The following is a 228247-nucleotide window of genomic DNA, read 5'->3' on the forward strand; positions in this document are numbered from 1 at the left end:
ACTGCAAGCCTGCAATAATTAAATGTTAAACAATACAAATATGCTTTATGTATTTAATCCCATTTTATTAACCAGTGTCTTTGCTGCTGACCTTCAATGATCCAATTCAAGCATACTAATAAACAAATATTACTCTAGATAAACATTTATGCTTCTTTTTTTATTGCTGGAGTGTGTTGAACTTTCTTTTTCTGTGTTCTGTTGTACTCATGTGAATTTACTTTCAGTCTGAGGCTTATTATTTCACTTTTGGTGTGATTGGGCTTTTACGTTTGCTAACTTTTTTATATTAAAAACAAGCAAGCAAGCCCTGCCCAGATTGAAAAAGTAATGCAAAAGTAACTTAATGCATTACTTTCTATCATAAGTAACTAAGTAACGTAATTAGTTACTTTTTTAGGGAGTAACGCAATATTGTAATGCATTACTTTTAAAAGTCACTTTCCCCAACACTGGTAAGTTATGTCTTAAAAACAAGCAAAATATACATTTTGTTGAACACTTTTTGTCATCAAAGGAACTTGAAATTAGACACATTATTATAGGCTTTTCAGCAAAAGTAAAAAAACTAAAAATCTGCAAACATTTAAAACACAAAATCAAAATCAACAAAACAGCAAAGATACACAGGTGCTATAACAAGTCTCAGTTAGCTTAACGCAGTACACATAGCAAGGTTTTTAAAATTATATAATAAACCAAACAGATAGAATAGAAAAAGATTAGAGCAAGTTAATGTTAGAGGCCTTTTATGCTTTTGTTAATTGTATAATAAATAAAAAGAAAGAAAAAACAAAAAGATTAGAAAAGCTAGTGTTAGTTTAAGAATAGAATTATAATACACAGGAATAGATAACTATTACAAATTATTCTCAGTAATGTAATAAAGCTGACATAAAATAAAAAACATGAACGAAAACTATAAATGAACTGAATAAAATAAGTATAAACCGATAAAATGACGTAAATACTGTAAAAATGGTCTATGATCAGTTTATTAATTTAAAAATAAAAACGTTTTCTGTTAAATTGACAAATAAATAGGCATACTTCAAATTTAAATTAAGTATTAAAAAGGAAGTTAAATTTTAAAAATAATTTTAAATGCAAATTTGACAATTTAAATGAAAACACATACTCATTTTAAATTCTTAAGTTAAATTTTTTTGGCTCTTATGCTCACCTAATTATTTGATCGAAAATACAGTAAAATTGTGAAATATTATTACAATTTAAAATAATTGTTTTCTATGTGAAAATATTGTCAAATGTAATTTATTCCTGTGATGTGCAGCTGAAATTTCAGCATCAGTCTTCAGTGTCACAAGATCCTTCAGAAATCATTCTAATATACTGATCTGCTGCAGATGTATTGTGTGTGAGGTGTGTTACTTAAATATTATATTAATATGATTGCATTTTAATTAGTATAAATTTATAACATGTCAAACATATGAGAACTTGTCCTAATAAAAACAAAAATGTGACAACATGTGCCAATCTGGCATATTATGAACCTTTTAGTTATGAGCATTTATAACCTTCCAGTTGAAATCTGAAATATGAGTTTCAATGTACAGTAATAATACATCGGAAAACAATTATGCCAGACTAGCTAATAATAATAAATCCATTATCACATTTATAATTTACAATAGTGTCAACAATATTTGTACAATATGCAATACAATAAGGTTGCAACTGCAGATAATATCTTCTTCTTAGCTCAGGGAAGTTGTTATTATCAAGATTATATTATAAGCATTCAGAAATCATTTTAATAAATTAAGTGTAGTCACAAAAAAATAGATAATCATAATTTAGAAAAGTACAGTGCCATTTCCCACTATATAACAAACACATTTCACATGCCTCAACAAGAAGGAACAAGGCAGAGAACAAAAGAAAAACAAGCATCAGTTTACAGACAGATATATATTATTTACATTTCCATAGGATATTACAATGCAATTTAAATACAGGAAATATACTTTACAGGTCAGCACCATTCATTTTATTATATTATGTGAAAATGTTAAAGGAGGAGCATATATTAATCGTTTTAATTGCTTTACTATTTTTAGACTTTGACAGCACATCTACATACATTTTAATCTCCTTTTCAAGCACCATAATTTAGAAAAGTTACACACGTATTGGTAAGCCTAAATAATAATAAAAAAATCATGCAGCATGTTTATTATTTTTTGTGAACATTACAAATAGGATACACAACGTAAATAATGCACACTTTATTTCTTTATTTTTCTTCATTTCGGATACTATTTTTCACACACACACACACACACACACACACACACACACACACACACACACACACACACATACACACATACACACACACACACACACACACACACACACACACACTTCTAAAAACAGCAAGGCAGCAGGCATCACTAGGTGCCGTAAAGCCGTTTCAAGCGTGCTAGGTCAGTCTTACATACTGGTCCGGGATCAGTTTTATCTACCATTAACACGTCAGACGTGTTGCCCAGGGCTGATCCTAGAACAGCGTTAAGTCGCGCTTGAACTGCGACAGCTCTTGGACTTCGACACTTCCGGTGTTTTTACGGCAGCCTGCTGGTTTCCTTCCACAAACAGAGAGATGTCAGTTGTCTGAGAGGTGACATGTACACACAGCAAATAAAACAAACAAATAAACGACGTCGACATAACTCAACTCTGGCAGAAACGCGCTATCACGCGACGCAAACATTGCTTCGAGGCGACAAAGTAAACGCGATATGGGTGAGCAGAGATGTTTTGACTAACATTAGTCAGCTGACTAGCCTGATAACAGCAACTACTGCACTGCAATAAATGCCAACTCTTTGCAGATATAAGTGGCTCGTTTAACACATTTTTGGAGTTGTTTTGGCACGTGTTTGCCTCTTTAATGAAGAAGTAGGATTTTCCACAACTCTCTGAAACCTGTATTCAGGCGTGTTGCTCTTCAAGTTCAGCTTGATAAGTTAACACTACTATGCTTGTCAGAGCTGTTTACCACTCCCAGCTTTTACTGCTGTCAGGAAGTCACTGATCACCCTCGACTGAGGAAAACTGCAGTCGTTTATGTTCAGTCCTTCAAAGAGCATTTGGAGCAAAAGGCAGATCATGTGGCTTCAGCAGAGATTAAAGGGGCTGCCTGGGTTGCTCTCGAGCAGCTGGGCCCGCCGTGTCTTGGTTGGGTTACTGCTCTTCCTCATCTTCTACTGGTACTTGAGCTCAGATGGGCTCCTGAGGGCCCTGAGCATGTCTAGGGAGTCTGGAGGAGCGGCGGGGGGTTGTTTGCAGACTGATCTTCACAGGTGGGTGTCGTTGGTGGACCGAGGGGAGGGAGTGGTTCTCACCCCACAGACCAAAGAAACAGTACCATTTGTGGTCGGTAATGGACATTTTCTGGTGGATGTGGACTCTAACAAACTCTGGGTGGCTTCATCTTCGCAGCCTGGATCCGCACCGGTTCACCAAACAGACTACGGGCCGGTAGTGCGGTTGCAGATCCCGGGAACGCGCTCGGAGGCCCGGGGAATGATGCTGTGGTACAGAAAAGGCTCTGTTGTTTCCACCAGGTGCATCCTGACAGCTGCTTCTCACGACTGCGTCGTCATACGAGAGGAATTTGTTGCGCATCGCAGCCGGCCCAACGTTTATCTTCAGAGGATTCACGTATCGAACCCCACAGACCACCAGGTTTCGATTGACCTGGTTTCGATTGAGTCCCTGTCGTTTAAGAGCACCGTGGAGAAGATGGAGGAAAAGGAGTTTGTGCTCTCCTCGGGCCGGGTGCTCACGGAAAAGAAGGACACCGTGTTGGTGGTGGTGGGCACAAAGAAGCTGGGCACCAAGATCCAGGTTTCTGCCAAATCTGAATACTCAGAAAACCTGGTGAGCGTGATTCACACCTCAGAGCCCACCGAGGGCGGGAAACTGGACGAGACCCTCGGCAAACTGAGGGAAGGAGTCAAGAGAGAGATGGTGGATGTCCTCAGAGCCAATGTGGAAGAATTAACGCAAGAGCACCAGCAAGCATGGGTGGATCTCTTCATATCTGGCAAGTTGATTAAGCACTGTCCAACATAATTGTTATTCACTAGAAAAAACTATCAGTATATATACATTTCAGGTTCATTGTATGGACCTCAAAAAATTTACTTTGTACAGTTCTGAATTAAAGGGGTAGCCTAGTTCTTGCAAAAATGAAAATTGTGATAATTTTCTCAACCTCATATTGTTCCAAACCTGTATGATCTTCTTTCTTCTGTTGATATTTTGAAAACTGTTGGTAACCAAACAGCTGCTGGTAGCCATTGACTTCCACAGTATTAGTTTATTTATTCTCCATACTGTGATAGTCAATGGCTACCAACATTCTTCAGAATATCTCCTTTTGTGTTCAACAGAAGAGAGAAACTTATACAGGTTTGGAATTTTTATTTTTGCCTGAGCTATCCCTTTAATAAATCTTAGGGCTCATATCAAGACATATCATATTTTCCTTAATCTTAGATGTGTTCAGTGTCTTATGAAAACAAACAGTACATTTTGTGTACTATTAGCCTTCATACACTAGTACACCTGAGTGTACTAGTGTATGAAGGATGGGTTCAAGTGTGCTACAAGTGGTAACTAAATACATTTTTTAAATACAGAGATAGTATGTTAAAAGTGCATTTAGTTCATATTCATGGTGTCTCAAAATAGCACAGTTGAGTACACTTAGAGAGTTTATCTTAAGAAGTACTAAAGAATCACTTTTAGTATATCAAGTACAAAATTAGTGCGTGGAAATAGAGCACTTTAAGTACATAATGGAAGTGCACTAGTTTTTCACCTGAGGAAGGAAGTATTAAAAATGTTGCTAATTTAAGACTGGTTGCATAAATGGTTTAGAAAAGTCTTAAAAGTTAGTCATCTCATTTTTTTCTTTAAAGGAACACTCCACTTTTTTGGGAAATAGGCTCATTTTACAACTCCCCAAGAGTTAAACAGTTGAGTTTTCCTGTTTTTGAATCCATTCAGCCGATCTCAGGGTCTGGTGGTAGCACTTTTAGCTTAGCTTAGCATAGATCATTGAATCGGATTAGACCATTAGCATCTCGCTCAAAAATGACTAAAGAGTTTTGATAATTTTCCTATTTAAAACTTGACTCTTCTGTAGTTACATCGTGCACTAAGACCGACAGAAAATGAAAAGCTGCGATTGTCTAGGCTGATATGGCTAGGAACTATACTCTCTTTCCGGCGTAATAATCAAGGATATTGATTACTGATATTACGCAGCGCCTGAAAGTAGTCCCCAGCTATATCATAACTAGTTACCTAGCTAGAGACTACTTTCAGGAGCTGCATAATATCACTGCGCCTGCTGCACTCATGGTACGGCAGCAAATATCCTTGATTATTACACCGGAATGAGAATGAGAGTATAGTTCCTAGCCATATCGGCCTAGAAAACAGCACAGCAACTTTAATCAAAATGAGATTTGAGTGAATTTACTGTACAAGGCCAGGGACAGCTTACATGTCAAGACAAATCTGGAAAAAAATACTATACCACTTTGCACAATAACTGTTTTTTTGCCATGTATTTGATCTCATGTACACAAACAGGCTCCCTTATATTTAATATGTTCAAGTTTTACAGCTTAAAATAATGTTTAGTTCATGAGGATTTGATCTGAAATGTGTGTGTAAACTGTTCACTTGTGCCTTCAAGTCTTTAAAAAGAGGTCAGAGTCCATGTACAAGGCCAGAGACAGTGTAAAAGCAGCTCTGCTTTAAATAAAATAATTTACTTCAAATAATTTAAATAATAAAATCATTTATTTTAAATAAATTCAAATTTATTTTTAATTCAGTTTGCTATTTGGTTGTTAGAAAAACCCAGATAACACCTATAGTATAATGATTTAATGCATTTTTTTCAGTTGCACATCTACTCCTTACAATTTTATTTCAACTTGAAAAGTACTCGTTACATTTTTTTGCACTTTTATTTTGTCGTGCAAAATGACGTGCAAGAACCAATGATGTTTGTCTTCACGCATCAAACACACACGGTTCATCTTTAGTTGTAACTTCAGTTGTAATCAGCGAAATAGAGAGCAGACAGGAAAGCACTGGGTGAAGAGAAGGGGGTGGGATCTCGAAACGGGAATTCAACTCGGGTCATCGCGAGCACAGCTAGGCTTTGTTACACTAACCACGAGGCTATCAGTGCCGACATCAGGAAAATTCTGGCTTCAAAATTTCACCATTAAATCTGAGAAAGCATATGGAGGTAGCAAAGTTGCTTTTCCCATAAAAGTCTATTGATTATTTTTGTTTGTTTGGATAAAGCCATTAACTGTCTGTGACGTATATTGGCTGAATGAATGAAGCACTTACTCACCCTGAAGTATTTTCATTACACACGCCCATTGTTTCGCTTCAGAAGACACTGATTCGTTAACAGGGGTTGTATGAGTTACCATCATGTTCATTTGTATAGTTTTAAGGTGTCATCTTGGGATGTCCTGTACACTTGCATTATATCCATGCAGATGGATTATTCTTTCTAAAAATATTTGTTCATCTGAAGTATAAGAGTTATATACATGTGTCTGACAAAACATTATGCATTGAGAAGATGATTCAATATGATGAAAGAAGTCTGTTTTTTTTATACTTAAGTACAATTTAAAGTTGTACTTTTTTAATTTCACACAAGCCAAGATATTGCTTTGGACAAGAAGATACTTTTAATTGAGTAGCATTTTCACTCTAAAAATGTTGCCAAAAATGACTAAGTAAATAATAGTGGTGTCAAACGATTAATCGCATCCAAAATAAAAGTTTTTGTTTACATAATATATGTATGTGTACTGTGACAAACAAATGCATGTATATATTTAAGAAAAATATGGTATGTTTATATATTAAATATATTTATATATAATATAAATTTATACATTAATGTAAATATTTTCAAAATATATACTGTATGTCTGTGTATTTATATATACATAATAAATAAACGCAGTACACATACATACATTATTACATACATACATTATACTTGCATATATATATATATATATATATATATATATATATATATATATATTAAAAATGTTGGTGTACTTTAGGGAAAAAGTAAGTATGATATGACTCCTTTAAGGTTTCTATTCATGTGTTCACTTGCTTTATGAAACTAAAAAGGAAATGTTTCATAGTTTTTTTGCTGCTTTACAGGTGTGGAAATCAGAAAGATCACAGACGCCCATACTCCGTCCAGTCGCACAGTAAACAACACACTATACTACATTCTGTCGACCTCCACAGCGCCCCTCCTGGATCAGAGTCTGACTGCAGAAGAGCACGAACGCCTGGAGTCCAGTCTGAACTACGCCGACCACTGCTTCAGCGGCCACGCCACCATGCACGCCGAGAACCTGTGGCCGGAGCGCCTGACCAACGTGGCTCAGATCCTGCAGCTGGTGAATCTCTGGAACCTGACCTTCCAGAAGAGAGGATGCAAGGTCCTCGTGGCAGCAGGCACTCACGGTATGATGCAAGGCATGGTGCTGAGTTTCGGCGGTCTGCAGTTCACCGAAAACCACCTTCAGTTCCAGGCCGACCCAGATGTTCTTCACAACAGCTACTCTTTGAGGGGCATCCATTACAATAAAGACCTTATCAACCTGGCCGTGCTGCAGGACGCCGAGGGCAAGCCTTTCCTGCACGTGTCTGTCAAGCCTCAGGAGAAACCCGTGAAGCTGTACGCCTGCGAGGCCGGCTGCATGAACGAGCCCGTGGAGCTGACCTCGGAGCTGCGAGGCCACATATTTCCAGTGATGGTGACCCAGCCCATCACGCCTCTGCTCTACATCTCCACTGATCTGACTCACCTGCAAGACCTGAGACACACCATGCATGTCAAAGCCATCTTGGCTCACGAGGACCACATGGCCAAGCAGTACCCAGGCCTGCCCTTCCTCTTCTGGTTCAGCGTGGCGTCCCTCATCACGCTTTTCCACCTCTTCCTCTTCAAACTCATCTACAACGAGTACTGTGGGCCTGGAGCCAAGCCGCTCTTCAGGAGCAAGGTATAGCCGAAGACACTTGAAGACATGCCGTTTTTGGGGGTGGGAACTGTGGTGTGTGTGTGTGAATCTCCTCTCCCTTTTTCTTCTCGCTCTCATTCTTTGCAACTCTCAAACTCTGCCTTGCAAGATATTTTTACCTCTGGAAACTAATTGACGATAATTGGTTTGGGTAACCCATCAAACTGCTGTAATTGGAGGGTCGGGCTTGCTGGAAATAGTTGTCTGCAATCTTCAGTTTGGGTGTCCTCTTTGAACCTCTTGATGAACTGAAAGCACCAGTGCTCTAAAGACACTATTCAGAGAGCGCCGTTTTTTTGTTGTTGTTTTTTTCTCGCAATCTGACACAATTAGAACTGATTTGTGTCCAAAAACGTAAGAAAAAAATATTTATTTTGTTTTATATGAAATGCTATTCCGCTTTGCAGAATAACCATTTGCTAATTATGTTTGAAGGACAGTTTTTTTTAATGTAATTTATCTTGTGAATTTCAGCAGACTTTCCCATCTTTTATATGTAGTTTTACAGCTCAAGAAAATCTGTCTAGAGTATTTAATTCAGTTTTTTTGATGGGATCGAATTTTATTTGATCTGAAATTTGTGTGTAAACTTCTCACTGGTGCCTTCAAGTCTTTCTTCTTCCAAGTTGATTTAAGGGGTTTTGTTTCTCTGAAATTTGCTTTCTGCAAAGTCTTTTTTGTTTGTTTACACTCTGGGGGTCTTACGCAGGGGTCTCACGTTTCATCTAAATGTGCTTTTTTAAGTTTGAAGATCTTTTTGGTTTGGTGAGGTGAAAGTTGAAGTTCAGTTTGAACCCCAAGACATCCATTTTTATTTACATTTTTTTTCACTGATCACATTCATCCACCATACAGTCATTTGTGTCAGTAGGGTAATGTCAATACTGATGGTGCTTTTGGTGACATTTTTGATAGCAGTTAACATAAACTTCAAACATAAGGTTGGCAGATTTGAATAAACCTCACAAAACCTATCAAAAACAAGTTCGTTTTGCCACAAAATTACATTTTGCATTAAAATTAAGCCTTTTAAAGGCCATTAGGATTATTTTCATGACAATTAAACCTTTATAATAAACTGTATTGTATTAGAAATATACTGTGCTGAAAATCATTGTATTACAGTATTTTTTTACTGTAATGCAATAAAAGATATACAGCACTGAGCAACTAATAAGAATCAGAATGTAATCGACCATATAACAACTGACCATAATTACAAAACAATTTCACAAAACGCTTCAGAATTACAAAAAGTCTTCATTTCATGTGCAAAATATTTCTTTTTATAAATATGTCCCCGTGCAGATATTTTTTCCTAAGATTCACAAAGTCTAAACAGGTTTGGTGTTGATATGTGAAAGGACATAAGTGTGTGTGACTGACATTTAATCAACTGAATGAATCGTGTCGGTTCACTGTTTAGAGCACAAAATCAGATGGGACAGTTGAGAACGCACTACTTTCTTAAACATGTATCGCTCAAATGCAGTTGCAGTTTCACATGGTCTGATGTGTAATTCATATCACTGCTGCTTATGCACTGATATCATACACCCTGAGCTGTACTCCGTTAGATGTCTGCCAACATTTACACAGGCTCACAGAAAAAGCTCATTTTTCCATTTATTATTTGCTTGTTGTTAATGTGAAGATTCTGCATTGTTTGCCATGTGGGTCTCAAAGTTTCCTCCCATGTTGGAGTGATCGAATTGATCTTTTGCATTTGTTTGAATTCTGCTGTTTTTATTAAATTAACAAAGTTCTGTTATTGTGACATTCATTCACATTGATTTTTAAAGATTTACTTCATCTGGGGGTCATACAATAAAACCTGTATTGCTCCTTAGTGATGTGAAATGAGTACATCATACGAGTTGCCTGAAAATGTGTCTCTAAGGCATCTTTACTCTGCCAAGTTAAGGCTGCTCTGTACCTGCTTAAAAAAAAAAAAAAAAGTGTAACGGCGCAGTGCCCTGCAATTACAGCTCTAGTGTCAAACATGCAGTTGTAATTGCTGTGGAAATGCATTTATGCCACCTCTGAGCAGCATTAAACAGTCTGTGTAAAGACACCTAAATGCCAATTCAGAAGCACTTCTGTGCTACCTTTGCAGTGTAAATTTGTCACTAGTGTGTAGCATGCTAAAGATGCATCGCTTTAAGTATTTGTTTTATTAGTGGGCAAAATAAATGACATGTTTTGGGGTTAAAAAGGCAACTCAAATGAGTAAAACAATTTCCTAAAGAGAGCACACGTAAACATTTCACTTAATTTTTGATTGAACTTTTTACATTTCACACATCGGACAATATTGGCGTCAATCCTGATGTCTGTGCTCTGTTTATTTGTCTATATTTTACAATTAGCTTCGACTCGTACTGAGAGCAAATAAGTTAACGGATGCGCTGGATGGAGTAAATTCAACACGAGTAAAGTATGAGCACTAAATGCCATGAAATAATAAAGTAAAATAGTAAATCCTTTGATCCCTTGATATGTTTTGAAATCCACTCTTTTTTTTCTACAAAGAAAGCATAACACTTTTTTTTTCTACCATAAATATGCATATTCACCCTTTATTTGTTATTTCAACAGGATGATGTTTCTCTCTGAAGCCTAGTCCAGTATGCAGAAACATAAAATATGGCTGTATCTCTGGATTTCCTCTCAGGCTCTGGAGACGTACCGGTGTATTTAAGACATGTTTTCCATTATTGCTGTGTGAATTTAATTATGAACATTATCTGATTTCTGTCGAGAATTATGTAATTTGTTAAGGTTAAAATATGAAGACTATTTAAAGGTGCCCAGTCATGTGCAAATTAGTGATAAAATATCAATAATTATGAAGGATTCAAACAAGACCTTTATTATTCTAGCTTTATAACAAGCACAATAATAAAATCTTAATCCAAATCAAATATGCAGCTCCTAAACATTGATTTTATGTGAATGAAGTATAAAAATCGCAATGAAATGGAAGGAGTGATGGAGCTTTTCTTCTGTATTGTGATGAACATCTGAGTGTAACAGATCATTTAAAAAAATAATGTAAGGCGTGGATTGGCGATTGGGGATAAATGAGTGGAGAAGTCAGGCATATGTCACCTTATTTCACTGCAATAATGAGTTTTAATTATTAGGTCAAACAAATCAGACGAAATCTACATCAGTAGTAGAAAAACTGACCCTTATTAAAACAGGTGGGAAGAGGAAATATTGTATGTATTTGAAAAATCAGCATTGAACATCACAGATTCACGTTTGTTTACTGTATACTTAAATCACATGCAATATAGAAGGTAAAACAGCATGTAATGACAGTTTCAGACCACAACTGTTACATGCAGATGATAACCACTTGTCTCTTGTCCGTGTTTTAAGGAAAATAAATGTGGAATGTCTTGGACTTCATTAGATTGTCATTCAGCTGATGCTTTAATTACAAGTGACTCTCAGTCTCTACTCAGAGACACAATAGTAGTTGGTGAATGTTTGAATTCACAATCTTTCTGCTAGCAATGGTTATGAGAAAATAAACCACTGGGCTTCCCCAACTAGTCACAGGCTGCATTGAGTTGCATATGGCCTCATAGCCTTACCAGACTGCTGTTCCACTGGTTTTAGATGGTCGGCCAGTTGGTATCCCAGAATGAGCGGTTGACGGTGCACAAAACCCCTCTAAAACCAGCTAAGACCAACCAAAAGCTCATTTAAAAGGAAAGCTGGATGAGAGATAACTTCAAATAGAGGAGTTCCATGGGAAAATGTACTACTATCATTACTTCATCGTTACTTCAATTACTTTGTGGTATACACCACTGACCTATAATAGAGTCATTATATATAGATCAGTGGTATACACACAAAAAAATGACCTAGAGCATTCAAAAAATGTATTTGACGCTAATATGTAAAAGTGCTGGTTGTAAAAACGGTTCAGTGCACAAACATTGAAATGTTTTTATAGTCTTGAGATGCTGGAGGTCCAGATAAGAGAACATTTCTCCAAGATGGGTGTGATGGAGCAAGTAGAAGACCTCACTCCATCTTTGTCAACACTTTCTTTGCCATCGTCTTCATCACTGGAATGAAGACAGTCCTCCAGACTTGAGTCCTCCCTCAATAAGTGTTTCTTATCCCGTAGGAGCCTTGAGGTTGTATTGAACAGGTACGGGTGAACATGCTTCTTAGCTCCACATGCTTTTATTGTAAATGTTGTTTGTTCTCAATCAAGAGCCAGTCAAGAAACGGACATTTCTTATTTCATTCTACGAGTCAACAACAACTTACCACCCCGCTATAGCTTATAGAAAAGCCACTAGGCCTACATACCTATTTGGCCTCTGCAAAAGAAGAAAACCATGTGTAAAAACTGATAATAATTTTCTGTTTACAACACATACTAAACTATATGTTTTAATGTTAATTAGCCCACATTCAGGTTATGCGTAAATTAGCAACCATTTAAGTTCAGCACCAAGAGTGCTATTTGATATGAAACGGTGCATCCTGGTACTAAATAGTATTCAAAATGACAATTAGTGTGTCTCAAATCTTTGTATGTTGAAATGAGGATCCCGACCCGGATGGTTCACTATTTCCGCTGCACATTCCCCACAAACCTCCATACATGGCAGATATGTGAGACTAACAATTAATTAAGTGGAGACTTTTAGATAAAGGGGTTCAAGTGCTCAAATATGTAACCTGATTGGAACATAAGAGTCGATAAGCCCCGCCTTCTAAATTAAAGAGCCAATCGCTGATCGGAAAATTCATACTGCGTCACTGCAGCTATTCCCATAGAAACACTAACAGTCAGTTTTCGGAGACGTGCGCGAAGGATTTAACTAAAAATCACAGTTATGTGTCTGTTAATGTCATATTTGTTGTTAATTTTAAATGTTATGTAAATATGAGTTTGACAAGCAGCTCTCAGTGGATGCCGAAAGCAGTTGCAAACATAGCCGCCGAGTGAACAGAAGCAAAATCCCGCTTCAGACGCATCTCAGGAGAATAACAACTAAAGATGAGAATAATAAATATATATATATATATATATAAAAAATACTGTCCTCATGTAATCTCCTCCTGGTGAGTAACCTTAGCTATTTTACGGGCTTAAGCCCCGGATGTATGCAAAGCATCTGAACTTTTTGAAGATTCACTTTTTTTACACACATAATTAATATAGATTTCAATATGCATATTTTATATACATAAAATGATGTACACTTTATAAAAAAAAATAAAAAGAAAGTGTTTTCGTTGTAAACAGATCCGTCTGCGTCTTCATCTTTTCGCGTCGCTTTAAAACACGCATCTAGGTTTGTCCATTTAAAAGTAGAAGCGCGTTCATTTACCTCAAGTTTAAGTTTTTAAGTTGTTCACTGTTGTTCCTTATTTTTCAACGCGGAAATTAGCCGTTTTTGGTGAGTGTGCGAGACTTCCGGTTCATTGGCCGCTGTAAGGAAATAACGAGAAGAACAATAACGTGCAGTAAACGGTAAAACTGTTTGCACTACAAACAATTGTGTTCATAATTAAGAAAATGATATGGTAAGACACCAATCTGCAATATCAAGCAGCAAAACTAGCTGTTCTGTACAGCTAACAATAACTGGAAGATGAGACCGGAAGCCAGACCTGTAAAATGGACAAACAGTACCTGTTCCGACCAGTAGGTGGGACTGCAGGCTTCAATATCTTACTGATAACTGATTAGGTAATAAAGATGTTGAGCCAAATTGATAACCTGTTAAATTCTAAGTTCTTAATTACTGTGTACACTTTGCAATATGACCTTGTAAGTGTATATTTTAAAGTAAAATTCAATATAGTGCAATAAATGAAGGATATCGAAGTTATTAATGCATTTAACATTTTTTTTCTGTTTCTAACCCTAGCAAAACCCCTTCGTTGTCTCGTCTTTATAAAAGCTGTGCTGTATCTAAACAGTTGTAGATGACTGACCTGTGGTTTGGTGCAGCTTACACAACACCCCCAACAACAAAAAATCTTGGAGCGAAACTAGATTGATTTGTTGAGTACATACTTTGTTGTTATATTATTATTTTAACAAAAACTTAAAAGTGGTCCGCATGGATTTACATTTTAAAAAATGTAAACTCTGAAACCCCATACAGTTGTTGTTTTTTCTCATTTACAAGTCCTTCAATGTTCTATATACATAGGTAGGCTATCTATTTGCAAAAATACTAATAGTCTGATAAACCATTTCATTAGCTTTTAATAATTATATCCAATTAGACTTAACTGATGACTGTTTTGACTGTTTAGGATTTGTACTACTGCTGTCCACATGAAAATGTATGTATATTCCCAAAACTATATATAGTGAAAATTGTAAATGGTTTAATAATTAAACTAAATGCAAGTAGAAAACCATGAATTGCAATATAATTTACAGTGAAAAACAGTAAAAGGACATTACCAGAAGCATGACACATCACTGATGATTATATTTTATATTTAAAATATTGTTATATTCTGTTCTATAGATAATTATAAAGAAATAATTAATTATAATTATAAATATTTTTTGCTCCGTTTTCAATGTGCATGTAAGCTGTGCTTGAACCTGTAATTGCACCTTGGAGATATATAATAATTAATTCTATATAAATATATAATTGCATATATATATCTTTTTTTTTTTTAAATAAGTATTTTTTTTTTCTTGTGCATACAAGTTGTGCTATATATACAATTATACAATTATATATACAATTTTTTTGCACAATTCATGACTTATACATGCATTTTATATCATTTTCTACCTTATCTACTCTCTTGACTTCTGTTTTTTGTTTTACGTTCTGGATCAATGCCTGGAACCAGTCATGGCGGAGGATCTTTTCCAAACCAATCCGCTTGTCTGGATCTCTTTCCATGCAGGAACAGATCAGGTCTACGCATTCTGTGTAGAAAGAAGAGAGCGACATCGGATTATTACGGTAAACTTCATACTTGTTGTAACAACCGATTACATTATTTTAAGCAGTAATAAAAGTTCCTGTATAATCTGTCCATATTCTCTCACCTTTAGAAAGTTCTTCTGTGTACCAGGTCCTGTCAAAGATCTTCTGGAGCTGATTTCCTGGGAACTTCCCACACACCATCCTATACAACAGAATGCCTAAAGAGTACACTGTTGTAGGCTTAGCGTGGTAGCTTCCAGTATGGATCTCAGGGGGAGCGTAAACTTTCGTTCCACTGAATGCCGAATAGGCAGACCTCCTCAAGCGTGTACCACAGCTGAAGTCTATTAATTTCACCTGCAAGGTGTTTTTGTTAATCAGCAGGTTTTCCAGCTTGATGTCTCTGTGGAAGATGCCCCTTTGGCAGCATATTATTGCAGCAATGACAACCTGCTGCATCACAGCTCGTGCTGATGATTCCCTGATGCAGTCATTGTGTCGCATTAGAAACTGCTGCATGTCTTCACATGGCGTGGGCCGCTCTAAGACCAGTATGTATTCTTCTGGTGCCTCATACCAGTCCAGCAGCTGTATTATTTGAGGAACTCTAGGGCCTTTGTTTATAAGAATCATTGTAGCAATCTCTGCTGGCAAGGCTTTGGAGAATCGATCCTGCAGGAGAGAGAAGAGATTTGTTTCAGAATAATTTCCTGCATTCGTGTAATTAGGTTTGAGGACTAGTAAATTAAACAAAATCGGAAACAGTATCTGAGAGTGAGAAAGCAAATACAAGGAAAGAATCAACATATACGTACAGTCTTGATTTTTCGCATGCTTTCCCTTTTCTCCACAACTTTAAGTGCCACCTGTTCACAAAGAGAAACAAATTGTATTGATTTTTTTGTGATAATGGGGTACAGTTAATTATCTGTGCAGAGATAACAGAACCTTGATGTATTTTTCATGAATTTACATTCCAAGAAAATACATATTATTGTTTGCAAGTAAAGAAACAAACCTTTTTTGAATCGGACAAACGGATCCCTTCAAAGACATCTCCAAATGATCCATGACCCAGCATTGAACCAGTTTTATAATGCTGGAAGATGTCATCTGTTAGGGAAAAAAAACTACGTGGTAAATTTACAACACAAACCATCAAAATTTCTGATTAAATTGGACAAATTATTGTGGTCCCTCACACAACCAAAATAAATCCTTGATCTTCAGTCCACATTTTCATTCGAACAAAAAAGCATGTTCCAATTTGTTTGTGAAAACCTTTATGATCATTTTTACGTTACGGACCTTACTGCAGAGTGATGAAAGGCTGTAAATGAAAAGTTGTGCAGGATTCCCTTATATGGAGATAGTTTGGATTTTTTTTTTATGCAAACGACTAACCTTACGCACACAGTCGCTCATTTAGAAGAAACCAAATACATTAACATTAGAATGAGGTTAAGAACAAATCGACGTGCGTATGCACGTGTTGTGAATTAAAGGGACATTTTTCTTGGAGTTTTTCTGTGTGTACAAATATGAAATTATTACTGAATGAGGCACAATATCCAGAAGAATATGCTAAAACTGAGGTAGGCCTACATTTTGCACATCTAATGAGTCATGTGGGGCTTGTGTCAGTAAACTGGCCTGTCTTTCCTGTTACATCTAAATGGATCTTTTCTGACTCCATCTTCCAGAAAATGTTGTCCGATGACAAAACGGTGCTCTGCTCCTCGCTCACAGACGGCACTGGGCTTTGAGTCTCAGAAATACTTAAGTTGTGAGAGCTGGTGACCTTTTGTTCTTCACAGGGAATGTCCTCATTAACACCCTGCACAGCTGTGAGGGATGATGCACAGCTGCACACTGACGTGTCGCTGTTCTGGACAGCTTCAGGAATGTCTTCTTCACCCTCCTGCATGGCACTGAGGGAAGACAAACAGCTGCTGTACATGGAAGTGCTCTCTGTGTCCCTGATCTGTCCCTGAGCTTCACCTTCAGAGCATCTCTGAGGCTCTATGTTGTTCTGTTGGGCTCCGGTGGTGATTTTCTTGGATTTATGCGAAAAAGCCCATTTACAGAACCTCTTAAACTTATTTTTCTTTTTTACTGGGCCTGGGTTCTCATCAAGCTCTGGTGAGACACCTGCAGCAGCATCCCTGCACTGGCCCTGTTCCACTCCGTTGGAGGTCTCCTTAGATCTACAAGTAAAAACCCGTTTCAAGAACCTTCGTATCTTCTTGGCCTTTGCTACTCTCTCTGGAACATGTGCCACGCATGCAGCAGCTTCTTGCTCTGCTCCGCAATTGCGAGACATGCACGGTTCCATTATTCTGGATCTCTAATGTTTGTCACAGGTTGACTGAGATTCTACAAATCAAGTGATATAACACTGTTCGAGCGTTTTTTTTTTTGTTATAAACTGGTAGTTTACACCAGTAACCAGCTGAACTATGTCACAACTCGTGCACAGTTCCACTGGCTTTTATACGGGCCCGCTCGTGCTGATGTCATAAAGACTCAAGACGCTGTGTTGTCATGGCAACCTTTGATGTATTTTTCCGAACGTTCCAATGCAGCGGCAGCGCAGATACATGCACAACTTAACTGCTATTGTTTTAACAGAATATGTGCATGTTTATAAGCTTATCTGTATCTTACACGCTCCTTCATTCAAAAGCTTTGTCACGATTACAATTTCTGAAGTGAAATTCAGAAGTTCTTTCGGTTCGAGTTGTCTCACAGATGTGAATGCTTGGAAAGTTTTAGTGGTGTTTACATGGTGATATATGGCGTATAGCTATTAAACTTATTTCAACACATTTCTTGAATGGTTGTGCTTTTATTAGCCTAACCTTGATTTTTCATCTAATCGTGTGAGATTTTACTTGTTTTTATTATATAGGCGTATATATAGCCTACGATTTCGTGTGTGAACTGTATTTATATTATATATAAGTGCTGTATTTGCATAATAATAAATCAAAGGTGTTAGACTTTTATCAGTTGTTTAAGATCGGTGAGTTCTTTCATAACACAAATGATCTATGAATTATATCTATGAAGTCATTTATTTCGATTTTTTTTCTTTTCAATAAACGTTTTGGTTTGATAAATAAATATCAGAAAAGTTGTGAGAGGTGGGGTTGCCCACTCCCAGAAAAATGAATGGATCTTTATCGGCCTCTGCTGGATATATATGGTCAATACACTTTTTTGTGAATAATCATTATCCACTGGATATTTGCTGGATTTGCCAAGGTATGCTGGATATGTTGAGATACAAATTTATTAAACATTTTTTTCACGTAACTCTTTTTCTGAAGTTGTCTGTACAGCTGTTGATTGGCTCTTTAAACAGGGGTAACCACTATCTCCAAGGATGAAAAAGCCACGTATGGGGTATGATTGTTGTGAGACATAAACATAAACACGTACCCTGGGAAACCAACAAGAATATCCAAAACCTTTGCATTGTAGTCGCAGATTGCCTGGAGAAGGGTTGATGGGTAAAGTTTCCGGTTGTAGCTAATGTAGCAGCCATCGATAGCTCCTACTGCCCTCCTAAAAGCAGTGTGCCAGCTCAACCTCAAAACCCTCCTCCACTTCAGCTTCTGTAGGCCTTCTTATGACAAATTGAAGATGATTTTGTAGTGCATTACAGATGGAGTGGCATGCCCTATGTACTGTACGTTGACCCAGGCAAACTGAAACTCCTCAAGCTGCCAAAAAAGAAAGATCAGACATTCAATGGCCCTTCCCCAACCATGTGCAGTTGGGAAAAAAGTGCAGTTAGCCTTTACCACTCACTTGGCAGCAGACAATCCCAGCTCATCCCATCAACTACTTGAGTGAGTCCTTCACATGAATAAGAAGTGTTATCATCAGGTAGGTGCTGGACCATCTAGTGGGACAGGCTTTGAGTCCATACAGCTCCAGCAGTTGCTCTGTTGCCACGGATGACTTGTGTAAGTGTCTGACAAGTAGTTGAACTCTTTCTAGGAGGCGTTTGCTTCTTTCTGGATTATTCTCACCACAAATTGCAAGGTACTATGTACAACCCAGGGCATCCTCTCTAGTTCAAACCTACAGGAGGTAAAAGAAACAGAGAAAAGGACAACGACTTCATTCATTCTCTACAGGAAATTAAATTTCCATGAGAAGTATGATGTAGTAATATATTAAGCATAGCACACTGACTATGACACAATGTAGGCTGATGCTAAAGAGGTTATCAGAATCTACAAACTAAAAGAACTTACCTTTGCTCTTCGACGTCATCCTCTGAGTCTTCCTCACTGTCCTCCTGGGATTCTTCCCCGATGCTACTGTGGTCGACCAGTTCGTTATTTTTAAATCCTGCAGTCATGTCGATTCCATTATCAGTTATTACAGTTAGAGTTGGTATTCCCCTCTCCTGTGTGTCGACACAAGTTCTTATACAGTCTGTTGTGTGGGGGTGGGACAGCTGAACCAGACTCAGCAATATATGCTTGGCTTTTTCCTCCTGAGGACAAAAGTAGCAAGCACTAATGGCAAGAAATTATGCTGTAAGTCCTCTTTTCATCCATATGTCCAGCCCTAAGGGTATTTTGTCAGCTGTGGCAAGTTGTTGTCTGAATTTAGTTTTTTGCCATTGTAAAGTTGTTTAACTAAGTTGTTTATTTTTGTTTTCTTGGGCACTTTCAACTTCTTATCTTTTTATCATCAGGATAAAATCTTCATCCTCAACCGTATAAGCATGTAGACCGGAGCGTCCAATCCACTGGGCAATCATCTTTTCTTTAGAGATTTTTTTTCTGGTGAATCTGCTTTATATTTTGACACTGAGAATGCAACTGGGATAGTTGATTGTGTATTCTCATTTTTTTTTTTTTGCACACTGTTGCAGTTTTTATGTAGTCTTTTCTCAGTCCTGGGTGAGAAGAAAGAAGATTGGATGCAATTACTCTCTAAAAACACATCCTAAAAGCTACCAAAGAATTGAAGTTAAACAGGCTAATATTAATTATAAGTACGAGATATTACTCATTATATAATACATTGTTTCTACATTCAAATTATGATGACACAATCCTACTCATCTAAAGGCTGGAATACATGATTTTTACACTGGGGATCATACACTTACCGACTTGCGCATACGCAACGTTACATGGCCAATAACTTGAGTAACTTCCAAATCCATCTGTCATTTTAGATATAGCTTGCTATCTGCATGCTATTAAGTTAGTAAAAACAAATACGCTATGGCATAAATAATCTTGCTACAGCACGTGATACAGATTTCATTAGAAACAGAACTGAATGCCAACTTTGTTATTTCTCCATGGGTTTAAGCTGAACTGTTGTACAATATATAATTAAGCATTTTACTTCCATGGGTTCCAAGGTTGGCTCAGAACTATGCAGTAAGGTTAACTAACTGACGGAAAGCTAAAACGTAAAACTTGCTAGCGAATTTACCTGTTAACACATCCAGTAACACTGATCTAACCGTACTTAAATCAGACTAAATGTGACCCAAAACCAGTCTTAAGTCGCTGGGGTATATTTGTAGAAATAGCCAAAAATACATTGTATGGGTCAAAATGATACATTTCTTTATGCCAGAAATCATTAGGATATTAAGTAAAGTTCCATGAGGATATTTTGTAAATTTCCTATCATAAATATATTAAAACTTAACTTTTGATTAGTAATATGCATTGCTAAGAACTTCATTTGAACAACTTTAAAGGTGATTTTCTTAATATTCAGTTTTTTTGCACCCTCAGATTCCAGATTTTCAAATAGTTATATCTCAGGCAAATATTGTCCGATCCTAACAAACCATACATCAATGGAAAGCTTATTTATTCAGCTTTCAGAAAAATTGACACTTATGACTGGTTTTGTGTTCCAGGGTCACAAATACCGTGACAGAAGCTGAATAGCAGGGTCTTCAGATGTGGTATTCTTTGTGGTAAGATTTCATGGATGTGGACTTTCTTTATTATCCACTCAAAGTGTTGTTGGTGGATATGCTTGGGAAGGAGTGTCTGACACATCTGGCTGGCAAAGGCGTTTCAGTTTGTGTAGCCAGGGCATGACAAGGTTCAGTTTTGGGTATTTATCCCCCTCCAACTCCCTCTGTGCATCGTAGAACAGGCACAGAGTTTGCACCAGGAATGCCAGCACATCTGGGGACACATCGCTGGCTCTCGCCTAGGCTCTTAAGTATCGCCTGTAACTCAGAATAGACTGATTCAATTAACTCCAGGGTGAGGGATACGGTGCTGTATCTGGTTTCTGCCATTTGTTTGACAGTTTTTGACAACTTGTTAGTCAGACCAGACTGCTTTAGATATTGGCTTTGGCTGCTTGAAGGGTCTCTGCCATTTCTGGGACTGTTTCTGCAAGCTCATCTGGGTTCAAGGCATGCTGGAGGACAATGTTGTACTGGTCTTGACAACATAGATCATTACTGATGCACAGGGATGTGCACAGACATTTTGAGGGGCAGGGGCTCAAGTGGAAAAAAGTGGCACTTTTCAAATTGAATTTTTTTCTGAACTAAACGTTAAATATATTAGGGGTGTGCTATGTTGACAAAAAATGTAGCTATATTTTCTGGGGTTTTCACGATAATGATAATTAGACGATATTTTTGGGCATTTTTACTTTTATAAAGCCCTTTTTTCAAAAAATGTGCATCATCTTTTGAATCGCTTTGTATTCCCCAATTGTAAGTCGCTTTGGATAAAAGCGTCTGCAAAAAGACTAAATGTAAATGTAAAATGTTAGACAGTAAAGGCTTAAGTCATGCCTGCGCTGTAGTTAGGCTGAACTTTTTTTTATTACTATTATTTAGATTTATGTCTAAGTTTTAGGTTGTACGATGTGTATCTTTTTTAAAGTAATTTGAAATTGATTTTTATATTTGTATTTGCATTTTGAATGTAATATGGCAATTAAATGCACTAAATGGGTTTAGTTTTCACAGTTATTAATGTATGCAATTTCAGCAATAAAAATGTTAATTTTTCTAAAAAGGAAACAAATTACTTGTTCATTTTAAGAGACCTGTCTTATTTTCTCTTGTATATTTAGTATTGCTCTTTAATAAAGAAAAAGTACTTGTTATCCGATTAATCTATGGAATTTTCGGTACTCGATTACTAAAATATTCGATAGCTACAGCCCTACTGTCAGTCCTTGTCTTGTGTTTCCCCTCCTCCCGTGCCCATATTTGGCCTTCCTGTTCCTGTCCTCGTTTGTCTTCATTAGTTTAATTAGTCCCTAGCCCTGTGTTTTGATTAGTCCACACCTGTTCCTTATTTCCCTGTGTTTATAAGCCCTATGTTTCCTAGCCCCTGTGTCCGGTCTTAAACGTCATTGATGTTCGTCTCTCCCCAAGCTCCTCGTCTCCTTGTGTGTCTCTCTCCAAATAAATGTGATTATTGGAACTCCTACGTCTCCTCGCTCCTTGTGTCCCGAGAGGGAACGTGACAGATGACCGGACCAACAACAACACGATGGCTGAAGACAGGCTTTGGTGTCTGCGGCAGGATGGTCGGGAGTTGGTAGAGTATGTTGAGGAGTTCCTTGAGCTTTCCAACGAGGTGAGCTGGATTGACGCCTCACTCGGTGTGTGTTTTCGGTTTGGGTTGGACAAGGATGTCATCAGCTGCGATATCCCCACGTCCAGTTTTTCTCTTATCGGGCTGATAAATTATGTCCTCAATGTACATGGCATTGATTTCGAAGTCGAAGAATGTCAAACTGATCTTCGTCCAACCCAACCCGAGAACAACCCGGCCTCACCAGCTCACCGCTCGCCAGGACCCTCCACATGCCCTGCCAAATGTTCCGGCCACCCGACTCTTCCCAGCACTGCCGCTGTCCTCAGCCCAGAGCACCCCCGCAACCCCGCGCTTCAAGAGCGCCCTCCTGAGTTCCCGCTGGTTCCGTCCAGCCCTCCTGAGTTCCCGCTGGTTCCGTCCAGCCCTCCTGGGTTCCCGCTGGTTCCGTCCAGCCCTCCTGAGTTCCCGCTGGTTCCGTCCAGCCCTCCTGAGTTCCCACTGGTTCCGTCCAGCCCTCCTGAGTTCCCGCTGGTTCCGTCCAGCCCTCCTGAGTTCCCGCTGGTTCCGTCCAGCCCCCCTGAGTTCCCGCTGGTTCCGTCCAGCCCCCCTGAGTTCCCGCTGGTTCCGTCCAGCCCCGCGCTGCAAGAGCGCCCCCAAGTTTCCGCGCTTCCCGAGCGCCCCCAAGTGCCGGCTCCACGCACGTGCCCTCCCGTGCCGGCTCCACACACGTGCCCTCCCGTGCCAGCTCCACGCACGTGCCCTCCTGAGTTCCCGCTGGTTCCGTCCGGCCCTCCTGAGTTCCCGCTGGTTCCGTCCGGCCCTCCTGAGTTCCCGCTGGTTCCGTCCGGCCCTCCTGAGTTCCCGCTGGTTCCGTCCAGCCCCGCGCTGCAAGAGCGCCCCCAAGTGTCCGCGCTTCCCGAGCGCCCCCAAGTGCCGGCTCCACGCACGTGCCCTCCTGAGTTCCCGCTGGTTCCGTCTGGCCCTCCTGAGTTCCCGCTGGTTCCGTCCAGCCCCGCGCTGCAAGAGCGCCCCCAAGTGTCCGCGCTTCCCGAGCGCCCCCAAGTGCCGGCTCCACGCACGTGCCCTCCCGTGCCGGCTCCACGCACGTGCCCTCCTGAGTTCCCGCTGGTTCCGTCCGGCCCCGCGCTGCAAGAGCGCCCGACAGAGTCCGCGCTGCAAGAGCGCCCGACAGAGTCCGCGCTGCAAGAGCGCCCGACAGAGTCCGCGCTGCAAGAGCGCCCGACAGAGTCCGCGCTGCAAGAGCGCCCGACAGAGTCCGCGCTGCAAGAGCGCCCGACAGAGTCCGCTCCTCTGTGGATCCCAGGGGGGAGCTTCCCCAAGAAAATTTTGGGGGGGGGTAAGAGGGTCACAGCCTGTGTGGCCGGGCCAAGGCCACACGACCCGAAAAAAATAGGCCCTGGCCTCCCGAGTCCCCTGACCCGCCCTGGCCTCCCGAGTCTCCGGATCCGCCGTGGCCTCCCGAGTCTCCTGGCCCGCCATGGCCTCCCGAGTCCCCTGACCCGCCCTGGCCTCCCGAGTCTCCGGATCCGCCGTGGCCTCCCGAGTCCCCTGACCCGCCATGGCCCCTGGAACGGGCACCGCCCTGGAGGCCTCCAGAGCGCCCACCCCCCCTCCCCATTGGATGGTGTTAGGCGTGAGGACACGCCTTCCGGAGGGGGGCGTAATGTCAGTCCTTGTCTTGTGTTTCCCCTCCTCCCGTGCCCATATTTGGCCTTCCTGTTCCTGTCCTCGTTTGTCTTCATTAGTTTAATTAGTCCCTAGCCCTGTGTTTTGATTAGTCCACACCTGTTCCTTATTTCCCTGTGTTTATAAGCCCTATGTTTCCTAGCCCCTGTGTCCGGTCTTAAACGTCATTGATGTTCGTCTCTCCCCAAGCTCCTCGTCTCCTTGTGTGTCTCTCTCCAAATAAATGTGATTATTGGAACTCCTACGTCTCCTCGCTCCTTGTGTCCCGAGAGGGAACGTGACACCTACATAGTAGTAGTATACTTAAAGTATGATGTAAAGTTCACTTAAAGAAAACTTACTAGTATACTTGCTGTATAAAACTATGAGACTATACTTCAAAGTGTACTAAAAATGCTACTACATGTATTTAATTACTATCAGTATGCCTATAAGTTCACTTTTAGTAGCTAAAAATATTAATATAAACTAGTCATGTACTCAGAGTTTACTACTGTTATACTTAAAGTATACTTTTATATACTAGAAAGTGGGCCAATTTAGTCCCAAGGAGTATTGAAATAGTACACTTACAAGTATACCACTAGTACACTGATACTTATTACATAAAGTATACTTAAAATATACTTGAACTTTACTTAAGTATACTTAATAAAATAAACTTGAAGTATATTACTTTTTGGTAAGGGCAGTCTTCGTGTGATACTGATTAATTATATGAAATTATATAAATATATACATTTCTGCCTCCATATCTTGAATTTTGTGATCATTCTAAATGCATTTTAATAAACTTAATCATGCAGTGAATGAACGCGCATTTTAGCTAACTTAGCTGAGTCATGGTTGTTAGCAAGACAAAGTAACTATATTTGCCTTTTGTCTTTTGGATAAAACTCAGACAGCTCCGTCTGGCCAAAGAAAATGCTCACAGAAAGGGGGATAAAGTCTTGTATAAACAGACCAAATACACACTGGAAAAGGAGATCAGAGTGGCAAAGAGGAATTATTCTGACAAGTTCAGGAACAAATTATCTTCCAGTGATCCTGCTTCAGTGTGGAAAGGTATGAAAGATATCACCAGTTACAAGACACCATCCCCCAGCACTCTGGAGAATCAACAACTGGCAGACAATTTGAATGTCTTTTATTGTAGGTTTGAAAAATCAACCCACACCCGCCCTGAACACCTCTCCATACAACCATTAACACCTCCAGCAACCCCCCTCTCCCCCACACCTACAACTCAAATCAGTGAAGATGATGTGTGCCAGGTCTTCAGGAAGAACAAAAGAAGGAATGCACCAGGCCCAGACGGTGTGTCACCAGCCTGCCTAAAAACCTGTGCTGACTAGCTGGCCCCCATCTTTACACAGATCTTCAACAGACCACTGGAGCTGTGTGAAGTTTCCTCATGCTTCAAACGCTCCACCATCATCCCCGTCCCAAAGAAACCCATAATTACTGGACTTAATGACTACAGATCTGTGGCTCTAACGTCTGTAGCCATGAAATCATTTGAAAGACTGGTTTTGGCTTATCTGAAGGACATCACTGGACCCCCTGCAGTTTGCCTACAGAGCAAACAGGTCTGTGGATGATGCAGTCAACATGGGACTTCACTTCATCCTGCAGCATCTGGACAGACCAGGGACTTATGTGAGGATCCTGTTTGTGGACTTCAGCTCCGCTTTTAACACCATTATCACGGAAACCCTTCAGAATAAACTAACCCAGCTCTCCGTCCCCACCTCCGTCTGTCAGTGGATCAACAGCTTCCTGACAGACAGACAGCAGTTAGTAAAGCTTGGTAAATCCACATCCAGCACTCGAACCATCAGCACTGGAGCTCCTCAGAGCTGCGTACTCTCCCCACTGCTCTTCTCCCTCTACACCAACGACTGCACATCTAAAGACCCCTCTGTCAAGCTCCTGAAGTTTGCAGACGACACCACACTGATCGGCCTCATCCAGGACGGTGACGAGTCTGCTTACAGACAGGAGGTTAAGGAGCCGGCTGTCTGGTGCAGTCTCAACAACCTGGAGCTTAACACACTCAAAACGGTGGAGATGATCGTGGACTTCAGGAGAAACCCCCCTGCTCTCCCCCCACTCACCATCATGAACAGCACTGTGACTGCAGTGGAGTCATTCAGATTCCTGGGCACCACCATCTCTCAGGACCTGAAGTGGGATATTCACATTGACTCTATTGTGAAAAAGGCCCAGCAGAGGTTGTACTTCCTTCACCAGCTGAGGAAGTTCAACCTGCCACAGGAGCTGCTGAAACAGTTCTACTCCGCCATCATTGAATCCATCCTCTGCACTTCTATAACTGTCTGGTTCAGCTCAGCTACCAAATCTGACCTCAGAAGACTACGGAGGGTAGTCCGGACTGCTGAGCGAATCATTGGTACAACCCTCCCCACTCTCCAAGAACTGTACTTATCCAGAGTGAGCAAAAGGGCTGGCAAAATCACTCTGGACCCCTCACATCCAGCACACTCCCTCTTTGAAAAGTTTCTTCCCTCAGGCAATCCATCTCATGAACACTTAAAACGGGGAACACACAACTCTATTATTTATTCACCACACTTGCCTACTTTTTTATTTATCTAATTTTTTTCATTTCAAATTTGCACATATCAGACCTGTACACACATAACTGTCTATATTATATATTGTGTTTTTGCTGTTTTGTACATTGCCTATTTGGATATTTGTATATTATTCTTTTATTATCTGTGTCCTGTTCTGTTGCTGTCTCTCTGTTGCACTGTGGAGCTTCTGTCACTACAACAAATTCCTTGTAGGTGTAAAACATACTTGGCCAATAAAGCTCATTCTGATTCTGATAATTAGCTGTAAATTCGAGGCACAGCTTAGTCTTTTGTTCATTACCACTCACCTCCACACCAAGACAAACACAACTGGCAAGGGAGGGAGGGCTTCCCTTTTGTGGCTCTCTGCCGGTCTGTGATGAGATGTGCAATTGTGCCGAACAATCTGTGCTACACCGCTGTGCTGCGCGGAGATGAGGAGGGAGAAAGGCATCGGAACTCGACAGAGTCTCAACATTTCCCGACCTGACCTTTTTGTTTTTCCAGGCTATTTTTTTTGAGAGAAACTGTGCGCAAACATAAACACACATACGCACACATATATACATACTTGTATTCATTTATAAAAAATAAAAAAAAACTCCCCAGAAAAAAGGGCGCTTTCTCTCTTGAGGAAGAAAAAGGGCAGATGTTCAAGCCCCCTTGTGCCTGCTGATGCATCAAAGCCAAGGGCTGAGACTAATTGCTGCAGCAACTCTTTTCGGATATTGTCTCCTTGTTGTGGTGAGTACCCTGCTCTGTAGTGTGACATAGTGACATGCGATTGACATGTAGCTTATTTTATGGTGATCATCCGTCCACATGTCAGTTGTCATGCCCATATTTATTTACAACATGACCCTCTTGATCTCTTCAACCACGTCCCCTCTCTTAGCAGTCACCATTTCTTTGCACTTTCAGGGGATTGTGGTGGGGTCTGGGAGTATACTTGTAGCTGACAGATGGGCGTGGGTTGCGTCTACATTTATTAGCTCTTGTGCTAACTCAATGAAACCATTCTCTGCTACTGTTTCAAATGGCCCTTATACAACTGAAATTCACGCATTTAGACGCGATTTGTAATTTCAATGTAGAAGGAGTTGGATTGGCGAGGAAATCACTCACACTCATTTATTTGCTTCTGCTGGCTGAGCCACTACATCCTCCGTGCTCAAAATTGGCTCGTCATTTAAGGTTGTCACTACTTGAAAAGCTGCCCAGAAGTTTGTCTTTCCTCTAGTGTTTTTTCAGTTTTAAGTTCACTATTGGCAATTTTTCTCTTTGTTCTCCATTGCACGTGAATTTGTTTTACCATCATCAGCTTCTCATAATTTATTTTAATTGATGGATGTCTAAAATATAAAAAAGGATAACTCTAAAACAGGCAGGGCTGAATGTGAGGTATGATGTAAAAACTGGCCCAAGCCCGGCCCTCTGGCTGAAATGCAGGACTCTAAGCCTGACCCACATCGATGTCATGTTCTAGCACATTGGTACAAGATGGATCATCAGAAAACAAGGCCAGATGCTAACAAATTAACTGAATAATATTGGAGCAGGTTGAAAGGACAAATGAGAATCAAATAAATTTGGCAATCTGTGCAATTTCAGTGACAGCAAACACTTCCTTCTGTCTCAGTAGATGGAGAATTCAACACAGCCTTGACCTCCTTGAACACTGATTGATTATGGTTAAAGTAAGGCTTTTAAGAAAATTAACATGGCACATGCAGGTTTTCCGTTTAGGATCTGGAGTCTAAACTTGAAAGTTATACGCTCACCAACTTTCTGACTTAATTTTGAGCCTAAGAGGACAAGCACTTGGTCTCCTGAACAAAACACATGAAACTTAGCTTTTCGGCCATATAACAACACTTAAAGCCCGTAAAACCTTTGTACGTCCTCGGAACACAATTTAAGATATTTTGGATGAAGATCGGGAGGCTTGTGACTGTCCCATTGATTGCCAAGTAAATAACACTTTAAAGTATGAAAGACATCGTCAAAATAGTCCAACTGCCTTCAGTGGTCCAATCTTAATTTTATGAAGCAACGAGAATACTTTTTGTACACAAAGAAAACTAAAATAATGACTTTATTCAATCATTTGTCTCTTCCGCGTCACCGTAGCACCATTTTGGAGAGCATCCACTGAAAGCAAATAGTGAATGCTGTTCTGTGTCAGCCGCACCACACGGATACGTTTTTTGAACGAAAACAGCAAACACCTCCTTTGTCAAAAATACAAACATAGGGGAGACGGAGCCTTTTCGCGAAACTGTGGAATGACCTCACTCACACTATTAGATCAGTCAACTCACTACCAGTATTTAGAGCTAAGCACATATTAATGAAGAGCTGTTGTGATGCAGGTTTATGTTATTTTAAATTATGTCTATGTTGTTTGTGATTTATGTATTTTTTGTTGGTGACTATGTTTATTTTACGTATTTTATTGTGATGCACTATGGGTAACTTAGTGCTGTGTGCTATATAAATAAATAAGAACAAGAACAAATCTGAGAAGGTCTGCAACAGAGAGACGTTGTCCAGCACCTGAATGTTTATGATAAAATCGGCTAAACAGCCATCTATACCAACAGAAAATTTGCATTATGACGAAATGATCAACATATTAAATTCAAAACCCAGACAACGACTATGACTTGTTTAGAACAGACATCACTCATTCAAGGTAAGGTTATCTTATCTTATCTTATCTTATCTATCTATTATTATTATTATTTTGTCTGGCTTGATGTGGCATGGCTGTACAGTATTTTAATTGAAATGTTATACTTGTCACTTTATACATTTTTGCTGACCAGGTTGCTATCCAATTTGTTACAATTGTTTCACTTACACTTGGCCACATAAATATGTCTCCTCAAAATATGTCTCCTCCTTCAATTCCTGCGCTATAGCCTATGCAAATTCAGAGAAATCCCCTCACCGAAAGCAACAGATATGAACTGCATTGTATTCATCATAATTTCAAGATCAAAGGCTACAATAGAAGAGTGAGCACAAGTGAGACTGAGAATTAGTATTTCTCTTTTCTGTCATACTGACTCTGTGAGCCTGTCCCAATACCTACATTTGCGGTCTTAGCCACTTGAGAGCATGCACATGTGGCAGGAAGTGCATGCACATGACTGTCCCAGCTCTTAAAAATGCCAAAGTTCAGTTCTCTAAATGCACACGAAAGCCACACCATGTCTAATAGCGCTTTGGAACGTTATTTGAGGCTAAGCCTGTCCAATTATTCATCATGTTTAAGAAATCACTAATGCAATCATATGCCTGAAAATGTTTGTGTAAAAGTGAAGTGTTGCACACTATATTGGTACACAGATGAGTGTGTATTTTGCAAAACATTTGCAATTGCTTTTTATCAGTTAATTAGAAGAACCACAATTAAATTGTGTCATACTAAGGGACGTTCAAGTCAGAGATGGAAAAAAACAAAAGAACAGAAAAGAAGGCAAGACATGTTCAGTTTGTGGAGTGAAGAGAGGCTGAGAGGAGCAAAATATAAATGCAGAATATGGAGCTTTAAAATATGGGCACAATTAAAGATAATTTAATGTGTTTAGAGAACATAGACAGAAAAACGGCTGGTTACCATTTGAACTCTTTTTCAGTTTTTGTTAGACTATTTGTTGTTGCATTTGTTACATTTTCAATATGTTGCATGAGTTGGATGAATTCATTTTTATCAATATTTTAATTTCTATTCAGATTGTATCAGTTATTTTGAATTCTAATTAAACAATGAATTTTACTCAAAGCATAAGTTATGTTTGTTTGTTTGTTTGTATTGTAATGAAGATACAGGTTAATTTTTGATAAATAAGGGATGACCCACTTTACCAGACCAAGGCAAACTTACCTGGAAAGAAATTTGTCTGGAGTACATGATCTCAGAATGTTATGGCATACACCTTCCAAATAACACATCATACAAATGGTAATCAAATTGAAATATTAAAGCAGGACCTTAACGTTAACTAAAATAATAAAGAAAAGAAGACATTTAGGTATGTAAATTACACGTTTCACAAAAAGTGGCCCACTTTGCATTTACCCTAATGAAAAGTTCTACACTATTGTGGTCTTAAAGCCAACTTGTCCATATTTGGGCAAATACAGGAAATACGTCATTTACTGTAGGTAGACAAGTGCTCAAGTACTGAGACCGCAGGTGTGGTTATTACTTCCTTCTTGACTAAAGCAAAAGAATCAGTAATCAATGAAGAGCAACGATAAAAACTTTAAGGATTTTTGAGAGGTTTGGCTCTAAACAGACAACAGATCTTTGTGATTATCGTGGTTATTTTTCTTTTCTAACGTTTCGATTGCTAGAGCTCAAACAGTGAAAATGGATTCACTAAATATAGAAGAACTGTCTTGTCCTGTATGTCATGAAATCTGCAGTTTACACGGTGAGAAACTCAAGCTCCTCTCTAAGAAGGACAAAAAGCCTGCGTGTTCAGTGTGCAGAGATACACAGATATATGCCAAGAAAACATTCAGAAAAAATGTTCCAGCATATAAGGTAAGACAGGTTTAAATATGTGACCCTGGACCACAAAACCAGTCTTAAGTCGCTGGGGTATATTTGTAGCAATAGCCAAAAATACATTGTGGGTCAAAATTATAGATTTTCTTTTAGGCCAAAAATCATTAGGATATTAAGTAAAAATCATGTTCCATGAATATATTTTGTAAATTTCCTATCATAAATATATTAAAACTTAATTTTTGATTAGTAATATGCATTGCTAAGAACTTCATTTGAACAACTTTAAAGGAGATTTTCTCAATATTTAGATTTTTTGGCACCCTCAGATTCCAGATTTTCAAATAGTTGTATCTCAGCCAAATATTGTCCGATCCTAACAAACCATATATTAATGGAAAGATTATTTATTCAGCTGATTTATAAATCTCAATTTCAAAAAATGGACCCTTATGACTGGTTTTGTGGTCCAGGGTCACATATGAGGATAAGCTTATGTGATAGTTATCATATTACAGAAACCTTGAGTGTCTTAAAGATTTTCACTTTAAATTCTAGAAGGAGCTCAATACTGCACTGAATTCCTTACAAGAGAAACTTAAACATGGAGAAAATCTTAAAAGAGAGTTTGCGAAAACATTGCAACTTATCAAGGTGAGGATTGAGTCTTCTGACATATTTAAATGAATAAATACTGATTAGAACAGCTTAATTTGTGTTCCTTTAATGACTGAAACATTGCAACAAAATTGTAACATTTTTGACTCTAGAACTCTCAAATTTTATTTACAATTTTTTATTAGTGTTATATTTTAAAAACACTTGTCCCTCTAACACTTGCAGTATTCTTGCACTACACTATGCTTTTGTTCTTTAACAACAAAAAAGCCTAGCTTTCTCTTTTCTTCTTGCTTCTTTTTCTATTCTATGTACTTGTTTTGTTTTAATTGTGTGTGTGTGTGTATAGATATAGATATAGATATATAGGCTAAAGATATATATAAAACCGCCGCTCCCTATACGCACAGTACGCAGTTTGTATAGGGCACCAAATCCCAGGGGGGCACCATCCTAGTTGCTCAAAAAAAATAAATCTTTCTATAGGAATATTAAAGTTAACATATACATAAATAAAAATATAAACATGAACATATATATATATATCATTATTAAAAAATGAATTTTACGGCGAACGCAGTAGACATGTTAAGCACACGTGACGCGCCATTCCTCGCATCTGCTCACACCTTATGCTTGTGGCATCATAATTGATGGACAACTATACCCATGGAAAGACATCAGCAAGCCCGTGCATCACTTTCAGGTACATTCATAATCCTGTGAAGCTTTTTTGGTTGTTGACGTTAATAACGTGTTTTAATGGCCGTAATAATTTAACCCCCAACAACGCATCTAATATTCTTTCTGAGTTTCCATGTTCCCTTACGAAAATTAGCCATGGTTTTACTATGAATAAAACCCAAAATCATGGTTCTTGTTAGCCATGGTAAGCACAAATTATCCATGGTTTTGTTACTTCAAATAGGCCTAAAAGTTTACAAAGACGTGTTAGGATAATATATATATTGCACCTGGGTAAAGTATGAGCAATGTGAAACATCGAAAAACTAGAAAACCCAGAATTTAGTTTACCAAGTTCAAGTATAAAAAGCTCTAGAGGTTTCACAGAAACACTGATTGATCAATAATGCCTCAAGTACCATATAGGTCCATAATTCTCGAAGTTCTGTTTAATATGGAAAATACACATTTTCATTCAGACATGGCTGCCACATTTTCAAACGTTTATGTACTATGCATTCAAATTATATTGCATATGAATGTATTAAAAATACATTTTAAACTGTAATTTTGAGAAGAGACATTAATTAGATTCATGTGTATTTTCGCCCTACAGACACAGAGCATCTACAGTAAGAAAGTTAAAATTGTAGTTAACTAGCCCACATTTAGCAACTCACTCTTCATGCTGCTCCAGAATAAGTTGCATATTTGAGATGAAGTTAATGTGATTTGATTTCAGTCTCAAGCTGAACACACAGAGCATCAGATTAAAGCACAGTTTAAGAAGCTTCGCCAGTTTCTCAGAGATGAAGAAGCAGCTAAAATCATCGCACTGAGGGAGGAAGAGGACCAGAAGAAGCAGAAAATGAAGGAGAAGCTGGAGGAGATAAACAGACACATCTCAGCTCTTTCACACACTATCAAAGACTTGGAGGAGACAATGAAAGCCAATGACGTCTGCTTTCTAAAGGTCTGATTTCAGATCATGTATTGATTGATTGATTGATTGATGATTGATAAAGTTGTTAATGATAAATTGTGTTCGTTCTGCAGAAGTTTCCAGTCACGATGGAAAGGTGAGTGATCTGCTGGTGTCTCTGTTTTCTCTGCTTCTGAAGCCAAAGTCACTGAAGTTCTGACTCCTGAATGTTCTTCCAGAATCCAGAGCTCATCACAGTCGGACCAACAGATGCCTTCTGGAGCTTTGATTCATGTGCCACTTTACTTGGGCAACCTGCCGTACAGAGTCTGGAAGAAGATGGTGAACTTTGTTCAAAAGAGTAAGTCTGGAGACGATCTGTGCTGTTACATACACTGGAAATGATGCATGGGGGGAGACTGACAGATTTTAGCATTTATTTTAGCATAGTGATCAGAGGAAAATGTCTGATGAGTTTGAATGACATAATTCATAATAATCTGTGTACGGTTCACTCTTGATCATTATATGAGCATCAGAATAAAAGCACCTGTTGATTTTGTCTCATCAGCGCCTGTGATTCTGGATCCCAGCACAGCACATCCACGTCTCATCCTGTCTAATGATCTGACCCGTGTGAAATACATCTTGGACGATCAACCGCTTCCTGATAATCCAGAGAGATTTGACATCTGTGAGTGTGTTCTTGGTTCAAAGGGTTTTAACTCAGGAATGCACTTTTGGGAAGTGGAGGTTAATGAGAGTGAATGCTGGAGTCTTGGAGTAACTACAGAATCAAACCAAAGGAAGGGACGGGATTTCTTTGACTCAAATGTCTGGTGTGTGACGTATGATCCGTACAGACTGCTTGGGTCTGGTTGTCCTGTTGAAGAGCATCTTGAGTGTGTGAGAGTTGATCTGGACTATGACAAAGGAACGGTGTCATTCTCTGATCCTGTAACTAACACACATCTACATACATTCACAACCACCTTCACTGACGGCATCTTTCCATTTTTCTGTAATCTTGATGAAGTTAAGTGTCTGAGGATTTTACCATTTAAACTGTAAAAACATAAATCACTGAAGCATCATTTGATCCTGCCGATGAATAAATTAAAATGCATATGTAACTTGTGCTATCTTACATATTTAATATGTTAAAGTCTGAATTTTGTCAAATATGGCTCAACATATTCTACAAAATTTCTCATTGTACAATTTAGATTCACTTCTTTGGTTGAGTTGTTGAGGATTATTCAGTTCTGTTCCCATTGTTTTCTGATTCTCGTGTTTTGTTTATCTTTCTTTTTTGTTTTTACTTTATTAAACTGACCTGCACTTGAATCCTCTTTTCATTCCTCCAAGTTCGTCCAAGAGATATTACAGTGTCTTCTGTTGTTTGCATTTATTGTATCTTTCCCATAATATTTCTACGTACAATGACACTTTGCATGAACATTTGATAAACAATCAAGAATTAGGAATACACAGATTTTATGAAAAAATAAATAAATAAATTATATATATTATAATATATATATATATATATATATATATATATATATATACAAACACATACACATTTGTAAAACTTTTGTTAACACATGTAGGGTAATTTTTTTGTTTTACTTGGTTAAACAGAGAATATGAAGTATTATTGTCATCTAGTGCATAGATTGGGTGAAGTACATATATATAATATTTACCCAATATGTTTACATGACACCATTTTCATTCAAAATATAAACATTTTGTGTCGCTTTGGCAGCTGCATTTTGGGGGCCTGAAAATGAAAACTTTTGAAAGCAGGTCTAATTTACGCTGTAAGGTATCTGTACTTTTACTCAAGTATGGTTTTACACCACTGTCAGTTATGGTGGATAGAAGACATGGGTCAAAGACTACTTTCTCGCAATTTATGCAGTTTGGGAGAAAGCAGGTTTTGACCTTTGGTCCTGAAAGCCCTGCCCAGCTGGATCACTACTCATGCGCCTAGACCGAGCAGGTTGTTGCATCCTCTGGGATCCCTACATTTCTGTCTGGAGACTGGGGAATGCTTGTGACAGGTTGGCTGAACAGTTTCTCTCATTTTGATAGAGCGCTCAGCCCTATCCAACACCTCTTGAGAGCCTGAAAGAAAGACCACTGGCAAATTCATTAGTTCACCTCATATGGCATCTAGCAAAGCGGTTTGTGACAGCCATATTTGTCTACAACATACACTGACCAAAATTATAAACGCAACACTTTTGTTTTTGCCCCCATTTTTCATGAGCTGAACTCAAAGATCTAAAACTTTTTCTATGTACACAAAAGGCCTATTTCTCTCAAATATTGTTCACAAATCTGTCTAAATCTGTGTTAGTGAGCACTTCTCCTTTGCCGAGATAATCCATCCACCTCACAGGTGTGGCATATCAAGATGCTGATTAGACAGCATGATTATTGCATAGGAGTGCCTTATATAAACACACACACATATGAAAATCTCAAAGGAACCAGTAGCAAATCCCTCCTTTAGGTTTTTCTGTAAAACATTTTATGACTGATTGAATTCAACTATTAGAATTAAGAAAACATGTCTTAAAATAATTTGTATAGCATAATCTAATACTTTACCATGTATTATGTATTAAGATCTGCTATTTGTATCCGCCACTTCTGTTTGACTTCTTGCTTGTGCATTGTATGTTCTTTAAAAGTAAAAAAAACAAAACAAAACAAAAAAACAGCAAATTAGACTTCTGGGTTTTGGTGTCATACCTGCATCACTCTATTATCATCTCTTTATACCTACATGTTTCTGTATACTGTATAGATGTCATCTTGTGTCGGCTATGTATGTCCCAGTATTCTTGTCATATTTTGTGTGATCCTTTATAACAGTTTTAATCTCTACTCTACTTAATGAGAAAAATTCAGTTTAAATTTATGGAGCTATGAAGCTCAGATTGACAGCTTGCTCACCCAGTCTGATTCATAGAAGTACATAATTTTTATAATATGATTCTTTAATAATTTCTTTCAATAAATTATTTATTAATTACTCTGTGATTTGTCATGTGTTTCATTAGAACTATATAACGATAATAACAATAATATGCTAATCAATGTCTTTAGTAGTATGTTACGTTCTTCATGCCAATAGTCATGTCTCTCTGAATATAAATAAATAAAACTGGCTAAACAGTCATCTACACAAACATAAAATTTGGATTACGATGAAATTATCAACATCTTAAATTCAAAACTCAGACAACGACTACGACATAATAGAAGAGCGAGCACTGGTGAGACTGAATTATTATCTCTTTTCTGTCATACTGACTCTGTGAGCCTGTCCCAATACCCACATTTGTGGTCTTAGCCACTTGAAAGCGCGCATATGTGGCAGGAAATGCATGTACACGACTGTCTCAGCTCTTACAAATGCCAAAGTTCAGTTGTCTAAAGGCATACAAATTCCACAGAAAGTTAATAAAATAATTTATGTTCGAAAGTTTAGGTTAGACAGATTTTGATGTTTCTAACATGATTTAACACCCAGCAAACATGTGAATGTGGGGCCCACATGGGTTTCACATGGGCTACAGGGGTACAGAGTGGGCATGGGCTCAAGATGGGCATTTTATCTGGGGCCCACATGGGTGACCCAGCTAGGACCCACATGGGTGAACCCAAGTGGGCTCCCCATGTGGTTGCCAGATGGGTAATTAATGAGAAATGTGTGCATGGGCTCAAAATGGGCTACACATGCGATCCTATTTGTTTTATCAAATATACAAGTGCAAACATAATAAATCCAATATAGGGTGATTACATGGATTTATAGTGCACATATGTGTCTTTAAAATAATTTTTGTTTTGACACTTGGATTACTTAATTTAATCAAAATCTAAAAATTCCCCTCCTTTTTTACAGTCTATGATTATAACACTCATGCATTTCTACCCAATTTTCCACTGACATTTAGCAAAAAATACAATAAAATAAATAAAATTCAGCCACTTTAATTGTGCTGACATGCAAGTTTCTCGCGAGATCCCATCCCCCACGACATCAAACTACCGTGAGATGCAGCCCTGCCTCGAGCTGCACACAGGGTGGATCTCGCGAGATCTCATTCAACATTCCCCATCCTCCACGCGCTGCATCGCGCCGGTGCCATTACTACTCACTAATTTTCTGGAGAAGACATTTGCCTTCATTGTATCCATATTTTTCCTCTTATTTCTGGCGTCAGTGCCTAATGTAGGATAATGCTGTATGTCTTGGTGTTTCCTACGCCCTCTGAAAATAAAAGACACTAAAAAAGCTCATACTTAAACTGCAAAGTTTGGCACCGGGCTGTGTGCTCACGATACAGGAAGATTACAATGATGAGGTCAAATGGCTAACAGAGAAGCTAATGTAAATATGGTATGTTAGCCTGGGACAGATCTCGAATTGAAGAGTAAACAATAAGGCTGTTGTACGTTTAACAATACATAAAATACAATATTTAATATTTATCATGTAAACAGGAGTTTCTGCCTTATATAAATCTGCATCAGTTTGCATTCGGGTGTTATTACAAATCATACAAATTGCCTAAATTAGAATGTGTAGAATGTTTTTTTTTTTTGTTTTTTTTTGTTTTTTTAAGTAATAAGCATTTTTCTTACAGAAAGTAATTAGCCGGTCTCGGACGTTGATGCAGTGGAGCAGAAATTGGCAGACCCCCCCTTCCAGAAACCAGAGGTATGTTCTAACATGATCATTTGGCAGGTTCACAGGGCTGAACATGAACGGTTTTGCACTTACAGTACTGTGCAGAAGTCTAGGCCACCATTTTGTTTCTTTCTGTTTTTTAATACTGCCTATCCCCCGATTAAAAAACATATGGCTGTGCCTCCCATCGATCTCTCAACTTCTGCTTCCCCTCCACATGACATACCTTGACTAAGACTCTATCTCCTGGACTGAAGTCTTAACTCTTAGCTCTTTTGTCATAATTCTTTTTCTGTTGTCCTTTCGCCAGCTGAGATGTCTGATTAGCCAGGGCATAGGCCTGCGTCAGAGAGTCATACAAGGTCTGGACGTACTCGCTGTATTCACACGGCTGGTCCGTTGTGGGGGACCTGAAGATGAGGTCCACTGGGAGCCTTGGATGCCTGCCGAACATGAGGTAGTACGGGCTATATCCAGTGGAGTCATGTCGCGAGCAGTTATATGCGTGTGTCATGGCATCCACATACTCATGCCACTGGGGCTTCAGGTGCGGTTCTAGTGTTCCCAGCATGTTCATCAGGGTGCGGTTGACTCTTTCGGTGGTCCTGTTGCCCTGGGGGTGGTAGGGCGTGGTGTGGGTTTTAGTGATGCCAGTACACTTGCATAGCTCCTTCACAATTGCACTTTCAAAATTGCGCCCTTGATCAGCGTGTAACCTTGCAGGGAACCCAAACCGGCAGAAGAAATTCCTCCACAAGACCCTGGCTACTGTTCGTGCCTTTTGGTCCCTGGTGGGGTAGGCCTGCGCGTAGCGAGAAAAGTGGTCCGTGACAATGAGCACATTCTCCATACCACCCTTGGACTTTTCCAGCATCAAGAAGTCCACACAGACCAGCTCCATGGGGGCACTGGTATGGATACTGACAAGGGGGGCCCTGACGTTGGCTGTGGGAGTTTTTCTAAGGCAGCACCTCTCACACTGTTCGCACCAAGCTTTGATCTCCTGGAACATTCTTGGCCAGTAAAATCTTTCCCTTATCATCTGTAGTGTCCTCTCGAATCCCAAATGCCCTGAGTCATTGTGGAGGGATATTTTGATGGTTTCACGCAACTTTTCAGGCAGTACTAGTTGCTCCACCACCCCTTTATGGCAGTCTCTAATGCTACGGTACAAGATCCCTTTTTTTACCAATAACCTTCTCCACTCTTTTAAGACCCCCAGTGGCTCCCACTGTCATCCTCTCGCCCGTAGAGGTGGTCATGGAACTTATCCGTCACGGCCCACTTGAGAGCGAGGAACTCAAGCTTGTGTGCCGGATACCTCGTCTCAGGTGGGCTCAGGCCTCTGCTCGCATACGCAATGACCCTTTCCACCCCATCTTGGACCTGTACTAACACCGCACCAAGCCCCATTCCTGAGGCATCAGTCTGCAGCAGAAAGGGCTGACTGTAGTGCGGATAGCCTAGCACTGGAGCACTTATCAGCTTTTCTTTTAAAGACTGAAAAGCCTCCTCGCATTCAGCGGTCCACAGAAATAGCTGGTCAGGGCCTGGACTTTTCTGGGTCCCTCTTTTCTTCTTTCTAGGGTCACCGGAGGTAAGGCGGTATAACGGAGCAGCCAAGTTAGAGTAACCCCTAAACATACCTCCTGTAGTAACCCGCGAAACCCAAAAACCGCAGCACTTCCATACGATTAGTAGGCCTCTCCCAATCCTTGACCTTGCTGATCTTCTCTGGGTCTGTCCTGATGCCCTCTGCAGACACCAAGTGTACTGCACCTCCTTCCTCACAAGCTGGCACTTGGATGGCTTCAGTTTCAAGCCATGCTCCCGAAGCCTATCGAAAGCCAGCTGGAGCCTCTACAGATGTTCATTAAAGGACTTAGAGAAAATGATGATGTTGTCAAGGTAAATAAGAAGATGGGTGAAGTTTAAGTCCCCAAAACAGGAGGTCATCAGTCTTTGAAAGGTGGAGGGTGCGTTTTGCAGCCCAAAAGGCATTATATTGGCCTCAAACAGCCCCATGGGAGTGCTGAATGCTGTCTTGTGCTTGTCTTGTTCTGCAACCTCCACCTGCCAGTATCCAGATGTAAGGTCAAGGGTGGAGAAGTACTTTGCTTGTCCTAAAGCCTCTAGAGCCTCTTCTATCCTTGGCAGAAGGAATGCATCTCAAGTGCTGCAGGAGTTGAGCTTCCTGTAGTCAATACACAATCGGAGTGACCCATCCTTCTTGGTCACAACCACCACAGGGGATGCGTACGGACTTTTACTGGGTCGAATGACTCCTGCTGTCTCCATTTCCATCAATAACCGCCTCACATCTGGCCACTGGGAGGGATGGCCTCAGATCAACCAGGGGAATCTCATGATGTACTGTTGTGGTGTGACCATAGTCCATGGGATGTTGGGAGAACAAATCTGCATTCTTGTCCAGCAGATCCTTAAGTGAGCACGTTGGTCCTCACTTTCCACCACTGCTTCACTTAGGTCAACCCCACAGCTAGCCACTACTTGGTCCAGACTGAGACATGCCCCTCTGTTCCCAACTTCACCATGCTTTTTATCTGGGAACTCTACCACCTTGTCCACCAGGACTGCACTGGCCAGACTTATGTGTCGTTTGATCGTAATGACTCGCTGGGAAAGATTCATCACTCTAACTGGAGCACAACCTCTTTGAACATTTGCGAGCACTTTGGCCACTAAGACGTCCTGGGGAGCTGCAAGGAGGGATGGCCTTCTATCAGGGCTGTATAAGTCTTCCTTTGAGGGCCAGCTTTAATCCTACACCTTAAATCCATCTCTTTCCCACCAGGGAGGTGTATTGTACGACCAGTGTAAACAGCAGGACACAAAACATCATGCATTACACTTTGCTTGGCGCTCCCCACCTTCAGTAAAGCTGTGTACCACTCTGGATGCTTCTCTTTGACCTGGTGCAGAAACTGCGGACCATAAGCTGCTTGAAGGTGGGTTCGGGAGGCTCGAATGATATTGGTTCCCACCAACAGGGGGACTGAAGAGCAATAGTCGGAATCAGGAACAACAAAGGTAGGTACTACCTTGAATTCTTTCCCCAGCACTTTCAGGTCGATGTGCAGAACACCATGGTAAGGTACGATCTGACCTGCTGCACCCTCTATTGGTATCGTAGAAGACTGTAGCTTCTGCTTCTGTAGAGTTGGGTGGCTCTGCCAGTAGTTGTGAGTAATACTGGTTATCTGCGAGCCGGAGTCAATGAGAGCCTTACATGCCTTGCCATTGACTTCCACTTCCCCTTCATTCCTGGGACCCACTAGGGGTGTCTCCCCTCCGTCAGTGTGAATCCTCTTCACGGGTGGGTGAGGCCCTTGCTGTGTACCCATGGATGCCCCAGCTGCCATGGGCACTAAGCGTTTAAATTTTGAGCAGAGTGCATGTGTCCATCAGCAGGGGTCTTAAGCTGCTGGGCTTCTGCTGGGCTTGGATCCGGAAGCACTGCTCGGCACACTCTGGCTGTGTGGCCTGGCTCTCCACACCGGTAACAGACAAAGCTTAGACTCTGGCTTGCTTTCCCCTTTGCTGGCTGGACTGCTAATGGGGAGGCAATTCTCATTTCTAGTTGGGACAGCTTAGCCATTTGTTCTTCCTGAATGAGGGCTAACTACTTAAGCATTTCTGTCAACTCTGACATATCTGATGTGTGCTTTGGCCTATCCATTTTGGTGTGGATAGGGCTGCTGTGGGAAGGCGCTGGTTGGTGACTGCTCGAGCAGGAGGCCTGAACTGTGTCACTTGTGGGTAGGCCGATTGGCTGGCAGATGTAGGTGGAGGGGCAGCTTGAGAGAGAGCATCAACATGCACGTTAAGGTGGGAAGGGGGAATCGGTGTCTGTTGAGAAGACGGTTCAAGAGGAGCATCAGTGGTTGCCTTGTCTAACGCTACCTGAGGGCTATGTGGAGTCATGCTGGGAACCCATGCATTAGCAGATGGGGGCAATGGGGTGGATCCACTATAGCCTGGAACTTGAGTGGTGTGAAATGTGGCTTCGGGGGAATACACATGAAGGGCCTGCCCAGCGGTTACGTGCTTAACTGTAATATTCGCCGCTGGCAGCCTCTGAAGATGCGGTGCAGGCACAGAAGGGGGATACGAATAACTAGAGTAAGCCTGGGTGCCGGGCCTAGTTGGCTGGGCTGGATTTGGTGGTGCAACTGGAAGGGGTCTGGGTGACTGCTGCTCAGCTGGCATCTCAACCAAACTATGATTTGTAGAGCTTTGCCAAAGCGTTGCTCCTGAGGGCCCATGGCCACTACGTTTGCTAACAGAGGCATCCACCAACCTATCTACCTGGCCGCCTGTACTTGCATCTGGGCTGTTGTCGAAACAGAGTGGCGGTACCTGCCCTGAGGCCCCAGTGCCTGGCAGCCTTGATGCATGGGCTGGCGCCACGTACTGGTCAGCATAGAGCAAGTTCGTTGGGGGTGGTGGAGTATGTCGTTCTAAGGGCAATGCTGGGTCATTTGTGGCATGCTCAGCTGGCGGTAGGAGACTGGATGCCCCGGAAAAGGAGCTATGCAAGTTTTGTGTTGAGTTTGCATAGGTCTGCGACATTATAGAATGTAAATGTGTATTTACTATGTGCAAGCAGGTTAAATGGCAGTGTAATTGGATTGTAAGTACGTGCTATGTAAAATGTTCCTATCTCGTGTATTTCAACGAGGTTAGCACAGGGAAATATACAACCAGTTTATCCCAAAAAATGATAAACTAAATTGGCTTGTCACTTTACACCTAACTATCTGTTGTATGTCTCACTGAATATCAAGTAGATGCACAATAATCTCAGAAAAATTACATGAATCTCAATAGGCAAAAAAAAAAAAAAAAAAATTCCTCCTTATCAATAAACCATAAAATATGTTTTACATAACAGTAAATCATTCAGATTGAAACAGCCAAACAGTTCAGATTCCCAGCAGGCTGCAAAAGATATAGCGGTGATGATGATGCATCCCCAAAATCACCAGTTTGGTTAAGAATTCAGTTTGTCTATTACATAGAGTTCAGCGTTCAAACCACTGGCTGTAGAATTCTCTTCCTCTTCGGACTAGTGGTGCCACGATCCGGGTCACGGCACCAAAGATGTAGCCCTCTCGCTCTCTGCGTGCTTGCTGGCCTCTTGCACCGCCGCTGCTTCTCTGCGCTGTGTTGTGTGTGTTCGTGGGTGGTGGTAGAGAGGAGACGCGGACACAGAGGGATTCGGGATCGTGGCTTGACCGTTTATTCCACAGCACGGCATCTATAGTGTTGATAACATGAACTCACTTAAGGTTTATCTAGTAAAGTACATTTCAATGCACATTCAATTAAATAACAATCTCTCGCTGCTTATATAATCATGCATAGCTTTGCATCAGCCACCCTGTATTAATCACACTCCAAAGAGAGAACAAAAAAAACATTTTAACTCTCCATATTACTCTGCATTTAGGTCTTTAGCAGTTTAGAACACAAAATATCTCAATAGACAGAACTTTAGAGCGATAACAACAAAGATACTTTAAATTGAAATTTCCACTACTATTAACACGTCTTACCTATAGTGTTGATAGCATGAACTGAAGAAAAGATGGCGCACTACACGCCTATCAACACTACGGTACATCAAAAGGCTCAAACAGTGCTAAAAGTACTTGAAACTGCCCTAACACAACAGTATCATAGCGACATCTTGTGGTCAACCCAAAACACTGCCCTACATATGTATGGACTCGTTGCACACAGTAGATTACAACTTCCAGTGTAAAATGGCAGTGCACCATCGATTAACCTATGGCTGCACGATTTGGGGGCAAAATGTAATGCAATTATTCGGGTTAATTATTTTGTGTTGTCTCCCATAATAATGATAATCTTGTTTTCCGTTAGGTTGCTGTGGTGGCAGAAATTGGAGGGAGTACTGTGGATGAAGCCACAAGAAGAATGATGGCCTTCCTTTTGGACCACCCCTTATCAAGAGAGTTCAATTTTGTTGGCCGGCATGGAAAGCAAGAGTTTCGGGGGCTCAAACTGCTTGAGGTTGTATAAGGTATGTTTACTTGCTGTTGGATTATTTATAACATTCATGTGCAAACAGAGGTTATTCGGTAGAGTTGAGTTTGTTCTTCATAAATCAGTGGAATCAAATTAGTTTGATTGTATGCAAATAATTTTGAGAATATGGACCAGGTGTACTGCTTATTTTAGTGATAAGTAACTGTTAATTTGTGGTGTAGTGAACCTGTTGGACAGAGACACTTTAATTGGGTTTTATTTTGAATTTGGAATGAAATTTTCAAAGCCCTTGCAGTGTTGCATGAAATCATTTTAAGTGAGCGAAATCTACATCAGTTTATAAGAATGCGGACATGGAAATTTAACTAATTATTAATTATTTCCTGTATACATATGATTTGCTCAAAATGAGGGCACAAATTATTGTATTAAATGCACAGTTTACTTAAAATGAGGGAACTAAATCGTGCACCTGATTTACTTTTTCCCCCCTGCATGTCATGTGGGGATACTTGGTCCTCAAAACATAGTGTGTACCTGGACCACACTTAAGTTGTTTTAATTATTGAAATATTTAATTAATTTTTTTTATTTAAAAAAATGTTATTGCACTTGTGAAATAATGCATTTAAACAATTTGTAAATAGTTTTAAAATATGTATGCATTCACTGTTATTTGTATGTATTCTTGTCTCGTCACATTCAGTTATGAACTACATGAATCAGAAATGATTGAAAATAGTGAAATTTGAAAGTTGAGTAGGTTGCATCACTGCATGTTACTGTAAGTCATTTAACATTTCTATCAAAAATTCCGATATTAACTGTTTAGCTTCTTTCCATGCACTCGTTCCCAGTTAAAATGTTTGACTAAAGCATCTAACTAAACTAAAGCAGCAAGTTGATATTCACACTCGTATTCTGTGAACATTAATGCCTGCCTGCCTTTGATTTGGACAAATTAAAATGTAACTTTTAAAATGTTTGGTCATCCTAACAAACAAACAGGGTGGCGCGTAATGGAGTGCAGGAGAGCTGCATCAAGAATACCAAATATTGTGACAATCTGGCCATTTAACTATTAGGGGGGAACTTGTCCTCCTCAATGCCTATTGTGGTTTTGACCCTGCTAGACACTTTAGCCATTAAACGTTCACATGCTGCATTTATCCCATCAGTAATGCTGACACCACAAATAAGGATGTTAACCCAGGGTTTAGGAATGAACGATGTGAAACGTCAGCAGATGAATACACAGGATTAATTGATAAACCCATGTGAAGTACAAGCAATGTGAAACCATTGTTTCGAGACGCTGTGTCGAAAATGCTATGGGGATGTCTTCAGCATGACCACGCTCTGAACCACATGTGTAATCAGTCCAATGGATGGGCGAGACGTCACGGGCGGGGTGACATAGTGACCAGGAAGCTTAAAAGCACATGCGGTGGAACCGGTGTCAGCTTCTAGGAATGAAGCAAGCGCTCACAGGGATGCCGGAAGTATGGCCCTGAGACGCAGCGTCTCGTTCTCTCGGGAAACCATGGTTACATACATAACCTGGAGACGTTCCCCTTTAGGAACTCGATCTGCCCACTCGAGTATGACCACGCCGCCAGACTTACAATTCCCTGCCTAGTGTGGAAGAGCACAGCTAAGGTGAGAAAAAGGAGCCAGGAGTGGCTAAAGTGGGCTGGGCCCGCATCCCAAAAGCTCTTTGGGGATCAAGGCTCACTCCTCCTATGGAATAGCATCCTGATCCACAACTTAGCATAAGCTTCTCTGGCCGGAGGCCTCAGTCTCTGCACAACGCAGAGGAAATGTGTAACTAAGGGGTGTCTGCCCACTGACTGGCCAACAAAAGGGGCGTGGTAGGCCGCAATGGCCGCCACGTAGACCTTTAGGGTGGAGTGGATCAACCCTGCGGAGAATCAGGCCTACAGGAACTCCAGCACTGTACCAACTGGGCAGTTAACTGGGTCGATCTGGTGGTCTCCGCACCAAGAAGTGAGAAGCTTCCACTTCAAGGCGTACAGTTTCCTCGTTGAGGAAGCTCTGGATTGGAGGATGGTCTCAACAACCTCAGTTGAGAGACCGGAAGCTATGAGCTGTGCCCCCTCAGAGGCCACACTCACAGCCAGTGTTAATTTTGACAGCAAATTTTGATTTAGTTTTAGTCATAGTCTTTTGACTAAAATGCCATTTAGTTTTAGTGATAGTTTAGTCATCTGAATTGTTTTTAGTTTTAGTCTAGTTTTAGACGACTAAATATCATAAGGTTTTAGTAGACTAAATCTACAGTAAATTTAGTCGGCTAAAATCTAATGGGTTTAGTTACAGTGCATTTATTAAGCATTTCTCTAAAATTTCCAAACTAATTAGGTTATATAGGTTTGATATTGTTTTTTGTTTTTTATCATGATAGACTGCAATTTAACTGCGGTGACACACAACATACCTTTTTTAAAATTAAATAAAACCACTTCTCATAAAGAACAAGAATATGATCTTCTTTTTATTGAAATACCAATGGTTATATAGGCTAATTATGCATTTTTTATAACTATTTGTTTACAATATTCTTCATTCTTTCAAGCAGACATATGTATTTCTATAAATAAATTTAGATTAATCTTTAGGGCTACTAAAGTTTTTCATTCAAGAGCAGTGAGTGATTGTATGTCTTCTGTTGCTTGATTAACATCAATGACTCGGACAATAGCAACTAAATTAGGCTGCTATCCCTTTAAAACCGAATGTACGGTGATGGATGCAATGGATGCGAAGTACTGATACATGTTGTCCCTACTGTTTACGCAAATACTCGTCAAAACAGACATCTTGACATCATTTTGTGTGTATTTCTCCATTCATGCGACGTGAAAGAATACTCACGAGCTTTCTGTGTGTGTATGCATCAGTGTCTGTGCTCAGAAAACCGGACCGAATTGAGTTCTCTCTTGCGTCGTCAGGTTTATCCATATGCCTGCTCTCCTCTTACTCCTACATATTGACATTTTTGAACGTTTTATGCTCCGTGCAGCAAGTGTCCCTAACTCCCTAACATTTTGTCACGTTTTTATTCGTTGACGAAAATGTCAATAGATTTGCATCATAATTTTTGTCAATCAAAAAGAGTTTTCATTCGTTATCATCTCTCATATCGAAAATTATGATGAAAATTATTTGTCAACGAAATTAACACATGCTGGTGCTCACAGCTTCTACAGCTCCGGCGGGGGTGAAAGATCATACCCTCCGCCTGTAACAGGAGATCCCTCCTGATGGGAATCTCCCATAGAGAGCCGTCGAGGAGAGAAATCAGGTCCAAGAGCTATACTCTGCCTGGCCAGAACGGGGCTACTAGTTGTAGAAGGACCACTTCCCGATGCTCTCTCTCTCCAGAACTCCCAGGAGCAGAGCGATTGGGGGAAAGTTGTGCAGATGAAGCCTCGGCCAAGTCTGTACCATGGCATCCAGCCCCAGTGGAGCTGGATGAGTCAGAGAGAACCAGAGGGGACAGTATGATGTCTCTCGAGTTACAAACCGGTCCACCTGAGCCTGGCCAAAAACTCTCCATATCTGCTTCACCACTTCGGAGTGAATCACCCATTCCCCTGGCCTCGGCCCCTGATTCGACAGGATGTCTGCTCCCATATTACGATGCCCAGGAATGTGCTCTGCTCTCAGCGAGAGGAGTTTGCCCTGGGACCACACAAGGATCTAGTGCACCAGCTTGTACAAGGGGTGCGAACGCAGACCTCCCTGGTGGTTGATTTAAAAGACCACTGCTATGTTGTCGGTGTGCACCAACACATGACAATCTCTTTGGTCCAGGAGAAAGTGTTTCAGTGCACAAAACATGGCCAGCATCTCCAGGCAGTTCATGTTCCATGTAAGATGGCGACTGCTCTACAGACCGCGGGCAGGGTGGCCACTCATGACAACTCCCCAAGCGGTGAGAGATGCATCCGTTGCTAGTGTTACGTGGCGACAAGAAGCTCCCGGTATCGGACCCTGAGACAAGAACCAAGGTTTCCTCCACATGTCTAAGGCACGTAGGCATCGCCGTGTGACCTTGAGCATGCGGAGCGGGTTTCTCCTCGGGGAGAACCCCTTGGTCTTGAGCCACCACTGTGGGGGTCGCATGTGGGGAGACACATTTGACAGTAGTTTCCACGCTGCCAAATAGTCTACTAAGGGAACCAGTCTCTTGAGAGAACTCTGGGGAGTACGAGAAGTGACGCTCCCTGAATGAGGAGCTGGAACACGGTTGGGGCTGCTCCCGCCCAGCAGCCCCTGCTGACCACCTCAATCTCCTCGTAGGAAGAGAGGTAAACATCGTGCTCTCACTTGGGAAATTATCCCAAGAGGCTCCTGTATACCATTTATATCTAACTTCTCATAGTCAGATGAAATACATCATTTAATTCCTCAGAATTAAATGCAGCCAAACAACCAGACAAGTAAAAGATTCATGTAAAGAACCGAGAATGACCGTAATGCACGCGTCAATGCGCGAGCCACTCGGTTATACAAACAATATCAATCTCCTTGGAGAAAGATAGCAGCAGCAGGCTCTAACTCAAAGGGGGAAGAAACCGCAGTGCAGGCTTCCGAAACCCGAGAGAGGGTGCTAGATCTGGGGAATGCAGGTGGAGAAAGGGTGAACCCGTCTCCAACCCGTCCACCAGATCCATGTGCGATCCCCGCGATCTCAATCACCGCTGTGCCTCAGCAGCAGCGGGACCGGAACTGCGAGATCACAGGCACGGACACACTCCTCAGAGCGTGCCCAGCAGGAGCGGAACGTTTGCAGTGGGAAGCACAATCAGTCCCCCTTTTTTTTTTTTTCCAAAAGCTGACTGCGCGAGCTCCGCTCCCCAGAAATGCTGCTCATAATGATATTCGTTCATAATATGGTTGTGGAAACAATATGCGTGTATAAGGAGTGATAACGGACAGACAACACCAAATAAGGCTGACACACACAGCACTTGCGGAATGACAGAAAGCTGACACTGGTTCCAACACACATGCTTTTATGCTTTAATATGGAAAATATAAATAAACAAAAGTCGACACAACCACTGCTGCTCCCAAAGATCAGTTTATTAAAGTAAACACAATGTTTCTACCCTACAGACTTCGTCAGGCAAAAAACTTAGACTTCAGGGTCAAAACATTGAGTTTATTTTAATAAACTGATCTTTGGGAGCAGCAGTGGCAGTTTGCCAATTTTTGTTTACGTAAGTGCTTAATTTGATCGAGCATATGCCTAAAATTTCTGGATGTGTGCATATAATATTTTCCTCTCAATTAGTATGAAAAATATGCAAAATATATTTATTCAGACATGGCTGCCACATTTTAAATGTTCAGTTGCTATACTTCCAAATTCTACTGCATATGAATGTATTAAAAAGACATTTAAAACTGTCATTTTGTGAAGAGAAACTGATGAGAATCGTGTGTATTATCAACCTACAGACACAGAGTATCTATTAAAGTACTACTTCAGAAAGTTAGTAGCAGTAAACTAACCCACATTTAGAAACTCACTCTTCATGCTGCTCCAGATTAATTGAATGTGATTTGATTTCAGTCTCAAGCTGAACACACAGAGCATCAGATTAAAGAGCAGTTTAGTCAGTTTCTCAGAGATGAGGAAGCATCTACAATCATTGCACTGAGGGAGGAAGAGGACCAGAAGAAGCAGAAAATGAAGGAGAAGCTGGAGGACATAAACAGACACATCTCAGCTCTTTCACACACTATCAAAGATTTAGAGGAAACAATGAAAGCCAATGACATCTGCTTTCTAAAGGTCTGATTTCAGATCATTCATTGATTGATTCATTGATGATTGATGCACTTATTGATGATAAATTGTGTGTTTGTTCTGCAGAAGTTTCCAGTCACGATGGAAAGGTGAGGGATCTGCTGGTGTCTCTGTTTTCTCTGCTTCTGAAGCCAAAGTCACTGCAGTTCTGACTCCTGAATGTTCTTCCAGAATCCAGATCTCACAGCCGGATCAACAGATGCCTTCTGGAGTTTTGATTCATGTGCCACGTTACTTGGGCAACCTGCCGTACGGAGTCTTGAAGAAGATGCTGAACTCTGTCCAAAAGAGTAAGTCTGGAGACAATCTGTGCTGTTGCACACACACACTGGAATTGATGCTTATGAATTGATGTCATTACCTGGCACCGGCGGATGGTCACGAACGCTACCTCATGTGTCTGGGTATCAAGCATGCTGAGGTGGTGTTCGTGGACGAGTCATGTACCCACTGCGGGATGATGACCATCTCGGAGTTGCGATCGAGACCCCGGTACTTCAAAAGAGGTGGCGTCCCCTTGCCTCTGCCTTGATCTAGTTCTCTTCCTGGTAAATGCCGGGGGAGGACTACTTTGGGTAGTAGTCTGGGTGGTCTGAGGGTTACGTTGAGGTCTTCCCCTCCGAGGAACCAACCTCCCGGGGCCCCTCACATGCTCTGTGGCCAGTGGGGTTGCCCAGGGAATGTGGTGGGCCATCTAATTGGAGTATACCAGCCGTATCTTTTGGCGCACCCCATGATTCTTCCCAGAGATGCATGAGGAGCTTACTAGGTTGTGGATGGCACCTTTTACTATCAGAAACAGGCCCAGTATCTCTACCCTCTATTAACTACCCTCTAAGGTTGGGCAACCAAGGGGTACACGGGGGTCTAGGCCCCGCCAAGCCAGGCAGCAAGCAGAAAGGTAAGAGGCCCTGAGACGGGTGATCTAGAGATGGAGAGGACAGCTGTCAGGGAGATGGTGACCACACCACAAAAAAGTTCCACCGTGGGCTCTGCATCCAGAGGTACCTGAATATTCACACAAAGAGCGGTTTTCTCTATCTCTGGTTCCCAAGAGGGCACAGAGAACAGCGAACGGTGTAGAACCATACCACTCTCATCCTCCTCTATTGCCAGCAGGCAGCAGTGGGTGGTTCGAGATCGTAATCAAGCTTTCTTACACACCCTCTGCCCAACCGTGGAACTAGATAAGTGTTGCACCGCACACCCAGTCCCCACTTCGGGAGTCCCTGTGTCAGGTCCCTGCAATTCACCTCGCTGCCCCACTGTGGGCATGTCTGTGGTTCCTTTAGTCCTGCTTTCACAGTCTCTGAGAGCCTGGGTAGCACTTCCCAGCCCATCTCACTGGTTCCTTCAGACCATCAGACTATGCGATTCATTTCGTCCGGCGTCCCCCCAAGTTCAGGGGCATCCAGCTTACCTCAGTAAAGGCCTTTGACTCCCATGCAATTTTAAAACCTCGGCCCGGCTACATGCTTAAGTTAGTTAGTTATTTTAAACTGTCTATGGCTTCTCATACAACAAAATTACACAGATAATACAAAAAAACACACATAACACAAAAATTATAAAAATTCCACAAAGAGTTGCCTACCTTTCATTTGGCATTCTAACTGCCACTGGTACAAAGGAATGTTTATAAACCGTCCTAAGATATTTGGGGACCTTATACCATCTTCCAGATGGAAGCATTACAAATTCAGAGGGAAGTGGGTGTGTAAAATCAGATAAAACATTAGATGCTTTCCTATATGTTGCCAACAAGTACAGTTCCTCAAGCGGCACTTGTTAGCAACCTATTATTTTACCTGCCATTCTTACTATCCTTTGCAACTTGTTTTTACTCCTCACTCCTAAATTACCATACCAAGCTGTAATATTAAATTGTAAAATACTCTCAACATGACTTTTATATACCATTTCCAAAACAGATTGGCTAACATCAAAACTCTTCAGTTTCCGCATGAGGAACAACCTACCACCTACCACACATAAGGTTCCTACCACTCCCTTCAGGAACCAGGTGGTGAACCTGCAAGTGCTACCCCTGGAGGAGGTAGACCAAGCCCGAGCTTTGCTTTGCTCTGTCCACGCTATGCAACTGTACATAGAATGAAGACAAAACTTCAGGACCTCAGAGCATCTCTTTGTCTGTTATGGAGGCCAGCAGAAGGTGCAGGCTGTCTCCAAGCAGAGGATGCCACACTGGATAGTGGATGCCATCGCCTTGGCTTACCAAGCTCAAGGCGTGCCCTGCCCACTCAGGTTGGGAGCTCACTCTACCAGAAGTATTTCTTCCTCCTGGTTGCTGGCATGTGGCACCTCCCTGACATATGGTGGTAGAGCTGCGGGCTGGGCAACAACCAACACGTTTGCTAAATTCTATAGCCTTCATGTTGAGCCAGTATCCTTCTGTGTTCTCACCTCAAACAGGTAGAAACGCCAAGAGGCCCAGCTTAGTGTCGGCTTGCTACATCTTAGTATGTGCTTATTTTGCTCCAGAGAGTTGCTGGTTGGGCAGACCCTGTTGAGTTCCTCCATTACCTTCAATAGCCAGACATGGTGGATTATCCAGCGCCAGGCCTTTATTCGCTGTATTCCTGAAAACTGGTGGTAGGCTGGGTGTCCATATGTAGTGACCCTGATTGGATCCCATATGTGTATTCTTCCACGGTATAGCTTCTAAACCTGTGACTTCTGCAAAGGTACAGCCTTCTCCCTAACTAGGTCTGAGCCACCACAAAGACTTCCATATACAGTAAGGCCCTACAAGGTTAGTTCATACGTGTAAATTCCACTTAGAACCTTCCTGTGGAGGATGTGGCTTCCGCAGTGTTCCTTTCTAGTGGGAAGGGCACACTTTCCCAGTGTTATCCAAGTCTCACTGAGTGGGTTGTGCAGGAACAGCAGTGATCAACCTTCTCTGTGTAAGCACTGGCCCATTTTCTGCCCTAATAGGTAGGGGTGGGAATCTTTAGTCACCTCACGATTCGATCCGATTCTGGGAGTCACGATCCGATTGCAGAACGATTCTTGATCTACTTTTTTTCCCTCTTATTAATTAATTAGTTTACTGACTTGAGAATTTTAAAATCCTTACATTTACATATCCTTACATAAGTAATTAAGTACTTTTTAAAATAATTACAAATAAAAAAATAATTAAAACAGTTGTATGTTAAGAATTTTAAACTAATTGCCTATAACTTCAAAACATACTAGCAAGTAGCAAATAATAAAGAGAGCATAGAAACATAACAAAAACAAACAAAGAGTGCTTTCAGTATTTAAGATTATCTGAACGTTTTCCATTCAAGAACTGTGAATGATTTTTCTTCATCTTTCCCTGCTAAAAAAAAACAAAAACAATAGAAGCCCAATAGAAACCATCACAGAAATTCTAATGGTTTCCATTAAAATACCATTATAAACCATTAGTTTTTCCAGTAAAACCATTACAAAATTCCTTTTAGTAGTGTTTTTTGGGCATTTTTCCAATAGGATTTAACATCCCACCAATAGAATCCATCACATACCAGTAGATACCATTATAGCTTCCATTAAAACCAATACAATTCCCATCATAACCATTAAATCCATTACATTTTCTATTGTATTTTGGGCAAGTTTCTATAGTTTTTTTCAGCAGGGTTGTTTTTTACTATGACATCATAGACAGCGGGAGATCTATTAGGGGAGTGCGGGGCACAAGTGTGTGAATTGTGTGAATCCACTTTGTGTTCAGAGTATAATTTTTTATCCCCAGTAATTTCACACTTGTCTAGTACAAATATGTCGCTTTGTTTCATGAATGCAGTGTATACGTTTTTCTTTATTTACCCTCAAAAATTGTAAGTGAAATGTAGGTGGGGTACATTGTAACAGCCGAGGGGCACGTTGTAACATGACCATTTGACAGCCTAAAATGTGATCTGATCTTATGAAAAAAATATATAAGACAAACTAAAATATTTTGTCAATAAAATAAAATTATTTTATTTATTTTAAATAAAATAATGGCATTTTTAATAATTAAAAGTAATCAGATTTTTTAGTTTGACAATGAACATATTGCAAACATGCCTGGGACGGCCCATATAAATGAGCCAAAATGCTTTCCATATCTTGAAATAATAATTTCTGAACATTAAACAATGATTGTCAGTCTTTATTCACCTGTTTCTCATCGTTTCTCATTAAAATGTATTAAAGTAAATAGTGTGAATTACATTGCTAATGTCATAGAATAGCACCGCAGGGCAGAGTGTAACGCAGTGTTACACCTTACCCCATCTGCACAACTTTAATTTAAAACCTGTTAGTGTCTTCTGCTAGTTATCGAAGCATTAAAAAAACTATCTAAACTGATAAATAACAGATTGGAGATTAAAATAATAGCAGATTTGTCTCATTTTAAATTAGTAATAAAAACTGAGATGAAAAAATTACTTAAGCCAGAAATAGAATTTTTCTATGGTGAAATAAATGTTCAGCAATATCTTCAAAAGACTTTTGAATTTTGGCACACTTTTTTTCTCTATATAATGTTGATATGGTAACTAGTTGTCACAGAATGGCCTGTCTCCAGCGTCATCACGATCACCTTCACCTGCACCTTGTTAACGATCACACGCACCTGCACCTCGTCACCACCATCATCAAGAACAATATAAAAGCACTAACCACAGTCACCGCAGTTGTCCGTTCTCGTTGATCCAACGCAGACTCTACCCCTACAGACCTCACTCGATGAGTATAATCTCTGAATGCTTACTTGTTTGTACTTACCTCCTGTTCTCCACTCTGTTATCTCTGCTATGTCCAGATCATCCATCGCTGCGGTCAGTGTCTCCAGTGTTCCTGTCCTCATCGTCTGCTCCACTCCTCGCTCCTGGGAATCACACAACCACGATCAGTATCACATCAAGGGATAAAGCGCACATCTTCAAGATTATACTCACCTCACGTTCCCATCATCACGAATCCTCTACACCAAACCTTTCAATAAAGTCACTGTGTTAACCTTTACCTCTGTGTCTGGCAGCATATGTAACAGAAGATCGGACCATTACAGAAGTGATGGAAGAGTTAGCACTATTCATAAATCTGCCAGAAGCCACCCAGGGACCACTCGACTATGCACAGGCTTTCGTGCCGCTCGCCCTCTCCTTAGATGGTGACACGCTCAAGACGCTGTTCCGGCTCGGGATCAGGCACCATCAACCTCTGGAGCTCCCAGCTCTCTGGAGAGTCTCCGATCCCAGGTCGGAACCCAGTCCGCGGCGAGGAAGTTTCCTCCGCCCGAGACGTCTCAAGAGATGCTGCCACCCGCGGCGATCTATAAGTGGCCACGAGCCCGAAAATGGGTTTCCAACAGCTGAAATTTCTTCCCCGTCGTCCAAACCCTTTCGCCTGAGAGTATGTCCAGCTCTCCTTCGTCTCCGCTGGTTCCGTCCAGCTCAACGTCTCCCGAGCGCCCTAGAGATTTCACGCTTCCCGAACCCCGAGAATCCAGTTCTCAAGCCTCGGCCAGGAGTGCCGATCCCGAATCCAGTTCTAGAGACCATGGCCAGGAGTGCCGATCCCGAATCCAGTTCTCAAGTCTCGGCCTGGAATGCCGATCCTGAATCCCGAGAATCCAGTTCCCAGACCACAGCCAGGAGTGCCGATCCTGAATCCCGAGAATCCACGGCCAGGAGTGCCGACCCCGAATCTCGAGAATCTAGTTCTCAAACCACGGCCAGGAGTGCCGATCCCGAACCCCGAAAATCCAGTTCTCAAGTCACGGCCAGGAGTGCCGATCCCGAACCCCGAGAATCTAGTTCTCAAACCACGGCTAGGAGTGCCGATCCCGAACCCCGAGAATCCAGTTCTCAAACCACGGCCAGGGGTGCTGTTCCTGATCCTCGGAGATCTGCATTTTTGGAACGCCGCCAAATCGCCGCGCTGTCTAAGCGCCCCCGAGTGTCCGCGCTGTCCAAGCGCCCCCATGCTTTCATGCTGTACAAGCACCCCCATGCGTCCGCGCTGCAAGAGCGCCCCCAAGTGTCCGCGCTGCAAGAGCGTCCCCAAGTGTCCGCGCTGCAAGAGCGCCCTCCTGCGTCTCTGCTGGTCCCGTCCAGCTCTCCTTGGTCTCCGCTGGTTCTGTCCAGCTCCGCGCCTCCCGTGCGCCCTCAAATGTCCGCGCTGCAAGAGCGCCCTCAAGTGTCTGCGCTGCAAGAGCGCCCTCCTGCGTCTCCGCTGGTCCCGTCCAGCTCTCCTTCGTCTCCGCTGGTTCTGTCCAGCTCCGCGCCTCCCGTGCGCCCTCAACTGTCCGCGCTGCAAGAGCGCCCCCAAGTGTCCGCGCTGCAAGAGCGCCCTCCTGCGTCTCCGCTGGCCCCGTCCAGCTCTCCTTCGTCTCCGCTGGCTCTGTCCAGCTCCGCGCCTCCCGTGCGCCCTCAACTGTCCGCGCTGCAAGAGCGCCCCCAAGAGCCCGCTCCTCCAGAGCCTCCCACAGAGCCCGCTCCTCCAGAGCCTCCCACAGAGCCCGCTCCTCCAGAGCCTCCCACAGAGCCCGCTCCTCCTGGGCCTCCCACAGAGCCCGCTCCTCCAGTGTAGTGCCAAGGCCACGGAGCTCTCTGATCCGCCATGGCCATCCAAGCTCCCTGATCCGCCATGGTCATCCAAGCACCCTGATCCGCCATGGCCATCCAAGCTCCCTGATCCGCCATGGCCATCCAAGCTCTCTGATCCGCCATGGCCTCCCGTGTCTCCTGATCCGCCATGGCCTCCCGTGTCTCCTGATCCGCCATGGCCTCCCGTGTCTCCTGATCCGCCATGGCTCCCCGAGTATCCTGATCCGCCATGGCCTCCCGAGTCTCCAGTCCCGCCATGGCCTCCCGTGTCTCCTGATCCGCCATGGCCTCCCGTGTCTCCTGATCCACAATGGTTCCCCGAGTCTTCTGTCCCGCCATGGCCTCCTAAGACTCCTGACTCCTGACCCCCCCCCCCCCCCCTTCCCGGTATTTTGTTATGGCGCGGGACGCGCCTTCCGGGAGGGTGAGGTAATGTCACAGAATGGCCTGTCTCCAGCGTCATCACAATCACCTTCACCTGCACCTTGTTAACGATCACACGCACCTGCACCTCGTCACCACCATCATCAAGAACAATATAAATGTACTAACCACAGTCACCGCAGTTGTCCGATCTCGTTGATCCAACGCAGACTCTACCCCTACGGACCTCACTCGATGAGTATAATCTCTGAATGCTTACTTGTTTGTACTTACCTCCTGTTCTCCACTCCGTTGTCTCTGCTATGTCCAGATCGTCCATCGCTGCGGTCAGTGTCTCCAGTGTTCCTGGAGACACTGAATTTGAATATGTGTTTTCTATATTTGAATTTGAATTGTGTAAATTTTAATTATTGACAGGTGTCATTTAACAAAACTGAATATGATGTGGCATTTAACATAGTTCTGAATTTGAATTTTTTTTTAAACTTGAATAATGAACATTTGAAATTAAACAACAACAATTTTTTTATGGCAGATTTTTTAATAGACATGTATTTTCATGAACTCTAAATGTCAATAAAACCGTTCAAATCAATGATGAAGATAATCAACAATGAATTTCATTATTATTACTTGGAGCCTTTCAGTGAGTTCACTTAGTAGTCAGGTAAGTGATAATGTACATGTCACAGCTTGCTCGATAAACGGTGATCAGAACCTGAATGCTGTAACAGTGAAAAACTGAAAGTTTAATCTCTTGGATGAGCAGTCAGTCATTAGAGCATTGCTATTGATCATTCATTATCAGGACAAATGCAGACATCAGAATATTGCTAAAGACCAATCAGATTCGAGCATTTCAGAGAGGCCTGTGTAATAAATTGCTTTAAATAAAGACATTTCAAACATTATAGAGAAGCATCTGCAAAGAGCTTTGTATAAAACATTCATAGTGTCATGTGTGGTGTTTTGAGAGTTTTCTTCTGCTGTTTATTGTGCTGAAAAGATATTTAACCACAGCTCATAATAATCTTTCATTTAGGCTATGATTGTCTGTAAATTAAGCAACAATTTAAAAAAAACTAATTATATACAATAGTTATTATAAAATTCTAGTGTTTTAAAATTCTACATTGCTTGAAATAGGTCTGTTTTTGCTATCTTGGTCTGTTATTTTCTTTTGATGAAGTGAAAATGCATTTATATATTGCACTTTTTGCATATGATGCTTAGAGTATACTCACATTTAGACTTTGTGTAGTTTTCAATATGTACATTGTTTAGAGGGCAACATTCGACAAGAATATTAAATATTAATATAAATATTAAGAATAAATACAGTGAATTAAAATTGGCCTTCTCAATTCATTCATCAAATACTTGTTGAACATAAAGTAACCTGCTACTAAAATACCATTTCATGCATTGTAATAAATCATAAATCAAATGAATGGTGTCATGAGGTGGTATTACGCTATATTGTAGACTTATAAGTCAAGTCACCTTTATTTATATAACACTTTTAACAATACAGATTGTGTCAAAGCACTTAACAGTATCAAATTGGAGGACAGAGTGTCAGACAGAGTAATGTATAATAATAAGATTAAACATTCAATTTTCAGTTAAAGGCATTTCATTATTAAATTCAGAGATGTCATTGTCTAGATCAGTTTAGTTTAAATAGTATCTGTGAAATCAAATTTACGATAATTGCTAGAAATTAAGTGTCCCCAACTGAGCAAGCCAGAGGCGACAGCGGCAAGAAACCAAAACTCCCTCTGTGACAGAATGGAGAAAAAACCTTGGGAGAAACCAGGCTCAGTCGGGGGCCAGTTCTCCTCTGGCCAGGAGATAATTGTTTATTTATTGTTTACTTATTGTTTTAATTAAAATTTTAAATGTATTAATGTATTTATTTCTATTTTATATTGTTGCAATTTCTAACAATAATAGTATTATGTAGTTAGGCATTTTATTATAATTTTAGTTATTTTATTTTAGTTTTATTGTATTTAAGTCGAGGTCTTCACTGGGGATATGTCCCCGGGCTCATCCAGGTGTCCCGGCGTCCGCCGACGATCAGGGCCGCAGACATCATCTCCCGGCGCCGATCCACCATCTGACATGAACTGAGAAACAGAATAAATAGGATCTGCCGCCCGCAGTCGATTTTGATATTCTAGGTATTATCAAACGGGGCTACATGACTTTACAAACATTTGACATTAAATATCATTCTTACCACCATAATTGTGGTCAGTGCTTGCTTTATTTGGCCTCTTGAGCCTTAGTTTGTAATTGCAATATTGTTTCATAGCAAACATTTGTGCATTGGTGAATCAAACTTTAAAATAGCAGATGAGCTTACACTTTCTGCTTATAACTCATTTGAATGAACGTTGTGAAGTGGTCTTTCTTTGATTTATTAAATGACGTTCAGCTATCATAGAACTGCAAAAAAAAAAAAAAGCCCTATTAAAGAAGTACCACCATAATGCTTCAATATTAAAAAAAAAATTGTATCTGCTCAGGTTTTTAAACTTGTACACTTCTCATACAATCCTCAACAGTGGTGGCAATAATTATTCATACTGCAGTGGATGATGGGAGTTTTTACTGTGGTGTTACCAGCATTGCAGCGTGAAGCATTTTATTCATTGTCACCATTGTTGAGATTCATATGCTGCTTCTTGATTTCTGTTTGCGTAGCATAGGAGTTCAAATTTGTATATGCATTACATAGATTCAAAATTAATTTACTATAGCTGTTAGAACAACACTTTGTTGCATTCTGTAGTTATTGATTATGCGACAGGTAAACATAAAAATAATTTTTGAATGTTATCAGGCCATCTCATCATATAAAAACATCTAATAGCTGTTCTCTGATCTCACCAACAGCATATGCATTACTCCAGAGAGAGATCTAACACAGGAAAGCAAGGGGTCAAGAGCCCAACTGAAGCAAACACTGATCTCCATGATGGTGGCATGTTTTAGCCATTAACATCAGATCCTCTGTAATTCTCAATAACTGCAAGTGTTCATCACTGATGCACAATCATCATTTAATTAGTCACGTAATTATCTCATTAACTCATTGAGGACCTGTTATGTGACTTGAAATGAATGACTTGTTCCCACTTCTTGTGAAATCAGCTGCTGAGTTCATGGGTGGAATAAACATATAGCAGGACTTTTACTTTCTGACTCCTGGATTTTCCACCTCCATAAAAATAATTAATCTGATTAAGCATTATAAAATGTAGTATACTGTAATTATGAGAACTTGATTTTTGTAATCTGATCACGTAATCTAGATGGCATGTAATCAGTTACTACCCAGCTCTGCTGCTATTTCAACAAGACAATTAATGTTTCCACCTGTCCCATCCAGCATTTTTGGCTGAACTGTTTCTTTAAAAATCCGAATGTAACTCATAAACAGAACGGGTCCCTTTAAATCGTCTGTAGAGTGGAGCAGGTGGGCGTCCCCTGCGCAACACAGCGCTGCTGGAACTGAGCGCAGTCACTTTTTTCAGATATTTGCGGCTCGTCCTCGACGCTTTAGTGAAATGCTGCAGCTGAATGACAGCGTAGACCCCGAGAGCCCGGGTGCGGCTGTCTTACACCCGGGTGACTGTGATGATGGGCTGGATTTGGCCCGAGCTGGAGCCTCGGTGGCCTGCTGCACTCCGCTACAGACCCTCACGCCTTTCCATGTCCACAACCCAACCATTCGAGCCAAAGTCAAGGATTATTTCGTCTTTAGGGTGAGGAAGTAACCCAGTATTTGCTACGACACTTCCGGACTCGGTAGTCAAGGATGTAATGTGTGTAAAAGTGTTTGCATCTCAGTGTGTTGACTAGATGGGGTTGTATGTCAAAATATAGGAAGCTGCCTACCCAGACAGCACGGATGTTCATCATAGAACGAGCGCAGTCACATGGATCAGGAGAGGTTGCTTTCTACATAGGGTGCTCACCGGGTTTTGTGACACGGACATTGATTTGTGCCCTTTAGCTAGAATGAAATGCAGTCAGAACTCAATACCAAAAAGAGGCAAGGGCAGAATGCCATAATGTACTGCGTTATATGCAGCTTGCTCTATGTACTACTACAGTTTTAAAATAGTATGCAGTGATAAACATTTGACACAGATTCAAATTATTTTGCTTTTATGGTGCATATTTTAAAAAGTTACAGTATATTATTATTTTGTGTTATAATTGTATCATAAATTTATAATACATTTAATGCATCATGATTTCTTCATGTTTGTACACAGATTATACATTCAAATCTGTATATAGTGGCATGCGAAGGTTTGGGAACCCCTTGCAGAATCTGATGTGAATAATTTTAACAGATAAGAGTGATCATACAAAATGCATGCTATTTTTTTATTTATTTAGTACTGCCCACAAGACAAAAAAAAAAAAATGCTGAAAATATTAAAATAACCCCCTTCAAAAGTTTGTGATCCCTTGGTTCTTAAGACTGTTTGTGGTTAACTGAATGATCTACGACTGTTTTTTTGTTTTGTGATGGTTGTTCATGAGTCTCTTGTTTGTTCTGAACAGTTAAACTGAGCACTGTTCCTCAGATTCTTCAGTTTTCCAGCATATTTTGCATATTTGAACCCTTTCCAGCAGTAACTGTATGATTTTGAGATCCATCTTTTCACACTGAGGACGATTGAGGGACTCAAACACAACTATTAAAAAAGGTTCAAACGTGCACTGATGCTCCAGAAGGAAACACGATGCATTAAGACCCTGGGGGGTGAAAACTTTTGAACAGCATGAAGATGTCCAAATTTTTCTTATTTTGTTGAATTTTTTATTTTTTTTCCCATTTAGTACTGCCCTTCGTAAGCGTCAGAAGCTATTTGCATGTTTCCCAGAAAACAAATTAAGTACAATTTACCTTAATTTTCAAATTCAAGAAGTTTTCACCTCCTGGCTCTGTATGTCTGATTGGTGAATGAGACCCATGCAGTGGCGTACGTTATAAACAGGGGGAGTAATGTGCTATCATGCTTTTGTGTTTGATCTTGAGTTGTTGTCATCTGTGTATGTGAAATATAGACGTGGTTCTCAACCTGGGGACCTCAGCAAACTTCAAAGGGGCCCTCAAGATGACTTTAAAAATATTTATAATAAGACAAAACAAGCAGCAAAATCAGGAAATCTCATTTTAATTCACCTCTCAACTATTTTTTCCCCCTTTAAAGAACCAGGATTCCCAGTGTCTTGGAAATAATTAATACAGTATATGAGGGATGCTAACTATAAAGGTGTGTTTTCTTGACCTGAAAAGGTTATATACATTAATAAAATCTTATAATTGAATGGGAAATTTTATACATGTTTTGAATATACGTTTTTCTAGTTATGCAAAAATGTTTTACCGTAAAGTCATGGGGCTTCCAGATATTTGGGAAAATGGAAACCTTGGAGTCAAAGAGTTGAGAACCACTGGCTTATAAGGATTTTAACTACACAGTAGACATAAGTTGTGTCTGTCTATTTTGACATCCATTTGCTGTAGTTTCAAGCATCTAGGCCTAAATAAACTGCTCTTTTTGTTCTGGTCTCAGCCAGGAACGATCGAGCAGGCGGTCAATGATATCCGCACAGTTGCCTTGCCTTCAGAAGATGGAGAAGTGCTTAGCGTCTGGCTGCTAGCAGAGTAAGTCTATTGCCACACTTTTATAGCACAATGTCATTTTTAACTTTAATAGCATGCATTTTTAAATGAACTGAAGGGCCTTATGTGGATCTTGATTGCAACCTTTACAATTTTAGGAAATACTGTTTTTTACATTTACTGTGGGAGAACCATGATATCCATTTGAAGTAGCTTGGAGTACTATGTAAATACCATGTGAATATAGTATCTGTCAGTAATATATATCAAAGCACTGTGATATTAACATCTGATAACTTCACTATACTGCTTCTGTATGTTATGCAGCAGAATTGGACAGATGTCTGTTCAGCCAGATTCATGTGCTCTTTATATTTAATCACAGAATCGATCACTGGAACAATGAAAAAGAGAGACTGGTACTTATAACTGAGAGGTAAGAAAGTCAATCATCATTGAGAGTTGTGTTCAATACATTAGTATCAGGAATCCGGTTCTGAATGAGCTGCTGGTTTGTTACAGGTCTTTGTTGGTGTGCAAGTATGACTTCATAAACCTCCAGTGTCAGCAGGTCATGAGAATTTCCCTGAGCGCTGTGGACACGATCTCAATCGGCGAGTTTGAGTTCCCCCCAAAATCCCTCAACAAGTAAGACACTTCATTCTGTTCATGTGACGTTGTAATTATGTCATTTCATGACAAATGTCTAATAGTTTTCTCCACACCCAAACATGTTAATTTGTACATTATATGACAGACATTAAAAATCTAAATGAGGTCTAGTCAGTTTTATACTGTGTGTGTGTGAAGGAGAGAGGGAACCGGGATCCGTGTCCAATGGGATAAGCGACCAAGACCTTCGTTCATAAATCGCTGGAACCCCTGGTCCACTGATATACCCTACGTCACCTTCACCGAACACCCCATGGCACACGCCGATGAAAAGGTGGCCTCCCTCTGCCAGGTGAGTGTGCTTCCTACTAGTGTTTGATTCTAGTATCTAGAATCTGGTTGGTATTGGTTTTTACTCCTCTTCTGCGATATGGATACCAGCTGCATTCCCACGTTCTCTTCTCTCTGACACACATAGGAATATAGTTTGTTGCACATGTGTTTCAGAGTGAAGTGAGACACTGTGTTTTCTAGAAATGTAAAAAATGTGGTTCTCAAATCAAAATTGGGACTATTTGTATAAGTGTATTTGTCTATTGAAATCTTTTTACATCAACCAGGCACAACAGATAACAATTTGCCATCTTGGCTAACATTTTATATTGAGTCTATGCATTATTAATGTGTATATTCCATGATTAAATAAATAATAGATTGATTAATGTGCGCACAAGCAGTTCATGATCTGGTGTTTGTTGTGTCTCAGATCAGGTTGGTTTACAGAAAGTGAAATAAACTGCATGTGCTGTGAGTTTAGGCTGCCAGTTACACTTTTTCACATTCACATGATTTCCATCATTTTTGTGGATTCCAAGCTTCTTTTCAGTTTTCCTCCAAAATAAAAAGCTCAAGAGTTTAAAGGGATAGTTCATCCAAAAATGACAATTCTGTCATTTACTCACCCTCAAGTAGTTCCAAACCTGTATGAATTTCTTTGTTCTTTTGAAGAAACCAGGCTGTTTTGGGGCACCATTAACTTCCATTGTAGGAAAAAAAATACTCTGGAAGTCAATGGTGCCCCAGAACTGCTCTGTTCCCCACATTCTTCAGAATATCTTCCTTTGTGTTCAGCAGAACAAAAACATTCATACAGGTTTGGAACTAGTTGAAGGTGAGTAAATGACAGAATTTTCATTTTTGGGTGAACTGTCCCTTTAATTTTGGCAAGAGAAGAAATTCATAAGTATTGTAAATGTATTATTCTAAAGTAAAAATGAATCTATTAAATTAATAAAATATATGAATTGATAAGACAATACTTTGGATAAGTTCAAAATTAAACAAACTGTTCAAATTGTATGTTTTTAGTATGGCATATTTGTGAAAAATTGCATCAAAATTAGTGCTGTCAAATGATTAATCGCAATTGCATCCAAAATAAAAGTTTGTGTGTGTATATATCTATATAAACACACACGTGCATGTATATATTTTGAAAATATTTACATATATATATTTATATTCATATTATATATATTAATATATAAATGTTACATTTTTCTTAAATATAAATGTACACACACATTATTTAAATAAAAACTTTTATTTTGGATGTGTGTTTAATCGCAATTAAATTTTTTACAGCACCAATCAAAATTATATTTTTTAAGGTATTGTATCAAATTTTGAAATTCCATTATCATGACAACACTTCATAAAAAAATCAGTTTTAAAATCTTTCAACAAAATGCTAAATAAACAATTCAAGATGAAATCCTTAAATAACTTTCACAATTCTCAAAACAAAAATTCGAGCAATCCAAGACTGCAGGTTCTGCCTTAAAAGACATCTCGATCTCAAACAAGAAGATCATGGCTAAAATAATTCAGTCTGCTATTCGTATTTTGCTAGATACATAGGAAGACAAATAAAAATGTCATTCTGTTCTCCGTTGAAGCTTGAGAATTTCAAGACGCAGCTCATCCAGGCTGTGAAAAAAGCTCATAAAGACTTCCCCATCCCGGGACGAGCCAATGGCGTGCTGATACTGGAGCGGCCGCTCCTGATCGAGACTTACCTGGGCATCGTGTCCTTCATCAACAATGAAGCCAAACTGGGCTATGCCATGACAAGGGGAAAAATCGGCTTTTAACTCCTGAATTCTCCCTCCATCTCTCTCATCTGCCAGTCAAGTGCTGTTTTTGAGTGATACTGCTACACTTGAGTATGTGAGTCCAGTACATATGACTTGTTTTGTTGTTTGGATAGCGTGTGAAATGTGCCAGGCAGTGAGACGTGGTCACTGCAACAGGATGTGCCTAAATTAAGCCCTCTTCCTCTATTCACGTGTAGTAAAACAAAAAGCCTTTCTAATGTGGTTGAATGGTTTGAAGAAGCGGTTTGCGTGTGTTACTGGCATGCTTTATTGACCATTGAATATTTTTAACAAAAATTGTGGCAGTCGACTAGTTTGTAGGTTGACCGAATGACTTAAGGATGCCCTTTTCAGATGGTTTAGGGTTCACCTGACCCTCCTCCGCCATGTTGCCGTCAAATATAACACGCCAGCTTGCTACTGTAAACAAAAGCTTGCAACGCTTGCTCCGCCTCCAGCGTCTTCTGATTGGTCCACTCTTTGGAGCTTTCATTGATGAGCGGCGCTGCGTGTTAAAGTTTAAATTCTTTTAACACTGCGTCTTAAAAGCATGGAGTTCATGTGTGAGACTGCAAAAGATGTGATTCACGAGGGCAACGGTCATACACCTCCGTCTAGCGTGTTTACGTAGAAAAAAACTATAGAAAAGTATTGCACTGTAATGGAAAAATGCATACTGTGAGCAAAACACAGGAGTTTCGAGACACGTTTTTTTTAAAGTTGAACTGTTTTGTAACCTGAATGCTAAAAACCTAACCCAATACTCATGGCAGGATGCTCAAACAAGCAAACAAATAAATAACTAACTAAATAAATAAATGCACAAGAAGCATCGCAACGACCATATTCGTTTGTGTATGGCTGTAGCAACAGAGCTTTAATGTGATTGAATAATTTTTATTTTTTTTAAAGCTTCCATTTGACCATGTCAACATCAAACAGCTAAAGAATAGGCTGGACAGTCCTGAAATGGGGAGCTTTGTCTGCTAGATCTACACAAAAGTACATGTTCAAGATGCACTGAATCCCATGAAATGCATTTAATGTTTGTATAGTTAATAAAGAAACATAACCTAGTCGATACTTTTAGTATTAAATGTAATGTTAAACACTCTATTTGCATTCTTAACATTTACGATTTCTGGTAAAGTTGTGATGAAAATCCGGCCAGATCTTTTCATGTATTTTGACGTATATCTGAGTGTAACGTATTAACGAAAAAGGAAAAAAAAAAATGAGGTCTTGAATTTGGTTCTATGCATGGTTTGTTGATTGTATTTGGAGGTGTGGGTGTTTGCAGGGACAGGTTAAAGTGCACTAGATGATCGGAGAAGTCCTGCATATGTCGCCTGTTAGAAGTCTGCTGCGTCAATGGTACATTCGCTTATGACATTTTGATTAAACAATACGGGGTCAAAAACAATAATAATAATAAAATGCACAGATTAATTATTCACAATACAATCTATAACATGCATTTGAAAAGTAGATTTCCATTTCATACCAACTTTAAATACCAGTGGAGTTTGGAGATTCATACATTTTTAAAAGGGTGTACTTCATTCATGAAACGCAACCAGAACAAACGTTTGTGAATTTTTCAGTTGGATGTAAATTTCCATATTTAATTCGGTGTTCACAATTGATCGCAAAACAAAAATTATATATATATATATACACAGACGTGGTCAGAATTGATAAATATGGCACCCTTGGTAAATATGATCAAAGAAGGTTGTGAAAATTAATCTGAATTGTTAATCCTTTTGATATTTTATTTAAAAAATTCATAAAAATCTAACCTTTCATTGAATAATAAGAATTTACAATGGGGGGGAATTATCATTATGAAATAAATGTTTTTCTCAAATACACATTGGCCACAATTAACTGCACCCTTTTATTCAATACTTTTTGAAACCTCCATTTGCCAGTTTAACAGCTCTAAATGTTCTCCTATAATGCCTGATGAGGTTAGAGAACACCTGACAAGAGATCAGAGACCATTCCTTCATCCAGAATCACTCCAGATCCTTCAGATTCCCAGCTCCATGACGGTGCTTCTTCTCTTCAGTTCACCTCACTCATTTTCTACAGGGTTCAGGTCAGAGGACTGGAATGGCCAGCAGAAGCTTGGTTTTGTGCTCAGTGACCCATTTTTGTGTTGTTTTTGATGTTTGTGTTTGGATTATTGTCCGGTTAGAAGATCCAAACATGGTCCATTATAAGATTTCTAACAGAGTCACTCACTTGTTGATTTTTTTATCTGTTAGTATTTGATAGAATCCATGATGCCATGTGTCTGAACAAGATGTCCAGGACCTCCAGCAGAAATATAGGCCCACAACATCACAAATACAGCAGTATATTTCATTGTACTTTTTATCCCTGTGTTCACCAAACCCATCTTGAGTGTTTCCTGATTAAAAAGCTCATTTTTTTGTTTCATCTGACCATAGAAGCCAGTCCCATTTGAAGTGCCAGTCCTGTCTGATAACTGAATATGCTGGAGTTTGTTTTTGGATGAGCGAGGATCATTTTTCTTAAAACCCTCCCAAACAAGATGTGGTGATGTAGGGGCTGTTTGACAATTTTTTTTTTTTTTTAAGGTTTTCTGACCCCGAGACTCAACTATTTTCTGCAGTTGTCCAGCTGTGGTCCTTGGAGAGTCTTTGGCCACTCAAACTCTCCTTCTCACCGTGCATTAGGACGATATAGACACACATCCTCTTCCAGGCAGTTTCGTATCATTTTCTGTTGATTGGAGATTCTTAATTATTTCCCTGATGGTGGAAATGGGGATTTTCACTGCTCTAGCTCTTTTCTTAAAGCCACTTCACTAATTTGTGAAGCTCAGTTATCTTTTGCTGCACATCAGAAATATATTCTTTGGTTTTTCTCATTGTGATGATGATTAAGGCAATTTGGGCTTTGTTTTCCCTCCTATTTATATTTCTGTGAAACAGGAAGCCATGGCTGGATAATTTCATGTTCATAATCACCCTGGAGTGCTCAAAATTGTGAATATGAATGGGAGTATACTTCAGAGATATTTTACACACAAGAATTTCTAGGGGTGCCAATAATTGTGCCCGTGTATTTGAGAAAAACATTTATTTCATAATGATATCCCCCCCCCCCCCATTTTAAATTCTTATTATCCAATGAAAGGTTAGATTTAATTAAATTTTTTTAAATAAAAGATCAAAAGGATTAATAATGCAGGTTTATTTTCAGAACCTTTTTTGATCATATTTACCAAGGGTGCCAATAATTCTGACCATGTCTGTATACACACACACGCGCGCACACACACATACATTATTATAAATTTTTTTTACAAATTATTTGCATGAAAATTTGTTCGGTTTGTTTCATGAATAAGGTCCAATGTAGCTAAAAAGGTTTCAAAACTTGTCAGAGAAAAACTGCATGCAACAAAGGCTTACATTATATAAAATGTATTAATTGTACTCTTTACAGCAGTGCTTTTATAGGGGTTGAAACTCTCTGAATAAAGTTAATTTGGACTGTTACTGAAGATACTAATTAAGATTTTGCTTTAGTACTTTGGTATTGCTGACATATCTCTAATTTTAGATTTATTTAGATCTAGATTCATATTCAATATCATCTGCTCTGTCGTCTTTGCAAAATGTAACACTTTTGCATAAAGAAAAAGCTCAATTCTAAACTTATATGAGGTCAAATTGCAATTATCAATGTGAAATAAATGTTGTGATCCAGAACAAACAATATCTATAGCATTATCTTTAGATATAACACTGGTTTAGGTAACACCAAAACAAACTGTTTGGTAGACAGAGGACATGTATTCTCAAGTGTGTCCACAGGAAGCACCTGCCTGACATGTATTTTCACACCCCGTTCATATTTCAAAATGAATTTCAGGTCTTCTTGTGGCTGCTGTAGTGTACTACTGTTACATGTGCTTTATGTTTGTGTGCTTATCCATGATTTATGCCTTATATTTTAACCTAAAAGACAAGTCCTGCCTAAGTTACAGAAAGTTAAGCTTTTCTTTTTTAACCAAGGCCAATAGTGTGTTTACTGTTAATTCCTCAGGTGGCGTTGGTCAACAGATTGGCTTTAAATGAACTGTTTAAGGATGCATGACACGGCGGGATGTTCTGACCTTGAAGGTTGCTGCTGTCGAGTGATTACGGGTTCTGGGATTTTGAAGTTTCTTTACGCATATGCACTTTTGTTGGCCTTTTTTTGTTGTTGTTGCTATGCTTATTGTAACCTTGTTGAAATTTTGTCCCGACTGTTTTTATGTTTTTTAAACACAGGCATCTTAGTGGGTTTTTTTTCTATATATATTTTTGGTTTTAAATGTAATGTATAGTTGTGCATGATGATTATGCCTGCAACTTGTTAGGTGTATATTTTTTTAGTCTTAGCCTCGATTCACCAAAAAGAAACTAAGCACATTTTCCTCTGCTCAGAAACACACGTAATTGTTTTCCAAGTGAAAATTATTTGCATACCTATTCATCCATGTTATGGTAAAATACTGTTTTTATCACCCACATCAAGCCTAAATCTGAACTCTTCCAGGTTTCTGTTTAAATTGAATTTTAGAAGTCAGCTTTAAAAATTGTTGTCTGAATGTCATCACACTGATTTATGTAATGTAAACGTCATGCTTTAAGTAAAATGACTGTTATTTTAACACTTTTCAGTTGTCATGCGTCTTTTTTCCCCCCAATATTTTTTACATTGTGGGGCACAAGTCCACACGAATTCATTAATTAGATGTAAAACAATCTTAAATTAAATCTAAATGCAAGTATTCATAAATCTTGATAGTATTTATTTTATTGCTGTCAAATTATTAATTGCATCCAAAATAAGTTTACGTAATGTGTATGGTTTATGTATATATACACACACACAGTATATATATTGAAAATATTTACATATACACTTATATATAAACATTTTCTTAAATATGTATGTGTTTGTGCATATATTATGTAAACAAACTTATTTTGTAATATATTATAATTTATTTCTTTAGTAGTCTATTACAGTAATCATTTTTGTAAGATTAACCATAATCTCTTTAAAAAAAAAAAAAAAACCTTAAGGTCTTAAATGTAGAAAACTTTATTACAAATAGCTCTAAATTTATAAAGATAAATCTAATTTTCAAACCTTAAACATTAAGGAAAAACAATGAAATACAACAGACATTGTAATTCAAATTCATCTGAAAAAAAAAAAAAAAAAAAAATACAGCTACAAAATCACAGCAAATCTAAAGTGACAAATGTGATGTTTGTATGATATTTGGTCCTCCAAAACAGCTATTTAGCTCGTGTAAGGCCATAAGAAGCAGATGTGAGTTCATTTGCACTGGTGCACAGCCTGGTGCTGGAGAATCACACAAGTATGCTAAATATCTGTGCCAGCTAGTGCTCTGCTTGAGAACACAAACCACATTTTATTCCCTCACAGACTAGTTTACTCATTATAGCATGTGCTCTATTGAAAATCATCAGTTTGTGTCTAGATTAAAAAGTTATAAAAATGTGCTGAGGTATATTTGCAGCCACAGTGTTCGTCTCGAGTGGGAGAGCAGATTTCTTCCGCGCGTCTCATGCAGGTGCAGTTTATATTCTGTAGGACTGCAGAAGCTGCTCCTGTATTGTAGAAACCGGCTCTGAGGAGTGTGATGAAGAGCTTTGGTTTATTTCTCCTCCTCTGCTTCCATGTAACACAGGCAGATGTGCTCTTTTGAGAGCAGGACCAGTGAGCTGCCACTGCAGTGCCAAAACAGAGACTGCACCTGAAAACTGCCTGTGAGGAAACAGAAATAGTTAGATGTTTCCACACAACTTCCTTTTATGCAAGCAGCTTTCTGTATTGTTTAGGGGGAAATGTAATACCTAAATCTGGTTTCTAAACTACTATACATGACCTGAAGTTGTAAAAAAAGGCAGATAAAAATCAAACTTGTGACTGCGCATCAATTACATTTATAGTAATGCAAAAATAATTTCCTTATAGAATGATTTTTTGTTATTATCTTGCTTGATGACAGTAATCAGTTTACAGGGAGACTAATGAATGGTGGAAGCACTGATATATAAAAATTCAGCCCAATACAAAAAGATGATAATTAGGTGCTAAATGCTAAAATGACAGATAATAAAAATTAATAAAATGTATAAAATAACTTTTTCAGTGTAAATATTCTATCAACAACTAAAATAAATCATTTGAAATGCTACAAAAATGTCGGCATCTCAGAAATGGATATTCATTTCAAGACTTGATGCATTTAAAAGTGATAAATTAGTGTTTTTTTAATTGATTAACTTTAATAGGAATCAAATGGCAAAGGTCATCTAATCTACAAATCAAATTCTAAAAAATATGGCAAATGAACATGTATAATAATTTATTAAATATACCATATCGACTGATAACAGAAATAAGAAATAAATCTGTAATATTAGTAAGTAACTGATATGGTAGTGATGTGTTGTACTGTAATTATGAATTCAATTATATCATACTGCCTTGGCAGTATTAACATTTTTTAAATGTATTAACATAATTGAAATGTTAACTTTAATTAAATTAATAATTGATTGTTGATTATATATAAATATGCAACTGATAGAGGGTCAAGTGTGTGTGTTTTAAATAATATTCATAGCAGGAAAATTTAGCCACAACTAGCAGGTGGCACACAATTCATTTTGACCAGTAACACACAGCCGCTTACTGCTTTATTATAACACACAGATCTGCATGCGCTGTTCAAGCAGTGGAGTAAAAGCATGTTTGGATCCATACCTTCAACTGGTACATTCACAGACACGCAGCCAGCTGGTGACCACAGATAAACTTTGGTGTTTCCGGTGCAGAGAGCCAGTCGAGGTCTGCTTGGGTCCCAGACAAAGCAGCGCACAGGAGCCGTCTGCTCCAGGACGGCCAGCAGACTGAGTCTCTGCATGTCCCACACCCACAGGCTCTGAGGCATGTTATCTGACAGACGTTAGACACAGCGTCAGTGGAAACCAGTAACAACACCCTCACAAACACGAGCCTATGAGCCACAGTTGTCAGGACGTCTGAATAGGCAGAATGAAGTCCGTTTAATGCAAGGGAATTTCCTAGGAAGCAAGGGCACCAAATGGCTCTGAAAAGCCCATCCAGGCTGGCATTAGCTGAATGTAATGCTTCTCATAATGGATACTGTTGCCAAATGGAACAAAAGGCATGAGATGAACTACACAGCTAGGTGGAGTGGTTTCCACAGTCATTGAAAATGTTTCTGTGAATTTTAACATTGTTTTTCATGACTTTTCTAGCCTCAGAAATCACAATCAAATCTTAACAAGTAATGGAAATGAACACTAAAGGCAGGTCAATTTTGAGATTTTGGGCTATTTTGCTTCCACTACTGGTCCTCTTTCAGACTACTGGAAAGAAAGCAGGCAGGTTTGTTAAAATTAATATTTGTGGGCGTTACAGTATTTTCTGATTTATGCAGTTATAGAGATATACAAAATCTCTGTAAAAACCTTTAATATGCCAACAAAATGAAACATGCTTTATCAAATGTTCCATTTATATTGCTTTATACAAATGAGTGCATATTTAATTAGATAATGGCTCATTTGCATATTTAGCTAAATCATTTCATAAAACTTAATCTACAGTGATTAATCGACTGGGGAAATTATAGTGATGTATACCATATTCACCTGCAGTATCTAGTCTTAATTAAATATAAATGTTTGCAGTTACTCTCACCTCTAAAATATTTCACTTGTTCTTGATCTATGAAATCTGTATCTGGTTATGCAAGTTATGGAAATTCACATTCAGGGTTCATGATTGCCTCACCATTCTTTGTAGCAAGGAAGCGATTATCAGCACTGAAAGCCAGAGCAGAGATGCCGATTTTCGGGTTGGCTCGGTCTGGATCGGGCTTGATTACTGGCACTTGGGCTGGCAGTTGTGTAATCTCATCTGAAACAAGGCAAGTCTATCTGATTAAAATGTTAAGTGCAGTTTTCACAATTTAAATATATTTCACCACATATTTCTGGAATTAAGCTTATCTTTCTTTATTTATAAAGCACTTTCACACAACTACCGGTTGATCCAAAGTGCTATACAATACAACTAAAAAAAACTAGAAACCGCAAAACACAATATAACAATATAATTGACATGGCTAGATAAAAGCTATTGACAAAAGTTTTTAAGCAGGTATTTAAATATTGGCAAAGAGGACACAGCTTTAATAGAAGCCGGTAATTTGTTCCATAGACTAGGACCGGCAACAGCAAAGGCTCGATCACCTCTGCATTGGAACCTCGATTTAGGAACAGAGAGGAGACCAAGATTACTGGATCCTACCAATCTATTTGGTTTATGAATAGAGATTGCCTCAGAGAGATATGATGGTGCTTGATTATGAAGAGATTTAAAAACAGAAGTTAGAATTTTAAAAACTATTCTAAATTTGACTGGTAACCAATTTAGCGAAATAAGAATGGACGAGATGTGATCGAACCTTCGTCTGCCGGTCAGCATCCTTGCAGGAGAATTTTGAACCATATGTAAACGCATTATGGAGGACTGACTTATACCATAGTATACAGAATTACAGTAATCTAAATGAGATCAAACAAACAAGTGAATAATCTGTTCAAACTGTTTTACAGAGATTACAAGATTTGATTTTCGATAAACGCTGTAAGTGGAAGAAACTTAATTTGACCACTGCACTAATTTGTTTCTCAAAACCCAGGTTGCAATCAAAAAGAACACTAAGATTTTTAGCACAGGGTGTAAAGTTGGAAGAGAGATGAATGAAATGAAGGGCACAGTCTTCATATGACTTTAAACCAAACAAACTGATTTTGTTCTCATTTAACTCTAAATGAATTACAAATATGGTTAAAGCAGAATCTTTCAGACAATCCAACAGAGAGAATTCTGCAAGGGAAAATAAAGAGTATCATCCGCGAACAGGTGGAAGGACACTCCATATTTCTCAAAGATAGCACCCATCAGTAGCATAAATATAGAAAATAAAACTGGGCCAAGAATTGAGCCCTGTGGCACCCCACAAGCAAGCAACCATTTCAACACCTTGCCCTGTAACCCAACACAGCTCTCCAGCCTGGAAATCAAGATATTGTGATTAACAGTATATTCTGTAAGATAACAGATTATGTGCATTAATGCTAAACCATTATAGTGCACATTTGTTGCATTTCATTTTTTACCTTAACGTTCTCTTATAGATGCCACTAATAAAAGTTGTTTTTGTTGTACTGAATTAATGCTGAGTGGAACTTCAAAATTATTACTACAATTATTAAATTATTTAAAAACACATAACTGTATTTACTATAAAATAAAATGTGTTATTAATAATTATAGTAATGAGATGCCTTTTTTCTTTTGGTTTTGGGTGGAATATAGCCTGGATTTGTTTTCATGAAATTCACCCCAAAAAAGGGCAATTTTTTTGTACTGTACCTTTAAAATGTCTCTATGCAGGAATGCACATAAGTTTTTCAGTCTGGTTCTCATGAGAGCACCTGGCGATTTGGTTTGGTGCTCACACTGCAAATAGTGTGACCCCTTAAATACAGTGATTGTGCATTAATCACCAGTGTCGGTACACAAATGAGCAGTCAAATTGCGGATAAGCTTAGCATATAAGTTGCTGAACTGGTGTTGATCTGTCAACTATATGTAATATGTGGTCAAATGTTAAGGCGCTCAAATGTTTTCAGCTTAGTTTCAATAAATCTTGTTTTCTTTCATATAACCACTTTCTGTGTAGTTTAGGGCTCATTGTAACATGAAATCTCTATTACCATGATGCTGGTGAGATTTATGTAGCGGCATCTGCAGACCGCTGTCAATAGTCTAGCAATAGAAATAGCTACTCATCATTCTTAATGACCTGCCACCATGTTAAATTTACGGACTCCACTGAAACAATGCTGTCTGCAAAGCAGGTAATGTTAGTGCCAGCACACATAATAGACAACCTCCTCACATTATAAACAGTTTACCCATCAAGAAATGAATCCTACCAAGATTAATAAAACTTACACTTGCTCTGTGTGCTAAACAGTGAATTATCCACAGTCAGCTGATGAATTGAAAGATCCTCACTGCCCACAACGGGTCTTTTCTCCACTTCCTTAAACACCACCTAGAAAAAACAAAGTGTGTTAGAGTATGTAACCAGAAAAAGAAAAAAAAAGACACCGACTCATTTTAAAGTATTTCATTTATAAACATGCAAAATGAATATTTCCACAAAAGGTCCAGTTTGTGCAACCCAGGCTTACTGGAAAAACATGTCTATAGCAACATATGCAAAATGATAGTACGTTACTTCTGGCATGTTTCACAATACTGTGAAATGCCCGGTGAGTGCCGCAAAAAGTGCGTTTTGTTTTATCTAGCAACGTTTTATTCCATCGATAGTCATACGTATTGTGGCAGTTCGGAGATGAAATGCCCTGCGAGTGATACTAAAAGGTTAATGTTTCTATAACTGAGCTCTTTTATTGTGGCTTGTATTTTACAATACTTGGACCCAATTCATTGCAAGCGCAATTCAGACTCCTGCTGTATCAGGTGTGCTAACAAGCAAGTTTACTTGCATCGGAAAAGCCATACATATGGAGATGGCTGTGTGATGTAAACTAAAAAAAAAAGAATAAGTTTACAAATCATGCACATTGGTAAAAGTGCTTTGATGTTAGAAGTCTCTATTAACGGATAATCCTGTCACTATAATCATAATTTCAGTGAAAAAGGAATAAAAATTGTTGTTCATTTCAACTGGAAACTGCAGTAAATTGTATGTATAGGAATGGATTTTTTATTTATTTTTTTTGCATAGGCAAGTTTTTCCCAATAAGCCTGTACTGATTTTGTGGGTTGTCAGGAAAGACTAGTCGGTCTTGTATAATTTGGCTCATGAACCATCCAAAGACATCAGTCTACATGCATACATAAACCAACAGTTTAAAAAAAAGAGCCTATTCAACAAATATAGAAGTAAAGTACAATAGTACTTTGGATTTTTGTTACAATAGTGCAGATTAAAGTAAAGTTGAGAGTTTTTTCCTCCAGACAGGCACTCAGGAGCAAAACACCTACAGCTTTAGTGTTTATGATGGAGGCTGGATGCTCGAATTCTGTGATTTTCTTCCAGGTGATATGATTCAGGATCCGAACCTGATGGAAAGCCCATCAAAAGTCTCTTTTAAACAGATTATATTGTATGAAACTGATATTTTCCATCTGTTTCTTGAAGAGATTTCCTACCTTCTCATCGTAGCTGCCAATGGCCAGGAATTGGCTGCTGGGGCTCCAGGCGACAGACTTAATGCCTAGGGACCACTCATACGCACTGTAGGAGGACAACAGGCGACCGTCCAGCGAATAGAATAGAATTTTATACTGAGGAGAGAAACAGAGTTAATCCAATTAGTTAATACTTCATAAGTTTATTAAACTAAAATTGCTTTCATGATAAAAATTAAATTCTATTGATCAATGATAAGAGACATTCAAAACCATGTTGCTGCATCAGACAAACTGAGAACGAACAGTTCACAGAGCATTTGATGGCAAAACCATTTAATCTTTGGTCATTGTGACCATAAGCAGTGATTTTCTTTAAGTTAAGACCGAGCACCTTACCTCGAGACAGTTGTCCCACACCGCAAGCACACAGCCGTTAGGAGACCACTCCAGCCCCGCCAGATCCTGAGTCTCGCTCTCAAAATGCTACAGACAAAATGAAAAAGAAAAATGGGAGTTCACTTATAAATGCCAGCCAAAATGTCATCTCTTAATTTTTCCTGACCATTTTCCACTCTCTCTAGAAATATTTTTCTATTGTTTATTCAACTAATGTTAACAGATACAACTTTTTTCTTAGAAATGTTTTAGTAAATGGTCAAATAACATTAGTTAGGATTAACAAATGCTGTAAAAGTATTGTTCATTGTTAGTTCATGTTAACTAATGTAGTTACCAAACGTTTTATACAAGTATTTGATAAATCAAGTCATGTATCTTCATCTGATTCAAATTATATTTTGCCAGTTTTACTGATGAAGACAAAAGACAAAGGGCAGGAAATTTTGGGGGGAGATAACTGTAGAAGATACTAGCTTTGATAGCTGCACTCACTCTAAGAAGATGCCAGTCATCACACACAAACACACTGATGTAGTCTTTACACTCCCGTCTCTCGGCCAGAGCCATATAACGGCCATCTGCAGTGAAGTCCACACCTGAAACACATTTGTATATTTGAAGCATAAATAGTCAAACATACGCTATAGATGTTAAGCATACGCTATATATGTAGGCACTGTATTTATATAAGCATGCTGGCTGATATAGAAGTCACCTTGGATTCACACTGACACTTAGTGACGTGGATGGAGCATCACACCTGTACTGCAAATAATTATATAATTTGACAGCTGATTCAAAAGCTTTGGTTTAGTAAGATTTTCTATATATATATATATATATGAGAGAGAGAGAGAGAAAATGAACAGTAGTATACCAGTTTTGTGTGTATTATTAGTATTAGTATTATTAGTCCTATTATAGTTTTGGTACTATTGTAGATCCTATTATAGTTTTAAATTAATAGTTTGAATTAATTTTATTTTAATATTTTCCATTTTCATTGTGTTTTAGTTAAAGATTTAGGGATTTTGTTGTGTTTTGCCATTTGTATTAGTTAGATTTTTTTTAGTGGCTATACTGTTTTTAATTTTTTTTTAAATAAGTTTTAATTTTAGTACATCAAATTAAACTAAACAAAAATGAAAAATATTGCATTAAATGCGTTTTATTAATTAAATTTTTATCTATTTTAAGTAATAATTTTCAGGGGTTTTTTTAGGTTTTCTTAACTATAATAATGCTGTAGTGTACATATTTAACATTGCTCTTTTAAGTAGCTTAAGTGTAGTTAATTGTTGTAGTAGCCTGTGGTGTAACAAACCTTTTTTCAAAAAGAAGCTTGACTACTGTTGAACTACTTTAAATAATGCTACAGTGTCGAAGTATCTCCCCCAACACTAGACAAAATGTCAATTAAGCTATGAATGGAACCATGCTCCATAACTTTAACCCATGGCTGCAAAAAATAAATGACTAAAATGTTAATAATTCACTCTGTTAGACGTAGGGCTGGGTACTGAAACCCGGTACCAATATGGCACCGGTACCTATGTAACCGGTATGTACTAGAACCGAATCAGAACGCAGATTTCAGTGCCTCATTTCGGTGCCATGCCGGAGCGATCGATTTAAATAATTGTCCTTTGTTTCTCCGAAAAGAATGTAAGAAGCATCATCACCGGCACCGCACGTGAAAAATTATTTCCCGACTGAGAAAATGCACGTGAACTCAAGTCAGAATGCTCTAATAATACAAGTCCAACAAATCTTTGTAGTAACGCGAGTGTGCCGTTTTCACATTCCGACTTAAAAGCACAACTCTGGAAATGAAAGCATCTGAGGAGTGCGTTAATTAAGGATGTTCATTTTGACCATTTAACGGTTAACCGACCGATAAGAACTTTGACCGATTAATACAATCAGTTAAACGGTTTAAAGTCACTTATTTATTTTTTCAGTAATTTATCAAAATATTTTAAAAAGTTTGCTGCATGGTTAAAATAAGCAACGCGTATAAATAGAAATAGGCCGACGCGAATTACAAACATTATAATAAACACTGTAAACATAGCTAGGCTATTTTAGTTCCCCTCACTCCACAACAAATCCTTTCAATTAACAGTAGGCTATTTAGAAAAGAACAAGGATTAAAAATGTAAGAAGCTATAGCTATATAAACGACAAACCAAAAATTAATTTAGGCTAAAACAAAACTGAAACCAACGTTGGGTCTCTAGTTCAACACAAAATCAAATGTTTCCGTAGTCGCAATATATTTGAATGCCAAAATAGCCTATTATTTGACCTTTTATGTAGGCCTACTTCACTCGCATTCCAATAGCCACGTAAAACAAAATGTTTTGCATAACTTCACGACAGTACGGTGATAACGATTAACGGCACAATTTTTACTACATATTTAAACTGAGCAGTGTGGTTTTTTTCATATATTTGATTGTTTTTTATAATTATAATGAACAGGCTGCATTGTCAAGGTAGAATGCTTAACTTGTGTGCGTGCATGCGGCGCTGGTGCAATCACTTGAATTTTTTCCCCCTTCTAACAGTGGAAGCAAATACTCCTTTTAGTAATGAAGATAATCAGAATAGTAAAAGGTTTGCTTTTATTGGTGTACATTCACAATAAAAGCAAATCTTTGCACTATTGTAAAATAGGCCTAATCCCTGGTTTCCTTTCGCACAGCACAAAAATGAACCGAAACTCTGCATAGGCTACTTGTTGCAGTTTTTCTTTCGTTTTCTTAAATTATTATTTAAATGAAAATATATTTATCGTATAGGCCTATTTATGCGTGATGTGATAGCTATGATGAACATGTAAATCCTCATGCTCTGTTTGTTAACCGAAATTAACATCCCTAGCGTGAATACAGTAATTACACTTGCTCTGACGGCAGCAGTTAGCCTTCCATTAACTAGCTAAGCTAAACATACTTAAATTAAAATGCCTAAAGCTAAAATTCTCGTATTCACGTTTTTAAACCTGTTGTCCAACAAAAGAGAACATTATAACCTTTTTATTCCACAACTTGTAGCGATGGCTTGAACAACACAGATAAACTATACATTGTCGTAGTAGAGTGTTTATTGTGTTCGCTTTATCATTCGAAACGTTTATATCTTCTGTTTACTCAGTTACAGTGATAGCAATGCCTTTGTCCATATTGGGGATTTCCTGGAGCTTCATGGAGTTCCGCTACTTCTGTGACTGGATATGTGGATTTTTTGTGCGAGGGCGCCCTCTGGCATCCAGTATGAATGAAAAAGACATCATGCGTTTAGTGCTAATGGCCAACCCAATTATTAATTGGTCATTTAAAAAAAAAATAATAATAATTTTTTTATAAGTATCGGTTCAGGCACCGGTATCGTTTTAAAAGTATCGATTTGCCACCGGTATCGAAAAAACCCCAAACAATACCCAACCCTAGTTAGATGGACAACACTATACTAGGACAGAAGCACCTTTCAACAGGAGTTTTCCCATCAGCTGATCTAAAGGTTACAGCTCAATCTTCGAGCGACAGTGGAGACAGATAGCTGAATCCACACGGTGATGGCCAGAAAATGAGAATCTATGGCAGTCATGCATATGAAATGAACTTAAGGTCCTCTGGAGTATACGTTCTCCTCATGCTGACAGGGGGTTATGAGGACTATGTGCCGTTTACCAGCTGTCTGTGAGAGCTCATGTCTGGCTAGACACCCAGGGACGAGACTTATAATACAGGTAAATACCCTAACCCACATGATTCATGCTTCTGTGACCCTGTCCTTACATCTCCTCGCTCACAAACATTTATGCAACTAGTTATACATCTGACTCGCATTCACTCACCTTTCTGGCAGGCTTTAGGATACTTGATGTAGGATACAGATTTTGTGCACAGGGACCAGACAGTGACTCTCAACTGTGAGAAAAAAAAGAAAATATCCATTTAATTCAACTATACGAACTCAATCTGCACCTTCAGGTGGTCAACAGGTTTTAGTGCCAGAATATGCCCACTATACCTGACAAAGCTGACTGGTCAAAAAATAACCTGAATTCCAGAAACGTTGGGAAGTTTTTAATATTTGAATAAAATGAAAACTAAAAGACTTTCAAATCCCATGAGCCAATATTTTATTCACAATAGAACATAGATAAGTGTTTAAACGGAGAAATTTTAAATTTTTATCCACTACAGGTCTCAAAAAAGTTGGAACAGGGGCAACAAAGGCTGAAAAAGCAAGACATTTTGAAAAGATTCAGCTGGGAGAACATCTAGCAACTAAGTAAGTTAATTGAAATCAGGTCTGTAACAAAAGAGGCAGAGTCTCTCAGAAGTCAAGATGGGCAGAGGCTCTCCAATCTGTGAAAGAGTGCATAAAAAGATTGCAGAATACTTTAAAAACAACGTTTCTCAACATCAAATTGCAAAGGCTTTGCAAATATCATCATCTACAGTGCATAACATCAAAAGATTCAGAGAAATTGGAGAAATCTCTGTGCGTAAGGGACAAGGCCAAAGACCATTGTTGGATGCCCATGGTTTTTGGCCCTCAGACGACACTGCATCACTCATCAGCATGATTCAGTCATTGACATTACTAAATGGGCCCAGGAATACTTCCAGAAACCACTGTCGGTAAACACAATCCGCCGTTCCATCTGCAGATACCAACTAAAGCTCTATTATGCAAAAAGGAAACAATATGTAAACATGGTCCAGAAGCACCATCATGTCCTGTGGGCCTAGGCTGATTTAAAATGTTTCAAAGTGGAAAAGTGTTATATGGCCAGACGAGTCCAAATTTTACATTCTTGTTGGAAATCACGGACGCCGTGTCCTCCGAGCTAAAGAGGAGGGAGACCTTCCAGCGTGTTATAAGTGTTCAGTTCAAAAGCCAGCATCTCTGATGGTATGGGGGTGCATAAGTGCATATGGTATGGGCAGCTTGCATGTTTTGGAAGGCACTATGAATGCTGAAAGGTATATAAAAGGTTTTAGACCAACATATGCTTACTGCAGCTATTACAACAGCAAGGCTTCGTAGTAGAAGAGTCCGGGTGCTGAATTAGCCAGCCTGCAGTCCAGATCTTTCATCTATAGAGAACATTTGGCGCATCATTAAACGAAAAATACGTCAAAGACGACCACAAACTCTTCAGCAGCTGGGAACCTATATCAGGCAAGAATCTGAACAAATTCCAACACTAAAACTCCAGAAACTCATAACCTCGATGCCCAGACGTCTTCAAACTGTTTTGAACAGAAGAGGAGATGCTACACCATGGTAAACATGCCCCCGTTCCAACTTTTTTGAGACCTGTAGCAGGCATCAAATTTGAAAGGAGCTCATTTTGTGCATAAAATTTCTCAGTTTAAACATTTATGTTATCTATGTTCTATTGTGAATAAAATATTGGCTCATGTGATATGAAAGTCTTTTAGTTTTCATTTTATTCAAATTGAAAAAACGGCCCAACATTTCCGGAATTCGGGTTGTAAGTCAATGTCAAATAAAGTTTAAAAAAAAAATGCAAACAAATTCTATTTGGATGAATTCAAGCCTTCACAGATTACAATGACAGCTGACAATATGGATCACAACGAAGTACATTTATCCTAAGGCAAAGGAAAATTAGGAGAAAACTATACATTCACAGTGGGGAATGTTTTGTTGCTATTGGAAAAGTTTTATTTCAAGCTATGCTCTCCATACAAAGATGACAATATGACACAACAAAATATTAAATTAAGATAAAATGGTTATCTGAAGTATTAAATGAACCAACCAACAAGCTAACAATTTAAACAGGGTTTGAAATGAACACCTGCCAACCTGCAAAAATGCAGGTGAAAGTCAATTGTGGTGGGCAACACATAACATCTTACTTGCCAGTTTGGCAGGTTATGATTAATTAATGTCCTCAAACCAGGAGCCTCCAACATTAGAAATAAGAGTAAAGAGGGTCACGTTTTTAAAACCTGAATACTTTTAAAATTACAAAAAAAAAAGTCAATGAAATATATGGACATGTTATAACTAGTATAAAAATATAGTGAGAATATGCCCAACATCAAGTACAAGTAAAAAATTTAAACAGTTGTTTATGAACATCTGCTGTTCTCGTCCAGGCATCAATGGACTGTAAAATGCTAAATTGAGCTTTTCTTGACCTTCAGCCAAGAGAACTGTGTTCTTATATGTACACAAGGCAGTTGAAGAATAGAACACTTATCGTACCTGCAAACTCAAGTAAATATGCCAATCATATGTCATTGTGCTTCTCACGTCGACACCTACTCAGTATTCAATAAACTGGTCTGCCATGATGAATAACACAGCTCACAAAGTTTGCTGACGCTAACACATACAGTATTAGATGTCTAATATGTGCCTGCCACCTTTATACTGTTCAGTTGGTATCCTCTATGTGGCACCCTAGAGGAGCAAGCTGACTTGAATGGCCTGTGAATTAATTCTGTGTCTAATTTTCAACACACTATGTACCATAAGCGGCTTTATAAAGGACCATTCATAATAGTGGATGTGTTGTTGTTAAAACAGATAGTGTACTGTTCATTTATAGCCTGTAACAGAGACATCAGATGGAAGACAACAGACAAATGTCCAGCCGTCCGTCATTCAGCCTCAGACACTAGACAAAGAGCAAGAATTCCAGACAGACGGACACGTAACTCCAAGTGCACATACACACAAACACACACAGCTGTCCAGTATCTCAACACCTGTCAGTAATTCTTGGAATCAAGTTCAGACGACAGACTATGGTGGCACTCGGCCCAAGTGTAATCCAGATAGACAGACAGAAGGAGAGAAGGAGAGAGAGGAGGACAGTAACATCAAGATTTCATAATAGACTACCATTTAAAAGTTTGGGCTTATTTATTTATTTTTTTTTTAAATACATTTTTTGAAAGAATTACTTCTATTCAGCAAGGATGCATTAACTGGATCAAGAAAAGATGATTTTTTTTTGAGCAGCATATTAGAATGATTTCTGAAGGATCATGTGACCCTGAAGCCTAGAGTAATGATGCTGAAAATACAGCTTTGCGTCACAGGAATAAACAACATTTTATATCTTACAAAATATATATTTTTTAATTGAAATTAATATGTAACTTTTGCCTTTATTCATCTATTGTTTTATGTCTTCTATATGTCAATATTTTGACTTTTATTTGACTTAATATTTTGACTAACCTTTTAATATTTTTTTTTGACATCTTTTACATTATTTTGTTTCCAATAATTTCTTTAAATTTAAATGTACTGCACTGTTGTTTCCTTTATTGGACCTCAAGTTTGAAGAAGTGTATGCCTCACTAGAAAATTAAAGTTTATTTAAAAATCCTGCATTTTTGATCAAATAAATGCAGCCTTGGTGAGCAGAAAAAACTTTTCAAAAATATTACAAAATTCGTACCGACCGCAAACGTTTGAAAGGTAGTGTACAATGAAAATAACATGTAGTGTCATTTTTTTGTACATGAAACAAACAAAAAAACACCATCATATTATGCATATTATGCAACATTTGGTATTTTTTGTTATTTTTGTACTTTATGTCTCATGTTTTGTGTATTAACATGATCATAAGAACTTATTTTCAGAAGAGCGTTTAACCTCTTTTCTGATTGTGACCAGTCAATGAATCAGTCCTGTCTGTTATTTTCAGGTCTTTATTTATGGGCACCAACAGTTGACACGGTGCCAAACTGACTCCTCCTTACTTACATTGAACTCAGTGGTGTTGAGTATGTGTCGCCCGTCAGGACTCCAGCGTGACGAGACTAGTCCAATCGAACCCTCGTCTATCTTACAATGCCAGTCCGGCTGCTCTAGAGACCACACCTGAGAGAGCGAAAACAGAGAAACACAAAGTCACTTCAGTAACAAACATATCTGAATCCTGTCGCCTTGTTGAATGGCTCAACATGAAAGACTGCCGCTATCTTCCCTTGCAAAGGTAAGCTGATTTAATTAGACAGGAGATTTTATTCAATTGCTGAAAAAGTGACAAGCAAAGATGGGACACCTCAGATCATGTATCTTGTTGAGAAGACGTATGGATGTGCTTTTATAGCTTTTTTTTTTTTTTTTTTTTAAGACCTTCTGGGTAAATGCTAAAAATAGCCAGAATGAAATTAGATAAAAGCGCATCAATAAATGCAATGAGAAGCGTGTCATACCTGCACTAGTCCTCTTTTGTACATGGCACAAAGGATGAAGAGGGAGTCAGAGGACCACTCCATGTGCATCACCTGGTCCAGGCATGTGTACAGGTGCATGATCTGAAGGGTGTTGAAATCACGGACCACCAGGCGGTACTGAACACAGGTGGCCTACAAGCCCAAATTAAATGTGGTAATTAAAAAGAAAATTGAAATTTGGAAGTATGCAATTCTAGCCATAATTTGATTTGTCACATAATAATATTGATAGCTATAAGTAAAGCATCTTACCATATATTTCCCATCTGGAGAAACTTTGCACAATTGATTGGACTGCTTGAAGACCTCAGAGAAATTCATGCTACTGTAACCAACAGTAAATCTTAAAATATATTTATAGGTACTGTGTTTATGTATCCTTTGAAATTGACAGTAAAATACTAAAAAAAAATGATGTCAGAGAGACACGAACACAGTCGAAACCTATTAAAAAAACACTTCACAAAAATCAATATATATATATTTTTTAGAAAATAAAATACATTTGTTAAATAAAGCCCATTTAAACATAAAGCCTATTCTTAATAACAGGTGAGATTCCCCCAGGCAGAGAAACTGTGTTAAATCTATTATTTAAAGCACTTTTCGAGTGTGCCAAAAGCAGAATTTACTGCCTAGAGAATATTACGACTACTTTATAAAACTATACGATTTTAGAAACGACAAAAATAATCCATAAATCGTCTAAGTTACTGCTTAAGAAACGTTAACGGCTTAACGTTACTAAACACGTCTAATGCCTGCATTAACAGAAGACTAGTTGCATACGTTATAACTATTTACCTTTCTGAGTATCGTAAGCACTGATCCGAAGAGGTTTTTGGTCAACTATTAAGACATTTGCAGAATAAACAAATATACACTCATAAACATCGCCTGTCTCAATCAAACGATCTCTAACCGAAGCGCTTACTGTTTCGGAAGTGACGCGTCATTGTGTCATGCTGACAGCCAATCAGCGCCGCGCTTTATTGTCGGCGTCACGAGGGAATTGTGGGAAATGTAGTTTCACCGTCTATTTTCTAGTAGGCTATGTTTTAACAATAAATATATTTAATTAGCTCAGGCCGAGTAATTTTATGACTTTTCTAGATGTAGTAACTCCCGTGTATGCATTTCAAAACAAATGCAAAAACGTGTTTATGATGTCAGGAGAGGCAGGGGACAGTTCTAAGTGTTTCTTTTGTCACGCTTTATGCATATAATGTAAATGTCAAGCTTTAATCAGATTTTAGCGAGCTCTTCATATGGGATTAGTGTTTCCCGCTCGCGTGCGCCCAAACGGCGGCTAACACCTCCTCCCGTCCCCAACCCAACCCTCCCCAGCCAAGTGCACTCACACTCCGCCAGACTATTACCCCACACCTGCATAATCAGCCTCATCTGCCCCTCTCGCGTCCGGCTGTCTAACTATTAGGAGAGATTGCGAATTAATGGCTTAATTCTCAGCTCGTTTGCTGTCGGGTCAGCAGCAGGTCAAGAAACTGATTTTGGGATCCAGAGCACATCGCCATAGGTTGTTGCAAGCCAGGAATATAACTTGTTTGGTAAGTAGCTAAATGTAATATAAATATACTGTTTATGGCTTGTTTGAACTCTTTACTATATGTAAGATGTGTCACGGTAAAAAAAAAGCGAGTTTTAATATCTAGTGCTCACATTGCTGAAGGTAAACCCACCCACTTTAACTGAACACAAGCAAGATTCACTACAATAGCTTATTAGACTAGAATTATGTTAGTTAAGTAATTTAGGCTATTTGTATTCAAATTCATTAATAATGCATATATTAAATCACCCTATTGATCGATTTATTTATTTTTTTCAATTTAGTTATTTTTAACTGAGCATCAAAAGCACAATTAAGTGTACCATAGCGATTTAATTTAGTTAGTTTTTGTTTGTCTATAAGTAGGGAAATCGATCAGTGTCCCACAAAGGTGATGCATTTTTTATTTTTTTCACAAGTAGCTTGGCTACATGATTAATTAAGCTCCAGCCGACTTGATATCTATTTCTATTTCTTTATCCAGTGCAATGTAGCCTATTATATGATCCTGTATTTTATTAGATTGTTTCAATTATATATTGTCATATTACATAATTAAATCTTTTGTCTTAATAACATATAATAGCCTAACTGTAAAGCAAAGCTAAATTAAACCGACACACTTTTGATGATATTCTGGTTATATGTTAATTGCAGCAGTGCATGAGATGAATGCAGGAGGTGTGTTATCGGTTGTCAAGGCTGCTGTATTAGTTTATACTGCACTGAATGGAGTCACACTCGCACAGAAGAGTTTGGAGTCTGTGTGAATAGCCTACTATTTTTTAATTGCTCAATCTTTTGGGGCTCGTCTGTTTTAACATTGGCTATATATCGAAACCATCGAGGAATAATTGAGCGCTTTTCCAGGTGCTGCTGATCAGTTTTGTAGCTGTTGACCGTCGGTAAGATACAGCTTCATATAAATAGATATAAATGCAAGGCCTTTGTCGAGTGATAATTCAATTCTCTTGAATCCCTGTTGTGTGTATAATTGCTGCCAGAGCTTTAACTCCTCTCCAGGTGCAGCTACCTCGGGGATACAGGTCAGAATCAGTCAACACGACATTAAAGTGATGCAAACATTTTTCTTTTTCTAATCAATTTTAATCTTGCTTTTCTAATTAGAACTGATTGTTGTTAAAGGCTAACGTTAGGCCTACACCCAGAATTGTGGATAAATATTATATTAGAATAATATTAAGATATAGGCTTAGGCCAAAGAAGCATTTAGGAGCAAAACATGATTTTGTGAGGCGTGTTAAAAATGTGATTTATTAGTCCTTTCAAATGTTCAGAATATAATTAATTTGATGCATCTTTCAGAGGAAGGCGTTTTGCGCGCGGCGTTACCGAGAGAACAGTTCTGCCTGAAGGCACTTGCTGGAGAAAACGATTTCCTTTTATTTATTATTATCATTATTTATTTGTTTTAAATAAGCAAATTTAGACCTATCTATTTCATTTTAATTTAAGGGGAGACCGAGCTGTCAAGGCGAAGGAAATAAACGCATTTACTAGCAGAATGTTGATTTTAAACGTTTCTAAAATTTAAAATTACTTTTATTTTCTCCAAATTACAGTTATAATATCAAACAAGTGAGGATTAAACTGCTGTTCCGAGATGGCAGCTTTTTAACCGAAAGGCTGAACCGTTTTCTCAAGAAAGGAGTCGCCTATTTTTTTATTTATTTTTTGTTTTTTTGTACGTAGGCCTATATGTTATAAATGTATACAAGTGATTGTTATCTTTTACATTTTTGCTGCTTCGCAATTGTTTTCCTATTGAGATTTTGCTGAAGTAGCCTACATGGATATGTTCGTAAAATTGCTTTATGCCGAGTTCATTTTTGCTGGTGGCATGATTGTTTCCTGGCCAAAAACATTATATTCAGGTGTTGTTTTTAGTCAAGCCCATACAGAAATTTAATAAAAAAAACAAACAAACACAGGAATAGAAATATTCATATTCATTTTTTTTTTTTTTTTTTTTTTTTTTTTTTTTTAAGGTGAGTGCATTATTTTAGAGAGAGCCTATTAATTTACATCCAATTAAAATTGTATAGGATAAGTTATAGGATATATGTGACCCTGGAGCACAAAAGCAGTCTGAAGTCGCTGGGGTATATTTGTAGCAATAGCCAAAAATACATTGTATGGGTCACAATTATTGATTTTTCTTTTATGCCAAAACTCATTAGGATATTAAGATCATGCTCCATGAAGATATTTTGTAAATGTCCTACTATAGGATATATAGGACTATATAGTCCTACTATATAACTTAATTTTTGATTAGTAATATGCATTGCTAAGAACTTCATTTGAACAACTTTAAAGGAGATTTTCTCAATATTTAGATTTTTTTGCACCCTCAGATTCCAGATTTTCAAATAGTTGTATCTCAGCCAAATATTGTCCTATCCTAACAAACCATACATCAATGGAAAGCTTATTTATTCAGCTTGTATATTATGTAATAATATTTCAGATATGTCAATTTGAAAAAATTGACACTTAAGACTAGTTTTGTGGTCCAGCGTCACATATTTGTCACACTGTGGAAACATCAGTGTAATAAAAAAAATAGTACTGGGGTTTTTATTTTCTTCAAATTTATCTCATTGCACAAGTTTGAGTAAAATTAAACAAGCTTGGGATAAATATAATTCACAGTATGATTGTATTGATGTTTTTTTATTCAGCAATAATATTAATATTAATTAAGATATGGGTATTTGAGTAATTTATCTTGCCTTTTCTAAACATTACAAAAAGTAATGTTTTTTTCTTACATTCACATGAAATAAAATCATGACTAATGTTAATAAATTACTGCTAAATGACATAACCTGCTTTCACATCTGAACTTAGTTCTGTGATGGTTTATGACATTGTGTAATTGTTTATGGGATGTTTGTTACAGTAGGATGATCCACTCACTTTCTGTGTTGACTTGTTCTTGTGTGGTTAGTCTTTTATAGCCCTCATTTCCTGTGAGTAATATGATGGAGGAAGTATGTGGTCTGTAGCGCTGTCACAGTGGAGCAGTGCCAGGCAGGTTCGGACACGTCGAGCCTGGCATCTTTATTCTGAATCTGTGCATCCAGCCTCAAAATCTGCTGGGATTCAAACTTCAGGAGATGCGTTGGGCAGCAGGGTGGAAATTACTTTCAAATTGAATCCTGTGTGTGTTCAGTCTTTAAACAATCGGGCGGTTCAGAGAGTTATTTTACAAATGTAATTTTCATCAATCTCTTTTTAGAGTATTCGGCTCAGTTGATTAAAAAAAAAAAATTTTCAAAGGTATAATTCACCCTTAAATTCACCTTCATGTTTTTTTAACTATACAACTGGAAAAAAAAGACAAGACGTACACTGTGAAAAAAAAAAAGTGTAATGGTGACGGGTAAATTAACTGGTTTTATTCCAGTCAAAAATATAATGTAATACAGCTGAATCAACCTAAATACATGAATTTATACATCCAAAGCTACTTTATTTGGGATAAATCGGGTAGAAATATCTATTTAACATAAGAATAGCAGAAATGCTTTATGGTTGTTGGTTTGCAGTTGAATGCATGCTGAACTGTAGCAGGTCATTTCACTGTTTTAAAGGTTGCCTTTGCTTTATGCATGTACCTCTGGTAACTCTTGTTTGTGATGTGATTTTCAGTGTGATCTGCTCTGCGGTGGATTGTCCAACATCCAAGATGTCCCAGTCGTCCACCGCTGATGAGGGTACAACCTTTGAACACTTGTGGAGTACCCTGTGAGTTCATATGCATTTACATAATGCCGTTTACATTGATATATTAATAACAATTAATTTGCACAATTTCAAAATAAACTGCAGTTTGTTTTTGTGAATTGCAGTACATAAAATTCATACACAGTATGGGAACGCTTTTACATGACCTTACATCAGTTTGTGATTCACGTACCTTCTGTGTTATTACAGCGAGCCAGACAGCACATATTTTGAGCTTCCTCAGGCAGGACACTCGGGGGACAGGGTGGCTTCCAGCAGCCTGCCCAGCAACCGCGCTGAAGTCTGCATGGACGTTTACCACATGAGAGACATGAGAGACATGAACGACAACGTCATGGTAAGAAGCCAGTGGAGAATTCACTGTGTGCAGATTTACAAACATCTAATAAATTCTCAGTAAAACCAGCCATTACATTCAAGGAGAAGTGATTGTAAAACAGTAAAAGTAGGGCACGGTGTATTTTATATTTATATTGAGTTTTTAAAGGTGTTTAACTTGTATTTTGAATTGTTTTGCATTGTCTGTGAAATTACTGGATAATGTCCTGGCGGAAAATGACCATTAGGACCATTGCACACTGAGTCTGAAATTTTCATATGTGCGTTTTCCGTTTTCTTCATATTCATCATCCTTTCCTATCAAAATTCTTATGGATGCGAAAACACAGAAAATTGAACCTGATCTGAATTTGTTTTTAATGACGGACGATAGTTTTGGAGGCAGTGTGTAAATATGATTGACACAACATGAGTTCGTATTTATTTTTCAACGTTTGAAAAATTTCGGACTCAGACCTTTACACTCTTAAAAATTAAGGTGTTTAAAAGGTTCTTCAAGCGATGCCATAAAAGAACCATTTTTGGTTCCACAAAGAACCATTCAATCAAAGGTTCTTTAAAGAACCATCTCTTTCTTACCTTTTTATAATCTGAAGAACCTTGTTTCGCCTCAAAGAACCTTTTGTGAAACGGAAAGCTTCTTCAGATGTTAAAGGTTCTTTATGGACCTATTTAGACAAAAAAGGTTCCTCTATGGCATCGTGAAGCACCTTTATTTTTAAGAGTGTATATTTATATTTGCCTATTTTACATTTTCATAATTTAGCTTTCCATAGTTGACAAATAACATTTGAAAATGACCTTTTTTTCCAATCAAATCTTTATGGAATGAGTTTATCTTTGCTGCTTTAACTCATAATCATTTCTTTTTGGATTTTTACTCATTTTAATAACCTTTTAGCTTGTTTGTAGTTTTGCACAATGAATATTAAAGCTGCTGTCCGTAAGTTTTGCCTCTTTGTCGCCATCTCTGTTGAAAACCTGGTATTGCAACCACGTGCAAAATAGTTTATTACGTGGGCTGTACTCTGGCACGGCTTCAGCGTGGATGAATCTAATGTTTTGAGGTGAATGTGTAGCTGTCAGTCACCACACCGGTGTGAATCAAACACTTAGTAATCACAGATTCTTGGAAATATGACCCAAATCAGAATTTGAACCGTATATTGTCATCAGAACAAGTAACAAGTCTATAAATTCTGCTACCAATGGTTAGGGGTAAGGATCGGTTAGCTCATATCACATAAAACCGTGCAAATTATTATTTTTGTTATACTTTATTCTCAAATTATTAATGTTAACAACATCAGCAGCACTGTGTGACTGAGTATGGTGTGTTAGCGTGTAGATTTTAATTTCTGTACAGTCTAATCTAATTGTCATACCATTCGAATTTCACCCCAAAAGCAAACTATGCTCCCTTTGAACTGGTTTTCTTTAAAATCTTGTGTAATCTCAGGCTGTCTGTAATCAGAAGCACATTTAAAACTTGAATATTTAATTTCATTCACCTGTGTTTCATAAACACATAATCCTTTCTGGATTACAATCCACCATCAAAATGATATATTTAATAATTCTAGCTGCTGTGAGAAAAGGCTATAAATGATCTGCCTCCTGCAGGATCCTCACATGTGAAAGCCTACTAGCCGGGACAACTTCTTTATGTTTACAGACGTGGCGTAATGACGCAGTGCCATGCTCGAATTTCCCGCGGAAACCTACCGTGCCACTTAAATTAGAAAACATAATTATAAGATAACAGTTGTGAATCGGGCTGAAGTAAGGCAATAGTTTTGAACACTGGCTGGTTATGTACTTGCTAAGATATTGATTTTGGATAATTTTGAACCCAAATAAAGTTACGGACTGCAGCTTTAGTTAAAGGCATAGTTAATTCTGTCATTATTTACTCATCCACAAGTTGTCTCAAACCTGTATGCGTTTCTTTCTTCCACAAAAGAGGATATTTTGAAAAATGTGGGTAGCGAAACAGTTGATGCCCCCTCAAAACAAACAAAACAAATACTACCAACATTCTTCAAAATCTTCTACAGAATTAAGAAACTCATACAGGTTTAGAACAACTTGAAGATGAGTAATGATGACCTTTCCCTTTAATTTCATAGCAACATCATGCCAACCTCCCATCCAAAACAAAAAGACACCCTGTACTGAACTCTGTTGGTTTTCCCTCCTTATCCATCAGGATTCCCTCCTCAGTCCCTAGTTTCCCTCTCCTGTGCTGTTTTTTCCCTCCCTCCGGTCTCTGCAGCAGGCTGGGGTGTTTGAGTGGAGGCTGTAGTGGGAGGTTGTGCTGCCTTAATTAGTGAGAAAAGCCAAGCCCGGAACATGACACCTGCTCCTGCCTCCCATCTGGAGACAGGGATGGATAGATGGACACACAGAATCTCACGAGGTCACATCTAACCCCAAAATCAAAAGAAATAAGAAATTATATTCTGTATTAAAAAGGCAGCCTATTTTAGGACCATTAGGATAGTTAAGACATTTAAGCGCATTTTCCCTCTAGTGTCATTACCGGAATTCATCTGAACTTTTTTTTTTTTTTTTTTGTCATTTCCATTATTTGATTCGTATTACTGTACTACAGTTTTTTTTTTTTTTTTTTTTTTTTTTTTAAGTGATAAAAATAATTAAAACGACATAAATTAGTGTATGTATAGTAATGATATACAATGATTTTGTTGCATTTTAAATTTTTTAATGCATTTAATTTTTCATTTAATGAGAATTGTGGAAATGTGCTTGAACACATTGGAAATGTGTTTTGCTGTACTGCAAAACAAGCAAACAGATAAACAAAAAACATAATTGTCCTAAAATAGCATGTAATATAATATAAGAGAGCCTGTACTAATATATTTTAATTATTTAATTGTTTTGAGAAATTATTTAAAAAATATATTTATTTATAATAATAAATTATTATTTGGGGGGTGAAATATGACCCAAACATGTTTTTGACAGGTTTTGTCAAATGAATTTAAAATGTGCGCTGCTTTGCAGTGTCTATATTTGTGAATTTCTGTTTCAATAGTTCCTGAATTCTGTAAATGATCTGTTCTAGGTCATATGGATTTTTCTCTCCTTATTGAGTTTTGGTTGTTCACTTTAGACTCGGACAAGCATTTTCAAGAATGTACTGATTTTCAGATGATTATTTTTCACTTGGCTATTATGGAAAATTGCTCCAAAAATAAGAGTTTGTAATTTTATTTATTTTTTTTTTTCTAGCAGTGAAAAGTGTAGGTAATTTCAAAAATAAGACGTATATAAAAAATAATTAACAATCTAACCATCCCCCTTGAAAAAAGTGGTATAGTATAAAAGACAAGTGGGCAAGTCTGGGCCTGCTTTTTTACTTAATGAATAGTCATGAGGCCAAAAAGTGGGAGGGCCAAAGATTTGTTGTTGGCTGCATCTAGAAGCTGACAGGGCAAAGAGAACTGGCAGAAAATCAGAAAAAGCGACTCGGAGTGCGTTACCTTTCCTGGAGTTGTTGTGTCAAGTTAGTTTCTTTCAGAGTGTCTAAAGTGAAGACGTGAGACGTGAAGAACTGAGAATTGCAGAACTCACCTGTGTTTTGGGTGAGGTCACATGACCAGACCAGTGGGAGAATCTCCCCTGTCTTTTGCCTGCCTAGCGGGATCGCTACAATGCTGTGTATCGGTGACCTGCATCATTACTACAGCACGGTAGGTGAGCGGTTTCTGAACGATTCCATTGATTTTTCAGGAGCAAGATTCTTTCTTTGCTCGCTGTCTTCCAGATTCATTGTGCCTGGCTTAACACTTTAGAGACCTTTATTTTATTTTTTATTAATCATTATATTAAATTACATTTATAAATGGATCTTCTATGATACATCTGTTAAAATACTAGTCTGTTTTTTACTAGGTCTTCAATTCTAGGTTTATCTGTAGTTGATTTGGAAATAATTTATTGTAATATACAACTTATAGGAGCTACTATTATAAATTGCACAGCTGCGTTTGTAAATGCTTAAACTTAATTTTGAATGATCCTCGAAAATGGCTTTTATATGATCATTTAAAAAATAATTTAAACATCTTCATGCGTTATTAATGTGAGATGAAACGTCTGATGCTGCTTGATAGGAAACCTTCAGCTGTTTTAATGCTATAGCTGCAGTATATCTTTAAGACGGACACCTGTTAATGTTTCTTTCTGTGCACAACTTTGTGTTTTGATTCACTTACAGGGATGACAGAAATATTGCAGCATGCAACATTTTGATATTTTTGCAGTTTAGTTCAGTCGTCTCACACCTGTTTACAAAGTCCAGAGCATCTACTTAAGTTCATTAGGTTATTATCAGGATTCAACAGAGCAGTTTTAAGTAGATGCGATGATGTCAGTCCTTTCAGTTTGCAGCAGAGGGTGCTGTTTTTTCATGTTAGTACAGAAACCATTTCTGCAGGTCACTGACACACCTGCACACTGCTTACTATGTTATGGCAAAGATATCCTTTGGAATATATTATATATAATATACTGTATAAAGACGTGGTCACATACAGTAGTTCATTGAACGTTTTAACACTATATGGGGTTAATTGTCACAATAAACCTGCCATTAAACACCTTATGAAAGTGAAGTGACATACGGCCAAGTATGGTGACCCATACTCAGAATTCGTGCTCTGCATTTAACCCATCCATAATGCACACACACAGCAGTGAACACACACACACCGTGAACACACACCCGGAGCAGTGGGCAGCCATGCTGCGGCGCCCGGGGAGCAGTTGGGGGTTCGGTGCCTTGCTCAAGGGCACCTCAGTCGTGGTATTGAGGGTGGAGAGAGTGCTGGACATGCTCGCTGTCACTCTCTCTGTCTATCTGTATATAATCCATATCATGAAGAAATTACAGGCTTATTACAGGCTTTACAGCAAAAATTATTTTTAACAAACTAGTAAATAAAAAAATGTAAAAGCAAAAACATTTATTGTATAATGTATGCATTTATAACTTTTAAAATGCATGTGACAATTTGCCCAACTTTTAAAGTCTGCCTTCATTATATAGTTGAATCTGGTTTGAATGAATGTCAGTGTGGCTGTCAGTTATAGTGAAAGCATATTGACATTTCTTCATGATATGGATTTTATACAGAGAGTGAGAGCGAGCATGTATGTGCAAAAATGAAATGTTAAATCATTTATTCACACAGACTCACACGTGCACACAACAACACTCTCTCTTTTTCTCTGTTACACACACACAACAATGCTTCTGTTCTGTTTCAACTTGTCACAGAGCATGTTTAGACTTACTGATGAGGCACACCTCTGTGTGTGTGGTAGACTCTGACACAGCGTTTCTCACATTTTCTTGCTCATCTTAAGATCATTTTTGGAAAGCACCCTATGTGAGGTAACAAAGTTCAGAAATCTATTATGAGGATATAGGCCTATTACACTGATAAAATGGAAGTAGTACTATTAGCATGAATGATTCTTCAAATCTTGCAGCTTGCTGAGGAGAGATGTGGCTTGTAGTGGTCAGATTTGCAATTTTCTCCTGGTGCATGATCAAACAGATGAACAATTTACACTGAAGTAGAGATTTAGAGCGTAGATAATCACTTAGAAAAAACTTTGCAACTCTTAGCAGCACTTCTGTTGAATTGTGCAGGAAGCACCTCATGGTTCTAGTTTTCAGTTAATTGCATTTTGAAAAACTCATCTACCTGTAAAACCTTTCCTTCTATAGCTCTTTTCTGCTGTGCTTGCTTGAATGGAGTTATTCATGTAGGCAGGGTCTTGAGAAAGTGTCTTCCGGCAAGTATATACTTGTGCAGGTGTTGTCTGACTGCCGGTATGCCATAATTAGGACAATGTGTGTTTCTGACCTCCGTCTCTCTGGACTCCACCCGCTCTGGTTCCCTGTGTCCACGAGGATCAGGACTCCACAGAGGACAGTTCATAGAGCGCGAGAACAGGTGACGGCATCTTAGGTTGAGCAGACTTTGCAAGATGAGTGTTTTACTCACTTTGGTTTCTGTGGGTTCATCAGTGTGTCGTTTGACAGCCGAGGACATGTGATTCTATCAGTTTGGACAATGTACCTTGTGAAAAAGAAGGTAAAGTTTTTCTCTTTGCTTGACTTGTGTTGCAGTTTGGCTATCTCATTTCACAGGGATCTGATTGGTCCACAGGTTTTGTGGGAATCATTACCCATCATGCTTTTTTCCTGAACTTTGAGTTATCAAAACATGTCTCCATGAATTAAGTGACAATGTTAGTATTTTTTGAGGTTTTTGCAATTATTTTTCTTATATTTATATAATAAGTGTAAAGGAAATTACATTTGATTTCTGTAAAAGCTTCTGATGCTAAAGTGTTGTGCTGGCTTGGATGTTGCTAGGGTGTTCTAGGTGGATGTTTGGTGGTTTCTCACTGCCCCAAGATGAAAGATCCAAGCCAAAGTATCTGATATTGTGGTTTCTAGATATGACTCTGGCTTCCAAGTCTGGAAAAAACATTTTTTTACATTTTGTAGTTAAAAATCGCAAGTCTGATAACTCAAACGTAATAACCCACCTCTATTCAGCAAACTGTGTAATTCATTTATGTCCATGCAAATGTATAAAAGCCCATTTCTGCCACTGAATAAAGTTAATTGACACTTTTTATCTCACAATTCAGAGACAAAAGTCAGAATTGTGAGACATATATACATTCAATTGCAAGTTATAAAGTCAGAACTCAAAATTGTGTGATATAAACTTGTAGTTTAGATTTAGTTTTCTCAGAATTGCGAACTTTTGTGAGATAAAACGGGCTATTTTATGAAATGAAGTGAAAATTACAATATAAACTTCCAATTGCGAGTTATAAAGTGAGATATAATTTTGCAATTCTGACTTTATAACAAGCAATTTAAAAAGAAAAGTCAAAGTTCTTCAGTGGCGGAAACTGGCTTCCATACAAATGATATGGGACGATTAAAAAAACAAAAATGAATGATAGTGATGCTGACATTTCAAAAACAATGCATGGAAATGTGAAACAAAAACACAACAAAGAAACTGTCTATGTTTGAGGACTTTGAACTCAACTCATCAAAAGGATGAAAATACATGGTTTATCAAATTAGCTAATGTTATGTCATTACGTCTTTGTCCAGCTGAGCTTTACTTTTAACACATCTGTCGAGCTGTACTTCTAGCACAAAACCTTATGAGTGGTGGGCATGATCTGTGAGTTTTGTTTGTAAGTTAGAGAAGAGAATGGCAGGCAATTAGACATCGGACAGATTACGGTTGTGTTTTACAACCTACCCTTCGCCCGGAGGCTCGACTCCCTCTCGTACACCCCGACGCGGTGTAACTGGAGCTCTAGAAGTGGAGTGGATGGAGTCTTATCTCCTCCCTCTTTCCCTCAAAGTCAACTTTCTGCCTCCCTCCTTCACCTGTCTCCCTCACTCTCCTTCTCTTTCTGCCTTTCCTCACAGTCTCAGTACAGCCTACTGAGCAGCAGTATGGAACAAGGTTTGGGGAACAGAGCAGCGTCTACCAGTCCCTACAGCTCAGAGACCACCTCCAACGTGCCAACGCCGTCACCCTACTCCCAGCCAAACTCGACCTTCGAGGCCATGTCTCCAGCCCCGGCCATCCCCTCCAACACTGACTACCCCGGGCCGCACAACTTCGAGGTCACCTTCCAGCAGTCGAGCACCGCCAAGTCAGCCACCTGGACGGTGAGTACAGCGTCTCTGCTGTGGTGCAACTGTATCACGTGAGCTCCTCGTGAACCCGTGTACACACAGTTCTTTTCCCATACGCACTGATGGTTTTGCTCGCAATGTGCAGTCGTCTTCAGTTGCTTCTTTGCCCTTTCTTCTGTCTGTTTTTGGCGGCTCATTTTCTAGACTCTCATTTTGGCGGCATTCCCGCTTTGTTCCTCTCTTTCAATGGGTTTCTAAACATCGTAGTTGAAATTAAATTTCAAGCAGGGTCCTGTGGCGTGACATGCTGTTCTCTATATAACCTGCACTACTGTTAAAAAGTTTGGAGTCTGTAAATGTGTTTGAAAAATTATTGTTCATGGTCGGAGGCTGCATTTATAGGAGTAAAAATACAGTAATATTGTGAACTATTATTACAATTGAAAAGAACTCTTTACATTTTAAAATATATTAAACTAGAAATGTATTCATGTGATGGTAAAACTGAATTTTTAGTAGCCATTACTCCAGTCTCCAGTGTCACATGATTCTTCAGAAATCATTGTAATATTTTGTGGAAACTATTTTTTTTTTTTTTTTCCCTTTTAGATTCTTTGAAACATTTATATTTAATAAATTTATATGTATATTTAAAAAAAGAAATAATGAAAAACTCTTCACTGTCACTTTTGATGTACTTAAAGCATCCTTGCTGAATAAATGTATTAATTTCTTAAGAAAAAAGCTTACTGACCCCAAACTTTTGAACCGTATTGTATATCTTAGTGTGTGTGTGTGTGTATATGTATGTGTGTGTGTATATAATAAATATTATATTAGCAGTTTTATGACCTCATTTAGATTTAAACGTTTTATGGTCTTTTTTTAAAGTTTAGGAATTTTATGAGCTGCAAAATAAACTATTATTGAAAATTGTGAAAATGAAAAATTAGACTAATTAAAAAAACTAATGAAAAATTAACAGCATCTGAAATATATTCCTTCTCTTCTACATACCTTATTCTTTTAACATCAAGTTTTCATTTATATGTATGTTATTTTCCAGCTTGGTTAATTAATTAACTTTAAGTATGTCTACTTGCATGCACTTAAGATTGTCGTTTTAAAAGTAAACTGTCACAGACTGTTCTCAGCGCGGTCTCTGATCTACAAAAATTCAAAAAGTGCAAAACCTTTATATTAAGCATCAGTTTAGTTTGTCTAATGTTTGCTTGTTTACATGTTTGCTTTGGATTTTGGAATTTGTTGGAGCTCAAAGCAATAGATCTTACACAGTAATCTGTTTTGATACCATTTGCACATAATTCGTCTTGAATTTTAAGGTAACTAATGAAACTGGGGAGGTGAATTTCCTAAATGGTTTAATGTTGAGAAATTTTCCTTTGTTATTTTGCATGTTTATGGTAGATAATAGCAGTAAGGTGTTTTTAGCATGTAGATGTGCAGTTGCTAGGGTCTTGAGTGTTTGCTAGTGCATTGCTTGGTGGTTGCTTACAGAAGTAACCTTAAGTTATGGGTTAGTTCAGATCTGTATATGAGAGAGAGTGCTCATAAGGTTTTTCTTAAACGCAGTGCATCCACACAGGAAAAGAATCACAGTAATGTCAAGCAGAGGAGCTTGAAACCAGAGCAGTCAGTGTTTTCCCTAAAGTCCAGTGTCACCATGAGGAAAGGTGCCACATCAGTCTGTCATGAAGATAACCCTCTGAAACAGGAGATGGGGCTCTTTCCTGCGTCGGCGGCTCTTAGGTTGTTTGTTGGATGAAGTCAAGCGTGAGGCTTGGTCTCTGACTTTCTGCGGACGTGTAAGGTGATCGCGGCCCCAGGAAGGTGAGTGCTATGGCCATCACTCAGTGTCTGCCTGTGAAGACTGTCACCTCTGACGAGCGCCACGTTCCGCTCCATTCTCAAAGACCAGGCCTCTGTGAGCAGCAATAACAGCAGGATAAGCTTTTAAAATGGGCATAAGTGGAGTTTGCAGCACAGATTGCTGTTTACGTTTTAGGATAAGAGAAGTGTGTTTGGCACTTCAGCTAGCGCCATAGATATAATGATAGTTACATACTATCTGGTTTTCTCTATATTAAATCTTCATGCATGTGGAACTCTGTGGGAATATTATGGTCCTATTTTTTATTTTTTTTTGGCCATGGAACCAACATTCTTAACTTTTTTTTGTTCTGCAGAAAAAAGAAAGAAATGCAGGTTTGAAAACAACATGAGAGTGAGTAAATGATACGTAATGCAAGTTTCATTTTTTGGTGAAGTATACACTGAGAAGTTTGAAAATTATTTAAAATATCACTTCTGCAATGGCATCCATCTCTGAAGACTTTTGCATGATTCTGCGTGAAAATGATGCTCCATGCCACTAGTTGTCAGTAAGTCCAAGATGACTTCTGTAGTGCAACATAAACAATAAGAAATTAAGTGCACCTTTAAAGGGGACATTTGTTTTTGTAGTGGCTGATATGATAGAAGTCTTGGGTTTTATAGTGACACTTACTAGTGCCGATGCAGCAAACAATGTAGGTTACCAATATGCCATTGTGGAAAAATCTCATTGTCCCATGATTTATTCATTCCACAACCCCAAGAATCCAATAACAGGAGGGTTCTCGAGATTAAGACAGCATTATTCAGTTGATCACATGACAGCAACTTGTGGGCCTCCATGAGGCATCAAGCTGCATGTTAAAAACATATAAAATATATATATAGGTTTTTGAGTCGCAGATCGAATGATTTTTTTAGATAAGCGAGAAACAAGAAAAAAAAAAATATTTAAAGCACCGTGAAGGGTTTTTGACAATCTTATGTGTAGCCTATGAATCTTAAATGCAGGGAGATGCAAAGGAGGAATCAATCCTGTATTTCCGTGCTGTCTGAAACACGTCTCTATGCTTGTGTGCGCTTTGGCATTTTGTGAAAACATTGCCTGAGTAACAAATTGAGTTCTCTTTCGTTTCTTGTTCTTGTGGTTTACAATTGCTTGAACATGTAAATTGGCAAATTAATCTCGAAATAACATGCATGCCGAACAGAGGGGTCTGGTCTGTACAAATCACGGATCCACACTCCGTTTAACTCCTCATATAGACTGACAGATCAGAGCAATCTATCATATACTAATTTAACATGAAATCGTCAAATTGCTACTCCATATCAATCACATACAACGGAAATACAGAATAATTAGAACAATCATTAATGCACAATAAATAACAGTGTCATGATCATATCTATAAGCTACACATTTTCCAAGAACGTCTTTGTGACGCGGTAGCAATTCTTCCACGGCCCGGTAGTGGGTCGCGGCCCGGTGGTTGGGGACCTCTTTGTTTAGAGTACTGATATATGCTGAGCCTTCATATAATGTGAGTGGACATTACTTTAAACATATTCATAAAGACTGAAAAGTATGTCTAAAGCAGTTGTGTTGAGATTGTTTTAGTTGGAGGTGGTACTAAAAATTATTTATTGTCGAAGCTTATAAGTAAACACTAGTTTACATTTTTGACTAGTAATTTCAAATTTGTTATTTATCAAGTTTACATCTTGTTGCCATCCACTCTTAAAATGAAAGGTTCCTAAAGGGGGGTTTGTAGTGATGCCATAGAGAACCATTTTTTTTTTTTAGGTTGCCCAAAGAACCTTTCAGTGAACAGTTCTAAAAAGAACCACTCTTCCTGAGCGTATATTTTGACAATCTAAAGAACTGTTTTACTGCAAAGAACCTTTTGTGCAATGGAAAGGTTCCATGGATGTTAAAGGTTCTTCATGGAACCATCATTGCTAATAAACGACTTATTTTTAAAAGTGTTGGGGCCAGATTTACTAACAGCTAGCACGAACACAAAGTCTTTTGATGTTAAAATAGTACTGTACAGGATTTACTAAAGACGCGCAGTGAAGAATTAGCACTGAAAAGGCATGGTCAGTTATTTTTGACTGAACTTTCTCAATATGCATTTGTAGGAGTTTCCCTTTCAGACACACAATTTATGGGAGGAGAGTATTCAAATGAATCTCGCAATGCAAATTACTAACATTTGCGCTCGTGAAATTATTAGTATTTGCACCATTATTTAACGTCCAAAAAAAAGCATGCCTTAAACTATTTTGCGCGTGTTGTAAGTAGATCACCCACACCTGATGGACATCAGCTCTGCTTTCAATTGGGATATTGCGTTGGTCGTTATGTAAATGAGGTGTTGCATCAGTGTTTTTTTTTATTTGCGCATTTTTAGTAAATCTCCCGCCGAAATTTCCACGCCCATCGGTGCTGTTTTGGAATTACGCTCTCGTGCTAATTTGCCCTGTTTAGTAAATCTGGTCCTTGGTGTCTTCACCCCATATACAAATTGAAGGCAGATTTCAAAGTAGATTCAGAAATTAGTATTGGTTCTTCTATATAAAGTAACATTTCCAAAGGTGGCATTACGGGAGGAAGGATTCTCTTGCATTTGATTGGACAGAAATATCTTTACGATTGTAAATGCAAGATGACTCGTCAATATTCTTTATCTGTTTTCCTGGAATAGAAAAAAAAGTTGCATCGGATCTTTAAAAAAAAAAAAGCAAAAAGCCACAGTTGTTCTTAAATGTACTGTACATGGATTCATTTAAAGAATATCATAGATTTCACACCTTTTTTGTAACTTCAGAACATCTACTCGATGCAAATGTCCATCACAGGACAAGAAGTTGCTTGCCTTGCAACTTTGTGATGGCTTTGGTTTTCACTCTGCTGCCCACTCTAAAGACCATTAAATTGCTTACTTTATCCTCCAAAAGAAACGGAGAAAGGAAGAAATGGCTTGGGATTATTGTGAAGTTATGTGGAATGCCAATGTAACCTCACATTCAGGGAATTTCCAGACGTGATACAAAGGCTTGCAGGCTGAGGATTTCTGGGATTACTGTGGAAGTGGTAAGTGAGTCATTGTGTGGCAAACTGAAGGGTTAAAGCATGATGCTCTTGGGTTTGTGTAGCCTCGGGATGCTTTGGGAGAGGCATGGGGGCATTTTGACTGTAATCTAGTTGATCCGCAGTGGGCTTCTCACTGCTACCTGAAACAACATTCCTCTCAACCAACCTCACAGATGAACCATTCGTAAATTCTGTGTTGCACAACCGCCTGTGTTTAGTATTGTTGTGATAATGTTTTCTCACTCCTATGAATCCTTCTGGCATTGATGTTTCACAATAATTATGCTTGTATTGTTTTAATAAACCGCATGTCATTCCACATGACTATAACACAACCTGCTTAAAGGAGTAATATGAGTGACATGCACGCTGGACATTTAGCTGCAGTCCCTGTTTAAAGGAATATTTCATTTACTCATCTTCATGCTAGTTCACATGTTCTTTCTTCAGTAGAACACAAAAGAAGATGCTTTGCAGAATGTCTTAGCTGCTCTTGTCCATAAAACTGATTTTAGAATTGGCACATCAAGACATGTTACATCAGGTTTGATGTTGGAGGGGAAGATTTTTAAGAAATAATCATTTCAATTTTAGTCATCGCTTCACTCAAAGATCATATGGTTTCAGAAGATATCAGAACATTGCGTTTATGAAATGTTTTTTCATTACCATTCATTTTCAGGAGGCAGGCAAAATAAATACATTTGTGTTGAATGGAAGAAAGAAATTTAACAGGAGGTTTGGAACAGTTTGAGGGTGAATAATTGATAACAGATTTTTTTTTTTTTTCTTTTTCATTCAAACAATTTCCTTCTCATTCTCTGCATTTATTTAGTAATAATAAATAAGATGGTAGGCAGTAATGCTCAAAACCGGCCAGTGTATCGGTGTAGAGTTGAGTCCACGTCTCTGTCCTTGGTTCTGAAGCCCTTCCGTTCATTCAGCGGTGTTTCTGATGACCTGTGCGAGCTCCTAAATGTGGGGCTTTTTTCATTGCTGAAAAGGTTTTAAGGTCATTTTCTGCTATCTTCCTGAATCGGTTTCTGCCTGGGCCTTTGCCTCTGTCTTTTTAGGCCCCAATTATGGTATGATATCACTGAGTGAATCACAAAAACAACTTGTGTGTTAGGGATAACTGTTTAAAAGCTCGCTCTCAAATGCACATTATAGGCTTAAAGCAGGAGCTGTCATAAGGGATGAAAATGAGTTCTGACACCTCAGGTTTTCCAATAAAGACCCCGATACTTTTTTTTTTTTTTTCTTTTCTTCGTTGTTGGCATATAAGTAGGGCAAGTCTGAGCACGTCTTTGCTTCTGGAGTATTTGAGGCTACTCTTCTTAGCTTTTACCCTCATAGCCGGCGAGCGGGTCTAAACACGGCCCAAAGCCAGCGCATCCTTCTCAAAATGACAAAACGCACACATTTGCTGAGATTTCATACAAATGTGCAGGCACACAGACTGCATGCAAAATTTGTAAATTTTTTTTATTTTTTTTATATAAAATCCATTGGCCCCTCCATAATTTTGATTTGTTTGCTATGAACCTAAAGTGATAGTCACCAAAAATTAAAAATCATGTAATCGGTTTCATGCTATTCCAAACCTTATGACATCCTTTCTTGCATAGAACACACACGCATACCTAAAAAAAAAAATATATATATATTTTTATTTTTTTTTTCATATACAGTGAAATTGGATTAGGATAGGGACCGTTGTTCACGTTCATTGTGTGGCAAAGAGCAACTTGGACATTCTGCTAAATTTATCGCATCATCCAGAATATATTTTTTACTTGAACTTTTCCTTATGCAATTTTAACTACATTTTTTTTTTTTTTGTTTCCTTTTATACCTCAAATGTTGCTCAAAAATGTCTTGTTAATTATTCAGTTTCTAAATCTGAAACATGCAAAAGCAAAATGATTTTCCCATTACATTACAGTTTGGAAAGAAGTGTTTCTTTGAGTTCTAAAGTTGAATATTTGAATTGTTTTTAAGAAAAAATGGTCTGCCCCTCCCTGTAAAGAATACTTGTTTCCACATGTCAGCAAACTGCAGCCAACTCCAAAAAAACGATTCTCCAAAAATATGAAAATCAGTTGTGTACTCTGAGCTCAGATGAGGCTCAAACAGACTTTAAGTGAATCTGAAACACTTGAGAATAAATGTCAATGTGCTGTAAAAATCCAAAATATTAGTTTTGATATAATGTGGAGAAAAACTGAGGTTATTTATTTTTAAAGAGAGATTTCCTTTTCCTCACAGAAATATTAGAAGAACAATAATAAAAAAATTAAAACAAATCTGAAGAATATTTCAACTGTTTTTTTTTTTTCTGTACAATGAAAGTAAATGGGGTCCAAAACAACACTGTGGGCATTGGACATTTTTCAAAATATATTTTTTTTGTTTCACAAAACAAATTCATACAGGAATGGCATGTGAGTGAATAAATGATGACAATGTTTTTTCTTTTTTTTTGGTGAAGACTCTGAACATGAAGGGGAAAAACCCCTCTTTGTTCATTTGAACTGTCTGTTTATTCTGATTCTATTACTGAATGCAATATGTTTTTTCTTCATTATGTACTTTAAGTATTAAATTGATTAAGTCTTTATTACTATTTAATTTTTAAGGAACTTTAAAAAAAAAATCTTTATTTGTAGCATGCAACTGTTTCTCGCAGCGTGTCTTGAGGGAGCAACGGAGCGGTAGCGTATGTGATGCTGGCTGCAATTTCACAGCATAGGCAGCACATTTGTGAATTTATTGACTGAGATGGGGAGTTGGCTGAATTTGCAGGTGGCATGCTGAAACATGTCCATCAGGCTGTCAGACTCATCATTATCACTCAGGCCGTCGAGCCTGCCCGAACGTGTGCCTTTCCAATGCTCACCTTCCTCCAGCCCATCATCTTATTCCACCTTACAGCACTTACGCCGTCTACACTGCAGGCGAGCGCTGCCAGTATAATCAAGCAAGCTGTCTACAAAAAAAAGTTTCCTGCTTTGTTTTGCATGCTTGCAATGTAGAGGGCTTTGTTTAAAAATGATTATATTAAACTGAATATTATTTCACACATGTAGGTCCAACTTTTGATAGTCCAGTCACTGGGTTCCCGCTTGATTTGAGCCCTCGAGAGTTCCTGTCCATGTCAGAGTTTTCTCTAGTGTGTAGAGCTTTAGTCTTTTCATGGAAAATGCTTCAGGTTAAAGACTTACAAAAATGAAGGCTCCAATTAAAACCAGAAAGGGTTGGTTCTGACCAACTGATGCCACACACGCTTAAAAAAAAAAATCTTTGTTGGTATTTGTGGTTTTGTGAAGAAACATTAACATCCATGGAATCTTTCCACTGCACAAGTTCTTTATAGAGGAAAAAAGTCTATTCTGACTATAAAAATGTTCTTCGCAATAAGAAACAATGGTTCTTTTAAGGATTGTTCACTGAATGTTCTTTGGGAATCTAGAATGGTTCTTCCATTTGATTTAAGTTAACTAATTATTCTCCAGTTATTTAAAGAATCAAGAAATCAAAACCTTGATCTGGAGAACCTGTAAAGTAACTTCAAGAATGATTAGCCACTCAAACCCAATGCAGCAAAAACGCTTCTTGATAACGCTTCTTGTTCTTTGTTAAACCTAAGATGAGCTACGAAGTAAGAATCTATGAAACAATCTTTGTTACACCCTTAAAAAAACGTTATATGTGACTCTGGACCATAAAACCAGTCTTAAGTCGCTGGGGGATATTTGTAGCAATAGCCATATAATTTGACATTGTATGGGTCAAAATGATCAATTTTTCTTTTATGCCAAAAATCATCAGGACATTAAGTAAAGATCAAGTTCCATGAAGATATTTTGTAAATTTCCTACCATAAATATCAACTTAATTTTTGATTAGTAATACACATTGCTAAGAACTTCATTTGGACAAATTTAAAGGCGATTTTCTTTTTTGCACCCTCAGATTCCAGATTTTCAAATAGTTGCATCTCAGCCAAATATTGTCCTGTTATCCTAACAAACCATCCATCAATGGAAAGCTTACTCATTCAGCACTTTGAAAAATTGACACTTATGACTGGTTTTGTGGTCCAGGGTCACATTTAAGGTTCCATGAAGAACCTTTAGAATCCTAGGAACCTTTCCATTGCACAAAATGTTCTTTATATAGGAAAAGGGTTTGAAATATTAAAATGTTCTTCACACTAAAAAAAAAAAACTATTCTTTTAAGAACTGGTCACTAAAAGGTAAAAGGTTCTTTGGGGAGCTTAAACGAGTTCTTCTGTGGCATCGGGGTTAAAGCCCTCTTTTGGAACCTTTATGTTTTAGGAGTGCTGGCGTATCATTAATGGAGCTCTTCATGTTCCTGTGTGGTGTCAACACGTTAATGTCCTTATCTTTCAAGCCATTTTTGAATCAACTGAGATTCTTTCAACCAAATGGGAATTTCAGCTACATAAGTATTCCAGGAGTAGATGGATTGAGTGTGAAACAGTGTCAGGATGATGTGAACGAGGGTGTGAATGTCAGATGGGCGAGTTGAGACGTCTTCCTGTGCTGCTCACACATCTGCACCCAGCCATTTATGCTGCGCGCTGTGTGTGTGTGTGTATGTTACTCATTTGCATAGTCTCTCAGTGAAAGTGTGAGTGGAAGTTGTGCTGATGTTCTTACATTAGTAAAATAACTGCAGTTTTACACAGAGAATAAAGACTATTACACTAGTAGATTTATGAGATTCGCAAGGAAATCACTTTTTTGTAGATTTTTAAACACAGATACAGATGAATAATAACTCAACACATTATGCTATGCATTTCTCCTAGTGTTGCTATGTGTTTGCTAGGGTGTTCTGGGTGGTTGCTGAGTCACAGTCTCCGTGATAGTCTTACTCTAAATATGACTCCCATCCTTCAAATAATATCCTAATATATTATGATATTAACTGTTATGAGTTTATCATCCACCAGATCTGAACTGGACTTTGTAGGCAGTACTATATCTTAAATATAATGACGCTAATAACTTAAAAAAACAAACTGAACAAATTAAAAAGTTAGGCATTTATATTGCTCAATTTTTTAAAAGCGGTTTATTTTTATTTGTTGACACTGATTTGATCTTTTGTGTTATGTATGACTTTTTATTACTTCATGAAAATATAGACTTAATAATTATTTCTTGTTTGCGTCTCCAAAACAAAATCAATTTAAACAAGCAAACAAATAAAGTTGAGTAAGGTTCAGTCAGCTATTTTGGTTTTACAGTTAGGTTTGTTTCATTCTGACACTGAATTTTATTCTGATTCGGATTTAAGACGGATCAGATGTCACTTGTACTATTTAAGTTAGACAACTATATAATGTAGCTTTATGGGAAACACTTATGATTGTATAATGTTATTGCAACATCAGTAGCATTCATCAAACAGTGTTCGTGATGTTTCTGTTGCAGCACCTGGCATACAATCTCCCTTTCATAAAATCTGAATCACATTAATACAAGTCTGCACAAAGCAGGCTTGTACATTTGGTTTTTGAGGGAATATTTGGGATGTCTTTATAGTTTTAGACAAGCTCTGACATGCTTATGAGTGTGTGTGTGTGTGTGTGTGTGTGTGTAAGAGAAAGACCTCATCAGATGATGTATTAATTTATAATCAGATGACTTGGCTTCATCTATAAAGAATCATATTTTTTAACATGTGTGGCCATTTAGTGTCATAAAGGAGGACAAAAGGGCCAAATCCACTCAGGACCAAAAAAAAATAATAATTTTGTTTTGACCATAAGCAGTGTTTCAAATGTTTATTTCTGTTTTTTATTATTATTATTTCTGCAGTACTCTCCGTTGCTCAAAAAGCTGTACTGTCAGATCGCCAAGACCTGTCCGATTCAGATCAAACTGGCTTCCTCGCCCCCAAACGGCAGCGTGATACGAGCCATGCCCATCTACAAGAAAGCCGAACACGTCACAGAGGTGGTCAAACGGTGTCCTAACCATGAACTCGGACGGGACTTCAATGAAAGTATGAAATAAATCTGTCTTTTTTCTGTTATTTGACTGTTCGTGTTGGTGCTAAAAAGACATTTACATTTACATATGAATACTTTATATATGATCAGACATTTGTTGTTTCAATTTGTTGACTTTTGAACAATTATTGACCAAGATTCTTTCCCGGAACAGCATTTATTAATGAAACGCACACCACTAACATAACAAAATAAAATCTGATTGATTGTAGTGACATTTTCTTGAACTGTTTTTATTTTCTTTGTCAAAAATAGCTCAAAAATATGAATTAATATTAATAAACTAACCTGATAACATGAGGTTACATGAACTGAAGTCATTTTGAGCATTAGATCATATAGGAAAAAAATCAAACAAATTCAGGTTGCAACTTTTTAAAGTGTATTCTGATAAATTGTATAACTTGTGAAACCAGCTGTTACAGATACAACTATCTGTTCTAGGATCTGAATGTGTTGTGCAGAAAAATACAACACATTTCAGAACTGGTGGACTGATATAATATAAACAGTCTGTTTCAGTGTAAGACATGAATTTGAACAAAATCTAGCTAACCACCATAATTTGACTAAAACCAGCTGCCTACTAAAATCAGACTAGGTTTCCTTCTAAATGTTGATATTGCTTTGCAAACTGGTTATTGACATCCTGAAAATCCACACCACCTTATACTCTATGGTCAACACTGATGGATAGTCTTTAAGTCATTTGTCTTCAGCTCATTCATATTTAATTTACTAAACTTTCAAATGTTAAAGTAAAAATGTAAACAAAGATCGTCTTGTTTTCTGAAACGAGACCTTGATGCCTGGTCTTGCATCCCCACATTCACACTTGGTCAGTATTCCTGTTGTCCTTCCACTTCTAATTCATAATCTCTCTTGTCCTGCTGACTCTGTCCAGGTCAGACAGCTCCTGCCAGTCACTTGATACGGGTGGAGGGCAATAATCTGAGTCAGTACGTGGATGATCCTGTGACCGGCCGACAGAGCGCTCTCGTTCCGTATGAGGCTCCACAGGTTAGTTCAATCATTGCATGTAACTCCCAGTGTTATTGAGATACTATTTAGTTAGTTTTCTTCTATATATTTTAATATGAATAAAATATGAAGTATTAAATGTTAATATTTATTAATTGATTTATTTAATAAAATCCATATTGTTCTCCACTCTTATGCTTCATATAGCATGTTCTAGTGCTGTTTTATTTCACATACACTTTGTATATTCGTGCCACGACAGCACACAAACATTGTGAATTCTTGCAGATCCATATGCATAAGTGTGCAAGTACACATATTGTTCGATGGCATGCAGTGATCATTCAGTTCAGGACGCTAAACATGTTCTGACTGGCTATAAATAACCCAGGGATTATTCTCAGTTACAGGACCTGCAGTTATTCCTCTTTTTACGCTGTTGCTTTGTTTTGTGTTGAATATCAAATGGTTGGCACCACCTAGAGGTGTATATTTTTTACATGCTGTAAGTGCTGATGTTCGATAATACATTAAATTACTAAAAAGCAATGCATTTATTTAAGTGTACAAAAACAGTAAACAGCAGTTTTTAACTAAAACTGGATTTAAAAAACTTAATTAAAAAGGGATTTCTTGAACATCATTGACTGACTATACAAAAAGTTCTCAATAGTCAGTGCTTTATTAACGTTTAATTACTTGCATCATTAATTAACAATGTGCAATTCATTTGTTGCAATATTTAATGATTTAATAGTTAGTTAATAAAAATACGATGGTTCGTTGTTAGTTCATGTTAGCTCAGATCCGTTAAGTAATATTAATAGATACAACTTTTAATTATTTTTAATTTCATTATTAAATGTTGAAATTAATGTTAGTGTTACATTTGCTATAATTATGTAATTATAGTAGTTATGTATTGTAAACAAATGTAACCTTATTGTAAAGTGTTACCCCCCCCCCCCCCCCCCCCCCAGGTGTTTCTGAATAAATCTAACTGTATTAAAGTGAATTTGACTTCTCAATACAAATATTTTTCCCTGAACAGAATGCTATTTCCTCTATTTTACAATATAATTGAATGCTTCTGGAAACTGATTGTCTTTCTCTTCTTTCGTCAAGGTGGGGACTGAGTTCACAACCATTCTGTATAATTTCATGTGCAACAGCAGCTGTGTCGGTGGAATGAACCGCAGACCCATCCTCATCATCATCACGCTGGAGACACGAGAGTGAGTCAACACCCTTACTTGTGTTCTACAGCAAATAATACACTGACATCTTTCCTTGCTTCCTAAAGAGTGGTTCTTAAAGGGAAAGTTCACCCAAAATGACAATTTACTCACCCTGAAGTTGTTTCAGACCGGTTTAAGTTTCTTTCTTCTGAACACAAAATAAGATATTGTGAAGAATGTGGGTAACTAGTTTAGTTTATTCATTTATAAAGCACATTTCTAAACAACTGAAGTTGCAACCAAAGTGCTGTACATTTACATTTATTCATTTAAAGTAAAGTCGTGACGTATTGTCAAGTATGGTGACCCATACTCGAAATTGGTGCTCTGCGTTTAACCCATCCAAGTGCACACACACAGCAGTGAGTAGTGAACAAATCCACACACACACACACACACCGTGAACACACACCCGGAGCAGTGGGCAGCCATGCTGCAGCGCCCGGGGAGCAGTTGGGGGTTCGGTGCCTTGCTCAAGGGCACCTCAGTCGTGGTATTGAGGGTGGAGAGAGCGCTGGACATTCCCTCCCCCCACCTACAATTCCTGCCGGCCGGGGGCTCGAACTCGCAACCTTTCGATTACGAGTCCGACTCTCTAACCATTAGGCCACGACTTCCTTAGCTGACGCTTTTATCCAAAGCGACTTACAATTGCTATACCTGTCAGAGGTCGTACGCCTCTGGAGCAACTAGGGGGTTAAGTGTCTTGCTCAGGGACACATTGGTGTCTCACAGTGGATTCGAACCCGGGTCTCTCACACCAAAGGCATGTGTCTTATCCACTGCGCCATCACCACCCAATACCTGTACAGAGGTATTAAAACAAAATTAACACACTGGATCAAAACCTTAAAACATAAAGAATGCAGATACGTTTTTAGGGAAGATTTACAAGTAGAAACCGAAGGGGAGGATCTAATATAGAGAGGGAGGCTGTTCCAGAGTCTGGGAGCAGCCACCGAGAAAAGCCGTAAGGATACGAAAAGAACGTAAGGATCTTGAGGCATTGTATGGGACAAGAAGATCACTGATATTGAGGGGCAAGACCATGCAAAGCTTTATAAACAAAAAGCTAAATTTTAAAATCAATCTGGGACTTAACCGGTAACCAGTGGAGAGAGGCAAGCACAGGAGTAATGTGCTGACACTTTTTAGTGCCAGTCAAAAGCCTGGCTGCTGTGAACCATCTGCAGATGATTTACAGTTGAAATAGGCAAACCCAGGTGTAAAGACTTACAATAATCCTGCTTTGAGATAATAAATGCATGAATAAAAGATTTTTTTTATTTTTTTACACCCCAGCACCACTTTTTTGCATAACCGTGAACTTTTTCCAGAACTTTGGAAATGAAAGACAGTTTAGACATGTGTCTGTAGTTAATCAAGTGAGGTTTTTTAACAATGGCTGTACTGTTGCATGTTTGAGGTTAGAAGGTTACACCCCATTGACCAATGAACTCTTTACAATGGTGGTCACAACTGGACTTAGAGCTGAAAAAACCTTTAAAAATGTGTGAAGGCAAAACATCAGAAGGGCAAACAGAGGATTTCATACTAGAAACAATATCATGAAGCTGTGAGGGCGACACAGGTTGAAAAAGTGAAAGAGCACTGTCATAGGGGGGCATTTCCAGGGATGAAAACCTCTGAGAATATTCAAGCAAATACCCTGCATAAAATGTGTTAAATTTTATGGATAAAATGTGTTAAAAACTGATCACACAGGTCAGTAGAAACCTCAGGTAGAACACTAGAAGAGGGATTTAGAAGGGCATTAGAATTTTGTGCAATTAAATCAGACATAAATTTAAACTGTGCCTCCCTAACAGCATTCTGATACTGCTTAAGACACTCCCTGAAAATTTTGCATGATATATGAAGTTTGTCTTTCCTCCACCAGCGTTCAGCACACCTGAACTCTTATCTGACCATGTGAGTGGGCCCATTTGTAACCTCAGAGGAGCAATTGAGTCTAAAGTAGCAGTGCAGGTACTGACAAAAAGGTCAACCAGATCATCAGGATGAACACAGGAGGAAAGTTTCACCAACATTAGGGGTTTGGGAAGATAAATAGACATCAATGAAAGACCTAGCAGTACAAGATGGCAAAAGTGAAACTAAACAGTTGCTAGTCACAAATGAGTTCCATAGAATGGAAGAAAAAAAATACTATGGAAGTCAAAGGGGACCAGAAACCGAAGAAAGAATCTCAAATCAGTTTGGAACCACTGGGTGAGCAAATGATGACGCATTTAATTTTGGGGGAACTATCCCTTTAAGTGGTTTTGCTTCAGAACAGAACAAAAGTAAACAAAAACGCACTTAGAATTGAGCATTGAAATGTATTTTGATTGTGAACTGCATGACAACAACATGCAAACTATTCACATGACGTAGGCTGAATAGTTTGGTTATGCTAGAAGTTAAAGCTGAACTCTACCATGTTTTTGCTCAGCGGACAGGTTCTCGGCAGGCGTTCGTTTGAGGGCCGGATTTGTGCCTGTCCCGGTCGAGACCGCAAAGCAGATGAGGATCATTTCAGGGAGCAACAGGCTCTAAATGAGAGCGTGGCCAAAAATGGAAATGCCAATAAACGAAGTGAGCCATCAATGTATTTCCACAAGCGCTTCATTCTTCATCTCATATTCAATATAAGTTTCTAATCTGACAGTTGATATCTTAGTTATGTTATCTGTGGTTATAACTGGAGCTTCTGTTTCTGATCTCACAGATTTCAAACAGACTCCAGGCAACATTACAGGTCCTTCCATCAACATCAAGAAGAGGCGACATGGAGAAGAGGAGCTGTATTACATACCAGTGAGTGTGGAAGCATGCAGTTTGATTTCTTTTAATGTTTTTTTTTTTTTTTTTTTTTTTTTTTTTTTTTAATATAAGTTAATTCTAATATTTTTGGATTGTTTTGAAGGTGCGAGGCCGGGAAAACTTTGACATCCTGATGAAGATAAAGGACAGTTTGGAACTTGTGGAGTATGTACCACAACATTTCGTGGATTCATACAGACAACAACAACAGCAGCTCCTACAGAGACAGTGAGTCTTTATATAGGGATCATACGCTACGGTAAACGTTCAGAGTCAGGACATGTACGATTTTTGTATTTTTTTTTTAAAGAAGTAACACTTTCATTTAGCAAGGATGCATTAAATGTATCAAAAGTTAGAGCTAAACATTTATAATGTTACAAATTTTTTTTTTCAAATAAATTAAGTTGTTTTTAACTTTTTGATTCATCAAAGAATCCTTAAAAAAAAGTTTCCTTAAAAAGTGACCATTAGTTTTTGATGGAGTAGCGCAATATTGTAATGCATTACTTTAAAAAGTAACTTTCCCCAACACTGTTAGTATCACACCTGCCAAGTTACTGAATACAGGTCTTGATAAGTACACATGGACCACATAGTCAATGTTTATTGTAATTTCATAACTGTCAGAACTTATAAATATCATAAAAGCTAGCTTAATCTCAGTAAATAGATTGGTAAAATGAGGAGGGGGCTTTGCAATGTAAATGTTAATGTATATCTGCAATAACAGTACATATAAGTTGTTGTTTTTTCACAAGAGGAGAATATATTCAGTTGTTCATGATATGACCTCTTTCAGCTCTTTCTTTAGGATCTAGTACTTCAGTGTTCCACACTGAGTGCCGTACATTAATTATATTCCTCTCATGTGATTGACAGGAGTCACGTTGCCTCTCCGTCTCCATATGGCACACTCAATAACATGAATAAGATCCACGGGTCCATCAGCAAACTTCCCTCAGTGAATCAGCTCGTGACACAGCAGACTCAGCAGAGCGCAGGACCCTCTGCGTCCATGTCACATATGGGTAAGAGCCTACACAACATTTCAGTGCCTTTTATATAAACTGTGCATTTCATACAGTTACCTTGTTGACCAAATTGCCAATGGGTTGTAAATTAGGGGCATTTTCCAGCTACATTTATTGGTCATGAAATTTGAGTTTGCATTATTTCACATTTTTCTCTCTCACTCTCTCACTCTCTCACTCTCTCACTCTCTCACTCTCTCACTCTCTCACTCTCTCTCATACTCACTCTCTCACTCTCTCACTCACTCTCTCACTCATACTCACTCTCTCACACTCACTCACACTCACACACACACTGAATGTAATGTTTTCAGACACTTAATTGCTTATTAATTGCAGTGAAATAAAAATGTATTATAGTTGAAATGGTCATACTTAATTTTAAGGTCCAATTCTCAATATTAACTTACTAGTGTCTATGATTTTTGGCCCAATAAACTCTTAAGTACTGGTTATTAATAGTAGGGTGTTAGGTTTAGGTGTTGGGTAGGATTAAAGGTAATCATGTAATCCATAAAAAAGTAACTGTAATCTGATTATTAGCATTTTACAATGTAATATAATTAATTACAGTACTTCATTTTTGGAATCCGATTACGTAATCCAGATTACATGTAATCAATTAGTACCCAGCAAATCCCTACGGGACAAAATGAATGTAAAACAGGATAAAACATTTTAGTAAAGGTGACATATCATGAAAATCTGACTTTTCCAGGTTTTAAGTGCTATAATCTGGTCCCCAGTGCATCTACCAACCAAGGAAACGTGAAAAAGATTAACCCAGTAACTTTGTTTTAGTAAGCCTTTTTCTGCAAGCTTCTGAAAAAGGAGCACGTCTGATTTCGCTCCCTTGGTGATGTGGCAAAGGGATCTCATTATAATATTACTGCCCCTTAATCTGTAAATTTCCACCCGCTGCGCCGTCATTTTGATTTTGCAAGCGACAATGGTGTACCAGTTCTAACCAGCCTCAGAGACAGAGCAGTGGATTTATTGATTTATTTACTCTATGCTGCTGCCACACAGATCTAAAATAATCATGCAATTTATTTCCCAGCTGTTTACCTTCACAGACATAACAGACTGTTTTTGTAACTTGTGTGTGTTTTTAATGTAAACTTGTGTGTGAATGAGAACTTGGTTTACTCACATGCTGTGACAGCCGCTTTCTGTCCGTGTGCTTCGGATGTGTGCACTCAGAAAACCATATATCAGAAGTTTAAATTAATATGGTTTAAAACGCATGATTTCAGTGCGATAAACATGATAATCAGAACCAAAACAGATGTTTTTAGCAGGTACGAGCTGAAATGGCGCAGCTCTATTCTGGAAAGGGAGCGGGTGTTTCTGCTTCCACCCAAAATAGGCATTTTCAAAATTATATAATAAATGAGTTACACTTTAGAATAAGGTTCCATTTATTAACATTAACATTAGTAAACATGAACTAAGAATGAACAATACTTCTACAGCATTTATTAAATCTTAGTTAATCTTAGTTAATCAGCATTTACTGATGCATTATTAAATTCACAAGTTGTGTTTGTTAACATTAATGTAGTGTGAACTAACATGAGTAAACAATGAACAACTGTATTTTCATTAACATTAACAAAGTTTAATAATGTAATAAATGCATTGTTCATTGTTTGTTCATGTTAGTTAATACATTAATGTTAATAAATGGAACCGTATTCTAAAGTGTTACCAATAAATGATCTATGGGGTATTTTGAGCTGACACATTCTGGGGACACCAGAGACTTGTATTACATATTGTAAAAAGGGGCACAATATGTATCCTTTAAAACTTTCAATATCAAACACACACACAGTTCAGATTTCATGAACTACAACCCGGATTCCAGAAATGTTGGGACGTTTTTAAAATTGAATAAAATTAAAATGAAGACTTTCACATCACATGAGCCAATATTGTATTCACAATAGAACATATATAATGTAACAAATGTTTAAATGGAGACATTTTACACTTTTATCCACTAAATGAGCTCATTTCAAATTTGATGCCTGCTACAAGTTTCAAAAAAGTTGGCAAAGGGCTGAAAAAGCAAGACATTTTGAAAATATTCAGCTGGGAGAACATCTAGCAACTAATTAAGTTAATTGACATCAGGTCTGTAACATGATTATCTATAAAAGGGATGTCTTAGAGAGGCAGAGTCTCTCAGAAGTAAAGATGAGACTCTCCAATCTGTGAAAAAAAGATTGTGGAGTACTTTAAAAACCACGTTCCTCAACACCAAATTGCAAAGGCTTTGCAAATCTCATCATCTACAGTGCATAATACCATCAAAAGATTCAGAGAAACTGGAGAAATCTCTGTGCGTAAGGGACAAGGCCGAAGACCTTTGTTGGATGCCCGTGGTCTTCGGGCCCTCAGACGACACTGCATCACTCATCAGCATGATTCAATCATTGATATTACTAAATGGGCCCAGGAATACTTCCAGAAACCACTGACGGTAAACACAATCCGCCGTTCCATCTGCAGATGCCAACTAAAGCTCTATCATGCAAAAAGGAAGCAATGTGAACTTGAACTATTCTATGGTCAGATGAGTCCAAATTTTACATTCTTGTTGGAAATCACTGACGCCGTGTCCTCCGGGCTAAAGAGGAGGGAGACCTTCCAGCGTGTTATCAGCATTCAGTTCAAAAGCCAGCATCTCTGATGGTATGGGCAGCTTGCATGTTTTGGAAAGCATTGTGAATGCTGAAAGGTGTATATAAAGGTTTTAGAGTAACATAGGCTTACTGCAGCTATTGGCCTGCCTGCAGTCCAGATCTTTCACCTATAGAGAACAGTTGGAGCATCATTAAACGAAAAATACATCAAGATGACCACGAACCCTTCAGCAGCTGGGAACCTATATCAGGCAAGAATGGGACCAAATTCCAACACTAAAACTCCAGAAACTCATAACCTCGATGCCCAGACGTCTTCAAACTGTTTTGAACAGAAGAGGAGATGGTACACCATGGTAAACATGCCCCCGTCCCAACTTTTCAGACCTGTAGCAGGCATCACATTTGAAATGAAAAAAAATCGTACAATTTCTCAGTTTAAACATTTATAATGTTATCTATGTTCTATTGTGAATAAAATATTGGCTCGTGATTTGAAAGTCTTTGTTTTCTTTTTATTCAAATTTAAAAAACGTCCCAACATTTCCGGAATTCGGGTTGTACTTTGCTTGTGTACATTTTAAGTGTACTACTTTAAATAAATATTTTAATCTTTTGTCATGCTTTAAAGTAAAACCTCTAATTTGAAAAAGTGCACGGATCCATGATTAGTGCTAAACCTCCATCACCTATTTTCAAATGGAGCGGCATTTAATACACAGAGCCATAGATCGCTGACAAGCTACGCAATATCGTGTTCATTATCGAAGGCGACTCATCTGCGAGAATGAACACGATATTGCGTAGCTTGTCAGTGATCTATGGCTCTGTGTATTAAAAGCACCTGTTTGATTTGCTTTGCTTTGCTTTCACTGAATAAAAAGCGAGACTCTAACAATTACATCTCCCAGACGGTATCCCATATTTACTCGCTAAATCCCATGTGACTTTCATCTGTTGATTTGTGTGTGTTGACTGGTTCTCGTGGGTTTGTCACTGCAGGTACGAACATGCTGGGTGGACACCACATGCAGTCGAACGGCGATGTAAATGGAGCTCATGCGTCTCAGTCTCTAGTGTCCACCTCTCACTGTACCCCTCCCCCACCTTACAACCCCGACCCCAGCCTCGTCAGGTACTTCACCCTGCAGTAGCACCAACCTGACACACACACACACACACGATCTACAGCTGCTTTTATCATTTTATTAGCAATTTATTTTTACAACAGTGTGACTGAAATCAGCCTGATGTATCTTATCAACAGTGGCTTCAGGTTGTCTTATTTTACAGAGACAAACCTTAAATCATTCAAAATTTAGCTGTTTCTCCTTCTCTTCATCATTTGTGACCCTGGAGCACAAAACCATTCATAAGGGTCAATTTTTCGAAATTGAGATTTATATATCTGAATAAATAAGCTTTCCATTGATGTATGGTTTGTTAGGATCGGACAATATTTGGCTGAGATACAACTATTTGAAAATCTGGAATCTGAGGGTGCAAAAAAATCTAAATATTGAGAAAATCTCCTTTAAAGTTGTCCAAATGAAGTTCTTAGCAATGCATATTACTAATCAAAAATTAAGTTTTGATATATTTACGGGAGGACATTTACAAAATATCTTCATGGAACATGATCTTTACTTAATATCCTAATGATTTTTGGCATAAAAGAAAAATGGATAATTTTGACCCATACAATGTATTTTTGGATATTGCTACAAATATACCCCAGCGACTTCAGACTGCTTTTGTGCTCCAGGGTCACATTTGTCTTTACATGGGGAATTACAGGATATTGATGCTTTTTCATTTGTGCTAATACACAAAAAGAGGATTTCGATTATAATGAAACCTTTGCTTTTAAAGAAGCTTTTGGTTTCTTTTTCTGACGTAGTAATTATTTGTACATAAGAGTAAGAACTTTCTAAATATTTCTGCTGGTCAGAGAAACATTTTCAAATCACACTTTAGTGTGCAAAACATGTAAGCCTTTTTCATTTAGTATACATATTCAAACGTTAAGCACTTTTTGTGTTTGCATATGAATATAATTATACACATTACTGAACACATGCAGTCATTTATCACATCGGGCTGGATAGGGGTGGAGAGGTGATTAATGGCCTGTGCAGTTTCATCATTTGGGTGAATAACACACCAAAAAAAAAAAAAACATGTCTAGTACACCCCAAAATCAAAAATATTAGAAATTATATTTTGCTTGATTGGATTTAAGCACCATTTAATTATTATTTTTTTTGTGCTCTGTAACATTTTCATGACAATTTAGCATTAATACACATTACTGTCATAGATCTGGAGTTTTTTCTTATTCTTAATTTTAAGTAATTTTTATAATATTTTGATTTTTTTTTTAAATATTATAAATTTAGCATTTTTTATTAAAGTTATTTTCTCACTACAGTAGTTGTTCAGTATTTTTTTTTATTAAATAATCATAAATTAAAGACAGCACAACAAATACTTGTTTACAATTTAAATAATGTATCATCTTTTTATTTTATTACAGATATAAGAATTGTTATAATTAAAATGTCAACTAAACAAAAATCTTAATGGTGCTAAAAATATTTAGTTTCTTTCAGCACAATACAATCGCCTTTGGGCTGAAAAATATGACACTGTATAACTGTATTTTTTGGGGGGTATTTACCTTCACCCAGTTATGTTTAAAAGATTTATTTCCCCAGTTAATTGTCATCTGTGCTACGTTGTCAGTCATAAGTCTTATATATTGGCACCTTGAGTGATATTTATTTTTAAACGATGTGTCATGTTCCATGCACATTGCAATGTTTTACAGACTCCATTGTCACAAATTTGATTATTAATATCAATGTTCCCTCTACATTTAATACTTAATGTATCAGGGTGAAATTAAAAGTCGGCGTCTATAATTATGACCAAGCAACCAATGTTTCTGAATCCATGTTTTTGTTTAAAATGATGCATATTTTTCTACACATACCTGTGGTTCTGTTTGTCTCAGTTGCTCTACCTTTTAAAATAACTCTGTCGGCTTTATATTTACAACATTTCTTGTTTTGATTGTATCAAGCAAATCATTTTTATTGGTGAAATATTTATAATAAAAAGATCAATGTAATGAAAAACTTGTTACGCATCATTAATGTAATTGCATGTTGTGATTGCTTTTGTTTTGTTTTTTGTAAAATGAAATCATATGCAAATTTTGAAATGTTAAATATACAAACATTTGCATGTAGCATTTCATTTAACTACACTACTGTTCAAACTTTTGAATGCTAGTGTATATCGCATTCACTTCAACGTTTCATTTATTTTTTTTAACTGGTATTTGTATCATCACTGATTTAATTATTATTATGATTCCAGCACAGATGCTTTAAGTATTCTGTTGTCTAAATACACTCACATGATCATTCCATCAGTACCTGATAATAATCCCTGTGCAGATGCAAATGCCGTGGTGCTTGGCTTGTTATTTTCTCCATGGGTGAATATGTAATTCACAGGACGCAGCCGCTTGGTCTTAGTGGGATTCCTTTTCTCTCTGAACAGTTTCTTAACCAGCCTGGGCTGCCAAAACTGCATCGACTACTTCACTTCACAGGGACTCCAGAGTGTCTACCACCTTCAGACTCTTTCCATGGAGGTAAACCAACAATACGCTCAATCCGCTCTTTCATTATTGGGTCATTCAATGTGATCCTGTTCTCCATTCATTTGTTTCCTGTAGGGATTTTTAAAAAGTTACTAAAAGTTAAAAGCTGTGAACAGTGCTGGGTAGTAACTGATTACATGTAATCTGGATTATGTAATTTGGATCAGGTTCGATTTGCTGCGTTTTCGCCTCCGTAGCATGCATTTGGATAGGAAAGGATGAGGAATACGAAAAAAACTGAAAAACGAACATTTCGGACTAAGTGTGCAATGACCTTAACTCATGTAATTTGTAAATATACTACAGCTTGTAAGTAATCTACCCATCACTGGCTATGAACTAAACCAACCTGTTATGAGGAGTAGTAATGTCGAGGAGTAACATTACAAACTTTGATTTGAAGCAAAAATCCAGATTTGAAAATAAAAAGCATTTGAGATTAAAAAACGACAAATGTACTATACTGTGCTTAATGGTTTTAATGAAGGAAATGAACTACAATCCCATGTTGCATTGCATGAAACATAATTGAATGAAAAAATTATGGTAAAATATAAAAATACTCATTTAAACTTGGTAATTACATCTATAGAAACAGCACATTTTAAGTTTATTGCAAAACACACACATACATACACACTAGTTTCCATGTTTTATGGGTTCATAGGTCATTGCACACTGAGTCCGAAATTTTCGCACGTTAAAAAATAAATTCGACCTCACGTTGTCAATCACGTTTACACACTGCCTCTGAAACTTTTGTGCATCATAAAAAAATTCGGATCAGGTTCTATTTTCTGCGTTTTCACATCCGTAGCATGCATTTTGATAGGAAAGGATGAGGAATATGAAAAGAACGAAAGAACGCACGCAAAAAATTGCAGACTCGGTGTGCAATGACCTTTACACTAAACCCAACCCGTTTACACAACTTTTTCTGATTTTAAAAAAAAAAAAAAAAAAAACTAACTTCTGTACGATTTATAAGCTGTTTTCCTCATGGGGACCAATGAAATGTTCACACGAGGTCAAAAATGACTGGTAGTATGAAATGATTCACAAAGGCCGTTTGATTCTACCATGAAATAGTAGTGTAGCCTTCACTGTAAGACACACTCTTGTGTTCCTCAGGACCTTGGGGCTCTGAAGATCCCTGAGCAGTTCCGGATGGCGATCTGGAGGGGCCTGCAGGACATGAAGCAGGGCCACGATTACGGCCAGCAGCTCATCCGCTCCAGCAGTAACATGGCCACCATGGCCATCGGCGGCGGAGGAGAGCTGCAGCGGCAGCGCGTCATGGAGGCCGTGCACTTCAGAGTGCGGCACACCATCACCATCCCCAACCGCGGCGCCCCCACGGGAGCGGAGGAGTGGGCCGACTTCGGCTTTGACATGCCCGACTGCAGGATACACAAGCACTCCATTAAAGAGGAGTTCGCAGAAAGCGATGTTCACTGAGAAGGACTGGGGATCCATCGCTTTCCATGCATCGTCCGTATTGATTTCTTTAAACTGCAGTGGACCGTTTGCATTTCCAGATAGTAGCACTTCCATATTTGACAAGGGATTTGAGGAGTAAAAAAAAACCAATTCGCTTTTATGAAGACCAGGGTTCGAATGAATCATTTTATTTGATTGATTGATTGTCATTTGTGGCCTTATGCTAATATCACATCACACAAAAACATTATCCATTAGCTAAAACGAATGATATTATTAGGACGTAGTTATGAACCGTTAAAAGCAGTGTATGATTTCAGAACATTGCCTTATTTATTTCGGCTTGGTGTAAATAATAATTGTGCAATCATGTATCGAATTACATGTGAAGTAATGCCCGTAGAGCAAGTGGATGCTTGACACACAAAATCATACTTTATATAAAAGCCAGGTTTATCGAAGCCAGACGTGTACAACTAGATCAAAAGCACTCTGTATTTGAATTATTTTCTCATAAGTTAATTAGTTAATTTTCATCAAAGTTTTACAATAACATTGATAAACAACACCGTAAAAGTGAATTTACATTTCTTTAATTATTAGCATTATTATTATTAGTTTTTTTTGGAAAGTGGTGCTTTACACTGCAACTTTTTTAATTTTATGAATTATGTGTTGAGTATTATGTTATTGACAGGGAGACACTGGATCATCATAAGGGTTGTCAGAAATGTAAAGTTTTGTGGTATTAGCCTTGCAGGACAAGGTTTTATTTATCATGCTGTACTGATATAATGTCTATTTTTCCTTTACCATATGTAATCACGGTCTTGTTAGTTTGTTTTAAATGTCTCTAAAATGTATGATGTTTTTATGTAATAGTAAAATTATGGTTCAGCCAAGGTATTAAGGTGACATTTCATCCCCAAATTTTATATATATATAAACCATATATATATATATCATATACACACACACATTATGATTTTTACATTATGATTTTATTTTATGAGAACGTAAATGCATTTAAAAAAAGGAAATGTATTAAATGCATTTTAAAAATTAAAGCACAACAAAGAATTTTGGAATAAATGTGCTAAACTGTAAACAAAAAATATAAATAAAAACTACAAAAATAAAATGGGTCTTTAAACAAAATATCATTTAACTTTTTTATTTTGGGGCTGAAAAAAGGTTTCACGTCTGCAACACAAAATAACAAAAACTATGTACTATTTAAAACCCAAACTCCACTTTAATATTACTTTTAATATTGCTAGTACTGAGACGATGACAAAGTTTGAAGTACTTTTGTTCAGCAGACCCAACACAATTATTTTGGTCTTGTTTTCCAAGTCTTCTTAAGGCGAAACATACTAGAGGAAAGCAGGAAAGTGTTTATCCAGGAACATTGTCTTCTGTGGTACATAAGAAATGTATTGATATTTCTTAGAGCCATAAAGTCTGTATGAAACTGAACTAAGGGCCGTCTTGAACATGAATGATTTGGTGGATGTATGTAGTCAGAGGTACGTTTGTCACCTTTATTTAACAAGCAGATGCATTTGTAAATAACTAGTGTTGCCCATATAACCCCGCGTTGTTCATGTGATAAGAACAGCACATTTCAAACTGGGTCCCAGGAGGTTAACCGAGGAAAACCTGCTGTTTTAAATTGGCCGTGATGGTGAAATACCACCATATAGATCAAAGCACTTTATGGCTTTAGGATATTGTAAACAATGTTATATTCACAGTTAATATCAGTCAGTATTACGTCATGCTGTGTCATTTTGACAACTACAGATTTTAGAAATGTTTTTAAGAGTTATCTTGTGTTTTCATTAAAGAGCTGTAACGCTGTTTCTTTTTTATATTGCCACGTTTGAATGATGTAAAGTGATTTCTTTTTCAAATAAATACTAAAGTGTGCAAAATGAGGGTGTTTTAATACAAGACCAGTAACTGTTGAGGATGTTTAAGAATAAGCATGTGTCTGTTGTTTGGTCTCTCTTGGATTGCAGTCATTCTGAACATGTAATTTCAAATATCCAACGCCATCTCATGGCAATTCGTACGTATTTTATGAGGTGGCTAATTCGTATGACCTCACTCGTACGACTTGTCTAAACCCCAGTGATGGGTAGGTTTAGGGGCGGGGTTAGGTGTAGGCCATTCATACAAATTCATACGAACTGACAACTCGTAAAATATGTACGAACTGCCATGAGATCGGGCTGAAATATCACATAAGTTATACCTATTTAGGATCAAGTTGAGACTTTATTATTGTTTATGACTTTTCTGAATGAAGAATTACAGTTACAATACTAATATAACAGTTCAGACACTTTTTTTTATCACAAACTGGTTGGTTATGTGCAGTAAACATTAGAATGTATTTGTAGTAAACAGACGATCAGGCCCTTTCTTTCAGAGCATGCTTCACAGCTCCTTGTTGAAGCTTGTTTTGTCCAGGCTGGACTATTGCAATGCTCTCTTTACAGGTCTTCCAGCCAGTTCTATCAAACTTTTACAATTAATACAAAATGCCGCAGCAAGATTAATTTTTAATGAGCTAAAAAGAACACACGTCACACCTTTATTTGCACTGGCTACCAATAGCTGCTCGCATAAAAATCAAAGCATTATTGTTTGCCTACAAAACCACCACTGGCTCTGCAACCCTTTACCTAAATTCATTACTTCAGACTTGTGTGCCCTCTAGAAGCTTGCATTCTGCAAGTGAATGTCACTTTATTGTTCATCCCAAAGAGGCACAAAATCACTTTCACAGACTTTTCATGAACTGTTCCCATCTGGTGGAATGACCTGCCCAACTCAATCCCAGCAGCTGAGTCCTTAGCCATCTTCAAGAATCGGCTGAAAACACATCTCTTCCATCTTTATTTGACCCTCGAACTCTAGCACTCTCTATTTCTATTCTTAAAAAAAAAAAAACTTGTCCATTTAAACTTGCACTCCATTCATTTACTAACTGCTTGTTTTCTTTAAAAAAAAATTATTTATTATACAGTTAAAATATATAACTGTAAATATACAATTAACAAAAAGTAAAAAAAAAAATACTGTTAAGTCTAACAGTACATATAGCAAGGTTATATATATATATATATATATATATATATATATATATAAATAAATACACACACACACACACACACACTATGTGTATATATACAGTGCCTTGCGAAAGTATTCATACCCCTTAATTTTTTTTTAACGTTTTATGTTGCTGCCTTTTGTTTTTTTCCCACATCAATCTACACTCCATACACTATATTGGTAAAGCAAAAAAAAAAAAAAAAAGGAGAGAAGGTTTTTAGTTGAAATGTAGCTCAGGAGCACTCATATTGCTTGTAGATGTTACTACACTTCGAGTAAAGTTAACCCGTGGCAAATTCAATTGAATGGGTATGATTTGGAGAGGCGCACACGTCTTAATAAATGCATAAAATGCATATCGGAGCAAAAACCAAGCCCTGGGGTCAAAAGAACTGTCTTTAGAGCTCAGAAACAGGTTTGCGTCAAGCCACACATCTGGGGAAGAGTTTAGAAAAAAAATTCTGCTTCACTGAATGCTCACAGAAGCATGTAGTCTTTGTTACCCTTAATGGAAGAAGTTTGAAACAACCAGGATTCTTCTTAGAGCTGGCCTCCTGGCCAAACTGAGCAATTGATGGAGAAGGGCTTTGTCTAGATTGGTGACGAAGAGCCTGTTGGTCACTCTAGTTGAGCTCCATGATCATATATGCAGATGGGAGAAACCTACAGAAGGACAAACATCACTGCAACACTCCACCAATCTGGGCTTCATGGCGGTGTGGCCAAACTCAATCCTCTCCTCAGTGAAGACAAAATAATTTTAAAAAAGCACCTAAAGGACCCTCAGACTGTGAGAAACAAGATTCTCTGGTCTGATCAACCTCAATTCCAAGCATCATGTTTGAAGGAAACCAGCTCTGCTCATCACCAGCAGAGAACCATCCCAAAAGTAAAGTGTGCTGGTAGCACCCTCATGCTGTGGGGCTGTTTTTCAGCAGCAGGGACTGAGGGACTTGTCACAGTAGAAGAAAAGCTCAATGCACCAAAATATTGAGATATCATTATTGAAAACCTAGTCCAGAGCAGAACCTCAGACTGGGCAGAAGGTTCGCCTTCCAACAAGCACACAGCAAGAGTGGCTTATAGACAAATCTGTGAATGTCCTTGAGTGGCTCAGCCACAGCCTGAGCTTGAACCCAATCAGATATTTCTGGAGAAACCTGAAAATGTGCATCTGCCCCCATCCAACCTGACAGAGCTTGAGAGGTGAAGAGGTGAGGAGAAGAATGGCAGATAATTGCCAAATGCTGATGTGCAAAGCTTGTCGCATCAAACAAAAACGTCTTGAGGCTGTAAAGGTACTTCAGTGAAATATTTAGTTAAGGGTATGAATACTTATGCAATGTACTTATTGAGTTTTTTTATTTTTAATAAATTTACTAAGTTGTGACAATTCTGTGTTTGCTTCGTTAATATGGCATATGGAGTGCAGATTGATCATTTAAAGCAGTAAATGCCAATTGCACGCTTCCTCAAAACTTGCGACATCTGTGGTATTGTGCTGTGTGATAAAACTGCACATTTTAGAGTGGCCTTTTATTGTGGCCAGCGTAAGGCACGCCTGTGCAATAATCATGCTGTCTAATCAGCATCTTGATATGCCACACCTGTGAGGTGGATGGATTATCTCGGCAAAGGAGAAGTGCTCACTAACACAGATTTAGACAGATTTGTGAACAATATTTGAGAGAAACAGGCCTTTGTGTAGTCTTAGATCTTTGAGTTCAGCTCATGAAAAATTGAGGCAAAAAACATAAATACCAAACAAACTCATCTACATCTTGAGTGAGTTTCCAGCACATATGGATTTGTGTGAACAGAAGTGAGTGTGTTTCAGTCCGGAGGTCCTGCACAGGGAGCGATGTGCTCCGCGCGCGGCTGGTCTGGTCTGCTGCGGTTCACAGAAGCACTGAAGTGTTCACAGAGCAGCAGCGCGAGAGTGACACAGCGGCACAACCGGGTAAGAGAGACACGATTCCTCTAATCCTATTTTTATTCTGAACCTCTCACAGACACCACGACTCCTCGAGTGTGTTAACTGTCCGCCTAATTCTATCGTCCTCCACTGGTATAACGATTGTAAAGCTATGTTTTTTGTAAAAGGTAGTGCTAGCAAAGTTTACCCCTCAAACGCCTGCGTTCGGATTTCCCCGGAAGTGAGTTGTCCAATTTTCTGCGTGTCTATCGGTCTTTGTAGTTTCTTCTTGATGTCTCCCAGGTTCAGTTCCGATTACACATTCACACACAAAAACTACACCCCGTGTGTTTCCGCTTGAGGCAAATTGCGTCGTGTGGGAGGATGGGAAGTGTAGTTTACACGTAGTCGTCCGTATTTTGTATCGCCGGAGAATACCTGATTTAAAAACTCCAGTAACCAGCATGCTTTGCGCTTAAAGGAATCACTCAGCTGCGGCTAACCCACCGATGCTAAATAGCAAATTAGCTTACGAGGTCTGACTAGTAGCCTTCTAGTTACGTTATTAGTGAGTTAATGAAATAAACGTTGAGGTAAGTGTTTGTTGCGCCATTTGAACAGATTGAGAATAGCTGTGTACCTGAGCTAAAGCTGCTGTTCATCTGCATGCACTGTTTGAGGTAAATGTCAGGAAATAGACACGTATCTGAATCGCAGGTTCTGCCCTAAAATCACTATAGTTTTTGACATATAAATGATATATGTTGGCTTGCATCCAAATTGATGCGTTAGATTATTTAGGAGCGAGTGAAAGACGAGGGAATGAGGCTGATGAGCTGATTTGAAGCTTCAGTCTTTTGCAGAGACACCAAACCGGTTCTTCAATTCAGTTTATGTGCCGTTTTATTGAAGGTAATCTTAATTTAGGGTGATATTATACTCGAACAACCTCTTGTTCATTGACGTGGTTGTTTTTTGGACTTTGCCTCGGATTGCATGTGTAGGAAATCCATCTCTTTAAACGCGCTTCTAACTCTATGGTATTTGTATCATTGACGGAAATGGGTGACATGTCACAGATCCGCAAGAGGATTGATCATTAGGCAACAAATGTGTTTGGATTTTAAACCCAAAATGTGATTTAACACCACCCATAACCCCGCCTGTGAGAGTACAGAGCAAATCTGCTGATCCAAAGAAGAAATCCTTAAGGAATATGTGCTTGGCAGTTCTTGAAACAATCCTACAGACATTAAAATTCAGTTTAAAAATCGTAAATCACACACAATATCGCTGCAACTTATCTTCTAAATATTTACTAAAATAATTGTTTTCAAAAGTTACTTGAATCTGCTTAAACATCCAGAAGAGACATAGTAAACCAACAGGGCAGTGACGAATAAGAGAACATAATAAAATATACTGAACGAATGTCAAATTTTCCAGTAAGATATTATTATTATTATTACACTCATAATTGTGGGGTTTTATATGATCCCCTTAGAGGTGCATAAGAAGGACTATAGAAATGTATAAATAAAGGATTTACACCCTCCTTTAAGATTTTTGACAAAGGGTTGCTTTAAAGCACTGCCTTCATTACACTTGTTTATTAGGGACATTTAGGAAATAAAGATGATGCAAGTTTCACTTTTTTTTAGGTATAAAACATTTTAAATTGAGGCTCAAAATAGCCTAAGTTTGCTACGTTGTAGAAAGGAAAGCATCGGTTATAATTCTTTTAGAAACATAGATTAGGGTGGTGTTATAATACACAGAAACACATGCTTAAGTACACGACAGGGGGATGCAATTGGATAATTCTACTCCTGGATGGCAGAATGATTTGCATGCAGTTTTGAATAGAGATTGTGAGCTCGATGATCAGATTTATATTGTGTTATGTAGATGGGTAGCAGTGATTTACATTGTGATTTAACTGTAAATATATTTCCATTTTCCCTGAACACTCAGTACGTTGCTCTAAATTCACAGACAGAATGCCAGAAGGAGACAGTGCCGGTGAATCCATCCATGGGAAACCATCAGCGATCGGAAGCTTTTTCAAACGGCTCGGGCAGGTCTGGCTCTTGGAAATGACTATTCAAGTGATTTTTAAGATTGCAAGTCAGTGATCTGGATAATCAGAACTACTGTTTCTCTTTGAAATGCAGATTTATCAGTCATGGTTGGACAAGTCAACACCGTTCTCATCAGTCCGATGGGCAACCACTCTTACTCTAACGGCCATATATATGATCAGAGTATATATACTACAGGTAAAACCACCATGCTTTGGGAACATTCACAAACTGCTTTGCCAGTATGGGTACAGCTATCATGCTGTTGTAGACTCCGAAGAATGTTCTTGTTTTGTAACTTGTGGATTTTTAGTACAAAACGTGAATCAAATGTAATGAAATGCTTGTCTTTTATTAGGGGTGGTACATAGTCACATATGCTCTTGGAATCTACCACCTAAATCTCTTCATTGCTTTCCTCTCACCAAAAGTGGATCCCTCATTGCTTGATGATCCAGGTAGGACCAGGATTTAATACAATCTTACTGTCATCACTGATATTTGCATTGTTTTGCTTTTTTTTGCTAATTGATGTCTACCTTCTCTAGACGAGGGTCCAGCACTACCCACAAAACAGAATGAAGAGTTCCGGCCGTTCATCAGGAGGTTGCCAGAATTCAAATTCTGGTAAGTTGTCACGTTATGGAGTTTAAACGAACAGTTCACCCGAAAATGAAAATCTTCTCACCCTTGAGTTGTTTTCTTGCTTCTGCTAAACACAAACAGTTGCTGGTAGCCATCGACTTCCTTAGTATTTTTTTCAGTGTCTACCAGCAACAGTTTGGTTTCCACGTACAGGTGGGGAAGATCACAAGGGTAAGTAAATGATGACGAAATGTTAGTTTTTGTGTAAACTGTCCCTTTAAGAACCCATTAAATGAGTTCAGTTCTCTTTCGAGAATGAGTGGATCAGTTTGATCCAGTGACGAGCAGAAATGACAAATGCTGTGATTTTTACTCTGTGAAAAACATGAACGGAACCACAGAATACAGTCATGAAAATGGAATTTACATAGAATGGAATTTGGCAAAAATTGATGAATAAATTAAAACATTGGTGTTTTTATAGGGAATATCACACACAAATTTAGCACAAATTTCATTTAAGCAGCTTTTTTTCTTCTTTTTTTGCCTAAAAAGAATTCTTCACATTTAATTTGAATACAATTTAAACTATTTTTTTTGCATCCATTTGATTACCACTGCTTTGATATAATTTGTATTCATAAAACAGAATTCGTCATAAAACAGAATTTATATATAAAAAAACAGGGCACTATTATTGTTAAAATATTAATAATGAAATTAAAATATTAAGTTATTAAATTAAAGTTTTTCATTCAATGGATTAGACGTTTCTTATTATTAAAATTGAATTCAGAAAAAAAAGAATAAATGGAAAACACATGTAGGAAGAAATATGAGTTGTTTAAAGAGCAGGGTACCGATATACAGCTGATCTGTGATCTAAAATTTTATTAAAACATGTACAATATTGCCACAATAAATCTAATATATGACCCTGTACTACAAAACCAGTCATAAGTGTCAATTTTTTGTCAAATAATCTTTCCATTGATGTATGGTTTGTTAGGATCGGACAATATTTGGCCGAGATACAACTATTTGAAAATCTTGAATCTGAGGGTGCAAAAAAACCCTTAAAATATTGAGATAATCGCATTTAAAGTTGTCCAAATGAAGTTTTTAGCAATGCATATTACAAATCAAAAATGAAGTTTTGATATATTTCCAAAATATCTTCATGGAACATGATCTTTACTTAATATCCTAATGATTTTTGGCATAAAAGAAAAATGGATAATTGTGACCCATACAGTGTATTTTTGGCTATTGCTACAAATATACCCCAGCGACTTAAGACTGGTTATGTGCTTCAGGGTCACATATTTATTGGACACAATCGTTACTAAAATAATTTTTAAAAATAAAGTTATTTGTCCTGAAAACCTTTCATTTGGCATTTGCGGCGTTTTGCATTGGCAACAAGCCTCTATGCTTTCATGGTTGCGTTAGATATTCTCTTGATTTGTGAAAGTGCAATAATTGATAATGATAAATGAAATAATCGTGATTAAGCGTTTACCCATTATAATGCAGCCCTAGCCTCAGTTCAGTCAAAATAAAAGTCCAACACTGATCAGCTAAGCAGGAGGACTTATCTTCAATGGTAATGCTAATGTAAATTGTGTTTTCAAAGACTCCTGGATTTCTTTAGTTATTTCCTCTGATTCTTTGATGTTCACATTGCACAAATGAAAAAAGTGTGCGTTGTTTTTGGTTGATATTTCAGGCATTCAGCGACGAAAGGCATCGTCATCGCTATGATTTGCACATTCTTCGAAGCCTTCAACGTGCCAGTGTTCTGGCCCATCCTCGTAATGTATTTCATCATGCTGTTCTGCATCACCATGAAACGGCAGATCAAGGTTCGGCAGTGGAAGCTTTTCTTTAAAAGCTGAGTTATCTAAAAATAGAGTTGCAACTGAAGTTCTTTGACATTGTTTGTGTTTCCTCTGCAGCACATGATCAAGTATAGATACCTGCCCTTCACACATGGGAAGAGGACTTACAGAGGCAAGGAAGACACAGGGAAAACCTTTGCTAGTTAAAATTCCCCTTCCTGAAATTAAACTTATTGATGAAGAATGGTGCGTAAAGGGGGTTGAGGTTTTTTTTTTTTTTCTCTTTTGCTTTCTTTCTTTTTCTGAGTAAGGAAAAGCCAAACCTGTTGAAACTTTTGAGCGACGTTGATACTGTAATGCAGCCTTTAAGCGTTTGGGTCTTTGTGAAATGCTGTTGAGAGCTTTTACACGGGCAAATTTTAATATATTTGGACAACTAAGTATGAGATTTGACTCCTTATTTTCTCAGTGATCCCCATTCTTCTTCAAACCTAGAGGATTTGATAGACCGTCTTCTCCAGGATAGATTTTAAAATGGTAGTTCATTTTTCAATCATTTACCCACACCTTTGTGTCATTTTTTTCAATCAATATGGCTTTTTTCAGTGGAAAACAAAAGATGATGATATTTAGCAGAATGCACGTGCTGCTCTTTTCCATAGCTTTAATGTTAAGGAAAACAGCAGCATGAATATAATCTCATTTTGTGTTTCACTAGTGGAAAATCTTATTGGTTTGGAATTAAATGAGGGTGAGAAGTGGACTACATGATCATTTACGAACATGGGAATATAATATAAAATGTATACTGTCATTTGTATAATTAATATTGATGGGGAAAAAGCCACATTTCATCATTTTATGACCCCCATGATGAGAGAGAGCGTTTAATATTCATACGGTGGTACATTTGGTGTCCTCCATAGTTAATATCATTATGTTGAGTATTCAGATGAACGTAAGACGCTTCCAGGAGAGGAGAGAGTTAGTGGAGTTTCATCTTGCCACATGTTAATATTTGCCTTTATGAACATTTGTGATTCTCTTAATGTGCTGTAGCATTGTATTTAATTTGTGTACATAGTTGCATACCTTAATCACATCCATTAGTGCTGTTTGTAAGTTATTCTTCAGTAGTTTAAAACCCCCTCACCTTGTACATCAGGTTTTTTTAAAGCAAGCGTGCATTCCATTAAAATAGTATGATACAAAAATATTGGCTGTATGTTTTTATCGTTTAAGCATTCCCAGTAAAAACTTTCTCTCTCTTTTCTTTTACAGAGGAAACATAAAGTTGAGTGCTTTAACTATTACAAATGGATGGAGAGGGTTGAAGTTTTTTTTTTTTTTGTGCTGGGCCATAACTACTAGTATAGATTAATTTTTTGTTTTAGGCAAACGGAAAGAACTTCAATAATCATTGGAGATGAGATACATTTTCCTATCAAAGTGGATTTTTTTTTTTTTTTTTTTTGGAGGGGGAGATGTATGTATTTTATGGTTAGCATGTTTTTTTTTTTTTTTTTTTTTTTTTTTTTTGGACAATGGCATTTTATTGTATTAAATTAATCTTCATCAAAACAAAATAATCGATTTGTTAATTCCTGATTAAAGACATTGCATGTTTTAGGTTTTCTTGTGCTGCTGGTTAAGAGAAAACAAGATGATTTTAATAACTACGTGTAAATTTTTCACTCCAAATGCTATTAAAAGGCTGTGTCCCTTCACTGCTCATTACTTTTTTTATTGTTTAATTTTAATATTTAATGAATTGATTTGTATAAATGATTTATTAACGATGTCCTTGTTAAACTGTAAATCATGCATAATTACATGTAGCTACCCCTAAACCAAACCCTATAATAAATGCATAATATTACTCAGAATTAATTATATAAGTATACTGTAACTGCAAGGAGACCTTTAAAAATAAAATGTAATCATAATTCTACAGAATACTATGTTTTGGTCAGAAATGAAGATAAGGCCAAATGTAATGGTGCATACAAATATAAAATGTGTAATGCACAGAGAAGAGCTATAAGCTTTAGTAGTGCTGAGATAAACACCATCTTACAGCATTTTACACTTGCAGATATGGCACAGAAGCGCCAAAAACACTTCCATTTAAAAATGCAAGAATGTCATTGCATTAGATAGCAAAACATCAAACCAGCTGGCTTCTGCAAACATGAGCTTTTCTCAGAACTAGTGTTATCTTTATTGTGAACAGTAAGAGGGAGCGTGGGATAAGATGTGGCGGCCGTACTTGTCATGCAATGATATATTAACAGTCCATCATACAAGCCCACAGCTGACTGGGTAGCAAGTGATAAACATTTTTAAAGCTAAAAACTTTTGTCTGTCAAATTTTTGATGTGTTTAGCATGACAGCCAACGAGTTAACATGTATAAGTATATAAACATAGGAATAAATGAGTGGATGTAACAGTCAACCAGAAAAAACAATTCATCTTAAGAAAAAGAAATAATATAAAACATGTCCTCACTTGTAATAAAAATGTTAAAAAAAAGTTTTTTTTCTTAGTAGGAAATAAAGATTAACAGTACTTTTAACAAAGAATTTTATTTTTTTTCTACTTCAAAATGTCATGTCTAATTCAATTGGTAAATTCTTGTTGTTTGTGAAATGTATGATCAATTTGTGAATGAAAACTGTTTCTACACAGACTTTGTTTTGTGGTATATCTTCCTGTTGGGGGCAGCAGTGCCACAGCCATCGTGTCGTTCTGTCAAATGCATGTAAATAATACTTTTATTCGATTATTATATGCATCATCAATTTAACGACAATTAAGTCATTATATTTCAGATTTGATATATGTGACCCTGGACCACAAAACCAGGCATAAGGGTTAGGACAGGACATTATTTGGCTGAGATACAACTATATGGGTGCAAAAATCCCCTTTAAAGTTGTCCAAATTCTTAGCAATACATATTACTAACTAAAAATAAGCTTTCATATATTTACGGTAGGAAATTTACAAAATATCTTCATGGAACATGATTTTTGATTTTTAGCATAAAAGAAAAATCGGTAATTGTGACCCATGCAGTGTATTTTTGGATTTTGCTACAAATATACCCGTGCGATTTAAAACTCCAGGGTCACAAATGCTAAAATATGATTTGATGTTTGTTATAACAATAATTTTGCGGCGTATTATCAAGAGGCTGTTATCGCTGACGTCACCGCGTACCGACTACCGGAGCGTCACGAGCGAGTCCTTGCTCACGCGCGCTTTAACGTTGCTCCTCTTCTCGACCGGTGCATGGCTGCTCTCTCCGAGCGAACGCTATCACTCACTTTTCTCCCGGAAAACCCCGTCGAACCGGCTGTTTCCCTGCGTATCCGTTGCACTTCCGGGTTTCGAGCAAGCGTCTTTTCCCGAGGGTCAGCTGTGAAGATTGAATGAGGAGCGTGCTCCCGGTGATTAAAGACACTCATCTCCTCTCTGATGAAACGCTGCTGTTATTATACTAATTATGAAGAAATGTCAATGGTGCCTCATCCTGCCGCTCTGATATAGCACGGAGTTGTTTTTGATTTATATAACACTTGGTTGATATTGTGATGAAGGTCCGCTGAGCTCGGACTGTATTATATTGAGAGATCGTCGCGCTTTTCTGTATTTTGCGCATCGCACCGGCTGGAGAGCGACGCGCGCGAGAGAGGTTTTTCATGATTTAATGAGTATTAAAGTGCTGCCGGTTGGACAATGAAGAAGTTCTTCGATACCCGTCGGGAGATGGTGAGCTCTGGACCCGCGTCTGGAGCCGCTGCGGGGGGCGGCGCGGGGTCCGGCGCGTTTATCGGACGCGTTTTCTCCATCGGACGCTACCAGGTGACCGTGGAGGAGACGGTGGCGGAGGGTAAGCGACTTTATGCGTTCAAGCAGCTAAAGAAATGTTTGTGCTTGGGATGCTTTTATGGTTTATGACTAATAAATAAATAAATAATGATGCCTTATTGCCTCCTCTCGCTCGTGCGTCACCTGAATATTTGCTGACTGCATGGAGTGAGGCGAGCTGCCTCACCAGAGGAGGTTTGCCTTCATTTTTAACACCAGAATTAAATTAGGTGATCATTTACCTACCCTCACTGTGCTACGAGCCTGTATGGCCTAGTTTCTTCAGTGGAGATGTTTAGCAGAATGTCAAAGCTGCTCTTTTCCACATAGTGAAAGTGGATGGAGACTAGAGATGGCAAGCTCCAAAAGTGACAAATGCAGCCATAAAAGTAACTCGAATGACTCGTGGATATATTTTACAAATGCTCTGAAATCATGTGTTAATTTGAGTGAGGAACGGTTTACAATTTAAATCATTTTTCATTGAAGACATGATGCCAAACTGTATTGATTCTTTAGTTTTATGAGCCATATTTATGTGTCTTTTGATCATTAAAGCAAGAGCTTACAAAATATAAATATATATTTAAGAAAAATGTTATGTTTATATTTTCAATATATTTATATATAATTTAAATGATAAAAAAGTGAATATAAATATATACATGTAAATACACATTATACATATTTCCGTATACATAATAAATATGCACAGTACACACATATATATTATGTTAACAAAAACTTATTTTGAATGCGATTAATCGTTTGACAGCACTAATTATTATTATTCAGCCATGCTAGATAATTTTTCTGCTTTTGTAGTATGGGAAAGAGCATTTTAAACATTCTACGTGACACCTAACTTCATATTCTACAGAATAAAGTAAGTCGTGCATATGTAAGGCATATGACAACAGTAATTCCTTTAAAAATGTGCATTTCCCAGGGTTTCTGTAACTTACGTGCAGCCCATTCTGGAGCTGAGTATGTGGAAAGTTCTGCATGCACAGGATGCATTACATGAGTTTAAGAGCTTTAAGTCTCTTAAGCAGATTTGGAGTCATTCCCCCGCTGATGCACTGAGATGTCAGCAGGGGAGTCCTAATAGGGTCTTAATCAGGGTATCGGAAACTCAAAACTGGTTATGGCGTGAGGGAAATTTTAAGCTACATCTTAGCGTTACGGCTCACAATGTGAAGTCAGACGATGTTATCAAAGCTGAGAGAGGAAAGCGGCTGTCATGTGTGCATGTGATGGCCTCTGAATGCATTACACAGGTCTTTATTGCCTGTAAGCACATTTGGAGTCACTGTGTCTCACGGGAGACCCGAAGCATACTGCCTTTTTTTTAATGTTATAGGGAAAGTCTGATATGCAAGTATGACATGATATTTTTATATTTTGCCATAGAATATGTTTCTGTTGGAAACATAGCTGTTGAATGTGGAGAGCAATGTGTTGTGATTTCCTCTGCTGTGACCATGTTGACTTGATGCTCAATGAAATAATTCAACAATGAAGCTCATGAAATTTGAATTCAACAAAACAGGCCTTTTTAAAATCGGCTTTTGATTTTGTCTTTTATTCCAGTCAAACATATTGTGAGTACATTTCAAGCGTTTCAGACATCTTTTAAAGGGATAGTTCACTCAAAAATGAGATTTCTGTCATTTTACTCACCCTCAAGTTGTTCAAACAGATTTATTTATGATTTATGAGATTTATTTATATTCAGAACACAAATGAACACAAATATTTTTTAAATATTCTCTCATCATTTTTGACCAGTGAGGTTTGTTCTCATCAAGCAAGCACGGTTGAGCATATTTGTTGAGTTTTTGTGTTGATTTATGTTTATATGTGAATAAAAGCCTAAATAAATCTGTTCATCATATAAAGCAATCATATTTCTTCAGAAGACTTTAATTAAACCACTTAATTCATATGGGTTATTTTACAATATATTTTCATATAGCGTGAAAAAGGCAAAATAATGATAGAATTATCAGATATAGGCAAGATTAATTCAGTAAAATGTCATGTGGTGAGTTAAAGTAGTACATTTTACCTTGAAAATAGATATTTAACTCAATACTTTAATAATAATTAAGATTATTAACGCGCATGTATTCAAGATGTAAGAACAATATTTTATTACTTTTAACTGGATGGCAACAACACATGACATTTTACTTATTAAATTGAAACTTTTTATTTGAAAACCGTATAAAGTCAAAGTGAGAACAAAAGAATGTCTCTTGGAACTTACCCTAGAAACATTTAATAGATGAAAGGCAGAGAATGCACTGTATGTCAGTCCCTCACATTTGTTCCAGAGGAGTTTAGGAAACCTAACACAACAGCTGAACTGTGTCTCTTCTGAAGAACAGCATTCAACCCTGTGCTCATGGCAGTGGGCCACCTTAGTATAGCGGCCGGTTATGCTGTCTAAGCCAGATTTTGTCAAGGGAAAACTGTCAAGGTCTAGAGGCTTTGACCTTGAAGCACAGTTCACTGAATGTTTGACTTCAGCCTAGTCATTCAGATGAGTTTATGAGGCCTTCGAGCTTTATCTCAGTGCTGTTAAACCATTACATCACTGACTCAGTCGGGCTGTCACCTTTCACTCGGTAAAAGACTGAAAGGAACATTTTTGAGGTTCAAACGAACACCCACACCCACACGCACACCCACACACATGCATGCACACGCACTGTAGGCCAGAAACATTCCAGGCAATTGCAGACACAAATGTTTGGCCAAACTCAAACTTCTTATTCAGGTAACTATTTATGAACAGGTCAACTGTTATTAACTATTAACTTCCTCAGCGAGATTCTCAAGGTATTCCCAACTTCTGGACAGATGAGAGAAAACAATTGTTTTATGAGTTGGCACTATAGTATGAATTCATACTATGTGGTTTGTTTGAATATGTAAGATTTACATATATATATATATATATATATATATATATATATATATATATATATATATATATATATATATATATATATAAAACTTAGTAGTTGTCACACAACTGGAATTCTAACTTCGAAAACTAGTGATATTCAATACCATTTTTGATACCATGAGGAAAAACTGCCATAATATCAAAGGCGTAAGATTATAGATTTTTATTGAAAGATAAATATAACTAGGTTAGAACATGACAATGATGTTTATTTCCTAAATTAAAGGTAAAACACTAGAGAATAACATTTTGCATAAGTGGCAATTTCTTAGCATGAATCCGATGTCGAAGAGAAGAGAGAGCAAAAAAGCGCAACTGCTATCGGAAAATATCAATACTTCAGAAAAAGTATTGATACACTGAGTATTTAAACGGTTTCAGTATTGATATGTTTTGAAAAATCGGTAGCTTTGACAACACTAATAGAGATGCACTGACGCACATTTTGGTGGCGATACCGATATCCGATCTTTTGATCATGAATGATAATTAATTACACAATTTTTTCCATATCAACATGTTTTCCATATTTGTCTTTTGATTGACTGGATATAGTAATTATCCATGATCATCAAATGTTTTAAAAAAAAAATAGCCGATAGTATGAATAATTACTTTTATTGGCTGATACCGATTATTGGCCAATACATCAGTGCATCCCTTAAACACCCATGAAAGTCCAACCTAAACCTAACAATCAGTGGGGCATAAGCAGATCGTACGAAAACATAGTATGTACGATATATATACATACTATTTAGCCACTAATTCACTGAAACACAAAACATTTATGAATTTCCATGAGAGTATGTTGAATAATCAGTTACAATGTTAAGTGTAAACATCGACTCTGTGGCGCTGTCAAAACTTGCTTTCATCTTAAAATAGATGGTCGACCCCCCAAAAAAAATTCAATTTGCATCATAAGCACACCTTCAGTCAAAACTGACTACTGAGAATGAACTAAAAATGCGAATTGGCTAAATATAACGTTTTCTGAGTTAACTGTCCAGTCAACAGATTCGACTGTGAGCTCATTTCAGGCTCATTACCCACAAAGCTACAGTGCACTGCGATGATGCTCGACTTCAACAGCTTCATTATGGAAAGCTCAGCGGTTAAGTGTCTATGAACTATACAAGCTGATTGAAGTAAATTGGATTAACACACTGAAGACACTGAAATGAAGGCCTGGCTTAATTACATAAAACTGAGAGGTTTTGGTTATGCGCATGCCTCATGTGTTACATGATCTCTACTGCAGGCAGATCTTAATTTAAACAGGACGGCCGAATGTCAACAGCTGTGAGTGTCACCCATAACCTCTGGGCTCAATCTGAGACAGTTGCTAGATGGATTTATAATTTTGTGGCCTTAGGAATGTTTATGGCCTAAATGTAAAGAGGTTATTTGATACATGCATGCCACACCAAAAAGAGGACATTCACATGTTCAGGGAATGTTCCCATTGGTATAAAACCTACTATAAAGAACTTAGTATTCAGTATGTTTACTATGCCCAATATGCAAAATTATTAGTACTGTCAAACGATTAATCGCTATTAATCACATCCAAAATAAAAGTTTTTGTTTACATAATATATGTGTGTGTACTGTGTATATTTATAATGTATATACATACACACACACATACAATATATATTTGGAAAATATTTACATATATTTATATTCATATAATTTATCATATATATATATATATATATATATATATATATATATATATAACATATATAGCATATTTTTTGTAAATATATGCATGCATGTGTGTGTGTTTATATATACATAATAAATATACACAGTACACACACATATTATGTAAACAAAAACCTTTATTTTGGATGTGATTAATAGCGATGCCATTGTATTGCATGGTTACGACTGAATATATATAATTCAATTTACAGCAGCTTTTTTAAATTCAATAAAATCATAAAACAAATCGACAGCAAACTTGATGCACATTTCTCCTGTTCATGATTTTGTAGAAGTAGAGTTTGATGCAGAAAAGATACATTGCCATTGTGCTCTGAACAAAGGGATTCGAATGCTCCTGACATCATAATTACAATTTCCAAACTCATAAATGCAAACTTCCCAGGAGGACTTGAATGCACCAAAGGTCCCAAAGCTTTTCTAAGCAAGAAGTGACTTTCAGTGTCTTGAGGTTCGAGAGTGATCTTTGAAGTTTTTGTCATTAAGTAGACATCAGACTGCCCTAAGAGAGCATCTTTGCCTCATTCTGAAAGTTGAATGGGACGTTTTGTGTGTGTGTGTGTGTGTGTGTGTGAATAATAGATGGTCAGCAACTGATTTATTCATTAATGTTTCTAATGGCCGCCATCTGTCAGCCTTCAGCTGTCCTCCTCAGTGTGTGCGGTGTTGTCTCAGTGGGTTCGGTTGGCTTTAAGTTTAGTTTAGTTTAGGTTTAGCCATGTTTAGTCTTAAAGAAATAGTTCAGTAGATGAATCAGTAGCCCCTTTCACACATTTAAATTATCATAACAGATTGACTTTACCGTTAAATGCACCATACATGCTGTTCACACACAAGAGATGGCGCTCCATTGTTTTACTGTTAAGAAATCGCTCACACATCAGCACTGAAATACCGGTGAATTCTGTTATCTCAGTCATTGGGAATTACCTTTAAGTGTTGTGCTGCTTTCTTTTTCTTATAATAAAATTGAATCAGAACTGATTTACCTATATTTTTGAAAAGGACTGGTTCACACATGATTTCTAAACGATAATTTACCAGTATTTTACCAATAAAGAGTGTACAGTTGCATGCGAAAGTTTGGGAACCCCTTGCAGAATCTGTGAAAATGTGAATAATTTTAACAAAATAAGAGAGATCATACAAAATGCATGTTATTTTTTTTATTTAGTACTGTCTTGAGTACGATATTTTACATAAAAGCTGTTTACATGTAGTCCACAAGACAAAAAAAATAGCTGAAATTATTAAAATAACCCCCTTCAAAAGTTTGTGAACCCTTGGTTCTTAATACTGTGTTTGGTTACCTGGATGATCTACAACTGTTTTTTTTGTTTTGTGATGGTTGTTCATGAGTCCCTTGTTTGTTCTGAACCTATCCTGCAGATTCTTCAGTTTTCCAGCATCTTTTGCATATTTGAACCCTTTCCAGCAGTGACTGTATGATTTTGAGATCCATCTTTTCACACTGAGGTCAATTGAGGGACTCAAACACAACAATTAAAAAAGGTTCAAACATTCACTGATGCTCCTGAAGGAAACACGATGCATTAAGAGCCGGGGGCTATGTTGAAATATATATTTTTTTTCCTATTTAGTACTGCCCTTCGGAAGCAAGAAGATATTTGCATGTTTCCCGGAAGACAAATTAAGTACAATTTACCTTGATCTTCAAATTCAAAACGTTTTCACCCCCAGGACTCATGAACAACCATCACAAAACAAAAAAACATCGTCGATCATCCAGATCATTAACCACACACAGTATTAAGAACCAAGGGTTCTTTTGAAACAGCTTTTATGTAAAATATCTTGCTCAGGACAGTACTAAATAAAAAAAAAATAACATGCATTTTGTATGATCTCTCTTATTTTGTTAAAATTCTTCACATTTTCACAGATTCTGCAAGGGGTTCCCAAACTTTTGCATGCCTCTGTATATGTGCCAAGGCATGACAGTCTAACATTTGAAAATGAAGAAATGAAGACAGCCATAAATATTAGTATTGTAATCTTAAAGTTGTAAAATAAAATATTGTATTATTTATTACAATTGGGGATGTAATGATTCACTCATGATGCGATACAATTCACGATACTAATTTCACAATACGATTTTATCACGATTGTTTTGAACAAAATGAGATTTAAGACAAAAGATACATGAAAAGGTGTCCTTTTATTATTCCTCAGATGAAAAAATAATGCTAATTTCTTTGAGAAATTGTATATGTGAAATAACAAAGCTAAATTTAAATTTTAAAACAATTAAATAAATAATACAAATAAAAGAGATCTCTGCATATAAACAAATTAAGGCTTTAGCTGTGCTCTTTCCATTTAAAATGAGAGGCGACCACTGCATTTTAATCACAATTGAAACAAAGATGCTTCATGCACATGCAGCACGAACTGTTTTGATTTAAAGTCGATTGTATAATTTCGAAATTTCAAGTGAAAACAGAATTGTCTGACTTTGGATTTGTGAAACTATACTATATAAAATATGACTGAAACGAACAGAAGACAGGCTGCATGAGAACGCAAATTCACTCTCTGACAGCAGGTGGCGCTTATGGACCAGCAGCGATACAGCATTTTCCTGGTTACTGAGGTGCTAATTAATGTGCATTAAACAGAGGCAAGATGAAAAGAAAATACCATCTAAACTCTTCTAAAGACTCTTCTATTCATATAAACCTCCACCCCCAATTGTTTTGTGATTCATTCACCATCTCAACCGACTTGAATCGTCATCTTTTTATAAATTTAGACAGTTAACGAAGACGGTTAAGGATAAAGACAAGTGCAGTGCCCCTAGTAGCAACATGAGAATGCAGTGCATATTAGACGGATATAATGATACAATGCTTTTATAATGGCTGGTTGATTCCTCACATGCAGGTCTACAGTGTTTTAGTGGGTGGGTGTGAGTAGATGCTGAATGGATGAGTCATAGTTATATGCTTCCAGCTCTGCCTGCTTCAACCTCCTGCAAGGAGATTTCTAACACACACCAGAGAGACGACAGGAAATGAGAGACGGAGGGTGAAAGGATACGTGACCTCCTCTCCAACAAAGATGTTCAAATTTAGCACAGTCCTGAGTCATTGTCTATGTGTGTTTTTATGTTTGTGTCTGTTTGTAGTGCTTCTGTTGCGGTTTGGTTTATGTCCATTAATTAAAATCGGGGGTGTTTTCTCTCTGAGGAGGCAAGGGAGGCAATGTCTCCTCAAAAAAAATTTATGTGTAAAGAATTAACATTGCAAGAATAAAACATTGCAAAATCAGGTATTGGGTCGTTCTGCAGAGATGAAAGCCTAAATATATTACATTTGTGATGAAAGCCAAACTATTAAACGCTGCGGACAAAGTTTTATATTTATATTATTTAATTTTTAATCCACAATTTCCACCGGAGATTTGGAGCCAAATTACAGGAGGGGGAAACTAGCTTGAAAAAGTGCAATCATTGTTGCTGTAAATGCCCACTGGTGATGGGGGAAATACACTTTTCATGTTTTCCTCTTCAATTTTCAACTTCCTCTTGTTCAAAGCATGCCTTTAACTCAAGAAAAATAAAAAAATCTGAGAAAAAAAAAAATTTTTACTTTTTGAAAGCCCTGTAAGTTTCAGCTCTAGAGAAATGGGGATCTCAGTGGTTCCTTGAGTAAAGTGTTAAATTGGACACATTATCAAAAACCAAATGTGGGTCACTTTGCGTATAGCTGATACTTTTTTCTTGTGTAGAGGGAAAATATATCTCGTTTCCCTATCCAAAATAAATAAATAAATAATTATAGAACATTGAGTGCCAAAATATTATTTTTCCAAAATGTATAACTCAAGAATTACTAAAGACATCTCAATATTCTATGACATTGTGGATCTTAACTTTTACTTTTGATATCTTCATGTTTAAAGTCCCGTACTGTCCTTTTTCCAAATATAGAGGGGATTTCACTGCATCTCTCTCTGCAAATATTAGAATTTTTACCCATTGTTAGCTCATTGAGCTCATTCATTATCACGAGAGATAAAGCAGTGTCTACATCGTGTTATTTTTGCCTGGTTACCCTTTCAATGTGATAATGGCCATTTGTCTTGTTCACAACTAGTTTCCGAAATGGACTGAATGTGTCAGACAAGTAGAAATGTATGGACTAATTAGAAACTATATTTCTCTCGTGAATGCACAAAGTAAGTTTTCAATGAATAATGACTTATATTTTGTTCTGTTTCTCACAAAAGCTATTATATGGTTTTGGAAGACTTGAAATATAGCGTCATACATTGTATTGGCCACTTTCAGGTTTATGATGTAGTGTGTCCCCTCCAGTGTAATTTTGTTAAATCCTTCAACATTTAAACTTTCTTTGTGTTCCACTGAAGAAAGAAAGTCATACAGGTTTGAGGGTGCGTAAATGAGGATGATTGAGCCCTTAAAGTCATATCCATATTACTGGTCTCAGATCAGCAGAGAGAAATGTCTCCAAGCATTGTTCAACAATTTCAGCATTTGCCCTTGAGTATTGGAAACATAGCTGTAATTGTATCTTTGTATCTCGGTACAATAGAGAAATGACATGTGAGACACTCCGTGAAGAAACCTGAGTAGTGCATGCTGGGACACAGGGTTCACATCACAATGGAGGTGGCACAGAAACATCAAGCCAAAGAAATGGGCTGGTTTCTCCACTTTTTGATGGCCTCTGTCTCTAGATTGAGGACAGCACTAGTTAATTTAGATTTTATCCAAAAGGACTGGGACAATAAAGCGGTTTCAGCATGACAGGATGAGCTTGTTGAGGTTCAGCCAAGACTAAAGTTGTTTCACGGGTGGCACAAAAACATACTTAAGCTGTAAAATTGTCATCTTTTAGAGGTGGGACTACATTCATAGATGGATTAATGTATTTTTATGTGTTAATACTACCTGTGGATGTACTATGTATTCATGTTGATTTCATATAGTTTTGAAGCATTTTAATTATAACTTTTTAATGTAATATCACTTTTAGAATAACATTTTACTTACATGCTGAATACATGGGTGTGTACACATCGTTTATTTAATTTTTTTAACAAATATAATGTTATTAATTCAAATATCAACTCTTTTGGAAGTCACCACTCCTAATGTGTCAACAAAATATATACTGGTTCCAAAAAATACAGTAAATGTATTTTTGTATTTTATTCTTCTAGACAATTTCAGGACACCCATTTTATGCCCCCCCCCCCCCCCCCCCCCCCCCAAAAAATATCTGTATAAATTAGGCAAAAACTAATATAAACACACTTCACTCCTTTATTTAAATTGTTAACAATTGAAACAATAGACTGTTGCATTCAAGTGTTTCTCAATTAAGTAAACATTGCTTTTCCAAGTAGTCCTTAAAAAAAGTAATAAAGAAATCAACTATGAGAATAGAGTAGTTTTCTTTTTTCTGTAATAATTTTGTTGTTAGTATTAATTACAGTTCTGCTCATAAGTTTACATACCCCTTGCAGAACATGCAAAATATCTTATCTTATTTAGTATGCTGTCCTGAATAAGCTATTTCGCCATGTTTACATATATTTACAAGAGCAAAATAATCCCTGACTTTATGAAAATGTATAAAAACAGGTATGTTAGGCCGCATTTAGCTCGGCATGGCAGAAGTTGAAAGACTGGATATTACTTTGCCGTCTCATGCCAACACGTGTGATGTTTAAGCATCTAATGTGAAGTATTCCTTTAAAGATGCTGTAGTTTTGAGTACAGTAAGCTTCTCAGTCCTGCCTCTTACAGATTCGTCCTAAGCAGCATTGTAAACAAGATAGTGGGGTGATATTTATAGACCCTTACATAATCACATTCTCAGTTTACTTACAGCTACACCACACCTCATCCGAGGGCACTGTGTGTGTGTGTGTGTGTGTCGCTGCAAGGGCACAGGCGTGGTTTGTTGTTTTTGAAGTAATTGCCATTTTCCGTGTGTTTGCATGTGTGTTTATCTGAACACATGGTCAGAGTGTGTGTTGTGCTGTATGTGTGCATAAACTATTTCATGTGGCATTTGATTTAATCAGCTTTTGGCAGTAGGTTTATATGAGGCTATGTGAGCTCTCTGAAAACTGGCTGTAAAAGATATTAGTAGCACGCACAAATATTTTCATAAAAAAAAAAATAAATCTGTAGTTTGCTTAACACAAATAGTGTTTCTTATATTATTTTAAAATGAATTATAAACTAATTATATTAAATGTATATATACTTTTGTGGTGACTTCATTTATGCACTTTTACAGTTTTTTTTAACAAAATATAAATATAAAGCCTATGCAACGATATAAAACATCCATTTGAATTAAAAGCAGAATTTGTTTGTGCATACCTCCATCACTTCTCATTTACCTTAACATAATAATAAATAGTCATTTTATTATTATTATTTTATTTATTTTTTTAATTGAAAGCCTAATTGAATAATGTGTAGGTTATCAATGTGGTGCTACTCTTATTTGTACTCTTTTTGTTTAACCTCATAATGTTTCGTTCCATCTAACTGCTGCGTAATCCGATGACCTAACATTTGCTGTGTCAGCGTAACTTTACGTTGTGACAGTCTGGAAAGAGAGATTCCTGGATTTGCTGCCACAATGTAACTTTGGTGTCAGATGTTAAAAGTGTTGTTGTGGCAATGTTATAGTCTTTTGTTGTGTTGCTAATCTAGGTTTAATTTTACTTGATTGATTAGCCTGTGGGCAGACAAGCAGTAGACAAACCAGTTCAACCTTAGTTTACAGATAGTCTATTCATTCTTATGAAGATGAAAATGAAGGTGAAACTCAAAGCATATTAAATGCAAAGTTGACTGGAAGGAAGAAATTGGGTTGGAAAAGGTGCACAAGCAACAGGGATGACTAGGGGTGGCTCAATACCACTTTTTCAGAACCGATCCGATACCAAAAATTCTGAGTATCGGCCGATATCGATCCGATACCTAGCACAGCTTTTTTTTAATCAGTGTAGAATTTCTATACCTCAATGTGTGTTGAACTGATCATCACTCTTTTGTGTGTTACATAACATCTACTAAATATATACAACTGTCTTATAAAGAAAACATAACATATATTCTGTGGGAAATATTTTTGTCATAGATTATGATATATATATATATATATATATATATATATATGACAAAAGTATTATTATTAACTAGGTTACTTGATAATTCAGTAGCAAAAGTTACTCTAGACAAATCTTGAGTGCACAATAATTTTAGAAAAATCCAAACTTTCAGTGAACTTTCAGTGAAAAAAAAACATTACTTAGTGGAGAACAAATAAAAGCAAATAAGTGTTGGACTAAATCTGGTAAAATGTCACACACACACACACATACACATACATATATATATATATATATAGAAAACTTTAGAGGTGCAGTCGTCTACACCAACGACTGCACCTCTAAAGACCCCTCTGTCAAGCTCCTGAAGTTTGCAGACGACACCACACTGATCGGCCTCATCCAGGACGGTGACGAGTCTGCTTACAGACAGGAGGTTAAGGAGCTGGCTGTCTGGTGCAGTCTCAACAACCTGGAGCTTAACACGCTCAAAACTGTGGAGATGATCGTGGACTTCAGGAGAAACCCCCCTGCTCTCCCCCCACTTACCATCATGAACAGCACCGTGACTGCAGTGGAGTCATTCAGATTCTTGGGCACCACCATCTCTCAGGACCTAAAGTGGGATATTCACATTGACTCCATTGTCAGGAAGGCCCAGCAGAGGCTGTACTTTCTTCGCCAGCTGAGGAAGTTCAACCTGCCACAGGACTTACTGAAACAGTTCTACTCTGCCATCATTGAATCCATCCTCTGCACCTCAATAACTGTCTGGTTCAGCTCAGCTACCAAATCTGACCTCAGAAGACTACGGAGGGTAGTCCGGACTGCTGAGCGAATCATTGGTACAACCCTCCCCACTCTCCAAGAACTGTACTTATCCAGAGTGAGCAAAAGGGCTGGTAAAATCACTCTGGACCCCTCACATCCAGCACACAACCTCTTTGAACTGTTACCATCTGGTCGACGCTACAGAGCTCTGAGCACCAGAACGACCAGACACAGGAACAGTTTCTTCCCTCAGTCAATACATCTCATGAACACTCAATAAATAAACGTAGAACACACAACTAATACATTATCCATTCACCACACTCACTTATTTTATTTTCTCATTTCTAATTTGCACATACTTCACCTGTACATACATAGTCGCCTATATTATATATTATATATTGTGTATTTTTTATTTTTTTTGCTGCTTTGTACATTGGTTATTGGCTATTTCCTGTTATTTTGTTTCATTACCTGTGTCCTGTCCTGTTACTGTCTTTCTGTTGCACTGTGGAGCTTCTGTCACTACAACAAATTCCTTGTATGTGTAAACATACTTGGCCAATAAAGCTCATTCTGATTCTCATTCTGATTCTGATATATATATATATATATATATATATATATATATATATATATATATATATATATATATATACAGTGCCCTCCATAAGTATTGAAACAGTAAAGACAGAATTGCTCTGTTGGCTGTGGAGTCAAGACATTTGTAAATATAATTAAAAGATGAATATGAGACAAAACTACAGAATGTAAAACTACATTTTATTATTAGCCGTTTCAACACATACATGTTTTAGCAAATAAAAAGAACAGCACTTTTAGAGTTCATCCCACTCATTGATGTGAGCATAAGTATTGGGACAGTTGAACATAAGGCAGATATAAAAGATTAAAAGCTATTATTTAGTTGCAGATCTCTTGCACACAATCACAGCAGTGAGTCTGTGACCCATAGACATCACCAGACTCTTGCTCTCATCCTTTGAAATGCTTTTCTCAGCCTTTAATGCAGCCAATTCCAATTGTTTCTGCCTTTACTCTCCTCTTCAGCTGCTGAAATTCATGTTCAATCAGATTTAAATCTGGAGATTGACTTGGGCAATCTAAGACTTTCCATTTCTTTGCTCTTATAAATTCCTTGACTGAACTGGCAGGGTGTTTTGGGTCATTGTTCTGATGCAATATGAAGCACTTCCCAATGAATCTGGTGGCATTTTCTTGAATATTGGTAGGCAAGATGGTTTTGTACCCTTCCAAATTCATTCTGCTACTGTCATCATACATTAAGTCATCAGTAAAGTTGAGAGGGCCTGTTCCAGAAGCAGCCATGCATCCCCATGCCATGACACCACCTCCACCATGCTTCACAGATGAGGCTGTATGCTTGGGATCATTGCAGTTCCCTTTTTTCTCCACATTAGTGCTTTCCCATTACTTAAATTTGCTTACATAATATATGTGTGTGTGCGGTGTATATTTATTATGTATATATAAAGACATACACATCTTTATATGTTTTGAAAATATTTACGTATATATTTATATTCATAAAATTTATATCTTATATAAATATATTTAATATAAATGTTATATATTTTTCTTAAATATATACATGCATGTGTGTGTATTTTTATACATATATATATATATATATATATATATATATATATATATATATATATATATATATATATATATATATATATATATATATATATATATACATACATACATACATACATACATACATACATACATAATAAATGTACACGGTACACACATATATTATGTAAGCAAATTTTTATTTTGCATGCAATTAATCGTGATTTAATCATTTGACAACACTAAATATAATATTGTTATAAGTTTCTTTCTTCCCCTCATGACATTTATTCAGGTCTATGTATCAGTATTTCCTCTTATTTATGTGTGGTTTGCATTCATATCATTTCTTATTGTTAAATTACTAATGATGTAACGTAGACATAAATATATGGAAACAACCAGACAACAGTGAAGTATGCAAGAGAAATTGAAACAGAATCAAACGTCTCCAAAGTCTCCATATGAGCCACACAATTTGAGAGATCATTCCTAGCACAAATAGTCTGATATGACTTATTTGTTGAACTTTAATACTCGGAGTTAGAGATTTTCTTAAACTCCTAACCCCAAGTATGAGCATTAGTTCTTGTAATGCATCATCATCAGACACCAAAGAATTTTCATTTGGACAGAGAGTTGCATTTCCACAGTCAAAGGGTTTTTGTGAGTTCTTGTACTCACTCTTACTGTTAGACGTAACAATATTAAAATGAGGTTAACCTATCAATAATGTGATTATATACCGTGTCCACTGCCGGTTGGTCTGATAGCACAAGGGAACCAGTGTCCAATACCTCCTTATTTCCCTGGACAAAGCTTGTCTGTGTTCCTTGTGATACTGTTACATTTGTTGAATCACAAATGAGATCGATTTGCCTTTCTCTGCATGTGAGCTCTCAGTAGCTAGACTGTCCTGTGTTTAAAGATTTTCAGGCTGTTGGTTTTCTATCCACAGGTGGTTTTGCTATCGTATTTCTGGTGAGGACTCATCAGGGTGTCCGTTGTGCGCTAAAGAGAATGTATGTCAACAATGAACATGACCTTCACGTATGCAAGAGGGAAATTCAGATTATGGTGAGACATTCTCTTATGCACAGACAGCTCTTTATTTTTATGTTATTTTTTTGTCAACTGGTAAAGTATGACACTAAAAATGGTGTTTAGGAATACTGACACAATAAACCCTGAGCACACTATAAGTGGCTTTGGCTAAAAATGTCTGCCAAATGAATAAATGTTAATTATTAGATTAATAAAAGCCATTAATAATGCCAAAAGCAGCAGTTATCAGGGCCCATTTTCTTTCAAAATAAATAAATAAAAATGCATTGACCCCAAACATTTAAATGTGTGTATTGTTACAAACTATTTCTATTCTATATTCTGTATTTCTATTCTATTTTTTCTACAGGTATATACGTATACTGTACAAACACCAACCTTTTTTTCAGTGGTTTTGCAAATACAAAAAACAAGCATTTACTTATTATAAATACCAAAATACTGACAGTCTCGTCTGCTGAACATCTTTTGACCAAGATTTTGGATTATGGTCAAGTTTCATGCTTGTTTTGGCTGGTCCTTCATACGTGTTGTGACCAATACACTCGTTAAATTACCTCGTTTTCAACGGTTAATCTTGCAGTTTAAAGGACAATGACATTTGGTCACAAAATGCACAAGTTTGTTATCATTAATGTCCAAGATGTTTGATTTCTGAGGAACAATGAGGAAGTTATCGATTGTATTGAAATTGAAACCGGAAGATTGCCGTAAAACCCCACAGAGTTTATTTTTTGATTAGAAACCAACTGGCTTTACATTATCATCCCATAAAAAATGGCTTAAATTTCAGTGTGTTGCCGACACAAAGATATTGCATGGGTTCAGATATGGTCACTACAGTGTCGTTTTGCATCCAAATGGATGTTTGCTGTAGTTTTTTTTCCCCAGCATCATTTGTCCTTTATTTGATTAAGCTAATCTTAATGGCAAAACTGAGCCATGCAGCCTTGAAAGGATTTGAGGTCTCCCGTTCCTCAGTTTGCATGTGTTGCTGTAAATACAGTGCTGAGAACAGTACAGTGCCGGTAAAGGTCACTCGTGTCCTCTGGGACTGATTTCAGAATGGAAATCCAGCATACTTCGCTGTGAGCCATACTAAATGGACAAGAGGAAAATGTCAGCACTGTTTCAGCATCACAAAGTGTCTTGCTGTTTCAAAACGAGCAGCTGCTCACAGTGCACTCCTAAATAGACGGCTAACAGGGGGCTTTTCAAATTTGTGAATGAATGAGTCGATTTGAAAGGACATTGAACAGCTAAGCTATTTAATTTAAACACTAGTATTGACTTAGTCGACTCAAAGACCCATTGTCTTGAGTTTTAAGCAAATGGTCAGAAAACTAAGTCTGCTTTCACATCTCAGGCATTTAAAATAAATACAAAGTACTTATTTGTACACTACAGAAAGCAGATATACAAAAAAATGGATTAAACATTTAAACAAACATTAAGAGCGAGTTTGGAGGCTTTTCATTGAATCTTAAGTTAATAAATGAGAATGCAATAGTTACTTAGTATTAACAATTCCAGACAGCCACTTGTGAACTTTATTACAATTTAAAATAACTATTTTAATTTATGTAATTTATTTGAATCATTACTCCAGTCTTCAGTGTTACATGATCTTTGAGAAATCAATCTAATGTGCTGATTTGCTGCTCGAGAAACATTTCTACTTCTTGAAATGTTGAAAACAGTTGTGCTGCTAAATATTGTCAGGTTTTACAGATTGTGGTGTTGGTTTTCTTAAACAGAGGGACCTTATGGGTAACAAAAACATTGTTGGTTTTATGGACTCCAGCGTCACAGCAGTAGGTTCAGGAGATGTTTGGGAAGTTCTCATATTGATGGACTTTTGTCGAGGTCAGTATCTGTTCTTCTCTTAAGATGGTATGTGATTTGAGATTCAGAGCCTTTTTCCACTCGTTTTGGTGGTCTTGACCTACTATGCAGTATTGTTATGCCGTGTTTGTGTGTAATAACCCAGGTGGGCAGGTTGTGAACCTGATGAACCAGCGTTTGCAGACTGGATTCAGTGAGCCGGAGGTGCTTCAGATCTTCTGTGACACGTGTGAAGCTGTCGCTCGACTACATCAGTGCAAAACTCCCATCATCCACCGGGACCTTAAAGTATGAACTCTGCAGAACTTTATTATTTTAAGAAATGTTTAACCCTAAAAAAAAAAAAAAAATTAGTCACTTCTATGTTGTTCCAAACCTATATAACTTTCATTTTTGAAACACACAAAAAGAGAAGAATTTTTAGCGTTTTTTTTTTTTTTTTCGTCCATTCAACTAAAGCATACAGAAACCGATGGAAGGCTGTTTCCGCCACTGAATAGAAAATGAAAAATAATCTCACAATTCTGAGTTTTTATAAACTTGCAGTTGCGCGTTAAAGGTGCTATATGTACGTTTTTGACTCTACTAAAGCATAAAAATACCGTATGTTTACAGTATTTAAGAAACATGCTAAGTTAACATACTTGTTTATCTAAAAAAAACAATGCTACAGTCAGTTATTCTCCTTTGAAAATGTGCATTCCGGGCCGGAATGTCGGTCTGTGTTTTGGTTTGTGAAACCCGCCCACTGCCAGTTTACCCAATTGTATTTCAGCATCCCGGGTTGCCAGTTGGTGGAAAATACAGCATATTTCATGTCATTCATCGTCATGTGTGCTCATTCCTGTTGGTGTCGTTAATCTGGCAACCTGCGTGTGTAAAGTCTGAGGAGGAGAGACCGGGTAAAAAAAACCCTCTCCGATATTTTGAATTTGGACTGCAATACCTAGTTCAACCTTCTTACATACAGCACCTTTAAGTCAGAATTGTGTGATATAAATTTGCAGTTCTGAGAAATAAAGTCAGAATTGCCAGATATATGCTTCCAGTTGCAAGAAAAAAGTCGGAATTGCTAGATTTAAACTCGTAATTCTGAGAAAGTCGCAATTCTGACTTTATTTCTCGATTTTATATCTTGCAATTGTGACTTTTTTCCTCAATTTTTAGTTTATATCTTGCAATTCTGACTATATAACACGCAGTTGTGACTTATAAAGTAAGAATTGTGAGATATAAACTCGTAATTGTAAGAAAATAGGCTTCTTTTCTTCAGAATTGGACCTTATAACTTCTTGTGAGAAGTCAGAATTGGAAGATATAAATTTGAAAGTGCGAAGAAGTCAGAATTGCGAGTTATAAAGTCAGACTTCATATCTCAGATATCAAACAAAACTCTGATATCTTGCAATTCTGTTTTTATAACTTGCAGTTGCATCTTCATATCAAACAATTCTGAGAAATACAATTAGAATTGTGAGATATAAACTCGCAATTGCAAGAAAAAAGTCAAAATTGTGAGATGAAAAATTAGCAATTACATTTTTATATTTTATTTTTTTATTCAGTGGCGGATACAGGCATCCATAGAAACCAGTGTTTGTCAAGCTTAAAAAAAATGTTGCCTTTGAGTCCAACCAGGGGCCTGTTTCATAAAACTAGTTTACCAAACAGGCTTATTTCAGTTAGTCTGACTTATTGTCAGTTTATTTGGTTCAAAATAAGTCAGAATAACTGAAATAAGCCTGTTTGGTAAACTTGTTTTATGAAACAGGCCCCTGGTGTGACATGTCTTAATGTCCAAAATTACAATACTTTGAAATGTATTGAGTGAACTATTCCTTTAACAAATGACTTTTTGCTTATGTTTGTACCCTTTTACAATTTTACCCATCTTGGAGCTCATTTGTGATGTTTAGAAAACCATTCCAGTTCAGTTTTACAAAAACTAGGGCATAACCTACTGTATTACAGATGTGTGTCCTCTCTTTGTGTCTCTTGCAGGTGGAGAACATCTTGCTGCATGACAGAGGATATTATGTGTTATGTGATTTTGGCAGTGCCATCAACTACTCCCAGAATCCACAAACAGAAGGTGTGGCGGCTGTAGAAGAAGAAATCAAGAAGTGAGCATTGTTTTTGTTTTTTTATATTATACACCACAGCGTTACATTTTCATATCAACTGAATCTAATACTCTTTGTGTGTTTTAAGGTACACTACTCTTTCATACCGGGCCCCAGAAATGGTGAATCTATACGGGGGCAAAGTTATCACTTCTAAAGCAGATATATGGGTGAGTCAGAGAGGTGAAGAGTGGTAGAGAATAAGTCAGTTAGAGACAATTACAGTGTATTTCAGTAGTTGCCAAAGCTTTTGTCTCTGTAGTTGATTGTTAGTGAATATGCAAATCATTTTGAAACATCACAAAGGAGGTTTGATGACTCTTGCTCATTTGTGTCCTCAGGCTTTGGGCTGCTTGTTGTACAAGTTGTGTTATTTCACATTGCCGTTTGGAGAGAGTCAGGTGGCCATCTGTGACGGCAGCTTCACCATCCCTGACAGCTCCCGCTACTCGCACGACATGCACTGTCTCATCCGTAAGTTCAGCTGATGATGGCTTTTCTGTCGTGCAGAATAAGGCATTCATATGTGCTTTGCAAGTACTAATAAACAGCCAATATGCTAGTAATATGCATGCAACTAGTTAATAGTGTTAATAGTTAATTATATAATAAATCACTAACTATATAATAACAGTTAAAGGTGCCATAGAATGCATTGACACAATATTTTAAATTGTTCTCTGATATCTACATCGAAGGTATGTGGCTTAGGTAAGGGCAAATATTCTCCAGAAACTGTTTTACTGTTCATTTACAACCCTAGAATTAAAAGGTCTGTTATTACCTTATTTGAAAAGGTCATGAATAATAATGTTGAGCTCTGGTCTGATTGGCTATTTCACATTTCAGTAGCTCACACAGCAAACAGATCTCTACTATCCGGCCTGAACGGTGGAGAGATTAGGCATCCAACCATATATGTTTGAGCCTGTATCTGGAGAAGACACAGATTTTGAGAGATTTTGCAAGAATGTTTAGCATCCGTGATATGAACATGATCGTTGCGAGACGCTGGTGGAGTGAACAAGGCTTGAGAGAGAGTTGTGAGTGAGGGTGCGGCCGCAGACGCAGCTCTGTGTTGCCAGATCCACCTGGTATAAGCGTTTTTGGACTTGTCTTTTCACTCTTTTTGACACTTTAGAAAGTTAATAAAGTAGGATGTTGCAGTTTAGGGTCAGCGGTATATTTTATCGTATCTGAATTGCAAAAGATTTGAAAATTTTGTTTTTTTTATTTATTTATTGTTTTTTGTTGTTTTAATAGCAATATCTGGCAACCCTGCATCAATGATTCGGCTGTGCAGGTCTGGCTGGCCTAGAACATGGGCTGGTATACGTTATGCAAATGTTGAGGTCGTAAACATTAGCAATCCCAACTATAACGTCACAGTCAGTGCATGTTGGGATTCGCCTCTTTTTCAGTGGTCTTTTGCACGCACAAGATTTACATAAGGAGGAAACAGTGGTGTTTGAGGTTCACGGTATGTAATTTCCATGTACAGAACTCTTATTATTCAACTATGCCAAGGTAAATACAGTTTTCCATTCTATGGCACCTTTAATAGTGTTAATAACAGTTAATAGTTAATAGTGTTCCCTAATCAAAAGTGTTACCGTATTTTCAAAATACAGTACATACAGCTCAATTGTAAATATTTTCCAAAAAATATTCTCTTCAAATGTGTAAATTTATTTTTAATAAAAGCATTATTAGGGACAAAACTGTTGGTGGAACAACTAAGGACAGTCATTATTTTTTAAAAAAATTTTTCACACATTTTGTTTCACTGTTTGTATAGATTACCATAGATTTAAATGTTTTGTGTGTGTGTGATATATATAATTGATTAATTAATCCTCTAGGAACAATAATAATAAAAAATAGATACTGATGCCAAACCTTTGAACAGTAGAGTGCATTGTGTACAAACCCGATTCCAAAAAAGTTGGGACACTGTACAAATTACGAATAAAAAGGAATGCAATAATTTACAAATCTCATAAACTTATATTTTATTCACAATAGAATATAGATGTTGAAAGTGAGACATTTTGAAATGTCATGGCAAATATTGGCTCATTTTGGATTTCATGAGAGCTACACATTCCAAAAAAGTTGGGACAGGTAGCAATAAGAGGCCGGAAAAGTTAAACGTACATATAAGGAACAGCTGGAGGACCAATTTGCAACTTATTAGGTCAATTGGCAACATGATTGGGTATAAAAAGAGCCTCTCAGAGTGGCAGTGTCTCTCAGAAGTCAAGATGGCAAGAGGATCACCAATTCCCCCAATGCTGCGGCGAAAAATAGTGGAGCTATATCAGAAAGGAGTTTCTCAAGAGAAAAATTGCAAAGAGTTTGAAGTTATCATCATATACAGTGCATAATATCATCCAAAGATTCAGAGAATCTGGAACAATCTCTGTGTGTAAGGGTCTAGGCCGGAAAACCATACTGGATGCCCGTGATCTTCGGGCCCTTAGACGGCACTGCATCACATACAGGAATGCTACTGTAATGGAAATCACAACATGGGCTCAGGAATACTTCCAGAAAACATTGTCGGTGAACACAATCCACCGTGCCATTCGCCGTTGCCGGCTAAAACTCTATAGGTCAAAAAAGAAGCCATATCTAAACATGATCCAGAAGCGCAGGAGTTTTCTCTGGGCCTAGGCTTATTTAAAATGGACTGTGGCAAAGTGGAAAACTGTTCTGTGGTCAGACGAATCCAAATTTGAAGTTCTTTTTGGAAAATTGGGACGCCATGTCATCCGGACTAAAGAGGACAAGGACAACCCAAGTTGTTATCAGCACTCAGTTCAGAAGCCTGCATCTCTGATGGTATGGGGTTGCATGAGTGCGTGTGGCATGGGCAGCTTACACATCTGGAAAGGCACCATCAATGCTGAAAGGTATATCCAAGTTCTAGAACAACATATGCTCCCATCCAGACGTTGTCTCTTTCAGGGAAGACCTTGCATTTTCCAACAAGACAATGCCAGACCACATACTGCATCAATTACAACATCATGGCTGAGTAGGAGGAGGATCCGGGTACTGAAATGGCCAGCCTGCAGTCCAGATCTTTCACCCATAGAAAACATTTGGCGCATCATAAAGAGGAAGATGCGACAAAGAAGACCTAAGACAGTTGAGCAACTAGAAGCCTGTATTAGACAAGAATGGGACAACATTCCTATTCCTAAACTTGAGCAACTTGTCTCCTCAGTCCCCAGACGTTTGCAGACTGTTATAAAAAGAAGAGGGGATGACACACAGTGGTAAACATGGCCTTGTCCCAACTTTTTTGAGATGTGTTGATGCCATGAAATTTAAAATAAACTTATTTTTCCCTTAAAATGATAGTTTCTCAGTTTAAACATTTGATATGTCACCTATGCTGTATTCTGAATAAAATATTGAAATTTGAAACTTCCACATCATTGCATTCTGTTTTTATTCACAATTTGTACAGTGTCCCAACTTTTTTGGAATCTGGTTTGTATATATATATATATATATATATATATATGTATGTATGTATGTATGTATGTATGTATAGAAAAAATATTGAACTCCAAATATTAAACCTATTGAATGGTAGTTTATTAAATTTATAGTGTATTATGACAATGGGCCATTGAATTATTAGAAAATAATGCACACCCGATCTAGTAATATATTTTAAAATAATAATTATTTTTTCAAGATTTAGCAAAACTGTTTTTCACTTGTACACTTATGTTTTGATTGGTTTAATTTTTCCCATCTCAGGTTACATGCTGGAGCCAGACCCTGACATTAGGCCAGATATCTACCAGGTGTCATATTTCGCCTTTAAACTGGCACGGAAAGAATGCCCAGTACAGAATATCCACGTAAGACCTGCTCATTCATACTGTAAAGATCTCTCTCGCTATTTCCTGTGCTATAACTACACAAGCTTCCATGTGCATTTGCCCGGATCTTCTCACTCGTTTTCCTGTCACACTCTACAGGGTTTTTGTTCTTTATTCCAGCACATGCTTCTTAAACCATGTTTAATTCATGCCTATCCCTTTCAGTAGATATCGTAAGCGCTTGCACGTAACAGCACAGGAAGTGGAGTGTCGCTCATGGCTGCCAGCTGGCACACATCCAGTAGCCCCTCCCACTCTGAGAGTATTGATAGCATAATGGAAGCATTGAGTCTCGATCAAAGACATATTAACATTGACACCCGTAAATGTCGTTTAGAGTTCAATACAGGAATGACCTCTGTAAAAACGTTCAATGTTTCTTTGACAGTTTTTCCTGACGTAGGGATGTTTGGCTCAGACTGCGTCTACAAATAAATATCATAGCTAATCACGGGCTTTCATTACACATTTGTGTTTGTGCCAACAACATGCATATCTTTTGTTGTTGAAGATGTCATCTTCACTTATGTTTACACATCCATGGAAAATTAAATTACACCCTTAAGAATGATGATTTCATAGGATGTGACACTCACAAAAATGTGGTCTGAATCCATCTCTATGCTTAACTCTATTTAATAACTTAATAAAATAAAATTAATTAACTTTTAAAAACAAACTTTGAAGTCCACCTGAAATAATAAAAAAAAAAGACAATCTACTTTCTTTGTTACTGGTCTTCATGCACAATAAATTGGTGTGTTATTTTAATAGTATTTATATACTGTTACAGTATTTATTAATGTTATGGATTCACTTTCATTAGTTTTCATTTTAGTTCAAGTTTTGTTAGGTGCTTTTGTCGTATTTATTAGTCTTTTTACTTTATTTTTAATTCTAGTAATTTTAAACATTTTATTTCCGTTAGTTGCCGACATAATATTTGTAATTTGTATTTGAATTTATAAGTTTGTATCAGATGTTTATATTTAATTGTATTCCAGCTTTATTTTAATTAACTAAACGATTTTTGTTTGTGTGTGTGTGTGTTGAATTTCCTGTTTCACTGGAATGAGTTGCACATGTTTCATGAACCAAATACAAAATGTAACAATATAATTGTAACGTTAAGTCCAAGTGAGATAAAGAGTTCACACACAGCTCAAATAAAACACGGTTTAGTAGTGAAAACAAAAGAAGGTAATCCAAATAACAAGGCAAGACTACGAAACAGTGAGCAAGCACAAACGACACTGGACAAGGAATTGAAGGCCTTAAATACTCTCTAGCAAATTAGATAATTAACTAAACAAGAGGCAAACAAATCGAGTAATTAAACGCACAGAGAAAGTAGGTCTAGAGGCAAAACAAGGAAGACAAAACCCAAACACAATGAAAACAGAACACCAGTATAACAATAAATAGTAATAATATTCCGCTTATTCCATTAGAATTCACCCATTCCAGCAAAACTCCCAGAGCCAATCAGAGCCAGTGAAGCTGTGGCCAAGAAGAGTCAAAACAAAGCCAGGTGAGACTGTCATTTATCTGTGTGGTCTCAGATGTTTGAAGTTGCTTTGTTTTCGACTTGAACTCTTCTTGTCATTCAGGCTCGCTGATCCAATCCCTGCGACTGAGACATCCATTGCACCACGGCAGCGTCCCAAGGCTGGCCAAGCTCAACCAATCGCAGGCATCCTGCCCATCCAACCAGCCCTCACCCCTCGCAAAAGAGCCAATGCACCTGCAGGACCCGGCCAGCCAATCAGTGAGTGTCCAAAATCAAACACTAAGTAGGCATCCTCATATGTGTGGCTCTTTCCCTGACGACCCTTCACACGTTGCATTGACCGGCATGGGTTTTTGGCAGACACACACCGCTCTAGTATTCCCACTGGTGTGTCATTTACAGAGAGCTTTTAAAACCTCACTAATGAGCCTGAGCTATTGAGCCCCTGACATGCTCAATCCTACCGAGCTGTCATTTCACTTCCTATTTCTGAAGTCAATGCTAATTAAAGCCCTTCATGTCTCATTGATAATGAATATCCCGGTGTATTGTTATCCTATTTTCTGGGTCAGGGTAGTAACACTATGTCTTAATTTAGGATGACAAGTTTGTAAGTGTCTGCTAAATGACTAAATGTAAATGTTTAATTTTCATCAAGTAATTAACCACTGAAAATGTAAATACTATATTTTTAATATATAGCAATGTGAAGCTGGATTTTGGACCTGTTTGATTTTTGTGGGTAGGGATTTCCAGCACGGTTATGAATGTTAACATGTAAACCCTAACCACAATTTCAAAAGGTTGGGGCCAGTAATTAAGAAATTAATACTTTTATTTATCAAGGATTTAACTTGACGTTAAATATATTTATAATGCTATAAAAAATGACATTTTAAACAAATACAGTTGTTTTTCTATTCAAAAGATCCTGAAAAACTAGATCAGTTTCTACAAAAATATTAAGCAGCACAAGTTTTCAACATTGATAATAAGAAATGTTTTTAAATAAGAAAAGATTTGCCATCACATGAATGAATTACATTTTAAAATATATTCAAATAAATAAATAAAAAAAGTAGTTTTAAATTGTAATACTATTTCATAGTCTTAGTTTTTGCTGTATTTTTGATTAAATAAATGTGGCTATGGTGCATATTCAAAATGTATATTCATGTATATTCAAAATATGTTGATCCTACAGTAAGGGGAAGTCATGGCCTAATGGTTAGAGCGTCGGACTCGTAACCCAAAGGTTGTGAGTTCGAGTCTCTGGTCCGGCAGGAATTGTAGGTTGGGGGAGTGAATGTACAACCTTTAATACCACGACTGAAGTGCCCTTGAGCAAGGCGTTGGATAATAGCATTGGACTAGTTTCACGACTCTTCCTTGTCTCTTCCTTGCAAGTATGCGAGTGGGGATTTTAGCGGCCTGTTTTTTAATGTTGTGTTTTTATTCTGTTTTTCTATTGGTTCACAGGTGTTAACATTGCTTCCCAGCCTGTTTCCCAATCACAGGTTCCTGTCGCTCAGCAACAAGCCACGCCCACTCCAGTGCAGGCCACTCCTCCCCAGACCACACCCCAACATGCACAACTTTTTGTGCAGCAGCAAAACACAGCCTTCTTTACTGCTCAACAACAGGTAACTGCTACATTAAACATTCTGGAAATACTTTTTTTTTAAATAGAATTTAGAGTCAACATGAAATAAGATTTTACTTTCAGTGCCCCTATTATGGATTTTTGAAAATGAGCTTTCATGCAGTGTGTAACACAGCTCTAAGTGAATGAAAACATCCTGCAAAGTTTTAAATCTAAAAGTACACTGTGTGTAAAGTTATTGTCTCTCAAAAGAAATAGTCGACTCTGAATCATTGAAACAAGTCGTTTTTAAAACGAATCCCAAGCTGTTTCATGTTGATGTCAATATGAAACATTAGCATATTGCCCGCCCACTTGATTTTCGCATTGGTCTGAATGAAAATGCAAATTCATTCTTTGCCAATAGGTGTGCTTTTGGAGCGTTAAAAATAGCTGTTTCCCCGGTAATGGCTGTACATGAAGCAGCACTGCTGCTTTAAATGAAATCGACCAGTCAGATCAATCACCGCAGATTAGCGTCACGCAAAGGAGGGGTCGTTGAGCAAATAAGGTAAAAATAAATGCATATTATACCTTGCATGCATGCCAACCTGCTGTTGGGGACTCCCAAAACCAAAATATGAACCTTTCATAACCCATAATAGGGGCACTTTAATACATGTCTGACTGTGAACGCTAGTCTTCCTTAATTCACTGCAAACTCAGATTTTAAATCTGATTCTGACATTGAACACTCACTTTTCATGATCCAATCAAATCCAGATAGATGAAAACTGCATTTTACTTGAATATGTCTCATTATTAAGTAAAATGGGTTGTGATTGATTTTTCATGTGGATTTAAAATAAATCATCTGGGAAGTGCTTTGTGGATTTATAAATGTAAATTTTCATTATTGTGATGTCAATTGTTGCACCTACCTCCTTTATTAACAGCAGCACTCAACGCAGACCTCCGTCTTACCTGCTCAAACGGTAGCATCATCCTCCACCCCTGTTTCTACACAGTCCAAACCTAAGAACAGGGCACCCCCTCCACCCATACACCACCCTCAAACCAACCGCCTCACAACATTATCAGCACCCACACAGACAAAAACCAAAGCAACAGCCCCAGCCCTGCCTACAGAGTCTTCACACAGTAATAGTATAGAAGGTGATATCACTGCGACCGTGTTTGCCCAACCTAAAACCAAAGCTATGGCACCTCCACCCCCCACATCATACACCTCCACCCTTCCTCCACCTAAAACCACCTCAGCACCATCCGCTGACTCTGAAGTGGACCCAGAGCAGAGGGTAACCCTCCCAAACATCTGTGTCTGCTCTGTTAGAGTGATTTTCCTTGCTTCCTAAAGCCTTGATCCTCCTCTTGGTGGCTTGTCTTGCATGTTAAAGGGATCGTTTACTCACAAATGAAAATTAAATGATGACTATCCATTTCTAAGAATTAACACTGTTATGAAATCAGTAGGTGTTGACAGTTACTGTCATCTACAACACAGTTAAATGTCATGTACAACACAAGTGGAGGTGTTCTATCTAATAGCTATATTGAATTTTACGGGGGTGAAAACGAGGCTGTGGATATATATAGATAAAAAGGATCAGTAATTTTCAATATGCACAACTTGAAAACTTTTTAATGGAGGTTTTGTCTACTGAAAGTGTTTTTGGAAGATGTTTGAACAATTGGCATGTTGGTAAACAACAGTATTAATTTCTCGTTTTCATTCCTGTTAAAAATTAAATATGCTGCTACCCTGGTCATGACACATCTTTAACAACCTCATGTTGGTCCAAAGCCATATCATCTGTGTTGAGCTTCCATAAAATACAAAAGGATAAGTTGAGCTGAATGTTCACACTGCCAATAAAGTAAAAGTATATTTCAGTTTCAGAAGTCATATGATAGCTTTGTGTGATAAACATGCAAATTTTTAAAATGACATTCTCTGCCCAAGTTTAATTTTATGTCCATGTATTTAAATATATGGCATTAGTGTATGGTGTTTCACATCCTTTCAGCACAATGCTGTTTGTGCAAATGTGCAAAGTGGATTTGAGGGCAATGACAGAGGATGTGATTTTCAATGAATAATGACTTGCATTTCGGTCTGTTCTTCACCGAAGTCCTATGGCTTTATGGTGTTTTTGTCATTTTTGTAGCTCAGCAGGAGGTCTATAATCACTTCCATTGTATGGAGACAAGAACCCAGCAAAATATGTGAAAAGAAGATGTTACGGATTTGGAGTGACATGAGGGCGAATAAATTAAAGTTTCTAACAGATAAGAGTTTTCTATTAAAATGAATAGAAATGACTTGATTCATCTGAAAGCAGACATTTCACCTTTCCAACCTTTTTAGATATTTTCTCATTTCACAGATCAGCTTTTCTCAACAAGTCACTGAGATATCAGATTTGTCTTTTTTGTACATCTGAAGCTGTCTTTCTTCACCTTTAAAAAGCCCACCATCTTTTCTACAGAATGTCTCATTTGGTATATTAGAAATTAAATTCTCTAATAAATATCCTTCAGTTTTCACAGTCTTTAATGCTGTCTCTATACCTTTCTTTCTGTAAAAGTCTGTCAGCGGAAGTCGTGGGGTGCATAAAGTCGGCTCCTTGACTCCACCCTCTTCTCCCAAGACCGCCCCAAAAGGAGGCCACAGACGAATTGTGAGCGATGTCACACACAGCACCATATTTGGAGTTCCTGTGAGCAAGTCCACTCAACTGCTTCAAGCTGCTGCTGCAGAGGCCAGCCTCAACAAGTCCAAGTAAAACAAGGAAATACATAATCGATCATTTGTAGTTTAGTTTTAACCATTGTCGAGCATTGAGTTAAGATGAAAATAAAAATTGTGTTGGCACTATATCTAGCTAACTGTGTAGCAAAGTGGCAACATTAGGACTACTTAAAGTGTCACATCATGCAAAACTATTTTTTTCTTGGTCTTGCTATATGTAGAAATTGGATATGTTCAGAATCACATTCTGCTAAATGCAGTGTGCTCGATTTAAACCTTCATTTCCAGTATGACGAATTAATTGAAGCCATGGTTTTTAACATCTGGATCTTCTGTGCTGAATAGGTCTCAGGTGGTCTAGCTGGCATGCCAGCCTGGCACTCAGTTGGTTTTCCTGAAAAGTGCCCAAAAACCCTTCTAAGACCAGCCAACATCCCAGACTCGCCAAACTGGCAGTCAACTAAAACTAGAAAACCATCTAAGGCTGTTTTAAACTGTTTATTTGTTCATTCGTTCAGCAGGGCTTCTATATTATTTTTGGTTTTCTAAAGGTTTAGACACACCAAGCCAACATCAAATAACTTAATGTCGACAAACACCAGCTGTGTTGTCGCCTGTGTCAAAAATTTGCACATTTGAACACATTGCAAAGACTAGCCAACAGCCAGAAAGCATATACGATTTGCACCTGCATAAGAGAAAATACTGTAACTCTCCAGACCAGCAGGTGGCAGTAGTTTATATTCTGTCTTCAAAATGGGAAACGGAAATTAGGACTGGGTGGGTGCTTGCTTACCATTTTGAATATGAATCTTGGATCAGTTGGTCTTCACTTTCTACATCCCAAATAGCCATGTCTTCATGAAAATATTCATGCATTGGAATGGTGAGCTAAATTGAAGGTGTAAAATTAGAATGTTTGCACATTGTTTGCTTGCTTCCATCACTTTCGTTTTTTCTTCTTATGCACTGGTTCACTAAGCTGAACAGCCAGTCAGAGTGATCTCTCTTACTGACCGCCCATTGGCCATTCAGCATGCTCAATCAGCCAAAAAGCCTCCGATCGTGGTCCAACTAGTGCCAACTAGTACCAGTGGGGAAGTCGTGGCCTAATGGTTAGAGAGTCGGACTCGTAATCCAAAGGTTGCGGGTTCGAGTCTCGGTCCGGCAGGGATTGTAGGTGGGGGGAGTGAATGTCCAGCGCTCTCTCCACCCTCAATACCACGACTGAGGTGCCCTTGAGCAAGGCACCGAACCCCCAGCTGCTCCCCGGGCGCCGCAGCATAAATGGCTGCCCACTGCTCCGGGTGTGTGTTCACGGTGTGTGTGTGTTCACTGCTGTGTGTGTGTGTGTTCACTGCTGTGTGTGTGCACGTTGGATGGGTTAAATGCAGAGCACGAATTCCGAGTATGGGTCACCATACTTGGCAGTATGTCACTTCACAATGTTTTGGCACACTGGGAAAACGGGTCTGAAAGACACTCAATGATGGCCCGACTTTGGCCAACAGCCAACTGTCAGCTTAGTGTGTCACAGCCTTGGAGTTTTATGCAAAAATCGTATTGAAAATGCAAATAGTTTATATTTCAAAGATGATAACTCGACACCACTAGCAAGCAACGTGCTGAGGTCATGTGAGAACACTAAAGTGGAACTTTTTGAAGCATTGCTATGTTCCTCTCTCTGCTGTAGGTCAGCTAGCACCACTCCCTCTGGTTCTCCATGTTCATCACAGCAGAGTGTTTATCAGTCAGGCGAGGGTTCGGGACCCTCGGCTGGAGCCCCAGCAACCTGGAACCCCTTTGGCGATGACAATTTCTCTAAACTCACAGCGGAAGAGCTGCTCAACAAGGATTTTGCCAAACTGGATGGTAAAACCAATGTTTATATATGAAATTAAGCTTTCCAAGTTATTTTTAGCATTTCTTTTAGTTGTCCAAACAACCCTCTACAGAGAGACTACAGATATACTGTGTATGTGTGTATATTTGCAGCTAAGACAGCCGAGAGATCCAGCCCTGAAAATCTGATTTCTGGGTTGCAGTCTGTGTCTTCAAATAAAGGCTTTCTCCAGGGAGGAGGTACAGTCTATTTATCTCTCTATCTGTCTCTTTCTATGTCTCTCCCAATGCTTGCTGGGAGTCTGGTAATGCTTAAGACACAACCGCAATGCAAAATTAGCTTTTTTTCCACTTTCAAAGCAGTGAATGTTGTAAACTCGTACTGAACCTGGAACAGTTTCAACCACTACATGCTGGTGGATTTTCAGAAAGGGGGATAGTCCTTCACTTTTTACTGCAAACTCTGGAATGGAATGCCAGTTTTTCCACATTCCATATAATTCCCAATGGATCACGTCCCACCCTGCGTTTTTATCTTGAATATCCTGTTTCACCCAGAAACATACCAGAAGTAAAATGGGTTGTGAATGTTGATTCCTGACTTTCAAACAGTCTGGCTTTTTCAGTGACTTTAAAAAGCAGTTAATGCATTTGACCTCCTCGAGCCTTCCAGAAATAAAGTAACTTGTGCATCTCACCTGCTGGCAGCCTTACAATAAGCCTTTCCTCTCCCTATTTATAGAGATAAAGACAGATAGGGCACTCTACTTCCACCTGCTTTCTTGGAAACATTGTGGATAAACACTGGTGTCAGTAATCAGATGCAATTAAAGGGTAAACTTTTATCTGTTTTGGCTGTTATTGGCTGACTGTTATTGGAAGACTGTTATTGGCCGACCGAGACCTTTTATAGTTTCTCTTCACATTAATTTGTAATTTTCAGTATTGCTCAAAACTAAGGTTAGGGATTTAGACCAACTTTGGTGAGTAACTCATCCTTTAGCACCAGTTATGCTACTGGCATTAATGATACATGAAAGGTTGAGAAGCGCTGTGCTATTTCAAAATCAAAATCTCCTAGACTTGTATGGAAGGAGGAACCTGAGTCATATTAAGAGACCAGAACATCATAATGCAGGAGTGTCCTGCTCCTGGAGAGCCCCCTTTCTGCAGAAGTTAGCAGAAATTCTTAAAATTCATAAATTCAGTCTTTGACTCAAAAGAGTTGCAAGAGTCAGAATTCGGCTCAAAATTGAATGAAAATGTACTGTGTATGCCCGGCCTAAACGAGATGCATGCATGGTGATTCTGAGCAGAAAACAGAGAGAGTGGATTAGCGCTTGGAGGTCTTACGTAAACACAGTCTGGTAATCCTCTCTGAATCTGATGACACACCACATCATGCTGGGTAAATTTAAGGCTCAGGTAAACCTTTTGAGAGCCGTGGGATGCATGTGTACTCTAGCTCCATGGTGATCTATGACACGCACACTTTTCCTGACAGAACTAGTTGCCATATCTAGGGACCAATTGAGACCAGAACACTTTAGCAACCATCCAGGAAACTAGAAACTGCATAACAATATGATAAAAACTATTCCGAATACCCGAGAAACTGCGTAGCTATGCCCTGGCAACCTTTCACTACAATCTAGTCGCGTCTGTTTATTCAGAATCAGTTGAACTTTAAGACTTGAAGAACTTTCTTGACTTCATTCATGTTTAAAGGTTGATGGTTCACTCTCTGCCCTAGTGAAAGGGAGAAAGCGAGCGTTCTGCTGTTCTGTGACCTGAGTACCCCTTCCTCTCCCCATACCCTCATCCCAAAGTCCTCCTTTCTATCCCAAAGACTGTGAGTAAAACTCCAGCACCGTAACAAGTCCGATTCGTAACCGATCCGCATGCATCTGATTTAAATTGACGTTTGCCAGTTTAACTAATAGCCTGTCTGGTAGTCGAGTACTTTCTCCTCCTCCAGCTTAAGTTATAACCCTGAGCCTGTGAAATAAAGATTGCCTGTCTAACACAACTAAAAGGTTTCTTTCAAACTGTAGTGTGCTATACACCTGTGGTCCTCAGAATTCAAGTGCAAGTGTTCTGTTGTTACTGCATGCTCTAGAAAATGTGGTAGATCATTTGGCAATACCAGACATACAAAATGCTCATACTATGCAATATATTCAGTACATACTGAAGAGTGCAAGAATACGCCATTCTGAAAAACTTCCATGTTTCCTTTTGTCTTTTATCCTTCTGACTTGTTTGTTTTAAAGGATTTATTTCTTTTGGGTTGTTCAGTTAAAGTAGTTTGTGCTCTTATATTCCTGCAGGATTCAGAATGGTGAATGCTTATACTAACTCTCTAAACAAATATCCTTTTTCCTTATGAGCAACACTTTACTTAACTCCTCTCTCCTCTCCTCTCCTCTCCTCTCCTCTCCTCTCCTCTCCTCTCCTCTCCTCTCCTCTCCTCTCCTCTCCTCTCCTCTCCTCTCCTCTCCTCTCCTCTCCTCTCCTCTCCTTTCGTCTCCTCTCCTCTCCTTTCCTCTCCTCTCCTTTTGTCTCCTCCTCTCCTTTCGTCTCCTCTCCTCTCCTTTCGTCTCCTCTCCTCTCCTTTCGTCTCCTCTCCTCTTCTCTCCTTTCGTCTCCTCTATTCTCCTTTCGTCTCCTTTTGTCTCCTCTCCTCTTCTCTCCTTTCGTCTCCTCTCGTCTCCTTTCCTCTCCTTTCGTCTCCTCTCCTCTCCTCTCGTCTCCTCTCCTCTCCTTTCGTCTCCTCTCCTCTCCTTTCGTCTCCTCTCCTCTCCTTTCGTCTCCTCTCCTCTCCTCTCCTTTCGTCTCCTCTCCTCTCCTTTCGTCTCCTCTCCTCTCCTCTCCTTTCGTCTCCTCTCCTCTCCTTTCGTCTCCTCTCCTTTCGTCTCCTCTCCTCTCCTTTCCTTTCCTCTCCTCTCCTCTCCTCTCCTCTCCTCTCCTCTCCTCTTCACCTCTCTTTACTGACTCCTCTCCTATTTTTTCCTCCTCACTCCTTCTCGCCTCTCTTTCCTTCTCACTGTCTCCTCTTCTCTCATGAAGTAGAGAAGTTGATTGAGGGTTTGAAGTCTCCAGAGCCCTCTGCCTCCCTGATTCTCCCTGACCTTCCCTTGAATGACCCCTTCAGCCCTGCAGACTGTAGTCATGGTAACCAGCGGCTTGTCTTTTTATTAATGTTTTTTGGCTATAACCAACCGATACATAGCGTTATTGGCCTTCATTGGCCTCCGTTGGTCTTTTAATGTTGATTGTTTTCTCAGTTCAGCTCAGAGTAACACCTGGAACTCCTGGATGTCCCTAATCATCCCTTTTAATGCCTACTCCTTCTTGTCCGTTCTGTACTTACAACCTCACCGCGGTCTCATCTCTCCACCTGTATAGTTGCTGTAAACTTTGTCTTCATCTGTATATATTTAAGAGATCTGGTTTAGAGAGTGCTACTTCATGCATGGTGTGAATTGATGTCACCATGGCCATCTCTCTCACCTGTACCTTTGCTACACAAAGCATCATATTTGCCCATTTTCTCTTTATATTTCTGCAGCTGGGATGGATTCTCTGATCCCTGGTCTGGATCCTCTACAGACTGATCCTGGGTCAGCTCCACTACCAGGTCAGCAGTTCTGTAAATGTGATTCTATTCTTAATACAGCGGCTCACTGAAGCACTGAATCTGCTGACATTAGGCTGGGAAAATCTGCAAGGTGTTCTGAATAACATTACTGCCAGTTATGAACCTCCGTAGCAGCACAATAAGGAGGTAGCATGGCTGATAGAATGAAACAAGTTTCCTGTAAATGGTTATGGTTTTAAAAGTATTGCACTTTAGTGCAGGCCACTACTGAAGCAGAAAGCGTTGTCGTGTGGTGCTTGATAGATCACAAGTTTGTGATCACTGAATAAGCATGTTATCATTTCATTGAGATTGCTTTGGCACATTTCCTGCTCTAGATTTACTACATTTTCTATGTGCCAGGAAATACAGCAAGTCCTTTATTCACTATAGTGTTCTTAAAAAAGAGACTCAATAACAGCAGAAGTCTGTCCACTGATGAAAACAAGCTGATGGGTTCTGCACAACAAGCACATGACCTCACCTAGCAGTGATATAACTTGTCATTGCTTGTTGATGAGAACATGTGGAGGGGTTTGGTTGAATGATGAGTACTTAATTATGTTGGCAGCAAAAAGACTGAACCAATGGCACATTGTTGGTCACACTAGAGTGATGACCTACATAATATTTCTTTAAAAGCCACAAAGTGCTGTGTCACCTTTCCTGAAATTGATGCATGCAATTCAAGTTGGAGTGTGTTATTTTGTCTGTTTATATTGTCAGTAGAGCCACCTGGTGCCCAAACAGCTAACTACATCCCAGTGTGTATCACTTAACTTCATTGATGGTTATTTTGAGTGTCTCTTATTGTGGGCCAGTTGGCTGTACTTAGTTATTTGTTTCATTTGCATGCATAATTCGATATTTTCACTGATATCGTCGTGGCCCCCAAAAAACTATTTTGAAACTTGGTAGCATTTATTTAGTAGCAATTATTTTTGACTGGAATATACAGCAGTCTTACATTTTCTTTTTACTGAATAATGGGGAATTTGGTAAAAGTTGGATGAATAAATAAATGTGATATGGACTAGTGTCTGTGAATATGAAACCACACAATGACTGCTATTCAGATATGAATCTGAATCGGAAAAAACTAAACAAAAAATCATATTGAATTTGTAAAGTTTACTAATGCAATTGATTAGACATCCTTTTTGATTATTAAAATGTATTTAAACTTTAAAACAGAATCCATAAAATGGAAAACACCGAATTCGGGGTAATAAAACATAATTTGGGAAAAAATAAAATAATATTTGGTAAATGCATTGCTCTAAACATGCCAACATTTTAGGAGTGTGTGCAGTGTCTTTTTACTAAACTGTTGCTCCACTATGACAGAAAAATGAAGACTACAGCAGATATTTGTGTTTGTTTTGGCAAAATCATGCTTTTGTAGAGTATTGTGGACCTTTTTCACTTCTACGGCAGAGCTTGTCTTTTAGTTCTCACTGCCACTTTCTCCTCATCCTTTCTCTCTTCATGTTTCCTTTGTACTCTATTTTATCTGTTGCATCTGAACTTTGTGGATGTCTTTTTGTTCAGCACTCTCTCTGTTCTCAATATTCTATTTCTCTTGTAATTCATCTTTCTGTTCTCTATTCTTCACGCTTGCCCTGTGTCCTCCAGAATCCTTGGTTGGACAGGATTCTCTTTTGGATGGGCCGCTTCTCTCCCACCCCTCCACTGGGGGTCTAATACTGGCCTCATCCCCCTCATCTCTCCCTACACCATCTATGGACCAGTTTACTACTACTGCTTTGAGTAGTGGGCAGTTCCACCAGGGTAAGAAACATATGCACACTCACCTCATTGCATGTTGTATATGTAACAAGTTATAGGTTGGAGTTTTGTTTTTGTATATTTGGCTTATCCAATTGTCTGGGCATAACACTAATAGCTATGCAAGGTTGATTTTACACATTTGTGTAATTTACTCCAGCTCGAAACAGTAGAGCATGGCGCTAAAAACATCAATGTCACAGGTTTAATTTCCAGGGAACTATTATAATGTAAACATTGAATGCAATGCTGGTTGCGTTAGATACAAGTCTCTGCCAAAAGCATAGAGCTTCTATAAACCGTCTTCTTCCAAGGTTAGTTCAACTTCTGTAATGACTGAGCAACAGAAAATGTTAAGTAGATTTTTTCTTAATGATATTTACAGCTTTTTGTCTGTACTCCTGAACACATCCAGTTTAATGGAACAGATGTTTTGCCACAGTAACACAAGAATGCATGTTAAGTACACTACCATTCGGAAGTTTAAGCTTAGTAAGGTTTCTTTATTTCTTAAGAATTTAGTTTTCCTTCCCAGCAATGAACATTGAATTGATAAAAGTAACAGTAAAGGCATTTATATGGTTTTTCCACAAAAATATCAAGGAGCACAACTGTTTAATCTTCTGTTACATCATGAAGACTGAAATAATGATGGTGAAAATTCAACATTTAAAAAAATATATTCGTATAGAAATCAGTCCTTTTAAATTGTAATATTTTACAGTATTACTGTTCTTACCGCATTTTTGATGAAATAAATGCCTTGATGAAAAAAATAGACTTTCAAAACTATACTGGAGTGTAACATATACCCTGAACTCTCGTTTGATTAACCCAAACCTTGCTTATTTGAGGTATGCTGGTTCCAAAAACACATTCGGGAGTAAGTTCAGTCAAGATATTAGCTAAGAACGCTTGGAAGAAAAAGCGCACCATACTACTTCTTCCTTCTTCTGTTCAAAGGTCATTTGCATACTTAGTGCATATCACCACTTTATTGGTGGTTGTGCAGTCATTTTTCTTTTTCTTTTCTTTTTTCGTTTAATCTTTAATCCTTGAGAATAAGAATTATATTTTTTGTTTGATGCTAGTTATATAATAAGTCATATTAGATATTTATTTTTACTATAGAAATACATTATAGAAAATGCAGATCCATGTGTTAGATGACAATAAAATGTAATAAATATATATATAATACAATAAATATTGCCATAATTGTCATAATAGTGTTTTATAATTTATACACACAGATAACCATTATGTATGCCAATAAAAATATAAAAACCCATAATAGAATAATAATATTACCTTATGTATTACTTATATTAGTGCTTTATAATTAACATATCTATCTTTCTGTCTGTCTATCTACCTTCCATACCTGGGCATATCACATAACCTGCTCTCTGGAATACCCTGACCAGCAACAGCAAACATAGAAATTGGAGCATTTGATGTTTTAATGTGCAGAAAGTGTAGCATGATTTTCAACCAATGAGATTTCATAATGGGTTTCAAAACACAGCAGCAGAAATAGAGACCAATTTTAATCAAGAAAAGGTTTTAGATTTTGAGCAAATAAATGAAATTAGCCAACATGCTGAGTTAAAGGGTGAAAATGGTTTGTGCTCTGTGCTCAGAATAGGCCTTGAAATGAAGCACTCCATATTTCTGAAAGTCTCTTAATGCTCATCTAGGACGTTACTTGCATTACCCACCTGCTCTTGCTTATCTATGCTCGTCACTCTCTTTTCCCCCTCTCTCAAACTTTCCTCCTAATCTCTTCCTATTTTGTTTTCCCTCTGCCGGTCTGCTGTGGCACTAACCTCTTCCTGCAGCCCCTGATCCGGCTCACCAGGCTCTCTCAGGCTTCCAGTCCTCTGAGACTGGGGACCAAAGCGCCGATAACCAGTTTGACCCAATTCCAGTGCTTATCTCCAAAAGCTCCAGCCAAGGTAAGGGAGTTCAGATAACAGCAAAAGTTTCTGGAAGAGAGCACATGCATCTAATTCACCCCGAAGTGTAGAAGTATGGTTGCAAACTTATCAAACAGAAAGTGGTTTTGTACTGTTAGACGTTATTAAACCGTTAAGACGTTATTGGAGTAGAGAAACAGCATAGGAAACACTGTCTTCACAAAAAACATGTGTGGATCATATTTCACCCCAAAATCAAAAAACAAAAAAAAGGCAATTATGTTTTGCATTGTGACTTTTTTTATTTTGGCAAATTCTCAGTACCATAATGTCTTTTTATTGTTGTAATTAGTTTTTTTATTTTGGTCTAGTGATCTTTTTGCCCATTATTGTCAGTGGTTATTCTCATTAAAAAATACTGCTAAAATAATTTGAACAGGAATTAATATATTTTTTATTTATATATTTATTGTATGTACAGTTTGGGATCACTAAGAGGTTTTTTTTTTTTTTTTTTATATATAAATTAGTACTTTTAATCAGCAAAGATACATTCAATTGATAAAAATTAGCAGTAAAATAAAAAAATACATAAAAAAACTATATATATATATATACAGTCCCCTCCATAAGTATTGAGACAGTAAAGACAAAATTGCTCTGTTGGCTGTGGAGTCAAGACATTTGCAAATATGATTAAAAGATAAATATGAGACAAAACTACAGAATGTCACATTTTATTATTAGCCGTTTCAACACATACATGTTTTACCAAATAAAAAGAACAGCACTTTTAGAGTTCATCCCACTCATTGATGTGAGCATAAGTATTGGGACAGTTGAACATAAGGCAGATATAAAAGATTAAAAGCTATTATTTAGTTGCAGATCCCTTGCACACAATCACAGCAGTGAGTCTGTGACCCATAGACATCACCAGACTCTTGGTCTCATCCTCTGAAATACTTTTCCCAGCCTTTAATGCAGCCAATTCCAATTATTGCTTGTTTTGGGGAGTTTCTGCCTTTACTCTCCTCTCCAGCTGGAGAAATTCATGTTCAATCAGATTTAAATCTGGAGATTGACTTGGGCAATCTAACACTTTCCATTTCTTTGCTCTTATAAACTCCTTGACTGAACTGGCAGGGTGTTTTGGGTCATTGTTCTGATGCAATATAAAGCACTTCCCAATGAATCTGGTGGCATTTTCTTGAATTATTGGTAGGAAAGATGGTTTTGTACCCTTCCAAATTCATTCGGCTACTGTCATCATAGATTAAGTCATCAGTAAAGTTGAGAGGGCCTGTTCCAGAGACAGCCATGCATCCCCATGCCATGACACCACCTCCACCATGCTTCACAGATGAGGCTGTATGCTTGGGATCATTGCAGTTCCCTTTTTCTCTCCACATTTTTGCTTTCCCGTCACTTAGATAAAGGTTCATCTTTGTCTCATCATCGGTCCATAAACACAGTTCCAAAACTCTTCTGACTCACCTTTGTGCTTTTTTGCAAACTCTAATCTTGTCTTTCTATTTTTGGTGCTGGTCAGAGGTTTGCATCTTGCTGTGTAGCATCTGTAATTCTGTGTCAAAGTCTCCTGAGGACAGTAGATTGTCAGAGCATCACCCCAGCTTTCTGGAAGTTGTTGGCGAGTTTACAGACACGTCTTTTAGAGTTCATTTTCACAGCTTTTATGATTTGTCTGTTATCAACTACTGTTGTTTTCTCAGCCGATCAGGTCGTTGTTGGTTGTTGGTGGTTTCCAAACTCTTGATTTCTCCGTGCCCTTTGTTTTTGCTAGAGCTCTAATTGACTTCCTCTTTTCTTTTAGCATCCAAATTGCTTGCTTTTCTCTCAAAGTCAGCTCCCTCATCTTCATCCTGGTTTGTGTGTCATCATCAAATGCAAGATTCAGAATACAGAAGTAATGGATATAACTGATACGACACATTCCCTGCTTTTAATATCTGATGAATTAATGCAACAGGACACAGCTGATCACTTAGAAAGACCTGAGAGGCAACTGTCCCAATACTTATGCTCACATCAGATAGAGGGATGAACTCTAAAAGTGCTGACCTTCTTAGCTGGTAAAACATCTATGTGTTGAATCACCCAATAATAAAATGTCAAGTCAAGTCTGCTTTATTGTCAATTCTTCCACATATACGGCACATACATACAGAGAATTGAAATTGCGTTACTCTCAGACCCTTGGTCCATGCAGTTAACATTTAAGACACTGACAGTAGACGTTCAAATACAGATAAATACAGTTTTAAACATATGTACATACAACTATACATATATACAAATAAGAATATTGTAGAACAAAGTAAGAGATCAAGCATAAGGCACATGGCAGATAGAGTGCAAACCAGTTAAATAAAACAAAACTGTGCAGATATGTGTATATGTATAGAGTGTATATATATATATGTGTGTGTGTGTGTAAGAGGAGCTTATCAGTCTGAGGACATTGTAGAAAAATAAAAAGTCGTAGTATCAGTGTTGCATGGGGGTAAAAGAGGGGAGGGGGGGCAAGGACGGGAGGGAGTTCAGCTTCCTGACAGCCTGATGTATGAAGCTGTCCTTCAGTCTGCTGGTCCTCGCCTGGAGACTCCGCAGTCTCCTCCCTGATGGCAGCAGACTGAAGAAGCTGTGTGTCAGGTGGGTGGGATCGCCTGCAATGCGGAGGGCTTTGCGGGTGAGACGGGTGCTGTAGATGTCCTGGAGGGAGGGGAGAGAGACACCAACGATCTTCTCAGCTGCTCTCACTATGCGCTGAAGTGACTTGCGGCAGGATGCGTTGCAAGCGCCATACCACACAGTGATGCAGCTAGTTAGGATGCTCTCGATGGTGCCTCTGTAGAAGGTCCACATGATGGGGGCCGGGGCTCTGGCTCTTCTAAGTTTGTGGAAGAAGTAGAGACGCTGCTGTGCTTTCTTGGTGCTAAATGTATTGACTCCACAGCCAACAGAGCAATTTTGTCTTTACTGTTCCAATACTTTTGGAGGGCACTGTATGTATATATAGTATATGTATGTATATATATATGTGTATATGTAAAATGTTAAATGTTTCAGATGTGATGCTGTTCTGTTTAGCTTTCTATTCCTCAAAAATCCTGAAAAAAATAAAAAATAGAAATAAGAAGAATTTCAAAAACATAAAAAAATCTTACTGCCCCCAAACATTTGACAGTAGTGTAATGAGTTTTAGGGAAACTGTCAAAAAAAAAAAAAAAAAAAACTAAAATTGGCTTGAATTTACGGAAGTTCTAAGCGGCCATGCATTATTATAATTTTTCTGTCTTGTTTACTTGTGATCTCGACATAACGAAAGTTGTTTTGTCGTTATCACGACTTAATTTTCTCTGTGTATTCGGCATGAGAAAATGCTATAGAAGCAGCATCATGGATGATCGTATTCGCTTTTACTTTGATCAGGGACTCACTCAAACTGAAATAGCTCTGTGTCTGTCAGTGATTGACGACTTACACATAAGTGTTCGACACTTGAGAAGGAGGCTGTCGGGTCTGCAACTTTATCGTCGAAGACAATATAGCGACCCTGATTTTCTCACGATAGCTACAATTACGTCGTGAGAAAACGGTTTTTACGTTGAGATCAACAACTTTTGTTATGTCGTGATCACGAGAAAACAAGACAGAAAAATTATAATAATGCATGGCCGCTTAGAACTTCCGTATGAATTACTTACATTTCTTCATGCAAAATATTATAGCTTATATCTTTTGATTTTGGGTTGAAATACGACTTGGCTTTTTCATCCATAAAATATTCAAGTAAGTGGAAGTCATGCACAACAAAAATAATATATTAAATTAAAATGTGAACTATAACCTATGAACTATGAGTAGCTTTACAGAGAACATAATTCCCCCTTAAGACTTTTGTTTTTCTTTCTTGCCATGCTCTTTAAAATATTCCGCTATTCCCACACATAATCCTTACTTTGATGCTGCTCTGTTATCTTTTATCCTTTTTATGCTTTCTCTTTCCTGCTATTCATCTGGTTTTTGCTTTTTCTCTTTCCTCTTTTCTTTTCTCACCCCTCATCCCTCACTCCCGCTCCGTCAACATCTTCTTTTCATCCTCATTCTTTCTCACACTTCTCGTTTCTCACCTCCTTTCCTTTCTCTCTCCCTCACTCTTTCTCTTTTCCTCTTTCCGGCATGTTCTAGGTGGTCACTCGCGCAGCAACAGCGGCAGTTCTGAGACCAGTCTGCCCTCGCTGGCACGCTCCCTTCTGCTGGTGGACCAACTCATCGACTTGTAGAGGAAACAGAGAGAGGCAGATGAATAGAGAGACAGGGAGAGGGCAGCGTGCAATTCTTACAAATATAGCCAGAGCTTAAAAACCTCAATCTGAAGTAGTCCCATAAACCCTGTCCACCCTTGCGCACATTTCCCTTTGACATTCTTTTCACATTCGCTGTATGTCTCTCTTCTGCCGATCCATAAACATTCTCATCACTCTATCATTGATTTATGCTTCATGCTTCAGGATGTCAAAACATGGCAACCAGTGATTATTTATGTCAACCTCCAAAATATACGGCTCAGCTAGGAGTGATATAAAAATTGACTTTAAAGACAACATTCTTTTATCTTCGATCATGTGGCGTTTCAAAATAAAACTAACTATTCGATGAGAAGTAATCCAGGGAGGGATTTGATTTAATACGCTTCAGTTCAAAAGTTTGAGGTTGGTAAGATATTTTAAAATTCGGCCAAGGCTGTCAAGTCAAGGCTGCATTCATTTGATAAAAATAAAGTAAAAACAGCGATATTGTGAAATATTTTTGTGGTAAAGCTGAATTTTCAGCATCATTTCTCCAGTCTTCAGGGTCAAATGATCCAGCAGAAATTATTTAATATGCTGGGTTGCTGCTCAAGAAACCAATATATTGTTATCAATATTGAAAACAGTAACTCCCCCAACGCATTCAAAATCAGCATATACCTTTTGTATTCACAAGTCAAAGAAGAATTTAAGCTCATATATCATTTATAATTTAATGTCTTTCAAATAAACCTATATTGCATATGATTAATAACATCTTAACAACACATGAATGTGCAAAGACATGGTATTACCATGTTACCGCATTTCCGTCAGATTTGTTGCAATATTTTGGAATTTAAAATTATTCAAACTACAGCAAACCCAGCGATTCGAAAATGTATCAATATTTGTGAGAAATTTGATTGGTTTTGGATTACTTTGATGAATCGAAAGTTCAAAAGAATTTGTTTGAAATATAATTTTTTTTCACTTTTGATAAATCAATTGCATCCTTGCTGAATAAAAGTATTGATTACTTTCAAAAAAGAAACTGACCCCAAACTTTTGAATGATACTGCAAACTTTTGTTAGGTGTGTTGTTCAAACCACAGTACTAAAAAAGCTGAACGCTACCTTAAAATACCTGTGCCAATAAAACAGAAATGGAGCCGAGCTAGACGGGTTAGCGTTCACATACTTGTATGTGTTGGTCCTTAAAAGCCGTAAAGTAAAAATGTTCCCACCCACATTATTAGATTTAGTTTATCCTGCAAAGTAGACGTCATCACCAGTCAAACGTATGAACACCTGTCGAGGTGTTTTTCTTTGCCGTTGTTAGAATCTGTCACAGCTGTATTCATCATTTCGTTCCTCTGTGATGTTCTTTCATCCCATCATTTATTTTCTGCTTCATTCATTTCATCTTTTACTTGTTCATTTATACCCCATGCTTCTTTTTTTCTTTACTTTTTTGCTATGTCTGACAATTCTTGTGCCCTGTGCTACCCCCATAGTATACATTTAATATGAATAATTTCAATCCAGTTATGTAAAGACACATAAAGGGTAAATGCACTGAAAGGAAAACATCCATCATATTGAGGGTAAATTAGGCTGTGATTGTACAGATTCTCAGTTTGTACGCTCATTCTGTACAAATGTATTATTCTCAAGATAAATGTAATATGATAAAGAATATTTATGTGTATGTTAGAGCACAAAGTTCTGTCAGTTGGGTTTTCTTGTCACGTTCTGCCTGTGTGTTTCTGCTCTGAGCCTGTCATGTGAAGGCAGTTTTGGATAAACTTGAATATACAGATAGCGACTATCAGAGTACTGCCGTTTTGAAAAGATTCAGTGTTCAATAACATTTCATCTATCAGGCTTGAAATGATAAATGTGAATATAAGCTGTTCCAAAACCTCATGAGCTGTGCCTGTAGGCAGCATTATTTATCTTTAGCCATTACCTCCTCGAATACGAACCTCTATTTTGAATCTTAAGATTTCAATTTAATACAGAGATGTGTTTGTAAGTTTTCTAAGTTAACTGTGTTCAGACCGAGCCTATGACGGACTGCTCTTCCTGAGGTCTCGTCTACTATGTGACGTTTACCAAAAATAAGAGATTCAAATAAAACGATTCGTTCTTGAGTTACTGCCGGAAAATAACTAGTTGTCGACCAAACTGTGTTATTCAACAGGCAATACCGATTTTTGGGAAAGTGTAAAGTTGTGTTTTGCAGTCATGGATATTGCAGGAACGAATAGCATTTCTCCTAGTTATGTACTACTTCATCTATTTTGAACAACTGGCGTGCGTTTCCCAAAAGCATCGTTAGCCAACTATGGTTGCTACTAGTTAACAGTTTCCTGGAAGAATATTCCTTGCATTGTAAATGTTTGTAGTTGCAACTACAGCTCTTGACCTGTGGTTAGAAGCATGAATAAATCACCAAATAAAGCAAAACAGGAAACAAAAATAGGCATAGTCCTCAGGTGCCAGGTATTTCTAAGAAACTACGAAGTGGAGAAAACTGCTGACCGAATAGCAGCATGTATTAGAATAAAGCATGCACCAGTTAGATACTGCATGTAAATGTGATTTAAAAAATGAATGGCTTTCTGTTGTTTTGTGTAAATTAACTATAATAAAACGACACTAATTGAATCAATAAATTAGCAGAAGTTATTACTGTGCATGACGTCATTAACGACAGTCCTGTACTGTAGAACAAACACGGTTCAAACGACAGAGGTGCAAACATGTTACTACTGTTTTAGGAAACAGTTGCAACAAGCTAGTTAATTTCTCCAACGATGCATCGTACTGTGGTAGTAAATCTGCAAATTACGATGTTTTGTGGGAAACGCACCCCTCAAGATAACTTGCTCTCGTCTTAACCAAACAAGAATCAATTTTTAGTAGTGCTCTCAAACAGTTAATCGCGATTAATCCATAATATATGTGTGTACTGTGTATATATAAATACAAACACATGCATGTATACATTTAAGAACAATGTTGTTTATATATTAAATATATTTACATATAATAATAATAATAATAATAATAATAATATATGTATATAGATGTAAATACTTTCAAAATATATAATGTATGTGTGTATTTATATATACATAATAAGTAAATAACAGTACACATACATATATTATGTAAACAAAAACTTTTGGATGCGATTAATTGTTTGACAGCACTAATTTTTAGTAATCACAAATGATTTGAAATGTTATGAAAAAGTGCTGAAAATAGAAATTCACTGACCAAAATGAAATCTCTAGAAAGCAGGGCTTTATAAAGCCGATATTAATACCTATAATCCTATAATACAATCTAATGACAAAATTAAAAAAAATATTGTAAATTCCTGGAATTAAACACCTATTTTTCTCCACATGCACTCAAATATAAAAAGCCGACAACAGAAATAGCGTATCATCCTTAAAGTTAATCGGTTTTGTTAATCGGTTTTGTTAATCGGGTATAGTTATCGGCTTATGTAAAATAATTCAAAATGGTGAAATATTGCCTTTATATATCAGTCTATCACTATCCTAAAGCTGATGTTACACTGCTGTGTAGACAGCAGGTGTCCGACATGTCGACTCTTGACGAATCTCTGCAAAGACACATTTACCATCACATATCAAATATAAAACCATATAGAGCTCAATATAAGAAAATATGTCTTTCTGTACTATATGTACTGTATGATGTTTGGATTTTCATAATTAGATGTGTGGAAGCTGTAATAAAACAGAATCATTTCTTTTGCGATGTAACTGCTTGTAGAGTATACATGAATGTTTTTTTGTTAAATGCTAAGAGCATTGTTTTATTTTGAGTCATTGTTTTGTTTGAAGCTTGTGCAAATGTTGCATCGGTAGAACATTGTTCTGTAATATTACTACCTGATCTCATGAGAAAATATAACTAGTTTACGAGCTGACCATTTTGTATTAATTTGCACTATGTAATTTGTACCTGGCGTAAACATGCAATTTTTCGAAAAAATCATAAGCGTGAGGGTCCACCCTAAACTTAACCATCAGTGGGACGTAAGCAAATTGTTCGAAAATGTACAAATGAGATTGTACAAATTCATACAAACTAGCCACCATAGTTATGAATTGTCATGAGATTGAAAGTTTTCTGTGTTATCAAATCCTTAATTTATTTTTTCTATTTCCTCTTCCTCCCTTTGCTTGTTTTAATGTGGCTGACCTATGCAATCTGACTGTAGTGCTCATGTTACTCTTAGATATGCACTTAGCGCTGTTTGTCTTGTGTTGTAGTGTGTATTAGAGTCCATGTCAGGAGAAAATAATGACAACAACAACAACAAAAAGTCTAATCTATACTGGAATGCCATGGATTTATCCATTTTTCCGTATGTTATCAAGCGCCGAATTCTTTCAGTTTTTATGCGACAATGAAAATTCTGAGGATATTAAATAAAAGTGTAGATGGGAAAAGATAGTTGTGTCCTAATCTTTGTTGTATGTGCCACATTAAAATGCAGTGACTTTACAGAAGATTTTCGCTTAATTTCCATTACACTACAGTTCAAAATTTTGTGTCAGTTAAATAATAATAAAAAATTATATATGAATACTTTTATTCAGCAGGGATGCATTAAATTGATCAAAAGTGACAGTAAAGACAAGTCTTTGAAAAAAAAACAAAAAAAAAAAAGTTTCAAATGTTTTCAACATTGATTATAATCAGAAATGTTTCTTGAACAACAAATCAGCATATTATAATGATTTCTGCAGGGTCATGTGACACTGAAGACGAGTAATGATGCTGAAAATACAGCGCTGCATCACAGGAATAAATTACATTTCTAAATATTGAACATTTCTATAATTGTAATAATATTTCACAATATTACTGTATTTTTTATCAAATAAATGCAGTCCTGGTGAGCATAAGAGATTTTTTTTTTAAAGCATCTTTTTAAAAACAAACAAAAATCTTACTGACTGCACAAACTTCTGAAGGTTAGTGTATATTACACATTTCTAACAGCTCACTGGCATATTACTAGACTCCTGTATAACGTGCTGGCAGTTTGGAGGAGACTGATGGGCAATAAAATGGTAATGGTTTTCAATTTATCATGTACAAGTAGGTGTTCATGCTGGGATAGATGATGCTTTGCCTTTCATTTAAATGAGTGCTTTATTAATTAGCTTAATTCTCTGTTCTTCACCTTTTAAGGATGAATGTGCCAATGTTGTAATTAAAATTAACTTCTATAGTAACAGGCACTTTGTCCTTTATTGTAACATATTGCTCAATGAGGGATTGAGAGTTAGCTCACATGAGTGCGCCAGTTTAATATTTCAAACAGTGCTTTTATCAAAATATAGTTTTATGTGACTTCTGATAAACAGCATCTATTCAAAATATGAAGGCTATATTTAAAATTCCCTACAAATGAAAATCCTGTCATTTCTACCCCTTCATGTCATTCCAAACCTGTATGATCTTCTTTTTTTCCCTGTGGAGAATGTTTGTAACCAAACAGTTGCAATGACCGTTGACTTCCTTTTTATGGACAAAAATAGAGACTTTTCTTAAAATATAATTTAATGTTCTACAGTAGAAAATCAGACATGACTCTTGAGGTTGTATAAATGAGAGAAATAATTTTTTTCTCTTTAAGGCCACTTCATAGTTTTGTTCTGCATTGTATATTTTGGTCTTTTTCAAATCAATACATATTCAGTAGCACAGATGTTTAGTGGCATTTCCAGACCTGCCAACCTGTACACATTTTGCGTAGCGGGCACGCATGTTGACCTCAAAGTACGCAGGTACCATTTGTCACTTTAAACTACGCAAAAACCTGGTGACGCCTTTGTGCAGCACAAAGAAATCAAGCAACAGCGATGAAAGAGCACTTCGACCAATCAGAGCGCTGGGTTCATTCCCCATCTAGCAAGTGGGATGATTGACAAATGCGTAACCTATCATTAAAAAGAGACTGCAAATAGACAGCAAAACAAAATTCTGCTCGGTCTCGTACCTTTTTTTTACTCCCGCTGTCTGATTTCTTAAAAGAGGACAGTGCACACGGTACTTACAACTAAGGGAAACGGGTTGGGGTGGATGTGGAAAGTTAAAATATTGAGTTGAGTTAACTTGATCCTCTGGAGTCGACGTGATCGCATTGATATTCTAGACGAACTGTGAACAGAATAAAAGCACACATTCATATTCAGTCAGATCTGCTGCGGTTTATTAGTGTTCATATAGCTGCACTCACTGAACGGCGTCTTAATATTAGGGTTTTTAGTCCAAAAAAGTGCACGTACTTGGATAAATACTGATATATTTGCACTAGAGCTTCGCCCGTGTCTAATAAATACCGTGTTTGGGTAACGGCTTCACAAACAGTCTTTTCAACTACACAGTATTATTTCTGTATTACAGTCATTCATAAGTTAATAGTTCAGATATAAACACTGATGTTTATGGTAGCGATCAGAATAGACCTTTTGAAAGTTAACTGGCGCTTCATCAATAGATTCGTTTAAAAACTCTGATTCATCCAGTAAAGAAACAAGTGAAGTACTTATGAGTGAGACATTAAATCATTCATTCAAACCACTTTTTCATCATTTTAATATGAACTAAATATATTATAAATACATATTAATTTAAATGTTTAATAATTTGTTCAAATGAAACACTTTATATAGACAGCAATGATATTTTGTCACATTATTTTGTTTCGTGGGAGAATCGTGATCTCTGTTTGAGACAAAAAAAAATTGTGATTCTCAATTTATCCAGAATCGTGCAGCTGTCGTATGTGACTGAGTGCAGACCTTTGGGAAATATCTAACATGAATAACGTTATCCTAAAACTACATCATTTTCAAGCTAGTTTGCCTATTCACCTGGCATTTAAGTTGGCAAAGTAGTGTAAAGTTATGTGCTCGGTGACAGAAAAGTGTGTGTGTTCATGCCTTGCAGCTAAAAAAAAAAAAAAAACACGGCATCAGATGAGGACACTGACAGGGAGAGAGACAGCAGCAGACCTAAAGAGACCAGAGTTCAGGATATGATATACCCCCCCACTTTGCATCCTGCCTCATGAGTGCTGTTGAGTATATATTCGCAAACAAAAGCACATGTTACACAGATAATCTGTGCAGTGTGTTAGGATGTCAGCACTGTTTTAACTAAATCTTAGTGCATTGCTGTATTAATCCTGAATTTAATGCCAACCATTTCCTTCATCCTGAAGGTAAGACTCACGTCTGTACTCTGATCTCAGTTCAGTCATTGTGTTTTCTGTAACCTCCTTGTTTCCATGGCTTTCGATGCTTATTAGGGTCAGCTGTCTATTGCTAGCGCAACTTTCATAAATTCACATCAAAACTAAATGGAAGTGCGATAACAAAAGACAAATGTAGGGCTGTCAATTTACATATTATTAAGTCTCAAAGCACAATTAAAAACAACTACAGTTGACCAATGTGCTGTACAATGTTGTAAAAAACTTATAAAAACATGTATAAACCAAGCCAAACATCAGACAACAAACAACATCACAACTCAGGCTATAGTGAAGAGCGTTTTTAACTTTGATTTAAAAGTATGTAATGTTGGTGTAGTTCTAATATGGACTGGAAACTATGGCAAAAGCTCGATCACCCCTAGATTTTAATTTTGACTTTGGAACAGTCAACAAACTCTGGTTGGCAGACCTAAGAGTTCTTCCGGATGATATTCACACAACAAGTCAGAAAGGTAAGGGCCATTTAAACATTTAAAAACAACAAACAAAAGCACTTTAAAATCAATTCTAAAGCGTACTGGGAGCCAATGTAAAGACATTAACACAGGAGTAATATGTTCGTATTTACGAACACTAGTTAAAAGACATGTAGCCGCATTTTGGACCATTTGTATTCTAGATATTGAAGAACTGTTTATTCCCAGATACAGGGAATAACAATAATCAATTCTATAAGAAATAAAAGCATGAATTGCCATTTCAAAGTGCTCAAAAGAAAGAAAAGTCTTCACTTTAGCCAATGTTCTTAACTGATAAAAACTTGATTTAACAACTCAATTTATCAAATTTAAGTGCACTATCAAAAAAGAAACCCACGTTTTTTACACCTGATTTAACTGGAGGAGATAGAACACCAAAATGTACATGAGAAATGTTTGGGACTTCAGAAGAGCCAAACACAATGATCTCGGTTTTACTCTCATTTAGATAAAAAAAATTCAATGACATCCAAGCTTTGACATCGGAAAGACAGAGAGAGTCTACACCATTTTAAAATTGAGTATCGTCTGCATAGCAGTGATGGTACAAGCCATGCTTTTCAAAAATAGAGGCTAAAGGAAGCATATATAAAGAAAACAATAAAGGGGCCAAAATAGAGCCTTGGGGGACCCCACAAGTCAGGGGGACCGCCCCAGAATAATATCGTCCAATATTGATTGAGAAGCTTCTATTTTTAAAATATGACTGAAACCAACGTAATGCAGTTCCTCTGATGCCCACAACTTGCTCTAGCCGAGCAAGCAAAACCTCATGGTCAACTGTATCAAATGCCGCACATAAATCTAATAGTACCAGTACAACAGAGTCACCGGAGTCAGTGGTCATTAAAACATCATTTAAAACTTTTACAAGTGCTTTCTCTGTAGAGTGAAACTTTCTAAAACCTGATTGGAAAACATCAAAAATCTTATTGTCATTCAAAAATCTCTGCAGCTGGTGAAAAATTTTGGATAAAAAAATAAATATTAGAGATGGGCCTAAAGTTAGATAAAACGGTTGGATCCAAATTAGGACTTTTTAAAAGAGGTTTAAGAATTGCATTGCTTTAAATAGTCAGGTACAATTCCTGATTCTACACACTTATTAATACAAACTAGAAAAACAGGGCCAGCCACATCAAAAACTTCTGTAAAAAGACGAGGAGAGATGACATCACAAGGAGACCCAGACGGCTTTAGCTGATTAATCTCATGTAGGAAAGAAAAGGAAACAGAACTGAACTGGCTAAAGGTAGCACTGTGATTTGAATGAACAGCAGGATCATAAGTAACAGGCCTGATATTTTTATCTTCTCTACAAAAAAATAACAAAACCTTTCACACATATCAACTGTTTCAGAAAGGTAATTACAAAGAGATGGATTCACAACTGCATTTATAGTATTAAAGAGCATTCTTGGTCTATGAACATTTTTATCAATGAGCTCAGATGAATTATTAATATATTTATCACATTAAAACTTGCCTATGAAATTGACAGCCTTTAGAAAATAAGGAGTAGCTCTTCCTTTCAATTTATTTATGAACCATTAGACTTCTGACATTTCTCAGAGATATGTTTGGTTTATTGAAGGGCTAATAGTGATGTTTTTGGAAACAAGGTTTGTGTTTGTCAGTGGTAGCTGTCATAGATGTTGATAGTACTGTATTTCTGTGGTTTATTATACTGTTGTAGAATGTGCTTTATTTGTGCTGTATTGCTCTGTTGCTTCATTGTGTAGCCATCTTGTGTAAATGAATGCTTAATCATTTGCCTTTTCCCAATTTTGTTCACTTGTTTGCCCAAAAAAAATACAATTCTGTCATTTACTCAGGCTCATGTTCCAAACCTGTATGACTTTTTCATCCGTGGAACATTTTGAGAAATGCCTTTTTCCATTTAGTGGAAGTCAATGGTCACCAAATCTGTTTGGCTGCCAACGTCCTTAAAATTATCTTTTGTCTTCCACCAAAGAAATTCATACAGGTTTGAAACTATATGAGGGTGAGTAGATGATGATGGACTCATTTTTTGGTTGGACTACAAAAAAAACAAAAAACAAATCTAAATTCTGTCATACCATAATATTGTTCCAAACCTGTTTGACATTGTGGAACACAAAAGGAGAAATTGAGTAATGTACTTTTCTTTTTTTTTTCTGTCCCTCACTGAATTACAATGAATAGAGTGTGGAGCTTTCAAGCTGCACAGAAGCACCATAAAAATGATTCATAACTATATTTTAATCTAAAGTCATATGATCGCTTCTTATGATGAAGAGCCTTAATAATCATCTCAATGGGCTCCTAATTTGTGATTTGAGTTGGGGAGAGAAACTTCAGAACCAGATCTGATTTGCGAATGATTCATGCAGACCATTTTTTCAGAACTGGATTGGCTAGTTGAAAAGATATGAATCAAAAGGATGATTGACTTCTCAACATCTCTCCTGAACTTCACCTCCCTATGGTATCCATGTTGGATGTCCAGATTTTCAGGGAATAATGACTTAAATTTGGCTTAAACATTCGAGTAGTGTCCACAGCGACTGTATTGCTTCAGTAAACTTTAGTGCTGTCAAACGATTAATCGTGATTAACTGCATCCAAAATAAAAGTTTTTGTTTGCATATGTGTGTGTTCTGTGTATATTTATTATGTAATATAAATACACACACATACAGTGTATATTTTTAATATATTTACATGTATATGCATGTCTATATTTATATTCAAATAATTTATATTATAAATATTTAATATATAAAAAAAATTTTTTCTGAATTATATAAATGCATGTGTGTTTATTTATATATACATAAGAAATATATACAGTGCACATACATATATTATGTAAACAAAAACTTTTATTTTGGATGCGATTAATCGCGATTAATCGTTTGACAGCACTAGAAACTTGAATGCTCCAGTTCAAATTTATTATATTTTTAACAAAAAAAAACAAAAAAACACTCAAATTCAATTCATAATGAATTCAGAAATCCTCCTTTTGTGTTCAGCGGGAGTAAGAAAGTCATACGAATGAGTAAATGATGACGGAATATACATTTTTGGGTGAACCATCCTGTAGAAGAATCACAGTAATGTTGCAACAATTGTCCTGATACAGGCTGCAACAATAGACAATTTATTTATTTTTTTCATTCTGTAGATTTATAAAATGACACCATTTTTAGTTTTGGAAATGTTTTGGTCACTATCATTGATTGTTCCTGCTATTGACTTCCTAGTGCTGTCAAACGATTAATCGCGATTAATCACATCCAAAATAAAAGTTGTTTACATAATATATGTGTGTGCACTGTGTATATTTCTTATGTATATATATAAATATATTTAATATATAATTTTATATTTATATACTGTATACATAATAAATATATACAGTGCACACACATATATTATGTAAACAACTTTTATTTTGGATGCGATTGACCGCACTAATTCATACTGTAGCATATTGGTAAAAATGTCACTAACAAATGAATTTGCTTTTTACGGTTTTCTGTTTTGCAGAAGCCAGAAGCAAGAGTGATGGATGTGGATCGCATTTGGAGGGAGGTGACCTGGAGAACTCTGTGGAGGAGGGCTGCCTTCATTCCAGCGATGAAGATGATGGAGAAAAAGAAGGGGGGAGGTCACAGGTGAGCGGCGAAGAAACGCCAAGTCTGGACTGCAGTGGCTCCAGACCGTTACTTCAAGACTCGGATGACGATGATGACCAAAGTCCCGTGTCTTCCAGAAACCTCCAGATGTCTTCCCAATCCGAGGGACCCGTTGAAAACCAGTCCTCACTGGTTTCTCAGAACCACTCGCCACAGCTGGTGTCGCTAGCCCAACATGCAGGCACAGATGCAAGCGTCGACATCTTTTCCAAAGCTCCGTTTCGAATCGGACAAGACATAGACAGCGAAGGGGATGTGTTCGCCAATGCGCCGTTTCCTCGTCTTCCTGCTCAACCTCAACAGTCTGATATTTTCCTCCAGGCGCCCTTTGGTAGAAAGAAGGAAGCTTCTGGAAAGGTTTACACCAATCCGGCAGCCCAGCCGAGATTTTTACACTCCAATCCAGGTTCTTCCCTTGAGCAGAGCATCCTCGGCCAAGTGACCCCTCTGCCCTTTCGACCCCAGGCACTTTCTAAGTATTCCAGACACTACGAAGAACCTGTGAACACAGACCCTGAACACACTCTGAGCGGTGAGCATGTTCCCAGTCTGACATCTGATGGGACTTCCACTGACCCCTTCGTCTCAGCGCCCTTCCACCTTAAGGGCTGCCATGATAAACGCTGAGAGAATGGCGTCTGTGAAACCGCTCCGTTATAAGATTTGAGCTTAACATAATAAAATGCTGTATACTGAGTGTAATTTATTCAAGAGTGAAGCACATTTATGGCCTCTGGCTGTCTATCTCTGGGTCAGCGTTTGATTGTGTGACATCTTTTGCTACCTCAGATCATTCTCATGCTGTCAAGCTTCATTTCTGTCCTGCATATGTACCACGTCCACAAAAACCTGATTTAGCGTGTTGTTTTACAAAAAGATTGGATTGTTTTCTATTATGAGCATGAGCTTAAAAAATGATTTCCACTATTATGAAATGTTTGTATTATTCGCCATCTGTTTACCAATGGTACTTCTACTATTATGGTATTCCAGATAGTTTTGTATAGCTCAGATCTGGCAGAGTCCTACATCTTAAAAAGCAAAACCGGAAACGTTCTGTGTAACTATTGATAAAATATATGTTGATGATTTTGTGTCAGCCAACGTTTCATTAGGCTGTGAAAATACCTTTATATTTTAAATGATTTACCTTCATATCCAGGTCACATTTCACTCCAAATGTAAAAGAAAACAGGCTTTAAGCAACAAATTGTAACATTTGATAATCATGTTTAGCATGAAAGCCAATGAAAAGTAAGAAGGTATAAGCTCTTAATATTGTACAAGCAACACCGAATCTAGTGCATGGTATATTTATGAAAGTGGGGCGCTAGTATACAGTGTTTAAAACGATCTTATGATGTTAAGCACATTGGTAAACAGCTGGACATTAAATCCAATTGATGCTGGATTATATTGCACACGACTGTATTTTATGTAGTTATCAATACACACTGCACATTCCCTTTATTATGTTTAAACACAGGCAGCTCTAGCACCAAGATGCTGTTATCTCTGCTTGTCACAATATACACTAAATCAGTTATTAATTGCAAAATGTATGTACATGCAGATATGCTCATATTCAGTCCGATCCCATGAAACACGTTTCTTTTGCTGCACAGGTTTTCAGTAAACCTGTAAGAATTAGGCAGGTGCATCACACACTTTTTCACTGACACTAAGAGTTATGAGATAAAGTTTCTATTACAAGGGGTGAATTTTAGTTGGGTATCCACATTGCTGTTTGTGGAGAGGTGTTTTATATCCGTTTGAGATTGGGGATTGTTCATATTTTTATGTTTAATGTCGAAACAGCCATGATTGTTTGGTGGCCTTTTGAATGAATCTGGAAGCAGTTGTCTTTTGAAATACTTGAGTTATGCAAACCACTCGCTGGTGTAGAATGCGTATGTATTAATAAATGAAACCTGTTTAAAAGTGCCGTTGTGTTGCATTGCTTAATACAGCAAATCAGCATATTAGAAAGATTTCTGAAAAACCGCGTGTCGCTGAAGACTGGACTCATGATCTCATTAATTATACTAATTAGGCTGTCTTTGCATCAAATTAATAATTTTATATTCAAATAGAAAAATGTTATTTTAAATTGTAATACTGTAATATTTAACTATATTACTGTTATGTTTACTGTATTTTGTATCAAATACAATGGTGGCCAAAATGCTTAGAACAATAGTATTTAGCAGCTGTTAGATCTATAAAAAAAATAAACAGGAACAGAAACAGCCCAAAAGAAAGACATCTTTCATTTTTTTTCATTGTTTAATTATTCAGTAATAACTCCTAGAACTACTATAATAGTTGTGCAGGCCCTGGATATATTTATTTATTTATTTATTCCCGGCAGTGCGTCACTTACGTCATCAGCGCGCGACTGCAAAACAGCACTCACGAACCCACGTGGTCAACTGAGCCGCACACTGTACAGTTTATATTTTCATTTCTGAAGACTGAACCTAGATACAATTATAACAATTGATGAAATAAAGGTCTATGTGGCGCTGACACGTGCCAGGAGTCACTATAATGGCACTGTTTACGATAAATAGGTATGTATTCTTTACATCAAAAGTATATTGTGCTCGCTGCATATTTAATTCATTGTTGTTCTTACAGTAAATTATTTGACCAGTTCAATCATAAGTAATGGCTCACTGAATACTACATCGCACTTATGTTTAGTTGTATAGTCTGGCATAGGACGCTTCATCTTAAAATAACTTTAAAACACCTTTTTCTAAGTATTGTGTAATTATTATACATGCGACTTGAAACTTGATGTATTATTATATTTCAAATTAATGTCACAAGAAGAGTGACAAATAAAACAAAACAAGCACTTATACATTCAATTTAACCTAAATTCTACAGGTTAAAAAATGTGTTATTTCTTAACATGTTGTCCCATTTGAGACCTGTGTATTGATGTGTTGTGATCAGGTATTTAGGGGAGGAGGAGGAGGACAGTGAATCCAGCAGAGAGTCTCGCTCCAGAGCTTTACTGGCTAGACTTCAGGAGCAGGTCAAAGCCAGAGAACAGCAGAGCATCTCAAACAGAGCTGATGAAGATGAGGAGCACCAGGGTGATAAAAAACGCAAGAAAAGAAAACTTGAAGAACCAGAGACGGAGGGAGTGCAGCGTGAGAGAAAAACTGATCTCACTGATGAAGTTGCCAGTTCGGCTAAAAAGAAGAAAAAACTGAAAAAGTTGTCCACTGAAAACGAGAGCGCGAATACAGGTAATGCTGCCTTACTACGATGTTTGTTTGTTTTTAAATGAATCTAGTAGGGCTGTCAAACGATTAATTTTTTTAATCGCAATTAATCGCAGAAGCTTCATAGTTAACTGCGATTAATCGCGGTTTGGATTGCACATGTAAAATTCTGTTATTTTGCATATCAAGGCAGTTCTAAGCCCGCATATCTTACCAGAGTTTTCAATGGGAATCAAAAGAACACATAAAATTTCCTTTTTGACCTTTTTTTATTAAAAAAAAAAGTGCAATGTAGACCAACTTCCAAATATTAGGAGGAATAAAGTAACGCAGTGCTTACTTTGAGAGATTACATTTATCAGGCCACTCTCTTAAGCTACTTCAAAAATAAACAATAACATCATTAGCAAAACAATTCCTAGCTGGAAATAACAGCAATCAAGTGATATGTAACACTGGTAGGACATTTCTAACTCGCTTATGACAAACAGAACAGTCTAAAACATTGACGGCCACAGCGGGATATTTGTAACATTTTCTAGTCTTAAATGAAGAATGTCATCCTTGTAATTAACCTGTGCTGCACATGGATGAAAAAAAAAGTCCAAATGACAGTAAGATGAAATGAAAAATATTGCATGATTGGACATGAGATTCAGAACTATCTGAGTTCTAAGTTGTCTCTCCTATTTCTTTTCTTTAACCCAATTGCTAACACACACCAGTCTGGTGACATTAGCAGTGGACAGTGCTGCTCTCTTTTTTTGCAAGATGTGACCAGCGAGAGAGAACAGTCTTTCACACGGTACCGTTGTTGCAGGTGTAGCCAGATATTTTTGTGCTAGAGGTGCCAAGGTTGGGTAGGCCCTTGCGTGTCCAGACCACCATTCCAACAGTCATCGATGGAGATGCTGGGCTCACCTCTGTACCGATCCACAGACGTGTCAGATGCTGGGTCTTCTTCGTCATCTGAATCTGATGCAGCAGCTAACAGAAAGTGCATCTTCTTTTTAGGTGGACCTGGTTCAGGTTCTCTACGAGGCTCAGGTTGCTGGCCACTCTCCTCTTTAATCAACTTCCAGACTTCCTCCCTTTCAGATCTGGGAAGGCATTTACGATCCTTAAATCTGAGGTCAAGCGCTGTTGCCACTTTCAACCACTGGAGATTGGTGCTTTGTTTTCGCTTTGATAGGTCAGATGTGAAGGCCGCTTTAAACCGGAGCACATAACCTGGATCATTGTCAGAACCAGTCATCAACCGGAACAAATGACACAGTGCAGGCAGGACCACGGAGCAGGATATGTACTGTTCTCCTCCCAAAAGCTTAGTCACATACCTGCCAAGAAGCATAAAGTGCAATCAATTACCAGTTATAAAAAAAAAAAAAAAAAAAAAGGATGAAGTTAAGCTCCAGTGAAATAAAATTCTAAAAACTCAATTTTTAGAGCATGTGTGTAGGCCTTCCTCCTTACAGTGCTTTTCATATTAATTTAACCAATGTTTAAAGCTACAAAAGCAGCAGCATCTAACTAAATGATTAAAGAGAAACTAATAAATCAGTCACATTTTAGTTTCAACAAAACAAATTCAAAATATTTACCTGCATGGTTCAAGGAGTGTTTCAAGCTTTTCGATCTTCTCCAGTTCTGCATTAGTCAGCATGGCTGGTGTGCCTCTTTGTTGATGGAGTTGAAGTGTAGCCTTGACAACGTCCTTGTTTCTCAGAAGCCGGGTGATCATGCTGAGAGTGGAGTTCCACCTGGTGGAAACATCTTGGACGAGGGGCTCCTGTGGCTGTCCCATCTCCTCTTGTTGTGCTCGCAATTCAGCTGCATTTGCTGGACTATGCTTAAAATGTCCAACCAATTTGCGGCATTTTGCCAAGACATTCTCAAGACCACTGTCACGGAGTGACATTGTGATCGATCTCTGTAAACTGTGCGCAACGCACGGCATGTGCTCGTATGGCAGGAGTCTTGCTGCTGCTGTCATATTACGGGCACTGTCGGTGCCAATTGTTGTCACCTTCCCCGCAATTTCCCACTGCTCTGCAACTTCAGAAAATTGTTCGGCACATGTTTCTGCAAAGTGCCGTTCTTCTGAGTGTTTAACCGCTAAAGCAAACGAATGCAACTTCCAGTCAGCGTCTATGTGGTGTGAAGTAACTCCAAGATAATTCTGGTTACTTACTGACGTCCAATGATCCCCGGTTAATGCCACAGCATTTGCATTTCGCAGGAGATTTATTTTAGATTGTTTCTCAGCTTCATAAAGCTCCTCTATGCGAGCAACAATTGTTCCCCGCGATGGTAACGTGTAAGCTGGGTCAGAACTTGCCAACCTGATTACATCCCTGAGACCCGAATCTTCAACAATGTTGACTGGTCTGCAATCAGTTGCCACCCATCTGGCGATCGCTGTGGTTAACTTCTTTTCATCCAAGGGTCTGCTGCGACGCCCGCACTCAGGAATAGTTCTTTGGCGGGGTTGCGGCTTGCTTCGCGGGGAGGCGTCAGGTGAAACACCGGGGTGTTTCGCCTGGAGATGGTAACTTAGACTTGACGTGCTCCGATGGTAACTGAACTCCTTGAAACAAATGCTGCATTGTACCTTAGTGTTGTCAACGGAACCGTCTGATTTTTTTTTAAAGTTAAACAGGCCGTTTAAAAATTCGGTTATACTTTTTCTATCCATCACCTTTTACCGCTTCACAAACCAAAGGGGCTGACTACGGGCTAGTCAAAGGGACAAAACGGCTTACCTGAAATGCGATTAAAAAAAAAACGCGTTATGGATTGTTTTTAACTAATCGCGATTAATGCATTAACGCTGACAGCCCTAGAATCTAGACAAGCATGATGATTTCGGTGGGCTTAAATCCTTTTGGCATGTCTTAGAACAAATAGGATGCAAGTTTGTATCCCATAACATTTCTTTAAATAATTAAAGCATGAATCCCATATTCATTGGAGAGAGAATGATTAGATGCATTTGATAAACTATTATCTAGCATAAAAGTTAAACTATGAAAATGACATTTCAAAATTTGCCATATTATGCCGAAAGTAGAATATTTAATATTTTTGTGCTGCCCTGTTACGGCATTAACTTTCCTCAGTTGAGATGTAACATAAAATAAAAAAAAATCAAGAAGTGAAATCTTTTTTGGCGATATAACAATAAGACAAATATAATATTATTCCACTTTCTCAGTTTTTACATAAAATGGTAGTCGTTGCTGAATTTATCAAGCTCAAGTTATTATTAAAAGAAATAAAAAATATATATATTTAATAATAACTACAAATCAACATTTACAAAAATAGTCAGCAAGTAAAGTTGCAACCCTGTCACCAATCCTATTGTGGGTTTATTTTGATATTTATTGAACATTTATTTTTAAAAATCAAAATAAGATCAAAGTCAAATAACCCTTTTTGAAAGTGAATCACCTTCTTTAACTGAGCTTTTTTTTTTTTTGAAGGAAAAACAAAAGACTTTATTAAGAGTTTCAAGCTCTTTCCTCCTTTACTGTTTTTGTGCAAGGTGCTTTTTTCTTTTTTATACAGAAATGTATTATTTATTTCAGGAGATACAGAATCCGTTAATGAGAAGTCTGTAGAAATCACAGAAACAAGTGAAAGTGGCCTAGAGGAAAGTAAGAAGACCGAAGAGCCTGTGGACCCTCAGATCAGTCAGGAGCCAAAGCCAGAAAACAGCTCCTCCCAGACCAGCTTCCACATCCTGGGGGGCTTCGAAGAGAAGACCGTGCAAAAGGTAGCTGGGAAAATATCTCTAAGTTTTGAATTAAACTGTATCGAGTGTTGTGTCTTGTAAAGAAATGTTTTTTTGCACAATTACAGGTTAAAAGAGTATTGCCTCAATGGTTGGCACAGCCTGACGTCATTCAACGAGACATTAAGAACAACCTCATTCCCATGAGTGAGGTGCCAGGCATCTGCCCCACACTCCTGAAGAAATTAGAAACCAACGGGATACAGAACTTCTTTCCAGGTGAAAGGGAGCGATGATTCATTAGCATTGTATTAAACACAGAGCAGTAATATGTGACCCTGGAGCACAAAACCAGTCATAAGTATAGCACAGGTATATTTGTAGCAATAGTCAACAATACATTGTATGGGTCAAAATTATCAATTTTTCTTTTATGCCAAAAATCATTAGGATATTACGTAAAGATCATGTTCCATGAAGATATTTTGGAAATTTACTACCACAAATATATCAAAACCTAATTTTTGATTAGTCATATGCATTGTTAAGAACTTCATTTGGACAACTTTAAAGGTGATTTTCTCAATATTTTGATATTTTTTTTTTGCACCCTCAGATTTTCAGATTCTCAGCCAAATATTGTCCAATCCTAACAATCCATACATCAATGGAAAGCTTAGTATTCAGCTTTCAGATCATGTATAAATCTCAGTTTCAATAAATTGACCTTTATGACTGGTTTTGTGGTCCAGGGTCACATATACAGCAACTTACAATGGGGCCTAACGGATCAAATCTTAGCCCCTATTAGTGGAGAGTCTGGTGTACATCAGCACTGACAAGAAGTCAGTTTTAACTTACTTTAACTTTACATGTATGTTTTTGACTTTTATTTTCAAAGTATGTTAGACTGCATTCACATTTTATCAGGAACCCATGGCTTTGTCGTTGCTGTTGTCATGCTCTTCTGTTTGAGCTGCAGGAAGGCATATGAAGGTTGCAAAGCATCAATTGTGTTTGTGTTTTCAGTTCAAGCTGAGGTTATCCCTGCCATCCTAGAGAGCGTGAGCTCAGGGCTGCTGCTCGGTCCAGGTGGCTACAGACCCAGAGACATCTGTGTTTCTGCACCTACAGGAAGTGGAAAAACATTGGCGTTCGTCATACCTGTTGTACAGGTATGTGTACAAACAATCAATTGCATTCATGCTCATATTTGCATTGGAACTTTCTAGTGGTTATGTGCTCTGAGTTAAATTGGATGATGGTCATTTAAATCCAGCTCATGGCATTTTCTAGATTTTTAAATGTTTAAAAAGTCTGTTATGCTCATCAAGGCTGCATTTAAAAATGCATTAAACATTAATATTGTGAAATAATGTGACAATTTAAAATAACTGTTAACTGTTAATAACTGTTCTTGGGATGCAAAGCTGAATTTTTAGCACAATTACTCCAATCTTTAGTTTCAAATGATCTTTCAGAAAATATTCTAATATGCTGATTTGCTGCTCAAAAACATTTCTCATTGAGTATAAGAAACAAAATATGTGTATATGACATGTTTACTAACGCAGGCGTTGTCCAAGCGTGTGGTGCGTGAGGTCCGTGCGCTCGCTGTACTTCCCACCAAGGAGTTAGCACAACAGGTAATGATTATTATTCACTGATTATTTGTCAGTTAATTGTCTACATGTCCAGTTATGTACATATCCATCAGCATTCAACATTCATCCTTGATTTCAAACCCACAGGTGTCAAAGGTGTTTAGCACATACACTGAGGACACCAGTCTTAAGGTGGTGATGATCACAGGCCAAAAATCATTTGCTGCAGAGCAAACAGCGCTCTCTGAAATCAGGTGAGTATTTTGCAGGCTCATGGGACAAATAGGAAAACATTGTTTGTGAACTTGATGGACTATAGTGGGAACTTAAATATTCTTTTAAACGTTGTGTCTTTGTGTAGAGGAGGTGTTAGCCACAGTTTGGCTGATATTGTCGTGGGCACACCAGGCCGACTGGTGGATCACATCAACAAAAACAGCAACTTCAGTCTACAACATCTACGATTCCTGGTGAGCATCAGTATAAATCATATGGACACCTGTAACAATGTCTTTAGTGAACTACTGTGAACCAAAAAAAGAACAAAAATGAAGAAAGAAAGAGATGGTTCTTTAAAGAACCTTTGACTGAATGGTTCTTTGTGGAACCAAAAATGGTTCTTCTATGGCATCGGCTGAAGAATATCGCTTTTTAAGCACCTTTATTTTTAAGAGTGTAATATTTTGACCCTAGTAAATCAAAATGGGGGTTTTGTGGCCTTAGGTCTTCAGACATTCCTCTTTAAAAAAAAGAAGTATCATATTTTTGCAAAGTGACCCACATTTGGTTTTTGACCACTGAAAATGTGTACAATATAACAATTTACTCCTGGAGCCATATTGAAATTCCAATATCTCTGTAACTGAACAATATAGGGCCTTAAAAATGAGGATGCCAAAAGGAAAGTTTGCTAAGACCCAATATCTCAAAGGGCATTAAGATATCTTCAGTGCTTCTTGAGTTATAGGCCTGCAAACTTTGGAGAAAAAACTTGAAAAGCTCTGATTCCCCATTTTTGAATAGTCCCCATTGGCACATAATGCAAAAAGGTTTGCTAAAGTCAACAGATTTGACTAACAGACCTACCAATCTCTGTGTAAAAGTAACATTATGATGCTGCCATCTTTATGAAATCATTTTTACTCCCCTGTAATTTGGCTCTGAATCTCAGGTGAAGATTGCCATTTTGACCCCCCCTGTACAAAGTAGTGGATTACTACGTAAATATTCATCCATGACATCTAATATTTTGGCTTTCATCACTGTACATCTTTATCTTTCTTCAGAAAAAAATATTAGCCAAATAAAAAATTTGAGCCGGGGAACTTTCAGAAATTTGAATCTCATGGCTGCAAATTCAGCTTTGCATCACAGAATTGAATTCCAATTTAAAATATATTACAATAGAAATTTGTTATTAACAAATTTTTAATGCAATTGTTATTGCTTCAAGCTAAAATCCCTCTATCCATAAAATCAGTTCCTCCAGTAAAAAAGTCACCTGGTCTGAATCAGGAGAGAAATATGCAAAAATCAAGCAACATTTACAAGCGCAAAATTGTCCATTGGAGGAAGCATTTTGCATTATTGGCCAGAAGCAACGGTTTAAAGTTAAACGCCTTATTGATGGATTCATTTATTTATTTTTGAGTGAACTATTCCTTTATTATTGAAATGGCATTTAACACAAAGGAATTAAATGGCAGTAAAGTCAGATGTATGTCTCTATCGTGGTATCTTTCTATTTTCTGTATAGAAAGTGGGAAGACGGCTTTACAATATCATGTGTATGTTGTAGATTATTGACGAGGCAGACAGGATGATTGATGGCATGCATCAGTCGTGGCTCACTCAGGTGATTAAAGCTGTGTACAGAAGCCCAGGTGACACACAGACGTCTGTCTTCAGGAGAACCCTGCCTGGACCGATCACAGTGGCAAGGTAGGATGTCATCTTTATCCATTATTTAGCACAAGGGTTTTCAACTCCACCCAGAATATCAGCCAACCCAGTGACCCTCAGTTTGATGGTGTTTATGAGTAACCTTGGATAAAGTGTCTTGCTCACCTCCCAAAACAAGAACCTGTGTCTGCATTGCTAGTCTAAAACAAGCAGCTCAGTGTTTATGTCTGTCTGTTTGTGTGTCAGTTTGTCTCCGCCACAGATTCCTCTGCAGAAGTTGCTGTTTTCCGCCACTCTCACCCAAAACCCTGAGAAACTGCAGCTGCTGGATCTGCACCAGCCTCGACTCTTCAGTTCCACACACAGAAGTACAGAGACCGGCACGCAAAGCCAGGACACTTTTAACTTCCCTCAGGGTCTCGCTGTGAGTTGAACGTTTCTTGAGCATTGTAATCAAACACATGAATCTATCATAATCATATGATCTAAACTGGTAACAGATCTTCTTTGCACATCTTTAACATATGGGAATGTATTACGCAGGAGTATTATGTCCCCTGCACCTTAAGCAAGAAACCGCTCATCATCCTTCACTTCCTGCTTCGGCTCAAGTTCAGTCCTGCTTTGTGCTTCACAAACTCCAGAGAAGCAGCACACCGGTAATGATGGATTTTTAAGCTTCAGTATGATGCAGATAAAGAGCTACTCTATATATATATTTACATCCAGGGCATGACTAAATCAGTCAAATTTAAAAAATAAAAATAAACAACTGCAACAATTATTTCAACTGTAGTGACCACTACTAGCAATAAAACTGGAAATTAATTCTTTATTATAATATTAATTTTCACAAATCAGTTCAAATCCATCCATTTGAATCAATTTTGCAACTTGTTTGTCATTAGTTAGAAGTGTTCATGGATGTCTCTGCATGGCACATACAGTGAGGGAAAAAATTATTTGGTCCCCTGTAGATTTTTGTATGTTTGCCCACTGACAAAGAAATGATAAGTCTATCATTTTAATGGTAGATTTATTTGAACACTGAGAGACAGAATAACAACAAAACAATCCCGAAAAACGCATTTCAAAAAAGGTATAAATTGATTTGCATTTTAATGAGTCAAATAAGTATTTGACCCCTTCGCAAAACATGACTTAGTACTTGGTGGAAAAACCCTTTTTGGCGATCACAGAGGTCAGACGTTTCTTGTAGTTGGCCACCAGGTTTGCACACATCTCAGGAGGGATTTTGTCCCACTCCTCTTTGCAGATCCTCTCCAAGTCATTAAGTTTTCGAGGCTGACGTTTGGAAACTCGAACCTTCAGCTCCCTCCACAGATTTTCTGTGGGATTAAGGTCTGGAGACTGGCTAGGCCACTCCAGGACCTTAATGTGCTTCTTCTTTAGCCACTCCTTTGTTGCCTTGGCCGTGTGCTTTGGTTCATTGTCATGCTGGACTACCCATCCACGACCCATTTTCAATGCCCTGGCCCTGACGGTACATGGCCCCGTCCATCGTCCCTTTGATGCGGTGCAGTTGTCCTGTCCCCTTAGCAGAAAAACACCCCCAAAGCATAATGTTTCCACCTCCATGTTGGACGGTGGGGATGGTGTTCTTGGGGTCATAGGCAGCATTCCTCCTCCTCCAAACACGGCGAGTTGAGTTGACCCCCTAGATTTTGGTCTCATCTGACCACAACACTTTCACCCAGTTCTCCTCTGAATCATTGGCAATCTTCAGACGGGCTGTACATGTGCTTTCTTGAGCAGGGGGACCTTGCGGGCGCTGCAGGATCAGTTCTTCACGGCGTAGTGTGTTACCAATTGTTTTCTTGGTGACTATGGTCCCAGCTGCCTTGAGATCATTGACAAGATCCTCCCGTGTAGTTCTGGGCTGATTCCTCACCGTTCTCATGATCATTGAAACTCCACGAGGTGAGATCTTGCATGGAGCCCCAGACCGAGGGAGATTGACAGTTATTTTGTGTTTCTTCCATTTGCGAATAATCACACCAACTGTTGTCACCTTCTCACCAAGCTGCTTGGCGATGGTCTTGTAGCCCATTCCAGCCTTGTGTAGGTCTACAATCTTGTCCCTGACATCCTTGGACAGCTCTTTGGTCTTGGCCATGGTGGAGAGTTTGGAATCTGATTGATTGATTGCTTCTGTGGACAGATTGTTTTTTATACAGGTAACTCTCCCTTTAAGAGAGTGTGCTCCTAATCTCAGCTCCTTACCTGTATAAAAGACACCTGGGAGCCAGAAATTATTCTGATTAATAGGGGATCAAATACTTATTTGAGTCATTAAATTGCAAATCAATTTATAACTTATTTGAAATGCGTTTTTCTGGATTGTTTTTATTTTTTGCTGTTATTCTGTCTATCACTGTTAAAATAAACCTACCATTAAAATTATAGATTGAGCATTTCTTTCAGTGGGCAAACGTACAAATTTAATTTAATTAATTAAATAATGATTAAATTAATTAAATAATTTTTTCCCTCACTGTATTATATTACATTACATTAATTTAATTGTTTCAGTTTAATGTTGATAGGCATTGTTGCTTATTCTGAAATATGCCATACAGTATATACCATTTTTAATATGATTTCCATATTTACACTATCATTCAAAAGTTTAGAGTCTGTAAGATTTTCTGCATTTATGTGAAAAATACTGTATAAACATTAATATTGTGAAATATTAGTACCATTTAAAGGTTAAATATGTATTTTAAATGACCGTTTTAAGTATTCTTTGCATATTTTAAATATTATTACAATTTGAAATGTTTTATTTTTTATGTATTTCTAAAATGTAATTTATTCCTGTGACGCAAAGCTGAATTTTCAGCATCATTATTCCAGTCTTCAGTGTCACATGATCCTTCAGATCTGGCGCTCAAGAAGAGAAATATTCTTCCATGAACTAATTTAGAGAAACTTTATAAGTGCAAGAAATGTCTTTAAATCAGACTAAAGTTTGATGGTGGGTATACACAAGGAAGTAACAAATATGTGCATATACTCTGGTTTTAGCTTTGATCTTTTGCCTAAAATGTATCAAATCAAAGACAAAACATTTATTACTGTATTTTTGTTTTCATCTTTCTGGGTTTTTTTTCTGTTTCTCAGACTGTATTTGCTCGTGAAGCTGTTCGGCGGTGTGGAAGTGGCTGAGTTTTCCTCTAAACTGAACCCAAGTGAACGACAAAAAGCACTGAAGGACTTTGAACAAGGGAAGATCCAACTGTACGTATGCCTTCAGTATCCACTCTGAGAGTTCAGGAACAACCAAACCCAACAAGATTTATCGTTCATTATTTGAAATTAATTTTTTTTCTCTCACTGTTAAAATAAACCCTTCTTTCAGTGGGCAAACGTACAAAATCAGCAGGGGATCAAATCATTTTTGATCCCCTATTAATCAGCAAAATGTCTGGCTCCCAGGTGTCTTTTGTACTACCATCATAACACCATGTAAGACTATATGTGGCCATGGACCACAAAACCAGTCTTAAGTGTAAATTTTTTGAAATTGAGATTTATTGCTATTTGAAAATCTGGAATCTGAGGGTGCAAAAAAATATTGAGAAAATCACCTTTAAAGTTGTCAAAAAGGAAGTTTTGATATATTTACGGTAAGAAATGTACTAAATATCTTCATGGAACATGATCTTTATATATGGTGTATGTAATGGTGAAATATTGTTGATATGTTTTTCATGTCAGGTTGATAAGCACAGATGCTGCTGCCAGAGGCATTGATATCAATGGCGTGAAATGTGTCATTAATTATGACGCTCCTCAATACATCCGAGGGTACATTCACAGGCGAGTAAGCATAATACAATAGATGCCCAATATGTGCGGGTATTATGTTGTTTGTATCCATCATCAGTGTGTTTGATGAGTGTTTTCATTCGCAGGGTGGGCAGAACAGCGAGAGCAGGGAAGGCTGGGTCGGCATTCACCTTCCTTTTAGAAGTGCAGGTCAGATTTTCATCGTAACTGGAATTGCAAATTCAGCATTTGTGATTTAGTTGTGTGTGCGAGCATTTAGTCCATTTTATTCAGTCGACATCTATTATGGGCAAAAACCAATTTGTGAAATCATTTTGAGTGACTGATTGGTTGAGATGCACCTTATGTTCTAATGGCTGATTGTCACCAGAATTGTGCTTGAATACCTGTTTGTCTTTCAGGAGAAGAGTTTCTTGCAGATGGTGAGAGATGCTGGCAGTCCTGGCATACAGAGGCACTTTGTGAAACCAGAAATTCTTAGAAGCATGGAGACCGACTATGAGCAAACTCTGGCTGAGCTCAGCAAAGTTGTGAAGGTAAAATCAAAGCTGCAGAGTGCCAGAGACCTTATTGCCAGGTTTTCCGGACATGGACTAAGCCTGTTCCTCAATTACATGAATGATTCTCCTATAGGATAAGGCTTTGTGTTTGTCTGGGGAATCTGAATTATGTAAGTTTATACAGCAGGGTTGTGCAGAATTCAGATTAATTCATGAACGTGATTTTGAATTGCAGTGACAGGAATATGAATTCACAGAATTGCAGTTCAATAAAAATCACAGCAAAAACCCACATAGGGAATCTCATTAGTCCATCACAAGATTTACTACTTAAATCACTGAAAGTTCATTTGTTCACATTTTATTATAAATATTATTCATTTTGACTTTAACTTTGCTACTTCATTCGTTTGTTTTATATAGACTTTTATTTAGACATATTTATAATTAAAAATAAACTAAAACCGACAGCACCCCAGAATTTCCATTACATTATTTTCAAATACCCTTATAAAGTTAAATATTGAAATCATAAAAATGGAATCTTCTGATATAAAAATATATAAATTAGCGATTATTCATGATTAATCGCATTCAAAATAAAAGTTTGTGTGTACTGTGTAAAAAAATGTGTACTGTGATTTATGATGTATATATAAATACACGTGTATATTTATATTCCTATATATAAAAATATTTAACATATAAACAACATATTATTTATAAATATATACGTGCATGTGTTTGTATTTATATATACAGGTACATCTAAAAATATTGGAATATCATGAAAAAGTTCATTTTTTCTTGTAACTTATTTCAAAAAGTGAAACTTTCATATATTCTAGAACCATTACATGTAAAGTAAAACATTTCAAAAGTTTTTTGTTTTAATTTTGATGATTAGAGCTTACAACTCATGAAAGTCAAAAATCAGTATCTCAAAATATTAGAATATTTACATTTGAGTTTCATTAAATGACCATCTCTGCAGTATAAATTCAGACTATCTCTTGTTCTTTGGAACCACAATAATGGAGAAGACTGCTGAGTTGGCAATGATCCAGAAGACAATCATTGACACCCTCCACAAAGAGGGTAAGCCACAGAGGGTCATTACTGAAAGAGGTGGCTGTTTACAGAGTGCTGCATCAAAGCATATTAAATGCAAAGTTGACTGGAAGGAAGAAATTGGGTACGAAAAGGTGCACAAAGCAACAGGGATGACCGCAAGCTTGAGAAAACTGTCAAGCAAAGCTGATTCGAACACTTGGGAGAGCTTCACAAGGAGTGAACTGAAGCTGGAGTCAGTACATCAAGAGTCACCACGCTCAGACGTCTTCAGGAAAAGGGCTGCCAAGCCACTTCTGAACCAGAGACAACGTCAGAAGCGTCTTACCTGGGCTGTGGAGAAAAAGAACTGGACTGTTGCTCAGTGGTCCAAAGTCCTCTTTTCAGATGAAAGTAAATTTTGCAATTCATTTGGAAATCAAGGTCTGGAGTCTGGAGGAAGACTGGAGAGGCACAGAATCCATGTTGCTTGAAGTCCAGTGTGAAGTTTCCACAGTCAGTGATGATTTGGGCTGCCATCTGCTGGTGTTGGTCCACTGTGTTTTCTGAAGTCCACAGTCAACGCAGCCATCTACCAGGAAATGTTAGAGCACTTCATGCTTCCTTCTGCTGACAAGCTTTATGGAGATGCTGATTTCATTTTCCAGCAGGTCTTGGCACCTGCCCACACTGCCAAAGGTACCAAAAGCTGGTTCAATGACCATGGTGTTCCTGTGCTTGATTGGCCAGCAAACTCGCCTGACCTGAACCCCATAGAGAATCTATGGGGTATTGTCAAGAGAAAGATGAGAGACACCAGACCCAACAATGCAGATGACCTGAAGACCTCTATCAAAGAAACCTGGGCTTCCATTACACCTGAGCAGTGCCACAAACTGATCACCTCCATGTCACGCCGCATTGATGCAGTAATTCATGCAAAAGGAGGCCTAAGTATTGAGTGCATAAAAATGAACATACTTTTCAGAAGCCTTACATTTCTGTTTAAAATATCCTTTTTTATTGATCTTATGTAATATTCTAATTTTCTGAGACACTGAATTTTGGGTTTTCATTAACTGTAAGCCATAATCATCAAAATTTCAAGAAATAAAGGCTTGAAATATTTCACTCTATGTGTAATGAAACTATATAATATATGGGTTTCACTTTCTGAAATGAGTGACAAAAAATATTGACCTTTTTCACGATATTAAAATTTTTTGAGATGTACCTGTACATAATAAATATACACATATATTATGTAAAAACAAACTTTTATTTTGGATGCGATTAATCGTTTGACAGCACTATTAAAAACTAAAATATAACCTTTTTTTTATTCTACATCCTTATATTCAAAATTGAATTAAAATTAAGCAGAGTTTGCAGAGAAGCATTCTCTGTTCAATTCAGAAACTAAATGGTTTAAATTGCAATTATATGTAATTTGATTTTAAAAAATACTGTACAATTAATTGTAATGTCACAAGTGGCTTCTGGAAGTAAAAAATATAAATTGTGTAACTTATGGTGGAAAAATAGTAAAATGTCATTCCTAGGCAAATTAAAAACAAATCACATGATTTTATGTTTATATTTAAATAATTTAGTCTTCTTATTTTTATCATCAGTAATGTACATTTGGGTTTTGTTACATTTTCTGTCATTTAATGTTTATTGTATTATTTTTGTGTCGTAAGTTACGCTGATGGTGTTTTGCCATCTGCTTATGACCATGTGAATTGTCAGTATACGAGTTTTTGCCACATTTATGGATAAGCCACTTATGATGATTCATGTGGCTTTCTATAGTAATATACCATCAGCATTATCATGGTGGTTATCTTTACATTTTAGGTTAAAAAGCAGATTTTGGTAGCGGCTTTGCAGCAGAAGTATATTAAGATTGCATCACATAATTAAATTAATGGTTATAAGTGGAAAAATATATGCCATCCCCTAATACTAGAAATATTGTCACCATATTTTTTACAGTGAATTTGTGGCAACTACAGCTGCTATGTTTTTACCGTAAATTTACCAGAATATTTTTACAGTGTGCACAACCCTGTTACACTGCCACTGTTGACTCAAATGTATCTTATACATAACTATAAGACTTTTCTACTTTAAGCTGTAATGCTAATATTGATATTTCTTTGTTTTTAAGGAGGAAAATGCGAGGAAGCGGTTCTGAGGTGGAACTGACCTGAGCTGTACATCTGTTTTTAAATGTTTCTCAAAAAAGCAATGTCTGGACTATAATGAACTAAGCTGCAAATGTTTTTGAATAAAACATAAAAATGCTTTAATCCTTTCTAATTAAAATGATATACCCCTGTAAGAGACTCATGCCATTTCAAGTATAAAAAAACATACAGTATAGTCAGAACTAGTAAAAGAAATGAATGAAGCATATGAATGGCTAGAGCCCATCACTTAACATTGTGAGCAGCTGATTGAGAGGTGTGTTTCCACACCAAACACACTTTCACCAGCCCCAAGGATGAAAATCAGTTTGGTTGTTGTTCTTTTCAACTGAATAGCAGTGCGCTTATATGACAGTTAAAGCCTTATACTCACGTCTGCACAAAGAGGAATACTCGGGCTGATTTAATTTGATTTAGTTTATTTTTTCATTATATTTATTGTGTTCACCGTATAATGACATTCAATCGTTGCATGCAATCACAGAGAATATAACTCGATGATCAAATTTATTTTTAATTATCGTCTATGGGCTGGAAACATTTCTTTATTTAAATCATGAAGTCAGCGCATTATATTTAATTAAAGTTTGCCCTAAACCTTTAATTTAATCCTTCTATACAGCCTTCAGTCATAAATAATGTTTTAAGCTTTGGCTAATTCTAATGCTTTTTAATGTGATATGTTGTTTGTATAGTTTTCTCGCTCTTCTCTAAAGAAATAAGGTGATCAGACAGTGAAGAATTGCCTTTACACATACAGTATGGCTCGCGCGCTTCTGTGTAAGTTACGAAATACCCATCGGGAGATCTTGACAACATATTCTTTGGTTTCATAATGCTTGTAAACTGAGATTGGTGTCTTTAGAAGACGTATCTGTGCTGAATTCTACATAAATAATCCACAACAATGCCGTGCTATGGGTAGCCAAAATGATCCGGCCCGATAACGACCCAAATCCGGCAAGCCGGAAGAGATAACTCGTCCCGGATGCGGTTACCGGACGCCAGAATCGGCCCGAGTCCTGCTGCCGAAACTGAGCAGACACTGCCGGCATCGGGCCACAGTCACGCCAGCATAGATTATACAATTAGCCGGTATTACCCCGAGTCTGGATTCCAAATGTATATGAAATACAAACCAATATTTATTTAATTAATAACAATGTTAATGTTATGTGGTCAAACAGTCATTTCAGAAATTTAGACTACTTTTTTGCAGACATTATTATGTTGTAGATTTAATTTAAAACTAATACAGTTTTACAGTTTAAAATGACAAAAAGAAAAAGGCCTATAAAAATTTGGGAACGCTGCATGGTCACTACTACTTGACCACTCACAACACTCTGACTCAAACAGTACAAGAAAACTAATCTTATGTCCTAGCCCATCTGATTACAATATCCTAAAAGAAACCATATATTTACACATCTACTCTATAGCAAAATATAACATTCAATTACTTGCATGGCACAGGTGAACTCTTTTCAGATGATCTTGACAAATCTGGCAAAAAATATAAAAAAGCAATCACAAAAATATTAGAAGAAGTGTAGGAGGAACATTATTACACTATACACATGTTGTGAAATAATTTAAATTCACTAACAAACTACAAAATACATAACTTTTAAAAAAGATCAGATGATGCTTGACTGTTAAATAAATAACTGCTGCATGACATATTTAATGAACCTAAATAAAACAATATTGAGAAAATATTTGACAATCAGCTTAAAAATATATATACTTACAAAGCCAAAGACTTGTGACAAGTGCTGTGGAGCCTTTGGGGTGCAGAAAATATATAAGTATAAATGTGCAGATCCGCAACTCTGCAACAACACTGGGGTGGCCACCTACAAACAAAGCATAAACTCTAAATTTATTCTGCATTAGAGCAACATTAGAGCATCACCTGCAGCTGGATCAGGTGGATTGCTGTCTGAGATTTTTTTTCAACAGCTGCATAACTGCAGAAAAGACTTTCTTTGCTTTTAAGGCATTTTCTCGACAGGCCCAGCGTTTTAATTCCCAGGTTTTCTCTCCAGCATACAACAACTTTTGCATTTCTATGAATGCAGCATGATGCTTGCTAGAAGACGACAGGAAAGTGTAGAGCCTCTCTACCAAATTTAAAAAAACGCACAAAGTGAGGACTTGATTTCGTAGTCTCCACTAACACTGAGTTTAAACAGTGTGTGTGGCAGTGCACAAAGAGTGCTTTTTCATTTCGCCTCTGAATTCTAGCCTGCAGCCCCTTGTAACTAGCACTCATGTTGGCTACACCATCGTAGCCTTGCCCCCGGATATTTTCAGCATTCAACCCATTTTCTGAAAGACAACCCTCCAAGTCTTGGCCAGTTGTTGATTTAACATGACACACTTGGATGAAACGCTCCTTTATTTGCATGTCATGGACAAACCGTACCACAAAGGAAACTTGCTCTGAGTATGACACATCGGTAGTTTCATCCAGAAGAATTGAAAATATCTTGGCCTCTTTAATCTCTTTCAGAATGACATTCCTCACTTGTGTTCCAAGAGATCGTATTAGGTCATTTTGGGTCCTGTTGGATAAAAGTGTCACCTGTGGCTTCTTATTTTGGGACTGAGTGATCTGTATACACTCAAGATACATGCTGAGGACACTGTCATATTCCACTAAGAGGTGCTCAAGCTCAAGGAAGTTTCCTCTGTTAGAACCGGTGCTGCTTTCATCATGTCCCCTAAATGCCAGTCCTTGTCTTGCAAAATATACTGTGATGTCTATTAAGCGAAACAGGATTTCTCTGTTCTTCTGTCTTTGTTTTTCATTTTGGAACTCACATTCTGCATCCTGAGCTTTAAAAGCTTCAACTAAAGGCCCCTTTCTATAGTTGGCCCACCTCACCATCCTGATCATATGGGCTTCAACGGCTGCATGCTCATGGATCTTTTCAACAGCCTTCCTCCTGTTGTTCTCCACGCAGTCCTAGCTTTAAACTTGTTTTCTGTCAAGAAGAGACGTCATCTAAAGCAGTACATGGCATCTTTTTCCACAGAATACTCCAGCCAGTTGTTACCAGCATACCACTGGCTCTGAAAAGACCGTCCTTGTGGATTTTTAGGAAAGCCAGCTACTGGTTGACATGGCCCAAGAGAGCAGCAGAACTGTATATAGTTGCTATTAAGCTTTATTTTAAGCTGTTCAACATGACCTGGGTCTGTTGGAAACTGTAAGGCCATCAAGGATGGGCAATTGTCTTATTCATTTGTACCCTGAACCTGGTATTTAATATCTGCTTCTGCAGCTCCTTCCTCTGTTATCTCTCTATCCTTTTCTTGAATCATCTCTTCTTGTACCTCTCTTTTCATCTCTTCCTCTTCCTCACTGGGCCTAATGTCTCCTTGTAATTCCTCACTTATCTCACTTTCTTCCTCATTGGCTTTAACCTCTCCTTCATCTTTCTCACTTGTCTCAACTGCTTTCCCTTGAATCTCTGCAATACTCCTTATCTGAACTGCGTATCGTATTGGTATCTAGAAGCGTATTGTATTACTATGAGAAGAGAGGGGCACTTTACACTTTTAGACAAAAAGGGCAGGGGTGCCACTGTGTGTGTGTATATATATATATATATATATATATATATATAAGGATTTTTAACAGGCCAATTTTAAAATACCAAAAAAATACAATATTTACTGTAATTGTTCAGACATTAAGAATGTTGTGCACACATAAATTTATATTAAAATTTAAAATTAAGTGATTTTAGTGTTTAGTTTTTTTTTTCATCTAGATGAATTGGTCGTAGCCTTAAAAAATGTCATGTGGTGTGACCATGTTTTATATTAAAATTAAATAATTTCCTAAACATGCTTAACATTTTTAAAAAATGTTCTCAGTAATTAAAGTGTTTAGAAACAAAGTATTTGCATTTAATTTGAGTTTTTGTAAATAATGATCTCTTATTTTTGTTCTGTAATTTCAGAGTTGCCTTCTTAAATGTAGCTAAGACTTATTTTTCCTGCAAATTGCATAAAACTGATGAAAATGTTTTAAAAATACCATTCACTTAAGCATACTGTAGCAGTGATTCATATTTCAACAACAGAAATTAGATATTTTATTTTAATTTTAATACAGTTATTGCTATTATTGGTCGTACCACATGATGAGTGGTCGCTCCAAATGACAAAAATACCTTATATCATTAAAAATCTATTTAAAAAGACGTGTGAAAAGTGCAGCACGTGGCATTAACTGCAGGCATTTCTTTAGCCCCAGTTATTTCTGTACTTTGCCCAATATTGGCTGCTCAATTGACCCTTTCGCCGGGAGTTTGATTAACAGGCAGTCTGACATATTATAACGTCAAAAAACAAACCAGACAGGAGAGTAAATTAACGTTGGTGGGCTTGAACTTGAAAAATGGTGTGTACTGACATCTTGTCACAGGTTAAATAAGATACCTTCTGATGTTCGTTCATGTTTATTTCGTGCTATGACTAGTAAAGATGAAGAGATGTTCGGTTCATGTGCCGCTTGAACTGAGGCGCTACAGCGATCTGTCACTACATGTTAAAGAGACACAAAACAGTATTTGTTGTTTGATTTTCTTTTAAAAAATGACAAAATTTGAACACTGAGGCTTTGTTTCATACTAAAAGTAACCAGCTCTGTCTTGTCTGTCAGTGTCCTCTTTGCTCCGTGATGTATTTTTCAATGCGTGAGAACATGATGTGTGGTATGAAAGTGCCATGGTTTGTCAGACGTAGCAACAGTAACTAAGGGGGGTGGGTCTTTGCAAAAGGCAAATTTAGAGTAGGGGGAGGTTGCTGGCTCAGGTTCTGAGATGACAACATCAACATCTTTCTTATAGTAGAAAATGACTTCTGGAGTTTGTGCTAGACTGAAGGGTCAGAATTAACATGCTGCCTATGGTGAGTGTTTATTTTACTTTGCTTGGCAGTATAATCTGGTAGAATATATTAAAATAGTTATTAATAAATAAATAATAAGTGACTAATAAATGCATAATTAAAAAAACTAAAATTGCATACTCTAAATTATTATTATTATTTTTGCATTTTTTCTCATATTGTACAAAGATTAAACATAAACAGTCTGAAATGAACCAAATTGCATAAAAATATATTCCAAGTTCTACTAAAATAAAGTATTTATGTATATAAACCATCAATTGAATATAAAAGCAAAAAACTGCCAATCTGGGACATATATCTATAATGGAAAACACTCTGCAGTGGTCGCACCACATGATATTTTCATATCCAATCAAAATTTACAAGCACAGAATTGTTCACCTAAACAAAACAAGCTAGCTTCCCACAAAAAGTTCACTATGAAATTTATAATGAAAATAAATAATTGCAGAAATAACGTTTTTTTTTTAAGTCATACCACATGATATCCAAATGTGGTCACTACATACCAGCCTTTACAAAGATTATTTTGTTTTCCAAATTTGAAAGAGCTTGATGCTTCCATAGGTCCTTGGCAAATTGGTATATGATGCAAAGTCTTAACTTTGAATGGATTTCAACATAAAAGTCCCAAAATGGTACTTTCTTGATGGTCGCACTACATGATATTTCATAAAATGGAAATCATCGGACAAAGTTTGTTTGCATATTATGACGGAAATATAAATACAAATGCTTTGCAATTTTATACAGTATTACAAAACACTTTGGAAATTATGCCAAATAGTGCAGAAAATTAATCTGAATGAATTTTGGGTAATTTTGTTAAAGTTATGGCCGGACAGTCACACCACATGATATTTTGAGACTTTGAATAACAGAAAAATGACAAATAACTAATGTTTTTTGAAAAGTTAAAGTGAGTTCATACATGGGAGAGGCCCTACATATATATGGCATCTTTTTTATGCATTTAAACCTATTTTTGCAATCAGACAGAATATTTAGGCTCCACGTCATTGACCCAATAATTTTATTTATTTATTTTTACAGTGAGGAGGATGTGATTCGTCATGCAGCAGCACAGATAGACACCACAAAGACATCTGAAATCTGTCACGAGATAACGCGTCTGAAGTTGTGGAAACGTCAAAAACAGGAAGCCCTGTCAGTCCCTTGAAAATCACCTTCCTTGGAGAGCCTGTAAAAATAAATAAATACAATTATTTGTATAGAAAGCTAAAAACAATAAAGCAAAATGTTCTTTTAATGTGATTTCTAATGTGAGTCACTATTACCATTACCTTTCTCCACAAAAGCTGGCATGGCAGTTCAACTTCTGACACTGGAAATGTTCCTGTGCAAATACACAAATATCATGTAGTCACTTTAACTGAAAGGATGAACTTCATAAATGTCAATTTGGAGCTGTTTTAACACATTTACGTATTTTACAATTGTTGCCTAAAACGTGTGAGAACCCTAACATGGACATGTTAACGAAATATGGCTATAAAAATAAAATATAAAAAAATATAAAATGCAATATTTCTGAGATATATATACATATTTAAAATGCGAATGGTAAAACGTCACTATAATATTTCTTAGTTTCATTAAAAGGGGGAGAAATGTCTATTCACCTGTAGTAGCCTACTTTAAAAACAACTTTAGGAGATGACGCGTTTCCTGAACAATAGTAAATCCCAACGCAGTGCGCATGCGCAGTTCAATGCAAAAAAAACACTGCAGTTTATTGCGATTTCATCCCGGAAAGACTGTCGAATATTGCTATGTCCAAACTTCGTCTCTGTTCCTGACGAGACCTGCTACATTTAACGCCGGTAACAGCAATTTGACACTAATATATAACATGTATGTGATGTAAAGAGGAACGTGATAATGATAATAATAGTATCAGTATGATAATAGTAACAGTAACGTTAGCTGTGTTAGCAAGCATGCTACCAAAACAAAAGCTGTCTCATACTAAATTGATTTAGATTTTAAGTGGGTTTACACCAGGTGTGACTTGATTGTATTATTGTAATATTTTCTTATACTCCTTTTGATCGTTCGTACAGTAACGTTATATGTAACTTATATATATATATGTTTTTTCCATTTGAAAGGCACAGCAGTAGTAGTCCATTACATCTTGTGCTGTTCTGTGGAGTATTTGTTTAGTGGGGATGTCAATAAAAAGTGCAGACAGAGTATATTAAGGTGGTTTGGTAAGTTGAACTGCAGGTTTTTATGGCACACCCAGAAAGCAACAATAGGAAAATATTTGTTTCCGTTTTTAAGTTCTTTGAGGTAATTGTATATGTGCATATATAGAGAAACACAGAGCAGAATGTGTTTTTACTTTGTTTTATTTGATGCATCTTTTTATTTTTTGTCCATTTGTAAATTGTATATGTAGTATGCAGCTCATATTCAAAGACAGGGGCTCAAATATGCAGTTTTGTGCAGTTGCTAATAATTAAATGGGCAAAAAGTAAGATGAAAATTAATGTGAATTGCAGTGCAAGTCAATTAGATCTTTATAGCAGTATGGTAGACTACATAATATAATTTGTCATTCTGTATCTCCTAAATCAGGGGTGTCCAAACTCGATCCTGGGGGCCTGCAGAGTTTAGCTCCAACGCAGAAAGTAGTCGTGCATAGAGTCTATTAAACACTACCAGCTAATAGAGCGCTTATTAGGCATACTAGAAACTTCCAGGAAGGTGTGTTGAGGCAAGTTGGAGCTTTATTTAATTTTTTACATTTATGATTGTTTGTAGTTATTTTTGTTTGCTCTTTCTTTTTCAGAAACTCATTTTTAAGGTGTTTGTGGGACTGTGACTGAGCATGATGGGTGCTCTCGGGAACGGTCGACGTGGCGGTCGTGCTCCGTCTTTGCTGGTGGCGGCTCTCATCGCCTGCATCCTCCTGCTCGGCTTCAACTACTGGGTCTCGAGCTCAAGAAACATCGAGCTGCAGGTTTGATACGCTGTGTTTAGATGTAGTCTGTGGCAAGTGGTGAAGTGAGTGGCGGTTAACTATAATTTGCTTTTTGTTGTTCTCCAGAGTAGGATATTGGAGATGGAGAGCCGCATGAGGCAGCTGGCTGCAGACAGAGACCAAGAGCAGCAGGGCAAGCTGAAGGCCGTGGAGGAGACGCGCAGACAGAACGAGCAGCTGGAGTTAATGGCGGAATCAAACCAGAGACATCAAGAAAACGCTCTCAACACCTGGAAACAAGAAAGAGTATGCAAACACTCATCTTATACTCACTCACAGCAGTTCAGGTGAAAACTCAGAGCTACTGATCATGCGGTTTCCTGGTTATTATTTATAGAAAATTAATTATTTTTATTGTAATAAATTATAATAAATAATTATTTTATTATAATAAAAGTCAAAAGTTTGGAATAATTACAATGTTTTAAATAGGGCTGTCAGTTTAACACGTTAATTAATTACGTAAAATAACACAACTAAAAATATACACAGTTAACGCACTGGCCCCGCCCCCAGACCTGTACGTCATCTTACATTTCATACAGTGGACTGTTGACAAATATGACGCAGGGCAACAACTCCATAAATGCAGTTATGCCCTAAAATTCAAAAATGCTTCTGTATGAGTTTGTTTTATATTTATATCACATGATAAGCGATATCACACGAGCAGCGAGAGCAATATCACAAGTGCTGTTTGTCTTAAATGCAAATTTGATTTTATACAACATTTCTTTAAATAATTTAATATTGTGTTTAGGGGTGTGCGGTATATATCGTCTGCGATAATATCGTAATTGTTGTTTTAACGTTGTGCAATTTGACAATATCGAGTATTTTGCAAAAACCAAACAAAACACCTACGAAGTGCTATGTGGTGATGAAGCGGGTTAAACAGTGCGCGCACGCATTTAGAGTGTGTTCTTTCACTGCATGATTCAGTCTATTAAAATGCATTAAGAATGATCGCAAAATTCAAGATATGGGGGCAGAAAATGTATATATTTACGTTTCATATAGTTAAAAATCACACGAAGTGCCGTTTTTTCTTAAAAAAATAAGCATGATTGCAAATGCGATATTGATTTTATACAAGAGTTCAATAAACAATAAACAACAGCACTGTTTTGCGTCTCTGAGCAACATGACAGTGCTTTGTTCCTGAATGAATCAACCTTTAAATGACTCTGTTCAGTTGCAATGACTCACTTATTACCAGTGACTTTCTGCCACCTACTGGTGGTTTTAATTTCAAATTTAAAGCCATTTTTAAAATAATTTAAAATATCGGTATTCAATGTTTAAAATGTCAAAAAATATGCATTTGTAACATGTCCCTCTGAGCTGCATTAAATAGTGTGTAAATGCATCTAAATGCCATCAGATGCAACTTCTTAATGTTTAAAGATTAATGCTGATGATACTGGTTTCATTTGTGTGGTAACAGCCTAAATGTGTATTATCTTAATTGACTGATTAAATGTAACAATTTGACTCAAAAGATGTACACTTTTAGAAAAAAATGGCTTTATGAAAGGTAAAAATCTATTTAAACTTAAATGAAAAGATTAATTAATCACTGATGTGAACTGAGCACACAGAATATGAAGAATATCAACAACTGCAGCTGTCCACGGTAGTCAGATATCAGCACAATAACACACTCTGCAAAATATCGTCTAATTATCGTTATTGAAAAAATCCCCAAAAATATCGAGATTTGATTTTTTTTCAATATCGCACACCCCTAATTGTGTTATATTTTAAACATAATATTGTCTGTTAACCTGAGTGACTTGCTTTCTTTTGTGGAATATAAAATAAGGTATTTTGAAGACTGTTGCTAACAAAGCTGTTTTGGTTACCAATGACTTACATTGCATGAACGAAAAAATCTGAGATGTTTCTAAAATGATCATCTTTTATGTTCCATAGTTAGGCTAACGTTTATGTGTAATACATTTTATGTTGAATCAAATGAAATATTTTTTTTTCTAAAGCTAGCTACTATTCATGCTGTCTATTTAATACTTTCTCATTTAACACAAAAACAGCTTTAAATAATCTTTTGGTATTTTTAAAGCTAAATGGAATTTGCGATTAATTTGATTAATTAATCGATGCATCATGTAATTAATTAGATTCCAGCCCTAGTTTTTATGTTTTTGACAGAAGTCTCTTACACTCACCAAGGTTGTATTTGTTTTTATTTTGTTTTTTAAAAATATGTGTGTAAAATAAATAATGAAATAAAATGAATATGTTTTTAAAAAGTAATTTATCCAATGATGCAATGCTGAATTAGAACCGTTATTAATAATTGAGCATCAGTAATAATAACTAAACAGCAATCAGCATATTAGAATGATTTCTAGAGGATCATGTGACATTAAAGACTGGAGTAGCTTTGCATCACAGGAATAAATCCATTTGAAAATATATTAAAATAGGAAACATTTATTTTAAATTGTAATAATATTTCACAATATTACTGTTTTATTTTTAATCAAATGCACGCAGCCTTGGTTTATTTCTTCTGCTGAACACAAAAGAACATCTTCAAAATATCTTCTTTTTGTTCAACAGAAGAAATTGAATTTTTCAATCACACAATTTCTACCTGAGCATAACTACATAAACCTATGTTCATTATAAAAATGCCTATGGTGTTATGAGTTTGTTTTCTTATTTTCATGACATTTCCAGGTCTAGAAATTTAAAATGAATGGCCTATTGCACAAAGCCAGTTTCAGTGGTTACCCAGGTACGTTTAGTTTGAGCAGTGTTCATGACCATAGTAACTTAAGCTACAGGGCTATCCTGTTCTGGAGTTGGTTTTATTCTGGGTAAGAGATCGCAAGCCAAAACTGGACTAATCAAGTGTGAGCAAAGGGACATACATCGGACGCAACATTGTGACACTCCCTGTATTTCATGAACCGAATTAAAGCACAAAATCATCTATCCTTCGGGACGCTAGATGGTGCTATAGGAATATGTAACAGAAATGCAATGTGAGCATCACTAGGTATTGATGCCAAAAAATGCCTAGGTTGACATATATGCTCTAATATCTAATAATGCTCTCTACATGGGTATTGCTGCAGGTAATGCTGTCTATATAATCAGGTCTCATACCCATATTTGCTCCTTAGGGAGGCAGGTCACTAGGTTTTTAGATGTCATATTGGATATGCTTACTTCTAAAAGACTTTTCTCTGGCATAGGACAATCTGAAGCTCAACATTTCCTCCAGTGCTAAAACAGTGCAAGGCATGAAAAGTAAGTGTCTACCTCATATTTGTGTCCTATTATATGTGTTCTATGATGCATATCATCTTTCCTTCACATTACTGTTGATTTTCTGTTTCTAGATCGAATGAAGTCATTAATAGAGGATGTTAATAAAATGCAGAGCGAGCTGAAATCCTGTCAAACTAACATGGACACAATCAGTAAGAAAGCCACCAGTGAAATGTAGGTTTATTTTGAATGCTCTAATCTACAATACAAAAGACATTATGTCATCAGTATGATAATAGCTGTGTGTGATGGGATTGTGCAGGACTCAGTGTAACAAACAAATTGAGGAAATGAAAGAGGAATGCAATGCAAAAATGGCAGCCGTCAAACTGGAAAAGCAAAAAACAACTGAAAAAGTTGCTCCACAGGTACAGCTATGCGACAATGTGGCCTAAAATGGCTCCTTTATGGTGTTTCTTATCTTTTTGGTGTCTCTTTCCCTCTTTTCACTGACACAATCTCTGGCCTTCACAGAATGCTGATGGTTCCATGCAGAAAGTCTCAGTTTCAAAAGCCAAATCTGATGTTCCTGCTGCAAATCATTCAGATAAGAATGCGGCAGAACCTCCAAAAGGCAAACCAGAAGTGGATTCACAATCTAAAAAGGATGCTCGCGTCCAAACCAATGAGTTAGTTGTGGAAAAGGATGAGAAAGGTATGAGCTGCTTCTTTGTGGTTTCTAGGTGGTTGATTATTGGCTCGAGTCCCTTATTCAATGCAAGTCAGATCAATTAGAAGAGTAGTAGCAAAGCTCTCCTCAACAAACCACATGATTTTAGGTTTTTATGCTTGTAGCACAAGTACCGCATGTTATTGATCATATCTCAAACTACATGCATATGTTTATTTTTCCAATTATTTTGTCTGCTTAAACAACATCTCTGCAAGCTTGCGTTCATCTGCCCTTTTTTCAGTGCAACCTCCACACCTGAAAAAAGTCATTTGTTCCTGTGATGCAAAGCTGAATAAAGCATTATTTATAATTGAGCATCAGTAATAATAACTGAGCAGCAAATCGGAATATTAGAATGATTTCTGAAGGATCACGTGACACTGAAGATTAGTAATGATGCTAAAGATTCACAATTTCTACATGAGCACAACTAGAAAAAAATATATTTATTGTAAAAATGCCTATGTAGTTACTAGATTTTTTTATTTACATTACTTTAGGCAAACCAGAAGTGGATTCACAATCTAAAAAGGATGCTCACGTGCAGCCCAATGAGTTAGTTGTGGAAAAGGATGAGAAAGGTATGAGCTGCTTCTTTGTGGTTTCTAGGTGGTTGATTATTGGCTTGAGTCCCTTTCTCAATTCAGATCACTCAGAAGAGTAGTAGCAAAGCTAAAAAAAAAACTCACATGATTTTCATGCTTGTATTGCATTGACAAAATGCATGTTATTGATCTTATCTTGAATAATTTATCCATGCATATGCTATTCTGTATTATTCTTTTTAATGTTAAATCAAAATATCATAATGCAGATCTTCTGGTGAAATGGCAGACTTCTCTCTTCTGAAAACATATGCCCAACTTTTCCAGTTGTTTTAGTTATTCCAGTTAGCTTAAATTCATCTGCCTTTTATTTTTTATTTTTTTTAGCGCAACCGTCACACCTCAAAACCCATTTATCATTTAATGCTTAAACTTTTCCATGTTTTCTGATAATCTCTTACACTTGGATGTAAATCACCGTACGGAAGAAATGATCTGTCGTTACCTTCATTAAATCATGACTTTTGTTGCAACCGCTGGCTAAAATACAGTTGGCCCCCCTAGTGGCAGTCGTAATGAATTTGAAATTTGCTCATTTGCTTGGACAGTTGCATACAGTTTTGTCACACAAAATGTAAAACACATTCGAGGCTCAAATCACATCCAAACATTCTGCATCTGCAGAGAGTCCGAACTTCCCACAGCCACCCATGCAACTCTCCATTGGCAATAAGTGACTTTGGGTATATAGTCTGTCATTGTAAGCAAAGCCTTGAAAATGTGGTTTTAGGTTTCCATAATATCAGTCACTCTTATTAAATGTGCCCCGTTGAAGCTGTTCACACCAGTCACAGTAACTATAAAATTTTAATAATCAATAGTATAGCAAGACAAATAGCAAAGTCCACAACTACTACAGTAAAAACACAAAGGAACAATTTTGTTGGAATTAATTTCAGAACAATTTTTCAGCTAAAAACAATGACAGTCAAGCAGACTTCATAGAGCTCAAGCTTTAAAAGCAGCAGACAAGATAACAAAGTATGGATGCGATTATCTTTATAGTTATCACTCTTTGTTTGAACAGGCCTTCAGTCTTGTAACTTTCTTACAAAAAAACTGAATTCTCCATGTACCCTCAGCATGTGTTTTAACAACATTGTCTGCTCCTCTAAGATGCTGTAATTTTACAAGACTCGCCCATCCCCACCTCCAAACTAACCAATAAGAATGAGATTCTTAACAAACCAGCCAAGGAAGATCATCCAGAAGCAAAGGTGGCCGTTAAAGCACCGGCTTCACAGGATGCAGGTAATGGAGAAAATTCAGCCATCAAAGCACCACACACAAACACACACATTACTAATTTTCTCTGTCTTCATACAGATACTCTAATGGATGAAGCAGGGATTTTAGACCCAAAGGAAGATGACATGGGGTTTGGAGACATGAAAGAGGAAGATGCCAAAATCGAGGACAGGAAAGAGGAAGACGCAGCAATTGGGAAAGAAGATGCCATTATGTACGACAATGAGGGCGAGATAGAAAAACAGCTCTCCAAGATTAAAGGTGCTCTTCAGTATGATGCAGAAATTTTCATGATATAATGAAATTAAACTACTGTTTTACACTATTTTACAAACTGAGGGCTGGCTTTATTTATTTTTTGTGATACTTGACAGCATGTCACAGAAAGCCATTTGTCCTATGTAATAAAGCTTTTCTGTTTTTACAGATGAAAATCAAGGTGCCGGTCAAGATCTAGAGGACGATGTGGCAAATTATAACGGTGATGATGACAACCAACCGGAGTCTGAGGATGAGAAGCAGGCAGAGCTTGCTGAGATGTAGTTCCTGATCACATGATGTGCCTGCTGACAGCAACAATCCCTCAAGCTAAAGACTGTCACAGACTCTCATTAGTGGCCGTTCTGAACCTCCCAGCGGTGGGAAAGGATACCTGCTGTAAAGACTGATTTGTGCCAGGTGAATACTGCACTACTGTGTAATGAAGGATATGAGTTCAAATCTCATACGTCTTACCAGGACAGGCATGGTGAAAATGTTCTTTTTCTAGTACTGATTTTAGGTTAAACTTGAATGTAACTACTAGTCTTCTGACATCGAGCCTTTAAATGAATGCATCATGGTGAATTTTCCCTCTTGAATGAAAGATGCTTTGTTTTCTAACAAAAGCAACAGCTGTTCTGTTACAAAAGCTACTTTATCTTGTCTTCACGGTTTATGTTCTGTTTTGATGCCTAAACATATTAGCTGCTGAAAAATGCATTGGAATATTAGATGTTTAGAAAAACACATCACTGATTTAACAGTGCAATCCAGTCTTTTAGTTGCTGTAAAAAATTACTTTTATGTTTATGTAAGAATTGCATTTTAATTTCTTTTTAACATTTAATGTTGGGAAATGGATTTTTTTTTTTTTTTTTTTTTTTTTTAAGAAAATATGGGTTTCTTACTGAATTTCTGATCTCAATAAATATTTCAGTTGCACTTATAGTGTGCATTTAATGGGTTAATAGGCTAATATAATATAATAGCCTACCTCCATAAATTCCATTTAAAGTTGAACTTTGGGTAACACTTTATTTTACGGTTACACCTATTAGTTGCTTATTAGCATGCGTATTACTAGAATATCAGCCATTTATTAGTACCAATTAAGCACATATTAATGCCTTATTCTACATCCCTAATCCTACCCAATACCTAACACAACAACTACCGCACTAACTATTAATAAGCAGCAAATTAGAAATTTATTGAGGGAAAAGTCATAGTTATTAGTTAACAAGTGTTACCAGCTTACACTTATGTCACTGATAGTTTCTATAGAACTGTTTTAGACCCTACTCTGAAGTAGGAGCCTAACAGGAACAAATGCTGCTAGCAAACCTTGTCGCTATTGCTTTGGTGTATTGTCCTCCCAAACAAGACATGGTACGTAACAGATTTGCTGCATTTGTGGGTGATCTTGTTACTGCTCATGATAAAATATTGCTTTTGGGGATTTTAATATTCGTGTCTGTTGTGCATCCAAAATCTTATCCATGAAGTTTTTAAACCTTATTGAGTCATTTGACATTGTTCAGTGGGTTCATTGTTCATCTGGCTTAACGCACCTACAGGGCCATACTCTGGATATCACAATTAGTAATGCAGCCTTCTGTGATCACATGCCTGTAATTTTTTTTTCTGTACCATATCTTGGTCAAACTCTTAAGAAATTAGCCCATGGCGTGCATGTCTTTTAGTTTCACCACACGCTCCAGTAAATGTTGCATATCATGAATTATGGGTTTCCTGGGAATTTAAATCTATACTACACAACTTGGATACTGATAAACAGCTCATTTATTTCTATTTTTCTATGTCTATTCGTGCCTCCATTCTAAATAGTATTGCTATAGTATTCCTTTAAAAATTATGTTTTAATAATTCTAATTTATTATTAGTAGTAATATCATTAGACATTATAATATACAATTTTTCTATCACAGTTTCTTCAAGTTAAACCAAATTTTTATTTTGAAGGGTTGCTGTAAAGACCTTTATGTTTCTGTTTGTATATGATATGACAGTAGATTTACTGCTCATGATGTGACTCATGGCAACTCTAGAGATTATGTTCATGTACTCATATACTAAGGCGGCAGAGGCTGAAAAGACCGAGAGCATCAAATGCACTTCAGTATGTGTGTAGTAAACGAAACCGCACATCTGCACCATTCATTAACACAGAGACATGTAGAACATGCAATATTGATATTTAAATGGTATTTTTGCAGCTTAATATTCACAGATAATAGTCCATGACACGTTTTGATTTAAATTTACTTCTGGGTGAGCCAGTGCCCTGGGGCAAAATATGTCCTGTTTCTATCTTTGAACAGAAGCCCACAGAGGAAATACATAGAAGAGGCCCCAAAACAAGGCTTTATATCAGGGATGTCAAACTCAATTCCTAGATGGCCGCAGCCCTGCAAAGTTTAGCTCCAACCCTAATTTAACACACCTGATCCAGCTAATCAGGTCCTTTAGACTTATGCTGCATTCACGTGCTATCGGAATTATCGTAAACACGAGTTTCCTAGTCGGAAATTGGCCATATAAGGCCTCTCTAAGGCCGTTCATGTCCAATTTCCAACTAGGAAGGTCGTATTTACGATAATTCCGATAGCACACGAATGTAGCAATTTTTGATAACTGCATGTGTGTGTTGGAGCAGGGTTGAAACTAAACTCTGCAGGGCTGTGGCCCTCCAGGAATAGGGTGACCATACGTGCCATTTTTCCCGGACACGTCCTTGCCAGGATTTGTTTTGGTTTTGTTTTCCTGTTTTCATACTTGCTGAAGGTAATGATTGAAAAGTAGTTTGACCAATAACATGCAAGCATTGTACATAATGGATCAATCATGGTGTGTGAAACGGTGGGATCTACGGTCAAAGTGATGCAAATATGCATACATATTAAGTGTGTTTGACTTAAAGCAGTATGGCTCTGACCGATCAGTGTTTGACATCAAAGTACCCCGAGAGTGTTTTGAAAGCACAAGGAACCGTCTGTATGGTACTTTGATGTCATACAACGATCGGTCTGCACACACAAACAAAGCCAAAAGCGAGATATTTTAGGCAATATAGAAATCCTGGCCAGGACGCGTCCCGGAAAAATGGTACACCCCTGCTGTATATGCTCAACAACTTTGTGGCAAATCTTCAAATATTCTTTGTGGAAAAGAAGGATAGAGATTTGTGGCATTACATTGATTACCAGGCTTTCAATGAAATTATTATCCTATACATCCACTTACCCATGTCCCAGCTACCCACTATGAATATTACATCATGCTGTATGGCATGGTCAACGCCCCATTCATATTCCAAGGTTTAATAATTGAGGTAATCTGGGAGTACCTTCAGCACGTCATGTTGGTATACATTAATAACATCCTGGTGTACTTCTGGAGCATGGTTGAACATCACCACCGCATTTCAGTGGTCCTCAATAAAATACGTCTTTTCCTCTAGACAGAAAAATGCCCCTTCAGTCAGTATTCATTGCAGTTCTTTGACTATTACATCAGTGCAAACTGGATCAAGATGGAAAAGGATCGAAAACGAAAGAAAAGTTTGAAACTGTATGATCCAGGCCCACTCCCACAAACATTATGGTGATACAGCAATTCCTGGGCTTTGCAAACTTTTGCTGGCACTTCATCAAGAATTTCACATCCATTACAATCCATTCACCTTCTCATAGGTAGGCCCAAGTCTGTTCTGGAACTCTGATGCCACCACTTCCATGCAGGCTTTATGGAACCCAGATCCAGAAAAACCCTACGTTGTTGAATTTAACGCTTTCTTAACAGCAGGGAAAACTACCATAACTCCATCCATATGCCTTCTTCTCTAAGAACCTCAACCAGCAGAGCACAACTATGATAATGCAAATTGTGTTGCTGACTATCAAACCACCCTGGAGGAATGGGGGTATTATCCTGAACACAAGACAAGCCAGGTGGGCCTTATTCTTTACTAGATTTGATTTAACTATTTTCTATCACCAGAAACCAAGAATTTGAAGGTTAATTATCAGTGCAGTCCAGTGGTCCCTGGATGTATGCACCAGACCACACCTATGTACCCAGACGTCCAACTTCAACTTTATCTCTGATAAAGTAAGTGCATGCATCCTAGGGACAAATCAGAGCCTCTTGCTATTGCAAGATGATTCTGGTTGCCTGGCATAGCTTGTGACATCAGAAGATTCAGCCAGGGATTCTAGGAATTTGCTGCTTCCAAAACACCATATCATTTGCCATCTGGCAAACTCTTACCACTGCCTGTTCCACATCGACTCTGCTCACTCTTATTAGTGGGCTTTATTACTGACTTACCATGGTCTGATAGGTCCGTTGTCTTCCACCTGCATTCCTGTAATTATCTACAGATTATCCAAGGCTTGCCGTTTAATTCCCCTCAAAGGACAATGCAATGGAAACTGCCGAGTTAACGAGTCATTCGTGTCTTTTGTAATTTCAGCCTCTCTAAAGACATTGTTTCAGACCCAGGTTTGGAAAGTCTTCTTTACCCTCCTGAGTATGACCGAACCTTCTGCCATGGCCACCAGAACTCCTGGAACTTGGCTGGGTCAAGTACACCCAAAGTTTCCTTCATCATACAATTCCAGTGCATATTTGACTTCTAGACCCCTCTCTTCTTGTGGTCAGGGGAACCATCTAAAGTAGCATCCAGCATGCATTGGCTCCAGCAGAGTGAGAGGTTCTGGGA

General features: G+C 37.6%; 10 protein-coding genes across 23 annotated transcripts; 8 read left to right on the top strand and 2 right to left on the bottom strand.

Annotated features, from left to right (window-relative positions):
* The first annotated feature begins 2598 nt into the window (after positions 1-2598).
* LOC306848463 (uncharacterized protein KIAA2013 homolog) lies at positions 2599-11551 on the top strand. Of its 3 annotated transcripts, none has more exons than XM_079383022.1 (3): positions 2599-4078; positions 7261-8114; positions 10731-11551. In XM_079383022.1, exons 1-3 carry the CDS (start codon positions 3097-3099, stop codon positions 10746-10748), a joined length of 1854 nt encoding a protein of 617 aa, XP_079239148.1. In that variant the 5' UTR covers positions 2599-3096; the 3' UTR covers positions 10749-11551. The 3 variants fall into 3 exon arrangements, 2 of the variants coding, with proteins under 2 accessions (XP_079239148.1, XP_079239147.1); XR_013782247.1 differs by having other exon boundaries at positions 2625-4078; positions 7261-8486; positions 10731-11548; XM_079383021.1 differs by having other exon boundaries at positions 2625-4078; positions 7261-8153; positions 10731-10760.
* A 3289-nt stretch (positions 11552-14840) lies between these two features.
* On the bottom strand, positions 14841-17565 carry LOC306848734 (serine/threonine-protein kinase pim-2-like). The gene is made up of 5 exons (XM_079383470.1): positions 16733-17565; positions 16098-16192; positions 15895-15945; positions 15202-15751; positions 14841-15078 (listed from the first exon to the last, which is right to left on the bottom strand). The coding sequence occupies exons 1-5, from the start codon at positions 17412-17414 to the stop codon at positions 14903-14905; spliced, it is 1554 nt and encodes a 517-aa protein (XP_079239596.1). The 5' UTR covers positions 17415-17565; the 3' UTR covers positions 14841-14902.
* A 13607-nt stretch (positions 17566-31172) lies between these two features.
* On the top strand, positions 31173-35048 carry LOC306848678 (nuclear factor 7, brain-like). The gene is made up of 6 exons (XM_079383367.1): positions 31173-31515; positions 32038-32133; positions 33524-33754; positions 33838-33860; positions 33943-34064; positions 34275-35048. The coding sequence occupies exons 1-6, from the start codon at positions 31339-31341 to the stop codon at positions 34772-34774; spliced, it is 1149 nt and encodes a 382-aa protein (XP_079239493.1). The 5' UTR covers positions 31173-31338; the 3' UTR covers positions 34775-35048.
* A 25726-nt stretch (positions 35049-60774) lies between these two features.
* Positions 60775-66934, top strand: LOC306848363 (tumor protein p63-regulated gene 1-like protein). Its single transcript, XM_079382866.1, has 6 exons — positions 60775-61069; positions 62900-62991; positions 63335-63385; positions 63472-63597; positions 63760-63913; positions 65520-66934. Exons 1-6 carry the CDS (start codon positions 60872-60874, stop codon positions 65712-65714), a joined length of 816 nt encoding a protein of 271 aa, XP_079238992.1. The 5' UTR covers positions 60775-60871; the 3' UTR covers positions 65715-66934.
* A 3800-nt stretch (positions 66935-70734) lies between these two features.
* Positions 70735-86666, bottom strand: LOC306847786 (WD repeat-containing protein WRAP73-like). 2 transcript variants are annotated; one of them, XM_079381936.1, is made up of 13 exons: positions 86585-86666; positions 85955-86027; positions 85682-85834; positions 85227-85343; positions 81313-81385; positions 77943-78046; positions 77448-77534; positions 77070-77204; positions 76902-76979; positions 75840-75942; positions 73605-73730; positions 72549-72740; positions 70735-71543 (listed from the first exon to the last, which is right to left on the bottom strand). In XM_079381936.1, exons 2-13 carry the CDS (start codon positions 86021-86023, stop codon positions 71434-71436), a joined length of 1347 nt encoding a protein of 448 aa, XP_079238062.1. In that variant the 5' UTR covers positions 86024-86027; positions 86585-86666; the 3' UTR covers positions 70735-71433. The 2 variants fall into 2 exon arrangements, with proteins under 2 accessions (XP_079238062.1, XP_079238063.1); XM_079381937.1 differs by lacking the exon at positions 76902-76979 and having other exon boundaries at positions 70829-71543.
* On the top strand, positions 85339-125048 carry LOC306847788 (tumor protein p73-like). The gene is made up of 14 exons (XM_079381939.1): positions 85339-85458; positions 90951-91046; positions 91236-91383; positions 98893-99138; positions 109913-110099; positions 111011-111126; positions 112213-112322; positions 114781-114923; positions 115057-115145; positions 115255-115379; positions 116034-116182; positions 119839-119971; positions 122407-122500; positions 123641-125048. Exons 1-14 carry the CDS (start codon positions 85427-85429, stop codon positions 123965-123967), a joined length of 1995 nt encoding a protein of 664 aa, XP_079238065.1. The 5' UTR covers positions 85339-85426; the 3' UTR covers positions 123968-125048.
* A 3926-nt stretch (positions 125049-128974) lies between these two features.
* Positions 128975-136185, top strand: LOC306848010 (protein RER1). Of its 6 annotated transcripts, none has more exons than XR_013782195.1 (9): positions 128975-129035; positions 130986-131071; positions 131165-131269; positions 131430-131529; positions 131620-131698; positions 133386-133521; positions 133615-133669; positions 134779-135597; positions 135824-136185. XR_013782195.1 is itself a non-coding variant. In XM_079382315.1 (8 exons), the coding sequence occupies exons 2-7, from the start codon at positions 130991-130993 to the stop codon at positions 133702-133704; spliced, it is 591 nt and encodes a 196-aa protein (XP_079238441.1). In that variant the 5' UTR covers positions 129462-129583; positions 130986-130990; the 3' UTR covers positions 133705-133743; positions 134779-135229. The 6 variants fall into 6 exon arrangements, 4 of the variants coding, with proteins under 4 accessions (XP_079238443.1, XP_079238441.1, XP_079238442.1 ...); XR_013782196.1 differs by having other exon boundaries at positions 133615-133743; positions 135824-136072; XM_079382315.1 differs by lacking the exons at positions 128975-129035; positions 135824-136185 and adding an exon at positions 129462-129583 and having other exon boundaries at positions 133615-133743; positions 134779-135229.
* Positions 136186-136712: 527 nt separating this feature from the next.
* LOC306848238 (AP2-associated protein kinase 1-like) lies at positions 136713-193355 on the top strand. Of its 2 annotated transcripts, XM_079382659.1 has the most exons (18): positions 136713-137394; positions 152564-152682; positions 154428-154536; positions 154661-154803; positions 156517-156638; positions 156727-156808; positions 156980-157112; positions 160416-160519; positions 161992-162071; positions 162151-162308; positions 163530-163693; positions 166242-166435; positions 168099-168277; positions 168401-168487; positions 171819-171887; positions 173523-173678; positions 175517-175633; positions 191263-193349. In XM_079382659.1, exons 1-18 carry the CDS (start codon positions 137241-137243, stop codon positions 192036-192038), a joined length of 2946 nt encoding a protein of 981 aa, XP_079238785.1. In that variant the 5' UTR covers positions 136713-137240; the 3' UTR covers positions 192039-193349. The 2 variants fall into 2 exon arrangements, with proteins under 2 accessions (XP_079238785.1, XP_079238786.1); XM_079382660.1 differs by lacking the exons at positions 173523-173678; positions 175517-175633 and having other exon boundaries at positions 136730-137394; positions 191263-193355.
* Positions 193356-193788: 433 nt separating this feature from the next.
* ddx51 (DEAD (Asp-Glu-Ala-Asp) box polypeptide 51) lies at positions 193789-209678 on the top strand. The gene is made up of 16 exons (XM_079382519.1): positions 193789-193984; positions 194376-194674; positions 198241-198428; positions 198515-198665; positions 199416-199561; positions 199961-200032; positions 200138-200244; positions 200352-200460; positions 201789-201931; positions 202139-202316; positions 202436-202551; positions 205040-205156; positions 205637-205738; positions 205834-205897; positions 206110-206244; positions 209432-209678. The coding sequence occupies exons 1-16, from the start codon at positions 193962-193964 to the stop codon at positions 209456-209458; spliced, it is 1977 nt and encodes a 658-aa protein (XP_079238645.1). The 5' UTR covers positions 193789-193961; the 3' UTR covers positions 209459-209678.
* A 6449-nt stretch (positions 209679-216127) lies between these two features.
* LOC306848114 (uncharacterized protein) lies at positions 216128-224445 on the top strand. 5 transcript variants are annotated; one of them, XM_079382472.1, is made up of 12 exons: positions 216130-216247; positions 217008-217146; positions 217222-217392; positions 217480-217659; positions 220641-220695; positions 220788-220890; positions 220979-221084; positions 221191-221371; positions 221890-221970; positions 223111-223245; positions 223321-223503; positions 223670-224445. In XM_079382472.1, exons 3-12 carry the CDS (start codon positions 217261-217263, stop codon positions 223783-223785), a joined length of 1272 nt encoding a protein of 423 aa, XP_079238598.1. In that variant the 5' UTR covers positions 216130-216247; positions 217008-217146; positions 217222-217260; the 3' UTR covers positions 223786-224445. The 5 variants fall into 5 exon arrangements, with proteins under 5 accessions (XP_079238595.1, XP_079238598.1, XP_079238596.1 ...); XM_079382470.1 differs by having other exon boundaries at positions 216135-216247; positions 217008-217136; XM_079382473.1 differs by lacking the exon at positions 216130-216247 and adding an exon at positions 216536-216637.
* The last annotated feature ends 3802 nt before the right edge of the window (positions 224446-228247 follow it).

The sequence above is a fragment of the Barbus barbus genome (genome assembly GCF_936440315.1).
Source record: "Barbus barbus genome assembly, chromosome: 28".
NCBI classification, from domain to species: domain Eukaryota; kingdom Metazoa; phylum Chordata; class Actinopteri; order Cypriniformes; family Cyprinidae; genus Barbus; species Barbus barbus.

What these genes read in the sequence shown, in the direction of transcription:
- LOC306848363 (XM_079382866.1), top strand. Translation starts at nt 60,872, where the DNA reads ATGCTGCAGCTGAATGACAGCGTAGACCCCGAGAGCCCGGGTGCGGCT. An exon ending in AGGATTATTTCGTCTTTAGG is followed by an intron (nt 61,070 to 62,899) that starts GTGAGGAAGTAA and finishes TTCTGGTCTCAG; the next exon opens with CCAGGAACGATCGAGCAGGC. An exon ending in AGGTGGCCTCCCTCTGCCAG is followed by an intron (nt 63,914 to 65,519) that starts GTGAGTGTGCTT and finishes TCTCCGTTGAAG; the next exon opens with CTTGAGAATTTCAAGACGCA.
- LOC306848463 (XM_079383022.1), top strand. Translation starts at nt 3,097, where the DNA reads ATGTTCAGTCCTTCAAAGAGCATTTGGAGCAAAAGGCAGATCATGTGG. An exon ending in GGTGGATCTCTTCATATCTG is followed by an intron (nt 4,079 to 7,260) that starts GCAAGTTGATTA and finishes GCTGCTTTACAG; the next exon opens with GTGTGGAAATCAGAAAGATC.
- ddx51 (XM_079382519.1), top strand. Translation starts at nt 193,962, where the DNA reads ATGGCACTGTTTACGATAAATAG. An exon ending in TCCAGAGAAGCAGCACACCG is followed by an intron (nt 202,552 to 205,039) that starts GTAATGATGGAT and finishes TCTGTTTCTCAG; the next exon opens with ACTGTATTTGCTCGTGAAGC. An exon ending in ATCCGAGGGTACATTCACAG is followed by an intron (nt 205,739 to 205,833) that starts GCGAGTAAGCAT and finishes TTTCATTCGCAG; the next exon opens with GGTGGGCAGAACAGCGAGAG.
- LOC306848114 (XM_079382469.1), top strand. Translation starts at nt 217,261, where the DNA reads ATGATGGGTGCTCTCGGGAACGGTCGACGTGGCGGTCGTGCTCCGTCT. An exon ending in CAAGAAACATCGAGCTGCAG is followed by an intron (nt 217,393 to 217,479) that starts GTTTGATACGCT and finishes GTTGTTCTCCAG; the next exon opens with AGTAGGATATTGGAGATGGA. An exon ending in ACAGCTCTCCAAGATTAAAG is followed by an intron (nt 223,504 to 223,669) that starts GTGCTCTTCAGT and finishes CTGTTTTTACAG; the next exon opens with ATGAAAATCAAGGTGCCGGT.
- LOC306848010 (XM_079382317.1), top strand. Translation starts at nt 130,991, where the DNA reads ATGCCAGAAGGAGACAGTGCCGGTGAATCCATCCATGGGAAACCATCA. An exon ending in TTTTCAAACGGCTCGGGCAG is followed by an intron (nt 131,072 to 131,164) that starts GTCTGGCTCTTG and finishes TTTGAAATGCAG; the next exon opens with ATTTATCAGTCATGGTTGGA. An exon ending in TTGCCAGAATTCAAATTCTG is followed by an intron (nt 131,699 to 133,385) that starts GTAAGTTGTCAC and finishes TTGATATTTCAG; the next exon opens with GCATTCAGCGACGAAAGGCA.
- LOC306847788 (XM_079381939.1), top strand. Translation starts at nt 85,427, where the DNA reads ATGAAAGACTGCCGCTATCTTCCCTTGCAAAG. An exon ending in ATCACGCTGGAGACACGAGA is followed by an intron (nt 112,323 to 114,780) that starts GTGAGTCAACAC and finishes GTTTTTGCTCAG; the next exon opens with CGGACAGGTTCTCGGCAGGC. An exon ending in TGCGTCCATGTCACATATGG is followed by an intron (nt 116,183 to 119,838) that starts GTAAGAGCCTAC and finishes TTGTCACTGCAG; the next exon opens with GTACGAACATGCTGGGTGGA.
- LOC306848734 (XM_079383470.1), bottom strand. Translation starts at nt 17,414, where the DNA reads ATGGAACCGTGCATGTCTCGCAATTGCGGAGCAGAGCAAGAAGCTGCT. An exon ending in GCATGCGAAAAATCAAGACT is followed by an intron (nt 15,752 to 15,894) that starts GTACGTATATGT and finishes TCTCTCCTGCAG; the next exon opens with GATCGATTCTCCAAAGCCTT. An exon ending in CACAGAAGAACTTTCTAAAG is followed by an intron (nt 15,079 to 15,201) that starts GTGAGAGAATAT and finishes CTTTCTACACAG; the next exon opens with AATGCGTAGACCTGATCTGT.
- LOC306848678 (XM_079383367.1), top strand. Translation starts at nt 31,339, where the DNA reads ATGGATTCACTAAATATAGAAGAACTGTCTTGTCCTGTATGTCATGAA. An exon ending in ATGACGTCTGCTTTCTAAAG is followed by an intron (nt 33,755 to 33,837) that starts GTCTGATTTCAG and finishes TTCGTTCTGCAG; the next exon opens with AAGTTTCCAGTCACGATGGA. An exon ending in TTTCCAGTCACGATGGAAAG is followed by an intron (nt 33,861 to 33,942) that starts GTGAGTGATCTG and finishes ATGTTCTTCCAG; the next exon opens with AATCCAGAGCTCATCACAGT.
- LOC306847786 (XM_079381936.1), bottom strand. Translation starts at nt 86,023, where the DNA reads ATGAATTTCTCTGAGGTCTTCAAGCAGTCCAATCAATTGTGCAAAGTT. An exon ending in CTCCAGATGGGAAATATATG is followed by an intron (nt 85,835 to 85,954) that starts GTAAGATGCTTT and finishes TTGGGCTTGTAG; the next exon opens with GCCACCTGTGTTCAGTACCG. An exon ending in ATGACTGGCATCTTCTTAGA is followed by an intron (nt 77,535 to 77,942) that starts GTGAGTGCAGCT and finishes TTTTGTCTGTAG; the next exon opens with CATTTTGAGAGCGAGACTCA.
- LOC306848238 (XM_079382659.1), top strand. Translation starts at nt 137,241, where the DNA reads ATGAAGAAGTTCTTCGATACCCGTCGGGAGATGGTGAGCTCTGGACCC. An exon ending in GTAGAAGAAGAAATCAAGAA is followed by an intron (nt 156,639 to 156,726) that starts GTGAGCATTGTT and finishes GTGTGTTTTAAG; the next exon opens with GTACACTACTCTTTCATACC. An exon ending in TAGTGGGCAGTTCCACCAGG is followed by an intron (nt 173,679 to 175,516) that starts GTAAGAAACATA and finishes CTCTTCCTGCAG; the next exon opens with CCCCTGATCCGGCTCACCAG.